This window comes from Lynx canadensis, chromosome E2 (assembly GCF_007474595.2).
Source record: "Lynx canadensis isolate LIC74 chromosome E2, mLynCan4.pri.v2, whole genome shotgun sequence".
NCBI classification, from domain to species: domain Eukaryota; kingdom Metazoa; phylum Chordata; class Mammalia; order Carnivora; family Felidae; genus Lynx; species Lynx canadensis.
In genome coordinates, this window is record NC_044317.1 from 48,116,083 (window position 1) to 48,391,367 (window position 275,285).

Below are 275,285 nucleotides of genomic sequence, written 5' to 3' on the forward strand. Positions count from 1 at the left end.
GTGTGCTGTTCTTTCACACCCTTCTTGAGAATGCCCTTAACAGGGGAGACAAAGCAGGCCTGGACCCTTAATCCCCTGAGGAAATTTTTGGAATTCTGTTCCAATGCCTCTCCCACTTCTGAGGTAAACTGGTCTAAACTCAATATCTGAACCTGCCACTTACTAGCTGTACAACTTGGATAAATGTCTTGACCTCTCTGTGCCACCTCATCTCATGGGGTGTTTTTTGTTGTTGTTGTTGTTTATTTATTGATTTATTTTGAGAGAGAGAGAAATGGAATGAGCAAGGCAGGGGCAGAGAGAGAGGGAGAGAGAGAATCCTAAGCGGGCTCTATGCTGTCTGTGCCTGATGCAACGCTCGATCTCATGAACCATGAGATCATCACCTGACCCGAGATCAAGAGATGGACGCTTAACCGATTGAGCCACCCAAGCGCCACTCATGGGGTGGTTTTAGAGACTCAATGAGGACAAAGGGGTTCTAGATCTGGCACATAAGTTCTTCAAAAATTTTAACCTCTCCTTAGCCTCATTCTCAATAAATCACATGCCTGCATGGGGCAGGGCCGGGGAGGGGGGCAGGGACGATCTGAGGCACAGGGATAGCTGGACCAGGAAGGGTCCTGGAAGTCCGGGGTGGGCAGGTCACTGAGATGCTCAGATCTGATATGGACTCCTGTGACCCCAGACTTTGGATTCTGTCTGGTACCTGAATGGGCCAGGGCTCAGATATCTCAAAATATCAGCTGATAGCAGGTCAATAAATACTTTGAGAAAATGAGAAATTGACAATCTGAAGCCCAAGCCCTGATTCAGCCTGGGCACTGAGCTGGGTCCTAGTCACTCAGTGAGTTTGACCTTGGTCACACGCTGCTACCCCCCTAGTGATCCTGAACACTGCTTGGCCTACAAAAGGCACCTCATGGAGAAGAGCAAAGACAAGGAGATATGAACCTGTGTGCCACGTTTGGTTGGAGGTAAGTAGGGTGAGTGCTTAGGCCAAAGCGGGTATCAGGGGAAATTTTGGAAAATGGACCCAGAGAGGTCCCTTTGGCCCTCAGCAAAAGCTTTGAAAATCCCAGGGAGCGATTTTGACTTTTTTCTTGGAGGGCCTTGGAGAACCACGGAGGATTTTAAGCAGGAAAGGTCACAATCAATTTGTGCTTTAGAATAGTCACTGGTTTGGAGACTGGGTTAAAAGGGTGACACAGGTTGTGGGACGTGGGGGAGAGGCAGCCCCAGGATGGTGTAATAATCAGAGTAGGTTAACTGTTGTAACAAAGATTCCCATAAATCTCAGTGGCATAAGGCAACAGAGGTTTATTTCTCATTCACATCTCATTTGGGTGAGGGTTTGGAGGGTCTCCCCCTAGTGGTCACTTCAGGACACAGATGGGTTTGGGGTTTTTTTTGTTTTTGCTTTTTCCGCCATTTTGTGGCTCTTCAATCTTGCTGGTGGACAAAAAACGTGCAGAGGATTTCACTCCGGATGCATAGTCGCCTTGAGCCAGAAGTAACACGTATCACTTCTGCTCTCATATTTTGGGGGTGAGAACGGGTCACATGGGTCTCATCGACGTAATGCTACCTGGACAGTGGCTTCTCGTCAACAACCCCAGAAGGCACAGCACAAGTGTTTTGGTGGCCAGCTCGCTGTGCCTAGGGCACACCACGGCTCCAGTGTGTGTTAGTTAATTTGGGTATTCCGGGAGGTTAACCAGCTTCAGCAACTCTTTCACTACCACCACCACCCTTGAGAGGAAAGGTGCTTCTGTCCCTCCCTTTGTGCTATGGCTTCATTCTGGGTCGCTGTCACATTTTTTGGAGGGAAAGTTGTTCATTACAGCCCCCAACTCCCTATTAATTCAAGAGAGACCCTGATTGGCCCCGCCTGAGTCACATGCCCATCTTTGGTCCAATCACCATGAGTCTATGACAGTAGCAGCCAGAGCCTTTGTTCCCCCTTGAGGAGGGTGGGAGGGGAGGACAGTGTCTGGTCTTACAGCCCCACTAGGACCAAGTACCTGTGTTGTGGAGGAAGTTCCCCACATCAGGTGATTACCAGGTAAGGAAGGAAGTGAAGGAGCACTCAGATGACAACAAACAGTAGACCTCTCAGTCCTAGTCCACTGTGGTCCACGTTTAGACCAGAATCAAGACACACCCACTTGCTCCTACATGCAGCCCAAAAGCAGCCCCACTTGGGGGCACCTGAGTGGCTCAGTCAAGCGTCTGACTCTTGATTTCAGTTCAGGTCATGATCTCACACATGTTCACGGGTTCAAGCCCTGAGTCGGGCTCTGCGCTGACAGTGTGGAGCCTGCTTGGGATTCTCGCTCGCTTTCTCCCTTGCCTCTCCACTCCCTCTCACAAATAAACTTTTAAAAAATGTCCCTGTTCAACACAACAGCAACTCCCATACACGACCAAAAATTTCATTTACCCTCCGTCCCCATAAAAAGGCTAATCCCTGAGCCAGCGTCTAACAAAGGAACTCTGAGCAGGGTGTGAGGTGCACACTGTGGCAAGGTGTCAGTCAGATGTCCAAAACCTTTCAGCCCACTGAAACCATGCGCTGTACCCCTGCGGTACAGCCTGTTGACTGTCTACACCACAGACATTCCCATTCTCTTTTTTTGGACTGCAAAGTTTGGGTCCCACAAAAAAGCTTGGAAATACTCATTTTCCCAGCATTCCTTGCAGCTATGGGTATTCATGTGTCAAAGTTTTGGTCAAAAAGACATAAGAGGAAATTCCTGCTATGTTGTTCCAAAAAAAAAGATTCTTCCTCTGTAATAAAAAGGGAGTAGGATGTGAAGAAAGTCCTCCTAAGGTTCAGGCTGCTCGCTGCTTGACTTTGGAGACAGCTGGGCAAGGACTAGAAGTCAGCAAAGAGGACAATGGAGCGAGCGAATGAACAGTCTTTTATTACCTTGTGAGTTACCAAATCAGTTCTGGCACTGCTTACCTCCAGACTTTGCTTTGTTTGTTTTTTTTTTTAACTTTTTTATTTATTTATTTATTTTTGAGACAGAGAGAGACAGAGCATGAACAGGGGAGGGGCAGAGAGAGAAGGACACACAGAATCTGAAACAGGTTCCAGGCTCCGAGCTGTCAGCACAGACCCCGACGCGGGGCTCGAACTCACGGACCGCGAGATCGTGACCTGAGCCGAAGTCGGACGCTTAACCGACCGAGCCACCCAGGCGCCCCCAGACTTTGCTTTGTAAGAGAATTAAATATCCTTATTGTTAAATGCACTGTTGATCCAAGATTTTTTTTTCTTTTATGTTTATTTATCTTGAGAGAGAGAGAGAGAGCATAAGTGAGCAGGGGAGGGGCAGAGAGAGAGGGAGATAGAGAGTCCTAAGCAGGCTCTGTGCTGCCAGCACAGACCCCAACGCCTGGCCTGATCCCAGGAACCATGAGATCATGACCTGAGATGAAACCAAGAGTCAGACGCTCAACCAACTGAGCCCCCAGGTGCCCCTGGTCCAAGATTCTTCTTTCACTGTTCACTAGGTGACCAGGCTGTACAGCGAAGGTTAGAGGCAGTTCATGCCACCCAGGGGAGAAACGGCTGCATAATTCAAGGTCACTGAAACAGACAACACACACACCAGGCTCAAGTGACACAGCCTTTACTTACAGCAAGGGAGGAGATTGCACAAGATCCAGGCCCCCATGACCGGAAGATCTACTCCACGGCCAACACTGGCCATGTAAATGCACACACCCCACTTTATGCTGCACTCGAAAGACCCGGACCCCTCCCCTAGGGGGTCTGAAATCCAGAAAGCTAGGGACTTGTCTGAGGGCCATTGACACATGCACTTAAGTAGAACAAGGGAGTACTGGGGCACCTGGGTGGCTCAGTCAGTTAAGCATCTGACTCTTCATTTGGGTTCAGGTCACGATCTCCCAGTTCGTGGGTTTGAGTCCTGCCTCTGGCGCTGCACTGACAGCACACAGCCTGTTTGAGATTCTCTCTCTCCCTCTCTCTCTCTGCCCCTCCCCTGCTTGCTCTCTAGCTCTCTCTCTAAATAAATAAAAATAATCTTAAGAAGAAAAAGAACAAGGGAGTACTCATTAAGTTTGACACAGGGAAAATATTTCCTCACAAGGCAGTAAGCCCAGCACAAGCTGGGAGCGCTCCTTACCTCTTGATTAGGAATTGTTCCAGGCCCAAGGCGTGTTGTTATGCAACTGAGCGGGTGTGGAAAGACTGCTCACAAGAGACTGACTGCCGTTTCGCAACAATTCTGCTACTGGAAGCAGAAAGTTGGCATTGTAACGGTCAACATCTTGGCAGTGCAGTGACTGCCTTTGACATCCAACATGGCTGCCTTTAATCCTCTTCTCTGACCGTTAACTCTCCATCTTGACCTCCAGGTCCAACCTGAAGGGGGGTTAGAGGAGGATTTCCCTTCCAAGGTTGTACTGTTTTAACTTCTGGGAGATGTTTCAATTTCTTGGGAGTTCCATGGAGGTGGCCTGTAACGCCAGGAATCTTGACAAGTCCTGGTTCTTGAATCTGAACTTAGGCTCAGTCAGGTGCCCTTGTGTTAATTAGAAAAAAGCACTCCCTCCAGATGGATAAATTAGAAGCAAAAAAAAAAAAAAAAGGATCTCATCTGGCAGATCCATTCCTCCGAATGCTACATTAGATGAGTACCAATTTTTGAAAAATAAAAAAGTATCTTGGGGCGTCTGGGTGGCTCAGTTGGTTAAGCATCGGCCTTCAGCTCAGGTCATGATCTCATGGTTCATGATTTTGAGCGCCGTGTGGTGGTCTGTGCTGGCAGCTCAGAGCCTGGAGCCTGTTTCGGATTCTGTGTCTCCCTCTCTCTCTGACCCTCCCCTGCTTGTGCGCTGTCTTTGTCTCTCAAAAATGAATAAATGAAAAAAAAATTTTTTTAAAGAAGTAAAATGGTGGGGGCGCCTGAGTGGCTCAGTCCGTTAAGCATCTGACTCCTCATATCGGCTCAGATCATGATCTCGGGTTGATCGGATCTAGTCCAGCGTCCAGCTCCATGCTGACAGCACTGAGCCTGCTTCAGATTCCCTCTCTCCCGATCTCTCTGCTCCTCCCCTGCTCACTCGCCCTCTCCCTCTCTCTCTCTCTCTCCCAAAATAAATAGACTTTTTAAAACAAGAGAGAAAGAGCCTTTTTTCTAGATCATCTAGATTCAAACCTGGCTCCATTGCCTCTCTGAGCCTCAGTTTCCTTATACGTAGGATGGTACCAACTCATAAGCGTAGTTACCACAGGATTTTGTGAGAAATAAAGGGGATCATCTAGTTATTATTACTATATCTCCCTCTGTGTCTTGCCTCTCCAGCCATTCTGTCCCCACCTCACCCACCCCGCCAGCCCCTCCACCTTCCCGCCTCAGCCCCTCACCTGGAGCAGACATTCCTGGGCTCGCAGCGCCACCTGGTGGTCTGGAGGGCCTGATCCTTGGGGCAAGTGCAGGCCGAGGTGCCTGTAAACGCGAGGGTGCTGGGCTGGAGAGGGTTAGAGAGCCCTGGGATGCTACCTACTATTGCGGGAAGAGACTGTGTGTGGGAGAAAGAGAGTGCCCCTGTGCACACTGTGCTGAGTCTCAGTGGGCCTGGGCTCTGTGAACGCGTGGGGGAATCCATGGAAGGTAGTATGTGAAGGACAGTTGAAAAGTCTGAGACATACCTGGAGGTTTGTGAAAATGAAAGACAAGGTGTGCACAAGTCTCTCCGAGGGGGTGTGTCAAAGCTAGGTCTGGGCCCTAACTGGATATCTGTGTTGTTGGGAGGCTGTGTGTAAGTGTAAATATGTGAATGTACTATATGGACCCCATAGCTCTAACCGTACCTCCCTAAAGACAAAACAAAAATGCAAAAACATCTTCAATGCCTTTCATTAATGATATCATAGCAACATTGATGTTGTTATTCTGAAACCTTTAGATAGATGTAAATATAGACTATGGATATGGATATATAATGTTACCATAGGTATATATAGATGGTATTGATATAGATAAATGATACAGACATATATAGTATAAAGATGACATATAGTAGAGATACAAGGATAAATTATGTAGATGGAGATGATGTAGAGGTAGACAATTTAAATATATCTGATACAAATATGGTACAGACATATGATATTCATGCATAGATATGGATGATAGAGAGAACATAAAGCAGGTAAATAATTATGTTAATACTTGGGACGCCTGGGTGGCTCAGTCAGTTGAGTGCCTGACTTCGGCTCAGGTCATGGTCTCGCAGTTCATGAGTTCGAGGCCCACACCAGGCTCATTGCTGTCAGCACGGAGCCCGATTTGGATCCTCTGTCCCCCTCTCTCTGCCCCTCCCCCACTTGAGCTCACGCCTTCTCTCTCTCTCTCCCTCAAAAATAAATAAGCATTTAAAAAATTTAAAGAAAAATAATTATGTTAATACCTTTAAGAACCAAGATCTTCGGGGCGCCTGGGTGGCGCAGTCGGTTAAGCGTCCGACTTCAGCCAGGTCACGATCTCGCGGTCCGTGAGTTCGAGCCCCGCGTCGGGCTCTGTGCTGACTGCTCGGAGCCTGGAGCCTGTTTCCGATTCTGTGTCTCCCTCTCTCTCTGCCCCTCCCCCGTTCATGCTCTGTCTCTCTCTGTCCCAAAAATAAATAAACGTTGAAAAAAAAATTAAAAAAAAAAAAAAAAAAAGAACCAAGATCTTCAACTTAAGAGAAAGAGGGTCCTGAAGTACAGTTGGTAAAGAAAAAGCAAGAGAAATGCTTGATACATCAGCTTTCAAATCACGAGTTGTTTCCTTAGCATCTTTCAAAGGTAACCCATGAGGTTCATTTGAGTATCGTGATACTAATTCCCGGATATGCTGGATCACAGTGAGAGTTTTATGTTTATGTCAGCATCTAGGGAGGAAATATGAACAAGTGATTTGAAATGTAAGCAAATGAGGGGCACCTGGGTGGCTCGATTGGTTGTGTCCAACTCTTGATTTCAGTTCAGGTCATGGGATGGAGCCCCATGTCAGGCTCTGCACTGACAGCACGGAGCCTGCTTGAGATTCTCCCTCTCTCTCTGCTGCTCCCCTCCCTCAAAATAAATAAATAAACTTTTAAAAAAGGAAATGTATGGGGCTCCTGGGTGGCTCAGTTGGTTGGGCGTCCAGATTAGGCTCAGGTCATGGTCTTGTGGTTTGTGAGTTTGACCCCCGCGTCAGGCTCTGTGCTGACAGCTCAGAGCCTGGAGCCTGCTTCGGATTCTGTGTCTCCACCTCTCTCTGCACCTCCCATACTCATGCTCTGTCTCTCTCTGTCTCTCAATAATATATAAACATTTAAAAAAATTTAAAAAGGAAATGTAAGCAAATGAAAGACAAGGCACTTACTAACTCCAGGAAAAATAAGCCTGTAGGATAAAGAAAATGTAGCTGTAGGGTCGCTAGATGGCCCAACTGTGAACTCTATTACACAATCATAATAATGTAAACACTGAATATTGATTCAACTAGAAATGAAGATAAACTCAACTGAGGGACTGTGGGGAGGAAAAAGGTTTTGCTGAAGGCACCCCAGGATTTGGTCCCTGAGGGAATTCTGCAGGAGACTGAAGTCCATGCATCTCCTTTGTTCTGGGGTGGAAGGCTGGAAATACCTGCCTCCCCATAGATGCCCATGCTCTCGTCCCCAAATGAGCTCCCTCAGATGGTAAAGGAGACTTTGCAGGGGCACCTGGGTGGCTCAGTCAGTTAAGCATCAGACTTGGGCTCAGGTCACAATGTCAAGGTTGCTGAGTTTGAGCCCTGCATCGGGCTCTTTGCTGTCAACACAGAGTCTGCCTCAGATCATGTGTCTCCTTCTCTCTTTGCCCTTCCCTGCGTGCTCTCTCTTTCTCTCAAAAATAAACAAACACTAAAAACAATTTTAAAAGGGGCACCTGGGTGGCTCAGTCGGTTAAGCGTCCAACTTCAGCTCAGGTCATGATCTCACGGTCCATGAGTTCGAGCCCCTCGTCGGGCTATGTGCTGACAGCTCAGAGCCTGGAGCCTGCTTCGGATTGTCACCCTCTCTCTCTGCCCCTCTCCTCCTCATACCCTGTCTCTCTCTGTCTCAAAAATAAATAAAACATTAAAAAAATTTTTTTTAATTTTTTTTTTAAAGAGAGAAAGAAAGAAACTGTGCCAAAGTCCTTGGTATCACAATGTCAACAGGGAGAGGTTCCCACCCACCCACGCCTCCAGCTTCGCCTCTCACTCACTCCTTGTACTTGTTTTACCTGAGTTGATGACATTGTGCAAGCCACTTCTTGACTCTGGCCCCAGGTCAGAACAAAGGCGATGGATGAGAGAGTCCCTAATGGGGTTCCAAGATTAAAACTCCACACTTCTGAGAGCCTAGAGTCCCCAGGCAGTGTGGCACAGGCTTTGGATTCAGACAGACCAGAGCTCAAGCCTTAAGCCTGACGGTTATTGGTTGGGTGGTCTCGGGAAAGTGACCGAACACTCCTGAGTTACCAGTTTTCTCATCTGTGAAATGGGGATTAAATAAGACAACGCCTCTTGAGTGCAAGGCACAGTACCTGGCTCCACACCCCCTCTGTATATGCCATTGCTGTTGAGTTTGAAACAGTTATTTATCATTAGGTCTGTGCTGGTAATTGGCCCCTGAGGGCCAAGCATCCGCCAGGTCGCACGTCCATCTGGGTTGTGAGATGGTAAGTATGGTCAACTCCTTTGTTAACACAGGACACAACAGATCAAAGGGAGCACAACAGAAAACATTACCTGCTCAGAGATCGGTGATCGGAACTGTGGAGATCGGTCCTTAATCTGAGATACATGCACGCCCGCAAGAGTCCATGAAGGCTTTCCACTGGATAGGCAGTCACAGGGACAAATTAAAGGGAAAAAAAATGTTTTTAATTTGTTTTAAAGATTATTTATTTATTTTGAGAGAGAGAGAGCATGAGTGGGGTAGGGGCAGAGAGAGAGAGACAATTCCAAGCAGGCTCCGCACTGTCAGCACAGAGTCTGATGCGGGGCTTGAACTTGTGAACCGTGAGATCATGAGCTGAGCCAAGATCAAGACAAGAGTCAGACACTTGCCTGAATGAGCCACCCAGGCCCCCAAATTAAAGAAAATGAATGCCCAGATCCTCACCTTCCCAATGGACAATTCCCTAAATAAATCTGCCTGAGAATGTCGCTGGTTCTGTAGGACTTAGCCATTTCCCATTTCCGTCCTTCACCACCTTTTTTTTTTAAATACAAAAAGTAAAACACTTGACCTCCTTCCCAACTTCTCAATTCATGCTCTCAGGGTAGAAAATCCTCTGGTGACCAAAGAGATCTAGAACACTGATATTGGTGCTAACAAAGGGAAGAACTTTGGAGCACCTGGGTGGCTCAGTCAGTTAAGCACCTGACTCTTGATCTCGGCTCAGGTTGTGACCTCACAGTTTTTGAGTTCGAGCCCGCGTCGGGCTCTCTGCTGTCAGAGCATGCTTCAGATCCTCTGTCCCCTTCCCCTGCTCTCTCTCACTCACTCACTCACTCAATAAATAAATATATAAATGTAAAATAAAATGCTATAAAGAAAGGGAGGAACGCTAGTGACTAGATAATGAATAATTTTACAAGGCTTTGCTTTTCAGATTTTTTGCTTCCAACACTTTGCATTCAACAAAATTGGAGGAGGGTGTGGGCACGCTATCAGCTGAGAAATCATTAAACTATGTTTTGGAGATAGATCATGATTGATTTCTGGCATACAGCTTAAGAGTTCAAAGAATTAAGGGACACACTATACTGGTATTTGTTGGATTCCCATCTATTTAATTGTGTGAACATGTTTTCTCCTTGTTTGCTTGAAAAGAGGGGGGGGACATACTCATTTTTCCCTGGGTATCCCCTATGTATATATGAGATATATCCATGTTAATAAACTTCCGTTTCTTTTTCTCCTGCTTAAAAAAAGAGAGAGACAGAGAAAGAAATGATTTTATTCCAACAAAAACAAACATAAGAAAGAATACCAGAATAATCTTATGACAAAAATTTTTGAAAAATAAATTAAGTGGGGGCGGCTGGGTGGCTCAGTCATTTAAATGTCTTGGGGCGCCTGGGTGGCTCAGTCGGTTGAGCGTCCGACTTCAGCTCAGGTCACGATCTCGCGGTCCGTGAGTTCGAGCCCCGCGTCGGGCTCTGGGCTGATGGCTCAGAGCCTGGAGCCTGCTTCCGATTCTGTGTCTCCCTCTCTCTCTGCCCCTCCCCCGTTCATGCTCTGTCTCTCTCTGTCCCAAAAATAAATAAACGTTGAAAAAAAAATATTTAAATGTCTGACTCTTGGTTTCAGCTCAGGTCATGATCTCAGGGTCGTGGGATGGAGCCCTGTGTCAGGCTCCATGCTGAGCATGAAGACTGCTTAAGATTCTCTCTCCCTCTCCCTTTGCCCCTCCCTCACTCTCTCTTTCAGGAAAGAAGGAAGGAAGGAAAAGAAAGAAAGAAAGAAAGAAAGAAAGAAAGAAAGAAAGAAAGAAGTAGACAAATGCCTAATAAAATAATAATAACAGGAGTGCCTGTGGTTAAGTGTCTGACTTTGGTTCAGGTCATGATCTCACTGTGAGAGCCCTACATCGGGCTCTGTGCTGACAGCTCAGAGCCTGGAACCTGCTTTGGATTCTGTGTCTCCCTCTCTCTGCCCCTCCCCGGCTCGTGCTCTGTCTCTCTCTGCTTCTCAAAAATGAATAATCATTAAAATATTTTTAAAAAGGAAGAAAATCATTCAATGTAATTAACAGAAGGAAAGTTATATCTCAATGGATCTAAAAAGTATTTGACAAAATATTCAACACCCATTTATGATTTTATAAAAAAAAAACTCCTAGAAAACTAAGAATAAATACCTTAGTCTGATAAAATTTCTTGCAGCAAACTTCACAAATAATAGTGAAACATCGCAAGATTGGCAGCAAGACAAGGATGCCTACTCTTACCACTTTGTTTCAACATTGTGCCAGAGGATTTGCCTGTGCAGTAAAGCAAAAAGATAAATAAATGGCATAAAGGTTGGGGTGCCTGGGTGGTTCAGTCAGTTGAGCATCTGACTTCAGCTCAGGTCATGATCTCATGGTCCGTGGGTTCGAGCCCCACGCTGGACTCTGCGCTGACAGCTCAGAGCCTGGAACCTGCTTCAGATTCGGTGTGTGTGTGTGTGTGTGTGTGTGTGTGTGTGTGTCTCTGCCCCTCCCTCGCTTATGTTCTGTCTCACTCCCTCTCAAAAATATATAAACATTAAAATTTTTTAAATAAAATAAAAAGACAAATAAATAGAGAGGGGAACCATGTTTCTGGATTGGCAGACTTAATATTTGAAATGTGTCAGTTCTCCTCGATGGGCATGTAGATTCACTCTAAACCAAAAGGTTATTTTGTGGAATTTGATAAGCTCATTTGAAAATGTATAGGGACAGTACACCTTAAACTCACACAATGTTATATGTCAAATATATCTCAGTAAAACTGGAAAATAAAAATTGAATATGTATGGAAATGCAAAACATCAGGAAAAGCCAAGGACTGTTTGGCTGGCTTGGTTGGTGGAGCATGTGACTCTTGATCTTGAGGTTGTAAGTTCAAGCCCCATTTTGGGTGTAGAGATTACTTGAAATTTTTTTTAATCTTTTTTTTAAAAGTCAAGACACTCTTAAACAGGAACAAGGTGGAAAGATTTACTTTATTTGATTTTTAAAAATTGTTAACATTTATTTATTTTTGAGAGAAAGAGACAGAGCATGAGCAGGAGAGGCTCAAACTCACGAGTAGTGAGATCATGACCTGAGCCAAAGTCCGACACCCAACCGACTGAGCCACCCAGGCGCCTCTACTTTCTTTGATTTAAAAAAAATTTTTTAACTTTTTTTTTTATTATTGAGAGGCAGAGAGAGACAGAGCATGAGCATGGGAGGGGCAGAGAGAGAGGGGGAGACACAGAATCTGAAGTGGGCTCCAGGCTCTGAGCAGTCAGCACAGAGCCCGACGCGGGGCTCGAACTCACGAACTGTGAGATCATGACCTGAGCCAAAGTCAGATGCCTAACCGACTGAACCACCCAGATGCCCCACTTTATTTGATTTTAAAATTTATTATGAAGCTGTAGTAATTAGGCTGGTGTGGAGTTGGCACAGCATGAACAGAGACCAGTGGATGGAAGAAATTGGGCAGCTCAGAAGAGGGACCCACATCTGGATCAGGCCAGAGATGGCATTACGGAGCAATGGGAAATGGATGGTCTTTTCAATAAAGGGACTGAGACAACTGAGTAATGCAGAAAAAGGAAATTCGATGCCTGCCTGCCATCGCACTAAATATCAATTCTAAGTAGATTGTAGATCTAAACATGAAAGGCAAAATAACAAAAGTTTTAGAAGATAACATATGAGCACAATCCCTATCAAAATAACACCAGCATTCTGCACAGAGCTAGAACAAACAATCCTAAAATCTGTATGGAGCCAGAAAAGACCCCGAGTAGCCAAAGCTGTCCTGAAAAAGAAGACCAAAGCTGGAGGTATCACAATTCCGGACTTCAAGCTGTATTACAAAGCTGTAATCATCAAGACAGTATGGTACTGGCACAAAACAGACACTTAGATCAGTGGAACGGAATAGAGAACCCAGAGATAGACCCACAAACATATGGCCAACTAATCTTTGACAAAGCAGGAACAAATATTCAATGGAAAAAAAGTCTCTTTAGCAAATGGTGTTGGGAAAACTGGACAGTGACATGCAGAAGATTGAGCGTGGACCACTTTCTTCCACCATACACAAAAATAAACTCAAAATGGATGAAAGACCTAAATGTGAGACAGGAAGCCATCAAAATCCTGGAGAAGAAAACAGGCAACAACTTCACTGAACTTGGCTGCAGCAACTTCTTATTTGACATGTCTCCAGAGACAAGGGAAACAAAAGCAAAAATGAACTATTGGGACCTCACCAAGATAAAAAACTTCTGCACAGTGACGGAAACAATCAGCAAAACTAAAAGGCAACCGACAGAATTGGAGAAGATATTTGCAAACGGCATATCAGATAAAGGGTTAGTATCCAAAATCTGTAAAGAACTTATCAAACTCAACACCCAAAAACAAATAATCCAGTGAAGAAATGGGCAAAAGACATGAATAGACACTTCTCCAAAGAAGATATCCAGATGGCTAACCGACACATGAAAAAACTCTCAACATCACTCATCATCAGGGAAATACAAATCAAAACCACAATGAGATACCACCTCACATCTGTCAGAATGACTCAAATTAACAACTCAAGCAACAACGGATGTTGGCAAGGATGCAGAGAAAGGGAACCCTTTTGCACTGCTGGTGGGAATGCAACCTGGTGCAGCCACTCTGGAAAACAATATGAAGGTTCCTCAAAAAATTAAAAATAGAACTACCCTATGACCCAGACATTGCACTACTAGATATTTATCCAAAAGATACAAAAATGCTGATTCGGAGGGACACATGCACCCCAGTGTTTATAGCAGCGCTATTGGCAATAGCCAAAGTATGGAAAGAGCCTAAATGTCCATCAACTGATGAGTAGACAAAGAAGATGTGGTATATATATTCAATGGAATATTACTTGGCCATCAAAAAGAATGAAATATCGCCATTTGCAACAACATGGATGGAACTAGAGTATATTACGCTAATCAAAATAAGTCAGCCAAGGAAAGACAAATATCATATGATTTCACTCATACATGGAACCTAAGATACAAAGCAGATGAACATAAGGGAAGGGAAGCAAAAAATAATATAAAAACAGAGGGAGACAAACTATAAGAGACTCTTAAATATAGAGAACCAACTGAGGGTTGCTGGCAGGGTGTTGGGTGAGGGGAAAGGCTAAAGGGGTGAGTGGCATTAAGGAGGACACTGGTCGTAAAACCACAATGCAACACAACTACACACTCACGGAATTGCTAAAATCAAAAAGGTCTGGAGCAAACACTGGCCTAGAGGGGGAACAGAAAATCTATATGCTGCTGGTCAGAATGTTAATTTGTATTATTGTATCATCACTTTTGAAATCTGGTAGTAACTACTTAAGGCACAAGAAATGCATATCCAATAACCCATTCATCATTCTTCTAGGTATATACTCAACAGAAATGCGTAAATATAAATCGAGAAACATAAACTTTAAAATCTCACAATATTGGGGCACCTGGGTGGCTCAGTCAGTTAAACATCCGACTTCAGCTCAGGTCATGATCTCGAGGTTCGCGAGTTCGAGCACCGCTTCGGGCTCTGTGCCGGCAGCTCAGAGCCTGGAGCCTGCTTCAGATTCTCTTTCTCTCTCTCTCTCTCTCAAGAATAAATTAACACTAGAAAAAAAATTTTTTTAATATTCAACTCTGGTTATAAAATTTACAGTATTGGGGTGGCTGGGTGGCTCTGTCAGTTAAACGTCTGACTTCGGTCATGATTCCCCAGTTCAGGAGTTTGAGCCCCACATCAGGCTCTCTGCTGCAAGCACAGAGCCCACTCCAGACCCTCCGTCCCCACCTCTCTCTGCCCCTCCCCAGCTTGTTCTCTCTCTCTCTCCGTCACTCTCTCTCTCAAAAATAAATAAACATTTAAATAAAATAAAAAATAAATTGACCTTTAAAAAAAAGTGACAGGGGCAGCTGGGCAGCTCAGTCGGTTAAGTGTCCTACTTCAGCTCAGGATATGATCTCACGGTTTGTGGGTTTGAGCCCTGCATCAGGCTCTGTGCTGACAGCTCAGAGCCTGGAGCCTGCTTTGGATTCTGTGTCTCCCTCTCTCTCTGCCCCTCCCCAGCTTGTGCCCTGTCTCTCCAGTTCTCAAAAATAAATAAAAATTTAAAAAATTAAAAAATATATATATGACTGACTCTTGATCTTGGCTCAGGTCATGATCTCATGGGTTCATGGAATCCAACCCCAGGTCAGGCTCTGTGCGGACAGCGTGCAACCTGCTTGGGATTCTCTCTCCCTCTCTCTGCCCCTCCCCTGCTTGCACTCTCTCTCTCCTTCTCTCTCTCAAAACAAATAAATAAACTTAAAAAAATTATATTATTGATAAAAAACTTCCTAGAAAATAGTAGGTGAAAGTGAAAGCATCTCCAGTGATCTCCAAGGATGGTGCAAAAATCCCAAAAAGATCGATTTGAAATGCAAAATAACATTAGCCGCACATGATTTTTGAAAAGTATTATAAAGTACAAATTCTTAAACAAATTTTTTTAAGTTTATTTATCTTTGAGCGAGAGAGAGAGAGAGAGCACAAGCAGAAGAGGGGCAGAGAGAGAGGAGGACACAGAATCCGAGGCAGGCTCCAGGCTCTGAGCGGTCAGCACAGAGCCCAACATGGGGCTCGAACTCAAAAGCTGTGAGATCATGACCTGAGCCGAAGTCGGATGCTTAACCAACTGAGCCACCCAGGCGCACCTATAAAATATAAATTCTGCTGAGGGTTGATGGAGGGAGGTGGGCGGGGGATGGGCTTACATGGGTGGTGGGTATAGGAGGGCACTTCTTGGGATGAGGTCTGGGTATTATATATAAACAACGAATCACTGAATTCTACTCCTGAACCAATATTGCACTGTATAATAACTAACTAAAATTTAAATTTAAAAATATATATTTTTTAATAATTTTAATTTTATATAATTTTATATAATTAAAATTTATATAATTTTAATAATTTTAATATATATATAAAACAAAATACAAATTCCGGTGGGGAGTCCATTGAGAGTCCCTCTGCCTGTACAGTCCCTCTGTACAGAGTCCTGTACTCCCTCTGCCTGGTGGTGGCAGGTGGTCTTACCCCCCACCCCACCCCACCCGAGGCCTCACCCTCAGTTCCTCAATTCCTTGATCCTCCCTCCCCTATTCTGTCCCACCTCCAAGAGCTGGGATTCCTGGGGGCTAGGACCCAGGGCCACACTCTCTCTCCTGGTGAGTCCAGCCATTCGTAGGCTCCGAATGCCACCTCTTTCTGCTAAGTGTGGGGTGTGAAAGAATTCACCCAAGGCAGAACAAAGGAGATTGAGGTTTATTGAATGTGCTGTAGAGGAGCAGCGGGCAGAGCAGCAAAGGAGAGACTGTCTGCCAGGAGCAGTGGTGAGGAGCTATAGTTATAGGGTAGAGTGAGGGAGTGTGGGGATATATGGAATTTTCCCTTTTTTGGTGGTCATTCCACACTCTGTGCTGGAATCATCATGAACAACGCTGAGCTCTTCCAGTCCCCTGTGCTACCCCGAGCTCCCCAACATGCTGTTCCCTCTGTGAGGAACACCTTTGCCCATGATCTTTCTCTACTCATTCCTCAGACTCACATATGCCTCCTCCAGGAAGCCCTCCTTGACACCCACCATTCCCAGGCTAGCAGGCACTTACTCCGGGTTCAAACAGTCCTCTGTGCCTCCCTGATCTCAGCCCTGATCCCACTGGGCAAGAAATGGCGATCGATCTGTCTCTCCACTGATCTGTGAGCCTCATGAAGGCAGGGCTGTCTTTATCTCCACTGTGACCACAGCATCCCCCAGCCAGGCCTGGACACAGAGCTGGCTGGCACCAACTCTGGATGTAAGGAGCTGAGGCCCAGGTTCTCCAGGGTGCCCAGCATCTGGCACAGGCAGAGGGACCTTCTGCATCCTCACCTTCTCCTGTCCTCCAGCCTCTCCACTTATTCTGGAAGCTAGCACAAGGTGAAATAAAACGGAATTAATGGGGCGCCTGGGTGGCTCAGTCGGTTGAGTGTCCAACTCTTGGTTTCAGCTCAGGTCATGATTTCACGGTTTGTGGGATCGAGCCAGGCATTGGGCTGTGCACTGGTGGTGTGGAGCCTGCTTGAGATTCTCTCTCCCTCTCTCTCAAAATAAAAAATTAAATTAAAAAAAAAAAACAGGGAGGGAGGCCTTACGTGGCTCAGTCTGTTAAGCACCTGACTCTGGTTCAGGTCATGATCTCAGGGTTTGTGGGTTCAAGCCCACTCCGGGCTCTGTGCTGACAGCTCAGAGTCTGGAGCCTGCTTCGGATTCTGTGTCTCCCTCTCTCTCTAGCCCTCCCCCACTCATCCTCTGTCTCTCTTTCTCTCTCAAAAATGAAATAAACGTTAAAAAAAAAAAAGAGGGGCACCTGGGTGGCTCAGTCAGTTGAGTGTCCGACTTTGGCTCAGGTCATCATCTCATAGTTCTTGGGTTTGAGCCCTGAATCAAGCTCTGTGCTGACAGCTTGAGCCTGGAGCCTGCTTCAGATTCTGTGTCTCCCTCTCTCTCTGCCCCTCCCCCGCTTTCTCTCTTTGTCTCTCAAAAATAAATAAACATAAAAAAATTTTTTTTAAAGAAAGAAACAGGGAATTAAATACAGATGGAACGTGCTACAGATTCAGAGACAAGTGTACATAAAGGGGAATGTAACTTCCCCAAAGTAACACCAAGAGCCAGTGACCCCCCCCTGACCCTGGGTGCCGCCTTTGGTCAACTTTCCAAGGGTGGGTCTCACTTTTGCGGGAAGATAGAAAAAAATGGAACCAATCCAGGCTGGTTCCTGCAGCTGAACTGAGAACAGTTCCTCGAAGTTGATGGCCTAGCCCAGCCAGGAAGGAAAGAGCTGAACAGAGAAAAGGAATTCTTTTTCTGTAGTCTTTGAAATTTTTTTTAAAAATTTTTTTTTAACATTTATTTATTTTTGAGACAGAGAGAGACAGAGCATGAGCATGAACGGGGGAGGGGCAGAGAGAGAGGGAGACACGGAATCGGAAGCAGGCTCCAGGCTCTGAGCCATCAGCCCAGAGCCCGATGCGGGGCTCGAACTCACCGACTGCGAGATGGTGACCTGAATTGAAGTCACACGCTTAACCGGCTGAGCCACCCAGGCGCCGCAGTCTTTGAAATTTTTAATGAGCCCGTAATCCTCTACCATGTGTGTAATTTTCAGTATCTCTGAAAAATTAGAGGCGATAAAGGCACTGCCTTCGGGCTGTCGTGAGGTTTGGGCACCACGCCTGGCAGGTGCCCACCCAGAGCCAGATAGCAGCGAACTGCCTTCACCCTCTGAGAGAAGTACTAATATACTGTCCGCTCCCACTGAGCACTGAAACAGAGGTGGTCGAGTTGCCCCTGCCCAAGGTCACCCAGCTCAAGGCCAGCTCGGGATTTGAACCCAGGTAGCTCCTGGCCGCAGAGGGCAGGTGAAGAGGGGGAGGAAGGCAGGGAAGGGTCAGTGCCTCCGGGGTTCTCCTCACCCCTCTCCCCTCCAGCCCAAAGCAGTGACCTGTGGGGCGGAGGGCGCCCCCTTGGTGGAGCGGCCCAAGCAAGCCAGGGGGTGAAAGGAGAAGGACTCGAGAAGGTGAGAAGGTGGGGGGTGCGGCCAGGCGGGGCTCCTACCAGGACATGGAAGGATGGGCTCGCTCATTCATTTCTTCGACAACTGTCTGCCCAGAGCAACTGGTCTGTGCTCCACTGGGATGGGGCAGGATCAGGGAGGGAAGGACAGGAGTGGAGAAACAACCCAGAACAGGAAGCGCCTAAGAGCTATGTAACCTTGAACAGGTAACCGAACTTTCTTCAGCCCCCATTTCTTCTGAGGTTGGGAATATTTTAGCACCTCCCTCAAAGCAGTAATGTGAGTCTGGTAGGAGTCATGCCCTTTGTTGGAAGAACCCAAAGCAGATTCCTTAACCCAGCCAGACGTGGGGGGGGGGGGGCGGTGAGGGGTCGGGACTTACTATTTACTGAGCCTCTAAAGCTTGAGGTGAACGGAAAGCTAAAGGTGAACAGAAAACCCAGACCCTGCTCTCATGGGCTTACCCAAAAGCTTGTGTGTCCTGTGCAGACGTAGGGGCAGAGTAGCGCCATTATGCCATTTGATGGGTACTATATCCTTGGGAGGTGGGTGCAGTGATGAGCCCCATTTACCGATGAGGAAAACCGAGAGGCTGTATAACCTGGCCAAAATCACACAAAGAGACCTGGCGGTGGCCGGGCAGAGTTAAATTCAGGTAACACCTGTTTCCAGAAGTTGCTTCCAAAACTCTAACTTGGTTCTCCCTCTTCCCACACCACTCCACCTCCTCAAACATTTCCTGTTCCTTTATTCTTTTTTTTTTTTTTTTTTTTTAAGTAAGCTTTGCACCCTACTTGGGGCTTGAACTCAGGACCTTGATCTCACATGCTCTACTGACAGAGCCAGCCAGGTGCCCCTTCCTGTGCCTTTAGAATGCAAAGCCTTAAGCTCACTCCCTTGTTGTTCCAACCAACCAATTCTTTATTATTATTAATATTATTATTAACACTTTTTAGGTGTTTTTGGGGGGGTGGGGGAGGGGCAGAAAGAGGGGGAAACAGGATCAGGAAGTAGGCTCTGCCCTCTCAGCAGAGAGCCCAATGCAGGGCTCCAACTCATGAACTGCAAGATCTCACCTGAGCTGAAGTCAGGCACTCAACTGACTGAGTCACCCAGGGGCCCTTTGGATGCTTAACCTACTGAGCCACCCAGGCACCCCTGCAACCAGCCAATTCTTAAGATGCTGCCCTCCACCCTTCTTCTACTCCCTCGCCTCCACCAACCGGCTGAGCCACATATTTTCAGCCACCAAAACAGTTCTTGCCCTAAGAGAATTCCAAAGCCAGCTGCTGAATCTGGGACATTTTCATCTCACTCAATGTGTCTTCCCAGGGTGCCCAGGGGTGAGGAAGATGGGTCCTGTTCCCACCCTCATCCATCACTGGGCTTGGAGATGGAACCAGCATCAGGCAAATGATCACAGACGTGCAGTTTGAAGACCCCACCCCCACCCCCAGCTTCAAGTGGGGAGTGGCCTGCAAGGGGAGCCTGGGAGCCGGGAGCAGCTAGAAGGGAATGGGGGTGTACCGAGAGGGGAGGGCAGGAGGGGGCAGAGTGAACCCAAATGCTGCAGGCATAAGGAACCAGACCCCCATGACTGGACATTTGAAATGAGGATGTTCTCAGGGCGATGGCTGGCTCAGTTGGTAGAGCACGGGACTCTGCCTCTCAAGGTTGTGAGTGCAAGCCCCACGTTGAGGGGTAGAGATTACTTTAAAAAATTAAAAAATGAAACAAGGAAGTTCTCAGCTAAATGAAAGACGTAGCACCGTCTGTTAAGAGGAAAAGCCGAAATACCCTAGAGACTGATCCAAAGGGAAAATGGATGGAGGCTTTGCATCAAAACCATTGCCTATTGAAATACCTCCCAGGAATGAAAACGAATGAACCAAAGCCACATGTATGGCTAGGAACGAATCTCAAACATTAAAGTAAAAAGGCCAGTTTTTAAACCAGCCAAGGAATACTTTCCCAAATATTGTGCGTGGATGCACAGATATCCAGTAAAAGATAAAAAACAAAGGGTGGGGTGCCTGGGTGTCTCAGTCAGTAAAGCATGCAACTCTTCATCTTGGGTTGTGAGTTCAAGCCCCACGTTGGGCATAGAGCTTACTTAAGACAAAACAAAACAAAACAAAACAAAACAAAACAAAACCCATAGGCTCCAAATGGTGTGATTTAGACCAAGTTCCCAACTGGGGCTTGATACTTAATCTAACTGCAGTTTCAGCCTCCCCAAGAAATGTACACTTATCTGGTCAGTCAGGAATTTTTGAGTCAGTGCCATGAGTCTGCCACTTGGATCCTCTCCAGTCCCCCCAAAAGATGAGGTAATCTGCATGATAAGACCCTTGTTTTTCTCTTAAGGGAAAGCCACCTTGGCCCAAACCCTGTAACAATGCTAATAACTTTCTTGTCCCCCCTTCTTTTTTTTTTTTTTTTTTCAACGTTTATTTATTTTTGGGACAGAGAGAGACAGAGCATGAACGGGGGAGGGGCAGAGAGAGAGGGAGACACAGAATCGGAAACAGGCTCCAGGCTCTGAGCCATCAGCCCAGAGCCCGACGCGGGGCTCGAACTCACAGACCGCGAGATCGTGACCTGGCTGAAGTCGGACGCTTAACCGACTGCGCCACCCAGGCGCCCCTGTCCCCCCTTCTTTAAAAACCTTCCATTTTGTACATTTCCTCAGAGGGCCCCTGTATTTACTAGATGGGATGCTGGCTGATTCCTGAATTGTTTAATAATGCCAATTAGATCTTTAAATTTTACTCACTTGAACTTTTGTTATTTAACACATTAAAGAATATTACTGGGGGCGGGGGGCGCCTGGGTGGCTCAGTCGGTTAAGAGTCTGACTTCGGCTCAGGTCATGATCTCACGGTTTGTGAGTTCAAGCCCTGCGTCGGGTTCTGTGCTGACAGCTCGGAGCCTGCTTTGAATTCTGTGTCTCCTTCTCTCTCTGCCCCTCCCCGACTTGTGCTCTCTCTATCAAAAATAAGTAAACATAAAAAAAAATCTTTAAAGAATATTGCTGGGGGGTGGGTGGGTAGGACTGAGTGGCTCAGTTGTTAAGCATGACTGGGTTGTGAATTCAAGCCCTGAGTTGGGTGCGGAGAAGAAATTTTAACTTCTCCTTTTGCCTAGTTCTGGGTGCTGGAGGGGGGGTGGCTTTGAGGGAGGGAAGGGCTGGGAGGAGAAAGTCAGGAGGAAGACACGTGGGCCAGACCGCAGACTGGCCATGGCTTGACCAAAGTCAAGTTCTAGAACCATAAGGCTTTGGAGGATCCCAAGCAAAATCAACCCTGGCAATTTCCAGAACCCACCCACCACTCAGCCTGCTGGAACCCCGGGGATAGCAGCCTCCAGAGTGATCTTAAAAAATTCATGGAGCTAAATTTCAAAAGGGTTGCTCTCCAGCTTCCCTCGGCCCAGAGCAGAGGATGTCTGATGAGAAGTAGCTGGTGGGGGAGAGGAGTCAGTTGTCAGCCACCCAGGGTGAAGAGAGACCGGGATCCACCAAAGAGTACTCTGTTACTGTGAAACCTATATTGGGACCCTCTGAATCTGTGTTATTTAGACCCAAGAATTTGGAAACCTTGATCGCTCTGTACATGACTTTGAGAGACTAACAAATTGTATCCAAATCGCTCATTCAATAAAATATGTATTGAACACCTACTGTGTGTCAGATACTGGGGATACCTCTGTGAACCCAACAGAAGTCCCTGCCCTTATGGAGAGAACATTCTGGTGGGAGAAGGCAGAATAAAAATGTAACTGCACATATAACATGATTTCAGGTAGTGATAGAGGTTATGAAGAAAATGTTTATATATTTTACCAACACATTCAAAGCTTACTATACACCAGGCACTACTGTAAATACTTTTAAAATATTAACTTGTTTAACATTCATTAAAGGTCTTATATAATGGATTAAAGCAGGGTCTGGGATTGGGAGACAGCACTAATTCAGCTTGTGTGGTCCAGGAAAGTCTCTTCTGGAGGGGACTGGCCTTGAGCTAGGAACAGAAAATGAGCCAACCTCAATCACCAGGCCAAGCATTTCAGGCTGAGAGCTAGTGCAAAGGCCCTGAGGCTGGCTTAGGTGTTCCAGAAACTAAAAGAAGGCCAGCGTGAGTGGCGTCTCATGAGCAGGGAACAGAGTGGGCCAACATGATATCAAACTCAGCAGCCAGTAGACAGCTGCCGAAGAGTCTTACAGGCCACCACAAGGGGCTTGAATTTTATTACCAGGGTAATGATAAGTCTTGTCTTGGAATCTTTAGAATCTTGGGGATTTGGAAGTTTTCCTACCTACGGGATGTTGTGTAAAAATTAATAAAAGGTAAACTCACTAAAATGGAGTCAAGAGGTTGTACAGGGCAAGCTCTCAACGCCCAATCCACTCAAAGCCAATTGCAAACCCAATAGGAAGAGAAGGACTTTGACAGTGGATGCTATTATACTATGCTTGCTGGAGAAAGGAAAGCTTCGCTCTGCCCCACCTCAGTAGTCCAGCCAATGAGAGACAGCCAAAACCAGCCAATGAGAAGCCACTATACTTCCATCTCCCAGTTTGCTCCAATGGATTTTTTGTTTATAGCAGCCTTCCCAACTCCCCCCACCCCCAGCTCCTTCCTCTATAAAAGAGCATACCTCTGGGCGCCTGGCTGGCTCAAACAGTTAAGCCTCTGACTCGATGTCCTGTCAGGTCATGATCACGGGGTTTTGTGAGTTCGGGCCCATGTCAGGCTTGGGTTGGGCTCTATGCTGGTAGTCTGGAGCCTGCTTGGGATTCTCTCTCTCATTTTCCCTCGCTGCCCCTCCCCTGCCAGCTCTTGAGCGCTCTGTCTCTCAAAAATAAATAAAACGTTAAAAAATTGAAATCAATACAATACAATACAATACAATACAATACAATACAATACAATACAAAATAAATAGGGGTGCCTGGGTGGCTCAGTCGGTTAAGCATCCAACTTCAGCTCAGGTCATGATCTCGCTGTTCATGGGTTCAAGCTCAGCATCCGGCTCTGTGCTGACAGCTCAGAGCCAGGAGCCTGCTTCACATTCTGTGTCTCCCTCTCTCTCTGCCCCCACCCCTGCTCATGCCCTCTCTCTCTGTCAAAAATAAATATTTTAAAAAATTAAAATTAAAAACAAATTAAAAAAAAAAAAAAAAAACATGGCCAGAATGTTCCCTGCAGTGTCCTCTAGTCTTGATTCTAGCCTCTGACATCCAAGGGGTGTGCCCTGAAACTGGAAGGGAGAGGTGGGGAGGCTGGCCTACACTTTGTTGCCATGAAGGAGGTGCCAGTTCTATGTTCCTCCTTTGTCTTGTTCTGGAGGGTTCCACGAGGTCCCAAATCCAACCTCTAACCTTTCTGTCCACAGGGGCTTTAGTCCTGGGACAGCTTACCAGCTATCCCAAACTTAATGACACCAAATGAGAATTCCTGATTCTCTGACCCCCTGCAAAACCTGCTCCAACCGCTTCCCACCTCTGGTCCCTACAGGTTCCTTCATCCCCTTCCTCGACCCTGTACCAGGCATCACCATCTTTCTACTTGCCGAGGACAACAAATCGAGGAGTAGAGAAAAAAAATTTGTTTCACTAGAGAACACATCCTTCTGGGTTATCAGACTCTGGTCTTGTTTCCTGTCTTATGCAATATAATCTCCTCTCTCTCCTGTAATAGTCTTCTAGCATAAAATCTCTCCTTAGCTAAGACCAGAAGTGTTTGCATTTGACAGGCTGACCTTGATTCCTTCCTTTGCTGTCACACCCAATTTGTCAGCAAATCCTACAGGCTCTACCTCCTCATATATCCCAAATATATCCATTTCCTTCTTTCCCCACTGCCGCCCACCTTGCTTCAAGCCATTGGCATCACTTACCTGGACCTTACTTGCCTTGGGTTCTTTGCTTTTTCTTCATCTGCTCCCCAGTCACCCACAATTCATTCACCGGAGGGTAGCCCAAAAGATCCTTTTAAAATGCAAAAAGAGGGGCACCTGGGTGGCTCCGTGGGTTGAGCCTCCAATATCAGCTAGTGAGTTCAAGCCCCGCGTTGAGCCCTGTGTCAGGCTCTGTGCTGACAGCTCAGAGCCTGGAGCCTACTTGGGATTCTGTGTCTCCCTCTCTCTCTGACCCCCCTGGCTTGTGCTCTGTCTCTCTCTGTCTCAAAAATAAATAAACACTTAAAAAATTAAAATAAAATAAAATGCAACGAGAAAACTAATCTAGGAGAAAGTAGTGATCAGTGCAGTGGGTGGTGAGGGGTACTGATTGGGGAGGAGGATGGGAGAGGTTTCTGGGAAGATGGTAACTCGCCATCCTGATAGGAGTTTGGGTTACACAGATGTAAGCAGATGAAATGCATCTTAAATACACTTGAGATTTGTACATTTCATAGTATGTAAACTTACCTGGGGTGGGGGGAAATGCCCTGGAAACAAATATTGAACTCTAGCAAATGATGCATGCTGATGTGTTTAGGAATGAAGTGTACTGGTATCTGCAACTGTCTGAAATGCATCCAAAAAAAATCATAATAAGATGGATTGGTGGGGCAAGATGAATAGGTAAGCAACAAAGAAAGAATAGTAATGATGAGGGAGCATAAGGCAAGCTGAGGGTAAAAGGGTAAAGCACAAAGTAACAATACCTCCCTCCCTCTCCCCCCCCCCGCCATTGCCCCCACCCTCGAAAGTGGGATATGTGTGATATTCCTCAAGCTCTCCTGACAGCCAAAGAATAAAGGAAAAGGCAGAAAATAAATGGTGGAATAGATAGAGATCACAGAACCAGAGTATCCAACGGTTTATAAGTATCTTCCTAATTATAAGAAAAAGGCAATCTTCTCAATAGCCTAATCTCCAGGAACTCCCTACTGTCTCAATGCTTTGCTAGACAGAAAAGCAACCTTAGTTTGACAATAGCTAGGCCTCCAGGAACCTGTGAGTCCTCTTTAGCACATGGAAATCCCTTTAAGAAACTTCCTCTTGACTTTCTCTCCTCAGCCCCATAGTATGTAACCAGCCACTCTGCACAACCCCAATGCAGCTCTTTCTGCCCACGGGTCCTGTCCCGGTGCTTTCATAAAATCATCTTTTTTGCACCAAAGAGGTCTCAAAAATTCTTTCTTGGCCATCAGCTCTGGACCCCCATCACTCCAAAACCTCATCCGTAAAATGTTTTTGGTGGAATCTAGGTGGTGAATATGCAGGTGTCTACTGTATGTTTGAAAGTTTTCATAAAATGTTTAATGAAAATGCAAAGCAAACTAGTGCTGCTTATGCCGGAAACCCTTCACCTGCTTCCTTTTGCAGGACAAACTATGCAGATAAGTTTTCTAGGACCCTGCATACCTCCCTGCTGATCTCATCTCCCACATGCAATCTTTGATGCAACAAATATTTATGGAGCACCTCCCGTGCTCCAGGCACTGCTCTAGACACAGGGGATACAGCTTTGAACCAAACAGCATGGACTTGACTTTGGAACGGTCTTCCTCAAGGAGCTCATTCCGGAGGCAAACCCTTGAACAACTGGAGATTATCTTAATTTAAGACTTCACTTGCATGGTCAATATAAGCTCAGGGAGGGCAGGACCCTTCTCACTTATAGCTGCATCTCTGGGTCTAGAACAGTCTTGTTTATAGTTAGACCTCAATAGCAATTAGTTGAAAGAATATTAGCTAACATTTATTTGGTACTTGTTATACACGCACCTGGACCTCTTTGAAGTTGTTTACACATGAACCTATTAATCCTTAAAACGATCCCCATTTTTCAAGAGTTAACAGAGGCACAGAGAAGCTAGGCTGTGAACTCAAGCACTCTGGCTTCAGATAGCACGTTCCTAACCATTATACGATACTAAGTGAATGAATGATGGAGTCAGTCAATCCTTCTGAATGGCCGGGAATTCAAACCTCAGCTCTGCCGCTTGTTAGCTGTGTGGCCCGGGGTCAGCCGATTTATCTCCCTGGACCTCAGATGTTTTATTGTTAAAGGTCAAGTCCTCCTCCTGGTTCACCGTGAAGATGTAAGAAAGATGTTGGAGGAAATCGGCTCAAAGACGCGCGCACGCACAAGCGAACGCACACCCCGGCAGCCTCGAGGAGGGAGGTGGAAGCTGGGGAGGGCGGCCGCGGGTCACCTCTTCAGGCACGGGGTGTGGCCTCCTGGAGACAGCCAAAGTCTCTGGCTCCCGGGCTCCTCCAGTGTGCGCACGCCCTACCTGGGGCCCCAGGCGCTGTCTCCGCCCCCCCGAACCTAGGTGACCTGGTAGATACCCGTTCGAGAGCGTGTCCCCACACCCGGCGGCCGCAGGGGTCTCGAAGAAAGAAATCCGGCGGCGGGGAGAGAATCCTGCCTGTAGGTAGGGGGAGGGGCTGGCTGCCCCGCCCCTCGCCGCCGGATTTCGACCGCGAGGAGCCGCCCGGCTCCCGCCCCTAGCTGGCCCAGCCGCGTGGAGTGTCTGGGAACCAGGAGAAGGAGCCAACCCGCCGAGATGGAGGCGGCCAGCACCGGGACGCTGCTGCTGGTGCTGCTGCTGCTCTTGGTGCTGACGCTGGCGCTGCCCCGGACCCCGGGCCACCTGCCCCCGGGGCCCATGCCGCTGCCGCTGCTGGGGAACCTCCTGCAGCTCCGGCCCGGGGCGCTGTACTTGGGGCTCTTGCGGGTGAGGGGCGGCGGGGACGCCCTGGTTGGGGCGGGGGTCCGGGGCCAAGAGAGGGAGGGGGCCCCGGGAGAGAGGGAAAGCGGAGTGCCAGGACAGACAGACCCTTGGGTATCCTAGAGGAGGCAGGCGAAGGGTGCAAGGGCGAAGGGGTTATGGGCGTTCTGGGGTGGGGCAGGGCTCCGGAGCTGAGAAGGGTGGAAGAGGGCGCTGAGGTGAGAGGACCCTGGGGTGTGGGGCCAGGGCTAGGAGGAGCAGAATCCTAGGGAAGGTGCTAGAAGCAGGGGATTAAAGCCAGAGACTGGGAGAGAGCCCTCTAGCAGCAGAGAAGCTGATGAAGGGAAGCCTGTCCCAGGGGGAGAGGTAGCTGGGGAGGGGCAGAAAAGAAAAGGGGAGCGGTCGCTGGCGGGAAGGGGAGGTTTGGCTGGAGAGTTCCAGGTATTTGTCTGCAGAGAATAGGGGCGTGGGAGTGCCGTTTGCATGGGACTCGGCTAGGAGGGACCTGGAAGTCTCCAGAACAGCAGGGAAAGAGGGCAAGAAAGAAGGCTGAGACAGTTTCAACCCTTTGCAGGAGAGAGGAAGAGGCCAGAGGTTCCCCATTCAAAAGGAGTCTGGGGGACTCCAGAACATGGGGAGGGGGAGGGGGGTCTTGGGGAAAGATTTGGCAGGTGCCCAGCAGTGTCTGCTCCAAAATCTGAGGGTTTAGCAGTGATGGAAAAGGGTGGCTAGTGTGGGGGTAGGGGAAGAACTGAGCGATCAGGAGAGGTCAGAGTCTCAGCTGCCCATTTTTGCTGTCACATGTCTGAGTTGGGAGGTAGGGGTGGTTCTGGGTTGTCCCGGGCCTGAACCGGGGTCTCTGTAGGAAACAAGGAGTTGAGGACTCTATGGGGAGGGGGCCTGAGAGCCTGATGCAGAAAGAGAACTGAGTCTCCCAAGGGGGCTATTTCCGTCTGGAGGGGAGGGGCTTCCTCCTAGGTGCTTCATCCAGTGATGGGGCTGTGATGGGGACATCTAAACTGAAAGAGGCCATAGCCTGTCCCTCAGCACCTGCCCCTTCTCCCTCCCTACCCCCAGCTAAGTAAGAAGTATGGACCAGTGTTCACCGTGTACCTGGGTCCCTGGCGGCGCGTGGTGGTCCTGGTTGGGCACGAAGCTGTCCAGGAGGCCCTGGGAGGTCAGGCTGAGGACTTCAGTGGGCGGGGGATGCTGGCAACGCTGGACGGGACTTTCGAAGGCCATGGTGAGTCATGAGCAGGGCTGGAGACCCCTGGCTCCTTCCCTTAGAGCCTGCTACCACTTAACTGGTATGATTTTTGTGCGTGACTTAGTGTCCCTGAGCCTGTGTTTCCTCATCCATAACATGGGGTGATAATAGCACTTGCTGAGGTCCTGCTGAGGATTGAGTGAGCCCTGGGCCAGGTTGTAGCGATGTCATCACTGCTCCAGGTCAAGCCCCCAGGGCTGGGAGAGACCAGGAGAGCTTTCTAGGCACTGGGAATGGGTGGGAACACTTAATGTTATAAAAATTATTCTCTGCTAAGCCTGGAAGTAGGAGCCTGGTGTTGGGCACTATCGGGACACAGCAGTGACCTAGAGCTTGTTAGCCACTGGGGAGAAAGACCCAGGCAGTGACAGGCCAGAGAGGTCAGGCCTAGGATGGGGAAGACAGAGAAGCCAGGGCCAGGATAGAGGAAGCCCTGGGACTTCTGGAACCTGAAGAGGCACCTGACCCAGCCTGTTTGGTGGGAGATGTCCAGGGAGTCTTGAAAGACGGGTTGTCTGAGCTCAGACTCCTAGGATGAGTGGGAAGGGCGTTCCAAGCAGAGACTAGCACGTAGGAAAGCATGGAGGTGAGAGAAGAAGCATCCATTCACTCATTAAATTGACAAATCTCTATCATGCCTGGCCCTATAGTGGGTACTGGGGACACAGAGATGTCCAAGACAGATGTGGCATCCTGTCTTACTGTAGGAGAGGTGGGCTTGTCATGAGACTGGAGGGAGAGAATGGAATTCTGCAACCTGCCTTCAGCTCTGACAGCAGGACACAAGGGAACTATACTGGAAGGGGGAAGGGAGGGAGACCGGGAGGAATCAAGGAAGGCTCCTCAGAGTAGGGGACAATTGCAATGAGACCTGAAGGAGGAATGGAATTAGTTCAGCGAGAATGGAGAGTGAATGATCCAGACGGGGGGGGGGGGGGGGGGGCAAAGCCTAGAGGGGGGATCCTGACACCACTGAGGAAGCAAGAGGAGCCCAGTTCAATTGCAGCAGGATGAGTAAGAAAGCTGGAGAAGTGGGTCATGCCGGGCCTGAGTCACACCAGAGTGCTTGGTTTTGGGTTTTTCTGGGGGCTGTAGATGGAAGTAGGGATGGAGTATGGTCAGAGCTAGAAAGATCCTCGGGTTGCTGCGTAGGAGCCCAGGGAGGGGACTCTGCTGGGCTGGAGCTGAGGCCGTGGGAAAGGGAGGGGGGTGGCTGGGAGAGGTTTCCAGGGCTCTGGACCGGGGCCGGGGCCAGGGCCAGGGAATGGTGGGCTGAAATGAGAAGGAGGAGAGGTGCGGAGGCCAGTTTGGGACACCCAGGAGGCCACTAGGGGCCAGCACTGCACAGGTGAGATGCTGAATTCAGAGAAGGCAAGGTTTTTGTCCAATGCAGACCCTTAGCTGAAGGAGGAAAAGTCAGTTCCATGCTCCTCCCTCCCGCTTCAGTTTCCAGCTTCCAAATGATGTGGAGCAAGGGACCCCATGGTGCTCTGTAAATGTTGGGAAGGAAGGAGGAAGAGGAAGGAGAGATAAAAGGACTCCAGGGGAGGGGGGACGGGAAAAGAGGAATAAAAAGATAAATGCAAGGAAGAAGTCCTCACTCATCCTGGTTCATCACAGAACATGTGTGACCGGCTTCTCAGGAGAATGTCACCCTCTGACCCAAGGTTAGGCATTTACTGAGTACTTACGGAGTCCCCTGCCAGTCCCCTGGGCTAGGCTGATAACGGACTCGGGACAGGACCTTCGGAGTCCCCCTTGGGCGCGTCTCTGGGAGCAAGGGAGCAGTCCTGGGGGTTGGGGGGGAGGGGGCCAGTCCCTCCTTGAGTCCAGCCTTCTGTGCAGGGGTTTTCTTCTCCAATGGGGAGCGATGGAGGCAGCTGAAGAGGTTCACCACACTCGCGCTGCGGGACGTGGGCATGGGGAAGCGAGAAGGCGAGGAGCTGATCCAGGCGGAGGCCCGGTGTCTGGTGGAGGCATTCCAGGGGACAGAAGGTCAGCAGGGTGGGGTGAGCCTGGGGTGCCCTGTGGTGTGCCCGAGGGTGGGGAGGACCTTCCCTCTGGCGCTGGGCTGAGGGCTCTGTTCGCCTCCTGGAGCGCCTCCTCCACCTTCTGTCTCTGTCCTCATGTCTCCCCAGGGATCTCGGTGCCCCTGGTGCTGCCACATCACTCTTAGTGCTTCTTTTCTTTCTCGATTCTTCTGTTTCTCTCTCCTATAAGTCTATCTTTCTCTGTCTCTCTCTCCCTATCCATCTTTCTCACTCAGTCTTTCCCGGTCTCTCTTTCCCTGTCTCTTTCTCCGTCTCTCCCTGTCTCTCTGTCTGTCTCTTTCCCCATCTGTTTCTCCATCTGTCTTTCATCCCCCTGTCTGTCTCTCTCTCTTTTTTTTTTTTTTAATTTTTTTTTTCAACGTTTATTTATTTTTGGGACAGAGAGAGACAGAGCATGAACGGGGGAGGGGCAGAGAGAGAGGGAGACACAGAATCGGAAACAGGCTCCAGGCTCCGAGCCGTCAGCCCAGAGCCCGACGCGGGGCTCGAACTCACGGACCGCGAGATCGTGACCTGGCTGAAGTCGGACGCTTAACCGACTGCGCCACCCAGGCACCCCCCTGTCTGTCTCTCTCTATGCCTGTCTCCTTCTGGTCGAGTCTGGCCCCCTGTCCGTCACAGCCCTCCTCCCTGCCCCCTCCTCCTCAGGACAGCCATTTGACCCCTCCCTGCTGCTGGCCCAGGCCACCTCCAACATCATCTGCTCCCTTACCTTCGGCCTCCGCTTCCCCTATGAGGATGAGGAGTTCCAGACCGTGGTCCGGGCAACTGGTGGCGCCGTGCTGGGGATCAGTTCCCCATGGGGCCAGGTACGCGGGTGGGACCCCTGTTGTTCCCCAAAGGTTCCTGCCTAGCTTTCCCAGGTAACCCCCAGAGCACCCCTCCATGCTGGTGCAGGGCCAGGCCCCATGGAAATAGCTGTCCTTCTCCCCCGCCCCTCGCAGGCCTACGAGATGTTCTCCCAGCTCCTGCAGCACCTGCCGGGGCCCCACACACAACTCCTTGGTCACTTGAGCATCCTGGCCACCTTTGCCATCCAGCAGGTGCAGCGACACAAGGGGAGCCTGGACACCTCCGGGCCCGCGTGCGACGTTGTGGATGCCTTCCTGCTGAAGATGGCAGAGGTGGGGGAAGGTCAGGGTTGGGGGGCCTCCTGAATGGGGCTGGCGGCCAGGCTGGGGCCCACTCTGGCATAACTGGAATCTGTCAGGCCTCCCTCTCTCTCTCCCTCTCCCTTTCTCCCTCTCTCTCTCTGACCTTAGCCCCCTGTGCAGGCCCCACCTGTACAGTACCCCACTGTACCTCACCCCAAGACATGTCAAGTAAAATCACTTGATCATGAGACCTTGTGATATCAAATTACAGGAATAAAGTCCACTTCCTTCATTCAATAAGGACAATATATTATTACAAGGAAATTGCAATGAAGGTTAAGCCTATGGAAATAGCTACTTTTGAATTATCCAAACTTTGGAATTATGGAAGACATTCAGGGCCACATCCTTGGAATAAATGCGGCCACCCTGTTCATGGAGAGACAGAACACTTTTCTTAACCTCGTACCCCATTTCCTTCTACTTCCATTTTCTAAATGAAACAAAATTTTTGAAATGGTGGTAAAGCACACATAACATGAAGTTTACCACCTTAACCATTTTTTGGGTAAAGATTTTATTTCTAGGAGGCACCTGGGTGGCTCAGTCGGTTAAGCTTCTGACTCTTGATTTCGGCTCAGGTCATGATCTCCCAGTTGTGGGATCCCACACATCGGGCTCTGGATTGACAGCATAGGGCCTGCTTGGGATTCTCTCTCTGCCGCTCCCCTGCACTCTTTGGCACTCTCTCTCTCTCTTTCTCTGTCTCTCTCAGAATAAAAAAAAAAACTTAAAATTTTTATTTTTAGAGGCGCCTGGATGGCTCAGTTGGTTAAGCATCCAACTCTTGATTTCGGCTCAGGTCATGATCTCAGGGTCATGGAATCAAGCCCCACGTCAGGCTCTGCACTCACAGCGTGGAGCCTGCTTGGGATTCTCTCTCTCCCTGTGCCCCACGCACTCACTCTCCCTCTCTCTCTCTCAAAATAAATAAGTAAACATTAAAAAAAAGATTTTATTTTTAAATAATCTCTACATCTAATGTAGGGCTCGAATTTACAACCTCTGGATCAAGAATCACATGCTCCTCCCACCACCAGCCAGGTGCCCCCTACCTTGACCATTTTTAAGTGTCAAGTCCAGTAGTGTTAATATATCCACATTGTCGTGCAGAAAATCTCCAGAACTTTTTTTTCATCTTATCAAACAGAAACTCTCTACTTGGTTAAGGACTCCCCAGCCCCCTCCCAGCCCCCAGCAACCACCTTTCTACGTTCTGTCTCTATGAGTTTGCATATTCTAGGGACCTCGTGTAAGTGGTTTGTCCTTTTGCGATTGGCTTATCTCACTTAGCGTGATATCCTCAAGGTTCATCCATGTTGTAGCCTGTAACAGCATTTCCTTCCTTTTTAAGCCTTTTTAAGGCTGAGTCCTTATTCCACCGCATGGATAGACCACACTGGGCTCATCCATTCATCTGTCAGTGGACACTTGAGCTGCTTCCTCCTTTGGTCTGTTATGAATAACGTTGCTATGAACAAATACCTCTTCACGATCTTGCTTTCCATTTGTTGGGTTCCCTGCCCAGAAGTGGAAATGCTAGATCATACCATAATTCTATTTTCATTAAAAAGAAATTTTTTTAATGTTTATTTATTTGAGGGAAGGAGCACAAGAGGGGGAAGGGGAGAGAGAGAAGGAGACACAGAATCCGAAGCAGGCTCCAGGCTCCTAGCTGTCTGCACCAAGTCTGACGCGGGGCTTGAACCTCACCAACTGTGAGATCGTGACCTGAGCCAAAGTTGGGCACTCAACAGACTGAGCCACCCAAGCGCCCCCTTCTATTTTAATTGCTTAAGGAACCTCATGCCATTGCCCATAGCTGCGCCACCTGACGTCCCCACTGAGGGTGACAGGGTTCCGGTTTCTCCACATCCTCACCACGTGCCATTTTCTGTTTGTTTGTTTTTTATAGTGGCCATGCTCTTTCATTTTCAAAAACATTCCAACCAAAGAAAATTAATATCAAGAGTCCACTTCCCAACTTGCCCAAACATTTATACAACCCCCACCCGCCCCGACAAAGCTTCAACTTGCCGTGTTGCAGCCCCAGGCGTGGCTGTGCTGGGCCTCTGCTCCCCACAGCCTGAGTTCTCTGAGCCCTTCTGCCTGGTTTCTTCCAGGAAGAGCAAGACCCAAACACAGAATGGACTGACAAGAACTTGTTGATGACAGTCATTTATCTGCTGTTTGCCGGGACGGTCACGGTCAGCACCACGGTCCGCTACGCCCTCTTGCTTCTGCTGAAATACCCTCAGGTCCAAGGTAGGAGCCTTTGGACCAGCCAGCCCTGGGAACGGAAGTGAGGGCTCAAGAGGAAGAATGTTCAGGAGAACGAGCTGGAGCCTGGTGGCGAGAATGAACCTGGCATTGGGGGTGTCTGACGAGCGAGAACTTGGGGGCGGTGGGGGCTGCAGGTTGATGTGTGAAGCGTAGTGAAATGAGAGATGAGGCAGGGGGCCTTGTATGCCTGATCCTGAGCAATGGGGAGCCACAGAAGGATGCTGAGCAGAGGAGGGCAGGGTTCAATTAGCCTTTTACAAAAAATCTTTCCGGGTGAAAGAAGATGCCGGGAGCCCAGGGAAGAGGATGGGATAGGGACCTGGGCAGGAGAGGACAGGCCTGGGCCAAGCTGTGGGGGGAGAAGAGGGGCTGGGTGAGCAGGTAGAGAATGACGCGGGAGGCCCAGGGGATTTGGGGACCAGAGGGCCATGGAGGCACCCTGAGATGGGGACAGAAGGAACGAGGAGCTGTTTCAGGGGAGATGCTGAGGCCAGTTTAGGACAAGTGTAAGGGACCTGGGGCCACCTGGGGGGAGGCATCCACGAGGCCACAAGACATCCGGGGCAGGACTTAACAGGATCCTTGATCTCAGGGTCCTGAGTTCAAGTAGCATGTTGGGCACAGAGTTCACTTAAAAAGGGGAAGGGAGGGGCGCCTGGGTGGCTCAGTCGATTAAACAACCAACTCTTGGTCTCAAGTCAGGTCTTGATCTCAGGGTAGTGAGTTTGAGCCCCATGTTGGGTGTAGAAATTACTTAAAACAAAAACTAAGGTCATTAGGGCACAAGCAAGAAGCAAAAGATGACTGGCTGAGAGGCAGAGCTGGGGGTGTGAGCTCTGGGAAAGCCCAGCATTTTGGAGTCAGGCAGCTGCATCAAATGCCCTCAAGCCAGTGGGGTGGGCTGAACTGGAAGGTGGCCTCAGCGGAATGGAGTCCGCTGTGACTTTAGCAATCTGGGCCTCAGTTTTCTCATCTGGGAAATGCGGATGGATAATGGTAGCCCACCTCGCAGCATTGCTGTGGGAATTGAGAGGAGAGACCCTGTGCTCAGCACATAGGTCATGGGGACTCTGGCTCAGTGCGATCTGGGAACCTCCTCCCTGCCCAACAGCCTCACCCCAACCACCGCCACTTTGAGAAGATGGGGCTTCCAAGGGTAGGATCGCGGGGCCCCACCCCACCTCTGACTCCAGCCTTCCTCTTCCTCGGTGCAGAGCGTGTCCGGGAGGAGCTGACGCGGGAGCTGGGGGCTGGCCGGGCGCCAGGCCTGGGGGACCGAGCCCGCCTCCCCTACACGGACGCAGTTTTGCATGAGGCACAACGGCTGCTGGCTCTGGTGCCCATGGGAATGCCCCACGCCCTCACGAGGACCACCTGCTTCCGAGGGTACACCCTTCCCCAGGTGGGCGCCTGCACCCAGCGGTCGTCTCGGCCTCAGGCCCGAGTCTGTTGCTGTCTGTGTCTCTGACTTTTTCTGATTATTGGTCTCTCTCTGACATCCCTTTCTTGGTGTCCCTCTCTCCTTCCCTGTCCTGTTTGTTTCTTTCTGGGTGCATTTCTCTTGCCTTTGCCTCTGTCTCTGGGCCTCAGCTCCCTATCTGTCCAACGGATATCCTAATTCTACCTCCTTCCAGGGTGGCTGGGACAATCACAAGCCAGAGGTGACAGGGAAGCAATTTAGGAACTGCTGTAAACCCCCACCATCAAACCCCTCCCTCCCTTCTTCCCCACGCCCCGCCCAACTCCTGCCCTCCATTAGAGAGCAACTCGAAGCCAGCACCACCAGGGGGCGATGTCCGCCCGGGAACCCCAGGTGCCGTCGTCCCGCAAGCTGCTGCCTCCTCTTAGAATCAAACCCATAGTAGTTACGATCTGTTTTTTCTCTGGGACCTTGGGCAAATCACTTCACCCTCTGAACCACTCGCCACCCCTCTTCTACATCGGGAACAAAATAGTATTAATTTGAGATCTTAAGGAACCTGCAAGACAATGCTTGCAAAACACCAACTCCGCTCTTGGTGCAGGGTGTCGGGGGTTCCCCAGGGGTTCCCCGTTCGGCCGCAGCAACCATTGCTAGTGCAGTGACGGTCGCAACTCTTGATAGTGATTATGTAAACAGGCATCAATGATTGAGGACTTGCTCTCACCAGGTATCGTTCTAAATGCTTCACAAATATATTACCTTACGGGGCGCCTGGGTGGCGCAGTCGGTTAAGCGTCCGACTTCAGCCAGGTCACGATCTCGCGGTCCGGGAGTTCGAGCCCCGTGTCGGGCTCTGGGCTGATGGCTCAGAGCCTGGAGCCTGTTTCCGATTCTGTGTCTCCCTCTCTCTCTGCCCCTCCCCCGTTCATGCTCTGTCTCTCTCTGTCCCAAAAATAAAGAAATGTTGAAAAAAAAAAAAAAACACAAATATATTACCTTACTTAATCTTCAGCCTTCAGAGCAACCCTACACTATTATGTCCGTTTTACAGATGAGGAAACTGTGGCCTTTAAAGATGAGAAGACTTGCTGGGATCACCCAGCCTACAATGGTAAAGGCAGGATTTACACTCAGGACCTGTGCTTTAACCACAGTTACCTGCTTCTCTTATTTTAATAGTCATAGCATGAGCCTGTCTGTTTTTTGGAGCCCCCCTCCACTGCACAGCCTTGGGAACACTGTAACTGATCTCGACCGCCACTGGGAGGGGGCGGGGGAGGAGCGGGAGCTGGGCGGAGGGGAGTCGTCAGGGACAGCCCTCACCTACCCAGCTTTGGTTTTACCCGTGGAAGAGCACTGTGGGAAAGAGCTGGACTCTGGCCAGGTGGCTTAGGACAGCCACAGATGAATCACAACATACCCTCAAAGTTGAAAGACAAAATTAAAAAATAACAAACTCTGCTGTCACCGAATGGTACCTTGGGCAAGTTGCTTAAGTTCTTTGGGCCTCTGTTTTCCCATCTTGAAAATGGGAGTCATGTCAGAAATACTTCCCAGCCTTGTGAAAAAGCTTTAGTGGATTCAAGTGTATGTTTGTGGATGTGAGAGCGAGCAAGATACACATACATGTTACATAAGAGAGAATATATCAAAAATGCTTAATTGGGGTGCCTGGGTGGCTCAGTCGGTTACGTGTCCAACTTCGGCTCAGGTCATGATCTCGCGGTCGGTGGATTTGAGCCCTGCGTCGGGCTCTGTGCTGACAGCTCGGAGCCTGGAGCCTGCTTCGGATCCTGTGTCTCCCTCTCTCTCTGTCCTTCCCACGCTTGCACTCTGTGTGTGTGTGTGTGTGTGTGTGTCTCTCCCTCTCTCTCAAAAATAAACAAATGTTAAAAAAAATTTTTTTTAATGCTTAACAAAGTACCTGGCCCATAACAAGCCCTTGAAACACGTTGATGCCATTGTGTTTTGTGAACTGGAGTCCCTGACACTCCGGACTCTTGTGCTCTGCCCTCAGCCTGGGTGGGGAGGGATATTTGTAACTCTGTTATTATTCCCCCTCAGGGCACCGAGGTCTTCCCCCTCCTCGGCTCTGTCCTGCATGATCCTGAGGTCTTCGAAAAGCCAGAGGAATTCAATCCAGACCGATTCCTAGATGCGGACGGACGGTTCCAGAAGCAGGAGGCATTCTTGCCCTTCTCCTTAGGTACTTGCTGGGCCCGTCCCTGCTCACCTGCCCATCGTCCCCGCATCTGTGTGTGAGGAGGGCCGGCCCAGCTCTGTCTCCCTGTTCCCTGCAGGGAAGCGCGTCTGCCTCGGAGAGGGCCTGGCTCGGGCGGAACTGTTCCTCCTCTTTACCACCATCCTGCAGGCCTTCTCCCTGGAGAGCCCGTGCCCGCCAGGGACCCTGAGCCTCCAGCCAGCCGTCAGCGGCCTTTTCAACATCCCCCCAGCCTTCCAGCTACAAGTCCGGCCCCACTGACCTCCACCCATCCTGTGGCCCCGATGACGGAGGGAGCCATGGGAGATGGTGGCCTTCTCATGGGGGTGGGCGTGAACACGCTTGTGTCTCCAGAACCGCAAGCCCACACCACAGGCAGCCACGTCCACGCACCTGGAGCTGTTTTCTAGGGTCGGTTGCACAGATACTCAGCCTACATGTCCACAGGGCCATGCTCACTCCGCCCACGCAGCTGCCGAGACACACAACCCCCCCCCCCCCCACTTCACGCGGCCACGGAAAGGTCCACGAGGCAACTCTGCCACACAGGCTTTCTGTAGTCACAGATTTAGTGCGTCTGGAGTCACGACCATGTGCCCAGATAACACACCATCTTGTACACAACACAACTCCCCTTGATGTGCAACCTGCATGTGGGAGTTTCGCTCCTACCTTAACAAGCCACAGAAGCAGCCTCTATGTTCAGGGCCCACACGCCCTCGTCGCCCATCCAACTTACCAATGCTGCCAGTTCTGGGAGCCTGCTGCAGAGGGGAACGTGCCCCTTCCCGGGTCATGTCCCCACACAGAGAGACCGGCCCTGTCTTCAGCCCTAGCATACCCTCTCTCTCGCAGCCACACTGCAATCCAGACACATGGCCATCGCTGTCCGCATGCCCCCGACCGCTGAACCACACAGCCAGCCCACACATGACACCATGCCATTTCCAAGTATCTTCTCACTGAGACACGCCATTCCCGGGGAGCACAGCCCTGGCCTCCTCCAGACCTTCAGCCCTCAAGGATACCCCTTTCCAAGCCCCTTGATGCTCAGATTCTCCCAAATATAAATATATCCCCGAGTGTGCAGTTGTGCGCACAGGCCTGGGAACCAAGGGAACTTGGACACACTGGACCCTCCGATCAGAGCCCCCCCCCCCTTGTTTATGTAACCATGTTAAAAGCCTCCCCTGCCTGTCCCTCCACACATACACACTGACCCACCTCCCCTCCCCACGCCCCAGTTAGACCCGGTGAAAGGGGCTAGATGACCCAGTTGGGGCCAGATTCCAACTCCCGGTGTCAGGGAAGAGGCCAGTTCTGACGTCCTTGTGACTTGAAGGTCCCCATTTTGCAATAAAAGTTGATGTCTGGCCCCTGTCAGGGCCTGGTGTGCCTGTGACAGTGTCTGTCATTGTGAGTAAGGGGTGGGAATGGGGGGTCCGCCCCTCCCTCGAGGCTGGGCGGGGAGCTAAAAAACATGGCCCCCGCCCACCCTGGCTGTTGACATCAGTACACCAGATGTGGAGGGGGGAGGGGGGGGCCTGTCCTGGGCCTCACTTCCGGTGAAGCTGATGTGGGGAGGGGGGTGCGGGCAGGGAGAAAGTAACAGGCTGAACTGCAACCCTGGGGTGGGGTGGGGGGCCCAGCCAGGGAGAGCCTACAGGTGAAGTTCCAGATCCCGGCCCTGGGAACTTTCCGAGTCTGAAAGCTGCCTGCCGGAACAGCATTCCTGACCCAGCTTTGCCTCTTCCACAGGCTCTTTTCCTCCTGCCTTCCCGTCACAAGGAAGGGAAGTTTTCAAACACAAAAATAGAGAGAATGGTGTAATGAACCCCTGTGCCCGTCACCTGGCCTCATCGATAACCATCAACTTTCTGCTAGTTTTTTTTTTTTATTTGCCCATCACCTGGCCTCATTGATAACCATCAACTTTCTGCTAGTTTTCTTTTCTTTCTTTTTTTAGTTTATTTATATATTGTTTGAGGGAGAGAGAGCACACATGAGTAGGGTAGGGGCAGAGAGGGGGAGGGAGAGAATCCCAAGCAGGCCCCCCACTGTCAGCGCAGAGCCGGATGTGAGGCTTGAACTCAGGGACCATTAGATCATGACCTGAGCCGAAATCAAGAGTCAGATGCTTAACCGACTGAGCCACCCAGGTGTCCTAGTTTTATTTCTGCTATCACTCATTTACGACTAAGATTTTATTTTTGTTTCTTTTTTTAAGCCAAACCTAAATTTTATTTATTTTGAGAGAAATAGAAAACACATGCGCGCACTCTCTCTCTCTGTCAAAAATAAACATTTATTTAAAAAAAAAAAAAAAGGAAGAAGAAGGAGCACCTGGATGGCTCAGTCAGTTAGGCATCTGACTCTTGGTTTCGGCTCAGGTCATGATCTCAGGGTTCTGTGAGTTTGAGCCCCACGTCGGACTCTGTGCTGGCGGCATGGAGCCTCCTTGGGATTCTCTCTCTGCCCCTCCCCTACTCACGCTCTCTCTGTCTCTCTCAAAAATAAATAAACTGTAAAAAAAAAAAAAAAAATTGTTGGACCCAAAGTGAAAATGTAGAATTAGTGTGGTCTTCAGTTTTGTGTGTGTTTATGGTAAAATACATATAACATTTATCATTTTAACCATTCGTAAGTGTTTAAGTCAGTGGCATTAAATATATTCACAGTGTTGTGTAACCATCACCACTATATTCAAAAATTTTTATTATCCCCCCCCAAAGGACCCTTTACTACTAAGCAATAATTCCCCCCTTTCAATTTTACTTTTTTTTTTACTTTTTTTTTTTAACATTTATTTATTTTTGAGACAGAGAGAGACAGAGCATGAACAGGGGAGGGTCAGAGAGAGAGGGAGACACAGAATCTGAAATAGGCTCCAGGCTCTGAGCTGTCAGCACAGAGCCCAATGCGGGGCTCGAACTCACAGACCGAGAGATCATGACCTGAGCCGAAGTCGGACGCTCAACTGACTGAGCCACCCAGGCACCCCTAACGTTTATTTATTTTTGAGACAGAGAGAGACAGAGCATGAACGGGGGAGGGTCAGAGAGAGGGAGGCACAGAATCCAAAGCAGGCTCCAGGCTCTGAGCTGTCAGCACAGAGCCCGATGTGGGGCTTGAACTCACAGACTGTGAGATCATGACCTGAGCCGAAGTCGGACGCTCAACCGACGGAGCCACCCAGGCGCCCCTCAATTTTACTTTTTTAAAGTCCCAACAGGGGCGCCTGGGTGGCTCCGTCAGTTAAGGATCCTACTTTTGGGGCGCTTGGGTGGCGCAGTCGGTTAAGCGTCCGACTTCAGCCAGGTCACGATCTCGCGGTCCGTGAGTTCGAGCCCCGCGTCGGGCTCTGTGCTGACTGCTCAGAGCCTGGAGACTGTTTCCGATTCTGTGTCTCCCTCTCTCTCTGCCCCTCCCCCGTTCATGCTCTGTCTCTCTCTGTCCCAAAAATAAATAAACGTTGAAAAAAAAAAAAAATTAAAAAAAAAGGATCCTACTTTTGATTTAGGCTCGGGTCCTAGTCCCACGGTTCAAGGGATCCAGCCCCAAACTGGGCTCTGCGCGGACAGCATGGAGCCTGCTTGGGATTCTCTCTCTCCCTCTCTCTCTCTCTTAACATAAATAAAAAGAAATTAAAAAAAAAAAAAAAGTCCCAACAAATACCCATTTCACCCCTTCTCACATTTACCAATTCTGCGGTCTCCATATTCACCTTTCCCTGATGGCCTCCTAAGGGTCCTTTATAGTTCAGTTTGTTCAAACAAGGATCCCATTTGAACGTCTCTGGTCTTTGAGATCTATAGCCACCCCTCAACATGTGTACATCTGCTCGTTTTTTAAAGAAACTTAGGTCACTTGCCGTGTGCAAGGTTTCACATCCTGGATTTGACTGAAAGCATCTTTGTGGGGGCACTCGAGATGTCTTTCTACTCCAGGAATTTCCTGTAAGATGGGAATTCGGCCAGATTTGGGCTCATTCTGGCAAGAGCTCCCCACTGGAGGTGCTGGGGCCCTTCCTGGTACATCATGTCGCAGTAATCCATGGCCCCATGTACTGCGGCCAGGTCCTGATCTCTCTCTTAAGAAGTTTCCTATCAACCTTTCACTTATTGGTCTTAGAGGGATCCTTTTTTTTTTTTTTTTTTGTAAGTTTATTTATTTTTGAGACAGAGAGCAAACATGAGTGGGGGAAGGGCAGAGAGTGAGGAGAATCCCAAGGGGCACAGAGATCAAACCAGGGGCACCTGGGTGGCTCAGTCGGTTGACCTTCTGACTTTGGTTCAGGTCATGATCGCACAGTTTGGGAGTTCGAGCCCCGCATCAGGCTGGCTGCTGTCAGCACAGAGCCCACCTTGCATCTTCTGTCCCCCTCCTCTGCCCCTTCCCCACTGGTGCTCTCTCTCTCTCTCTCTCTCTCTCTCTCAAAATAAATTAACGTTAAAAAAAATAATAAAAGAACCAAAAAGATCAAACCAGGTCCCTCTCTGCTCAAAGCCCACCCCCAGCCCCCCAGTGGAGAACTCTTCTGTGCTGTTGGTGGGAATACACATTGGGATCGCTATAATGATAAACAGTATGAAAGTTTCTCAAAAAATTAAAAATAGAAATACCATATGACCCTGCAATCCTACTTCTGGGTATATATCCAAAGGAAACAAAACCAGTGTCTCCAAGAGTTATCTGCACTCCCGTGCTCATGGAAGCATTATTTACAGTAGCCAAAACAGAAACAACCCTACTGCCCCTCAGCAGACGAATGGATACAGAAAATGTGAAAAGAGGGGCGCCTGGGTGGTTCAGTCGGTTAAGCCTCCAACTTAGGCTCAGGTCATGATCTCGCGGTTCACGAGTTCGAGCCCCATGTCAGGCTCTGTGCTGACAGCTCAGAGCCCGGAGCCTGTCTCGGATTCTGTGTCTCCCTCTCTCTCTGCGCCCCCCTCCCTCGCTATCTGTGTGTCTCTCTCTCTCTCAAAAATAAATAAACATAAAATGTGAAAAGAAAAAAGTAATAATAATAGGAGGTGCCCGGCTGGCTCAATCAATAGAGGTTGATCTTGGGGTTGTAAGTTTGAGCCCCGGGCTCGTGCCAAAATTACTTCAAAATATAAATTACTTCAAAATATAAATCTCAAAAAAAAAAAAAAGTTCTCATCACAAGATTAAGAAAAATTTGTATCTGTGGTGACAGATGTTGATTAGACTTACTGAGGTGATCGTTTCTAAATAGACACAAATATTGAATCACTACGTTGGGCCCTTGAAAGTAATGTCGTATGTCCTCCTCCCTAGGCCAAGGTCCTCCTTGACCTTATCATCCATCCCAGACACGCGGGTCTCCTCCTTGAAGTTCTTCACATGCTTGTCTCCAGACCTTTGTACTGGCTGTCTGCTCTGCCTCCAATGCCCTTTCTTCATGACTCACTTGCTAATTAACTTCAGATCTCAATCATATCCTCAGAGGGGCCTCCCCTGACCACCCTGTGGTTTTTTTTTTAAGTTTATTTATTTTGAGGGAGAGAGAGAGAGAGAGAATGTGCGCATGCAAGTGGGGGAGGGACAGAAAGAGGGGGAAAGAGAGAGAATCCCAAGCAGTCTCCACACTGTCAGCACAGAGCCCAATGTGAGGCTCAAACCCACGAACCGTGAGATCATGACCTGAGTCGAAAGCTCAACTGACTGAGCCACCCAGGCACCCCCTGACCACCCTGTTTAAAATGGCACTCTTGGGGCACCTGGGTGGCTCAGGAGGTTGAGCATCCGACTTCAGGTTCAAGCCCCACGTTGGGCGCCATGCTGACAGCTCAGAGCCTGGATCCTGCTTCGGATTCTGTGTCCCCCTCTCTCTCCGCCCCACCCCTGCTTATGTTCTGTCTCTCTCTTTCAAAAAAGATGAATAAACATTAAAAAAATTAAAAAAATTTTTTTTCAATGCTTTTTTTTTTTTTTTTTTTATTTTTTAGTTGGATGCTCAAGTGACTGAGCCATCCAGGTGCCCCGAAAAAAAAATCTTTTAATGGCACTCTCACCCCTTGGTATTCCCTCCCCTGCTTTGTGTTTCTCCGTTGCCCATAATGCACCCTGATAAACCTTTACCTGGTTGTTGTCTCTCTTCGCCTTGGAATATGAACTCCATGAGGGCAGATGTTTGTCTCCCTCGCTGTGGAATCCCCAGCCTCCGACACACGGAACATTTCTGTCCACCCGTCCATTTCATTTTTTAAATGCATTTGGAAGTAAATTGCAAGCACGTAGTAGGTGCTCAGCAAATAGTTCTTGAGTGAGCAAACACAGATTCCAGTTGGCCATGCACACAGCCAGGTGCACAGAACTCTAGGTGTGCAGGGTCCCCCAGCGTGTTTATTTATTTTTATGTTTATTTATTTTTGAGAGACAGAGACAGACAGAGGTGTGAATGGGGGAGAGGCAGAGAGAGAGGGAGACACAGAATGTGAAGCAGGCTTCAGGCTCCGAACTGTCAGCACAGAGCTTGATTCAGGGCTCAAATCCAAGAACTAGGAGATGATGACCTGAGCCAAAGTCAGACACTTAACCGACTGAGCCTCCCAGGCGCCCCTCGCCCAGTGTATTTAAACCTTTGTTTTTAAAGTTTATTTATATTAAGAGAGAGAATCCCAAGCAGGGTCTGCACTGTCAGCACAGAGGCTGATTTGGGGCTCAAACTCGTGAACCATGAGATCATGACCTGAGCTGAAATCAAGAGTCAGATGCTTAACCGACTGAGCCACCCAGGCACCCCTCTCCCAGTGTATTTAAACAAGTGGGCAAACCTTTGCACAAAATTTGTGCCCCCCCCAAAAAAAACACAATAATTAATTGGCCCCTTTATGGCAGGCCTTTTATAGGGTGGTAGGGATGCAGTGGTGACCAAGATATACCCAGTCCCTGTCCTTTCAAAGCCCACAGAGCAGCAGGAGGAGACAGACATCAGACACATGATATATATGTGCCAATGAATGTATCATGATGGCCCATGCTGTATTGCCAAAAAAAAAGGACAGAAGTGTTGACAGTGGACAACAGGAGACCTAGATTAGACCAGGAAGAGCCGGCAGAGTCATAATTGAGGGGGGATGACCGACATGGGACTGGTGGGTGTGCAGGTGATAAGGACAAGGCCGCAGAGCAGGGAGAGAAGCCTGGGGACAGGAATGGGAGGCTAGGTAGACAGGAAGGAACATGCAGTCAGCAGTTTGAGATTTCATCTTGGAAGGTCTGGGGCAAAGAAGGAGAAATATCTGATTCGGGATTGAGAAACATTTGTCTTGTGTCGCTGTCTACAGGTTAGAAGGAGGGACAGTGGTGGTGGCTGGGAGACCACTGAGGAGGCCAGGCTGGACCGTGGTGAGGTCAAGGGGAGGACAGCAGCACCAGGTGGGAGAGAGGTTTATGAAGCTCCTCCATCCTGCATGGGGACTTAGTCACTTACTGCGGGGAGGGGGCAGGGGGCGTTGTCCAAGAGGACCCTGAGGGTCTGGCCTTGGTGGCGGGATGGATGCTGACTCTGTCACTGAGATGGGACACACAGGAGACAGCTCAGGGAAGCCTCTGGTGAAGAGCCCTAAGTGCCAGGCTGAGGGGCTGAGAGCTCAGCCCCAGCACAGTGGTGGGTCACAGTTAAGCAGGAGAGGGACAGGGTGAGAGCTGAGTTGCAGAAACAACCCTCTGGCCACAGGGAGGCAAGAAGGCCAAGGAGGAAACCAGGGCATAGCCCTGTGGGGAAGGATGGGGCTAGACGATGGGGGTGGGGAGGAGTCTACTGGTACACACAGAGATGAATGCCCAGCCCCCTCCTGCATAGACACCCAGGCTTGTAGAGACCCCCCCCCCCCACGTACACAACACAGAGGGGCACAGAAACGGACAAGCAATTGAATCAACACACAGGCGCCAGGATGCACAGTCCCACCAGAGGGAGACAGCAAGGCGAGAGACCAACAGATGAGAGGCAAAAACTCAAGGGCACCTTGTCAGCTGTGTTACCACGTGCGAAGAAGAACCGTACACGCACTGACCTCACATATCCTCCCTCTAGCCTACTAAATGGGTTCTATTCTTTAAGAATTTTTTTAAATCTTTATTTTTGAGAGAGAGAGAGACACACGGAGTGAGGCGGGGGAGAAGAACAGAGAGAGAAGGAGACACAGAATCCGAAGCAGGCTCCAGGCTCTGAGCTGTCAGCACAGAGCCCGACACGGGGCTCGAACTCATGGAGTGTGAGACCATGACCTGAGCTGAAGTCGGACACTCAACCCACTGAGCCACCCAGGCCCCCCTATTCTTAGTCCCATCTTATAGATGGACAAACAGAGGCTGTGGGGGTGGGGGGAGTCAATGGCAAGGTCACACAGTTAAAGGTAGAGCTGAGACTCCAACCCACATCTTCGGGCACCCCTGTGAGTGCCCATACACTGGCGTCCTGTTTCTGCGCCCACATGGGTCTTTTTTTGTTACAAGGATCCATGTCTGCCCGAGTCTATCCAGGGGATGCCCGCTGAGCCGCGTCTTCCCGTTCCTGGTTTCTGAGTTTCTGCAGGAACGGAGCTCCTGACCCGGCTTGTCTGAGTGGGTCCGTGGGCCAGCAACGTGCCCCTGCTTGTCCCCTGCTGTCCCAGCCTCTGTGTGTGGATGACATCTGAGTGTGTGTGTCCTCATCAGCGGTGCTGCGAGAGTGAGGGGGAGTGTCTGGCTGGGGCTGGGGCTGGGCTGGGGGTGGGGGTGGAGGCAGGGCAGGGGGGAGTCGCATAGGCTGAGAGGGGAGTGGAGTTCTGGAGGAATTGTTTACCAGACACTGAGAGAGTCCAGAGGGACATCGCCCAGAGCCAGGATAGCGAGCTTAGCCTCTCTGCCTCGCTGGCCCAGGATTAGGGGTCCATCCATCGGGGCCCCTTCCCCCTCCTCAGCCTCGCTCCGCTCCGGGGCCCCTTTAAGACAGGGCTGGTCCTCTCCTCCCCGGGTTAACCCCTCCAAGCCCAGGTGGCCCCCTGGGCTCCGTCCTGTGGGCGGAGGCAGAGAGGGAGCCAGGGGCGGGGAAAGGGTTGCCCGAAGTCTGGGAGGGAGAGTAGGAGGCAGGGGAGCAGGGGAGGCGGCCGCTGAGCAGAGCCGGCAAGGGGCCCTCCGTGGCAGGCAGGCAGTGCCAAATCCGGGGAGCCCGGAGCTGGGGGGAGGGCTGGGGACAGCCCGGCCCTGCCCCCACCCCCACGGCGTGCCCGGCAACTTCTGAGGAAAGTTTGGCATCGTTCGAGTGGTGTCCCGAGGATGGGCAGGGTCCTGCTGGCCTGGTGCTGGGCGCTGTGCTGCTGGGGGTGCGTGGCCCCCAAGGGTGAGTGCTAGGGGCCTGCGGGGGAAGGCCAGCGTGGCTGGGCTGGGGCAGGAGGGAGCGGAGTTGGGGGGGGGGCGGCTATGGCAGGTGTTGGGGGAGTCTGGGCCGGCTGGAGAAGTGTCTTCGGGACAACAGACAGGGAGACAGGGAGACACAGACACTAACGGAGAAAGGCCGGGGTGGGGGGGGGGGTGGGGAGAAAGGGGCTCAGAGAGGAACAGGGTAAGAAACAGAAACTGGGAGGGTCAGAGACGGAAAGACATGGACACAGAGGGAGACGGACAGACAGAGAAACCGGGGGCAGGAGTGGAGCTGGACTTAACTTGGGGGCCCTGGGGAGCGGACCTCAGCTGGGGGCTGCCCCGGAAGGAATCTTCCAGAAAGGAGTACTAAGTCAAGCAGTGGGATGAGGAGGGCTCCGGAGCTCTCAGGAAAACCCTCGCCACTGTCACCCCCCACTTGTCCTTACCCCATCACTGTCCACTCCGTCTCTGGGCCAGGGGTCTCTGGCTCTAGCTTCAGCTCCACCATCTCCGGGGGGCTTCACTTCTCTGTCCTGGTCTCTGTCTTCATCTCTCCCTATTTTCTAAGTGTCTCTATGATGTCGTCTCTCTGTCTGTTTCCCTCTGTGTCTCTCCCCCCAACTTTTTTTCCCCTCTCAGGGGTGTCTCTTTCCTCATCGCTTATTTTCTGTGTCTCTCCTCCAGTCTCCGTTCCCTGCTGTCTCCGACTCCTCAAGCCTGACTTTGTCTGGCTTCTCTGTGTCTCTGTCTCTCCTTCCCTGTTACTCTCTCTCTCTCTTCTCTCCCTCCCCACCTCTTTTTCTTCCCCGCCATCCACCAGCCCAACCCGTCAGGTCTCTAGAGACCCTAAGGGAGGGCAGCGGGGGCCGGGTCTGGCCCTGTCGGGCAGTCCAGGGCGTGGGAGGCTGCCAGATCCCCGGCCTACTTCCCAACAGACGTAGGATGGGGGCCCCTGTAGGAAGGATGGAGGCCGGACCCCAGTCTCCTGGGAAGGCTCCCATCCTCCCCCAAAGCCTCCACCCTCCACCCCACCCCCCCTGCTGAGGTCACTTTACAACTATGTGGGCCTAAGGGCCTGGCAGGCTGGGAGGAAAGTAGGGGTTCCTGAGCTAACTTTTGCCCATCTCCTTGCAGGCACACAGGCTGAGGCAGACCCTTTCGTGGAGAGTCCAAGGAACATCACTGGTGCCCGGGGACTTGTGGGGACCCTTCGGTGTGAGCTCAAGGTTCAGGGGGAGCCCCCTGAGGTGACCTGGCTTCGGGATGGACAGGTGTTAGAGCTGGCCGACAGTACCCAGATGCAGGTGCCCCTGGGCGAAGACGGGGAGGATGAATGGAAAGTGGTCAGCCAACTCAGGTGCTCAGCCTCCCCCTCCCACCCCCCCAGCCCCACCCTGACCAACTGCATGCCTCCTGACCCCTGTTCCCCCCCACCCCCCGGACCTCCATCGCATGGCGGGTGAAAGGTTATGGGCAGGAGCCCCCCCTGAGCTGGAACCCCAGTGTGGCCACTCGCTGGCTATGTGGCTTCGAGCATGTGATGTAACCCTGGGTTTCACTTTCCTCTTCTGTAAAATGAGTTAATAATAGTACCCACTTCTTAACCCCGAAGAGTTTCCAGTCCAGACCCCTTCTTTCAATTCTCTCAGTATGCAGCTCTGACCCTGAGCCTTTCTGTCTCTCCTCTTGCCCTGTTAGAATCTCATCCCTGCAGCTCTCGGACGCGGGGTGGTACCAGTGTGCCGTGAACCTGGGAGGAAAGACCTTCCTGTCCCAGCCTGGCTATGTTGGGCTGGAGGGTGAGCCCTGGGCTCAGAGGTCATGGGAGGGCAGGAAGCCTCAGTGATTAGAGCGTGCTGGGGAATTCAGGGTGTCCCCCGGGGGACTCGCAGCCTAGGAATGTCAGAGATTGTTAGGGGTCGGGAAGCTGGGAAGTCTCTAAATTACTGGGGGCAGGCCTGGGTGAGATTATATGTCTTGGGGTAGAAGACATCTTGGGGGTTGTGGCATGTCCTGGGGTCAGACATGGTCGGGGTAGGATACTCTGGGGATCAGCTAAGGGACCAGAGGTGCCACTGAACCCTCTCCTCCACCCCTGGGGGCCTCGCTTTCCTCGTTGGTAAAATAGGACTGGGAGCCAGACATTTTGGAAAAGAGACGTAAGGGACTCAGGTGTCCTGGAGTTCGGACACTGGTGGGGGAGTCAGATACTGGGATCACGTGTTCTGGGGGTAGAGACCTGAGGAGTCAGGCATCGGAAGGAAGTATGGGTGTCCTGAGGGATCAGACACAGGGGTCAAAGCATCTGAAGCCTGCCCTATCCTAGCGGTGAGTCAGACACCTGGGGGGCTCAGAGGGACCTCAGCATCCACTACCACTCCCTAGGCCTGCCTTACTTCCTGGAGGAGCCGGAGGACAGGGCCATGGCCGCCAATACCCCCTTCAACCTGAGCTGCTGGGCCCAGGGACCCCCAGAGCCCGTGGACCTACTCTGGCTCCAGGATGCTGTCCCCCTGACTCCAGTCATGGGCCGTGGCCCCCAGCATACACTGCGCATCCGAGGTAAGTCTGGGGATGCGGCCAGCTCAGCACGGAGGGCCAGGCAGGATGGAGGTGGGGAGCAAGGGAGCCCTTCATGCCTCTTCACGTGTGTCTGCCTGTCCCTCTATCCTTCACTGTCTGGCTCTTTCTGTCCCTGCTTCTCTCCTCTGAGTCTCTCTGCCTCTGCGTCTCTGTCCCTACATATCCCCACATTTCTCTCTGTGTGCTCTCTCTGTCCCTTTCTGTCTCTCTGCCTTCCAGCTCTCTCTGTTTCTCTCTTTCTGCTTCTCTATGTGTGTGTGTCTGTCTCCCTGTCCTTCTGTCTCGTCACCCCAGCCTGTCTGAATAGAATTCTTTGTCCTGGGTTTCCTCTGAGCTGTTCCATGGCCCAAATGTGTGTGTGTGGGGGGGGGGGCTGATGCTCCTTTGTCAGCGCTTGACCCCAAGCAGGGCACTGGAATCGACCGTGCCCTCCTCTTCTCCACCTCCCCCACCCTGCCCACCTCAGTAGCTGAAGAGTTTCACTGGGGGGACAGAGCCAAAAGCCGAGAGAGGAGGAGAAAGTGGAAGAGGGAGAAAGACAGTTACAAAGAGAGAGAGAGAACAAGAGACACAGGAAGGGACAGACCACAGAGGTAACCCAAGATGGAGAGACTGGACAGGGAGGTCTGAGTGACAGTAGAAACTCTCTTAGCCTCAGGGTGACCATCCTCTTCTGCACCACATAGATGGGGCAGGACTTAGCTTGGGATCACAGAGCAGTCAGAGGCAGAGCTAGGGCCCCTGGACACAGAGGTTTCACCCTCACTAAGGAAGGAGAGATAGAGGAACACAGAGGGCTGAGGATCAGTCAGAGGGAGGCAGCTGGACCCTGGAGGGCATCAGCTTCTGGCACACCCCCCCCCCCACCTGCTGCCTGAATCCTCTGGGATGGGTGGGGGGGAGGAGACTCTGAAGGGTCTCCAGAGGTAGAGGGAGGTGTCCACATTCTCAACATTCCGGGGGCCCTGAGTGTACAAGGAAGAGGTGGTGAGCATGCCAGCCCCTAGAAGGGTGACTCAGGCCCATGGCTCTGGGGCCTGAGTCAGCCTGGCAGGACCCCGGAGATGGGGAGGGAGGGGGTATAGGTCCCCCACTCCATCCCAGGAAGGAGAAATGGGTGCCCCCCCGCCCCACAGGCGCAAGAGGATCCGTGTGTGTGTGTGTGTGTGTGTGTGTGTGTGTGTGTCGGTGTATGGTAGAGCTCTATGGGGAGGGTGTCTGTGTGTGTGTCTCAGTGTGTGTGTGAGGTCCGGGTGTGTATGTATCCATGTCCCTCTGGATCTGTGCCTCAGTGCATCTGTCAGCATCAACCTCTTCGTATGAGGATGTGCTTTAGGGAGGTCCAGCTTCTTTCCTTTTTTAAAATTTTTTTAATGTTTATTTATTTTTGAGGGAGACAGGGACTGAATGCGAGTGGGTTAGGGGCAGAGAGAGGGAGACACAGGATCCGAAGCAGGCTCCAGGCTCTGAGCTGTCAGCACAGGGCCCGACACAGGGCTCGAACTCACCAGCTGTGAGATCATGACCTGAGCCGAAGTCGGACGCTCAAAAGACTGAGCCACCCGTGCGCTCCAGCTTCTTTTTTTCTTAATGCTTTATTTATTTATTTTTGAGAGGGGGGAGGAGGGGCAGAGGGAAAGGTGGACAGAGGATCTGAAGCAGGCACTCACGAACCGAACCGTGAGATCACGACCTGAGCCGAAGTCGGACGCTTAACCAACTGAGCCGCCCAAGTGCCCCAGGGAGGGCCAGTGTCTATGGGTGTTTCAGTGTGTGTGTGTGTTTGTCACTAGGTATGCTTCTGTCAGCTTGGGTGTCTCCCCCACTGTATGTTTGGGTCTTTAGAGTATGTCTTTGTAAGTTTCTCAGGGGCTGCCAATGCACGTGTGTGTGTGTGTGTGTGTGTGTGTGCGCATCTGTTTCCTTGTGGACTCAGGATGTTATCAGCAGACAACCTGGTGTTTCTTCAGTGTTTCCACGGACTGTGGCTGTCCGTGTCCACAGGATGTCTTTGTGGTTTCTATGTATATGTCACAGGGTGAGTGTGTTGGCATGGGACTGTCACACGGACATCTGTGTGTGCGTGCACGCGCATACATGTGTGAGAGGAAGAGAAAGATTCCCAGCAGGCAGTAACAACACCCTTCTACTTCTGTCCTGTCTCCCTGCGAATCAACCCCAGCCCCGCTTTTCTCTTGGTAGATAAACAGCGTATATGTAGGTCTGAGCCATCTATGTGCACAGGGCAGCTTGTGTGTCTGCGTCAGTCCTATGTGTCTACGCAAGCGTGTGTTTTTGTATAGTCTGTGTCTGAAATGCGTCTGAAGCAACCTGAGTGTCCAGCTGTGTTTGAAGGATTGGCTGTGTTTGTTTGCAAGCAAGTCAACATTCACCTCACTCACGTCCTGGTGTGTATTGGTGGGCCCACTTCAACTTCAATGTAGGTTTGTTGCTTGGTGTGTGTATTTCAATTCAGTTTCAGCCTGGCTGGATGTTGCCTTGTGTTGCTAGGTGTTTGTAGGTTGTACGTTTATGTCTGTGGATGTATGTGTGTCTCTTTATAAAGTGCATCAATGTCAGTCCCTGTGTATATAGACACAAGTCACTGAGTGTATATTTGTGTCACGGCGTGTTTGCGACAGCATCAGCCCTCTGTGTAGCTTAGCGAGAGCCGGGTTTTCTGTTTTTGTGCCAGTAACGGCCCCCGTGTGTTAAGTATGATTCATTGTGTCTGCGTGGTTGGGGGGGGTTGCTGTAAGGAATTTTGTCCGTTTGTGTGAGTCTGTCCCTTGATCTGACTCAGGGCGTGCCCCCTCTCCTTCCATGCCTCTGATTCCCTCGGAAAAAGCGCGGGCGTGGGGGGGAGGAGGAGCGGGAGCGGAGAGGGCGAGGGACAGTGCACAGTGCATCTGGAAAGCACATCTGGAGTGGGCCTGCTCCAGTCGAGGAAGTTCAGCCCGCTGGAGGAGAGGGGGTCCCAGGCCCCTCCATCCCTGCTCTCCTAGTCCTCAAGGTGAGCGTTGACGCCAAGGAAGGGGGATCCTGGGCCGCGCGCCCCCCACCGGGCCGCCGGAAGTTCCAGAGAGGGAGGGGGGGGCGCCCCGTGACTCACGCGGGGGCAGGAATGCTGCGGTCGGAACAGGACCAGGCTCCAGAACTCTTTCTTGCCCCAGGGCTCCTCCGGCGGGCAGCGCCAGCCCCGGCGCGGTGACCCTGGCGGGCCCCCACGTGCCAGGTGGCTGGACCGAACCCAGGCTCCCCGCCCCCTCCGGCAGTCGGCCCGGGGCTGTCCTACCCTTCCCCCGCCGGCGGGGGCTGCGGCCGGGCACCTGACCTTGGCTGGGAGCTGCCGCCTGGGCAGCGGCGCTGAGGAGCTTCCCTGCCCAACCCCCTTCCGGGCCCCGGCTGCCGACTTTCCCTCATTCCACTCCCTGTGCCGCCTGAGAAAAGGAAACTTTGTGTCTGCGGGTAGATGGTGGTGGTGAGAACGCGGGCTCACGCACGCAGAACAAGCAGGAGATACACACACAAGGTATACGACATCCACAGGCACACACAGACCTGCGGTCACCCTGACAGACTCAAGACCTGGTCCTCTTACATCCTGTCACCCAGACACTGTGTGTGTGTCTATATTTCCTCGTGTGTGAATCTGTGTATTTTTGTGTTTGTGTGTCTGCGCCTCTTGTTTGTCTCTGTACTTGTCTTGGTGCATGTGTGCATGTGTGTGCATGTCCGCCTGTGTTCCCACCCGCACCACACTGGGGAGGGGAGGCAGTCCACCCCCAGACACCCAGAAAGTTATCCAAGACACGTATTAACTCACTTACCCATAGAATTACACACGCTGGCATTTCTACACACACGCCCCACAACGTTCATTAGTACATAAAGGCATACACATAAATTCATCCATTCGTTCAACAAGCATTCACAGAGCACCTGTTGTGTGCAAGGCCATCGTATGCCCTGGGGCATACAGCTGGGGGCAAAACAGAAACCCCTGCCCTCCTGGAGTTGACGTAGTGGAGTAGACACTAAGCAAGACAAGGTAATAGGTAAAGTATGTTGTGATGAGAAGAACCAGAGGAAATGTAAAGCAGTGGAGTGGCTAGATAATGGACGTGAGCTCCCAGCTCTAAACAAGACAGCCAGGGGCGGGGTGGCTGAGAAGGTGGGGTCTAGTAACAAATGTGAAGGAGGGCAGGAGGGAGCCACGTGCACATCTGTGGGAAGACTGATCCAAGCGGAGGGAACAGAGAAATGCAAAGTTCCTGAGGAGGTGGGAACGTGTCTGATGGCCTGTGTTCCAGAAACACCGGGAGGCCACTGAGGGCGGGAGGGGGAGGGGGCTTGGTAGGAGCTGAGCTTAGAGCTTATAAGTGAACAAACATTACCTTTATACACACCGGTGAAGGCCTGTTTCTTAAGTGTGTGTCCATTCGGTATAGAAGCCTCTATGTGTGCCTGTGTGGCTCAGCGTGATCGTGTCCGCGTTTGTCCCAGTATGTGACTGTGTGTGTGTGTGTGTGTGTGTGTGTGTGTTTCTGTGCATAAGTGTGTGTGTCTGCATGTCTATATGTGCATGTATGAGTATGTGTTTCTGTGTGTGAGTGTATGGGTATGTAAGTCTCTGTGTGTGTGTGCCCCTGTGTGTGTCTGCATGTATGTGTGTCTGTGTGGTGGGGCATCAGGACTGAGGCCACCAGCCTGTCCTTGTCTTTGCATCTGAGGATGGAGGCCTGCGTTCCCAACTCATCGCCCTTCCCCCCTCTTTCCCATGCAGCAGGTGCCCATGTGGGCTAGACTGACCCTGTCAGGCGGTAGGAGGTGGCCCAGCATGGCCCGGGAACCCCTTCTTGGCCTCTCTGACACTGGGCCCTTCCTTCTGTGACTCCCCAGGCTTGAACAAGACGTCTTCTTTCTCCTGTGAAGCCCACAATGCCAAGGGGGTCACCACATCCCGCACAGCCACCATCACAGGTGACAGGAAAGGGAGCTGGGGAGCTGGGTGTCAGAGGGTGTGAGGTCTGGGCCCAAGGTCAGAGCTGGGGTAGAGGGCAGGGCGGGGAGCTTTGGGCCAAGGCCCCCCAGGGTCAGCTCCTCCCCTCATCTCTCCACAGTGCTCCCCCAGAGGCCCCACAACCTCCACCTGGCTTCCCGTCAGCCCACAGAGCTGGAGGTGGCTTGGACCCCAGGCCTGAGCGGCATCTACCCCCTCACGCACTGTACCCTGCAGGTGAGACCTTGGCCCTCCTTCTACCGCTCATAAGCCCCCATCCTCTTCCTGGGAAACCAGCCCTTACCAGCCATTCGTGTGTTGACCAGCAGTAGAGCCTTGAGTTAAGCCAGGCGTCCTGGGTTCAAATCCTGACTCTACCAGCGGCCAGCTGCAGGAGCATGGACCAGTGACTTAATCTCACTGGACCTCGGTTCTCTCATCTGTAAAATGGGCAGATAGGCTTGTTGTAAGAATTCAGTGAGTGAATGCAAGTAGCAAACTTACCATAGTATCTGGAACATAGGATATGCACGATAGACTATCAGCTGCTTTAACTTTTTTTAGTATTAGTAATATTGACTCTGGCCAGAGAGGGAATCCTGAGACAGGTGATCCAGAGCCATCTCTGTGACCTCCAGGTGCCCGCAGCCCTGTACTTCTCCCATCCCAGCCCTGATCACTCTGGGGTGTCACTGTTTTGGGGGTGAGTGTGTCTCCCCACCGGACAGTGAGCTCTGGGAGGGGGCCGGTCCCAGCTGTCTTGGTCACCACTGAGTCCTCACGATTGCCCAGCGCAGGGCCAGACCTAGATTAGGGAACGTTTGCTGGAACCTGAAATGCTCTAGACCCAGCCCTTCCGCATCAAAGTTGTTCCTGTTCTACAGTAAGAAAAACAAACCAATGCAGATCTCTGAATACGAGCCCAGTTCTGGCCTGAAGTTCTCTGAGATTTGGAAGTTGGAATAAGGGTGGGACAGTGCCTGCCACGGCAGGTGACAGTACTTAACAATGACCAGCTTTTATGGAGTGTCAGCTCTGTGCCGGGCCTTGTGTTAAGGCTTTGCGCACACCCCCTTGCGTGTTTATGGAGTAGGGTCTATGGATTCACCCGTTTTCCAGATGAACAAACTAAGGCTCAGAGTAGTTACACAACCTGCCCAAGATCACAGCCAGGAAGTGGCAGAGGTGGGATTCGAACCCTCATCTCCTCAAACCCAAACAGTCCTCCTCACCTCCTAAGAGACCGTTCAGAGCCAGCGCGTGATTAAATAAGAGTTGTCTTTCTTGTAATTACGTGCCCTGGACACAATTTCATTTGCTTGTCATTTTAACCCTAGAAACGTAATCTGTTAATCTTTCTGTTTTCAAGGTAAGGAACTGAGACCCAGAGAGGGGAAGTGATCTGCCCTTCCCATTGGCTAAAAGGGATAAAACTGATTTAATCCCCGAGGCCAGGGCCCATTTGGGAGACCTCAAATGCCAGGTCAGGCATCTGCTGTACCCCCAACCCACAGGCGTCCAATGTCAAAGGAAAGCGGAAGTGTGTCCCTCTTCCCTCTCCAGGGCTCACTTCCTGCTGCGCCTGGCGTGGGGCTAGAGGGTTCGAATGGGAGGGTCACAGGGAAAAGAGAAGTGTGAGTGGGCACGGGGAGGCTGATTGTCTGGACCCATGTCCCTGTTGTCCCCTTTGTCCCAGCGAAGGTTCCCCTTCCCATCTGTCACTGCAGGTCAGAGAGCAGGCATGGGACAGCTTCCCCCCATCCCACTCCCCACCATCTGGCCAGGCCTCGTGGTGGTCTTCTCTCCCCACAGGGGTCTGTGTGACCTTGGGCAAGCTGCCGAACCACTCTGGGCCTCATTGTCCTCATCTGTAAAATGGGAATGAAGAAAGAAATTGACCTCAGAGGGTGGTGGTAAAAAGCCAATGAGTTCATCCAGGATTGCACTGGCCAGGGTGCCTGATACAGTGTTGGCACTCAAGAAATGTTAGATGTTGATATGATGCGCGGACCCCCTGACGTGCACTGCGTCATTAAACCTCACACCCTGCCAGGTAGGGACTCTTGGATGCCCATTTTCCAGAGATAGGAATAGAGACTCAGAAAGGTAAAGACACTCATGCTAGGTCATACAGCAAGTGATATCCAAGCCAGGACTTGGACCCAAAGAATCTTGAGTTCACATCGGAAAGCAGTAAACACCTTCTGACACATGGTGTAGAGGAGCGGTTAGGTCTCCTGCTGGCTCCCCGGTTGCAGGGGGCGGGAGGCAGCATCCTTGCGGTGTGGGGCTGTGATTGTGTGGCTGTAGAGGGTTTGTGGTTCTGTGTGGCAGGGCTCTGCAGATGCAATCCCCAGCTGTGGCCTTTGCCATGCTGATCGTGCTATTCCTGGGGACCAGGTGAGTGTCCCAGCCTGTGCCTTTGTGCAGAGTGTGCAGAGTTTGACATTGGTAGCCAGGCAGCCTCTCACACATGCACAAAATAATAATAATAATAAACACCCGATGTGGACAGGCCCTCTTCTAAGCGCTTACAAGCATCAATTCAGTCAGTCCTGCAAGTTAGGAAGCCATTGTTGTTTTCCCACTTTACAGATGAGGAAACTAAGGCACAGAGCTAGGGAACGGTAGAGGCTGGATTTGAAGCCCAGATCCAGCGTCTACGCCTAGCACTAAGGCTATACTGCCTCTCTGAACAGAAGTACCGTGACTATCAGTGATGTTCTTAAATGGACATTCTCACCGTAAGTAGGGCAGAAGTTTGCAAGACAGGTTGGGGTTCAGTTCCCACCTTCGTCAGTGACAAGCTGGTGACCTTGGACAAGTGGTTCCATCTCTCCAATACTCAAGGTCCTCATCTGTAAATGGGTATACACACAGTACCCACACTGAGGGCTGAGGTCAGGGTCAAAGGAGTTCTGATTTATAAAGGGCTTTTCTTTTTTATTAAGATATAGCGTACATAACGTGCATAATCTTTGGTGTAAACCTAGATTGTTTAACACGAATATTCAGCCATGTCACCATCCTTCCAAATCGAGAGGCAGACTCTTCCCCGACCCCCTACAAGGATCCTTCAACCCCCAGAGATACCCACTCTTCTGACTTCTATTGTGGGACATTACTTTTGCCCGTGGTTGAATGTCATTGTCACTTTATTGATGCTGACCACCTGCCATGTTCTGTACAGCTTGTCCTATGTTCATCCTTTAGGCAGCCTTGTAAGGTATTTGGTCCTCTAAGCCCCCCATTTTCCAGATGAGGAAACTGAGGCTCAGAGAGGGAAAGTCTTGCCAGAAGTGGCTTCTGCAAGTGATGATAGAGCCACATTGTACAACCGGGTGGTCTCCTTGCTTTGCAAATGCACGTGCCCGTGTTACACCAGCACGGCGCTCACACACACACACACACGCACGCACATCCCTGCGAAGCCGTGTAATCACACCAGGACCACCACCATCGACTTGGGTGACCACCTCGTTTAATTGTGTGGCCATCCTGTCCTCATGCTCCTTCCCTCTCCCCAGGCTGTGCTGTCAGACGATGGGGTGGGTGTCTGGCTGGGAGAGCCAGACCCCCCCAAAGAACCTATCACCTTGCAAGCATCCGTCCCCCCTCACCAACTTCGGCTGGGTGGCCTCCACCCTCACACTCCTTACCACATCCGGGTGGCCTGTACCAGTAGCCAGGGCCCCTCGCCCTGGACCCACTGGCTTCCTGTGGAGACACCGGAGGGAGGTAAGAAGGAGCCGGTGTGGGGCAGACATCACTTTCTGCCCTGCTGGACCTTGCTCACATCGATGCCACCCCAGCAGCTCCTGTTACCCATTCACCCCATGTGGCCTTAGTCCTTCCTGTCCACCCCCTGACTCCTCAGCACGGCCCACTGGCGTCTCTCCCAGACCTCTTCCCTGCGCTTCTGCTCATGGGAGGGCTGCACGAGTTGCCCACGTGCATGCCCTTTGCACCCTGCCCCCGCTTCCTGGGAACAGGGGAAGGGGGCAGGAAGAGGTGGGGTGCCAGCTTCCCCTCTTCCCTGTCCTCCAGTACCCCTGGGCCCCCCTGAGAACGTTAGTGCCATGCGGAATGGGAGCCAAGCCCTCGTGCGTTGGCGGGAGCCAAGGGCACCCCTGCAGGGCACCCTGTTAGGGTACCGGCTGGCCTATCGAGGCCAGGACACTCCGGAGGTGGGTGCTGTTGGCTGGGCTGGGGCGGAGTGGCCGGGGGGAGGGAGTGGGGGAGGAGATGACAGGGTGGACATGGACAGTTGTGCAGGTTGGGTAGTGTGGGATACATTACACCTAGGAGAGCACTTTCTGGGAAAGTTAAAGGAGTCCAGGGGAGGGTCAGGGAATAGCTATTTACGAATCATTGTAAAAAGCGTTTCGGTAGACTTACAGATGTACTATGACAATTTTATAGCAGATAATTGTATAACACCTTGAAGAAGGGGTGACTTTTCCTAATTTGCACAAGAGTGGTGTTGGAACAAGCAGCACCCTGGGGTGCAGAAATGGAGTGGGAAGCGGGGAGTTACGAGGCAATAGGGGAACACGGGGGGGAAAGATGAGGGTTCAGCCCCTCAGCAGAAGTACTGCGTGCCACGCACAGTGCTAGCACTTGAGCACAGGCGGCGAATGAAGCAAAGGCCCAGTCCTGGTGGAGCTGATGAGTGGGTGTGGGGATGGAGAATGGAGGTAGCGATGGGGGTGAGAGATGAAGGGTAGGAGGAGAAAGGGTGAGGGGCTGGGCGTGAGGAGGAGGCTTTGAGAAAGATGAGGACTTGAGGCCAAGGGTGCAGTCTTAAGAGTTGGAGGCCTGGGACTCTACCCTGATGCTACATCTGGATGTCCTAGGTGCTAATGGACATAGGGCTAAAGAGAGAGGTGACCCTGGAGCTGCAGGGGGATGGGACTGTCCCCAACCTGACCGTGTGTGTGGCAGCCTACACCGCTGCTGGGGATGGACCCTGGAGCCACCCTGTGCCCCTGGAGTCCTGGCGCCCAGGTAACTTCGTGCTCAGCCCCCTCCAACTGATTCACAAGGACCATGTCTTTCCCAGATACCCCTGACTTGCTCCATGCACCTTTCAGTGTTGCCCCAATCTAGGCTCTTTTCCTACCCCGGAAGCTTACTGAGAGCCTCACCCATGTCACATCAGTCTTGCTTTCTCTGAGCATGTCCTCCCTCTGTCCTTTCTCCTCACAGGGCAAGGACAACCAATCCACCTGCTAGGTAAGGGTTTTCGCACCCTCTCTCCTCCTTTCTTTCCCTCAGCTCCCAGTGAGGACTCCATCACCACACACATACTCTTTGACATGCTTTCCGTGTTTCTCAAACTTCTCGTTCTAATCCTCTACTTTTGGGGTTTGTGTGGTCCTTGATGGGGTTGCCTGGAATGGCCTCACACATTGTAGGTACTCAATGAATGGTAGATGGGTGGATGGCTAGATAGACGGATGGATAGATCAGTTATCCCCCTCAAATCCATCCCTCTCAAGTATTTCTTCAGCAATTCTCAAAAACTCCTCCTACACCCATTGTACCCTCCTAGCATTATGACAGCTCACCTCTTGTAACTCAACTTGCTATCCTTAAATATTCCTCCCATGCCTTCCTGCCTTTCTTTGCAAACCCTTTCCACAGCCTCCTTTCCTCCCAGTCTTCTTTCCCAATCATAGCTTTACAACCCTTTGTTCCTCACACATGCTTCTCAAACCCAATCACACCCACACTTTGCATTCACAAACTCTGCACGCTTTTTACAGGCTCACCATATATCTCACATTGCAAATGCTGGAAAACTTCGGGTCCACACTTTTCAACTCTCCTTACACGTTACTCCCTCGCCCCTTGCCAGTCCTACCTGTTCCCACACCAAACTCCTGCTACATTTACCATGTACCCATTCCCATCCCTTACTCGTCTACTCCCACCTTTCTGCACACCATTTCATCCCATGTTCCTCACCTGCCCTTCCCACACTCCTCTTGCACCAAAGTTACATCCTTACAAATCACTCTCCACTAATTGTATCTAAAACTCCTTGACTACTCCTCACTCGCATACCCAAAACTCCTCCAACACCCACCTGACGCTCTATATATACATGCCTTTCCTTTGCACATGCATTTCACTTCCATCCCTTACTTTACGGAAACCCCTCCATCATCAGGACACACTCAAGACTACTCCTTAGCCATCTATGCGTGAACCTCACACTCCTTACACACGCCCCCCCACACACACACCCATCCTATGCTGCACGCATTCTCTCCCTTGCTCACCTGTTTTTCACACCCAAATCTCGTCTCCCTGGATAAATGAACACACCTACCTGCCACATGTCTCATCAGATATTTCCTCATCTGCCTCCCTCCAACATCACCCCTTTGGGTCCCAGGGAGCAGGATCCAGAGCCCCAGCCATGACCTGTGTCCCATACCCCCTGACAGTGAGTGAGCCCCCAGCCCCTGCCTTCTCATGGCCCTGGTGGTATGTACTGCTGGGAGCAGTTGTGGCCGCTGGCTGTGTCTTCATCTTGGCCCTGTTCCTCGTCCATCGACGGAAGAAGGAGACCCGCTATGGGTGAGTTGGAACTACATGTGTAGGAAGGCTAATGTGGATTGGAACAGAGAGGCTGGAGTCGGGGAGACCGTGAGGAGGCTGGTACAGGATGAGAGATTAGCAAGAATCGGAATGAGGACAAGGGGGGAGGCAGAAGGTAGCGATCCAAGACAAGCTCAGCAAACGATGGAGGAGAGGGCGGGCAGGGCCTGGGGTTAGGGTGGTGTTCACTTTCACTGCTGTTGGAAGGAGGGGGTTCCACTCATTTCTGCCCTGCCCTCACCTCCTGCCTGTTCCCCAGAGAGGTGTTTGAACCAACAGTGGAGAGGGGTGAACTGGTGGTCAGGTACCGTGTTCGCAAGTCCTACAGCCGCCGGACCACTGAAGCCACCTGTAAGTGAACCCTGTGCCTCCCTGCCCTGGTGCGGGGATGATGAACGTAGAGACTGGGGCCTGCTAGGCTTCTGTCGATGCATGCACCAAAAGTTTCTGAAAGTCTTGGAATGCTGGGTTGTTAGAACCACAGACCATAAGAACAACAGAACTGTGAAACCACACAGACCCTTAGAGTAATAGAGTCTTAGGGGCGCCTGGGTGGCTCAGTCGGTTAAGCGGCTGACTTTGGCTCAGGTCATGATCTCGCGGTCAGTGAGTTCAAGCCCCGCGTCGGGCTCTGTGCTGACAGCTCAGAGCCTGGAGCCTGTTTCAGATTCTGTGTCTCCCTCTCTCTGACCCTCCCCCGTTCATGCTCTGTCTCTCTCTGTCTCAAAAATAAATAAACGTTAGGGGCACCTGGGTGGCTCAGTCGGTTGAGCGGCCGACTTCGGCTCAGGTCATGATCTTGCGGTCTGTGAGTTCGAGCCCCGCGTCGGGCTCTGTGCTGACAACTCAGAGCCTGGAGCCTGTTTCAGATTCTGTGTCTCCCTCTCTCTGACCCTCCCCTGTTCATGCTCTGTCTCTCCCTGTCTCAAAAATAAATAAAAGGTTAAAAAAAATTTTTTTTAAACAAAAAATAAATAAATAAATAAATAAACGTTAAAAAAAATTAAAAAAAAAAAAAAGAATACTAGAGTCTTAGACACAATAAATCGTAGAAAGACCAAACCCCGGGGCCACAGGACCCTAGGACATTGTAATGATGATGATGATAAAGATAATGACGATGGTAACAATAAGGATGAGACTCATTGATGATGATGAAGCCAATGATGACAGCCAACCCTGGCACTTCCTAGGTGATGGGCGCTGTCCTAAGTGCTCTGTACATATGACTTAGTTTAATCCTCATGACAACCCAATGAGGTAGGTACGTCAACAGATGAGGAAGCTGTGGTATAGAGTGGTTAAGTAACTTCCTCAAGGCCACACAGTTTGTAAGTCGGACAGCTGGGCTCCGAACCCAGGTAGATTTGCTCTGAAGTCCATCCTCTTAACTGCCTCTTGGAATTATAGAATGTTAGAGAGGTAGGGTTGATCTTGGCCGAAACAATCAAAGGCTTAATTCTTGGTGCGCCTGGGTGGCTCAGTTAGTTAAGCATCGAGCTTCGGCTCAGCTCATGATCTCACGGTGTGTGGGTTTGAGCCCCACATCGGGCTCTGTGCTGATAGCTCAGAGCCTCGAGACTGCTTTTGATTCTGTCTCCCTCTCTCTCTGCCCTTACCCCATTCGCACTCTGTCTCTCTCAAAAGTAAATAAACATTAAATGAAAAATTTTTAATGTTGTAATACTATAGACCCTTAAGATTTTTTTTTTTAATTTTAAGTATTTATTTTTGAGAGAGAGAGAGAGCTCATGTGCACAAGTGAGGGAGGAGCAGAGAGACAGGGCACAGAGGATCCGAAGCAGGGCTCCACGCTGATAGCAGAGAACCTGATTCAGGGCTCCAACTCACAAATGGTGAGGTCATGCCCTGAGCTGAAGTCGGACGCTTAACTGACTGAGCCACCCAGGTGCCCCTAGACCCCTAAGATTTTGAAAATCATAGGCTCTTAGAACTCTAGACTCTCTGTTCGACTGTGGAACTATGAAGTGTCCCAGCTAAGAAGGGACCTCAGAGGCCACCTCGTCAAATCTCTTCATCTTTCCCGCTGAGGAGACCAGAAAGAAAAGGGACAGAATTATGTCTCTTCCCAGCACACAGTGAGAAGGCTACCGGGGCCCCAGGGAGATACCAGAAGGGGCTGGGAAAGACATTTATTTAAGAGGAGAAAGAATAGGAAGCAAGGAGGTCATGGTGCCGTAATGAAGTAACATGCAGAGTACTTCTCAAAGTGTGATCCAGGTCCCTGGAGGGGTCCCCGAGACCTCTGTATGGGGTCCATGAGGTCAAAACTATTTTCATAGTAATTCCAAGATGTTATTTGCCCTTTTACACTGCTGTTCTCTCACACGCGTTCCGTGGAGTTTTCCAGAAGCTCTACAACGTGTGTTGATGTCATCACTCTATTGGTTGATGAATGTGTGCTTGTTTATTCTTGTTTTAAAAATCTATTCATTTGGGGTGCCTGGGTGGCTCAGTTGGTTAAACCTCTGACTCTTGGTTTCAGCTCAGGTCATGATCTCACGGTTCATGGGTTCAAGCCCCACATTAGGCTCTGTGCTGAGAGCACAGAGCCTGCTGGGGATTCTCTCTCTCCGTCTCTCTCTGCCCTTCCCTATTCCCACTGTCTCTTTCTCAAAATAAATAAACTTTAAAAAATTTTAAAAATTAAAATCTATCCATTTGACTTTGCATACAGTAAGTGGTATACATAATCCCCCTAGACGAAAGCTTTTTGCAGTCCTTAGTAATTTTAAGAATGTGAAGGGGTCTTGAGGCCAATAAGTTTGAGAACTGTTACCATATAGCAACGAAAAAAAATTGCAGTTACCCACAACCACATTACAGCTGTCTCATAGACGCCGTGTTGACTGAAAGAAGCCAGACACAAAAGAGAACATATTATGTGATTCCACGTTTATAATAATCTCCCCAAACAGAGGAAGCCTATCTATGGTAAGAGAAGTCAGGAAGGTGGCCACTCTTGAGAGGGCAGGTCATTGTCTTTTCTTGACCTGGGTGCTGATTATACTGTTGTGTTTGGTTTGTGGAAATCCATTGAGCTACTAACTTATGATTTGTGCAGATTCTACTTCAATAAAAAGTTAAGAAATATTTTTAGCAACTGGCATTGTAGGACACTGACCAGTCAGGGTGCCCAGTGGTGCAAGATCATGTGCCAAGTTCTAACCCTTTAGCTGCTGGTTTGGGAGAAGTTTCAGGGATCTAGAGGAGGATCTAGGGTAGGGTGTGTGCTTAGGGAAGTAGCTGATTTTTTTTTTTAAGTTTTAACTTCATTTATTTTTGAGAGAGAGAAAGAGAGAGCAGGAGAAGGGCAGAGAGAGAGGGAGACAGGAGACGGAGAATCCTAAGCAGGTTCAGAGCTGTCAGCACAGAGCACAACTCGGGGCTCAAACCTGCAAACTGTGAGATCATGACCTGAGCCAAAATCAAGAGTTATATGCTTAACCAACTGAGCCACCCAGGTGCTCCAGGGCAGTAGCTGGTTTTGAATGAATGCAGAAGTATTTCAATATTTTAATAATGGCTACATCCCTATTGACATCCGAATGTCAAGTGTCCGAATGTTGAATGTCGCCTGAATGTCAGCCCTGCTCCATGGTTCTGTCCACCCCCACCCCCCATGCAGTGAACAGCCTGGGCATCAATGAAGAGCTGAAGGAGAAGCTTCGGGATGTGATGGTGGACCGTCATAAGGTGGCCCTGGGGAAGACCCTGGGAGAAGGTGAGTTCCATACCTAGTGCACACATGTATTCCCTTGAACCATGAAGTCCTTCACTTGCCCACCCCTACCCAGTCACAGGAAATGCAGTTTCTACAAGTGCCCCTGAGGTCAATGTCTCCCTCTGGTCCCCCATAGGAGAATTCGGAGCTGTGATGGAGGGCCAGCTCAACCAGGATGACTCCATCCTCAAGGTGGCTGTGAAGACAATGAAGAGTGAGTCTATGCCTGCATGTGCACACGTATGGGACCCCTGTCTCCTAGCCCTAGACCCTTCTCCTATGCCCCTAAGGAGGCAGAAGCACAGAAAAGTTAGTAGCAAATTAGCCCTACCACAGAATCTCAGGGTTTCCAGAAAGGAAATGGAATCCATGCCAGGTACTTCAACAGAAGGAATGTAATATGAGGAGGTTTACTACAACGGTGCAGGAATAACTGGGAGCAGTGAGGCAACCTGGAGATTAGCAGCAGCAGTACCTTACTTCCTCCCCAAGGCCTGAAGGGCAGAGGGAGGAAATGGTGTTACCAGAGCCCATGGCCAGGGACGCCTGGTGGGATTTAGGATCACAGAAGTTAGCGGCTACCTTGTAGGAGCTTGAAACACACAGGAGGCACAGCCACCATCAAAGCAAGACTGGAAGCAGTAAGAGACAGGGTGAAATACCCTGACTTCTCCCCTTCCTCCTACGCACCTGCCAGTCTGCCATCAGTGCTTCCCATGGGCAAACTCCCAACAGGAAGCCAGTATGAAAGGGAGCCTGGGAAATGTAGTTTTCGGGGACGAGCTCCTGTGATACATAACAGAGCAGGAAAAGGTCTGGAATGAGGCATACCTGGTTTCATCATTTACCAGCTGTGTGATCTCAAGCAAGTGACTCTCCCTCTCTGAGCTGCCATCCTTCATCCAGGGGAAAAAAAAAGATAAAAATCTCCCTGCCTCCTAGGGTGAGCCAAAGCACTTAATGCTGGGTATATAGGATGTGTCATTGATGTGGACTGCGACTATATTATTTACATAGTCAAAGAGGGTGAGAGCCAGTCCAGGGTCACACAGCACAGGGAGTCCATGCCCAAGTCCTTTCTATACAGGAAAGAGGCGTTGAGGGTCAGGCTGAACCTGGTGGTTAGGCAAGAAGGTTCCTTTCTGAATCACTGGGGCTAAAAGCTTGGATTATGGACTCAACGGTCTCTCACTCATTCATTCATTATTGAGCACTTCTTATGTACCAGGTTATATTCCCCACCTGGGTTTGAATCCCAGCTATGTGACTTTGGGCAAGTCGCTTTGCCTCTGTGAGCCAGCGTCCAGAGTAATCGTATGGATCGCCGGGGAAGCAGCCTTGCATGGTGTTTGCACGTGGGCCTCAGAGCCAGACCACCTGGCCTTCAGTTCTGCCTATTCCGCTTGCAAGCTGTGTGTGCAGATTCCTTAACCATTGTGTGCCATGGTTTCCCCATCATTAAAACAGGGAAAACAATAGTGGCACCTCAGAGGGTTAAATGAGTTAATATATGTAAAGTGCTGAGTGCAGCACCAGGTACTTAGTAATCATGTTTGATGATGATGATGATGATGATGATGATGGAGGAGAAGAGGAGAGAAAGAGTCCTCTCTCCCCTCCCTTCCTCCTTATCACCTTCCTTTCCCCTCCAAGTTGCCATCTGCACAAGATCGGAGCTGGAGGATTTCCTGAGTGAAGCCGTCTGCATGAAGGAATTCGATCACCCCAACGTCATGAGGCTCATTGGTGAGGGAGGGGCAGATTTAGGGGATCTGCAGGCTCCATGGAGGCCACCCTAGAAGGAAGACCCCTCCCTCTGGCACTGAGAAGATCAAACCTCCAGGCTCCCTGTCTCCCTCCCATTCCTCAGAGTCAGCAAGCTCCCCCCTCCTTCTTTCCCTCAGCTTGGAATGTGACCTCTGACCTTTCCCAGAAATAGCTGAGGTCCCCAGGAGGGCTCTGGAAACTTCCCTGGGAACAGTGCTGGAAATGGCTTCTCTGAAGCTCAGTCCTTGCCACTGCTGTCCCCCGCCCCCAACAATTTGGGGGGAAGGGAGAGATTTGAGGGGAAGGGAGAGACAGAGCCGAGGGAGGGGACGGCTTCCTGTCCTGTCCAACTGGAGTGACAGGGCTGCCTGTGGGGGGCGGGGGGCTCAGGTGTCTGTTTCCAGGGTTCTGAACGAGAGGGCTTCCCGGCACCTGTGGTCATCTTACCTTTCATGAAACATGGAGACCTGCACAGTTTCCTCCTCTACTCCCGGCTCGGGGACCAGCCAGTGGTGAGGGACATTTACATGTCTGGTTCACAAGTATTAACTGAGCACCTAAGAGATACCCAGCGCTGCTCAGAGACTGGGAAAACCATGGTGACCCAAACCATGGTGACCCAGAGCTTGCTGTCCTGGAGCTCTCTGCCAGTGGGGACACCGGGCAGTAAATTAGTTAACAAATAAGCAAGATAATGTAAGTGCTAGGAAGGAAATAGAGTCAGATGAACTATAGAGAAGCTAGGCAGTTAGTTTGAGGGGACAGAGAAGGTCTTACTAAGGAGGTGGCCTTGAAGGAGGAGCCAGCTGGTGGGAGGTGGGGAGATCTTGGGGGAAGCAATCCTGGCAGAGGGAACAGTATAGGCAAAGGCTCAGAGGTGGGAGCAAGCAACAGCCTGTCTGAAAACCAGAAAGGAGGCCCCTGGCTGGAGTGTGTGTCCTATGTCCAGGGCAAGGACAGTAGATCCACTCAGAGAGGAAGGCAGGAGGGGATTATATAGGGCCTTGTTGGAAAGAGGAGGGATTTCATTTTCAGAGCCATTAGAAACCACTGCAGGGCCGAGTGAGGCACACACAGGAAGGGAAGGAAGGAGGGGGGAAGAATGGATCTCATGGACTCTGCTGACCTCTACTCCCTCCTGGGCTGCCTCCAGTTCCTGCCCACTCAGATGCTGGTGAAGTTCATGGCAGACATTGCCAGTGGCATGGAGTATCTGAGTACCAAGAGATTCATACACCGAGACCTGGCTGCCAGAAACTGCATGTGAGTGTTGAGCCTTCCAAAGACATCCCCACCCGCCGAGGAGCTCCATCCCTCCTTCCAAGATGGAAGAGGGGTCTAGACACTTACCTCTCGGGTGGTCCAGAACTCAGGACTGGGACAGAAAGGTCAGCAAGGGAGTTGGAGAAGCATTCCTGGAGGATGTGGGCCTGGAACTGAGATCCTGGAGGGGCATTTGGATGTGGAGACAGGTGAGGCAAGAGGGTTGGCTCAGTGGGTAGCATGAGAGGTGCAGAGGTGACTGATGACCGTAGTAACATTGAAGCCCCATCTCTGTCTCCCTCTGTGCTGAGTGTCTTCCCCAGGCTGCCTTTGGGGAGGGGCCACACTGAATAATGGTGGGTTGGGTACAAGCCAGAAAACAGGCCAGAACTGAGCTAAGGTGAGAGCGGTGTGTGTGTGTATATAAACACAGGCTTAGGATATTAGTTACATTACAATATTGGACTCCTAGAAATTGGAGCTGGAGAATCAGAATCTTGTGTAAGATGTCTCATTGTTCGCAACTCTCAGGAATATGAACGGTTCTGCATTTCTCCCAATTTTTTATTTTGAAAAAGTCCAACCCTACAGAAAAGCTGAAAGAACTGTACAGTGGACCCCCATATACCCTCCTTGTTGAAATTATCTTCTATTCTCTGTCTTTCCACAACCATTTCAAAGTGAGTTGCCATGATAGTGGCACCAGACCCCTAAATCTTCAGTAGGTATCGCCTAAGAATGAGGACTTACATGGAAGTGATTACAGTTCTGTTGTCACACCTAAGATTAACCGTAATTCTGTAACATAACCTCTCATCCAATCCATGTTCAAATTCTTCCAGTTGTCCTCTGAAATGTCTTTTAGGGCTGTTTTAATTTTTTACCCCAAATCAGAATCTCTTCAGGGTCCCCCCGCCACTACATTTAGCTGTTATGCCCCTTTGGTCCTTATAAATCTGGAATAGACCCCCCCAATCTTTTTCTATTTTTACATCATATTATTTTGGAAGAGACCAGGCCACTTGTCTCGTAGGATGTGACAGGCATGTGTCTGTTTCCTTGTGGTGGCATTTGCCTTGTTCCTCTGTTCCCTGTATTTCCTGTTAACTGGAAAGTTTATGTAAAGGCTTCAACAGGCTCAGTCAAAATGGAAATTCCTTTCTTTTTTTTTTTTTAATGATTATTTTTGAGAGAGAGTGGGGGGCAGGGAGGGCCAGAGAGAGAAGGAGACACAGAATCTGAAGCAGGCTCCAGGCTCCGAGCTGTCAGCATAGAGCCTGGTGCAGGGCTTGAACCTACAAACTGTGAGATCATGACCTGAGCTGAAGTCAGATGCTTAACCACTGAGCCACCCAGGCACCCCTGGAAATTCCTTTCTATCTGCAACTTGGCGTGATCCTAGTCAAGTCCCCCATGGAACAGTGACACTGGAAATCAGAGTAGACAACCCATTGTTATGCATCTGCCCCTTTTTGTTAAGTTACAATATTGAGGGGTGCCTGGTGAGGTCACTTGGTAGAGCATGCGACTCATGGTCTTGGAGTTGTGAGTTCAAGCCCCAAGTTGGGTGTACAGATTGCTTAAATATAAAATCTCCAGGGATGCCTGGCTGGCTCAGTCAGTAGAGCATGCAACTCTTGATCTCAGGGTCATGACTTCACACCTCACATTGGGGATGGAGGCTACCTTAAAAATAAGTAAATAAGGGGCGCTTGGGTGGCTCAGTCCATTAATTATCCGACTTAAGCTCAGGTCATGATCTGGCCGTCCGTGAGTTCAAGCCCCGTGTTGGGCTCTGTGCTGACAGCTCAGAGCCGGGAGCCTGCTTTGGATTCTGTGTCTCCCTCTCTCTCTGTCCCTCCCCTGCTCACGCTCTGTCTCTCTCTCTCTGAAAAATAAATAACATTAAAAAAAATAAAAGTAAATAAATAATTTTTTTAAATGTTATTTCCTTACCCAGTTGGCAGTTCGCCACTACCCGAAACCTCCCACCCACTCCACAGACACCAGCCTGGATACCTGAGCATCACCTCTCTCTGCCTCCCTGCCATGATCCTCTGGGCTTTCCCTGGACCTAGAGGGTGAAGGTTAACTCCTGCCATGTGAGGGGCCTCCAGGGTCTGTTCTGATTGGTCACTGCCCCAGCCCATCACCCTGGCTAGAAATCATTAATTCTTAATAGGATCCTAGAACCTCAGGTGCAAAAATTAGAGAATCTTCTCTTTATGAAAAGCACAAAAGCAGGCAAAAGTAATCCATGCTCGAAGACTGTGGCTTCTCTGGGAGGGGTGGTCACAGGCAGGACTAGTAATGTGTTCCTTCCTTTCTCATACTTAAAAAAATCAACGTATGCTGACAAGCTAACACACACACATTCTAGGTGTGTGGCTAAATGCATGTTTATGTCTATAGACTCACGTAAACGACCACCACTGGATAAAGGTAAAGAACATTTCTGGGCCCCGGCAGGCTCCCTCAAGCACTTTGTAGTCACTGCCCCCAGGGAAAATACTGTCCTGTATTTCAGTCACCTGTTCTTAAATGTCACGGAATCACGGAAGGTGTACTTCTTTGTGTCTGGTTCCTTTCGCTCAGTGTGCTATTGTTGAGATGAGCCCACGTCGCCATGCATATTGGTTAGTTCCAGCTTTTTCTTTGCTCTGTGGTATTCCTTGTACAGATGATGTCCCGCGGTGTTCTGTTTCTTCATCTGGGTGCTGGTTACATGGGTGTGTTTGTGAAACTTCATATAGAGGGAACAAGAAGCAACACATTTCCCTTCGGTCTGGGGTTGACAGACCCTCACCCCCAAAGAGGCCAGCCAGAGCAGGAGGTGAAAAGGCGTCTGAGAGTGAGGACAGGCTTCCCGGTGGAGGGGGCGATGCCGTGACTCTATTCCTCTCCCCATTCCGGGCAGGCTGAACGAGAACATGTCCGTGTGTGTGGCGGACTTTGGGCTCTCTAAGAAGATCTACAATGGGGACTACTACCGGCAGGGACGCATCGCCAAGATGCCAGTCAAGTGGATCGCCATCGAGAGCCTAGCTGACCGGGTCTACACCAGCAAGAGTGATGTGGTATGTGTCAGGTGTGGGGAGCAGTGGCCAGTCCATGTCACATTGCAGCTGGGCTCACAGGGATGCCCGGGCTTCCCGGTACAGGGGCCTGACCGCATGTGTTAGGCATGTCTGGGGGTGTGCTGGGTGTCTGTGAATGGTGGTGTGGGCACGGTGGCGACATGCACAGGTCCACGTGTGCATGATGGCAGGTTCATACATGGGACGTGTGGACAGTTTAGGTCGCGAGAGGCAGTGGTGAGGACATGTATGTATGCACAGCCACAGTGCCCAGGGCGACCCGTAAGACCATGTGACTGTGAAGTGTGTACACGTGTGCATGGATCATCATGCCTATGCACACACAAAAGTTGCCACTCAGTGTGTCCCTGTGCCAAAGTGTTTCGGTGAAGAGCTGTGTTGCCCCCACAGAAATAGCTGTGTACAGATGTGCACATAAATGTGGGTGTACCTGTGCATTGGGGTGTCTTTGTGCAGGAGGGACCCTCTAACTCTCTCTCCTCTGCCCCCTACAGTGGTCCTTTGGAGTGACGATGTGGGAGATTGCCACGCGAGGCCAAACCCCATATCCAGGAGTGGAGAACAGCGAGATTTACGACTACCTGTGCCAGGGAAACCGCCTGAAACAGCCTGTGGACTGTCTGGATGGACTGTGAGGACCCTGAGGACTCTCCCCACCCCCAATCCAATCCCAGATTTCACTCCAAAAGTCCTGAGCACCCCACATGGCCCCGACCCTCTAAAAGCTGCACAGAATCCCCCAGACCGTTGAGGAACCCACACACCTCCTCACCAATGCCCCACAAGACTAGGGCTAGCTCACAGGGTGCAGACTGGCAAAAGGTGCCCTCTCCTCTGGTGCCTTTCTGTGTGGAATGCAGGCTGGATCAGCCGCCTTGGCCGGGCATCTGTGGGCAGTGAATAACTGCACCAGCTTACCTGGGGGCCCTGCCTCTGAGACCCCCCACTCTCCCCAAATTCTAATTCACCTCAGACTCCTGAGCACCCATACTTCCCCCACATGCTCTTCAACACCCCTCAGGACCCGCTGCCAACCCTCCGGTTTGCCATATGGGGCTTCTCCAAACTCATGGGGCTCCTCTGAGATATCCCCAGGATCCTTTAGGACAGTGTTTATGAAACTTACAGTTTATGAAACTGACAGCGCACAGAGAAAAGCAGAGCATTCATCCAGCGCTTTGAGGGCAAAGTCTGCTCTAGCAAACCCTCACTGAACACCACACGATACTCAGAGAGGTTCCCCAAGACCCTTTTCAGCTCCTGAGTGTCCTAGGACTCCCCTCAGAAACTCTTGAGAGTTCCCAAATCCCCTATAGAAGCCCCCAAACTGCTATGGTTCCTTCCAGTCCCGTGAAATACCCCAAACTCCCAGAACGCCCTCCTTCTGAGTGCCTGCTCAGTCTCCCACCCTTCACTTTGCTGCCCTAGGTATGCCCTGATGTCCCGGTGCTGGGAGCTAAACCCTCGGGACCGGCCGAGCTTCTCAGAACTTCGGGAGGATCTGGAGAACACCCTGAAGGCCCTGCCCCCTGCCCAGGAGCCCGACGAGATCCTCTATGTCAACATGGATGAGGGTGGGGGGCATCCTGAACCACTTGGAGCTGCTGGAGGAGCTGATCCCCTAACCCAGCCTGACCCTAAGGATTCTTGCAGTTGCCTCACCGCGGCTGAGGTCCATCCTGCTGGACGCTATGTCCTCTGCCCTTCTACCGCCCCCGGCCCTACTCTGCCCACGGAAAGGAGCTCCCCAGCTCCCCCAGGGCAGGAGGATGGAGCCTAAGACAACCCTCTACCTGGGACTCCCTCTCAGGACCCAAGCTAGGCACTGCCACTGGGGGAGCCTACCCTATCAACTATTTCTCCATTCCAGGCCTCACCCCAAACTACAGCCTTCTCTTCCTACCTATCCCACTTCCATCCCAGACAGATCCTTTCCTTTTTCCATGCCTTAGAGTCCCCATGTGTAAAAGGAAGGGGTTGTACCGCAATCCCTAAGGATCCTTCCAGGTCTGACATTCCACGATTCTAGATTCTAAGGTTTAAAGAGTCTAGATTCAAAGGTTCTAGGTTTCAAAGATGCTATTGGTCTTTGGCTCTAAGGACCTAAAATCCCAAAGTCTCTAATTCTAAAGTGCTAAGGTTCTAGACATGGAAGTTGCAAGGTCTATATTCTAAGGCTCTGAGAGCCCATGGCTCTAGATTTTTCTGGTTCTAGGGTTCTTCATAAAGCCCACAAGATTTTGGGTTCTAAGCTCTAAGATTCTAGTTTTAGGATCCAAGGTTCTGTGATCCTAGATTTTATTTTTCTAGGGTTCTGAATTCTTAGGGTATAAGATTCTAGATTCTACAATTCTAGACCTGGAGGTTCTAAGGCCTAATGTTCTAAAATCTGGTGTTCTAAGCCTCCTAGACTGTAAATTCTCTGGCTTATCAGACTCTACATCATAAGGCTTCCAGATTTTATCTTCTCAAGTTCAAAGCTTCTAATAATGGTTAATTATAAGTTTTAAGGCTTCATGATCCTTGAAACTCTTATGAGATTCTGGATCCTAAATAAGGTTAAAATGTGCAATTCAAAAGTTCGAAGAGTCTAAAGATGGAGGTTCAAAGGTCTAATGTTCTAAGATGTGATGTTCTAAGACTTAGTCTAAGAACCTAGATTCTCTGTGTCTAAGATTCTAGACCATATGCTTCAAGATTCTAGATTATTAAACTCAAAGATTCTAATGTTGTTCTGTTTTATGTTCCAAGGTACTCTAGAGTCTATTGGTCCAAGATTCTGGACCCTTAGCACTAAGGTATAAAACTCTACAGTTAGTTGTGACTAGCTAGATACCAAAGTTTTAATCATTTCTAATGTTGGATACCTTTAGGTTCAATGCTGCATTCCACCTTTCTAGGGTTTTAGTTGAGGGTCCAAGAATCCACAGTTCTAAATCTTAAGTTCCTAGGCACTGTAGTTCTAAGATTCAAACGTTGTAGTTGTAAGATTCAAAAGTTCAAGATTCTAAAGGTGTACTGGTCTAGAATTCCAAGGTATGATCCAAGATTCTAATCTTACAATATTCTTCTGTGTGACTCTCCCTTTCTTAGCCACCTCTGCTTCCTCCTCCCCTCATGTGGGGGCATGCCTCCCCTCAAGCCTGTGCAATGCATTAGGGATGCCTCCTTTCCCCAGGAGACAATTTCCCTCCTTTTGGGCCATGCTGCCCCCCTGAGCCAATCCCTCAAGCCTCCTGTACAGAGGTGTGGACTCTGGTGCCTCCAGAGGGGCTCAGATCACATAAAACTTTATAACCACACTTCTGTCTCCTCTTGTTTCCACTCAGCTGTCATGTGGCCCCTCTCCCTGGCCACTCAGTTTCCCCATCAGTAAAAAGAAGAGCTTGGTGGTCTAGAAGTTCTCCCTTTATCAAGAGGGTAGAAATGAGCATATGCATAGGCAAAAAGACATACAAAGAAATGCCGACTCTCCTTCCTAGTGAGGAAGAGGCGCGTGGATACTCCTGTCACAAAGAGACTCTTCTCCTCACCCCAAAGTAACAGACCCATTAGGACATACCCAGGCATACCTTGCCACAAATAGAGACACTGAAATTCAGACGCACAGAGTAACAGACATACAAAATTACACAGATAACAAACATATTTGCAAACATATGCAAGGCAGATACTCACCAGGAATAGGAAGAAACTAGACTAACAGATTACAGAATAAATAAAGTGACACAAATACCTAGAGAGTACAACAGGTACTCACAGACTCAAACGTTCAGGTTCACATAGAAACACAGGCACAGAACACCTCCGATCAGCGAGGGCGCACAAAGGGATTGCTGCCAAGACAAACACCCTGTGCTTTGCATGCCCACGTTCCTGGGTCTATCGGGCAGCAGATGAAGAAACCCTTGGCAGCGCCCGGACGCCCCCCGGTGGCAGCTCCTGAGAACCCGAGGACAGTTCAATCCGGGCCACAAACTTTTTCAGAACAAATCATTGTGGGAAGCTGGGAGGAGAGAGGAAGTCGGACGTGGGCGAGGGGCGGGGTGTCTGGACTGGAACCTCCGGGCCCACGTGAGTGTCTGCCCCGTTTCTGAGTGGGTGCTGTGTGTCGAGGTTGCCTAGTCAGCTTGTAGTGTAACTGTCCCGTGTCTTTATCATTTGATGCCTCCTGCCTGTGTGGACCTTAGTGGCCACATCTACACTGCAGTTTGGTGTATTATCCCCTTTACGGATGTATCTGATCTGACTCACGGCCATTTGTTTATCTGTGTTGTGTGTGCTTTTGTCTAAGTAGAGGTGGTGGTGGTGTGTGGTTTTTGTGGGCTTGTGGTATGGCTCGGTGGGCAGCGGGCGTTTGCATTGTGTAGCACGATTGTGTATTTCACGGAAGTTTTGTGTCTTTTGAGTTAGAGGCGACAGGTGGTGCAGCAGTAGACATTGTGAAACTGTGGCGTTTGCATTTGTAGCGTGAGGCTGAACTACGGACCTATGTGTTCGAGCTTGTCCGTACAGACGCCAAACAGCCAGAACTACTGAACAGCAGCTCAGAAGATTTGGGGTACAGACCCGAGAACTTTCGGAGGTGGGGAAGTCTCTATGGTCGCGTGCAGAGCGCCCATTCCACGTAAGATACCAACCATAGAGAAAGACTGCAGCGAATCTATGATCGTGGAAAGAGGCGCCCCTTGAGATGAACTATCAAAAGGGAAGAGGGTGCGATTTCCTTTACAACTTTTTTCCCGTTGTTGGTCTAGCCTCTATTTTCAAAACTCCGGTACTCTCTGAAGTCAAAAGATTGCTTTTCGTAGTCAATTGAGTTTCTTCCAGATTAAGGATAATTTATCTACTTAATCTCTATCTCCTCGGCCTCCCTCTTCAGCGACATTTGTGAGGCCGTCCGCCAAAGAACAGCCAATCTGGTTGGCTTTTCCTAAAGCTATCCAACTGTACTAGCTTTAGTGAGTTAAAACGATAATTGCAATTGGTGGACAGATTGTTTTGAAACCGCCCTAACGGCAAGGGGCAGGTCCTTCGTGAATTCATCTTTCCGGTTTCTTAAAGGCAAACGTGAAAGGAGGAAGAGGGGGGAGTTGGTCGGCCGACCCTCCATTTGATTGGTTCTAGTGCTTTTATCCGCTTGTACTCCTCTAGGGGCGGGAGATCTAGACCAATCAGGGTATGTGTTACAGGAGACACCAGTTTGATGAAAGGACCGCGCAGGAAAGGCCGAGAGTGTGTATGTGTGAGTGGCGGGGGGTGGGGGGGTGGGCAGGGAGGTTCATTCTGAGATCCCATCGCTGATTGGGCCAAGTCCTTACTCCCTTTTCTTCATTTGACCCTACTGGAGCGGGCGCGCGGGGGCCACCCAATCACCGCGTGCTCCGCCTCCCGCCTTTTCCCGCCCTCCGCTCCGGCGGCGGCAGCGACGTAGGCCAACGCTTCCTCCCCGGGTGCTACGGGGCCCTTTCATTGCCGTTCTTTTGAAAGCCGCGCTCTGATTGGCTGAGTCTCCCGGCCCGCGCCCGTTGCCTCCACGCGGTGGCCAATTGGCACCCGTGTTGCATCGCATGGGGCCACGGAGGAGGGGGAGGTGGCGGCGGCGGCCATTTTGAGCCGCCGCCGCCATTGGAGCGGGCCCCCCCCCCCTTTTCCCCCTTCGCCTCCTGACAGGAAAGGTTTAAGGGGGACAGAGCCCTGGGAGGCCGGGCCGGGCTCGGGGGCCGCCCCGGGGGCCCGGGCCATGGATGTGCGCCGTCTGAAGGTGAACGAACTTCGCGAGGAGCTGCAGCGCCGCGGCCTGGACACTCGCGGCCTCAAGGCCGAGCTTGCTGAGCGGCTGCAGGCGGCGCTGGAGGCCGAGGAGCCCGACGACGAGCGGGAGCTCGAGGCCGACGACGAACCGGGGCGACCCGGGCACAACAACGAGGAGGTCGAGACCGAGGGGGGCTCCGAGCTGGAGGGGACCGCGCAGCCACCGCCGTCCGGGCTGCAGCCGCACGCGGAGCCTGGCGGCTACTCGGGGCCGGACGGACATTGTGAGAGTGCGCGGGGCGGGGGTCGGGGAGCCCGGAGTCCGGGCCGAGGAAGGGCTGTGGGACGCGGGAGTCCGGCGCCTGAGGTCGGGGAGATGGTCTGAGGATTGGGGGATCCTGCTACCTGCCGCTGAAAAGGATCTAGGGCCCAGGGCCTCGGGACGACTGGAGGGTGGACCCTGGCATTCGGTGCAGGAGAGCTACTGGAGTGGGGGCTTTTGGTTTCGGAGATGAGGAAGGTCCCGGGGGTGTAGAGGATTCCGGAGTCTGGGGCTCGGAGACCGGAAGCCGTGGTTTCTGGAGCCGAAGAGAGTCGGAAGAACAAGAGGTTTTCTAACCGGGGGCCAGGGAGGGTCTTGGAAATGACGATATTAGGGTTTGGAGCCGGGGGGGGGGGGGGCTTTGGGGCTGTGCTAGTCCAGCGTGTGGGCTGGACGTCGGGAGTCGTGTTTTTAGGGCTGGAAGAGTTTTAAGAATAGAGGATCTTGGAGTTTGGTGCTGGGTGGGGTATGGGGAGTTCTCATATTTGGTACTGGGATGGGTTAGTGAGGTGGAGGTGCTCGTGTCTGGCCAGGGGGAAATCTGATGGACTGGGTGTTCTGGTATTTGGCTAGTGAGCATTTAGGGGATGTGGGAGACTACCATGTGATTGGACTGTGGGGGACCCCTATCTGTCTAAGGATGGCCTGGGGGACTCTCAGATCCAGGGCTGGAAGGCCAACCTTGAGTCAGGGCCAACTTGGGCATTTGGTACTAGGATACCTGGGGATCTTCTGATTGGCTTCCAGAGGAGGTAGAAGGAAACCCCCATCTCTGGGGGCAGGCAAGGGAGGGAAGGATGCCTCGCTGGACAAGGAACCTAGAGATCTTGAGCTGGGTGGATTCTGGGAACAGGTAATTCAGCGCCTACTGCTGAGTCGTCTTGGATTAACAGTATGGATTGTTTGAAGAACAGAAAAGTAGCTAGGGGTGGGGTGCGGCTGATAGCAAGTTGATGGAGTTTGAAGTCAGTGGAGTATCTGGGGGATAGAGGATCCTTCTGTCCAGGACAGGAGTGTACGTGTGGTCTAGCATATGTGGGAGAGGGGAGGGTATAGAATGGAAAGAGAAAGAAAACCTGTTGACTTGGCTAGAGGTCTCAGGATGGAGTGGGGGTAGTGTTTCTGAGACTGAGTGTCTCGAGAGGGCTCCTTGGTCCTCAGAAACAGTTATTTGTGTGCCCAGGGAATGGGGGGATCTCAGGGTGTAGTAAGGAACCACTGCGTGAGCCAGAAGGTATGGCTCAGAACAAGAGGGGCAGGGTAGATCTGCGATTGTCTGAAGAGAGAAGACCCTAGTATGGAAGGTAGGAAATGTGGAGTTAGAAAAACGTGGTTTTCTAGCAGGACAGGGGAGTGGTGATTGGAGAAGTTAAGGAGTAAGTAGAAAGGACTCCGGCATACAGCATTTGTGGTATTTCTCTGAAAAGTGGGTGCCATGAGGTTAGCCAAGTGAAGAGAGCAAGAGGGTGAGGGAAGAGACAAGAAACTGGGTTGGCATTGGGTACTTACTGACTTATTGGTGAGAGATGTGATGTCCTGGAGGGGGGCGACCTGAGTATAAATTAGCAGTGAGAGCAGCCTAGTGATTGTCCGGGACCCACATGCCGGGAAGAATACTTCCTTTGCAGAGACCTGTGAGGGAAGGAGGAGTGCATGTCTAGGGCAGGAGAGATGCTGCAGGAATGCCTATGAGGAAGGGCCAGTGGCCAGAGGTGTCTCAGAAGAGGGACTGCTAGACTCTGGACAGACTTTGTTCCAAAGGTGTGTCTATGACTTGGGCAAGTCAGTTCACCTCTGTGAGCCCTGGTTTTCTTGCGTGCACAACAGGGATAATAATATGCCCCCCAGGATTGTTATGAATGAGGTCACATGTGTAGGAGGCTTAGCACTGGCCTTGCATGTCAATAGGAGGTGGATGTTTTAAGGGTGGAGAAGGACCCCAGAATCATCCGGGGTGAGGCTGCCTTTGTGGGCACAGGAGAGATATTTGAAAAGAGAGATGTGAGTATTTGTAGGAAGAAGAGTACTGTGCTTGGAGCCCAGAAGAAACCAAATAGTTTGAAAGGCACTCCCTGTGTTCCAGTTAAGGAGATAATCTATTTCTTCCTTTTTCCTGTAACCCCTACAACAAAATCCTCTGAGCCCCTTTCATGCCCCACTGCAACCCTTCCTTCAGGCTCTGGTAAACAGAGCTGTGGCAGATCACGTGATCTGTTACTTTCCTCCCTTTGGGCTGCACCTGGTTTGTGCCCAGATGTATTTGTCCTCTGAGAAAGGATCCAATCAGTTAGCAAGTGGCAGAATAGTCTCTCCTTCCCTGTGGTTCTGCCGGTCCTGGCACAGCTACCAGTAGGGCCCTAGAGGCACCTAGCAGAGCTTGCCACTGGGGTAGAGAACCTGCTTGCTGCTCGGCCTAGGTTTCCAGACTTCTCTCTGGGTTTGGCTGCAAGGTTCTTCTTGGGTTTGCTACTCTGGTTCTAGTCTCACCTCTGAACTTTGACATGTTGTAACAACCCCAGGAATGGCTTCTCTGTTACTTTCTGGGTTCCTGTCTTAACTCCTGGTACTTCTTGGTAAACCTGAATGCAATTAGAATTTGCTTTTTGTGTTTAAGTATTTGTTTAATGTATGTCCTATTCACAAAACTGAAGGCTTCAGTGAGGCAAGCTTATTCTAAGCTATACCCAGGGTCTGGTATGTAGTGTGCATTCCACAAATAGTTAATAATATTCTTATAATAAGAATAAGCTTCTGTTCTTAGTCTGATTCCATGAGACACCTTCTCGAAACCCTTCCCACCTAGCTCCATATATTTCATGACTTCTCCCTAATGAGTCTAAAGGCCACTATTATCATAACTCCTGTTTTCCTAACTGTTCCTCCGCCACCCCCCATTTCTCTGTCAATTGGGATGGTTACTCTTTATCTTTGCAGCTATGGTGGGGTGGAAGAGATTCTTGAAGAGGGTTGGCTGTGCAGTGAGTTGGGCTGGGCAGCAGGCTGATTTGCAGCCTGAGTAGTTTTTAAGGTCGTGCCCTGAAGCCAGCTCCCTACACATCATACCACGTCATAAGACAGCTAGTCTGGTGGTTTTTAAACTGTGCTGCATGGAGTCCCAGCTGCCAATAGAGTTGTCACAGCCTTTGAGTGGGGACTTAGGGAGTGAGGTCAAGCTGGGTACTTTCTCTGACCCTCCCATCTTCTCACTTTAACCAGAGCGGTTCTGCCTCAGTTGGTTTTGTTTGTTGGGATTCTGTACAACCCAGTCACAGATGTATCGCCAATCATTTGAGGGACAAGAGGGCACGTCCTTAGGCAGTTGAGGCTGCTGACTGCCCAGATAGGTTCCATCTGAAGGGGTTGTCACACCTTTTAGCCTTTGGCAGACTGTCCCCACTGAGAATGACATTGTGTAGCACCAAAAACCCACCTCTGGTCCCAAGAAGCACCTTTCTAACTAGCCATTTCTTGTTTTAAGATGTCATGGACAATATTACCAGGCAAAACCAATTCTATGAAAGCCAGGTCATCAAGCAAGAGAACGAGTCTGGCTACGAGAGGAGACCTCTGGAAATGGAGCAGCAGCAGGCCTATCGCCCAGGTGGGAAAGTACACGTTGTACATCTCTTTCGAAGGAACTAGAATCTGTATGTGGCCTTTACCCTCTGCCTAGAGCCGTCTTCCCAGAGAGATTTTGCATCTTCCTCTTGGATGGTCCATTTGGGCTCTGTCACTCTGGAAAGGTTCTTTTGAAGGAGAGAACTTAATCCTGCTCCCGGGTGTTGAAAGAGGGGAGTCTTCATGGTATCTGTTTTCAGATGTTAGTATCAACACCCTGGAGAGTTTAGACTCAGAGGACAGTACTTGAGTCTTATTTAAGATCTTAGGATGTAGAATCCAGCAAGGACTTTTTATTTTTATTTTTTAATGTTTATTCATTTCTGAGGGGGAGTGAGAGAACGTGAGCGGGGGAGGGGCAGAGAAAGAGGGAGACAGAGGATCCAAAGCGGGCTCTGTGCTGACAGCAGAGAGCAGATGTAAGGCTCAAACTCACCAACCATGAGATCATGACCTGAGCCAAAGTTGGATGCTTAACCGACTGAGCCACCCAGGTGCCCCATCTAGCAAGGACTTTCTTTTTTTTTTTTTTTTTTTTTTTTTTTAATTTTTTCAACGTTTATTTATTTTTGGGACAGAGAGAGACAGAGCATGAACGGGGGAAGGGCAGAGAGAGAGGGAGACACAGAATCGGAAACAGGCTCCAGGCTCTGAGCCATCAGCCCAGAGCCCGACGCGGGGCTCGAACTCACGGACCGCGAGATCGTGACCTGGCTGAAGTCGGACGCTTAACCGACTGCGCCACCCAGGCGCCCCTAGCAAGGACTTTCTAAAGCTAGTTTAGTATTTAGTAGTTTCTGCATTCTGAAGAATATTGTTCCAGAAGATGTCATTAGGGACCTCCCAGGGAAGGGTTCCTTGGCTAAAACATACCTGGAAATGCAGCATGTGCTATACCACCTCTGGGAGCATTAAAGGCTCTGAGAAGTCCTGGACTGAAAAAAAACCCGTGTCACATTGTTTAAACCCAGGGTTTCCCAAATATGTGAATAAATATGTCTTTGCCGAACAAAGTTTCTTGCAGTGTCAGTTTGGGAAACACAGATGCAACCCAGCTCTCTGCTCCCATTTTACAGACTGAGGAGGTGGCTTATCTGATGGCAGAGCTGGGGTTAGCACCCAGGAAACTGGTGCCTGGGCCACTGCTGTTGGTTAATAAGCAGCATTCCCAACCAGTTGTGTCCTACCATTTAGAAAGCAGGGTCCCACTGTTGAGTAATGATGGAGCCAGAACTGCCTCCCAGTCTTGTGTTCTTGTCACTGCGTTACAGCCCTAGTGTCTGTACTTAGTGAAGTTGATTCTATGTAGTTGATTCTATCTAATTCCATTCTGGTTCATCCACAAAGTGAAATCCCCAGACATTTCTTGTGGGTGGCTGAGGATTTTACTTTCAATGTAGGTTAAACTGCAGATTTGTGTCAGGCTCTGTCAAACCTGTGGGATCATTTGGCCCAAGGAGAGTCATTTCTGTGCTGTTAACAACAGACTTTTTTTTTTTTTTTAATGTTTGTTTATGTATTTTTGAGAGAGATCAAGATTGCAAGAGGGGGAGGGGCAGAGAAGAGGGAGAGACAGAGAATCCCAAGCAGGCTCCACACTGTCAGTGTAGAGCCCGATGAGGGGCTTGAACTCATGAACTGCAAGATCATGACCTGAGCCATCTAGGGACCCCCACAACAGACATTTATCGGGGCCTCCTGCGAGCTCGGCTCTGCTGGGAAGCATGGAGGCTCTCCAGATGGGGGAGCACAGTCCCTGCCGTGGGTGCCCAGGAGCCTTCTTTCTACGCCACAGCTAAGGATCCGAGGTGGTCTTGGCTTGAGTGCTGAAATGAGGAGATGTGAGTGATCCACAGTGTCAGCATAGATGCTGGTTCCACAGTTTGCTCTCTGTTAGGTGCTTGGATTATTAAGTCACACCACAAATAGAAAGTCAGGATTTCTATTTGTGGTGTGACTTAATAAGGCCATCACACCTATAGGCCGGCTTAAGTTCAGACCCTCGCTTCTGGAATGATTCTGGGCTTTATGGTAGAGTGACTGAAGCCAGTGGAGTTAGCTGTGGGCCCACAGTGTCCTGTTGAATTGACCTTCCCACCTCCTTTTCCAGACAGACGACGCTTTGTAAGAAATGAGGTAGAGAGATTCTCTGGGAGGAATAATTAGAGAAGGTCGGATCGTGGGATCTCAAAGTTTAAAGGGATCTTAGAAATTTTCTTTATTTTTTCTAGAGAGAGAAAGAGTATGACCCAGGGAGAGGGGCAGAAGAAAAGAAAGAATCCTAAGCAGGCCCCATGCCCAGCGTATACCCCGATGCAGGGCTTGATCCCACGATGCTGGGATCATGACCTGAGCAGAAATTAAAAGTCAAACGCTCAGCCGACTGAGCCACCCAGGTGCCTCCATGTTAGAAACTCTCTAGGGCTCTCCCACTCATTGCGGACCAAGGTAGCTGCCAACTTTCCTGAGGCCTTTGGCAAAGTAGCCTAAGGCAGCTATTCACTTTTGGGTGGACCTTATTAAGAGAGCTGGTCTTTATTCAGTGCTGAAGTCCCCTCTCCCACATGAAGCCTGAGAGTTATCTGGCTGACATCTGTCACCCCATCAACTGCCAGTGCAGATGTGCCTCGCTGACCATCCCCGACTTCCCTCTACCCTGGTCCTGTTCTCCAGTGCAGCCTTCTTGGCTCCCTGGTAGGTTTCCGTTGAATCGAGCAAGCTGCCTGTGCCCAGCCCATCGTGAGTGTAGTCAGGATCCCGCCAACATCTCCTGAGGTAAAGGAACCAGAAAAGTGATAGCTAAGGAGTTTCCAAGTGTCTTGACCACCTGGCTTTGTCCTGACAGTAGAAATGAAGACAGAGATGAAGCAAGAAGCACCCACCAGCTTCCTCCCACCTGAAGCATCTCAACTCAAACCAGATAGACAACAATTCCAGAGTCGCAAGAGGCCTTATGAAGAAAACCGGGGACGGGGGTACTTCGAGCACCGAGAGGATAGGAGGTGGGTGTGTGAGGCGATAGTCCCCCTTCTTCCAGTAGGTCTCTGTGTCTGTAGCCTGGTGCCCACTGGTACCTTTGTATTAACCAAGGGGGCAGAGCAATCTGCCCTCACACGTTTGCTCAGTTCTCCCTGCACTCACTGCCAGATTCAGCTTTATTAAACTTTTGCTCCTTCCTCAGCTCCTCCCTTCTCATTACCTACAGGGTAAAGTCCAAATACTTGGCCTTTCACATGTGAGATGCCAGCTTGCCTTTTCAGTCCTTTGCCTCACTGCCCCATCATCCTGCACAGTGTCCTATTCTTAATGGCTGCTCAGTATCCCTTGATGAAAAGATTTATTTCCTGACCCTTTTCCCAAACACATCCTTCCATCTATTGTCACACTCACTGCTTTCGCAAGGTACCTACCCTTGGGCTGGACACTGGGGACACAGAGATGATTTGTTTGGACAGTGGGTTTTGCCTTCTTTTGATCCCAATATAGGGCCTGAGACAGACCCATGAGTAAGCCACAACCTAGTGAGACCAGTAGTCACAGTGTGTGTCAGGAGGTCAGAGGAGGGAGTGTCCTCTCTGCCCTGGTTATTTTCCTTTCCTGACAAGCCCTTCCTATCCCTTTGCCCCAGCCCCAGTTCCCCCACCCCCACTCCCACCCTCCCTTCAGTTTTTGCATGAAGACTTTTCTGGTCACGCAAACTAGGAATGACCATTACTTCTCTACTTGTCTGGACTGGTCATCTGACACATTTTATTTCCCACCTGGTGGATTCTATCCCCTCACTGCCTTGTGACCCTCTAAGACAGGGTCTGGGTCTCTTGGCTTCAACCAAAGCTAGGCTGTGAAACTACCTCCTACGAGTTTCTCCCAATGCCTCCTACTGAGCAGAGCCCTAGGGTACTTGCCTGTGGGGAACAGAGGAAAAATACTTGCTCTGATTCGAGGCTGGCAGGGAAGGCTTTCTCAGATGAACTTACTGTGTGATGAGGTCCTTCTTTGTACAGGGCTCTGCCTTAGCCCTAGACTGGCAGGGCCAGAAGGGCATTCCACCAGAGGGAAGCCTCCCAGATGGGCCAGGGGTACCTGATCTGGGCACATGGTCGACAAGGTCCAGACTGTTCCAGACAGGACCCTGGGCATTAGACCCCATCCTTCTGTGCCTTTGCTTTATTCCTGTAAGTTGGAAGCCAAGCAGTATTTTAACATTAGTCCCTTTTTAGTGATTTGGTAGGAGATGAGTCTTATTCATAATTTAGGACGCTTGACGGAAAGAGACTGAAAAAATGGGTCATTTCAAATACTTGCAGATGTGGAGTCTTAGGAAGATGTGGGCAGATTGTGATTACTGGGTTTTATCTGAGCCTTTGCACATTCCCCCTCCCCGGCCCAGCCCCTTCTGGGCTACTGTGCCACCCATCGCTAAGAGTCCATCATGGAGGCTGCTCCCAACATGCACAGGGCATGGGTCAGAATCTCGGGGTGTGAGAGAGTAGTTGTCTTTGAACAGGCTGGCCCTCTGGAGCAGAGTGTGCCCTCTCTAGTCTCCATCCTCACCCTAGGAGTTAACAGTCCTTGCTGTCGTTGCAAGGATGTAGGGTTGCACAGTTGTTTTGCTAACCTCCGTGAGAAGAAATCAAAATCCAGGAAGCAGTCTGGAGGCCACTTGTCAATTCCAACAGAACCTTCATTTCCCTTCCTCCGTGCTCATCCAGCTGTTCTCATGTGACTTAACCCCTTTTTCTGACACAGGGGCCGCTCTCCTCAGCCTCCTGCTGAAGAGGATGAAGATGACTTTGATGACACCCTTGTTGCCATCGACACATGTGAGTCCTTGGGGTGCCCATCTGATTCTACTCTCCAGTCAGTATTGGGAAAGTCGGATATGAGAAACCGGGCTCTCGAGTGAGGTTGCTGGTTCAGAGACCGAAGACCTCCTCCCAGCTCTAGCTGGGATCCTGGGCAGGATCATTCTGTTTCTCTGATCTTCTCTTCAGGGAGGCATAATGCTGCCCTAATACCTCAGAGGATTTTCAGTGACACTCATCAGAATGGGTGCAGGGGCAATCTGGAAAACCCTGAACGCCCAGGGGCTTGTCGTCTAACCAGGAAGGGAACCTGAGTGCACCTGGGGAAACTTAACTCTTTGACAACCAGTTCCCCAGTTTCCATCAGCTGCTCACGTTCCTGGTGAAACCAATGCCACCTTGTCCTCTGAGGCTTAACCTGGCCCGCCTCGCTGTCCATCCTCCAGTTTCTTTCCGCTGGATAAGTGGCTTCCCCTAAACTGCATCTGAACCCGAGGGGTGACGGTGATAGAGGTCCTGCCCCTCCTCAGACTGAATCTCAGTGGTAGAACCTGCAAATCTGACTTCAGGAAGAAGTCGATCAGGTCTGAGAACACTGTACTTTTCAGCAGAGCAGAAACTTCACAGCAAGTCACGTATTTCTCTACTCAGCTTGTGCTTCTAGAGCAGTGCCTACATACTTTGGAAGAGAGAAAGATATCTTGTACACAGTCCTGTCTATCACAGGATTTCAAAGCCCGTGTACCTAGAGTAAAGCTAAACTTTTTTTTTTTTTTTTTAATATTGGGTGGCAGTGATCAGTGAAGCAGCAACTGATCAGATGGGGAATGTACAGGCTATGACTCTCAGCCTTGAGGGAAAAGAGCCAGCCTGCTGGATGGGGTGGTCAGGAAAGACTTTCTTAGAGGCCTGACCAGCTCCTTGAAGAGTGGGAAGAGTCAGAGCTACAGCAGGAGAGTCCAAGGCCCGCAGAGGAGATGGGAGCCTGCGGTGAACCTGCACAGCGGTGCCTGGGTGGCAAGTGAGGAGCCGGGTCAGATGTTTGTGCAGCTGTTGGCAGCAGGAGTCTGACTCCCAAACTGAGCTAGCACACGGAAATGGTTAAAGTGAGCGGCTGTGGGATTCACCTTTTTAAAAATGCTAAATCCCTTGAACATGATGAGGATATGGATCCTCTCCCTAGCAAATGTATATCCCTGTAAAGTGCGTTTGTGTACAATTTGGGGGGGTTCCCCTGACGGCCATCCTTGGAACACAGCGAGGTGAAGAACCCAATTCCTATGCATAATGGCTGCGCTGATCCTGTGCAGAGGCCCGTTTGCATAGTCTGGAGCCTTGCTCCTAAACAGGAGAATGGTTAGGCAGTGCGGCTGGCTTCTCGTGCACCTACCCTCATGATGCGTCGGCTTGTATACTCCTGGTTAACACTCTCAGGGAACTTATCTTTGCCTGTGCCTCTTTTGGGAACCTTTAAAACACCAGCCAACTCCTGGCTTTTTCCTCTACAGATAACTGTGACCTCCACTTCAAGGTGGCCCGAGACCGGAGTAGTGGCTACCCTCTCACGATTGAAGGCTTTGCCTACCTGTGGTCAGGAGCCCGTGCCAGCTATGGAGTCAGAAGGGGCCGTGTGTGCTTTGAGATGAAGGTGAGTGGGAGCAACAGAAGGGTCAGGGACAGAAACCAGGTCCATCCTTTGGAATTAGCCTGTCATCAGCCACTTCGGTCAGAGCCACGATGGCAAAAGAGATTTAATTGAGATTTAATTGGACTGTGTGTCCAAGCAAAAAAAAGCATGATGGACTCAGGAGAACTGTCATCGCTAAACACTGCATCGGAAAAGCAAGCCAATTGTACATTGCTTTGTTGAGCTAATTTTTCCTTAGTGAGATTTGACCCACGTATTATATAGCCAACCTCACTAGGTATGACATGTTTGTCGAACTGGGAAAAGGAGTAGTTTGGAAGAAAAATGAGCTAGAAAGTGTGGACATGGACCCTGCCAGTTAGAGAGGGTAGAAGGAGAGCTGGGCAAAGCTCGGTCCTGCCACCAGGACTGATCCTCTACCAGGACCTACCAGGCTATCCTCTACCATCATCTCTCCATAGTCCAGGTCAGGTTCTGTTTATGAAAAAAGCACACAGTCATGGTCAACGGAAATTCAGATGGCACAGGAGAGTATAGGGTAAAAAAAGCAGAAGTTAGGCTCCGATCCCCCTGGTGCCCATCCTACCCTCCAGAGGTAACTTACATGTTAGTGATTTCTTGCGTGTCCTTTCGGTAGCCAAACTTAACTGACCGTTAGTATCTACAGAACCGTTTGCACAAGCTAGATACATGCCAAGTGCCTTGCACGAGTATCTCCATTAATTCTCACCATACCGTCCTGAGATAGGCAGTTATCCCCGTTTTTTAACAGGGCAAGCTGCCAGTGTTCTCGTTTCTGATTGACTAAGTCTGTTGATTGTGAGTTGCGTACTGTTTCATGTGCTGCTCATAGAGAAACGCTGCCGATTAAACTGACAGAGTGCTTGCTTTCCACATCAGTTGTAAGATCTGTCTGGATTTTGGAACAGCAAGATGGAAAAATGTGCATCCGAAAGTCAAGAAAATAGGTTAACTTCACAGAAACCACCGACTAACATAGATACGGTTGTTAGGCAGTCTAACCTCTAAGGTTACATCAGAAGGCACCTCTTATTCTTTCTGCTTCTTAATACTGTGTTTTGGACAACATATTCCATAGCAGTATGTCAACCCTACTTCACTCTTTCTGACCGCTTCATCTGTTCTGTGACATGGATGTGCCATAACATGGCCAGTGTCTTGTTGGTGGGTTTTTGGAGTTGTTTTTAACATAAACAGTGTCACTGAATATTCTTCTGTGTGTGTCGTGTGTTCACACATACACCTCTGATTGCATCTGTAGGGTTAACTGGAAGTTGAATTGCTGCGTTATAGAGTAGATGCATTTGCAGCGTCCCCACCCACCCACTCCCCTTGTTTTTTTTTAAGTTTATTTTTGAGAGAGAGAGCGTGGGGAGGATCAGGGAAAGGGAGACAGAGAATCCCAAGCAGCCCTGCTCTGACACCACAGAACCTAATGTGGAGCTCGATCCCACGAAATGTGAGATCATGACTTGAGCCGGAATCCAGAGTTGGATATTCAACCGACTGAGCCACCCAGGCGCCCCTGCATTTGCAGTTTTGATAGAGGTTGCTAAATTGCCCTCCAAAGACACTGTGCCAGTTTATCCTTCTACACTAAATATGACAGTCCCTGTTTTCTCTGTAGCGTGTTAAAATTTAAAATTAACTGTACTTTTGAAACACCTATCTCTGTGGCCCTGTAATTTCCTGAGCCTTTCAGCGCAACAGGCCTTTTGGAGCACTTAAACACCTTTTCCCCAGCAACAAAAGCCATTGCTGATTTTTAATGCCTGTGTGCTTCTTCCCTCTTGTGTTGCCTTATAACCTGCAAGCCTCTAGGCACCAGTTCTGAGCCTTCTTATTCTTTGTCCCCAGATCAATGAGGAAATCTCCGTGAAGCACCTTCCTTCCACAGAGCCCGACCCACACGTTGTCCGTATTGGCTGGTCCCTGGACTCCTGCAGCACCCAGCTGGGTAAGGGGACGTCAGCCTAGCAGTCCAGAGAGTACAGCAATGTGTCTCTATTCCTGGATTCTCAAACTTCCTAAGCTTCTCTTCCCAGCGTGGGACTCAGAACACGACTAGCCTAGGCTGGAGCACACAGTCTTTAGGCGTACAGGATTCAGCTGGAAGGACCATAATCCTATTAGCTTTCCTATGAAAAATTTAGTCTTCATCTTTTAGGAGATGGTCCAAAGTTCTCTTTAGAGAGCTGATCCTTTTCTTAAAAGATCAGTTGTCTTCTGTCTTCAAACCATGCTGAAAATAAGTTCCTCAAACCCTGTTAAGTTCTGTTTGGGGTTTTCTGCCCAGAGCCAGACCCAGAGTAAAAAGGGAAGCAGAGAGCATTGGGGCTGGTTGGCAGAGAGGCAGGGGCTGCTCATTGAGAGGTTTTGAATTTTCACAGGCCTCCAGGCCTCAGTGACATTGTGACCCCAAGTGAGTGATTTCCATGACCAATGCTGAGATTTTCTGCTTTGCTCATATAAACCTTCTGATTATGAAAATAATGTGTGCTCTTTGTAACAATTCAGGTCACACAAGTTGGGGAAAATGAAAATCCTCCTAAACTTGTGAGATAACAGCCGACATTAACATTTTTATCTACAGTCTTCTGGATAATTCTTTTGTTCTTTGTATATCTCAAACTGGGTCACACTATGCATACCGTTTCGTGGCCTGATTTCTTTTTCCTACTTAGCGTATGCTGGGTATGTTTTTATAGATAGGTATAACTTTTTTTTTTTAACAATGTTTATTTATTTTGAGAGAGAATGCATGAATGCATGCATGAACGAGCAGGACAGGTGCAGAGAGAGGGTGAGAGAATCCCAAGTAGGCTCCCCGCTGTTGGCACAGACCCTGACGCGGAGCTCAAACTCATGAACCACGAGATCATGACCTGAGCCAAAATCAAGAGTTGGACGCTTGACCGACTGACCCCGACCGCCCCTTAGATAAGTACAGCTTTCTGACCACTGCATCATTTTCCTTAAGTGATGTGTAGATCTGTTAAGTTGATTGCAATTTTTTGCTGGTAAACTCTTGAGTTGTCCACGTGTATGATCTGATTGTTCACGTAAGCCTGATCCTTATAGTAGAAATGCTAGGTCAAGAGGAGTGGACAGTTTCATTTTGATAGATGTTCACACCCTTTATTTCAGGCTCCTATTTTATCTTTGTCTCTGTTTTTGTATGTCAGTGGTGGGGAGGTGGTACAGGTAAAGATTCAGAGCCCAGAATGGTCAGTTGTCCAAGGCCAACAGCTGGTGTACAGAAGAGCTGGGCCCAGAATTCACGTCTGTTGGCACCTTCTTTTCTGGTAGAATGTTCCTTGGTTTCCTGGCCAAGGGTCTGTACAACCCAGGTGTCAGGCAGGGCCCTTGGAATCTCACACTGCTTCAGCCCCTGGTTCTGTGGCCTGAGGAGATCCAGCACCTTTCCTAACGGTTAGACCTCACAGTCTCCAGAAGCAAAACCCAGCCCCGTTCCTGATTTCTGCCCCAGACGCGCTGACACCAAAAATTGGTGCCACTAGTAATACTTGACTGAATGTGAGTGCCACTTGAAAGGTCTCTTCTCTGTGTACAGCCTACCTTCTCCCTCTCTCCCTCCTCCCTCTTTTCAGATTCTCCTTCTCTTTGTGCAGTTCAGTTCAGCTCCCACTCCCAGATTCCACCCCTCAACCCTCCAGGCCCTCAGAGTTCTGCATGATGAGGGCCTTCCTTTCAGCAGAACCTTCCTCACTTTTCCCCACAAAAGCAACTGTTTAGTGAAGCTAGTAATGAAATGACTTTTTTTTTCTTTAGAAGTATGTGGCAGACGTAGTGACCATGGCGGGTTTAATCTGCCTTTGCCCGTTTCTTCCGTCAGGTGAAGAGCCGTTCTCCTATGGCTACGGAGGCACTGGGAAGAAGTCCACCAACAGCCGGTTCGAGAACTATGGAGACAAGTTTGCAGAGAATGATGTGATTGGCTGCTTTGCGGTGAGTGCTGGCAGCCCGTGGGGGTTGGCAGAACCAAACGTTGGTCCTGTCAGCTGGACTTGCAGACTTTGTTCCCAGAATACCTCTGGTGATTGTCCGCCTCATGTCCAGCCTCTTTTGCTATGGCTCTTTGTCTTTCTTTACCAGACTGGAACGTTGACTGTCATTTTGTGCAAAATTCTGCCATTCCACCCCCTCTGGTCTTTCGCGCGAAGCTGTCAGATGGCACCCTGGAGAGGTTTGGGGACATCAGGTGTGCACAGCCTTCCTCCAATCCCAGATACCAGAGGGACATTTTCTAAAAATTTTTTTAATGTTTATTTATTTTTGAGAGACAGTGTGAGTGGGGGAGAGGGAGAGAGAGAGAGAGGGAGACACAGAATCAGAAACAGGCTCCAGGCTCTGAGCTGTCAGCACAGAGCCTATCGCGAGCTCAAACTCATGGACCGTGACCTGAGCCAAAGTTGGATGCTAAACCGACTGAGCCACCCAGGAGCCCCTCAGAGGGACGTTTTCTAAACAGACCCAGGGATTTCTTGTCTTGCTCTGCTGCTCAATAGCCTTTGCTATTGGCTCTTGCCCCACTGTGGCATCATCTCATCCCAGAACCTCTCCTTTCACCTCATGCTGGTTGAACCGGCTTCCTACAGTGCAGTCTTCTAGAAGGGTGCATGCAAAATAAAACAAGAGATAGGCTGGCTGCACTGCTCTCCAACACTGCTGTCCACTGACAACAGTGACTGACACTCGATGGTGCTGCCGGCTCAGGCCAGACTCCCTAGACCCAGCTCCTGCTCGCCTGCTCACAGCCCCGGGCAGCAGCCTCCCTGCATGGCAGCGTGCTCTCCATAAGGAACTTCACACCTACCTCAGAACTCTGTGTGGGCTCATTAAGCCAACCTGTTAGCAGCACTCCTAATGATGCTTGGAGCATAGTACGTGCGCAGTAAATACCACTCAACAGTGTTTCAGTAGGAGTTCTAGATGTGGTAAAGTGTGTCAGGTGAGGCACCAGCTGGGGTGGCCCCCCGGGCACTTCCTCTTAGTCTGTTCTCCCTTCCTCCCTCTCGTGTGTACACATGTACTCTTTCTTTCTTTTTTCCTTCAGTGTCACTTTAAGAGAAATTTCTGACTTAAAGAAAAGCCCTAAGAAAGCTCAGCCTTGGGCGCCTGGGTGGCGCAGTCGGTTAAGCGTCCGACTTCAGCCAGGTCACGATCTCGCGGTCCGTGAGTTCGAGCCCCGCGTCGGGCTCTGGGCTGACGGCTCAGAGCCTGGAGCCTGTTTCCGATTCTGTGTCTCCCTCTCTCTCTGCCCCTCCCCCGTTCATGCTCTGTCTCTCTCTGTCCCAAAAATAAATAAACGTTGAAAAAAAAAAAAAATTTAAAAAAAAAAAAAAAGAAAGCTCAGCCTTGCCCAGATTCTAACATTTGCCGATTTACTTTGACCAGTTTTCAAATATACATGTATGTGTGTATGATGTGCATCTGACCCCTTTGAAAGTGGGGTGCCAGCATTATGTCTTTAGTCCTTAACTCTTCAGCGTGCATTTCCTAAGAATAAAGCTGCTGTATCCACCACAGTACGGTTGTCAAATTTAATGCTGATGTAATGCCATTATCTACTCCACAGTCCACACTTAAATTTCGTCTGTTGTCCCAACAATATCCTTTACAGCAATTTTGTTCCTGGTCCAGGATCCAGTCCAGGATCATGGATTGTATTCTCTTGTTAGGCCTTTTAAGTTTGAAACAGTTTCCCAGTCTTCTATCTTTTGTGACTTCATTCTCTTTTTAATAAAAAAAATGTTTTCTTAAACAAAAATTAACCGTGTTTAAATGCTACAAACTACTCTAAACCTTGCTTTTTTCCCCCCATTTAACAGTAAATCTTGGCTCTCTTTTCCTCTCCACACAGAGAATATAGATCTGGCTCAATTAAAAACTTTTAAAAAAGTTTTTTATTATTTATTTTGAGAGAGGGAGAGAGAGTGAGTGGGGGAGGGGCAGACAGAGAGGGAGAGAGAGAATCCCAAGCTGGCCCCACACCAGCAGCACAGAGCCTGATATGGGGCTCGAACCCATGAACTGTGAGATCATGACCTGAGCCAAAACCAAGAGTCAGATGCTTAACCAACTGAGCCACCCGGGTGCCTCTGAAAACATTTTTGAATAGTTAATGAATTCCTGTGGTTCCCAAAGATATTAAGAGATATATATCAAAAGATTTGTGTGTAAAGTTGTCTTCAGACCTGCCCTCTCTGCCCGTTGTTCGTTCACGTTTACCCTCCCTGTACAGGAACCCGCTGGTGCCTAATACAAGAAAGATGATTGTCGTATTTCTTCTTTTACACAAAAGGTGGTATATCATACATGTCATCCTGCATTGGTTTTTGCTTATTTATCTTAGAACTTTTTTCGTATCACTACCTAGAAGACTTTGTTTTTTCACATGTGGTGAAAGGGGTTTCAGCAGGGTGTTTTTTCATTGTGTGGATCTACCATTCTCAACCAGCAGACATTTGGTTAGTTTCTCCCTGTTTTATTTGGTGGCGGCCTAGTCTTCTGATGCAGGCATCAATTTACCCTGCGCTTATTTAGCCAGTGTCCTGTTGATGGACCAGAAAGCTATTCGCCAGGAGAGTCCATGGTGCGGTGACAGCCTGTCCTTTTCCCGTGTACCAGAGCATCTTGGGGATCTTTTTGTATTTCTATACATGGATCTTCTCCGTTCTGTAGTCTCTCCCACTTCCCCTTGGAGCACAGTTGGCAGTGCTGGGGTGGGTGATTTGCACATAAATCTTTGCATTCTGGTAGGAATCTACCTGCAGTGTTTATTCCTGAAAGTGTAATTTCTGGGTCAGGGGTGTATTTTTAAATTTTGATGGCTGCCACCGAGACTGCACTCCAAAGAGGTTGTAGAATTTTAACATGTCATCGGTGTGTGGCAGCATCTGCCAGACTCTGTCCCATCCAAGTGTGAGGTTCTGTGAGCATGTGGCAGTTTGGAACTATAGGCCTTGACTCTTGACTACAACTAAATCATTCAACCAGGTACCCCTCAACTTCGATATTAAAGATTCTGTGTGCAGTTTTTCTTTTTTCAAATGGTGCCATAACTTTTTTAAAGGGTGAGGGGTTGGAGCAGATATGAAAATGCAGTGACCTGAGGGAACCCAGGGGAGCACATTAGCATTAGATCTCAAGTTCTCAGCCTTCACAAAACAGGACAGAATGGCTGCCAGGCAGAGAGAAATGTAGAACCGTAAGGAACGTTGTACTTGGAGCCCTGGGGACGACACGAGATGTGAGAGATGAGGCTGCAGAACTGGTGGGCTCTGAATAACACCAGGTGTGATGACTTTGAGGTTTGAGACCCTGGACGGGCACCAGGGTGTTCTAGCAGGAGTGACACGACCACACTTGCCTCTTGGACAGATGGCCCCAAGATTGGTGGTGGATTCATCATTTGAGGGTGCTGGTTTCTGTACAATATGGTGAGTTCCCCTAGTGAAGCTGGTGGCCGGAAGGAAGGCTGACCCCCAGGATGTTCATCTCCATGTTAGAGTAAAGATGACCTGGGCCACTCTGGCTCCGGTGGGAAGACACAGCAGGGATCCTGCTGCAGGATTCAGTTTGGCAGATGTTTGTGTGTCTGCCCTGCGTGGTCTTGACCTCTGTGGGCACTTAAAAATGAGCAGATAAGGATTGTATAGAGCTGTGTCCTGTGGTCACTGAGCATGGTGTTGAGGAAGCCACTTAGGGAAAGGAGTTCTCGCTGCTTCTCAAAGGACGAGTCCCAAGGCGGTCTCCCCATTCAAGAGGGAAAGAATACCATGTCTTGTGCTTTTATATCAGGAATCCGACCTTGTACTTACTTTGGTTTAGTCTGCCATCTGATCCCAAGGTTTTTTTTGTTTGTCTTTGTTTTTTTAACTTTTGAGAGAGACAGAGACAGAATGCGAGTGGGTTAGGGGCAGAGAGAGAGGGAGACACAGAATTCAAAGCAGGCTCCTGGGTCTAAGCTGTTAGCACAGAGCCCGATGCGGGGCCTGAACTCACAAGCTGTGAGATCATGACCTGAGCCGAAGTCAGACACTCAACCAACTGAGCCACCCAGGTGCCCCATGATCCCAAGTTTTGAGTCTCCCTTAAATATAAACCTTTACCATGCACCCAAAGTGATCTTTCTGAAACAGCTTTGACCATGCCACTCCCTTGTTGGAAACAAGTCAGGGGTTCTGCTCTGCCATCAACATGAAGTCCAAATTCCTGAGGTGACAGAGAGCCCCTCGCTATGCTAAGGGCAGGGACCGTGTCTCCTCCCCACCACTGCAGCCCAGCGAAGTGCCTGGCCTCTTGGACTGATCGCTCCCAGCAACCCCCTTAGTCCTCAGAACAGCCCTTTGCAACACAGAATCTTAGGATGGCTCCCTTGTTTGATAAGGAAACTGCAGATGAAACCTCAAGGTCACACAGTGAGTGAATAGCAGAGCTGAAGCAGTCTGCCTTCCTAAACCGCCTTAACCACTGCACTCCAGCCACTTGGCAGGAACTCTGTAAATAGTTGTTGAATGAACAAATACGGTCTTCGCCTGGCCCTCCAGCTGTACCTGAAGTTACTTCTCCCTCATCTGTCCTGCTACAGCCGGGCTGACCCTTTGTGCCCTCACCACCCGATTCATATACAAACACCACCTCTCTTTAGGACTCACTCCTCCCACCGCAGACTTGGCTCGTTTCCACTTCTTGTCCAGGACTTGGCTTACAAGTCCTCTCCTCAGAGAATCCTGCTCTTGAATAGGTGCCCTCACCAAACGGTCTGATTCCCTGCTAGGCCCTGAGCTCTGTCAGGCCCAGAGCACCACGGGCACCCGCACCGGGAAGAGCAGGAGCTGGAGGATGTGTGGTGTGTGGCGAACAAACAAATGCACACGTTTGTAGAGCTGGGCTTGACTCAGAAGGCCCTGCTGTGGGGCTTTTTCTTTCCATCTGTTCTCTCCACAGACTGCCCTTGCTGGGCTTGAGGACACACTCCCCTTTTCCTTCATCTTTGTCTGAGGCTGGGCATAAGACGGAGCTTCCTACGATGACACATGTCACAGCCTTGGGGTTTGGGGCAGGGAAGGCTTTGGCCACACCTTCGCAACTGTTTCTTGGTGACGCCTCGTGTATCTGTGTTGGGGGAGGGATGCACTTAGATGTGGGAAGGAAGCTGAGTTTCCTCTCCCTACATCTGCTCCCGCTCAGCTTTGGCTCCCAATCCCTTAAGCTGAACATTGGCAGTTATCTTCCTTTGGCTTTGTCTCCTAGGACTTTGAATGTGGAAATGATGTGGAACTTTCCTTCACCAAGAATGGGAAGTGGATGGGCATTGCCTTCCGAATCCAGAAGGAAGCCTTGGGAGGTCAGGCCCTCTACCCTCACGTCCTGGTGAAGAATTGTGCGGTGGAGTTCAACTTCGGGCAGAGGGCAGAGCCCTACTGTTCCGTCCTCCCAGGCTTCACCTTTATCCAGCACCTTCCCCTGAGCGAGCGGATCCGGGGCACTGTGGGACCAAAGAGCAAGGCAGAGTGTGAGGTGAGTGGGCCCGGAAGACTGAATTGGAGACCGCTTCTCCAGAGTCACATTGCTGCCAAGGCAGAAGGGAGACCCTGCAGTGGGGTGGTGAAAGCACCACAGCCTCACTGAGGGAGACACCTGGGGCCTCTTCCTCCAGGCTTCCCAGAGCTGGGAGACAGTGGTGAGGGGGTGGGTGTGGCCTGGAAGAGGGAGGGGCTGGGGTGAGAGACCGAAATCTTGGAAAGGTTCCCCAAAAAAGTTGTCATGGCTCCATCCACACTGCTCCATCAGTGAGGTCAGGATCTTGGAAAAGGAGGCTTTCCTCCCAGCAGACAGGGATGTGAAGGCACTTCTGGTGAGTGCATTCTTGCGGTTGTGCGGTTCCATCCCCTGACGCTGCCAAGGCTAAGAACAAAAATGACAACTGATCTTGGGGGTGATGAGGCTGCAAAAGCTGTACTGGTGAGCTTTGCTCTCAAGATAATGTTTTACTAGATACATAAGTGATTTGATGTTTATTCTAAAAAACTAAACATAAAGGTTAGCTCCCCATAATTCCACCGTTTGCAAATAAGTTTACTGTTAAAGTTTTCAAGTTTGTGCTATCCTTTTTGCTATGCTAGGTGCCTGGTTTATACACACACACTTATAATTGAGAACTTAAAGCATAAGCATTTTGGTATCCTCCCTTTCATTCAACATTATTTTGTGAGCTTTATCCTACTACACGAACCCCTCTTTTTAAACTCACTTATAATGGTCTTAAAAACTCATCATTCCCCCCTCTTGTTGGGCGTTTAGGTTGTATCTAGTGTTTGCCAAATTCTGAATGTACTACTAAAGAAGTACCATGCTTGTCATCATGCGTGTTAGTCTGTTCCCGTCTCAGACTCCAGGAAGGTTGTACCCACTTCTTGTGCCCACTACGTGTACCATGCCCAGTGCATCGCCCTCCCTGGGCTTTTTCCTGTCAGAGGCCACTTCATCCTGTCTAACAAAAATGTAAATAATCATGATAACAGCACTTGATTTTGTGCTCACCCCATGCCAGGCCCTCTGTTAAGAGCCTGACACACCTCATGTCTTTGAATCCCAGCAGCAACGCTGTGAGGTAGACGCTCTCATTGCTTCTATTTTCCAGAGGCAGCCATGAGGTTTAGACTCACCCTCGAGGTCACCAGTGAGTGAGGGTGGTGCCAGGCTGCCATGCCACCCACTGCTACTGCTTCAGTGCCCCGCTTTGTCCCATTCTTGTAGATTCTGATGATGGTGGGCCTGCCCGCTGCCGGTAAGACCACGTGGGCCATCAAACATGCAGCCTCCAACCCCTCCAAGAAGTACAACATCCTGGGTACCAATGCCATCATGGATAAAATGCGGGTAAGGATGGTTCCCGGTCTCTCCATATTCATCTCCCACCCCCCAAGTGCTGCCCTGCAGCCAGGACCACCCACCCCTTCACCACCCTCTGTCCACAGGTAATGGGCCTACGCCGGCAGCGGAACTATGCCGGCCGCTGGGACGTCCTGATCCAGCAGGCCACCCAGTGCCTCAACCGCCTCATTCAGATCGCCGCCCGCAAGAAACGCAACTATATTCTAGATCAGGTACTCACTGGTTGAGCGTCAGGCCCCAGAAAAAGGAAGGGGCCTGTTGGGTACCTGGGAATTCTCCTCTGGTTTTTTTTTTTTTTTTTCTTTTTTTTTTTTTTTTTTTTCTTTTTCTTTTTTCTTTTTTTCCTGCATAATGCTCTTGGACTGTAGTGCTGGTCAGGGAGTCAGCCATACATGATGACACAGTGCCAGACTCAGCATAGTTCTCTGAGCCCGGTCTGTGGGTGGGGCCTGGGGCCATGGTCCAGATGTAGCTCAGGCTCTCAGCAGCTCACCAGTACAGCTTCTGCAGCTATTTAGCGAAATGGAAGGGAAGTAGATTTCTGAAATGGACAAACATGGGCTTGAATCCGAGCTCTGCCTCTTCCTAGCTGCGTGCCTGTGGGTGGCTGACCTCATCCTCCAAATCTCAGTGTTGTGGTCTATAAAATAGAGATCATATAATGGTACCCATCTGACACATGGTCTGGCATGTGATTGCTGGAAATTGTTGTTAATTACCCTACAGAATAGGTATGTCCCGGCTTCTCTTAGCATGTTTTTATGACTATGGGATACATATTTAAGTCATGTATTTTCTTTTTTTTTAAATCACATATTTCCTACCTGCCATTTCAATTAAGAGGAAGGTTCTTAGCATCAGAAGGTCTAGGAACCTTTGAAATTAAATCATAATTTTGTATGCAGGCTCAGATATGTGTTTTAAAACAACAACTGGACAGTTTTGAGTTAGGATAGGAAGATCCTCCATGGCTGTTAGCATTCTCAAAAGTATGAGTGACCCAAACATGGTTAAGGGTCCCTGTCTCAGAGTAATGAGTTCCTCACGTTTACCACCTATGAGACATCATTCTTGACACTGCCCTGAAGGCTTTTTCTTTTCTTTCTTTTTTTTAAATAAGTGTTGTTGTGGTTGTTTTTTAATTTTTTTTTTTTAATGTTTATTTATTTTTGAGAGACAGAGACAGAATGTGAGTGGGTTAGGGGCAGAGAGAGAGGAAGACACAGAATCCGAAGCAGGCTCCAGGCTCTGAGCTGTCAGCACAGAGCCCGATGCAGGGCTTGAACCCACGAGCTGTGAGATCGTGACCTGAGCTGAAGTCGGACGCTCAACCTACTGAGCCACCCAGGCGCCCCCCTGAAGACTTTTTCAAGTAGCAAATCCTATATGTGGGGATCTACGAACAAGCCTCTGTTCCCTTCCACCTTGCATTTGCCCTTTCTTTAAAATCTCTGAGTGCAAATACGTAACCCAAGTAGTACCCCCACCCTGGCAGCCTTACCATTCATGTAGCCCTGCGTACTTTGGTTACCGTGAGTTCAAAGGGTCCTGATGACAGTGGAGCTGGTGGTGGCGCTGGCTTGTCAGAAAGGTGGTTGGAATCTCCAGGGAACCAGGTTGGCTTTGCATAGGAGTGACATCTTCTACAAAACAATTGAGCGGGAGCTCCCAGGTCAGGGGACACATGGAGATTTGGGGAGAGTGGCTCCGTGCCCCTTCCCTGTACCTTGCCCTCTGCATCTCTTCCATCGGGCTGCTCCCAAGTTATATCCTTTTCATAATAAACCAGTAAGCTGATGTTTACAGTGGAAGAAATGAGGCCTCCTAGCCAACATAGAAAAAGAGAGAGCTCATGGTAAGAAATTAGTTCTTAAAGACAAAAAGAAAAAAAGCTATTGACTGATCTTTATGATCAGTCTTTAAGATCAGTGATCTTTATGATAGACAAATTTATTTAAAGGATCTTGCCAAGCAGTTAGGTGTCAAGAGTGGAAATTTGGCTTGCTGATGAAACAGCCATGCTACAAAAACTAAAAGTTGGTCAGAGCCGTGCCACACCTCTGGCACTACTCTGTGATAGTGGAGATGTGAGATTCGCTCTGAGTGTTGCTATTCTGGAAGGTGGAGCTGAAAAGGTGTACTTTCATCCAGTGACAAACACCGAGACCATAGGATTGAGCCCTGAAGACTCACATTTGTAAAGTACTAATTGGGTTAACGAAAAAAACAAAAAAGCAAAACAGTTGAGCACAAGATAGTCCAGGAGCCACCCAGCGTTATTCCCCCAGCTCAGCCCCATTACTGATGCATATAGCCAGCTTTCTCCCCCTTTAAAAGACTTCTTTTTCTTTCTCTCTTTTTTTCTTTCTTTTTTTTCATGTTTATTCATTTATTTTGAGAAAGAGAGGGCGTGAGCAGGGAAGGAGCAGAGAGAGTGGGAGAGAGAAAATTCCAATCCGTGCTGTTGGCGCAGAGTCCAGCAAGGGGCTTGATCCCACAGACCGTGAGATTGTGACCTGAACCGAAATCAAGAGTCAGATGCTCAACAGACAGCCACCCAGGCACCCTAAGAGTTTGTTTTGTTTTGTTTTGCTTTTAATTTTTTTTTTTTTAATGTTTATTTATTTTTGAGACAGAGAGAGACAGAGCATGAACGGGGGAGGGTCAGAGAGAGGGAGACACAGAATCTGAAACAGGCTCCGGGCTCTGAGCTGTCAGCACAGAGCCCGACGTGGGGCTCGAAATCACTGACCGCGAGATCATGACCTGAGCCGAAGTTGGCTGCTCAACCGACTGAGCCACCCAGGTGCCCCAGAGTTTGTTTTTTAAACAAGCCTCATTTTGCCCCATTCTTTTTGTCAGGGCATTTTGAAATTGTAGTCTGACTAGGCCCCAGTGGGACTGGGTCCTAAAAGGTGTGAGAGCAGTGGTGTTTTAACACCTTGAGGATTCCTTGTTTGGACACCCCAGCAAGTATTCCCTGCCTATCTTTTTCTCAGTTTGCTGGTTAAATTAACTGTGAAACCTATTTCAAATATGTAGCCCGGTGGAGAAGGATTGTAGTCATGGCGGTAGATGGTCTTAACATCCGTGTTCAACATTTCAAAATGGGCTCTCTCTGGAAGTCAAGCCCTAGCACCTCAGCCAGGCATAGAACAGCTTAGCTTTCTCAGCTTGTGCTGGCTTGTTCAGGGACAGGATCCAGGGCAGTACTGGGTGCACCTGTGCTCTTCAGGGCTTCTGGCTTCCTGGTAGGGGGGACCTGCAGGTCAGGCCAAGTGATCTAGGCCAGCAGGGAGACAAAATAACCTAAACTCTGAAGGAGGGAGAAGAGTGTTCTTGGATTAACCACAGATCGTAGGATTGACTTGGGGTCTGAAGCTATAGGTTACTCAGGCCTGGGAAGAGGTCTAAAGTCAGTGGTTTGATCTGTCTTTTTGGCTTAAGCCCCAAAAGTGGGTTCCAGAAAATCCTGGGGGTATGATACAGGATTCACAGCAGACCCCTGGCCAGATGCTGGCACTTCCCACTCCACCAGCTTTGACAATGAGGATAAGTTGATGAACAGCTGTCTCCTGAGCTAGATAGACCTCCCAAAGCAGAGACAGTAATGCAAGCCATGTCCCTACAATCCCAGGATCTCAGCTCAAGGCTCTTTTTCCCTTTTCTCTCTGATTTTTCCTTAGTGTTCAGACCTCCCTCCATGTGGCTCTCCTGTTACTTAGGTTGGCCTCAGAAATGCTAGTCCTTGAGAGGGAAGGAGAAAGAAATTGTGTGAGCCAGGATTCTGCCTTCGGCCAGGATCCCAGCCCCTACCCCAGGATGTATCTCATTGAGCACAAGCTCTCAGGTGTGTTGGGGCCTGGACCTACATTCCATGATTACTTGAGTCCTCTTGAGATCATGTGGGACATCTGGGGAGGGAAAAAAAGTAGATGGACCAAAGGGGAAGCTTAGGCCTCATCAGGGAAAAGAACCTATTTGAAGTTATTTGGTCAGTTTACTGGTAGAACAGGTCACTGCTGACTTCCCAGAAAGTCACAGCCAAGAATGGTGGGAGCCTTGGTGGAAAATTAGGAAAGCTTTCTGGAGGTGGGGTGCCTAGCCAGGACATGGATGATGATAAAAGGAGTTGAGACTTTGCCCTGAGGGTGGTGGGGAGAGGGACATGGCTAGCTTTGCTTGACTGGTAAAAGGCTGAAGAGCAAGGGAGAAAGAGAAGTTGGAAGCCACATTGCTTCACGTGGTCTCTGGGGGCCTCTCTTACCGGTGGAAAGCGTTTGGAATGAGATGCTGCCTGGCCTGCCCCTGACCCACCACAGGAGCTCTCCTGGAGGCTTTTGAGAAGGCCTCTGCAGGGCCATGTGTGAGAGCCCTAAACCACCCCAGAGTTGAGGACTGCAGGCTAGGAGTTCCCTCAGGGCTCTAACAGCTCAGAGCCAGGCCAGGCAGTAATCAGAAACCGCGCTGGAGGTGACCACATTGCCAGCCCTGCCTCAGTCATCAGAACATGTGGTTCTAGTCCCACTTTGTGTCCCTGTTGACAAGCGCCATGCCTTCTCCTGAAACAGAAACCTAGGGCTGAGATTAGAGGCCCAAAGTTAACCGCCTGTTATTGGCAGGTGTTGGAGAGGGAGGGGTTTCTCTTCACCTTCCCATCCCCAGAGCCTCAGCCTGTGTCATTGTTGACACTCCAGCCAATTCTCTTCCTACATATGTGGTTCCTTCCACTGGATTCACCTCCCTGAGCCCAGAGTGAACTCTTGTCACCAGCTTTAAATTTGCTCCACGAGTCCAGCCATGTTTCTGTCACTGCCAGCCTGACCCCGCCGAGCTCTGGACAGGGGACAGTGGGACTCTCACAGAACTCAGGCTGGGAGCCCACTGTGTTTCTCCCTCACTCCCTCAGGCTGTCATACACTAGAGCTATCCACATAGCTTCTTTGAGGAACCCAGTTCCTGTCCTTCGGCCCACATGGCTGGGGATTGGGGATAGCTGGGGACAGGGAGGCAAGAAACATAGCCCCAGACCTTCGTAGAGTCAGCATCTTCAAGCAGGGTGGGACTGGGAGAAGCAGGAGCTGGACAGAGGGATCCCACACAGCTGGAAAAGCTGACCTAGCTGTTGTGCTGGTCTCCTAGCAACAGCCACCAGCAGCCCCTAGTGACCATAGCAGTGCTGGGCCAGCTCAGGGGCCCTGACCTCACTGTGTTTGCTGTAGCAACAGCCACCAGCAGCTAACTCCCTTTCCTCCTGGAAGCCAGGCATTTGCATTTCTACTGGCCTGGTTCAGGCACTTCCCTTCCCCAAGCCCAGGACTAAGGGGGAGGGACAGGCAGTCTTGAAAACACTCGCCAAGTGTGTTCTCAGCACCTCCGTTCCAGAGTGTCTGAGGAGCCATCCCTCCAAGTCTAGCCACTTCCCCCGACAGGGGCCAGCTATTTATGAGTCGGTTCTGCTCCGCCCCCACCCCTCCTATCCCCAGAAGCTGCAGGGACAAGCCTCTGCCCCCCATCTGCCCCTTGGGAAACCTCCAGGTGGTGTTTATCCATGTCCTCGGGGTTCGAGGCAGTCAAAATAGGATCGCTTCTTAAGAGCAAGAACATGGAATGGGTTGTCCGTAGAATGATCTAGGGCCACAGTCACACTGGCACCTATTCACTCTGGCCTTTGTGCCAGGAGAAAAACCTCATTATTTAGCTAGAGGAGGCCAAATTCTATCTTGCTATGATCAGATGCCACTTTCTGCTTTGCCTTTAGGAATGAGTCCAGGAAGAGCAGTGGAGAGAGGGACCTTTCCTCTAACCTGATGTGCCTCTTAACCATTTGTGGCCCAAGGCCTCTCCTTGGGCTGGTCCCAGGTCCCAGCCTGGGTGTCCTCCTGCCCCTCCTTGAAGGGTGGAACATTTTCTCTGGGGAACAGGGAGGAACATCCCTGCCTAGTGTGTGTTAGGGCTGGGGGTCTGGTTGGTGAGAACAGCTACACCCACAGCCCAGATCTTTCAGCAAATGTGCTCTGGGGTCCCTGGGCTCTGGCTGACCCACAGCCCAGCTTCCTGTTCCTTGTGTCTTGGGAGAGGATCTCTTGTGACTTTTTCTTTTTCTTTTTTTTTTTTAATTTAACTTTCCTTGGTCCTTTCCATTAGGAAGCCTCTCCAAGGACAGTGTCAGTCCTGTTGGCTATATTTTCAGACCCACCCTGTGTGTGTTGACTTGGAACTTTTCCTGCCCCCTCCCTGCCACATGCCAGACGTTTTCACATCTGCAACTCCTCAACAGAGCCAAGAGGAGGGTGATATGATCCCTGTCTTTCAGATGAAGAAATTTGAGAGGCAGGCTAATTAGGTGACTTGTCTACAGCCTCACAAATAGTAGAAGGCACAGCTGGGATTTCAACCCCAAGCTTCTTCCCCAAAACCTGTGTCCTCCCTGTCCCATCTCACTGTCCCTGCCCTTCTGATGGGATGTCACTGTAGCTTGATCCTCCCCTGGCCTGGGTTGCTTTGCATTCACATTTTAACAGCGAGAATATCCATGGCACACACCCCCTCCACAATAATAGCCATAACAGCCGTGCTTCCCATTTGTTCAGTGTTGGCTGTGAGCCAGGCCCTGGGCTAATCAAGGGCTTTTACTCACATGAACTCCTATTGTCTTAATAACAACTGTATGACATTCATACCCTTTTCCCCTTTCAGGGCTTGAGACTCAGACTCATGAAATACGCAGTACGTTGATTTTACAGACAAGTAAGCCAGAGTTTTTCACCCAGGGCCATGCAGGTGTGACCTGACCAGGTCCACCCCACACACTGCTTGCCTCTGTCAAGATGCTCCCACTCTGGAGGCTGCCTCATAACCCCACTCTAGGAGTTCCTCGTGTTTGGACGGTTGCTTTGTGGTCCTTTTCCGCTCAGTCTTCACCAGCTCTAGGAGGGCAGCTTCTCATCTCTGTTTTACAGATGAGGCAACTGTATAAGGGCTGGCCAGAGCTAGTTACTGGCCGCACTAGGGTTTTTCCACCTTGCCAGGCTGTGTCTTCAAAATGCCATATTTTTGTGTCCACTGGTGCATGCCCCTTAGACTCTTCACCTCTGTGGCTTCTCCCTTGAGTCCCTGTCAAAGCCATTAGAAGTTGTTTAAATGAAATTATTCCTCGTTACTCCAGAGCTGTTGAGTGTCTGAGTTTGGATAGGGTGGATACCCGTATAGGTGCCTGGGCCCCACTTCTAGAGAATGGGGTTTGGGGGTTCCCTAGTGGGGGTGGGCCTTTTTTTTTTTTTTTTTTTCTTTTTTTGGAGTAGCATCCAGAAGGTTTGGGTGTGCAGGCTGAATCTCCCAGGTCTGGGCCCCAGTCCCAAAGGGCCTGGCATGTAGTTGGTTTTCAATAAATGGAAGCTAATGGTCACTGCTGCTCTCAATCAAGTGTTTTCTAGAGACCCACTTTGTGCCCAGTGCACACTGCACACCGCCCAGACGAAGAGAACAAAATGTTAGCAGCAAAACCACTTGTGAAAAGCATGGGCTGCTGCCTCGTCAGGCTCTGGGTAAAAGCCTGTGGATGAGACTGATGTTTTAGAGAGGGACTGAGGGAATGAAAACAGTCCACACGGCAGTCAAAAGGGGGTGGTTGATTATGGCAACCACTGTGTAAATATTATGGAGCCATTAAAAGTGAACACTGACACAGAAAAAAGGTTAAAGAAACATTAAGTGAAAAAAGCCTTCAGGAGAGTATGTAGCATGATTCCACTTGTGTTAAAAATCACACAGATCGGTGCTCACTTTGGCAGCACACACACTAAAATTGGAACGACACAGAGAAGGTGAGCATGGCCCCTGCTCAAGGATGACACGTTTGTGAAGCGTTGCATATTTTATTATTTTTTATGAGAGAGAGAGAAAAGGAGGGGAGAGAGCAAGCTCAGGGAAGGGGTAAAGAGAGAGGGAGAGAGAATCCCAGGCAGGCTCCATCCCATGAACTGTGAGGTCATGACCTAACCCAAAATCAAGAGTGCGACACTTAACTGACTGAGCCACCCATGCACCCTGCATTTTATTTATTTATTATTATTATTTTTTTTTTTCTTTTCCAACGTTTTATTTATTCTTGGGACAGAGAGAGACAGAGCATGAACGGGGGAGGGGCAGAGAAAGAGGGAGACACAGAATCGGAAACAGGCTCCAGGCTCTGAGCCATCAGCCCAGAGCCTGACGCGGGGCTCGAACTCTCGGACTGCGAGATCGTGACCTGGCTGAAGTCGGACGCTTAACCGACTGCGCCACCCAGGCGCCCCTGCACCCTGCATTTTAAACATGAACACTTTTCGTTGTGTACCTATAAGATTTTTCCACTAGGTCTCAAAGTCGGTGCTTTAAGAAAGAAAAAAAATCACACAGATCTTCCTGGAAATACATAAATTCAGTACAGGCCATCTCTGGGAAGTAGGACTGGCAGTAAGCGGATGAAGGGATTATTCTTACTCTAAACTTTATCCTTGTACTCTGACAGTTTTATCGTGAGCAGGTGTTACTTTTAGAATTGGGGGTGGGGAGGGGTAGGGCGTAAAATGGCATACCAAGAACAAATAGGAGTTAAAAGCCCAAGTGTAGGTACCCCTTGTCCTGTGACTGTCAGCAGCCACTTTCCCAAAGCCAGTTTCTCCGAATGGGCTCAAGAATCTTAACAAAAAAAAGAGCACAGTTTCCTGAGTTTGTTTTGTTTTGTTTGCTTAGAGCTAGTGTCCTTTTCTCAATTCCTGGCCCACAGAATACCTGATAGGAAAAAACCCAGCTCGTAACGTACCATCTCTTGCCTCTTCTGTTTCCTACCCCTAGACAAATGTTTATGGGTCAGCCCAGAGACGAAAAATGAGACCATTTGAAGGCTTCCAGCGCAAAGCTATTGTAATTTGTCCCACTGATGAGGACCTAAAAGACCGGACTATAAAGCGAACTGATGAGGAGGGGAAGGATGTCCCAGATCACGCGGTCCTAGAAATGAAAGGTAGGAGATAAGCCAGCACAGCAGGGTCCTTAGGAGAAAAGCGCCTTCCATCGTCCTTTCTTCCCCAGCTCCTTGCTTATTCCTCTTTTGATCTTGTCCATTCTTTCCTTGCTCCCGTTTTGCCCTTCCCGGTCTAGTGCACCTGTGAATGGAAGAGCTGCTGGCATCTCTCACAGCATGGTTTAGACTAGATGGGGCTGGGGCAGGATGAGGGAGAGGACACGTGGCGGGAAATGCTGAGACCTGCACATCTCCTGCCTCTGGCACCCACTGGTGGGGTGACTGAGCAAGCTTCATTCTCCTGTGTAGAAACAAGGATGGTGATTCCACGTCTCTGGCCCACTCCCTGGGGAGGCTGGAGGGAGTGTTTATATTTGGTGGGGCTTGTAGCCACCTCTTCAGAAAAGGGACAGGAGAGTCTTTATTAACTCCTGATAATTGTCAGAGAGGTTAGGACCCTTTCTCACTTCTGTCACTCACTATTCATGCCTCTGCCATCTCCCTTCTGGCCGGCCAGTGTCCTGGGGGTGTAGGGGACTAGACCTTGGGAGGTACTGACCTCCCTCTCCCTGTTCCCTCCGGGGCCCTGCCTTCCTCCTAGCCAACTTCACGTTACCAGACGTTGGGGACTTCCTGGATGAGGTGCTGTTCATTGAGCTGCAGCGGGAAGAAGCAGACAAACTGGTGAGGCAATACAACGAAGAAGGTCGCAAGGCCGGGCCACCCCCTGAAAAGCGCTTTGACAACCGAGGTGGTGGTGGATTTCGGGGCCGTGGGGGCGGTGGTGGTTTCCAGCGCTATGACAACAGAGGCCCACCAGGGGGCAACCGAGGAGGCTTCCAGAACCGAGGAGGAGGCAGTGGTGGAGGAGGCAACTACCGAGGAGGTGAGACATCTCAAGCAGAGCTCTCTCCGCTCTTGGCTCCCGGGTCAGGGTTGGTGATTGCTTATTCAGTCAGCAGATGAATTTTCCCTAGCACCAGCTGTGGGCTGAATTCTGGTGGAGAACCAAGGTGATCAAACTCTGGGGCCTCAGGGAAATTCCCACTGTCCTGCTTCTCCTGGGGATTGCTTCTGAAGCCCATGCCCGTTTGTAGGTCACCCTCTGTCATTTTTACGAGTCCAACCTTCCATCTGACCATGAGCTCCTTAAGAAGAGGGGCCAGGCCGAGTTTACTGCCGGTCCTGCCTTCCAGCTCAGGCACAAGGCAAACGTTAGGACTGTTTTCGGGGTTTAGTATTCAAACAAATAGAAAAATGGGCTTAGGTTAATTTGCCCAAGTTTCTCCCAGCTAAATCCAGAGCTGGGAGCAGGTGGTCCAGTGCCCAAGTTTTCTGTCTTAAGTTCTGCTGTCTCTGAGGTAAAGTATATGATCATGATTTAACTAGCATACCCAACTGTTTCAGTGTTGTGCTAGATGGTTCTGGGGACACAGCCATGACCTGGACAGACACATCACCCTGTGCTGACAGTACAGAAGGATTCTGGACTGAATGGCAGAGCCCAGGGTTACTGTGAGCTTGGGTGACACCAGATCCAGCCTGTGAGGGAGCCAGGCTCAGGAAAGGCCTCCCAAGATAGCAATGTCTAGGCTGAGGTCCAGAGACCTGTGGAAGTTGACAGGGGAAGGGTTCTGGGCCCAGCAGCAGCTGGTCAAGGGCTCAGGAGAGATGGCCCATTTGACCCAGCCTGAAGAGGACTGTCCTCAGTATTTAGCATCCCTCTTCCTGACCTTCTCTGATTTGTTGAATAGCTGTCAAGATGCTGGGGACACAGTAGAAACCAAAACAGCCCTGGTCACGAGCTCACAGTCCAGTGGGCAGGACAAACCTGTCAGCAGACAGTGAAGACTGAGTTATCAGGGCTGTATGGGGGACGTGCCCAGGGGTCTGGGGAAACCCAGAGTGGAGCCCAGCTCCTGAGGGTCCCAAGTTCAGAATGACGAGACCTCCCACCTGGCTTCTCCAATGCAGGTTTCAACCGCAGCGGAGGTGGTGGCTACAACCAGAACCGCTGGGGTAACAACAGCCGGGATAACAACAATTCCAACAACCGAGGCAGCTACAACCGGGCTCCCCAGCAACAGCCGCCACCACAGCAGCCCCCGCCACCGCAGCCTCCACCGCAACAGCCGCCGCCACCACCCAGCTACAGCCCCGCTCGGAACCCACCAGGGGCCAGCAGCTACAACAAGAATAGCAACATCCCTGGCTCAAGCGCCAATACCAGCACCCCCACTGTCAGCAGCTACAGCCCTCCACAGGTGAGAACATAACATGTACGGGGCAGCGGTTATGGTCCCGTGCTCCAGCCGCGGGTCTCCACTCTTCCCTCCAGCCCTGCCCTTCTTCCTGGCAGTGCTTTTGACTGGATGGACCCTAGATACTCCTTCCAGACCCAGATAAATTGGGAACTTCTTGTTTTTCCCCCTCACCCCACCTGTCAGGGTGGTGTGCTATAAGTGTTGAATGCTCCAGCAAGTTAATTTTTCTGGGCTGTGTCGCTGGCCTCTACTGAATCCCCAAGAAAGCACTTGATCGGAGCTGCCCTTTGCCGAGGCTGGAAGGGACTGACCCCCTTATCTCTAACGTACTGAGACAGGCCCTAAGGTTGGGAGGTCTCGCCCTGTGCCCTAAGAGTTTCACTCTGGAGCAGCTCCTAGCTCAGGTCCAACTCTCCACAAGCTGGTGCTCGGACTCTGGTACGCACAGGCCTGTCACCCAGAGCCGTCCGCAGCCATTTCCTGAGCGCCTTCCACATGCCAGGCCTGGGAACAGCTGCCAAGAGACATTGGTGAATGGCTCCTAGTCCTGCTTTAACCAGAATATTTCCTAGAACGGGATTTGGGCAGGCACGAGTTCAAGCCCCCGCCCCACGTCTTAGTTCTGTAACCTTCCATAAATGTTTCATCTCTCCGGACCTCATATTCTTCATAAAAGGCTAGAGTTGTTTATAGAACTCACTTCTGAGGTTTGTTGTGAGGGATGGGTGGCATTATAGCTTTGTGGGGAAAGCTCTGGAACTAGACAGACCAGAGCCACCACTTTTTACTGTGTGACTTGGGCCCGGTTGTTTCACCTCCTTGAGTGTCAGCTTCCTTCTCTGTAAAATGCCACTAATGGAACCCGCCTCTCAAATTTGATGGGGGGATTAGATGGGTTAACGATAGAGCCTGGACTTGGGAAGCACCTGGGAAATTGCTACTACAGTTGCTCTCAGCCAACCTTCCCAGAGCAACTGCCACCACTTATTGAGTGCTCAAGCTTACTGAATGAATACACAAAGCAGTCTGAAGGGGAAAAAGCAGTGGAATTTCAAGAGATGCTGTGCGCCTTGCTCCCCCAGGGTCTTAGAGCCAGGAGACTGCAGAACACAGCCTTACATCCCACCCTGTCCTGCCATGTCCCAGAGCTGACCCGTTTCCTCAGCCCTCAGACAACCTCCACCAAGGAAGTTCCTTTGTGGGCCCACTGCTTACAAAGGCCCTTCCTCCATCCCAGCTGAGCTATTTCACAGAACCCTGATTTTCCTCCCCGTTTTCCAGCCGAGTTACAGCCAGCCACCGTACAACCAGGGAGGGTACAGCCAGGGCTACACAGCCCCTCCACCTCCACCTCCACCACCGCCTGCCTACAACTATGGGAGCTATGGCGGCTACAACCCGGCTCCCTACACCCCACCGCCGCCCCCCACCGCACAGACCTATCCTCAGCCCAGCTATAACCAGTATCAGCAGGTAGGTGCCAGACTCAGGCTGTGGGGGTGGGGGGAGGGTGTGCTAAAGAGACTTCCAGGGGCCTGGACTGGAGTCTGTATTTATTCCTAAAAAGATGGGCTGGCCTCAGGCCAGTATTTGTCTGATGTAGCCATTCCATTTGGTGAACGCTTACGTACCAGCTGCTGAATACCTGATCTGAACCTCCCTTCCCAGAGCAGCAAGCAAACTACAAAGCAGGGGCTTTCAAATCCTGCTTCAGCACCATGGCCAGTGTCCACACCCCTGGGTTGGTGCTAGGCCATCATAGCTGTTAGTAAGTGTTTTGAATATGGCTATCTGGCTGTACCTGAAAGGACATTAGGTTGGCAAGCCAGGAGGTCTGGGCTTTAGTCCCTGACTGTCCATCCACGTGTCATCAGGTCAACCACTTGTCCTCCCAAGGTGCCTTGATTTCTCTCTCAGGGGACCCATCTCTGCCCTGGGTGGGAGTAGGGTCAAGGCAGGAGCCAAATGTGGGTCTGGGTAAGGACAACCTGGTGCTCTTGGTCTCTCTCTCCAGTATGCCCAGCAGTGGAACCAGTACTATCAGAACCAGGGCCAGTGGCCACCATACTACGGGAACTACGACTACGGGAGCTACTCCGGGAACACACAGGGAGGCACAAGCACACAGTAGCCGGTGTGCTCTGGAGGCCCCTGCCGGCTTCCTCCACCAGCGCCCACCTCGGCCCCCTCGTCTACCCCCACTGGGTCCTGTGGTGCTGGGGGACGGGTCATCCCAGGGCTGCCTCCTTTCAGCCCACTGCCTCCCCTCTGAGGGGCTTCTTCCCCAACACAGGGCCGGGCATTTTTCTCTGGATTCAAACAGGCAACAGTGACCTTTTATTTTCTGTTTGTCCCCTTCTTCCTCTCCTTCTCCTCTTCTTCCTCCTCCCCTCCTCCTTTTTGACTGAAGACCCACCCCACCCCCCCCCCCCGCCTTGGTCAAACAGTGAGGCTGCAGTGGCTGAGGGAGGGCCCCTTCTGCCCATCTGTCCCAGTCCTGCTCCAGCCCCCTCAGCTTCCCACACCCTCATGCAGTTGGTTGTAAATTCTTCCAGGAGCTGTTTTACTGTCTACTTTTCAGGATTTAAAAAAAAAAAAAAATCAAAAACTTAAAAAAAAAAAAAACCCACAAGTTTAAAAAGTAAAATGCGGAGGGAGGAAGCAGTGACAGATTTTTTTTTTTTGGTAATTATGCTTTTTTTTTTTTTTTTTTTTAATTTTTAGAATTTCTCTGTTTTTACTGTGGCTGTCGATACTTCATCAGGATAACCATTTCTTTGCTGAGTTCAGGTGACTGAGGAAGAGCCACACCCTCAAAACAGAACACACAAAACAAAACTATAGAATCATCTTTAACCTAACTTTTTATACGATGTCTCAGTTTCCCGTAACTTTGCACACAAGCTTCTGTGTTGAGTTGAATTGTAACTGCTTTTTGTATTTGGAGAGAGTGTGACTATTGAACTTGAAACCTTTTATTCCGGGCGTCTTGGTAGTTTCTGGTGGGATTAAGCGGGTGAGAGGGAAGAAGGGGAGGTTGGGGGGCTCCTTCCCTTCAGAACATGAAATTTCTCCCACTGCCTCCTCTCCAGAGGTCTCCCAGGTGCCAGACCTAAAGGTTTTTCCTACAATGATCCTCTGATTATTTTTACTTCCCCTTGACCCATATGTTTTAACAGGATTTTAACAAACTGCACTTATTAAGAAATGTGTTTGCTTTGTTTTGTTTTCTTTCAATAAATGACATGGCACCTCCTAGCAGGAAGGAAGCAGGGTTGAAACCCTGAAGTGTTACTGCAGTTGGCCTTTAATTGGGGTGGGGCCTTTTCAGGGGGACATTATTTGCTCATCTATTAAACATGTATTGAGGGATTCATGTGCTGGGCCCCATTTTTGGTGCTGGGAATGCCCCCTTAAAACTGGGGCTCTCAGTTTTAAAGTAGTTCTCTGGTCCCCGCTCTTTTCTGATCCTCTCACACCAGACAGTCCCAAATCTCTCCATGAATTTGTGAGTAGAAGGCATGGCAGGTCCCTAGGCAGAGGATGAGGTAGGGCTGATGGGATGGAGACCAGGGGTGGACTGTTGGGAGTCATCACTGGGTGTGACTCCCCAGACACGTCAGCCCCGGCCTTGGGTGCTAGACTTAGGACGGTTCCTGCCTGTGCTTCTGGATCCAGGCCGGTGGGAATTCCATGGTGCCCGCTCTGTGCCTCACTCTGGACAGTGCTGGGGATATAGCATGGTCAAGGCAGTCCTGAGCCCTGCTCTCACAGGTCTCCCAGTCCAGAGGTAACACAGACTTTCTAAATGGTGACGGCACCAAGTGGTCAGCTGTGAAAGCCGGAGGTGGAGAGTTTGGTGAGGGGAGCTGGACAAGAGAACAGTTTTAAAAATAGCCAGGGTAAAAGACTCTGATTGCATTTCTGTGGCCTAGTATCCTCCTTTTCCAACAACTGGAGTCATTCCTTTATCCCCTCTGGACATGTGGTATTCCTGGCCCCTTGTGAGGGACAGTCCTGGGGCACAGGAGTGGCCAGTTCAGCCCCTTCCCTTATAGTACCTCAGAGCCTTGTGAATGGGACACAGGCTGCAAAAAGGCAGGAGGAAGGCTGACCAGCTTTGAGATTGGGGCTGGGGCATTAGAATGTGAGATGGAGCCAAGACTGGTGGCTAGTTGGGCTAAAAGGGACCCTACAGTACGTACCCCTGCCCCCACTCCGCCTATCCCGGAGAGCAGAAGGAAGGGCCTTGGCCCGCATCTGGGAAATCCCCTTCCTTGCAGGTCCACATGTAGGGCAACAGCACCCTCTGCTGACCTCTCTGGGTAATCTCTTAAGGGTAGTGTCCACCCATCTGCTGTGTAGCAAATGGGCCTCCAGATCCCTCATCCTGGAGATGCCAATGGGAAGTTAATTCCCTTGCTCCTGTCCACAGTGTCTGGATCATTGCACCAGCCTCCTCACAGATTCCCCTTACCTCTAGTCCTTTACCCTGATGCCCTCCTGCCTGCTACCTGAAGGATAAAGGAGCTCAAGCTACTTAGTGCAGCTTATGAGCCCCCCACCCCCACCCGTGTGCCTGGCTCCTGGTGACCTCTCTGGCTTCATCTTTTGCTGTTCCTCTGAACTTTAGATCGGTGATTTTAAGTCCTGCTCATCGTTCAGGTCTCAGCTTGGGTGTCTCTTCCTGGAAGGATGCCTTCCCTGACCCTCCAGGCTGGGGTAGGCAACCCCATAAGATCCCTGGCCACTCAGGGTAGTCACTTGCGTGGTGTCTGCCTACTTTGTTGGTAACTCACACTTGAATAGGAGTCCCTACCCAACACCTCAAGCAGATCAGGACCAAGGTTGTCCCCCCTCCACATCTGCAAATTCCCAAGGTCCTGGGAACACAGTGGGAAGCTCTGTCTGATCTCACCGCCCATATCCTGCTAGCCAGGGACTGGCTGTGATGCCAGAAGCAAGAGACAAGCTTAGTTATTCTTTGAGGTGGTGAAGGACAAAAAGGGGATGGGTTGGAGTCAAAGCCAGACCATAAACCCTCAAGAGGCTCTGGAAGGTGGCCATTCAACTATCCATCCAAAAAGTAAGCATGCCAGACTTTGAAGTTCGAGCAGTGAACAGTAGTTCAGATCCCTCCAGACAGTGCAATTCTGCAGCAGGTCAGATAGGGGTGGGGGAGGAAGAGTGGACGAGACTCCCCTGACACCAGCGCCCTTAACCTTCCTGGCTGCGAGGAGGCGGGACCTGGGGGAGGCGCGCATGCGCAAAGGAAGGTTCGCATTCATCCCGGAACTGTTGTTTCGGACTCGGCGGAGCACCGGGACCCAGGAGTGTGCTCGGCCGGAAGTGGCCGCTGAGGACTTGGGACCAGAATTGGCGTGCGGGGCCTGCCGCGGCGGTTAACAAGTAATAGAGAATCAGGATGGAGACCGTGGCGACCACGGCGGCGGCGAGGGAACCCGATGAAGGTGAGGTCCTGGCCACTCGGAGGAGGCGGGAGGGTGGGGCTATGGTGTCACTGGGAAATGATTCCCCGTGAGCTCGCAGGAGGACTCTTTATAGGGGGACACCTGCTCTCGGGTTTACCAGTCCGCGTGGCCACTTAGTCCAGATTAATCCGTCCCTTGTTGCGAGCTGCAGTGCTTTTCCCCATCCCCTCCCCTGAAATTAACGTCTTTCAAGTTCCAATCCAGCCGTTTCCATGTGCCAAGCTAGCCCGGTTCCTTACCAGGCTAACTCTTAGGTCAACATAAACCCGTCCCCTGTCCCGGCTAAGTCCCAGTGTCCCAATCAACCCTGCCTTTCAAATGACCTCCTTCCCTAAGTCACACTGACCCTTTCCTTGTCCCCAGGCTCACCCTCCTCCTGTCCCATGCAAAGTCTTGCTTATTCGAGACTTAAACAGCTTCCCCATTTCATTCTCATTCCCCTTCCCCCAAAGTCCGCAGTTCCATCTGCCGCCTCAGGTCCTTAATCCATTTCTGTGCTCCCCCCCCCCCCCCCCGCCCCCTTTCCTTTGCATTTTCAGTCTCTTTATTCTCCTGATGCCTTCCCCTCCGTATCTAAAATGCTTTAGTTTGGGGGCACCTGGGTTGCTTAGTGGGTTAAGCCTCCAACTCTTGATTTCTGCTCAGATTGTGATCTCAGGCTTTGTGAGATGCAGCCCCCTCCCCACCCCCCCACCCCCACGTTGGGCTCTGAGCTAACTGTGCGGAGCCTGCTTAGGATTCTCTCTCTCTCCCTCTTGTCTCTGCCTCCTCCCGCTTTCACGCCCTTTCAATCTCTCTCTCTCTCAGAACAAATGAATAAATATTTAAAAAAATAAAAATGCTTTCATTTTGCTCATCTTAAATTTTCATCCCGCTATTTCCGAGTCATCCCAGATGGGGCGAGGAGCGGTTGGGAAGTTGGCTGAAGCATCACTGGCCAAGAATTGGTAACTGTTGAAGCTAGATGATGGCCATGTGGGGTAGGGGGTGGGCCATGGGGGGGTAAGGGGGACTTTGGTTGTCTTCTCTACATCTGTGCATGTTGGAAATTTTCCGTAATAAAAAATGTTTTAACCTAAAGTCTATCCTTTGATCCCATGTACCTTCCAGATACCATGTATCTTCTCCAGAGAGTCCTCCACACCTGTCTCCCATTTCCTTACCTCCCACCCACTTGCCGTCTGGCTTTCACCTTCAGAAACTGCTCTGATCAAGGCTGCCAATGACCTCCCCCGAGTACTTCAACGGAGTCACCCCATTTAGGGCTTTTCCTACTGGACTGCTCGGAGAATTCAATGCCATTGAATCCTCCATCGCTCTTGAACCTTGTCCCTCGGTTTCGGTGACACCAGTCTTTCCCATTTCCTTCCCTTCTCTCAGGCTCCTCCTGCTCAGCCTCTGTCAGTTTTCTATGGCCTCTGCAGCCAATGACCACAAGCTCGGGGGCTAAAAACAACAGAAATGTATTCTCTCAGTTTTTTTTTTTTTTTCCCCCAACGTTTTATTTATTTTTTTTAAGACAGAGAGATACAGAGCATGAACGGGGGAGGGGCAGAGAGAGAGGGAGACACAGAATCGGAAGCAGGCTCCAGGCTCTGAGCCATCAGCCCAGAGCCTGACGCGGGGCTCGAACTCACCGACCGCGAGATCGTGACCTGGCTGAAGTCGGACGCTTAACCGACTGCGCCACCCAGGCGCCCCTATTCTCTCAGTTTTGAAGGCCAGAGGCCTGAAATTGGTACCACTAGGCAAAAATCAAGGTGTTAGCAGGACCGTGGAGGGCTCCCTCGGGGGTTCTTCCAGCTTCTAATGGCTCCTGGCATTCTTTGGCTTCTGGCTACATCACTCAGGCGTCTGCCTCTGTCCGTCTTCACGTGGCCCTTCTCTGCAAATGTCCAGGCTCCCTCTTGGACTCTGTCTTACAGACACTCATTGTGGCATTTAGGCCCCAATCGAAGATAATCTCCCAGTTCCAAGAGCCTTAACTTCATCGCATCTGTGGAGACCCATTTTTTTGGCCAAATGCAGTAACACAGCCTCCAGGAATTAAGGCGCAGCTGTCTTTCGGGGGCCCCTTTTGTAGCCTGTGTTGGTCTCCTTCACGGGCACGTCCTCTTCCCGAGTCAGGCCTCTTTCTAGCCCCCTCTTCTCTTGCCCTCACACACTCCCATGCCCTCCCCATGACCTCTCATTTCCTCTGGCTTTAGTTTTGTCTTGGCTCCATGGGCTTCACAACTCTGGCCCCAGCCCTGCACTTTTCTTGTGAGAAGCCTCTAGCAGTCTCTTAGATGTCTCCCCTTGGATGTCCCCTGTGCCCATGATACGTTCCATATCCCAAGACCTGTTCCTCCTCCATGACTCTGTCTCAGGGACAGTTTGACCAAGCCCCACACCAGAACCCTGGACCTGAACTAGATGAGACCCCACCTCTCAGCTCTTCAGCCCCGAGGCTTGCCTACTCAGCCCCCAGAGCATCTTTCCAACCCCTGCCCCATCCCCTCCTGCACATCCCCTGCAAGACTGGTCCGGCTCAGTCTTCTCTGGTCTCAATGATCAAAACCCTCCCTGAAGCCCATTGTACCTGTAAACCCTCACCCCCGCTTCCCCCTACCAGCCAAGCTGCCCAAAGGCATTGCCTCTATTTTCTGTCTTCTCTTATTTCCTGCTTGCTCAGCCTTGCTCCAGTCCCACAACTTTTGAGAAACAGCTCTCGACAAGATTTGCCTACAGTTCAGCTTTCCTGTTACCAGCGCCCATATTGTCTTTGGATCAACGTGTGAATGAGTAGGAGATGGGGAGTGAGTGAACAAGTTAGTGCATGTGTTAGTGATTTTGTGAATAAGTGAAAAGGCAAAGAATTGAGTGAGTCAATAAATGTGGTAAAGGACCAAGTAAACACACCAAGCTCACTTGTGCCTCAGGGCCTTTGCACTGGCTGTTCCCACTCCCTGGAACTCTCTTCCTCCAAAACTGTCATAGCTCAGTCCCTCACCACCTCAGGACTCTACTGAAATGTCACTTCTTTGGCAAGTTCTTCTCTGCCCCATTTGAAATTGTAGACTGCCCCCCACTAACCCCAGTTCTTCTGCCTTTCCTCTTTATTTTTCTGCATAGTCCTTGGAACCACCTGACAGACTGTACGTTTGCTAACATGTCACATGTTTTCAGTAATTATATTTCTCACTGTCTGTGTCCCCCACTAAAATGTCAACTTTGTGCTTACTGTGGCATCTCTAGGACCTTGAACAGTGCCCAGAATATAGTAGGTGCTCAGTAAATGTGAAATGAGTGGCTGAGCATCTAGGCCTTTCCACCCACCCCCCCTCCCCCGCCCCCTCCCTTCCCATCCCAGGACTGACAAATCTCCGCTCTCCCCACAGGCTGCACAGAGCCCAGTACTGGGCACTGGGGGGAGCTGAGCTGGACGCCTGTCCCACCCAGACCCCAGGACAAGGTGAAAGCAGCAGAGGGAGCACCAGAGGCCCCGAATGGTGGCCCCCCTGGGGTTGAGGATGCGGCGGTGAGTGCCATGCTGCGTGCCGTGGCCGCCAGCCGCCTGCCCGTGTGCAGCCAGCAGCAGGGCGAGCCTGACCTGACCGAGCAGGAGAAGGTGGCCATCCTGGGCCAGCTGTACCATGAGAAGCCGCTGGTGTTCCTGGAGCGCTTCCGCACGAGCCTCCGTGAGGAGCACCTGGCCTGCTTTGGCCACTTGCGCGGTGACCATCGGGCAGACTTCTACTGTGCCGAGGTGGCCCGGCAGGGCAGCGCCCGACCCCGCACCCTGCGCACCCGCCTGCGTAACCGGCGCTACGCTGCCCTGCGTGAGCTCATCCAAGGTGTGGGGCCAAGTGGGCTGGGCAGGAGGGGAGACTGAAGCAGAGGAAGCAAGAAACAAGGATGCAAGAGTAGAGACAACAGACAGAGGTCCTGGGAGACAAGTTTTGAGACAGGGACACAGGGAGGTTGAAATAGAAACATGAAGCAATGAGGAAGATCAGTACAAACGGGAAGAGAATGGGATAGGCAGTGAGAAGGGTCAGAATTTAGCAAAGACACAAGTGCCGTTTCAGATCAGTGGGCTGAGGACACAGTACCTTGCACTGTAGTAACTGGTCATCCCTCAGGAAAATGCAATCCCTACCTCACACCATACACAGAGGTGCTGAGGAAACCTAGGGGAGTGTGTCTGTGACCCTGGGGATACAAAGGCCCGCTTAGACAAGGCACACATGTGGATGGCACGAAGAAAAACACTGAAACCGTTTTGACCATGGCATAATTATAAGCATCTTTGTGACCAAAGACACCAGAACTAAAGTTGAAAGATGAAACTAAATGAAGCGGAGAGTGAGTGAAGATTCTGGTTAGGGAGAAGACGAGGTCATAGGCTGTAGAGCGAGCTAGATGGAGAGGGTGGGGCGCAGTGACAGGCAGGGAGTGAAGCTAGAGATCGGGGGAGGCGGAACGGATGAATGGTGAGGTGACAGGCACGGAGCCCAAGAGAGACTGGTGGATAGAGGCAGAGAAGCAGAAACAGACCCAGGGAGAGAGGCTGACAGAGCCAGGGAGAGGGAGAGAAACAGTATGGTGGGAGATCCCAGAAACAGGGAGATGGGGTAAGAGAGAGGGATAGCCACAGACCCCAGTGCTGCAGAGGCCAGGGTTCTGGGCACATTCTCGCCCTGGGCTCTGAAGGCAGGGCTGGGACTGGTGGGTTGGAAGGACCCAGCAGGTTTAACTGTTTTCTGAGGGACAGAGCCACCCCTGCAGGAACAGGCAGCCAGGAGAGATGCGAAGGTCCTGGGTTTGGGGTGGTGGGGAAGCCAAGCATACCTGAGGGGTGGCTGCAGAGAGGAGCACTCTGGGAACAGGTGAGAGCCGGGGTCTGGAAGACCACCGGGACGCCCACCTCTGGCACATCCTGCTGTGCGCACAGACAGGTACACATAACCTACATCCTGGCTTCTGTGTGCGGGACCCCTGCCTGTGGAGCCCCGCACACCCACTCCCAGCCACACTCCTGGCACCTGCAGGAGGGCACGTACACCCGTGTGACCCTGCACACACACCCACGGGCAGGTGTGTGTGCACTCTGCCCAGGCATAGTGGTGTACAGGCCCCGGACCACCGGTGCCTTGGGGGCCAGGATGTACATGGCCTGATTGCACACACATGCTTGCACATGCAAGGACACATGCACATACCGGCCTGCTTATGCGCATGCTCAGACGCATGCGTGAGTACTTGTGGCCACGTGACCTCGGGCCTCGGCAGATTTTCCTGCGTGTCAGAACGTGCATGCACATGCTTGCACTCAGGCGTCCACGGCTTCCTACAAGCCGGATTATGGACACACGTGCTCAGACGTGCTCACCCCGCACCCAGGCCCCAGCCTCACGCACAGACCCCCCGTCTCCGTGCAGGTGGCGAGTACTTCAGTGACGAGCAGATGCGGTTCCGGGCCCCGCTGCTATACGAGCAGTACATTGGGCAGTACCTAACCCAGGAGGAGCTCAGCGCCCGCGCCCCAGCCCACCGGCCTCCTGAGTCCGGCGCCCCCGGCACCGCCTGCCCGCTCTCTGACCTGCTGCTCCAGTCCTGCCAGGAGCGGGAGCTGCAGCAACGGCTGCTCCGACAGCAGGAGGAGGAGGCCTGCCTGGAGGAGGAAGAGGAGGAAGAGGACAGCGATGAGGAAGGTGAGGGCCAGTACCGGGGAGGCCCGAGGCTGGGGCCCCCCGACCTGCAAGGTCAGACTCCCTCCCCTGCTTGCCCTGAGTGCCCAGGCTCTCCCAGCCTCTCCAGCATCGCCCCCCCCCCCCCCCCCCCCCCCCCCGCTCCCCAAAGGCACCAAGGAGTCATCACTCACCTCCAGGCCATTACTCATGCTGTTCCCTCTGCCAAGAATGCCTTCCCTTCCCCACCCTTCAGGTAGCAGGTCCTGACCCAGCTCTACAGTCTCCAGAGTGCTATATTGTCCTCCTGTGTTCAGTGTGTGCCCCAGGAGGGCAGGACCAGGGCTGTCTTGGTCACCGCCGCGTTCCCGGTGCCACCAGCACAGAGGAAGCAGCTCTTTGTGGGTGTGTGTTCAGCACGCACCCAAGGGCACCCGTCCCATCCCTCCACTGAGGGTGTCTGCCCCCACAGACCAGAGCCCCGGCAAAGACTCAGAGGCCTGGGTCCCTGACTCGGAAGAGAGGCTGATCCTGCGGGAAGAGTTCACCAGCCGGATGCACCAGCACTTCCTGGACGGCAAGGACGGGGACTTTGACTACAGGTGATTCGTGCCCCCCTCCCCAAGCCTGGCGCTCCACAGCCCTCGGCCCAGGCATAAGGGTTTCAGATCAACCAGGGATCAGTGGGTGACCTTGGACGAGCTTCGTCCACCTCTGGGCCTCAGTCCCCTCACCTAAAGAAGGGACCGAACAAGGCTGACAGCTCAAATTTGATAAGACGTTGAAATATTTCCATTCGGGTGAGCAGCGGTGATCTAGAAGGATGACACCCCCCCGAGCCCCCCAGGTGTCCTCCGGGCACCGCCGCTTCAGGCCCCCAGACCCCCTGGTGCTACAGGAAATCACCCCTGGCAGGGAGAGACCTGCAGTGGCCGCTGCTGCGGTGCTGCTTGTCGATGTCCACACTGTAACCCTGGGCGAGACACACAGCCACTGCTTTGGAAAGGATTTTGCCATCAGAGAAAAGGACACAGAAGAGTGAAGGGTCAGAGTCAAGGATAAAAGGCTCTGACAGCTGAAGCAGTCTTGCCTTGTGGGTGTGACAGCCGACGCCCGGCTTCAGACCCAGCCCCGGCAAACCGACCCTCACCAGCTGTGGGGCGCACGATGGCCTGATCTAGGGAACCCCCCACCTCCAGAGGGGAGCCTGGCTGATGAGCTTCCAGCTGGGGTGGAGCCTCCCGGCCCAAGTTCCGACACAGAGCGGGGTGCAGAGTGCCTAGGCCGTGGGGAGCCCTCAGAAAGCCGGGGGCCCATGAGGAAATGGGGCCTGGCCTGAGGAATAGAGACGAGCGGGGACCGGCGCCTGTTCCACCCTGGAGGGCAGCTGCTGGGCAGCAGGGCCAGTGGGTCCCCACCACTGTGGGGCTAAGCACCTGCTGTGTCCAGACTGTGGGGATAAAGCAGCAAGCAAAGCTGACAAAAGGGTTCCGTGCCCTGAAAGGGGACCCAGTTTAGTGAGGAAGCAAAAGAAGTATTTAGCATCTGGTGCTGCCAGGGCCATGAAGAAAATTAAAGCAGGGTCGAGGGGCAGAGGTGTGGGAGGTAGTGATGAGGGGGCCAGCATAGGCTCTCTGAGCAGATGACATTTCGGCAAAGACTTGCAGGATGTGAGGGGTAAGCGACATAAATACCTGGGGTCAAGAGTGTTCCTGGCAGGGGAGATAGCAGGTGCAAGGACCCTGAGGCGGATCGGAGGAACAGCAAGGGGACAGGGGTGGCTAGAGCAGATCGCGAGGGGCGAGGAGCAGGCGGGTCTCCTCAGAAGTGGCGGGCCGGATCAGACAGGGCTTCCTGCACCCAAGGGAGTATGGTGGGGGTCACGGGAGAGCTCGGAGCACAGCCAGGGGTCCTCTTCACAATTTAGGATCACATGCGCCCAGGGCAGACATTTCTCAGCACTGTTGACCTTTCTCGGGCCAGATGATTCTTTGTGCTCATTGTCCTGTGAGCAGCAGGGTGTCGAGTAGCATCCCTGGTGTCCGGTCCCTGGGCACCAGTGAGAGCCCCCCTAGGTGTGACAACCAAAACATCTGCACTTATCCCCAAATGTCACCTGAGGGGCAGAAGCTTCCTAGTTGAGAACCACTCCAGGGAATGTGAGTCGGCCTGCCACCACATCTTCCAGCATTTTGAGAGAAACCAGAAGTTTTTATGTAAAATCCGCTTGGAAGACGATGCCTTCATTTGAAGCCCTGAGAGACTCCATGCGCCGCGCCCCCCCGCCCTGGGTTAGCTCCGATTTATAGCCGCATATGGCCTGGGACCTTGGAGGGCCCCCCCACCCCCAGGCTCCTCCAGAGGGTGAGAAGCAGGGAGGCTGGGGTGGGAGGGGGCAGGGCCGGGCCCTGACAGCCCCTCTCCCCGCAGCACTGTGGATGACAACCCCGACTTTGACAACCTAGACATCGTGGCGCGGGATGAGGAGGAGAGGTACTTCGACGCGGAGGAGCCCGAGGAGGCACCCAGCCCAGAGCTGGATGGGGACTGACGGCCGCGCCGCCCACCCTGCCCGTGACTTCCTCTAGGGGACAGCAGGGCAGCCGCCCCACACCCCCGGCCTCGCTGGCTCTGGTGCCGTCCCGGCCCAGCCCCTGCCCCCTCTGTGTGCAGGGCTCCCTGCCTTCCCCCACTCTCCTTCCCTGATCCAGGTCTGTCTCGCTGTCTCTCTCACTCGCTTTTTCTCCATCCCTTTCCTCTTTCTACACGTCACTGTCTTTTTCCTCTCTGGCCTTCTCTCTCTCCCCTCTGTGTGCCTTGGCCTCTGTTCCCACGACCGGGCTCAGGCTGAACATCCTCCCCCTGATGGAGGCCAGCGGGGCTCTTTGTAGCTGGAGCCGGCCAGGTCAGTGCCGGAGCGCAGCGCGGGGTCGTGAGCCCCCGGGCCCCGCCTGCTTGTCCAGCTCTGTACTGGTGGGCTCTTGCCTCCTTCAACTTCACCCTGGGCCTCTGGTGCTTCCTGCCCACACACCCCCATCTATCAGCCTCCATGCCGCCTGCCTCGGCCCTCTGCCTCTCAGCTTCTCTCTGGTTTCAGTGTCATCTCCCCCCAAACCCCAGCCTGGCTGCTGAGGAAGGAGCCTCACCAGGGAGGCTACCAGCTCCCACCTCTCCTTCAGGACCCAGGCTTGGGAGGGGGGTGTGGGGCAGCACTGGGGCCGTGGGCCTGAGAGCTTGGGTGTGGAGGGAGGGGCGTGGGGAGGGGGGCTCTCTCCTTCAGCCCCACCGGCCAGCCCCTCTCTGCTTGGCCACAATTTTCCCTTCCTTCACTTCCTCCACCTCCTTCTCCCTCTCCTGTTTACACTCCCCAAATACGCACAGGCTGTTATCATGGGTCCTGAGTCATCCCACACACACAGCCTGCCCCAGCATCCCTGCCCCCAGCTGGCCACAGGGCCCGCCCCACAGAGCCCCCCGCCGCCCTGGGCTAATGGGAGCCAGATGGCCTCTGGGTGACTCAGCCACTTGGCCTGTGGGAACCCAGGCGTCCTGCCTTCCCATGCCCCCATACCCGGTTCATGCTCCCTCAGTAGACACAGACACACACAGAGAAGGGGTCAGCTGTTGGCAGGGGGTACAGGCCACACAGGTCAGAGAGATAGGGCCTGGGGACCCTTCACTCCTGTGAGCCAGCATGGTGACACCCTGCCATAGCCAGGCCTGAAGACACGCGAAACCACCTCAGGCATATGGCCCGGAGAGAGGGGGAGACCCCCAAGGCCTTCCGGGACCACAGCCCTTGACCCCTGGGCCTCAGCTCTGCCCTCTGGGTCAGCCACAACTAGAGCCAGACACAGAAAGTGAGAGCTGGCCTAGAGGCCGAGGGACATTCACACAGAGAGACCATTAAACGAGGAAACTTCCGGTCACTGAGCAGTTCTGTCCTATTCCAGGCCGGATGGGCCTGATGCCCCATGGAATTCTCCAAACAACCCCGTGAACTAGGGACTCCGCTCCGTTTCATAAGTGAGGGGAGGGGGCCAGAAGGGGAATGTTACTTGCTCGAGGCCTCACGGCCACTGACGAAAAGCGAGGTCTAGAACTTCACAGGTCCTAGAGACCATTCTAGCCTGTGTGTTAGCTGTCAGGGCCACTGGGAGCAGACAGACGCACGGACTTGCTCAGAAAGGTCACGAAGAGACAGCTGTCGAGGGTGATACCAGCAGCTAACGCTTTGGGGCCCTCCCCACGTGCTCGGCACCATGCTGCACACGGGCTTGGAATCATCTCGATGGTGTGTAAGTCAGCACCTGGACCAGAACCATCACGGCGGTCCTACTCCTCACGTCCTGCCAGTAGCAATGCCCTGGCTCCCAAAGAAGACCCCCGATCGGCCGGCCAGACTCGCCCTTGGAGAGCCTGAAAGCCAGAGGATGGAAGACGTTTGTCCCTCGGGTACACGTGTGTGTGTGTGTGTGTGTGTACGCACGCGCGCGTGTGCGCCCACAGTCAGAGGACTTCTCTAAGCCAGGGAGCAGCCCCGAGTGAGGTGTGCAGTTTTCATCAGCCTGTCATTTGATCCTTAATGCTGTTTGTGATATACTTTGCCATACATAGATTTGTTACATAATAAAAAGTGATGAGAGACCACAGCAGTTGAGTCAGAATTAGGGTTAGTCAGATGGTGGAGGCGGGAGCGTCTGCAGCTGAGACAGAGGTGGGGCCAGTCAGGAGGGACTGTGGGAGACACACCCCCGGCACGGCCCCCGCAGCTGCCACTGGACCCTGAGGAGCCAGAGGTGACTGTCCCTCCGCCCCCCAGCCCTCGGTCGAGGCAGGCGGAGAGGCTGAGTCAGGGAGGGAGGACCCGCTGGGGGAGAGCCCCTCCGTGGGCATCCGGCCCCCACCCCGTCTCCTGTCTGTCCTCCTGGCCGGGCTGTGCTGGCTGCCACCCGCACCCCCATCTGACCCTTCTGTGTGTCCTGCCCTCGCATCCTGCCCCTCCCACCGCCACCCCTCTCCCTCTCTCTCTCCTCTCCTCTGCCTTCTCTTCTGCCTCTGTGCCTCTGGCAGCCCGCCCGAATCTCCTATCACCTCCCACCTCGCTTGTCAGCCCTACACTCTTCCCCCGCCAGCCCTGCCCAGGGCCACTGCCACCCCTCTCACCTCCCTCCTGCTCATCCCTACACACTGGTCCCTTAGCCTGTGTGACCATTCGTCCGGAGTCTCCGCCCCATTTCCCCCTCTCCCTGTGGTCCCTGGCCTGACCCCTCACCCCCTGTCGGCTGGCCCCTCTTCTCTGTCTCCCAGACCCTGGGAAGCCCAGTGGGGATGTCCAGGTCAGAGGGTCACTGGTGGCCCCTGGGAGCCCAGGATGAAGGGTCACCGCTGCACCCTCATCCAGAAAGGGGGAGGCAAGGCTGTGGCCTGTCTGGCCTGAAGGAAATGTCTGCGCTGTGGCCTGGTCACCCCCGCCCCCAGGACCTGCCGGGCTGCCACCACCCCCGCCCCCGGGCTGGGGCCGAGTAAACACAGCCGACGGCAGCCGGGATATTTATACCGAGGTCCGGGCGTCGGTCCAGTGCCCACCACAGCCCCTGCCCTGCCCGCCCGCCACAGCCAGCCCGAGCCAGCGTGGCACCAGCCGGCAAGGGGACACACCGCAGACGCAGCCTCCGCTCAGTGCAGAGGCCACTGGGCGTGTCGCTCGGGATGCCGTTGGCTTCCCTGGGGACACACCGTGCCCGCCCCTGCCCTGGAAACACCAGCACAAAATGCAGACCTGCAGGAGACACTGCCAGCCCACTGAAGACTCACAAGGCCTCGAACCTGATGCAAAATAGAGACCCACACGACAGCTCACACACCGAAGTCACCAGCCCACGGACGGGAGACAAAACGCAAACACCACCTGTTCTCAGAGCTGAGGACACCAGTCTCTGCATGGACACACATTCGCACAAACACACGGGGAGTACGACAGCAAGCATACTGGGGACACACCCCACAGCATGCTGATGCCAGCCACGCACACACCGATCACAAGCATAACCCAGAAACAACTCACCCACGGACACACAACACATGCACCAGAAACACAGCTCCAAGAGCAAACACAAAGCACAACCCCTCCCGGAAACACACGTCTCTCCCAGACACACAGACAGACACGGAGAACATCCATATTTTAAGTCAAACTTACTGAAGAATGCACAAATCTACACCCAGCGAACAACGGCAAAGATGTGGAGAAAGAATTCAGACCCACAGCAGACCCCGGGGACACGACCCTCTCCTGCACACAGACTTGCTGAGACACAGTGTCCCGCCACAGAACCCAGAGGGGGCACTGGCTTGTAAACAGGAACCCCAAACTGGGACGCACACACTGGAAATGCAGGACAGGTAGACAAACCGAAGGGACGCGTGCTGGGACACAGGCTTTGGTAGTACCTGTGCACACCCAACACAGCCGGAGGGCACCCGCTGGGGCGTCAGAAACCCCCAGGCTGGACAAAATTCACAGCACAAAGCTTGCGCGCGCGTGCGCGCGCGCACACACACATATACACACACACACACACACAACCACACAAAGGGGTTGTGAACACGTTCAAATTTACATTAGAAACACCCCAAAGACACCATCGCTCGGGGAGAAGGGGCTTTCTCTTTCGTCTTCCCCCTCCTCTCCCCTCCCCGCTCCCTCCGGCTGACCCAGCCCCCAGGCCTGTCTGGGGGAGGGGGCAGGAAGGCCTGAGCTGGCCTCCCCGGCCCTGCTTCCTGCCCCGTGGGGGCCGGACGGGAAGCTGGGGCTCCAGCCGGAACCCAGGCTCCCCCCACGACTTCCCTCCCCTCCCGGGCTGCCCGCAGGAATGGGGGAGGGGGAAGGGGCGCCCCGAACGCCCGGGTGCTGCCCCTGCGCTTGGCGGGGGGCGGGGACTACCTTGTCCCCCACGGGCTCTGCCCCCCTCTCCTGCGGGACAGGGGCCGCCCGCAGGCAGTCCAGGAAGGTGCTGAGCCCGCAAGTTTCCCTTCCTGGGCGGCCTCCGCGCCAGCTCAGCCCGGCGGGCAGGTGGGCGGGGTGTGTCACGAGGGCGTGGCGAGGGCTCGGGCGACCGCGGGAGTGTGCGGCCCCGGTGTGAGGCCAGGACTTGCCCTCGGCCCGGGCACGGGCTGGGCTTGCGAGGGCCGCGACCCTGGGGGGTGTGTCTGGGTGTGTGGGACTTGCTCCGTCTGGGCCCCGGGGTGTGACAGCGTGTCTGGGTCTGACGGGGCCAGCTGCTGTCTGCGGGGCCTGGTGGGACTCCCCGGGCCTGAGCGTGTGGGGGCCTGGGAGATGTCAGACGGAGTGGGCAGGACCGGCCTCCTCCGGGTGATCGTGACGTGTGTCTCCATGTGTGGCGTGTGTGTCTGGGTGGGACTGTGATGTGTCAGGTTGTGTGCGCATGCACTGTGCCTGTTTGCGAGTGACCCCGGGGAGGATGTTTGTGTTAACTGTTGGTGGGTCCCAGCAGGAGCCTCCGTTTCATTTCCTGAGGGGGCTCTGATGCTGTGAGGTGTGTGTCTGTGCGGGGCACCATCTCTGAGTCTGTATCTGGTGTGTGGCTGGCGGTCATGACCTGTGACCCTTCAGAATGTATTTGCGCGACTGCTTTTTGCTGTGTCCCAGTGAAGCTCCAAGGCTGGGTTCTGCATCTGGAATGGGGCCGCGTGCAGGGGCTGTCGCTGCCGCCAGGTGTCAGGAGTTTTTGTGTCTCCACGGTGGCTGGTGGCTGCGGAAGGGGAATGTGTTTGCGAGACCGAGGGACCCGGTCCAGATTTGAACCTCTGTGGTGAGCGCGAACGTGTGTGTGTGTGTGTGTGTGTAGCTGTGCCGCGTTTTCGTGGGGCTGCGGTGACCACAGTCTGCGTCACTGTGTCCTTGCAAGTGTCTCCACACACGAGGCTGGTGAAAATGGCAGTATGTCCTTACAGAGTGAACCCCACCTAGGCAATCACTGGGCCAAGGAGCAGGTCCGGTGGCCCTGGGAAGGTCAGGACAGAGTGGGGGGTGGGAGGAGGGAACTGAAACCTGGGAGGAAGAGGGGCCACTGAGAGGCTGAGAAGAGGAAGCAGGAGAGCATTCACAGGCAAGACCACAGCAGATGGAGGGCCGCCCTGACCCAGGGCACTGTCATTTCTCACTTGCACGAACGGTCTCCCTGCAGCCCCCCTTGCCCCCATTCAGTCTACTCAACCATCAGCCAGAGGGACCCTCCGGGCACCTAAGTCAAATCACACTCTTCCTCCGTTGGGAACCCTGAGTGCAAGTTCCCCCAGGCCCCCGGAGGCCTGATGTGGCCTGGAAAGCAGTACCAGTGCAGAGGTTATGTGCCTGGATCCTCGACTCCAGCTGTTTGGATTCGAATCCCAGCTGTGCCACATGCTAGCTGTGTGACCTTAACAAGTAACTGAACCTCTCTGTGCCCCTACCCTGGCATTCCTGTCTGTAAAGTGGGGAGCAAAGGGTCTCTAGAGCAGGAGCTGGCAAACTTTTTCTTTGAAGGGCTAGAGAGTAACTGTGACTTTGCATACGGTTTTACTGAGCACTGAAACAGCCTTAGGTGATGCTCCAATAAAACTTTATTTACAGACACAGGCAAGTGGGTCAGAACTGGCCCGCGGGCAGCAGTGTGCCAACCCCTGCTCTGCTGGGCTGTGGGGAGAACGCAGGGAGCTCATACACCATACCTGGCACGAGGAATATCATTACTCTCTGGCCTGTGAGTGTTAATGACCTGACTCAGCTCCCAACACCCTTTCCCTTATCCCTCCCTTCCAACCACATTGGCCTTTCCTCCCAGTGTCGCTGGCTCACTCCAAATTCATCCTCAAGACCAGGCTGTGCCTAGGTCTTCCTACCAAGAACACTCTCCCCCGGGGCTCCCCCAGACTGCGCTCTTGACTTCCTTCACGTCCCAAATGCTACCTCCTCTGAGAAGCCCTTCCTCCCTCCCCAAATCATCTCTCACTCGGTGCTACTTTCCTGTCTTAGTGTGACTTCCCATATTTGTCTCCTCCCCAGGAAGTAGGTTCCTGGTGGGCAGGAACTAGTCCCTTAGCCTCTCTGGGCTTTGGTTTCCTCATCTTTAAAGTGAGTGTTATCAGGGGCACCCTGGTTAAGCTTCCAACTCTTAAGTTTCAGCTCAGGTCAGGATCTCATAGTTCTGAGCTCGAGTCCCAAGTGGGGCTCTGCACTGACATCTCGGAGCCTGCTTGGGAGTCTCTCTCCCCCTTCCCCATGCGCGTGCTCGCTCGCGCGCGCGCGCGCGCTCTCTCTCAAAATAAGCAGGAAAAAAAAATAGAGTGTTATCAGAGTCCCTGTATCTCAGAGCTTTGTTATGGTGATTAAATGAATTAATCAATAGAAGGCACTTAGAACAGCTCACAAGATGCTCCATAAATAAATCTAACTAGTGTTCACGGGGAGTCCTTGGAACATAAGTGCTCAGTAGGCGTTTGTGGGAGGAAATGAATGGAGACCAGAGGGGACAGATGGAACGGGAATCCAGGAACGTCGAGAACGTCGGGAGGGAGACCCCACTCTGGGACCCAACCACACACACACACAGAGACCCCAGTTGTCTCTCCACCTTTAATCGACCCCAGAGGGCTCTGGGGCGCGGTGTCCTTAAATACAGCCCGGCGCAGCGGGCGGGGGCGGGGCCGGGCCTGCCGGGTGGGCGGGGCCTGCGGGGCGGGGCGGGGCCTCAGCTGCACTTGCAGGAGCGCACGATCATGTTGGACAGCTGCTCCACCTTGGGCTTGCGGCCCACGTAGTACACGATGGGCAGGGGCTCCAACGCCTGCGGCACGCAGCAGGGAGCCGCCGACGCGCCCGGGTTGTGCTGGTTGTACAGGGCCAGGACCTGCGGGCGGGGTCAGGGTCGGGGGTCGTGGGCAGGGCGCTCCCACCTCTCCCGCCTCTTCCCCTCCCCCTCTGTCTCGTCTCAGTCCGTTCCCAGTCTCTACCTCTCTCCCTTTTCCACTCTTGCCTTTTCTTCACAGTCTCTGTCTCCATGGCAGTGTGTGGACTCCAGGCCGTTCACTGTTCATCCTGTCTCTCGCGTTCCCTCTCCTTCCGTCTCCCGGCCTCCCCGCACCCGGTTGGTCACTCAGTCTCCATGGGTCTCGCCATAGACCGCAGATCCCTCTGCGTCTCCCTCTGCGTCAGGTCTCTCTACCGGCTCAGAGCCTGTCTCCGCCCATCTCTGTACCATCCTCTCTGATCCCCGGGCTCTCTCTACTTCTCATCTGGCTAAGTCCTCTCCGATTTTACCTGTTTGTCTCCCTCCACTCCCTCGGCCCCTGCTCCCCCCAGCCCAACCCCTGCCGGCCCGTGGCCAGACGCACCTTGCTGTACTGCGTGTCCAGGCTCCAGATGTAGGGACAGGGCCCTAGGCAGAAGTTGGCGTGGTAGCCCTTGGGCTCGTGGATCCACTTCCAGCCCAGATCCTTGCGGAAGTCAATATAGAGCTGCCGCACGCAGCAGTTCTTCTCCGTGGAGCTGCGGGGTGGGGGGTGGGGGTGGAGGGGGCCGGGTCAGGGGGGCGCGGCTGCTGCTGCTGCTGCTGCGAGGGCAGCCGCACCCCCGAGGTGGGGGGGGGCACCCTGGTTGCCCCCAGCACAGCGTCCATCTCAGTGATAATAGCAATAACGGTAACAGCAATGATAATCACTAACACTGATAAAGCGCTCTCTTTGGTCAAGCCCCTTGCTAACGGGATTGTAAACATCATTTCACACAAGGCTCCTGACAAGCCTGTAAGAAAGTCAAATGACCGTCCCCAAGCACTAAGTTCTATGTGTGCAACAAATACTTGTTGAACCAGGACCAACTGCTTAGCTGGGATCTATTGGGAGCTCAGTACAAACGAAACAGACAGGAATTCCTGCCTTCTGGGGCCACATGCTAGAGACTGTCATGTCGAATCTCTGCTCCGAACATGGCTCAAACATGGCTCTGTGTCTCTTGGGGCAAATGCCCAAGCCCTTAACAGGAACCACAAGGCGCCGCCTGGTCAGCTGATCTCAACTCCCTCCCCACTCTCCTTGACTCCAGACACTAGAACACAGCATCCTCCCCGTTCTTCAAATACAGCCCTGCCCCAGGACCTTTGCACTCACTCATCCCTCCTCCTGGCTTGCTATTCCCACAGATATCCACTCTAGTTCTTTTCTTTCCTTCGGTTCATTGAAATGTATGCTCACATGTCCTTTACGCAGGGAGCCTTAACTCCTAGAACACTGCCTGATGTGCGCAGCAGGTACTCAATAAATATCAGTTAAAAAAAATCAATATCCTCTCCTCAGAGCATCCTTTCTGGACCATCCTACCCAAAGTACCCATTCAAATGATCGTGAATTCCATTCAGTGTGATAGTGGCATTTCAGTTCTGCAAGAAAATAGGACAGTGTCTGTATTTGACGTGGGGCAAATCTTTTTTATTTATTTATTTATTTTTTTTCAACGTTTATTTATTTTTGGGACAGAGAGAGACAGAGCATGAACGGGGGAGGGGCAGAGAGAGAGGGAGACACAGAATCGGAAACAGGCTCCAGGCTCTGGGCCATCAGCCCAGAGCCCGACGCGGGGCTCGAACTCACGGACCACGAGATCGTGACCTGGCTGAAGTCGGACGCTTAACCGACTGCGCCATCCAGGCGCCCCTGACGTGGGGCAAATCTTAATGCCTGTTGAAGCTGGATGAGAATCCACGGGACTTCATTACATCATATCTTGGTTGCCTTTGTCTACACTTCGAATTTTCCATAATAGAAGAAAATTTTAACCAGAATAGGAAAAATAGTACCCAATATCTATTTTTTTCTTCCCTCTTCTTATGATTTATTTTCCTTCTTTTTTTTTTAACGTTTATTTATTTATTGGGGGGAGGAAGGGGCAAAGAGAGAGGGAGAGAAAGAATCCCAAGCAGGCTCTGTGCTGTCAGCGTAGAGCCTGACAAGGTCTCAGTCCTACAAACCAGGAGATCATGACCTGAGCTGAAATCAAGAGTCAGATGCTTAACCGACTGAGCTGCCCAGGTGCCCCTGATTTATTTTCTTTCTAAAACTTATTGCTACCTGGAGCGCCTGGTTGGCTTAGTAGGACATGTGACTCTTGATCTCTAGGTTGTGAGTTCGAGCCTCACATATATTATATATTATTTACTGTGAGAGAGAGCACAAATGGAAGAGAGACAGAGAGAGAAGGGAGAGAGAGAGAAGGAGAGAGAGAGAGAGAGAGAGAGAGAGAGAGAGAGAGAGTCCCAAGCAGGCTCCATACCGTCAGCACAGAGCCCAAAGCAGGGCTTGAACTGCGAGGTCATGACCTGAGCTGAAATCAAGAGTCAGACACTTAACCGACTGAGCCACCCAGATGCCCCTCTATGTTAGGTTTTTAAAAAGCATATTGGAGAATAGTGATGTATAATATTTTACTGCTCTAGACTCATGATCCCTGTCCCATGCTCAGAAGCAAAAGCCAGCCCCTCCCCAGTCCAGGCCCAGGCTCCTGCTTGTCTGGAAAGAACCAGGGCATTTTATGTGCTGGCCTCTGGGGCCATGGCTGAGCTGGGCAGAGACCTTAGCTAAAAAGCTTGATTCGTGGGAAGCATGAACACTTTATATTCCAGGTTCATATCGTGTGAAAGAGATATTCTTCAAAGCTACAAGTACAGTATGATCCAAATTCTGTTTTGCATAAAAGGACTAAAAGGAAATATATTAAAATGTTGATTTTTTTTTTATACGTGGTAGTGTGATGGGTGATATCTTTCTGTATTTTCTAAATTCTTGACAGTGGGTATGTGTTACTTTTAGAATAAGAAAGAGAAGAAGGAAAGAAGGGAGTAAGGGAGGGAGGAAGAGAGAGAGGGAGGGAGGAAGAGAGGGAGGGAGAGAAGAAGGGAGGGAGGGAGGAAGGAATATGCAGTGCCCTCTCCACATCCCCCCCCACCCAAAAAAAAACGAACTCTGCAATTGGGGCAAAATAAAAAAATACGGATGTGTATACGTGTTTCAAACAGACACTGTTTCTGGAAGGAGACACAAATATAATAAAAGTGACTGTCTCTTCTTCAGAGAGGGGTGGGGATCAGAGCTGGAGGGTCTCTGACTATTCCTTCTAGGTTTGGCCCATGTGCATGCATTTATCTATTCAAGAAGTAATCAACAGAGAATTAACTGATCTCAAAACCCTATGAGGCAGGCTTTATTATTATTATTCCCATTTGAAGGATGAAGGAACTGAGCCCCAGAGAGGAAAGCACTGCCTGCCCATACACAGCATGTAAGTGTGGAGCTTGGGGACAGGTTCACGGCCAGCTCTGTGTCCCCTGGGAGGCTGGGGCCTCATCTGTCCAGCGCAGCCATGTCAGCTCAAGCACAGCAGGAAGAGGCGATGATACAGCATTTCCCGGGGCAAGACAAGGCCTCTCCAAAAGCCACAGAGAAGGGAGCCAGGAATCTGAGATCCCTGTGAGCTCAGCCTGGTTCCTCCCCAGTCTGGTTGGGCCTCAGTTTCCCCATCTGTCCAAAGACATGAGGGATGTTGGATCAAATAAGGTGTTGTTCAGGGTCAAGGAGGCATCAGGAAGTCCAGGACCAGGGAGAGTCCTGAGCTCCTGAAACCACAGGCACATATGTGCGCATTTACAGGCATATTTCTGGGGAAATGTCCTGGCTTTCAGCTTCTCAAGGGGGTCCTAAATTCACAGAAGGGAAAGAACCCCCTGTCCAGAATAATCTTTCACTTCCGGTTCAACTCTGGCTGGGGGTTTTGAGGTCCTAAGATTTGAATAGTCTGTGACCCTGATTACCCACCTGGGACATCCTCCCTGTGGGGTCCCCAGAGCAGCAGAAGCACCATCTGAGAACTTGTGGGGAATGTAAATTCTCCAGGCTCACCAAAAACCGACTGAGTCAGAAACTGGGGGTGGGGCTGGGGCTGGAGGACAGCAGGCCATATTTAACAAGCCTCCAGGTGACTTTGAGGCACTTTCTAACCCATTTATTCAGTGCAAGGCCTCTTGCAAAGCTTTCTTCTTCTTTTTTTTTTTTTTTTAATTAGCTCTCCACCTAACATGGGACTTGAACTCACAACCCTGAGATCAAGAGTCCCACACTCTACCGACTGAGCCACCAAGGTGTCCCTCTTGCAAAGCTCTTGCAGAGCCTCTCTGCCATCCAGTCAGGGCCTGATGGGTAAAAGAAACCCACTTGGGGCCCCAGAACAGAACAGGCTGAAGGCCTCACATTGGATGTTGGGTAAGAGTTCAGGGAGGCTAACTTCCACAATCCCATGTCACGGCCAAGTTCACTGCATCTCTGCCCCTACCCAGTTCCTCTCCCGCAATGGGCGATTTCAAAGCACATGCCATCCACCATGTCATTTCATCCACAAATATTTCCACATGTATCTCCAAGAAAATCAGGACTATTGTAAAACATAACCACAAGACCATATAAGAAAAATTCTCAATTATTCCTGGATATCATAAAATATCCAATCAGGGTTCACATTTCCCCAACTGTCTCACAAATGTCTTTTTGTTTTTACTAGTCTGCGTGAATAAAGACCCAAATAAGGTCTACACATTGCAATTACTTGATATATATTTTAAGATTCTTTTAGAAATCTACATAATCATCTCTCTACCTCCCTACTTTGCATTGTATTTGTTGAAGAAAGTGGGTCAGATTTCCCACAATCTAATTGTTGCTGACTGCAAGCCCATGGTGTTCTTTAACATGTTCCTCTGTCCCTGTGTTTCTAGAAAATTGGTAGTTGGATCTACCATTTTGTTCAGCTGCAGGTTCACTTTTTGGCACAACTTCTGAGGTGACACTGTGTCCCTCCCTGCGGAGGCTCCCATGGCTGGCTGCCTCCCTCTATATTGTTATTAATAACGTTCATTCATTCGTGGGGTTGCTGGGCTAAGGCTGGGGCTGGCGCTAAGCTTGGAAATAGAGCTGACTTTCCAGAAGGCGAACAGCATGTAACAAAGCCCAGAGGTACCTCATCCAAACAGTAAGCTGGGGAGGGACAAAGGTCAGATTATCGTTCTAATTCTGCAACATCTAACTCTGTATTTCAACATGCTAAGGAATCCAACTTTTCAACTTTCTTAGATTGCGATACTCCAGCATCTCAACATTCTAACAATGGCATTTCCAACTTGCTAGGATTCCTGTATTCCAACTCTCCGGTATCTTGTCATTCGTGATATCTCAGTATCAAATTACAGCATTCCACAATCCTGAGCCCATCACTCAAGAGGTCCAAGCTGCCACCTCTGAAGATCCCAGCTTTCCAAGAGTCTAACATCCCAACACTGAGCCCCAACACTCTAGGATACCAATAATCTGGCTTTCTCCAACCCCAACATTTGTAGATGCCAGCTGTTGTTGTTTTTTTTTTTAATATATTATATATATATACACATATATATATTATAGCTTATATATATATGTATATATATATATATATATATATATATACACACACACACACATATATATACACTTTATTTGAGGAAGAGAGAGAGGGGGAGAGTGGGGGGAAAAGGGCAGAGGGAGAGAGAGAGAGGATCCCAGGCATGCTCTATGCTAAGGATGGAGCCCAGTGCGGGACTTGATCCCACAACCCCGGGATCATGACCTGAGCTGACATCAAGAGTCAGACATTCAACTGACTGAGCCACCCAGGTACCCCAGTTTGTTTTGTTTTGTTTTGTTTTGTTTTTTTGTGTTTAAGTAGGCTTCATGCCCAGCATGGAGTCCAGTGCAGAACTTGAACTCATGACCCTGAGATCAAGACCGGAGTTGAGATCAAGAGTAGGCCACTTAAGCGACTGAGCCACCCAGGTGTCCCGTGAATGCTAGTATTTTAACACAGGCTTCCACCATTCTGAGCCCAATATTCAAGGTCTCCAGTCTGCCAACAGTGGAGACTCCAATCTGTCAATGGTATGGAATCCAACATGGGCAATCTTCCAATCCTCAATTCCCTAATTCTAAGATCCCAACACTCCTTGAGTCCAACATTCTCAGATTCCAGTCATTAACACTGAATTCTATGTCCTAGGGTCCCAACGTTCTAGAATCCCAGACTGCCAACATTGAACTTGCTCGGGTCCCTCAGTCTACACACCAACACACCAGCAAGAAAGCAAGATGATCTCAACATCCTAGGACTCCACATCCCAGCATCCTAGAACTCAGAGCCCATCCTCTGAGCCCTCCAGGCTGAAGGAGGTGCCAGCCACACGTAGCACCAGCCAGGTGCCCAACTTGAGCCTTCCCTGGTTGCGCCCAGCCATCACACCACCAGACGAGAATGCCATGGTCAAGGGCTGAAAGGTTCACCTGAAGCAGTAGTTGGTGTCCAGGGCTCGGCGGTGCCGCGAGCTGTGCAGGTGCTGGGCCCTCTCCAGCGGGGTGGCCATGAGGAGCAGAAAAGGCCGGTTCATGCCATGAATGGTGGCCAGGTCACCTCGGCGGCTGGAACTGAACCCTGCTTTGGTTTGGAGTTGTAGGGTGTGGGGGAGACATAGACACACACTCTCAGATGGATGAATGGGGGCAGGGGCAGGGGGAAGAGGACACGAGTGCACACACATGCACACACACGCGGGCATGGGGCCGGACCAGGGAGATGGGCCTCACCGTTGATGTCCACTTGCAGTGTGTTATCTTTGCTGTCACAGGAACAGTGGGCACTGAGGCGAAAGCCCTCTACTTCCCCTGTGGGAGTGTGGGAAGCCAGTGTGAGATGCCAGGTGCTGTTCACACCCCCGCCGTGGGTGGAGCAAACCCAGGGTGGAGGGGGTGTTGGGGCTCCCCCTGTCTCTTCCCCTGCCTGCCCTCTCCCTGCATCCTCCTGCTCTTGGCCTTGCTTCCTCCTTCTCCTCCTTCAGGTCTCAGCTCAAATGTCACCTCCTCCAGGAGTCCCTCCTGGACACATGCCCCACCCCCACAGTGACATCACTTTATTTTCTCCATAGCACTCACCCTCCTGACATTCGCATTTGGCTATTTGTTTCCCTCATTGTTCTCAGTGGAAAGCAGGATACATGGGGGCAGGGATTCCTGTTTTCTTGCTCCCCGCTGGGCCTAGCCCACAGTCTTAAAAATAAACATCTACTGAGTGCACACCCCGGGTGCCAGGCCCTGTCCTAAATGCTCTGTGAGCATTATCTCTTCTGATCCTCGCCAGAGGTCCCAATTTAATAGGCACGGAAGCCAAGACCCACAGAGGGCAGATGATGTGCCCCAAGTGGGAAAAGGTAGGGATGGGGTGCACACCCACAGAGCAGCTGTGGGAGAAAGGCTTCTTGAACAAATGAGTGAATGATTTTCTAAGCTCCTACTAGGTGCTGGGCCCTGTGCTCGGTGCTCTAGACTCTGCAGTGACCGAGACAGGCCTTTGTCCAGCGGCCCCGGGCCCCTGCCTTTCAACACCTGGCCGATCCACCACTTATCCCTTAAGTCTCTATACTATCACCTTCCCCCAGGAAGCCCTCCCAGACCCTCTAGGATGGGTCCCAGCAGCACTCGGGGCCTCCCCACCCCACCACTGCTCCTTCGGGTCATCACTGCCACCTAGGGCTTTGGCAAGACTTTGTAGATGTCCAGAGTTGCCCCATGAAGGCAGCATCTAGAAGTTGTCTTAGTTACCACTGTGTCCCCAGCATCACCGCACACAGGGCGGGGCTCAGAGCGGGGACCCATTGGCATTTGTTGAGGGGAGGCATGAACAAAAGGGAGATCAGGAAGGGGGATGTGGGTGTGGTGGACTCAGGTCAAACACAGTCCTCTTACAGACAGATCGGCTGTGTCAGGCTCTCCCTGGACTCAGGGTGCGCCTTGAACACTCTTGCCTCTCCTTCTTTCCTCGACGGGTTCCACTCAACCCTCAAATATCAGCTCTGATGTCCCCTCTTCCAGGAAGCCCTCCCTGACCCCAAGCTGGGTCACCATCTCCTCTGGGGTCCCTATTCCAGCCCTACCCAATCTGGGTCATTACCATCCAGTTTTCAGGTCTTTCCCCACTTCCCCCACCCCAAGAATGGACTATGGGCTCCGTGAGGGCAAGGGTGGGGCTGTTTGGGTCACTGCTGTGTCCCCAGCATCACCCACCACCCAGCAGGTGCTCAGGAAATGGATTAGGCATTATCACTCAGGTTTGAGGTCTAGGAGGAAGGCCACGTCTTGGCTGGGACATGGGGTCCCAGCTCTTGGGACATGGGGTCCCAGCTGCTAGGCAGGACAAACAAAGGGCTCTATCCCATTACAAAATAGGGGCGGGGCAAACAAGTGGTCCTTACCTCCATGGCTCAGCCACTGCCGCACCACTCCAGTGACATCAAAGGACAGCCATTCCGGCGTGTCACTGGGCGCCAGCAGCCGGTTGCTGAGGTAGCGCCAGGAATTATTGCTGTATTTCTGGGGGGAGATGAATTGGGGGGAGACAGTGGATTAGATGCGGCTCCCCACCCCCAAATACACTGACTGCACCCCCACTCCTGCTCCACCAAACAGGCTGCCAGAGAGTCCCTCAGACAGTCCCCTCCCAGACATCCACGCTGTGGGGCCCTGTAGGAACAACCCCCACCCCACCGCCGGAGCGGCCTTGGGAGGAGAGGAGAGAGAGCCCCAGGCCGGGGATCAAGGCACCTGGACGGCTCAGCCTCTGCTCTGAGTCCCTGTGGGGCCCCTCCGCGGCCTGAGTTCCCTCACTGGTGAAATGCCAGGCCCCTTTCAGCTCAGACAGTCCACCATGCTGAGATCCTCCTGGGACATCCTGGGGTCCCCTGAGCATACAATTCTGCACATCTGACACCCTGAATTCTGAGAGCCTGTAACTTTCTAGGGGCTTATGTTAGAAGTCATTCCATACCCCAAGAATGACCCATTCAATGAACCTGAGAAATTCTGAGAGACTGATGTTCTAGACACCCAGGAGTCTGGCACGCCCCAAACCCAGATGCTGCAGAGGTCTGATGCCCGTGTGCCACGATCCTCTGGGGCTGGGCAGAATACTCCAGACACTGGCAGCATGAAGCTGAATTCTCTAGACTCCCAAGGAATTGACCACAGACACACTTCCTTTGTTGTAACAGTCTACCACCTACCATTAAACCCAATGTCCCGCATGACGTGGATTCCAGGTCGCATAATCTTCTAGACTCCAGCCCTCCCAGAGGCCCCAGTCTTCCTGGAGACTCTAACTCTTCTAGAACAGAACTATCCAAAGGAACTTTCTAGGATGCTGGACGTGTCCTTTATCTGCGGCATCCAAAATAGCAGCCACTAACCACTACGGAGCACTCAAAATATGGCCAGTGAGACTGAGGGGTCGAACTTTTTTCTTTTAGTCAACTTAAATGGCCACGTGTGGCTAGTGGTCCTGGACAACTGTACTGGACAGAACGGCTGGAGAGCCTGCAACCTTTCAAGATTCTGGCCTCCTGAGTGTTTAGTATCCTAGGGTGCTAGGAGCCTGAAAGTTCTAAAGGGCCCCATGATTCCATGGCCCGCACGCCCCCATCCTGCCGAGTCTGTCTGTGTGGACCTTGCAGCCACCAGCCGTCCAGCTGCCCACCTCGGCCCCAGTGCAGCCCACCTCTGGGGCCCGGACCCCCACCTGGTACAGCTCCACGTGCTGCTCCGCTTTTAACTTGAGCCTCAGCAGGCGCAACTCTGCCCGGGAGAGCAAGACGGGCTCGGGCACTGCTTCTCGGAGCTCCGACGTGTTAAAGAGCATATATATGCTGTGCGGGGTACGCTGGACTTTCTCATAGATTTCTAGGCGGGAGGAGCAGAGAGGAGGGAGGTCAGAGGGTTTGGCAAGGGCGGAGAGAGCTAGCACACCCCAAGTCTAAGAGCGTGGGCTCCCGGCGCTGACGACCCTGGGTTGGAACCCGATTCTGACATTTTTTAGCGGTGTGACCTTGGGAGAGTGGCTCTCCCTCTCTAGATTTGTTTTGCCCTCTGTAAAATGGGGTCTGAGCCACGCTTGTCTCCTGTCATCTATAAAGCGTCCACTCAGTACACAGCCCTAAGAGGGGCTGCTGTGCTCGCTCAGGTGCCCCCAGCACTTGAAGCCTCAAATGCAAATTGAATGGCAGGAGTAGGATGGAGGGAGCAGCCTTCCAGCTCTGTGACTTTGGGCAAGTCACATTCCTTCCCACAGCCTCGCTTTCGGGGCTATTCTTTGGGAAATGACAACCCCACCAAACTCCCTACCTGCCCACCAGGCTCTCCTAACTGAAGCACTGTGTGACTTTGGGCAAGCGAATTCCACTCTCTGTGTCAGATTCTCAACTGTAAAAGGAGGACCGGCTGCAAGATTATATAGTGTGCGACGAGTGAGCTGGTGCGGTAAAGCAGGCAGCAGTCTGCACACCCGGGCTGTGCTAACGTGTATGTTAAAGAGTGCTCACTATTTGCCAGGGGCTGTGCACCACACTTTACAAGGGCTAAGACATTTAAACCTCACAACAACCTCATGAGGAAAAGACAATTATTGTACCCATTTTATAGATGGGGAAACAGGTCATTTGCCCCACGGTGACATAGGTAAGGAGCTACAGGGCTGGGATTCAAACTCAGGCGGTCTGGTCCCAAAGACTACTCTTAACCCCAAGGCCATGCAGTCTCCCTGCTACTGTGACATTATTATTACTACGAATTACTCTTACTATTACTAATTGCTTCCTGCCTTCTCTCCCTCAGCTGGTTAGACAAGGCAAAGTTCATTCTAGGTAGGAGTGGCTTTGGTGGGGGGAGGAAGAAAAATGGGAAGAGTGCGTTCTAGTCTAGGAAAAGTTTGGGATGAGCAGGCAGGCCATGACCTTGTAGATCAACTGGGATACATCCTTTAAGGCCTCTGCCGTAGGGGTGCAGAAATGGAGGAGACGGGATCTGATGAGAAAGGAGAGGCAACTCCTTCCATGGGCCCCCTGCCCCTACTCCTCCCCACGCTAGCCAGGCCAGCCCGGGGCCCCCACAAAGAAGCCCTATCTTGACCCAGGGGTTACTCAGCAAACCCCAAAGGAAGTGTAGTGCAGGGGTGGAGGGTGGGAGGACGGGTGGAGACAGATACAGAGGAAGAAAGGAAGGGCAGGACCGGTCAGAGGGAGGGATGGAGAGACCACAGAGACAGGGAGACTCGAGGAATAGGGCGAGATGGAAAAAGAGGGAGAAAGAGGGAAGAGACTGTTCAGACCCATGCATGGGATATGGGAGACACACACGGGAAGAGAGATATAGGGTTTGGGGGCAAGATGGAGCCAGACTGGGAGGGGAGAAGAGGACTGAAGGTACCAGCGGTAGAGAAATCTCTACAACGAAGGTGAAACGACCACAGAAAAGGTGAGCCTGAAATGTGGGTGGGGAGGGGCGTCACCTGGCCGGGCACGCATGCGTGGCCCAAGGACCACAGGTGCACCGCCCAAGACAGAAAATGAAAACAGGGGGGCTGCCCCAAACCTCCGGGCCACGCGGAACCCCTGGGTCCCCGCGTGGGCGCCGAGGGGCCGGGCCCAGCAGCAGCCCCGCCCCAGAATGGGGTGAAGAGGGCGGGAGGCGCCGCAGCCGCGAGGGCGGGGACCCGACCTGCCCCGTCTCGCCCCAGGCTCCGCGCGCGATCCCCGCCCCCCGGGCAAGGAAAAGGAAGGGAGGGCGGGCTAGGCGGCCGGACGCTGGGGTTTCCCCAGCCTCCCGGAGAGGAACTGGGACTCTGGGGTCCAGACTCTCCTAGTTCAGCTCTGCGGGGCCCCCCCCCCCCCCCACCCTTTCCGGGAGGGCAGGCTCCTCCCTCCGCGCGTGGCACCCACGTGGGGCTCCCTCACCCCGACCAGCTCGGTTTTCTCACCCCGATCTTGCAGAGTCTCACCCACCCACCTCTCCCTCTAGGGCTCGACTCCTCACTCAGCCCGCTTCCTCCCCTCCCGCGGCGTGGGGGGCTCGCTGCTCCCAGAATGGCACTGTTTATGTCTCCCCTCCACTCCCTCCCCGTCCCCCGTTCTCATGCCTGTCTCCCCTCTCTCTAAACCCCTTCCCACCACCCACTATTCTAGGTTTCTTGGGGGCTCGCTTCCCGCGCTGGGCTTCCTCCTCTCACGTCCATATGCCAAATACTCGGGGCACCTCGCGCGCATCCCCGACGCCCCCCTGGGGGTCTCCGCTGCTCTCCTGCTCGTACCTCCCCCCACCCCAAGACCTCGGGTCCCCTCTTCCCCGCATTTATCATCCTCCTCTCTGTGGGCCCTCCCCCAATCCCGCGTGTTTTTCGCACTCGCTGCAAGTGGATCCACTGTCCACTTTCCCGATACCTCCGGAGTTCGCTTCACCTAGTTTTTCTGTCCTTCTTGAATTTTCTCGCCTCGTGCCCCTGAGCTCTGGGTCAGCTTTCCCCACTGCCTCCCCTCTCTCAGATGCTGGGATCTTCGCTTCTCCCAAAGCGGGCTCCCTCTCTCTATGCAGCCCTCACCCCACGACCACCCACACTCTAGTGCACTGTGAAGAAAGAAGTCTTTCTACCCCTTCACCCCCCAGTTGCTTCTCTCCCTCTAGGGGACTGCCCACCCCCCCCACGATCCCGCAGGTTCCCGTCGCCCTCTAGAAGCCCACTTCGCTCCCTATCTCCTGCCCTTCAAGGCCAGATACCTGAGGGGTAGGAAGCTCAGTCCTCTCCTCTTTGAGACCCCCCTCCCGCGTTCCCGGCAACCCCGGGGGTCCTCTTCCTCTAGGCAGTTTCCTCTGCCAGTAATTTCCTCCCCCGTGACCCCTGCACTCCGGCGCCCCCTGGGGGCTCCCCTCCAGGGTCCCCGGCCCCTCTGAGCTCACTGTTGGTGTTTTCCACCATTAGCACGCGGGTGACCTCCTTGGCGTAGTAGTCCGCCTCAGGCTCGGGCTCCGGCTCGGCGCTCTCCCCCGCCACCCGGTCGCGGGTACTGTTGTAAAGGGCCAGCACAGCCTCGGGCAGCGGGCCGGGCGGCACCTCCCCCTGGCTCGGGGGGCTGGCGAGCCGCAGCTTGGACAGGATCTGGCCGCGGATGGCCTCGATGCGCTTCCGCTTCACCAGTTCCATGTCGATGGTCTTGCAGGTGGACAGTCCGGCGGCCGGCCGGCCAGGCGTCAGCACTAGTAGCCACAGCAGCGGCAGCAGCAGCGGCAGCAGCCGCAGCCCGGAGGGCGGCATGGGGGAGGCGTCGCCCCCGGCACTGCCGAGAGCGCGAGCCCCGCTGCGGTGGGAAAAGGGAGGCCCCGCCCCTAGAGGGGCTCGGGGTCTCCCGAAGAAAGATAGGAGGGTCGGGGTGAGGTGAGGGGAGTTGAAGCCCTCAGGGAGAACCGAGTGGAGGTGGAGGGGAAGCTCTGATGGGTGGTTTCTCGGTATCCCAAGGAAAAAACCGAGAGGGGCGAGATCTGGTACCAGAGGTGGGTGGTCTTGAGTAGGAAAGTTAAGGAGGTGTGGGAGAGATCCCGTCTCCCGGATCCCGGTGGAGAAGGGTCCTTGGATGCGCGGGGGCTCAGGAGAGAGGCTGGAGGTGGGGGAGCGGCGTGCAGGGGGGTGCGCCCGAGGTCTGGGGTCAAGTCTTCGCGGGAGTCCGGGTTGGCGGCTCCTGAGGGCTGTTCCGGAATGGGGGCGCCTGGGGGACGCCGTGGAGGGGGCAGGGAGGGAGCAAGCGTCCGAGGCGGTGGTGGGACGGTCTGGGGTCCCCAAGTCCTGCCTCCTGGCGGGGCAGTGCCGCGCCAATCGGTCCCCGCGTCTCCGGCTCCCAGCGGCAGCGGAAAAGTCTCAAAACTTTTTTTCCTCTTCTCCCAACCAGCTCGTCCCTCCTCCCGCTCCTCCTCCCCCTCCTCCCCGCAGTGGCGGCGGCGGCGGCGGCGGGGGCGGCGGCGGCGGCTCGTCTCAGACTCTGGGGCCTCAGGCTGCTCCTCGGCGGCTCCTTCCTCCGCTCCCGGCCGAGGCCGGCCCCGCGGGCGGCTCCGAGCCGGGGGGTGCCCCGGAGGGGGCGTCCCCCCTGCCCCCGACCGGGGGCCTCGCTGTCTGGCGGATCCGCGGCGGGAGGAGGGGGTGGGACGCCCGGGGCGCGAAGGGCGGCGGCGGCGGCAGTGGCGGGGACCGGCTGGGGCGGCGGGGGGTTTTGAAGCCGCCCCGGCCCCACCCAGGAAGCGCGCGGGGCGGGGGCGGCCCCCAGGGGGAGGACATGGGGGGGCCGGGCCACCGTCCTCATCTCGCGTGGGCGGGCTCCGAGGGGGGTCCCTCAGGCCCCGGGGGGAGGGGGCGGACACCCCGGCTCCGCCCCGCGAACAGGGTGCTGCCTCCTGGCGGCTGAGCGCAACCTAAGCGGGCAGACGGGTTGCGTGTGGCTTTTAGGGCTGTGCGGGGTCGTGGAGAGAATGAAGATCTGGCGGGGAGGGCTCAATCGGAGGCTGGGGACACATGGCACAGGGGATCAGAGAGCGGGGACCCCAGAGGAGAGAGGGTGGGAGGCTGGAGCAGAGGGGAAGAGGGTCAGCCAGGAGACGGGGACCCAGTGGGGAGAGGCGCACAGGGGAGCAAGGAGCCCCAAAGAGAGGGGGTCACAAGAGGGGCCCCCAGAGTGGGGAGGAGGCAGAGGTTGAGGCACAAGATGGGGGAAGTGGGTCTGTCAGAAGGTGGGGACCTCAAGGAGGGTGTCAGTGGGAGGACAGGAGGGCACAAGACCTCTGACAGGCGAAGTCAGGAAGGCACCCACACCTGTAAGAACTGCTCCTTTATTGAGCACTTCGGTGCGCAGTCTCTTCTCACCCAACACCCTGCGACCTCACACACTTAACTGCCCCCATTTTACAGATGGGGAAACTGGACCTGAGAGGGGCAGCCACTGGGCTTGAGGTGCTGGCCAGGACAGAAGCCATGGCCTGCCTTGGCTGGGGTCAGATCTGACCGTCTCCGGACCCACCCACGCTTCTGACCACCGGGCCATCCTGCCCCTCCATAGGTAGCCGGGTGTGGATAAGGGCCTGCGAGTGGCGGCAGGGGCAGGGTCAGCATTCCACACCATAGCGCTCGAAGTGGCGCAGCAGCAGGCCCAGCTCAAGGTGCACAGTGCCACCGGCGGCCGTGTGCAGGCGATAGCGGTCGGCCCCACTGTAGATGGCGTCCCCGTGCAGCAGCTGAGGGCCACCACCCACAAAGGCCCGTGCCAGCTGCTCCCGCCAGCTGCCCAGGGGCCGCCATGTGGGGCAGTCCAGCTGGTGGGTGCCCGGACTGCTGGGCACGTGGCAAAAGCCGTAGCCTGCGAGCTGGCAGCGGCCGAAGCTGTCCTGCGACCACACCTGGAGATGGAGTCGGGGCCAGCCTGCGGGACGGGAGGGAGGAAAGGAGCGATGGTGGAGCTCCATCTCCCCCTCCTGGATCCTCATCTCCTTGATCCCCACTGGTCCAGTCCCCTCCCCGCTGGGTTTCTGCCCCAGCCTTCTCTCCCATTCACAAGGCAGCCAAAGGAACCTTTCCGAATCTACTTCCCTCCCCTGCTGAAAACCCCTCCCTGGCTCCCCAGTGCCCTCACTATCAATTCCAACCTCAACACCCCAGGCCCTCTGGATCTGGCCTCTGCGGACATCCCTTCCTGTGGCCTCCTCTTCTGTGCCCCCATTTCAGGGCAGTCCAGTCCCCAGGTGAGCGCCTTGGGCCTTGTCCGGGACACCTCCTTCCCTCCTCACAGCCCACTCTGTGCTCTCTGGGCCCAGGGCGTTCCTTCCTGCGCCTCCAATGCACCTTCCGACCTGGCAGCTGGAAGCATCTTTCCCCCACATCCATAGGTTTCTCAATGTCCTTAGAACACAGTTCAGCTCCTCAACCCGGTAGGCAAAAGCCCTTGGAGACCTGGCCCCATTTCACCCTCCTTTCTGCGCCCCCCCCCCCCCACACCGCCGCCTGCGCTAGGCCCTATTCTAGAAGCTGGGGACACAGTGGTGAACAGAGCAGACAAAAATTCCTGACATCCTAGACAACGAATGTAGTAAATAAGCAAATTACAGGGTATGTCAGATGGTGATAACTGCTCTGGAGAAAAATAAAGCTGGGTATGGTGGGGGTGGGGATGGAGTTTTAGAAAGTGGGTGATCAAGAGAAGCTTTTCCGAGAAGGTGACGGTTGAGCGAATGCTTGAGGGAACGGAGCCAGCCATGTGGATGGACATCTGGGGAAGTACGCCCCCAGGAGAGGGAACAGTGTGTGCAAAGGCCCTGAGGTGGGAGCTGGCTGGTGGCACCAGTGAGGCTGGACTGAGCAGAGGGAGAGAGGGACAGGAGGTGACAGACCAGATTGTCTCAAATTGATTATGATCCAGGATAAATCTTTGGCTTTTACTGAGTAAGATGGGGACCATGGGGGGGGGGTTCTGTATAGAGACAGAAGAATATGACCCAACTTGGGTGTTCACAGGGGAACAGACTGTGGAGCACAGGGAAGAGGCTACTGTAATATCCAGGTGAAAGGTGAGGATGGACAGACCAAGAGACCAGAGAGAGAAGTGGGGGGGATTTAGGATACATTCCAAAGGTAGAGCCAAAGGGATTTCTGGGTGGGCAGAGTGGGGGTTGAGGAAAGAGGAGGCAAAGACAGTGACCGTACTGGAGGATGTGGGGTCTGCAGAACTGAAGGACAGTCGCCTGCCTCATACTCCGGCCCATCAGCCACAGGCAGCCAAAAGAATCTTTTAAAATTGAAATCTGACATGTCTGTCACGGGCTACGGCTCCCGAGCACCTTCTGGAGATGGCCTCAGCTCCACGGCCTGTCCCCTGTCCCCTGCCACCTCACCCCTGGCCCTTCTCCTGTTTACCCTCGATCCTCCAAAGGCCCCTGGCTCACTTTCCCCTTTGGGCCTTTCATACGCAGCTCTCTGCCTAGAACCTTCTTCCATCCCTCTGCCGTACAAGTTCCTACTAGCCCTTCACAGCAAAGCTCAAACACCCCCTCCTCCAGGAAGCTCTCCCTGAATTCCCTCGCAGTCAGGCTTCTCCTCTGGGCTTCCCTACCCTCTAGGATCCCCCATTCCAGTCCTGCCCACTCTGGGATGCCACTATCTGGGACAGCTCGGTCTCCCCCCGCAAGAGATGGTGAATCCGATGAGGACAGGGCTGGGGGGCTGTCTCAATCACCAACATTTCCCTGGCATCGCCCAACACAGGCTGGGCGCAGGGCAGACGCTCAGTAAATATTATTTGTATTGTTGAAACACATGTCATGTTGACTTAGGCTGTTTCCTAGAATCCACTCCTCTCCAGTGATCTAAATTTTCCACGAGAAAAGGCTTTCTGATACCCTTCCTCCCCCGCATACTCGCTTCCCCTGTGAGCAGCTGGGGAGCCAGGACTGCAGAAACAGCTACCAGCCCTCTCTCCCTCATCACCCCCTCCCAGCTTCCTCCTGATTGAAGCCTCCTGTTTGTCTCTTCGAAAGCCACCTCCCCTCTCCCCCTGGTCCCCACCTTCCCCTCACCCCCTGCAGCCCTGGCCGGCCTAGTCTTGCACACCCTAGAGCCAGCCTGCAGAGAGCCTCTCTGGGACCAGGCCTGGCCAGGAAAGGGCCCCAGAGGGCAGCCTGGGGCCCAGGCCGGGAACCCACCTTGGAGGCCTTTGGTGGCGAAGTGCAGGTCGATGGGGTGGGACCAGTAGGCCATGTCCCCTACTTGGGGGGTGTCCACCTGTGTTTGGCCCTCCCGTATGCCCGACAGGAGCTTCCACGCTGCCCCTGCAGGGAGGGGTAGGAAGCAGACATCAGGAAGGGGAGGCCATTGTGGCTGGAGGAACCTGTTTCTCCCTGGCTTTGGGGGGTCAGGGGTTACAAAGTGTGGACTCTAGAGCCAAATGTCTGGGTTCAAATCCTGGTACTACTTCTCCGTGCCTGTGCAACCTTGGGCGAGTTACCTTCCTCTGCCTCGGTCTCCCCTTCTGTAAGATGGGTGTCCTCCTGACACATCCCTCATAGTTTTCTGAAAAGATTAAACGAGCTAATACACAGAAAGCCCTCAGCACAGTGTCAGGGGGGCAGAGTGAGTGCTGGGTAAGTGTTGGATATCATTTTCTGACTCTTCACCCCATGTTTAGAGGCCTAGTCCAAGGACAAAGATGGGGCCAAGGATGTCCCTTCAAGAGCACCAGCACAGGGTGAAAGGTGCATAATAATAGCAATCCTCCCGAGGGTGAAAAGAATAGCAAAAATGCACTGCTTCCTGAGTGCCAGATGCTGTGCTAAAATCAATTCACTTAATCTGCCCTCTAGGGCTCTAAATCCCCTCCCCACCCCCTAGTTTAGACTCTCCTCTGTAGCCCACAAGGCCCTCCATGGCCTGGCCTATGCTCCCTTCCTGAACTCCTCTCCGACCACTCTCCTGTCACCACCCTCTAGCCTCACTGCCCCCATTTCTGTTCTCTTCCCCCCACCCCCGGGGCCTTTGCACTGGCTGTTGACTCTGCCCAGAAAGCTCTGCTCCTGGATGTGCCCTTACGTGGCTTTTCCTCATCCTTCAGGGATAGGCTCCAGTGCCACTTTCCCAGAGGGGTGCTCCCTCGCCCTCCTATCCAAACACGAGTCCCTGTCTCATCATCTCCTCTCATTTCTTCTGGTACCTACCACTGTCAGTAACCAGTCTGCTCATTTTATTTCCTGTCTCCTCTACTGGGAGCCCTAGGAGAGCATGTCTGTCTCTTGTATACTGCTGGGTCCCCAGGACTTCAAACTCAGGATCTTTGTACACAGAAGGTGCTCAATACATGTTTGCTGGACAAGTAAGGGCTCCTAGGAGGTGGGTGCTGATATAATCCCCATTTTATAGGTAAAGAAAGGAGAAGGAAAGTCACTTGGCCATTTAGTCCCCCGAACACTTATTGAACACCTGCTGTGGGCCAAGCACTGTCGTCCATGCTGGGCACAGCAGGAACGCAGTTTACCAATGTCCCACAGTGGCGCTGGACTCAAACTGTGCTCTGACTGCAGGGCCCAAGCCCTTTATCTGGCTGCCCCTGAGCTCTCTGCTGGATTAACTCCCCCCCCACCACCACCACCAAGAGCCCTCTGAAATAATAAAAATCATGTTGGTGATCTCTTCCTTCTGGGCCAGATGAGGAAAGTACCAGGCCTTCAGTCAGGTTCTTCACTTACGAGATTTCCCAACACCCCTATGAAAGACAAATATTCCCACTCTACCACTTTACAAATGAGGAAAATGACGCTCCAAGTGGGGGACGGGAAGGGGGGGAGCGGTCAGCACCTGGCCAGGGTCACAGAGCAGGTGAGTGGTGGGGTCCAGACTGGAAACCAAGTCTGACTCCAGGGTCTGCCTCTCATCTGCTCAGCTGGAGGACTCCAATTTCCCTGGGGGATCTCAGCCACCACTCTACCCACTAGGGAAATCGCAAAGGACCCAGGGCCTCCAGAGATGAAGGCGGCAATAGCCACGCTATTTCATGAGCATTTATCTGTGCTGGGCAACACACCCAAGGCTTTACTAACAGAACCCCAACCAGTTTCTACACAAGTGAGGCAAACGCTAACTGGGTCAGGCCCTCTTCTCAGTGCTGGTTGATATTCATTTAGTCCTTACAACAACCCCATGAAGTTAAGTATTGCTATTATTCCCATTGTACAGACAGGGAAATCAAGGCAAAGACAAGTGCCCAAGGTCACGTAATTAATATGCGGTTTTGAACTCAGGCAGTCCACTCTTAACACTCTGCTGCCTCTTAGCTGCTATTAGCTTCCTTTTTAGACAAGGAGACTGAGGCCTAGAGAGGTCAAGTCCAAAGGCCACCACTCAATAGGTGAGGGACTTAGCATTTGAGCCCAGATCCGGCAGGCTATGGCCCTACCCTTGATGCTATGCTGTCTCTGATGGGGAAAACTGGGGCTTCCAAAGTCTCTCCTGCACCTGTGTGGATGAACCTGAATGACTGATAGAAAGGGGTTCCTACATTCTCACAGAGAATTATGAATACAGTAGGGTGGCCTCTTCTCTGTAAATCTGGGATGGAAACCCATTTTACAGTAAGAATTTAATACATGGAGACTGTTAAGCAACGAATGGAGATGGGAGAGGGACCCAGGCCCCCCACACCCCCCAAGACAGTGAATGAAGTCCAGTGGGGATAGGCTGTCTAGGGTTTTGAGGATTGGGAGTGTGTCTGTGTGGGTGGGGTGGGGGGGAATCTAGCCTATAGTCCCATATCCTCAGGGGCTTTGTGTTCAGAGAAGGGGAGCCAGAGCTCCCACAGATACGAGATGGGAAGAACAAGGAAGGAGTGTGAGATTCACATTGTCAGAGGATGGTCATGGCTAGGAGTCCTGAGAGCCAATGGAAGAGGAGGATCGGGGACTAGGCGAGGGAGTCAAGGAAGGGGAGTAGAAACTCTGGGCTTGGAGGTCTGGGTGGGGAAATGAACCAGGCCCCAGAATACCTGTGTGGATGCCCCACTTGCAGAAGAGGCTACTTTCCGAGAACCCGGTGGCCCCCATGATCTGCCCGATCACGTGCACCTCAGCCATGGCCCTGAGGGAAAAATGTAATCACAGCCCTGTGAAGTAAGTGTTCTATTATGTCCACTCGACAGATGGGGAAACTGAGGCCTACCAAATAAGGGGCAGTAGGATTCCAAGCTAGTTTCGTCAAACTACTGAGGCTGCCGCCTTAACCATGGGCCTGACCGCCCCTCCAGGAGAGCCCGGGAAAAATGACGGGGGGTGAGGTGAGAGCTGAAGGAGAAGCTGGCATCTCTCTACCCGCTTCTAAAATAACCTCTTCCTTAAACTCAGGGCATCGGAAAGCCCCGCCCCAAAGGCCCATGGCCCCGCCCACAGGCACAAAAGCCCCGCCTCCTCACGTCGGATCCCGCAAGCGCCAAGAGGCGCAGGCCTTTTAAGTGCAGGGCCGCCTTAGCCCCGCCTCTAAGCCCGGGCATGCGTTATTCCTACCTCAGAGCACCTAACGGTTAGGTCGGGCCAAGAGACAGCGGGGATTGCAGTTCATGGGCCTGACCTGTCCCTCTCTCCGCGGATGGTGACTTCCTAGGCTTGGCTCGCGCCTCTCCCAGGACCTTCCCGGCAGCGAGAGACCTGAGGCGCTGATCCCTCCGAAGCTGCGCCCGCCTTCGGGCTCCCTGGTTGTTGCTGGGGCAACAGCAGCCTCCTCCCCTAGTCTTGCACCCGCCCTGCGGGTCGCTAATTGGCCCTAGCAGTCTTCGGGGCGGGGCTAATATGTGATGGACGTTTTCTCTCCCCCTCTCCATTTTGGGAAAAGCGTCTCTCCGCACACTCAAAGGTTCCGCCATTTGGGGCGTGGTCGGGCAGCTGCCATCTTGAGTGTGGCTGAGGAAATTTGCGCGCCAACTGTTTCTGCCAGGTACCTTCCTCACAAAATAAGCGGTTCCATCCACGCTGCCTGCCTCCTCGAACGCTCTCTCCCAGCCAGGACCACAAATCAGACTTGACCCAGGACCAAAGGGGAATCTCCCTCAAGGTCACTGCCTGCATCCCCCTTATGAAAAACATTCTTCCTCCTTCTGAGAAACTCAAGTTGGGGAGAGGGGTTTTCCTTCCTTTTTGGGGGGTTTCCTGTGGCTCCTCACGGACTGATAAATCCAACTTCCTTCTCAGAAATACTGTTAGTGCTGATTCTGAGTAAGAAGGGAGCGTGGGGGAAAGTGGATGAGAAATGAGGAACTGAGGCCTCTTTTTTCTGCAGAAAATCTGGTTCTTGAAGGCTGGACTCTGCCAGCAACTGGTCATGTGCCCCTGCAGGTCTCCAGGTCTATTATCTCATCTGTGTAATGGGTACAAGTAGAAGGACCGAGTCCGACGCACCGACATACTCTGATTTCGTGAGCAGTGTGCCTTCACCCTCCAACTCCACTTGAACCCTAGTCCCTATTCCTCTAGGCCAGACCAGGAGTCCAAAGGAAATTCATTTTTCGACTTTTCCCAAACAAAATGAGGCTACACAAGTGAGCATCCCGAAGTCAAAATTATAGGGAGGGGGCAACATTCGAATAGAATAGTATTAATATACAGAAAATAATTCAATAGGATTACATTTCACTAATAGCTATATTTGAAAGCTACCATTTACTGAGTGTATTTTCTATGCCAGACCCTGTAAACTGATCGTTTTGATTGCATGATTTTGTTTAATCCTGAGACATCCCACAGGGCAGTTAATATCAGCTTTGTTTAAGATGAAAAAATTGGGGCAAAATCATTTGCCTTAAATCACATTGATTGTAGTTCTTACTCTGTCCCTAAACTTGATGTTATTAACCTCTCTGCTGTCCTTCCTTTCTTGGATACACGTCTTTCAGTATCCAAGGGCATATGGAGGTTGTGCCTGGGTATCATGCAAGACTCCATCACTAACAGCGCACCTGACTTCAGCTCAGGTCACCATCTCCCCGACTGTGGGTTCGAGCCCTGCGTCGTGTCGGGCTCCTTGCTGACAGCTCAGGGCCTGGAGCCTGCTTCGGATTCTGTGTCTCCCTCTCTCTCTGCCCCTTTCTTGCTCATGCTCTGTCTGAAAAATAAAGTAGCATTAAAAACTAAAAAACAAAACAAAACAAAACTTCCCACATCCAACCAGTCGAATCCTGTCAGTGCTCCTTCTTATTTTTTTTTTCTTTTTTTTTTTTTTTTTTTTTTTTTTTTACAGGTTTTCTCCCTACTGGTTGATATTAGTGATTAAGAAAATGGTTCCCAGGTCAACTACCTAGATGTAAGTCTCAGCTCTTCACCTTCTGTGTGACTTCTAGCCTCTCTGTATCTTGCTTTTCTTTTCTGTAATGTGAGGATGAATGATAGGCCCCATCTTGTTGGACTGTTGTCAGGACTTGATGAGTTAATATATGAGGTTGTTTTAAAATATGCTCATACTGGAGCCCTCGGGTGGCTCAGTCAGTTAAGTGACCGAGACTTGATTTCGGCTCAGGTCATGATCTCACGGTTGGGGGATCCAGCCCCAAGCCCAGCTCTGTGCTAAGTGTGGAGCCTGCTTGGTATCCTCTCTCTTACTTGTACGTGCTCACTCACTCTCAAAATAAATAAGTTTAAAAACTTAAAAAATAAAATATGCCCACAATTAATTTTATTTATTTATTTATTTATTTATTTATTTATTTATTTATTTATTTATTTTAGTAAGCTCTATGCCTGACTGTGGGGCTCGAACTCACGACCCTGAGATCAAGACTCACATGCTCTTCAGGATGAGCCAGTCAGACACCCCTAGCCACAGATTCTGGGATGTGCCTTCTTTCTTTTTTAATTTTCTTTTATTTTTTAAATTTATTTTTTTTTAATTTTTTTTTTCAACGTTTTTATTTATTTTTGGGACAGAGAGAGACAGAGCATGAACGGGGGAGGGGCAGAGAGAGAGGGAGACACAGAATCGGAAACAGGCTCCAGGCTCCGAGCCATCAGCCCAGAGCCTGACGCGGGGCTCGAACTCACGGACCGCGAGATCGTGACCTGGCTGAAGTCGGACGCTTAACCGACTGCGCCACCCAGGCGCCCCTAAATTTATTTTTTAATAACTAATTTTTTGAGAGAGAGAGAATGAACAAGCATGGGGGCGGGGAGCGTCAGAGAGAGAGGGAGAGAGAATCCTAAGCAGGCTCCATGCCCAGCATGGAGTCCCACACGGGGCTTGATCCCAAGACCCTGGGATCATGACCTAGGCCAAAATCAAGAGTTGGGCACTTAATCGACTGAGCCACCAGGTGCTCCGATATACCTTCTTTCAATTACGTGGAAACCAGTTCCTCTCCCCTTGAGTCTGAGCTTCACTCAAAACTTCCTCGTAGCCAATAGAATATGGCAGAAGTGTTGCTGTGTGACTTCCGAGACTAGGTCATAAAAGGCGTTGAGTCTTCCTCCTTGCTCTTTCTCTCGGATGGCTCCGATGGGGAGGTCGGCCACCACCATGTCGTGATGGCAGAGAAGCAGCCATTGGAGAGACCCATGTGGAGAAGAACTAAAGCCTCTTGCCAGCAGCCAACACCACGTGCGTGATCCGTGTTGGAAGCAGATCTTCCAACCCCGGTTAAATCTTTTTTTTTTTATTATTTTTTTTTTTAATTTTTTTTCGACGTTTATTTATTTTTGGGACAGAGAGACAGAGCATGAACGGGGGAGGGGCAGAGAGAGAGGGAGACACAGAATGAGAAACAGGATCCAGGCTCTGAGCCGTCAGCCCAGAGCCTGACGCGGGGCTCGAACTCACGGACCGCAAGATCGTGACCTGGCTGAAGTCGGACGCTTAACCGACTGCGCCACCCAGGCACCCCTACCCTGGTTAGATCTTTAGATGACTATAGCTCTGGCCAGCATGCTGACTGGAACTTCATGAGACACCTGGAGTCATAACCACCCAGCCAAGCCATTGCCAGATTCCTGACCAGCAGAGACGATGTTAGCTGATAAATGTTTGTTTGAAGCCACCAGGTGTTGGGGAATGATTTGTTATGCAGCAATAGGTAATTAGTACAAATGTCTAATGAATTTAGGACAGTGCTGGAAAATAGGAAGCACTGTGAATGTTCGCTATTGTTGATTGGTCTTCGCGTTGTTACTTTTGAAATGGAATATTTCACGTATCCTTTTGTTTTTAGATTAATTTCTTTAACCTTTATTCATTTTTGAGAGACGCAGAGAGACAGAGCACGAGCGGGGGAGGGGCAGAGAGAAAGGGAGACCCAGAAGCTGAAGCAGGCTCCAGGCTGTCAGCACAGAGCCTGAGGCGGGGCTCGAACTCACAGACTGTAAGGAAATATATTACATTTTCTTCACCCAGTCCTCTACTGATGGACACTGGTGTGATTTCATCTTCCAGATGTGGCGAATAACACTGCTATGAAGCGTTACAAATACTTCTTCAAGACCCTGCTTTCAGTTCTTCGGGGGTACGTACACAGGAGTAGAAATGCTGGCTCCTCTGGTAATTCTATTTTTTTTTTTTCAGTTTTATTTTATTATTTTATTTTATTTTATTTTATTTTATTTTATTTTATCTTATTTTATTTTATTGTAAGAGATAGTGAGAGTGGGGGAAGAGGGAGAGAGAGAGAGAATCCGGAGCGGGCTCCACACTGTCGTGCGGAACCCAGGAGCCCCAAGATGGTGACCCGAGCAGAAATCAAGAGTCAGTCGCCGTCAGACACAGAGCCTGCTTGGGATTCTCTCTCTCTTTCCCTCTCTCTCTACCCCTCCCCCCACTCTCCATAAACTTAAAAAAAAAAAAAAAAGTCAACAGGCTTGTGAGTATTCATGCCCCCATCCCACAAATAGTTACTGAAGGGCTACTTTGTGCCAGGCACTGTTCTAGGCCCTGAGGCACAGCGGTGAACAAAAGGGACAAAAGGGATCGAATCCGGCTCCTGGAGTGGATACCGATGTGGGAGGAGTCAAACTACAAAGGATAGAAAGATATCATATGTTTCATAGTGATTAGCTGCATGAAAAAAACAACCAGAGCCGGGTTAAGGAGATAGTAGCAGGTTATCTCTCCCAGATAACACAGTCCTGCTGCAGGTCCCTCTCTTCCCTCCCCTGCCTGTCGTCTGCCAGAAACTCTGCCTGCGCCAAGTTGCACTTGCAGACACCATCTGCTCTCCCTGGGAGTGGGGCCCGTGCCAACTCCAGCGTCTGGACTCTTGGCACGGAGCCCTGGAGCCCTGGAGCAAGGGAACTCTGGCCAGCCCCGCATCAGAGGGGAATCGTCCAGTTTGACTGGGCCTAGTGATAAGGAAGGCTTCTGGGCAGAGGAAGCCAGTGCAAGCTGGGTGGACTCCATGAGGGAGAGAGTCCTCCGGGGTGAGGAGTGTCCCTTACCGAGACTGATGGGAGCCGGAAGTTGGTGATAATACTCCTAAACATCATCAAACACACTCAGAGTGCCTATATTGCCAGGCTTTGGGTAAATGGTGGACGCTGGGTATCGTGCCTGATCTAAGTGCTTTACGGATGTTATCACGTCTAAAAGGCAAGGAGTGTTTAGCCCATTTCACAGATGAAAACATGAGGGTTCCGAGGGGTGATGCCATTGTATCGAGGACACAGAGCAGGTGCCCGGAAGAGCCTGGAAAGGAACTCGGGTCTGTGTGGGTCTAAACACGGTCTTGTAACCACCACTTGCGCCACCTGATAACCAGCACATCACCCCATTCCTGGCCCTCTCCCACCTCGGCCTCCTTTGCGTGGAAGCTCCCACCGTACCCTTTTGCCCTATTTTCTCCCCTTCCCTTGGGCCAGCAAGGAAAACAGCCCTGGGGTACAAATCTGCCGGTCCTGGCTCCAGCTGTTTACCTCGGCCAAGTGAGCGCACACCTCTGACCCTCAGTCTCTTTATCTGTAAAACTTTAGATGGAAATAGAGCTGCCGAGAGGAGTCAAAGCCACCGTGATTGTAAATCCCCTAACCCACCGGCCAGGGGTCCGGGCTTAGACCGCACTCAGTGAACTAGCGTCAGGCTCGCAGTCAAGAACCCAACCTCTCTGCGCCTGTTTCCTCCTGCGTACAACAGGACAGTAAATGACAGTGTCTCTTCAGTCCTTGCGAGGAATAAATGTCTACGCGTCCATGCACAGCACTGAGAGCAGTGCACACAGTTAGCCGCTGTTGCTGTTATTATTATTGGGCAGGGAGAGTGGCGGGGCGGGTGGAGGCGGGCCGAGCCAGAAAGGCCCTGGAGAATCGGGGGCGCCCCCTCCTCCACCCCGCAGCGCTTGGGCCTGGGCGAGGGGAGGGTCGGGGCCCACCGTCCCTGGAGTCCCCCGCTTGCTCCCACACACCCGGGGTGGCAGGGTTTCCGTGCTGGGCGCTGACGTCGGCCTTCAAGGCCCCCTCCCGGGCCGCGGCGGAGGGCGGAGCCGGGAGCCCGCCCGCCGCCCCGCCCCCATCCCCGCCCCCGCGCGCTGCGGGCCAGGGGCTCCGAGGGGGAGCCCAGAGGAACGCGCACAACCCGCACCCCCCAGGCCCAGATCCCAGGGAGCGCGGGGCTCGCTGAGTTCAGTCACTTGCGGGCCGCAGTGTCCGGGCGAGTGTCGGTGCAGGGGCCCAGGAGGTCCCAACATATGGCCGTGGGCGGTGAGTGAGGGGCACAGGTGGGCGGCACTGCTCCTCCCCTGGGTCCTAGTGTTGGGGATGGGGAGGCAAACGTTGGTGAGGAATCGGCTCCAGCCAGGTTTGGTGAGGGCGGGAGGCTTGGGCCCTCAGGGGGGATGGTGGGGTGGCATTATTCCTTGAGGTTGAATGTGTATGAGGGTGGTGGGTTGGGGCTGTTATGGGGGAGTTGTGCAAAGGTGGATTCTGGTAAAACAGGAGGTGTGGGGGAGCTGATGAGTGTGCAGGCAATTGTGTAGGGCCGTGGATGTGGTTGGAGTAGGAGAGGGGTGCTTGGACCGGGTGTTTGGGGCAGGTGTGCAAGGGAAGTGAGTGATGGGAACAATGGAGAGTGTCTGGGATGCATGCGTGGGAAGCCTGTGCGTACGTGTGCAAATGGGGGATCTGATGCTAGGGCGGCTAGGGGTGTGCGAGGAATCATTTGGGATGAGTGTGTAAGCGGGTTGGGGGCTCCAGAGGAGTGTTTAATGGGAGCTGATGTTGTTCAGGGCAAGTATACAAGGAGCCATCGGGGAGATGAATGCCAGCAGGTGGAGGTGGGGGTTGGACTGGAGTGGATGAATATGTGTGGCAAGGGTTTGGGGTATTCAGTGTGCAGACTTGCAGGTGCAGGGGATGTGTAGTTCATGGGGCAAGTAAGTATGTAAGACACGGTTTGGAATAAGTGTGCAACAGGTATGTGGCTTTTGCCTGAGGAGACAGAATCCCAGAACTGAATGTCCAGACCCCTGAGTTGTCTTCACAACTTGGCCCAGCGTCTTTTAGTCTTGGGGCCTCAGTTTTACTATCTGTAAAATGGGTCTGATGGTCAATGAGCTAACTATCGTCTCTGCCAGGAATCTCTCCAGAATCAGGAGTCAGGGGAAAGATGGTGAGACTTTGTTATAACTGTTTTTGTTTTTTTTTTTTTTTCTTTCCTCTACCTCCAGAAAACCCTTCCCAGAGCCTCTCCCCAGTCATGGACAGCCCCAGTCTTCGAGAGCTCCAACAGCCTCTGCTGGCAGGTGTGGGCTGTGGGCCCCCCATCCAGAAGCCTGGTGAGCCCCAGCTGGGGCCTCCCTTTGGAGAGACAGCCTTTGCAGAGTCCCTGAGGGGTTGGCAGCTCCTCCCACCACCTCTTCCCACTGTGAGCGCTGGCCTTGGGGAGCCAGGGCCCCCTGACCTTGAGGTAGGAGCAGCAGGTCTTAGTGGGAGCTGGGGGAGAGGGAGGCGAACTCAGCTGTGGCCAACACCTGGCTGGCTGGGGTACCTACCTTCAGCCTGGGGGGTCTCACTTCCCACTGCATGTGGACTTCCTAGGTTCCTAGTTATGATTTTTGCTGTTCTGGTTTCTTCACCTTTTTCTCTCCAGATTTGTCACTCATCTTTCTTCCCTTGTCTTTGGTTCTCTGTCTTCCCTCTGATTTCTGACTCCCCTATTCTCTGATTTTCTCTCTCTTTCCGTGCTGGCCCTGGTCTCTTCTTTTCAAATTAATGTGTTAATTTGTATAATTTCTTATTCCTTGTATCTACTGTGAAGCTTGTCTTTTATATTTTTTTCAAGATTTTATTTTTAAGTAATCTCTTCACCCAATGTGGGGCTCAGACTCACCGCCCCGAGATCAAGAGTCACATGCTCTTCTGCCTGAGCCAGCCAGGCGCCCTGCTTGTCTTTTATTTGTTACACATGGTTTTCCAGTTACTATTCCTGTATAAGAAATCACCTCAGGGGCGTCTGGGCGGATCATTTGGGTGAGCATCCGACTTTGGCTCAGGTCATGGTCTCAAAGTTCATGGGTTTGAGTCCTGCGTTGGGCTCTGTGCTAATGGCTCAAAGCCTGGAGCCTGCTTCAGATTCTCTCTCTCTCTGCCCCTGCCCCCTGCTCATGCTCTGTCTCTCTCTCTCAAAAATAAATAAACGTTAAAAAAAAAAATCACCTCAAAACTTAGTTGCTTAAAACAGCAACACTCATTATGGCTCATGGTTTCCATGGGTCAATTTGGGAAGGACTTGGTTGGGTGGTTCTGCCTCAGGGTCTTTCATGAGGTTGCGGTCAGCCGGCGGCTAGGGCTGAAACAGTCCATGGCTGAAGCAGCCGGGAGCTGGGTGGGTATCGCTCTCTTAACCTTGGGGCTTATAAATGACTCTCCCCTTGCAGGCTGGTTTGGGCCTCCTCACAACATGGCAGCTTCAGCATACTTCGCGTCCTTATGGGCCTTCAGCCTCAGCATGAGGGCTCTGGTAAGGCAGAGGCTGCCTCACCTTTTCTGACCTATGCTCGGAAGTCATGTGGCATCACTTTCACCACATTCTACCAATTATGAGTGAGTCACAGCCTGCCCAGACTCAAGGAAAGGGGACACAGACCTCACCCCTTGGTGGGAAGAGTATCAGTCACACTATAAGGGCATGTGGGATGAGAGAGATGGCTGTGGCCATTTTTGGAAACACAGCCAACCACATTGTGGCAGTTAGCATCACTCTGACATTGTATGTGTCTGATAATTCCATTCTTTGAAAAGTTTGAGGGCCTTATTATTAGTATTGTTATTTTTAAAGTTTATTTATTTTTGAGAGAGGCCAAGCACGAGTGGGGGACGGATGGAGAGAGGGAGACCCAGAACCTGAAGCAGGCTCCAGGCTCTGAGCTGTCAGCACAGAGCCCAACACGGGGCTCGAACCCACAAATTGCAAGATCGCGACCTGAGCCGAAGTCGGTGGCTTAGCCAACTGAGCCACCAGGCATCCCTTGAAGGCCTTATTGTTTCTGCTACTTCTCATTTATGGTTTCATATGTGCCTGGTTATGTTTGGAATGTATGCTGGTCATCATGTTTGAAAAATTATTTTTATTTTTATTTATCTTTTAAATTTTAACGAGGCTCCATGCCCAACGTGGGGCTTGAACTCATGCCCCTGAGATTAAGGGTCGCGTGCTCTACTGACTGAGCCAGCCAGGTGCCCCTGAAACATTATTTTTAGGACTATTATTTTGTGGCCTAGGCTGAAGGTACATACCATTGAGAAGATTTGGTTTGCTTCTGTCAGCCACCTGGGGTCATTACCAGTTAGAGATCACTTTTAATCTAGTTCACAGTTTGATTGAAAGGCTATTTTTCTGGGATTGGCAAATGCCCACAGCGCAAAAGAGGCCTCAGTTCATCTGACCTCTCTGCTAACTGATTTTAATTTCGGTTTTGGCCTTATAGGAATTACTTAAAATCGTGTGAGCTATTTGATGCAAGATTTAGAAACAAAAAAACAAAAATATTTTTTAAAATATAGAATTTCTAGTTGTCAGCAGGCAGGTTTGTCCTAGTAAGTTAGGTCACTAGAGCTGTCTCTCTCTCTTTTTAAAGTTTATTCATTTATTTTGAGAGAGAGAGAGAGAGCGCGCACATGGGAGGGGCAGAGTGGGGGAGAGAAAGAATCCAGAGCAGGCTCAGCACCACCAGCGCAGAGCCCGATGTGGGGTTCCAACTCATGAACCTCGAGATAATGACCTGAGCTGAAATCAAGAGTCAGATGCTCGCTCAACTGACTGAGCCATCCAGGCGCCCCCACCCCCCCAACCCCCAATCTATCTCCACTTCAGGGGCTGCGAGTGGCCCCGTGACGTCTTTGAAATGGAACATAAAACTTTGGGTGTGAATGGGGCTCTTTGGAAACAGGGTACACAGCTTCCCCTCAAAGGGATCCAGGATGTAGAGAAGTTCAGAGCCTATCTCCTGGAACATTTTTCTTTCTTGCTGTTTCTGGGGAGGCCCTGGTATTGGTCTTTGGGGGCTGTGGGGAGCAGAGCAGTGGGGCAGGGAAGGTAGGTGGAGATGCCCACCCAGGCCCTCTCCCACCCATAGGATGCATCATCCAGTGACAGCGACTCGGACTGGGATGGGGGCAGCCTTCTCTCCCCGCTCCTACCCCACGACCACCTTGGCTTGGCCGTCTTCTCCATGCTCTGCTGTTTCTGGCCTGTGGGCATCGCTGCCTTCTGCCTGGCCCAGAAGGTCAGTCTGTGGGTGTGGCTGGGAGGGGGCTGGATGTAAGAGAAAAGTGCATTCAAAACAAAGCAGAGGTGCTATATGTGGGGGGAAACCAAGGTGGAGAGAAGGATCTACATAGGAACATTGAAGGGTTAAATGAGTGTTTCAGAGTGAAAGCCCAGAGTGGTGGTTCAGAACCTGAGCTCAAATCCTAGGTCTGACGCACTCTTAAGACTTTTGGACAAGCCACTTAACCTCCCTGTGCCTCATCTGTAAAATGGGAATAATTCTTCCCTCTGGTTCACCATGAGGTCCCAACGAGTTAGAACAGTGGCATAGAGTAATAGATGTATATTTTTATTACCCAGCCAGTCTCCCCTGTGCCCGACCACAGTAGCGGCTCCCTGGTTTTGGAATCTATGAATGAGTGCGTGGGTGTACCGGCGTGGGAGGGGCTCGGGGAAGGGTCTGGGGCTGCGGGAAGCAGGGTGGGATGAGGGGATGCCTGAGTCACCGCTGCCCAACGCCTCCACAGACCAACAAGGCTTGGGCCAAGGGGGACGTCCAGGGGGCAGGGGCTGCCTCCCGCCGCGCCTTCCTGCTGGGGGTCCTCGCCGTCGGGCTGGGCGTGTGCACATATGCGGCCGCCCTGGTGACCCTGGCCGCCTACCTGGCCTCCCGAGAGCCGCCCTAGTTGCCCGCGCGGCCCTCACTGTGAATCAGGGGCCGGCACCGGGCGCGTCGGCGGGCAACGTGGAGAATCCGGGTGGATGAGGCGGCGGCAGCAGCGGCCACCGCCTCCTTCCTGGCCGCCACAACGAGATTAAACTCCAGACACTCTCGCAGCCAAACCTGTGTCTGTGTGTGTATGTGTGCGAGGGTGCGGAGACCAGGAAGGGGCAGGCTGTCCCCAGGGTGCTCCGTGACAACTCGGAGCTGGAGAAGGGGAAACCCGAGGGGCAGAGTGTTCTCTTCACAGCGCGGTGGTCCGCAGAACATTAGAGAGCGGGGCGCCAAGTGCTCACTCCTCAGCTGTGTAACCTTGACCCATGTGACCGCTCTGAGCCTCACATCTTCCCGTCTGCAAAATGGGGCTTTCTCCGCACCTGGGAGCTATGAATGGGCCATCCACGAAAAGGGCGGTATCCCTCAGCTCTTTGCACAGCAAGCGGCTGAAACTCAGCTCAGACTGCTTTAAGCATCAAAAGGCAAGGAGGCTGAAGCAGAACTGGACTCAGGGGCCCAAATGAAATGAAGGCTCTGGTCTCTCAGCCTCCTGGCCCTCCTTTTCTGTTGGCTTCATTCTGTGCAGGCTTCTGGAGAAGCGTGGTCCCAGGAACTCAGGTGCCCCAGAGGTCCTCCTCCCTGGGGATCCCTCACAGGGTGGCCCTGATTGAGAGGCAGCCCCATGGGAATCACACAGCCAGAGACCCAGAGAGCTACAGCCTTGAGGCACTGGCCCCCTGGCCCCCACCAAACAGGCGCTGCTGGGGGCACAAAGTGCTCCCTAACAGGGTCTGATAGATCACCAAGTAATAGCATGACAGGCAATTTACAGCTTCGTTTTCTCACTCCTGTTTAATGCCATTCTGGATCTTCCTAGAACACTTTCCCATTTGGCGTTCTCTGGAGTCTCACAGGACAGAATTTCAAGCTCAATCAAGACTTTGATGCTTCCCCTTCTTGGTTACTGGGGACGAAAATGACACCGGCTCCAAGGGGCAATTGTGGGAACCGGGTGAGCTAGTTCAAACATGTGAAACATGTGGCTGAGGGCCCGCCAGACATATAATTTTCACTGTAAACCCCCAAATGTCAGCACCCCATAGAATCTGGCGACCATGTGGCCCAGCTGTGGGAGAGTTACTCCTTGTGGGATGCGCTGTTCTTGGCTCCCACCCACTAAATATGGGGGTGGGGGACACAGCAGTCAAATGGCTGCTAAAACCTCCCTTCCCCGTATTTCCATACACCTGACCGACGGGCCTCAGCCGCTTCTGCTTACAGATGGGGAACTGCAGCCTGGAGTGTGCTGGGGTCTCCTGGGCTTGTCTGAATGGTGAAGGGCTCTGGGGCTGGACTGAGTAGAAGCCCCCTGCTCCGTCATTAGCTAGCTGGTGACATCTGGCAGCTAACTGGCTTCTGAGCTGGTTTCTTCTTGTAAGGCAAGGATGCCAAGACCCACGAGGCCCTCCCACTGTGCATGTTCCCTCCCTGACCCATCTCCTCCCTCCCCGGTCCCTACTTGCCCTGCTCCAGCACACCAGCGCCACCCTGAACCTGATCCTCCCTCTTCCACAGGCCTCCTCCTGGGCTTCCCTCGAAGTCTCCCATACTCCATCAAGACGTCCCTGACTGACGTATTAAATTTGGCCTCTCCCAACCCCTCTTCCCTGCTTTTTACACAGCGTTTACCACCATCTGACAGACACTGATTTTCTTTGCCTATCACCCCAGTGCTCCTTGAACCTGGGGGTCATTCACTGCTGAGTCTCCAGTACCTAAAAGGGTCTGCACAGAGCGGGTACCCAGAGCGGGTACCCGACAGGTATCTGTCAGGCTGGCGGGATGGGATGGGTTTTGAGTTTGGAAATGCCTTCCGGGGGAGGGGAGGGTGGGTCTGTGCCTCTAGGCCCGCAAGCTCATCCGGGCACACAGGGATGGAGAGGTGAGGCCAGGCTGCTGGTTTATTTTCCATGGAGGTAGTGGGTGGCGGCGGGAGGGGCGCCCTGCCCCGGCTTGCCTCAGCTCTTGGAGTAACGTCTCTGCAGCGATTCCCGGTAGAAGCGGAAGACGTGTTGCGAGGCAGCCTGGGCCGCGGCCAGGCACTGCTGGAGCTGGAGGTGGAGAGACCTGTTGGTGCTGGGGCCACCCTGCTCCCGGCCCTGACCCCATCTGGTTCCCAGAGATCCCAGACCTCTTGCCTCCCCCGCGGTGAGGCAGGTGGTGAGGGAAGGATTTCAAGGGCCTCTCTTCCCCACTTCACAGGCTCTCTCTCAGAGGGGAAGAGAGGAAAAGAGAAGGTGTGGGCTTCATGGGGGCAGATTAGTGCAGCTCCAGGACTGTGGACCACGGGATCAGGCATCCTGATTGCTGGAAGAGGCCTCAGCCTGGAGCTCGAGAATTTCTGAGCCACAGCCCCTGTGACACCAAATCATGTAGAAAGCTGTGGAATCTGGGACCGCAAATCTTGACCACATGTTCCTCGGTTCATGGGAGGTCCAGGTTGGCTGTGCTCTCAGAGACCAGAGCCCTGGAACTCTGGGTGTGCACGGTCTGAGCAGGAAGGTGAAGGGCTTTCAATGCCTCACCTCCCCATCTCGACCAGGGCTCTTTTCTCTTTTCCACTCATTACTGGAGCTTCCTTCAAAATTCCCACAAGGGGTTCTGGGCCTACAAGGTTTGACAATTCCTTCTATGTAACAAAGGGGATGCAAGGAAGGATCTGGCCTTCACCCCATCTCCACCCTGGTACCTCAGCATCCGAGTAGAGCCCCTTGGTGGTGGACATCAGCAGCTTCCGTTCCACACTGTCGAGGGCAAAGGTCAGGATGGCCCGGGCCTCCTAGAGACGAGGGGTAGGACACCTGGACTCTCCCCCCAGGCACAGTCTCAGTTGGTGCCAAATAGGGCACCTGCCCTTCCCAACAGCCACCACTCCCCAAGTGTATCAAGTGTAGGTGTCTTGTCTAGGCACCGTCCCCGCTTCCCTGGGCAGGGCTCTTGGCCTTTCCTTCTGTAGAATCACTTCCCACACCCCGATTCTACCCACATGGTTCCAACAGGGGCCTCCAAGCACAGTACTCCTGTCTGTAGGGGCAGCCACATGCCCCCCAGTCATTACCCAGTACCTCCTGGCCCCTGCCTCCCTCTCCAGCTCTGTGCCACGAGGGCTGGAAGTCGACACACTATTTCCCAGACTCCCCTGCCCGTCAGGTGTCCCTGGTAGTCTTGGGGGAGGCCGAAGGAGGGAGAGCCACATCCTGTCCTCGCTCCAATAGAAGTGGATGCGGTGGCTATGGCAGTGCCCACAGTAGCTGTGGAGGCTCTGGGGACATCGGCTGCCAGGGCAAAGCCAGGATGCCTTGTGTGCACCCAAAACCAACTGTGACAGTGTCTCCCTACAGGCTTTTAGTCTCTGGGTATCGCCCTCCTTCCTGTTTGCTCCCTTGGCTCTTACAACACCGTCCTAACCAGCTTCCCGCAGTACATTCCCTGATACAACCCCAAGTGGCTTCTGCTTTCCTGACACAATGCGACCATCATAGTACTGGGCAAGTAACTCGGAATATCCAGAGCCCCGGGCACTGTGAATCTGAGCCAGTGAAGAAAAGCACAGACCTTTAGGGGCTGGTCACAGCCTCAGGCAAGATGCTGGCCAGAGAATGAAACCAACACGCATAGGACAGCAGGGACTGAGAAGCAAAATCAAGGAAATCCTTAGGGTGTCTGAGACCCTGGCTCTAGCTGGACCTATGTTTGGAGTTTGGCACTGAAGGTAGATATGGGTCCCGGCTGGCATTCTAGCACTTGCCCCGATGCACAGACCAGAGCTTGCCAACTGGGACTGACGTGCTAGGAGCCAAGCGTGTGGGGGAAGCGGGCCTAGAGGAGTATCTGCTCACAGCCTTTCACCACCCTGGCCTTCACACCTACCTTTTCCTGCTTGGCCGTGGGGTCCAGCACGAGGGTCCCCTCAGAGTCCAGAGCACAGGTGACCCCACAGAAGAGGGCCCGCATGGGCACACCTGCATCCACCAATGCCATGCAGGCAGCGTTCAGGCAACAGGCCAGGAGCTGGGTGCCACGGGCAGATGTTAAGAAGCATTTCCACTGTAGGGATGGCCAGCAGAGTGTGCCTGCGTTCCACCTACCCTGCCAGAGCTTGTGGCCAACTGCACAGGCTCATCACCGGAAGGCAGTATGGCACAGTGATTCTAAGTGGTTTTGGGATCAGGTAGTCCTGGGCTCCAGACCAGTCTTTGCCACCTATCAGCTATGTGACCTTGAACAAGTGACTTACTCTCTCAGCCTCAATCAGGGGTCGGAATGATACTCAACAGAGTTGTACTGAAGCACGTGCCAAGCGCCTTCAGGGAAACTGAGGACAAGGAGGGGAGAAACCTTCCACAGTCACATGGGGAGTGGCAGGGTCAGGCCCAGAGCCTGGGATCTGGAGGCAGCCACCACCAGGTGACAGACTGGCAAGGTGACAGAGGGAGAAGGGAGGCATGCCCGGGCCTGGAGCCAGACGACCAGCCCTGCCTCAAGTTTCCTCTAGTCTCTGTCTCCAGCCCCACACAGTGGGGAAGGGTCCAGCTTTAGGATCAGTTAGCCCCAGATCTGCCCCTCCATTATTTCCCCTCTGGGCTTCAGTTTTCCTTCTGTGAGACAGGGCCTGCCCCGCCCCCCCCCCCGCCCCCAATTGCCCATCTCTGGTCCTCAGCCCCAACCCCAGGGATCCTTCTAGGCCGAGCTGCTGACCCAACTGCTCTGCCTGCTCAGGACTCCCCTAGCACTGCTCAAGGTCAGGGTGGAGGTCAATGGCACAGGCTTTGTAGGTAGTCAGGCCTCAGCTTGAGTCCTGCCTCTGCTGCCTTCCAGCTGTGTGACCCTGGGCAAGTGACTTCCCCTCTCTGGGCCTGTTTCGTCACATGAAACATGGGAACATAAGAATACCCATCTGCTGGGGCGCCCGGGTGGCTCCGTTGGTTAGGCGACTGACTTCAGCTCAGATCACGATCTCACAGTTCTTGAGTTTGAGCCCCGTGTTGGGCTCTGTGCTGACAGCTCAGAGCCTGGAGTCTGCTTCGGATTCTGTGTCTCCCTCTCTCTCTGCCCCTCTCCTGCTAGCACTGTTTCTCAAAAATAAACATAAAAAAAAAAATAGCCATCTACCAGGGCCCCTGGGCTCTAGAAGCAGATGACTTGGGCTCAAATCCTGGCTCTGCAAAATACTAGATAAAAGCTAACCTTGCCATGCCTTAGTTTCCCCATTTGGAACATGGGGATTATAGTGGCACCTATTTCCTGTGCTGAGAATAGTTAGCGAGTTAATATGTGTAAGGCACTCAGAACAGTGCCTGAGACATGGTAAGCACTCAAGCTGTGTTTGCTATTCTTCTTCAAGTGGGTGCCTGTTAAGCATTGGGAGGCCTTCTGGTCAACACAGAGCTTGCTTGTGGGCATCAGCAAGGGAGGCAATGGGAAAGATTCTGAAGGACTTCCTGGAGGAGGCAACCTGGGGGGAAGGATACAGAGCCAGCATCACTGACGACCTGCAGCACCACAGTAATGGAGGTACGGGGGTGCAGCGCTCCCAATACCACTGCTTCACAAGTGTTCCTGATCAGCCGCTCCCGACTCTTCTCAGCGACGCCTGGGGAAATCAGGGGTGGGGTGGGGTGGTCAGGCTCTTCCCTTCCATCTGGCTCACCTTCCTCCACATGCCCCACCCAAGCCCTCTGGGAAGGGCCTGCCGGCTCCGCTAGAGTTGGTGCAGGACCCTGCAGGGATGACAGAGGATCCCCAGTGGGAAGGAGGCAGGGCCTGACCCATACCCACTTCATCCCTGCCCCCTCTGGCATCCAGCAACAGAGCCTCTTGGGGGATGAAAATCCCGGAGTTCCCTCCCATTGAACCCAGACCCAGGGGTGGGGGTGGGGGTAGTAAATGGGGGGAAAACAGGTTAGTAGAAAGAAGGGGAGATGGAGCCAGGAAAGACAGACTAAAGTGGAGGCAGAGGGGACCCTGGGGACAGTGGTGAGGAAGAAGGTGGAGATCCCCCTGGGTCCAGTTACCAGGCAGCCCGATCTTCGGCCTCAGAATCACCTCCAGGGTGGCCTTATTGAAGATCTCTTTGCTGACCTTCACCTCGGCTGGTCCGTATACGCCCGCCAGGACCGATGTATCCCCTGGGGAGACAGCACGGGTGGCCTCGCCCACATCCCGCCTTCCTCTGGGGTCCCAGTGCGCCGCGCAGAGCCGGCTGGCCAGGGTCCCCCACGCCACCCCCCAGTCCAGCCCACCAAGTGCTGGCACTGATTCTTCCAGCGTTTGCTTCACTCACTCCTCTGCCTGTGCTTCCTCACCTGTGAACCGACAGGTTAACGGCGCCTCCCTCCCTGAGTTCTGAGGATTAAATGACATAATCCACGTAGAACACTCCCGACACTGCCTGGCGCACATGGAGCGCGCAGCGCAACGGACGTTCGCTGTTGTTAACTTTAATAGGAGGTTCCTCCCGAGAGCTGACCTTCCTCCTTCTTACTGCAGCTGGTCTTCTCAACTCCTTCCAGAGCTTCCCCCAACCTGGCTCTCTTCCCTCAGGCTCGTGTCCCAAACTCTGCAGAAGTCAAGACCCCCGAGAGAGGGACAGATATACCTGGGAGTGATCCCGAGGGGGTAAGAACAGGGGCCAGGGAGGTTAAGACCCAGGAAACAAAAGCCTGGCATCTAGTCCTGCAACCTTGGCTGACTGTGCTCACTTCTCTGGGCCTCAGTTTTACCATCTGCAAAATGAAGAGACCAGACTACACCAGTGGCTTCCAAACTCTTCTCACCATAGCTCCTGATAAAAAATATATTTTACAGCGTGACCTCAATCTCACGCAAACATATGTGTAACCGGAAAAAAGGCCTCACAAAACAACTCTTACTGTCACTGCTTTGCTACACTCTGATGTTTTCCATTCTATTCCAGTTAATTTTATTTATACTTGTAAGATTTTATTTCTTAAAAATGTTTGTTTATTAATTTTGAGGGCAGAGAGAGAGAGAATCCCAAACAGGTTCTGTGCTGTGACTGCAGAGCCTGGACACAGGGCTCCATCTCAGGAACCGTGAGATCATTACCTAGGCCAAAATCAACAGTCGGATGCTTAAACGACTGAGCCATCCAGGCGCCCCCTTAATATTTTGTTTTAAGGAATCTCCACACACCCCCTACCCCCCACCGTAGGGCTCAAACTCAAGACCCTGAGAGCAAGGGTCACATGCTCCACTGACTGAGCCAGCCAGGTGCCCCTACTCTATCCCAGTTAAAAAGGACCACTAATGAACACAGCAGTGGTTCTCAACCCTGGCTGTACACTGGAATCACTGGTGACCTAGAAAAGATACTGCCGCCCGGGCCTCTCCCCAAGAGATCCAATTCAACAGCTGGGGTGGAGTGCAGGCACCAGGAGCCTCAGAGCCCTGCAGGTCATTCCAGGGTGCAGCTGGGCCCGCGGTCTGCAGGGGGAAGAAACAGCGCTGGAGCATAGCTTCAAACAGCCTGCAAACAAGCATCTCCGCAGCTGCTGCAAACGGACAGGGGCCAGCCTTAGCAGGTGCAAGGTGGATTCTGGGCCTCAGGCTCCGGGAGAATCTGTCCTCAAAGGGAAACTTATCTACATAGAACGAGATCCACACTGTGGTCTTCATTCTTGCTGCCTGGGGCCTCCATGAACCTAGGAGTCCCTCCTTCTCACGGACATGGCTCCAGCAATTCTCTGGATCTATACCTGTTTTCAACTCCTCCGGCATTTATCTGATCCCCTTCCAAGCAAAGCTCCCAAAGACCTGTCTCTTCTTGTGCTCTCTTTTTCTTCTCCTCCTTGACCCCTCCACTCCATCCAAACAGCTCTTGACAGTGACAGAAGTCCAGATTGTCCCCCCACAGGTCTGGGAGGACGGATGCAACTGGTGGGCCCTTACATCTCAAACACTTCTCTGGGCCCCAGGTGAGTGCCCTCTCTTGGTTTTCCTCCTCCCTTCCTGGCTGCTCTTCTCAGTGTCTTTTTAAAATTTTTAACGTTTATTCATTTTTGAGGGAGTGTGAGTGGAGGAGGGGCAGAGAGAGAGACACAGAATCCAACAGGCTCCAGGCTGTGAGCTGTCAGCACAGAGCCCAACACAGAGCCCGGCGTGGGGTTCGAACTCACAGACCATGAGATCATGACCTGAGCCGAAGCTGGATGCTTAACTGACTGAGCCACCCAGGTGCCCCTTTTCTCAGTGTCTTTTCCTGGCTCCCCACAAGTTAGAAGACACAGGTTTTAATCCTGTAACCTCTCTTTTCCACCTACATTTATTTTCTTGATTTCATCCCATCAGTAGCTTAAAATACCATCTATAGCCAGAGGGTTCCTAATTGTATGTCCAGATTGCGTCTCTCTTCCGAATTCCAGACTTGTATGTCCTTCTGCCCAGTCCCTATTGTCCCTGTGATGTCTACCGGGCACTGCAAACTTAATGTCCCAAACTGAACTAGTCTTCTCCCAGCACAGCTGATTTTAGGAAAAAAACCTTAGTGTTATCCCTCTCTCTCTCATACCCCAACACCGAACCATCTGCAAATTTTGTCAGCTTTACAGAATCTCATCACTTCCACTCCCGCTCTGGTCTGAGCCACCACCATCACCCCCACTCCCCTGTACCTCAAAAGTCAACACTGCAGCCAGAGAGATTCTGTTAAAATACATTCAGATCATGTCACTCCTCTGAGCAAAACTTGGGAGCAATGGCCTCCAGGTCATTCACTAAGCCTCAAATGACAGGCAGTCCCCCTTACCTCTCTCCAGCCTCCTCACTACTCCAACCACATTGTCTCCTAACTACTCTTCAAACACACCAGGCAAGTCCTTGCCTCAGGGTCTTTGCCCCTGCTGTTCCCCCACACTTGGTATGCTTTTCCTCCTGATATCTTCAGGGTGTGCTCCCTTACCTTTAGGTCTTTATTCAGATGTTACCATCTCATCAAGGCCTTTCCTAACCATCCTATTTAAGATTGCACCCCTGGCTGGCACACCCTATTCCCCTTCTCTGTATTTTTCTCCGTAGTATTTTCCTTAGCTAACCTTTTGTCTGTCTCCCTGACTAGAAAGTAAACTGTTAGGTCAGGGATTTAAAATACTTTTTATCGACATATTCCCAGTGCCTAGAACAGTACTTAGCACAAATACATATGTGTCCAATGAAGGAATGAATTAAAACAGGTTTGTACCTGGGTAGAAAGTAATGCTTCTAGTGAGGAGACTGAAGCATTTACAGGGATGATCCTTAGGCCTATCTCCAGAGGAATATTTACCTGGGTAAGGGAGCGGAGTCCAGTTTGAGATGCATTTGGATAGGGGAAGGGGACATTTACCTAATAGGTAAGACCTGCCCCAAACTTAAGCGATATTTACTCCTATAGAGAGATGCGTGTCCCAGTCAAAGAAATATTTATCCCAGTGGTGGGGAGGAAAGGGGACATCACTCTCAGTCTGAAAAGTACTCAGGTAAAAGACATGCCACGGTCCAGAGAGTAATTAAGCCGGTAGTGGTCATCTGCCAGTTTAGAGGTATTCACACATATGGGCAGGTTTGCCTCAGTCTAGGATGTAGGGACCCAGGATGTGTGGGGTGGAGGTGGGAGACGAATCTAGTCAAGGGAGATATTTACTTTGGTGAGGAGCTTTTCTCTATTCTGGAATACTTGGTCTTACGAGGAAGTCTGCTCCTCTCTCATCTGAGTATTTACCAGAGTGGCGATGTCATTTCCCTTCTAGTCGGGAAAGAGAGATTATTCTGGCATATCCGGTAGTATCCACCCGGGTAAGAAGAAATGCACCAGTCCAGGAGGGACATTCACCAGCTGGTGTCCAGGAGAAGTGGCACTCCTTTGCACGGTACCCTGCAACTTCCTAAAACAAATACAACGTAGCGAACGTGGCCGGGGCAGTATTTACCTAGGTTAAGTTCTTACCTTGCAGGAAAGAGGCAGAGCCGTCCGGCCGGGACAACAGGTTCTGCTCACAGGCAAAGTGCCGGAGACTGCAGCCTGGAGCTCGAGGACTGGACTCTGCTCCAGACTCAGTACGCATCTTGGCGTCTGTCTGCATCACCCCTTCCATCACCCCAGATCCCACGTGCAACTGGGACGCTCACTTCCGCGCAAAAGCGCGCGCTTGCGTACAGGCTGCGTATCCAGTGCGCACGCGCCTATCCCGGGCGCCGGGAGTCGCGCCCGCACGTGTCTCCGCGTTTACTAACAATCTGGCCCCTCCCACTCCCGCCTCGCAAATCCTGGAAATCCATTGGAGATTAGAGAAGAGCGGGCGGGCCTTGGCCTGGGCTCGTCCTACCCGAGGCCCCCGGGCCCTAAAGGCCTGAGGCTCTGGTCAGGTTGCCCTCTTCTTTGCCTGTTACATAAAAAACTAAGATGAGGCTATAAGAGTACTTTTGGCAAGCTAGATTGTTTTGTCCACTCATACCCGTGTCCAGGAGGCCGAAGAACTAGTAGGTTGTGGCTTCTTGGGAGGATGGGGCTAACATTTGAATCAGGTTCATAAAGGGGCAGCCTCAGTCTAAGAGGGGAGAGGGGCGGATCGCTGAGGAGTTGTTAGCGAAGATGGCGGTGGCGGCTGCTGCGGCGAAGCTCCGGGGCTCAGGTCGAGGCTTGGGCCAGGCTGGCGTCCTGCTCCTGCGGCGGCTTGGTGCTCGGGGGCTGGCTAGATATGTGAGTTCCCGGGGCACTGGGAGCTTTCCCCAAGTGAGAGTAGGGATGTCAACGCCGATTTTAGGGTGTCAGGTCTGTGCAGGGAGCGAAGGAAGGGCTGTCACAGAATGGAAAAGGTCTGGAACTACTCGGAGAGGACACTCGGGAACAACTTCCTCAGGAGAGGAATAGCGAGGCAGCTCCATTGTGGGCCCCGAGGAAGGGAGACAACTTGGAGAGAGGGAGTGGGTTCCTCATTAGTTGCCACCCATCCCCACCGGAGGCCGCTTGGAGGGGCACGGGAGGAAGGCGAGACGTTTCTTCGCAGGCATTAGAGAGTGAAACTGCCCGAGGAAGACACTTTCTTCTCGGTAAGGATCCCCCCTCCCCCTTCCAAAAGGAGGAAAGAGATCAGGTCCCCCAGCGCGGGCTTTTATAGTTCTCTTCATTTCCCTGTTCCTTTACTACTGTTCTGATTTTAGAATGAATTGCGTAACAAAGTCTTTTGATCCTGTGTCCTTGATCTAATGCCAGAACAGGAACCTTGTCCGTTTTTGTCACTCAACGCAGGAGACCGGGCGATCAATAAAATTTTGCCGGATTAACTAAGGGAGAAGAGGAGGGAGAGAGGTCCAGACAGGACACCCCCTTGCCCAACTGAGTCGCAGTTGAGAAATGCCTCAATTCTTTTCAAAAGGGTTAGAATCCCTTTGGGTTGATGCTGCTGACAGTAAGTTCACACAGCAGAGATCTAGCTGGAAGCCCGTTTAGAGGGAGAGAGGCATTGGGCTGCGGAAGAGCCATGAACTAAAATTTCACAGATAGAGTAATGTTTCAGAAAGTGAGTTCATATTCCTAGTCACGGCTTTCCAGCTGTGTGGTCTTGGGCAAAAGACTGCTCCTCTGGATCTCTCCAAGGGGGTGCATTTCCCCCTTTCTAAAATGCTAACAGTGACCACCTCATAGGGTTGTAGTAAAAATCAAATGTGTCAAGTGCTAAGACCTGGACCTGGTATTTGATAAGGGCAATAGCAATGTTGGTCACTGTGGAAAGTGAGGGTGGAGGGAAGGGACAGAAACTGACCTTGGCGACCAGGAGAAGAAAGGAGGTGACCTTGGCAGGACCTGGGTTGGTGAGGGCCCTTGGAGGGAAATCTATCAAGATCTTGTGGGGTTGGGTCTGACCCCCTGATCCCTAATCCTTTAGGAAAGGAAGATAAAATCTGTGGGAAGACCCTTCAGGTAGGAGGAGGGTGAAGAGGATGGGCCAGGGGTGAGGGAGGGGACATAGACTGGAAATGGAGTCACTTGAAGCAGGTAATTCTGAAAGGGCTGCTGGAGCAGGCTGGGGGTGGGGCAGCCTCCTGCCTTTGGGCTATTCTTTGTGGCCTTTTTTTTTTCCTGAGCAATCAGATCTGCAGGGCTGATCTCAGTCCAAATAGTCCATTGGCTGGCAGTGGGGAGGACTGGGGCAGAAAGTAGGGAAAGGTCATTTATGGCTGATTAAATCTTCCTTCCAGGTTCAGTCTCCCTGCTACCTTTCTCTCTTGACTCCCCTTCTTTATTTTGTGGGGGTATAATAGGATGGGGGATTTTTTTGGAGCAGCTCTTTCAGAGTACCTACTTTTTTTTTAAGTTTATTTTCATTTTGAGAGAGAGAGTGGGAGCAGGAGAGGGGCAGAGAGGGAGAGCGAGAAACCCAGACAGGCTCCCATACCGTCAGTGTGGAGCCTGATGCGGGGCTCGAACCCACAAACCGTGATATCGTGACCTGAGTGGAAACCAAGAGTCGGACGCTTTTAGAGTTCCTGTTTGTTCTCCCCCACTTTTATTTCTCCCACTTGCTTTTTTTTTTCTTCCTAAAAATAAAAAGGAGCCTTTTTTGAGTGGAGGGAAGGAGTAGGAGCATTTAGTTAAGGAAAATTGTAGAGCCGGAGCTGTCCACTAGAACATTTTGCGATGATGACCGTGTTCTAGATCTGTGCTGTCCAGTACAGTAGCTGCTGACTACACATGGCTACTGAGCACTCAGAATGTGGTTAGTGTGGCTCAGGAACTGAAGTTTTCATTTAATTTTCATCAGTCTAAATAGCCACACGTGGCTGGTGGCTGCCATCTTGGGTGGTGCAGTCTTTGCGGATCAAGGCAGATCCCAGGGATAGTGGTTTGGGGGAAGGTTGAAAGGCTGTGCTGTAGTGGATGGATGGGTCGTGGGGCAGGCTGGGTTCGGAGAAAGGCTGGGGCTGCCTGACTTCCATCTCTGCCTTCTTGCCTCTCCTTTCACCATGTTCTTGACTGAACACCCCGTTGCTCGGGAGGTGTCTGCCTGATTCTCCCTCCCTTCCCCCTGCAGTTGACAGCCGGTGTTTTAGTGCTCAGGGAAAAGAGGAGAGAGACAACTTAATTGTCAGGGAGTCCTGAGTTGGTTTCTCAGCCACCACCCCAAGAAGCAAGTGGGACCCTGTCCAAGTCATTTCACTTCTCTGAGCATAGCAAGTGGGGTGACTGGAGTCTCTACTCTTGGAAGTCAGGGGGCACCTCGAGCTCAGTCTGTGTGAATTGTCAGGGATGTTGTTTCTCTGACCCCGCTGTCCAGGGGCAGCCTGTTGGGGACTCCAGTGCTCTAGTGCCCTGTGCAATATCTCCAAGTGACGGTGCCCCGTGTGTGTTGAGGCATGAATGGAGATGGTCATTACTGGTCTTCTGACCGTATGGGTCCATCTCCTTCTTGGCTGGTGTCTTGAGCTCCACCCCCCCTCCCCGGATTCTTTTTTCACATCAGGAAGCCCTTCGTGGTTTACACTACCAAACCGTTATTATACGTAATACAGTCACATGCCAAGGTATTGGTAGTTTTCTCCTGACATGAGTGAGGAAACTGAGGCTCACGGGGTGAGGTCTGAACTTGGAGTTCAGGACTCTAAAGCCCCGTTTCTCCTCACAGTACCAGGCTGCCCGGAGAAGCGATTGGGCTTCGGTTTAAGTCTTGCAGTATCCTGCTCCATCTGGTCTTGGCACGTGTCCCCAGCTTCTGCCTGGGGCCCTTGGGTCTGGTGAGGTGCTGGTGTGGAGGCGCCAGCCTCAGCCCCCCGTGCCCTTCCCTCCCTGCGCCTCAGCCCCACTGGCCCTTTTTCCCTCCTGTGGATGAGCTCCTTCCACCTGAAGGCCTTTGTAGGACGATGGTCCTTCGATGTCGGCTGACAGGCCACTTCCTCGGAGAAGCTTTCCTGGCCCCAACACCAGTGTCCATCTGTAAAACGGGGCAGCGGCAGTACTTCCCTCAGAGAGATGGGAAGGTGAAAGGAAGTGGTTCCTAGGAAGCAGTTACCACATTTCCCAAGCACTCAGTAAAGTCTCAGGAAATGGGAGCTGTAATTTTTCTCCAGGGACAGTAAATCTGGTATGGTCAGGAAAGGATGGCCTCCCTCAGGGCCTTCCACTTGCAGTGCCTCGGGGGGCATAGTGCTGCTAAAGCCCCTGGGTTTGGGGGGGCCCTGGCTACCCTCGATACAGAGGACTCGGTTAACCGGCACCATCCACAAAACCTTCCACGGCTGGACCCCACCTTTCTCTCCAGCCTCCTCAGGCAGCTGTAGTCAGGCTGGCTGGCTTCGCATGCTGACATCACCCCTCACGATCTCCCTGCCCTTAGACGAGTCGCTGAACCCCCCTGAGCCTCAGGACCACCCCTGTTGTACTGAGGTGAGACAATAGTGCCTGCCTCACCGGGTGGTGCGGAGAGCATATAGGCACCAGGAAGTGTTTTGCGTGGCCCCGACTTAGCTGTTGTTACTAACGAGTTACTGTTATTAACGTGCTGCAGCCTTACTGGTCCCCAGGGTCCCACACTGCCAGGCTCTCCCCTCTTGCCTCAGCCTTGGTAGTTCCCGGGGACTGACACCTTCCTCCCCCTAGCCTCTGCCTGGCTCACCCCTGCTGGTCCAGCAGGTTGGCGTGACTCCCCTTCTCCAGAAAGCTTTTCCTCATGTGCCCTCTGATGCTGGTAGCAAAAGTTCCCCCCTAGAGCCATGGCGGGTGCTCTGTACCCACGTCACCCCAGACCTGTGGTAGTAATTCTTGTCATTTCCACAAGGGGACGCAGGTTCAGGGAGCCAAGGTGACGCCGCCGGAAAGGGAGAGAGGCCCTCATGCTACCCTGCCGTGTGGCTGACCACCAGTCTGTCCTGCCCCCAGTTGTCACCTGTGTGTTCAGTGTTGTCACCCATCTCACTCTCTCATCTCCAGCCTGTACAGGGCCCCGCGTGGACTATTTGGTAGCTACCTGCTGGACAATAGCGATCATCAGATATGCTTGTTAGCTGCTCGTAATTGCTGAGTGTTCGTTATGTGCCGGACACTGGGCTGAACACTCCGCACACATTGACTCGTTTAATCCTCCTGGTGACCCTTGAGATAGTTACTCATCCCACTGTTCATGGAAGAGGAAACAGGCTCAGGGAGCTTTAGGTACACAGCCAGGAGGCAGCAGTCTACTCCGCTGGGAGTCTTAACCTTAGCCTTGGTGCCAGAGGGAGTGGCTCCATGGGGGCACCCCAGTACCTGCAGGGCAGACCGGACCACCCAGAGCTGGCCTGTTTCCAGTGTGGTGGGAGGGGGTGTGGCAGCAAGGCTTGGTAGCCTCTGCCATTGTCAGTTACTGGCCACCGGCACAAACCCACCCCTGCCCCCGCCAAAATCTGAGGAAAAAGTAGGTGGAGTCACATCCTTCCTCTGGCGTTTTACCACCCCTCCCATGGATTGCATTTCCTTGTGGCTGGCCTCTCACCCAGTCAGCTCAGTAACCCTGGGGTAGGTACTCCAGCATCTCCTCGGGCCCAGGAAGGAAGGTCCCCCTCCCCCAAGCCCGCAAGGCCCCAGTCCAGAGCGGGGGTGCGCCGGGGTGCCCTGATGGCGGCTCTCCAGCCTCTGGAGGCAGGCAGAGTCCTGTCCTAACAGCCCAGTCTGTTCTCAGCCTGTAACCCTGTCCTCTGCCCCCTGTGGGCCCCTCACCTAAAGCCCTCCTCTTCTGTGGTCTGTCTGCTGCTATGGTCCTGTTCGCGGTGCTGCCCATCCTTCGCTCCAGCTCTTCCCAAAGTGCCGGCCACTTTGTGTTCCCCGTTTCCTACCTGTCAGATTTGGGTTTTTTCCCTTTCTACCAAGCTCATAATGTGTCCCAGGCCTGTGCTGAGCCCTTTGTGTGTCTCATCTCAGGAACTTTTCACAACAGCCCCATGCAGCCTTCTTACAGATGAGGAACCTCGCAGGGACAGTGTTTTGCGTAGAGCCACTGGGCAAGCTAAGATACTGGCACCCAGGTCGGTCAGCCTCCAAAGCCCGTGAACTTAACCGCTCATTCATCCGTCCCTTCAATAACGGCCTGTTGAGTGCCTGCTGTGTAAACCAACCCAGACACGCTCCCCGCCCTCCGGGAGTTTGTGATTTGTGTGGGAGGCAGACAGTTGATCCTCTGGGTGGACGGAGAGGTCCGGCCTTGGGTGCTCAGCAGGGGGACGCCCGGGCTGCAAGCGCTCAGCTGCTTCCCCTGCGAGCGGAGGGGAAGTCTGCCATGCTGTTGGCAGGCCTGGACCTGCCCTGCCGTTGAGAGTGTAATTTCCTCTATTTCCTCACAACCATAAATGCAGATAAATGCACTGGTGCTCACGCTCCCCCGCTGGATCCTTGGATGCTTCTCCGCAATTAGAGAAGGAGGAGTGGGGGACACACTTGGGTGCACACGTGTGAGATCCAGCGCATGGCAAACTGGGTCATTCTTGGCTGGCTCCTCTTGGAGGTGAAGCCACAATCGCTAGCGGTCATGGGAAGTGAGCTGTAGATGGTGGAAACCGGGTCAGCTGTGGCTGTTGGGTTAGGAGCGTGGCTTGGGGGTCTGAATGCCTGCCCCGCCTGGGATGGAAGCCCGGTCTTGACTTACCCACTTTTAGCTCTGGTGCAGGTGATTTTACCTCCTTCAGTATCTCCGCTTCCTCAGTCCTCCCATCCAAGTACTAACCAGGCCCGACCCTGCTTAGCTTCCGAGATCAGACGAGATCGGGCGCGTTCAGGGTGGTATGGCCGTAGACTCCGCTTCCTCAGTCCTCAAGGGCCACAGCAGAGAGTCTCTGCCTCAGACATGCGCTGAGGGCTCAGTGAGATTGTGGGCACAGAGCTCAGCTGGCAGCCCGCAGGTGCTGGATAAAGGGGAGCAGCACCAAGACGAGAGACCAGTTCACGGCTGCCCAGCTCCAGAGCTGAGAAGTGGGGTGGGCTCTCACCCTGCAGTGCCTGAGGCTTCTCATGGCCTTTTCCAGGCCTTTCCCAGCCCGCTGAGGAGGTGGTACGCCCCCCACCAGCCACTCTGAACTCCTTCTAGGTTCCGCAAGCGACACGCAAGTGACAGGCCATCCCTCACGTCCTGCCTTTTGCGTGTTCTGTGCCCCCGGCCTCTGGTGCTCTTGCCCTGACTCCTAGCTGTCCTCCAGCTCTCCTGCTTTCATGCTGCTTCCTCAGAGAAGCCTGGCTCCTTTCCATTCTGCCGCACTCAAGGCTTCTCCTGGGCGAATACGACTCAGCCTCAGCTGTACTTGTTCAGCAGCTGTCTTCCCTGCTGGGCAGCAGTGACAGATGTCTGACTTCTCTAAGGTCCCCCAAACCTAGTACAGGGCTTGGAACAAAGCAGGTGCTCAAATATTTGTTGAATGAGTCAGTCTGGGCCTGGAGGGTGGGGGTTAGGACTGGAATGGAGAGGCCACTGAAGCATGGAAGTTGGCGGGCGGCGGGGGTGGGGAGACATTCTAGTAAAGAGCCAAGTGTAGTCATGTGGTGGTCGAAGTGATAATCCATACTCGTCTGAGTGTTTGCTGTACGACTTACAAGTATGCAAGTACTGTTTCATGTGCATGATCTCACCTGAGCCTCATGACATGTCTGTGAGGTCGCCTCCCTTTTACAGATGGGAAGGGGGAGAGGTGCAAAAGGGAAGTCGCTTTCCTGTGGTCACCCAGCAAAGGGTTTGAACCCAGGCAGGCTGACACTTCAGAGCTCACAGACTTACTCAATTCTGGGTGGCTGCCTGCTTGTACAGGGTCAGCGAAGAGCCTGTCTGGCTGATTCAAGGGTGCTGGGGGAGGGTGTGCCTGCGATGCCTGCGATGGCGGTGGGAGATTGAGAGAGGGTATATCTGGCCAGACTGGGGAGGCCTTGAATGCCAGGGTGAAGCGTCTGGGCCTCTGATGTAACAGCTGCCAGTTCTTGATCTGCCTGCTACTTTATTGGACCATTTAGTGTTTACAACTACCCTGTGGGTTAGATGTTATTTTCGCCCCAGTTTTACAGATGAGGAACTGAGACATCAAGAAGTTCTAGTAACTTGCCCAAGGTCATACATCGAGAAAGTGGCAGAGCTGGGATCTGTACCCTGTGCATCAGGCCCCAGGGTCCTCTGGGGCCTGCCCATACTGCCTGCCTCTATGAGGTTGAGCCAGGGGAACCTCTGCTGCTCCTGACATGGGTCTCCCCACCCTCACCCTCACCCTCACCCTCACCCTCACCCTCCTGTCTCCCCAGCACCCCCAGAGGCAGGAGCAGCAGCACTTTCCATCCCTGGATGACAAGCCCCAGTTCCCCGGGGCCTCGGCGGAGTTTGTAGACAAGCTAGAATTCATCCAGCCCAATGTCATCTCTGGGATCCCCGTCTATCGTGTCATGGACCGGCAGGGCCAGATCATCAACCCCAGCGAGGATCCCCACGTGAGAGGCCCCCTCCTTCCCACCCTGTGCCTCCCACACCCAGGCCCCTTGTCCATCTCCTCTCTGGTCCCACCTGGCCTACATCTGTCTGTGCCTCCACCTGCAGCTGCCCCAGGAGACGGTGCTCAAGTTCTACAAGAGCATGACTCTGCTCAACACCATGGACCGCATCCTCTACGAGTCCCAGCGGCAGGTGCGTGGAGACAGGCTGGGGAGGGAGGCTTGGAATTACCTGAGGTCGCCCTGCCTGTGTTCGGGCCAGAAGATAACTCCCAAGGAGGAGAGGGTAGAATGGAGATCCTTTGTCTTGGAGTCCTTAAAGTTGTTGGAGTTCTCTCTTGGTGTTCTGGAGGGAGAGTGTGGGAAGGGTACTGCCCACGGGCAGAAGGATGGACCAGATCACTAAAAATATCTCCTGTGCACCTGGCTGGTGGCCTGGCTGTGCCAAGAGAGTACAGGCAGAGAGTACCTGATGGGCCTTCCCCTTGGGAGCTCACAGCCCTGAGAAACAGGGTGACCCTCTGTGCTTCCTGGTTTGCCTGTGTCAGATGTGCCGTGAGCCTCAGCAGTGTTTGTGTCAGTGGGCAGAGACCCAATCAAAGCGGTGTTAACAAAGAGGCAATTTATTGACTCAAATAATTTCCAAGTTCAGAAGGTCTGGTTTCAGGCACAGCTGGATCCAGGGGCCTCGATGTTCTCAGACCCATTTCTTTTCTCCCAGTGTCTTTTCTACTCTCTTTCACCCTGGCTTCCTTCATTATTAGGCAGCAGTCGTTTCTGAAGGTTTAGGCTTGAGGAGAAGTGGCAGAGAAGGGATCAGGGGGTGGGCTCTGGAGCAGGACTGTGCAACCAACGTCTTCATTCTGTCACTCTGTGGCTCTGCGGCCCTGGGAAAGTTGCTTAATCTGTCAGGTCTTCAGTTTTCTCGTCTGTACTTACTTCATGCCATTGGCTTAAGGATTGACAGTGCCACACGTGATGGCCTTAAAAAGAGTGAAACTGACGTTCAGCCAGCACTCAGTAAATATTAGCTTTATCGTATATCATAACCCTGTTTATCATAACCCTGTCAGCCTCACAATGATTATCCTCTCTGCTGAGCAGTGGAAAGAGAGTGTCTGCTCCCTAATGTTCCAGCAAAAGTCCAGGGCCTATGCTCACTGTCCGGGCTTTGGTCACAGACCCTGCCTTCAACCAGTCCCCAGCCAGGAGGACCATGCTCTCATCCCCAGGAACCAAGTGAAGAGAGCAGTGGAATCCGTCCTTCCCAGGGCTCTGGGGTTCCTGTTGGAAAGGGGGAGAAGAATGGTGGGTGGTGGGCCTTTGTGCTGGGTCAGGGGTAGGGGTGGGCTTGAGAGCCTGAATTTATGTTAAGCCCCCAGGCCATCCCCCTGTGGACTAAAGCATAAGGCCCACTGTTCTGTAGGACAGGACCGAGCAGACTCTCCCACTCTCCCACTCACAGGGCACTGGGTATGGGTTCTCCAAGGCAGAGTAGTAAGTACCTTTGCCCTGAAACCTGCCCAGAAACTTCCCTGGGCTCCCCCAGCCCACAGGGTCAGGTCTGGCCCTTCCTGTTCCACTGTGGCCTCGCTCCCTCTCTGCTCCCCTCTCCACAGCCTTACCGCCGGGCCAGGCCATCCCTCCCCTGCCTCAGCGTGCCTGGGTCCCTTCATGCCTGTGTGGGCTACATAAACAGGGGCTTTGGAATCCAGTGGATGTGGGTCCAATCAGAGGTGTGACTTTGGGCAGGAGATTTTTCTTGTCTTTGCCTTAGTTTCTTCAGTATATTAAAAAGGGGGGATGGCGAGGTTGGGGCTATCAATCCTCACTTCTGTGAGGCCCAGCGCATAAAGCCCCTTGGCCATTGACTGCCACAGAGAAGGCCTCAGTAAGATCAACTCACCCGTCAAGGCTCAGCTTGTGCTAGCTAGGCTTCCGTTGAGCTGTAAGTACCAGACCTCCCCAGGCCCCTCCCACCCCAGTCCCAACAAAAACAAATGCAGTAGTTTACACAGATTGCTAGGTTTTCCATCTTGCATCAAAGAAGTCTAAAAACAGGTGGTCTGGGGCTGGCACCAACAGGTGGCACCATGATGTCACTGGATACCCAGCTTTGGCTTCTAGGGCCCTTCATGATCCAAGTAGCCACTGGAGCTCCCTCCATCCCACCTCGTTCTAGGCAGGAAGTGGAAGGAAAGTGACAGGTCAGACGTGGCGTATCTCAGCTGTCTTCCCATACCCACCTTTCTAGAACTTTGCAGGCAGCCCCACCCAGTAGCATCTGACACTGCATAGGTTGCTCTCAGCTGCAAGGAGGCCACACTGTGGTCTCTTCATCTGGGCGGTTGCTGCCTGTGGAATGAGATCTCTGTTAACAAACAGGAAGAGGGATAGGATACTGGGTAGGCAACCAGCGACCTCTGCCACTCGCCAGGCCCTGTTTTCCTGGATGGGAGGGTGCGCAGGCTCCTCCCCACACCACCCTTGACAGCCCTCCCAGGCCTTCAGCACCCAGCATCTGCCCACTTGGCTCTGGGAGGCCCATTAACTTTTAATTGGCTCCCCACTTAGAAGAAAGCAGTAGCAGTAGCACTATTCATCTATTCTCCCGCCATGACAGGAAGCCAGGCCTGCAGAACGCATGAGGACTGGGCGGTGGCCGTCCCTCGCGTCCCGGCGTGAGCTCTTTCACTTTACACGTGGTCCTGGGGAGCTCAGTTCTGTCTGTGTGCCAGGGGTGCCCCAGATCGCCAGCCAGACTCTACCTCGTAGCCCCAGATCTACTTGGCTTCTTGCCTGGGATGTCCCACACCAAATTCAGCCTGTCCAGACATGACCTCGGCATCTTCCTCCCTCAGGCCATTTCTCGGTGGAGGTTGCCGCCACCCACCGTTTGCCCAAACCAGAGACCTGCATCTCATCCCTGCTCCTTTCTCTCCACCCCGCCATCACTTTCTCCTGTCTCATTTACCCTAGAAATCCATTCTGCTGCTCAGCACCGTGTCAGGAAGCCAGACTTCCTACCTTTCTGCTCCCCTATCGTGGGCGAGTTGGCTTTCATTCTGCACTTATTGCCTCATTTTCGCAAGACGGCTGCCACAGGTCTGGCCTCATGGCCGTGTACAGGGCGGGAAGAAGGCCTGGCTCTAGCTCCCGTGGGTCCTTTTGTCGAGAAAGCAAAAGCAGACTTCTTAAGTCTCTGGCTAGATCTGTGTCCCGTGGTCACCTCTGTAGGGGAGATTGGGAGCCTGGCTTTTCCAGGCTCTAGGGTTGGGGGGCCCAGGAGAAAGGAGCCGGCCAGGGCATCGGTGTGGCCAGCCTGTAGGGTCTGTCGCTCCCTGGCACTCTGACTCTGCTTCTTAAGGCTCGCCCAGCAGCTCCTCTGCCTGCCCCCTGCCCCTTCCGGGCCACCGCCCCCTCTGGCCTGGCTAGCTGCACTCCGTCCTGTCTCCACCATCCGTTTTCCACATGGCAGCCAGAGAGACCTTTCTAAAATGTTGCTCCCTTGAGAAGAACCGTGGGTACAGTTCTCAGGGTAAAGTCCAGGATGCGGATCATTCACTATGGTCCTGGGCACTGCCTCTCCCTGTTGGTCTGTCCCCACCCCCTCCCACTTTCTGCCCCAGCCATTCTGGCCTCATGGCCTTTACTGTTCCCTCTGCCTGGAAACCTCACCTTTGCTCGGCTCAGGCATTTGACCCTGAGGCCCCTCTGTGGTGAGCCAGACAACCGGCTTGGCCTCCTATCGCATGGCCCTGTTGCTCTGGCTTCAAGCAGTCTGGCAGTCCCTCCAGGAAGACAGGAACTCCGACCTGTCCTGGCCCAGGAAGTGTGAGGTGATTAATGAAGTCTCCAGAAGTTGGTCAGTTATCTGGATGGTTCCCTGTCATTGCCCAGCATAACTGAGCCCGGGCCTCCGGGCCCTCCTGCACCCCCAGGGCCGGATCTCCTTCTACATGACCAACTATGGCGAGGAGGGGACACATGTGGGGAGTGCGGCAGCGCTGGACAGCACGGACCTGGTGTTTGGCCAGTACCGAGAGGCAGGTATGTCTGCCCTGCGGAGCAGATGCTGGGGCCCTGGGTCTGTGGTCCCCATGGAGGCGAGTCAGGCCCAGTCCCTCCCGGTGGGAAGGCGAGGCCCACGTTAGCTACCCTGTGTGCTCTTCCAGGAGCAGCGTGATGCCAGGGAGGTCTAAGGAGCCGGAGGAAGAGCTTTCTGAGCAGGAATGAGCCAAGCCAGGGGCAGGAGTTTGTGGGGCTGTCTGGAGTCCAGGCAGTGTTGTAGTGAAGAGCCTGTGCTCCCGACCGCTCCGTGCTCTGCTGGTTACCAGCTAGCAGATTTGGGGCAAGTTGCTTCTCTTCTGGGAGCCTCCATTTTCTGGTCTCCAACGCGGAGTTAATGACGGTACTGCCACCCCTGCCCTGAGGGATACAAGCAGTGTGCAGTGAGGGCGGCCTGGCTACAGGTGGACACGCACAGGGACCCCTGTCCACGGCACGGGACTCTCTTGGCCTCTCCAGGCTCTGTGTCCTTCAGGGAGCAGAGCAGATGGGAGGGCCTGGAAGTGCCAGCCAGGAGCTGGCACCCTTCTGAGCGCGTGAGTGACAGGACGGAAGGAGCTGAGAGATGAGGTTGTGAAGCACCCTCACAGGGTGAGGCCCCTGAGGAAGGTCCCGCCTGGACAGCGGCAGGGGGTGCGTGCTCAGTGGGGAGGGAGCCACACAGACCTGCACCCAGTCCCGCCTCTCTCAGTCCCCACCTGGAGGTGGGGAGAACGAGGATGCTCACAACAATAGCTGACACTCACTGGGGTCTTAAAGGCCAAGGTGCTGTTCCACGTGCGGGAAGCAGTGGAGGCTCGACCTCATTTCACCTGCCCCGACCCCACTGCAGGAAGGAGTCCCCCGGCAGCCGTGTCTCCTGTCTGTGCCAGGGCGTAGGAAGCCGAAGAGGCTGAGTCCCCGTGCCCAGGCCACACGCCTCCTGAGGAGGGGAGCAGGGGTCTCCCGGAGTCAGCCCTCGCTCCTCCGCCCCGGCGCTGCCCCCCGTGGTGCTGCCCACGCAGGGCTGTCTGGTATAAACCAAGGGTGCGTGTGGTGTGCGGACCGTGGCACCGGGCTCATAAAAAGGATCTTAGAGGCGGCACGTGTCCGTCTAGCGCAGTAACTGCCACTGGACCTGGGGTTTCCTGGTGCGGAACCACCTGGGCCCAGGAATCTGGATTCGCACTTCCCGCTGGCGCCTGCCCCAGACTGCGGGTGCTCCCGGGGTGGACTGTGGACCCTGGACCACGCTGTGGGGAAGCCCCCCGCCACACACAGCCCCCTTTTTCTGCTTCAGCGGAGCGCCTCCTCTTTGATCTGTTTTAGGTACAGCGTGGCCACACTGGGTGTGAATTTGTGTTGTGTGACAGAATCCCACATCCAGTTACGTGAAAGGTGAAGGCTGAAGTCTTCCCAAATACCCTCACCCCAACTCTCATTTTGGGGGGCGTACTTGCAGAGCTGGTTGTCCGGGCCACAGTCACCTTGTCTCGACGGTGGCTCCCCGTTAGCAGATAAACAGACAAGCCCCCCGCCGCCCTTCCTCAGGCTCCGTGCTGAAGTGTGAGCCATGTGCCATACTAGTGCTCCAGCCCGCCGGTTATGGGAGCTCTGCCTACCTCAGTGTCCTCATCTGTAAATGGGGAGAATAATCCCACTTCCCTCGGAGGGTTGTCGGGAGGATCGATCAAGTTAATGTCTGAAAAGTGCTCCGAATAAAGGCACTTGGCACCAAATATTATATTCACGTGGCAGTTATTTGGGGAAGGTGTGCTTAACGCTGCACAAAATGTGACTCCCGTGGTATGTGATCCCCAGTAAGTTGTCAGAGGAAGAAAGGGTTCTGCAGTAAAGAAGAAGATTCGGAAATGCATGTACCACCTCTGCTCTGTAATGCTCAGGTTCTGGGTGCTTCCAGGGAGGTCCTTGATCCCCAGGGCTGCCCCTCAGGTGTGGGTGTGACAATCATTCCCCTTTTCAGGCGCCAGAGTGGGTCGTTGCTCATCCCAGGGCCATCTCCACCCGCTCCTGTCCTCTGAGTTAGCAGTCAAGGCCCCCTTCACCCAGAGCGGTTCCGTTTGGTGGTGAGGTTTTGTTGGAAGAAAGGATTTTACAGCCATAAACATGTTTGAGTATTGGCTCTTTAGTTCAGAAGTTGTGACCTAGTGTGACAAATAGTATTATTTGGTTCGTATGACAATTTATCAAGTAATTTTATTAGTTGAAACATAAAAATCAGGTAGTTTCTCCTTAAAAAAAAAAAAAAAAAGTAAGCCAGATTTTGCCTTCTTTTGAAGAACTGGGCCATCTGGCTTCCCTGAGCAGTAGTCAGATGGTCAGAACAGTGGCCTCCCTTTTGGGACAGGCCTGTGCTTTTTTGTCCGCTCACCTGCCTGGTCCCCATGAGCATTCGACTCTGCCTCCCCTGCTTGCGTCCATTTCCCTGACTGTCTTTATAGGGAGCAGGAGCCTGGGCAGGAAGGGCCGGTCTGCCCCCCACCCCGCCTGCAGGCTCACACGGCCTCCTCCTCGCCAGGTGTGCTAATGTACCGGGACTACCCCCTGGAGCTGTTCATGGCCCAGTGCTATGGCAACGCGAGCGACCTGGGCAAGGGGCGCCAGATGCCCGTGCACTATGGCTGCAAGGAGCGCCACTTCGTCACCATCTCCTCTCCGCTGGCCACGCAGATCCCGCAGGGTGAGGACTTGGCCCGGGCCTGGTACGCACAGACCAGCGTCGGACCCCTGTGCAAGCCCCAGCCCTTCTGCAGCCCTTGTGGGCGGCCTTCCGGTTGGTGCTGGGGTCGGAGCGCTGGTCCGGGCTGCAGACTTTCCAGATACTCTTCATCTGGTTGTCTTCAGAGGAGGGCTCCGGTTTGGCAGGTTTGAGCTGGCATGGCCACCACCCTCTTGATTCCCCAAACATGTGCCTGTCCCGTTTGTCCGCTCAGCAGCAAACAACACTGTGTGACTGAGTGGGCACCAGCTTCCTGCCAAAGCATTGTCTGGTAGGTAGCGAGAAGAGCAGGGACTCCGAGTGTGGATCTGTGGCGCCAGAGCTGGGTTCTTGACCCCAGCCCTGCTCTGCCTCACTCCTCCGAGCCTGACTCTCCTGAAGCTTACTCTGGAGGCCCATGGTGCCTAGAGTGGTCTGAGTTGCTTTTGTCAAAGGTGACAGCTGAGAAGCAGACCCCTCAGGGGCCAGGCCTGCACCCACACAGCACAGAGACCATGGGACCCAGCCTCGCTCCCTGCCCTCTGGACCCTACAGTCTGGCCGAGGGCCAGGCTAGGCCGCGGCTCTCTGCTCCGAGGTGGCCAAGATACATGCGTTGGTGTGTCGGTGGGGCTTAGCAGTGGGCTGGTTGGCAGACCCGTCCAGATGTGTTGGCTCCTGGTGCTCTGTGTGAGGAGCGCGAGTGGGAAGTGGGCAGCGTGGCTCTGTGAGAGGAGGTGGCACGTTCCCTCCAGGTGGGCAGGGTTTCCGTAAGGCTGGGCCCTGGCCCTTACCTTCCATTTGAGTACTGTTAAGCTGCCCAGCGGCCACACGTAGGAAGTCTCTGCTACGTGGGCACCATTCTAGGCACAGTGAGCCAGAGACAGAAACCTCAGTCCCGCTGGGGCTGACACCAGGGTAGAGGAAAGGAGACAAACTAAGCATGAAGGAGTAGCACGAGAAGTACATCGGGTGAGGAGTCCCGCAGGGACAACTAAAGCCAGAGGGAGTAGGTGTGAGGGAGGAAGGCCTGGGTTGCATCAGAGGTGACATTTCAGCACAGACTGCGGTGGGGGCAGGGGGAAGGGAGCCATGTGGGATCTTGAGCCAAGTGCCTGCTGGACGGCCTGCTTGCTTGCGGGGCAGGTGTAAGAGAGGTCTGGAGGGGCTGGGGAGCTGCGGGGAGGGTGCAGATCCAGGGGAATCTGGGCCTTTGACTTTTGCCTGGAGCGGAAGGGGGGCCGCAGGGGGCAGGGCGAGAGTTGCTGGGGTGGAATGTCAGCCTGGTTCACATTTTAACTGACCTCTGGCTGCCCCAGGGGAGCAGGTGGGAGCCAGCGGTGGGGTGGGGCGCCAGTGAGGAGGCTGCTGGGAGGCTGCAAGAGGTGACTGGGTGGGCAGTCTGCCCTGAACAGGTGGGAAGGGGTCAGATTCTAGCTGTGTTTTGAAGGTGGCAGTGGTGTGGGTAATGGCACATCTGGGAGTCAGAGAGGAGGCCGCCCAAGTGGAAGGACAGGGCGGCCCTCGGCTGAGAGGCCAGAGCCTGGTGGGGGGAGTGTGTGGCTCTGCCCCTGCTCAGCCCCCTCTCCCCCTGCAGCGGTGGGGGCGGCCTATGCGGCCAAGCGTGCCAACGCCAACAGAGTGGTCATCTGTTACTTCGGGGAGGGGGCGGCCAGCGAGGGGGATGCCCACGCCGGCTTCAACTTCGCCGCCACCCTCGAGTGCCCGGTCATCTTCTTCTGCCGGAACAACGGCTATGCCATCTCCACACCCACCTCTGAGCAGTACCGCGGGGACGGCATCGGTATGGGCCTGTGAGCTGCGCCCCCACCTGCTCTCATGCTCCCCCCCCTCCCCGCCCCGCCCAGTCCTTTCCCTGTGGAGTCTGGCACAAGGGTGGTCGCAGGGACGCTGTTTTGCTTGCTCCCCTCTCCTTCCTCCCCCCTCCCCACTCTGTTCATCTGAGCCCTGGGGCCTGACCTGCCTCTGTCCCTACAGCTGCTCGAGGCCCGGGCTACGGCATCATGTCCATCCGCGTGGACGGCAACGATGTGTTTGCCGTGTACAACGCCACCAAGGAGGCCCGGCGGCGGGCGGTGGCTGAGAACCAGCCCTTCCTCATTGAGGCCATGACCTACAGGTGCCTGCCTCCTGTCCTCCTCCCTGCCTTGACAGCATCTGCCCTGCACTGGTCACTGTCCCCAGAGCATGACCCCATCACCCACACTGGCTCCCCATCCTTGCCTTTGTTCCAGTGCCGGCCCTTCTCCCCTAGTCCGCCCCCCTCCCTCCTGAACCCACACCAGGAGGCTTCAACCTGACCCTGGGCTCCCTCCCGCTGGCAGGATCGGGCACCACAGCACCAGTGACGACAGCTCGGCCTACCGCTCGGTGGACGAGGTCAATTACTGGGACAAGCAGGACCACCCCATCTCCCGGCTGCGGCACTACCTGCAGGGCCGAGGCTGGTGGGACGACGAGCAGGAGAAGGCCTGGAGAAAGCAGTCCCGCAAGAAGGTGGGGACCCCCCTCTGTTGGAACCCAGGCCCCGGTGCGGGGGGCGGGGGGATGTTCGGGGGTGGTGCCTGGGTGAAGAACTCTGGAGGGATGGAGAGGCTGGGTTTGGGGGACATTGAACTGGGAGACTTGGGGACAGCTCCAGGGATGTCTCTAAGCGTGGCCTGTGGCGTCAGGCTGCCTGGGCACATGCGTTTCTGCTGTGTCCTTGGTATGATGCCTGCCCTCCACGCCCTCCTATCTGAAGAGCGACACTGGGGTGTCGCTGTCAGAGGGTGATTAAGATTAGGTGACTTAATCCATGTGCACTGTGAGCGTCCCACTCGGGTCCAAGTGCCGCCCTCCTCGGCCTGGGTGTCTGGAGCCAGGGCCGTGTGCCCAGTGGTAAGGGCAGACCCTGGCCCGGGCCCTGAGGACATTGTCGTGGCGTACCCCCTCTTCTCCATGCCTCGGTTCCCTCCCCTCTGAGCTGCCTACTGCCTGGTTCTGCCTGTGCCAAGAGGCTGAACCGATTCCTGTACTTCGTGCAGCGCCTGGTCTTGCCGGGGAGGGGAGGCCGGGGTTGGGGGATGTTGATGTGGCTGCTGGTTCTTAGCACTATTGGGTCTTCATCTCCTCCGTCGTCCAGATGGGAAGGCAGCGGCTCAGGGGGGGTTGACCCCTCAGTGGGGTCCCACAGGTCGGGGGTGGGGAGCCGGCTGCCTGTCTACTGTCGCACGTCCCTCCACAGGTGATGGAGGCCTTTGAGCAGGCGGAGCGGAAGCCGAAGCCCAACCCCAACCTGCTCTTCTCTGACGTGTACCAGGAGATGCCGGCCCAGCTTCGCAAGCAGCAGGAGTCCCTGGCCCGGCACCTCCAGGCCTACGGCGAGCACTACCCCCTGGACCACTTCGAGAAGTGAGGCCCGCTTGCCCCAGCCCACCCCCACCCACCTCAACTCCCCCGAGGGGCAGCCCCATTCTGGGGGGTGCCCAGGGAGCTGCAGGATGCCACCCTGCTTCCCCAGCCAGCCCCCTCTGAAATACTGGGGCCAGGACTCCAGCCAACCATCTCCACTCCTCCAGGCTGTTACCCTGGGTGGGGGGGGGGGGCTCCGTCAGCCCCCTCCTCGCCTGTTACAGTGCCTTCTCCCAGGGGCTGGGCCAGGACGCCTCCAGGACTAGAAGCCCCTCTGGGGTGGGCGTGGCGGGTCAGCCTGTGGAAGTCACTCCCTCAAAGTGAGAGGTGGTCAGCAGGTGGCCAATAAACTCTCTGTGTTTGGCTCTGTGCCACTGCTGGTCTGTTTCCTGGAGTTTGGGAGGTGGGAGGAGAGCCCAGCATGACTAGTTTGGGACCTTGTTTCTCCACTCTAGATAAAGAAGGCCAGGCTGTTGAGATATCTACTTCCCCCGGAAACTTTAGCAAGCGGAGGGTGACCCTCCGCAGACAGGGTGGGGGTGGGGTCCTCCAGAGATGGTCTCTTGTTCTCCCCTAGATGGGACAAGACTGCTGTTCAGCAAAGTGACCATGAGGCTGGCAGAGCTGGCCCTGCCCGGTAAGGGTGGGGAGGGGTCCAGTGTGAATGCCGGGGTGCAGCTGGGCTCTGCTCTGTCAACTACTCTGGGGCCCCACAGGCGCAAAGACCACTCCAGGCCTCAGAGTGGGGAGTGCGTGTTTTTCAAACACAAAAAGTAGACACAAACAGTCTGTTCCCTCCGGCTGCCCCGTCCCCTGGCCCGGGAGGACCTAGGAGGGGCTCAGGCAGTCACGGTTCTAGAATTCCTCCTTCACGCTGAGGCCCAGAAGGAGAGGCTGAGTGAGAGACAGGCACCGAGGTGCAGCCAGGTCTGTGCTGCCCTCCTCTCCTCAGCTCCGCCAGGCTCAGCACTGGAGCCGAGGCTCCTGCAGCTGTTTCCAGAGCCGAATGCTACCCTGGGGGCTGAGGGGCCGCACCAGCAGCAGGTCCCGGAGAGCACAGGCTTCAGCAGTGCGGTCTGCTGGCCAGGCTGTGAGGAAGCCTTTGTGGTCCCTTGGTGCCAGGCCCAGGGCCCGGAAGCACAGGCCAGTGTAGACATCGTCGAAGGGGAAGGGGGCCACACGGGCCGCTGCCCGCAGCAGCCAGGGTGCCAGGCGCCCAGCAATGACATAGCCGCCGCCACTGGCATAGGCCGGGTATTCACCTTTAAAGAAGGATCTAGGCACGTAGAAGGGTCCTCTGGGCTTCCGCAGGGGTCTGGCCTGGGTAAAGACCTCACCCAGGTAGAGGCTTCGGGCCCATCTAGGGGGCAGGGCCCGCAGGTGGTCCAGAAGGGCCCGTGTGTGCACGAAGGCGTCATCCTGAGCCTGCAGGACGAAGCTCACGCCCGGGCAGTGTCGGTCCAGCCAGGCCAGCAGCAGCAAGTCTTTGAGCGTCCGATTGAAGGGGACGTCGAGGAAGTCCCAGAGTAGCAGGTCACTGTAGCGGCGACTCTCCCAGGCCACCAGGGAGCTTAGGTCAGGCCCCCTCTCACCCTCTGGTGACCCGAGCAGGAAGAGCAGCCGGACCCCAGGAACCGGACTGCCCCACGTCTCCCTCACGGCCTGTCGCTCTGCAAAGCGCCCTGGTTCCGACTTGATGGCCAACAGAAGGTAGGGGACGTCCGTACCTGAGCAGTCGGCCACTTGGCCGCCACCACTTCTAGGCAGCCACTGGGGGAAATTCCGGCAGGCCGCCGACAGCAAGAAGCGGCGGAGGTCCTTGGGGTAGGAGGCGAAGTCTGGGATCTCTGCAGCAGCGGCAGCCCCCCAAGCCCGGCAGCCCCCTGCCTCAGCGCTGTCCCCACTGGGCAGGGACCCCAGCCGCCACTGCTGCTGGTTCCAGTATGCAGAGAGCAGCGGGCTGGTCTGGCCCAGACGGGCAGAGAGGTTAGCCGGCAGGGTGGGCTCGGGGGTGGCTGGTGTGGGGCCCAGTGGGGTGCCCTGGGGTCCCCGGTAGGCCTTGCTTAGCCAAGACTCAGATGTCCACTCGATGTACACCTTGAGGCCCAGGAGCGTGAGCAGCGCTGACAGGCAGAGAAGGCACTTGGGGCAGCGCATGACCCAGCCCAGGGAAGGGGCGGCCGCGGGAGCTGCAGAGGAGCCACGGTTGCGTCGGGGGTCAGTCCCTGCCAGCCCCTGTGCCCGCTCCCCTCAGCCCCAGACCCTGAACCCGCCCACCTCTTCCCTATTTCTGACCTTGGAATCCAGTTCCCATTCGTTCTGACACCCTGCTCTTTCCCCTGAGCCCAGCCCCTTCCACTGACCTGTTCTGCAGGCAGCCCCCCCCCCCCCCCCACCGCACTGGGGGATTGGGGACTTGGCCTTTCCAGCCCCCCCTTGGTCCACTCATCAGGCGCCAGAATCACGGGGTCAGCCCTTCCACCTCCTGGAAAGCCAGCCTCCCTCACCCTAACATTCCCCACCCCGGGGAAGGGGAGCCAGCGACCTTTTACCTCTGGGTCCAGCTCCCGCCTGCGCCGGTCCGGGCCTCAGCTCAGGCCCTCCCTCGCTCCCTCCCTTCAGCTCTCGCCAACCTGCGGTGCAGCCGTCTGAGCCCAGCCCAGCCAGTCCGGAGAGGCGGGGAGGGAGGCCTCAGGGCCCCAGGGGCCGGGAGGGGCCGGGGCGGGGCCGAGGGAGGAGAGGAGGGGAGGGGAAGGGAGGGCAGGAGGCCGACCTGAGGGATGGGGCTCTGGCGTGTTGGGGCTGGTTTTCTGGTGAGACAGCGGAAAGGTTCAGGGTGGCCAAAGACACAGATGGGGGACCTGGCGAGGCCAGGCAGGGAGAGCCAGGGGCCTGGGAGAGTCTGGGGGTAGGGGGTGAGGCTGAGGGCCAGGCCTGAGCTTGAGCTGGGTAGTGCCGAGATGGCCCAGGGACAGGCAAGAGTCCCAAAGTGGCAGAGCTGGGAGGGGAGGCGGGCGGCTGGCGCCCGGCCGCAGAGGCGGCGGGCCGTGCTGAGGGGATGGGCCGCCCGTGCCAGAGATGGGGTGTGTTGTGGCCACCGGAGGAGTCGGGGTGGGGAAGGGGAATGGGCCGGGTTGGTGGAGGAGGAGGGATGGGGGAGACCTCAGGGGCAGGCGGGGGAAGAGAAAGGAGAGATGGAGGGGGAGGCAAAGAGCAGAGGACTGCAAGGGGAGAGGCAGGGGAGGGACGTGGAGACCGGGAGTGAGGTACAGGGTAGCCAGGTGCCCCTGGCGGGAAGGGAGAGAGCAGAGGCAGATGGAGGACCCTGGGGTGGGACCAAGAAGAGGGCAGCCTGCGGACAGCCAGAGCCCGGGGAGAGGTGGAGAAGGGAGCTAAGGAGGAGCAGGAGGGGACCTGATGGAAAGGGAAGGGGTGGGTGAAGGGGGAGCCAAGCTAGAGGCCAGTGGAGGGTGGGGTGAGGGCACCCGGGGCCCTGGTGCTCAGCTGCCCCGGTACCTCCTCCACCCCTTTGGTGCCTCGGGTCTGCCTCACGGGGGCGGGATCCATCCCTCCCCCATTCCCCACTCCAGCCCCACCCACAGCTGCACCGTGACTCCAGGAACACTCACATCCGGCCCCCCGGGACAGGAGAGGGTGTCTGCCTGTGTTTACGTCCCTGCCCTCCGGGGGCCTCTGCTGTTGGGGCTGCTGCAGCTGTCTGGGGAGGCGGGCAGACGAGGTCTCCTTAGCCCAGACCTCCTGGAACCTTGGGTGGCACCGAGGGCCCCTCTGAGCCCGGCCTGACCCCCTTCACTCCACCCTGGATTGGGAGGACCCTCTGATGTCTCCTCCTCGGCACCCTGTCAGCAGCAGCGGATCTGTCCGGAGCTGATCGCCTCCCCCTAAGTCTGAGTAATGGAGCCCGGGGGAGCCGCTGGAGGCCAAGCGCACAGAGGAAGTGCCGAGTGTTGATGCAATGAAAGCCAGAGTGGGAGAAGACAGCCAGGGGCAGGGCCCTGAGCGCCCTGGAAGGGTCTCCCCAGCAGGCCTCCCCCCCCCCACCCCCACGCGGGGCTGGGAGAAGAATCTAGCTTCTCCCAGGGGTGAGAGGTCCTGCCACCAGGGCTGACGCTGCTCCTCCTGGGGGGTGATTGGAAATCTCAGAGTACAGAGTTGGTTGTTATGGAACTGGAACAGGGAAAGTCCATCGAAAGTCCATCGTGGAGAGTGAAGAGCTGCCTTCCTGTGGAACACAGTGCTGGGGGGAGGTTGCAGGTCAACCATGAGCAGCCCGGTCCAACACTAACCTCCCTCAGCGCTGGGTCCCCCCCTCCAGATTACGTCAGGGCCTCTCTGGCTTCTCTCCTAACTGCAGGCCACACTGGAGTCCAAGTTCCAGTCAGCCGACCGGAGAGAGCCCTTAGAACCACCCAGCTGTACTAGCTAACTCATCACTTCCAGTAAGTGCCCACGGACCCGTGAACTTGGCCCATCTGTGTGATATCCACCGTCACTGGTCTAACACCCTTAGACCCCGGTGTCCCGCGGTTTCTGACTATATGTTTGCAAATATTGCAATTCTTCTAGTGTAGAAAGCTGCACGCCCTGGGTCCCGGCGGACGTCTGTACTCTGGAGGGCAGAGATTTGACCCTCGGTATTTGTGGGTCCGGTGATAGCAGGGGTGCTTGTGAGGAGTCTGTGGGGGCGTAGATGCCTGCTTTCAAGGCCTCTGCTTGGGTGAGGTGAGCATAGGGTTGTTAAGCACGGGAAGGCTGCTGGGCTCCTCGGACACTGGGAAGGGAAGCTCTAGTGACTTGGGAGCGTGAGATCGTCTGTCTCCTCTGATTCCAACCAGACGACCCCATTCCAGATTTTGGGTCCCTCGCGTACCAGTCAGCACCCACGCTTGCACATAAGAAACTTGTCAAGGCTGGGAATCCAACCGTCATAACTCGACAACCCACAGACTTCTAGATTGTGTTTTCAGTTCTGGCCACCTGCTGGGAGAACTTTGAGGGGGGGTAGTCACAGAAGCTCCCCAGTTCTCAGACCCTGGCCTGAGCTAAGCAAACAGACTTGAGCCTGTCATTGTCTGTGAGCACTGAAGGGCATGCCAAAGAATGTATCCAGCACCTATGTTTAGAATTGTCACTACCGTCACATGGGTCAGGTGCAGCAGCCCCGGGGGCTCCCGGGACACGTGCTTCAGCTGGCACCTCATCACAGCCCCAGGCGAAAGCTTGACTGTGGTGCCACCGCAGCCGTGGGATTCTCCATCCCGCTTCCCACCACCAGAGAGCTCAGCCCTGAGCTCCAAAGGCAGGACAGGACCAACCCCAAATCCCAGCTTTTGTGAGTCTGTCTCCTGGAACACTCCAGATGCCAGTGCTGTATGAGCGCAGATCCAGTCAGGAGAGAAACACCACACAGTAAATTGAGCAGGTGAAGTTTAATGTAAAGAATTATTGACTTGAATGGCAAATTGAAATAACAGGGACTCGCTGGTAAGGTGCCTCGGCATTTACCGGAGGTCCCCCAGGTGGGGTGCCGTGGAGAGTCATTTGCAGGGAGGTGCCTCAGTGGAGGCACAGCTCTGAAGCTGCCGGCAGAGGGGTGGGGGGTGGGGGGTGGGGGGTGGAAGCTGCTGACCACTGAGCACTCAGGGCAGGGAGCCAGACCAGAGTGAGCACACCGCCGTCCTCGGGAACCAGGAAGCAAAAGCCTCTCCTCCTGGAACCTCTAGGGCGCCCTCTACTGACAAACCTCTTCGTGCCACTTAGCAAAGGCCCAGGTCAGTTTTCACGGAGCAAACGAGAACGCTGAATTTGGAGCCAATACGTGGGTAAGCGGCAACACTGTGGGACCTGGGGCGCTCCCGGCATCTCGTGAGTGCAGGCCAGGGATGCCGTAGCCTGCGGTGAGCTGAGCGGTGTCACACCCCGAAGACCCGTCCCCTAGCGTGCCAGCAGCGCCCCGGTGTCAGCCAGGTCCGGGCAGGAAGCAGCAGCACACTCCAATAAAGATACTTGGAGAGTCTCTGGACACAAGAGCAGAGTCTCTTACGTGCTAGTGGGCAGGTGTGGGGAAACCGTGGGGGGAGCACAGCTCCTGGGGCTGGTAACCCTCCCCCAGGCCTGAAGAGGCAGGAGGAGGCGACTGTTGGTTGGAACCCAGGAGAGAAGCCTGTGGACAGAGCCTCCTGACAGGAGACAGGAGCTGTGACCTTTCCCCCCAGGATGCAGCCAGCCAGAGCCCAACCCCCACACCGAGTGAACCCGACGGAAGTCAGAAGTATGGGGAACCGTGGGACACTCCGCCGGGTCCCGCTGAGATCCAGCCTGACGGTGGCTGGCCGAGGGCTAGGCAGGGGTGGGGCCGGCTGTGTCCCGAGGCTGCTCCTCTGGCCCCAGCTTGAGGTCCTGGGCCCAGTCGGCCCCCAGGACCTCGCAACTAGGAAGCATCTCTTCCACCAGGATCCGAGTGAGGCCCGGACTGGACACGGCAGGGAGGTCCGAGATGTCCAGTCTGCGGAGATTCCTGAGAGGAGGCACCAAGGGGGAGGCCCGCGTCAGGATGGCCTCTGTGTGGGGGAGGGGGTGTGCCAGCCCCCACTTCAGCCCCCAGCTCCTTAACAGTAAAGTCCTCCAGGGTCCAGAAAACGTTAGAGCGGCTCAAGTACACGACACCCACCATGTTAATCCCGGACGCACACTCTAGCTCCTACTGTTTACAACAGTGCAAATGTCACGGGGTCTTCGTTGAAACCAAAAGGAAGAAAAACCAGGCATCCTTTCCCTCTGCCACAGATTCACCGCGACTGCTCATCTGTGCCGACCCCACACGTGCTCCGGATTAGTCGTGGCGGCAGGGACACGGGGACTGCCTGACGGGCCCCCTCCCCGCTTTCCCGCACCTGTCGGGTGGGAGCCCCCACCCTGGCTTGAGCTGCGGTCTCACCAGAGGTGGTGGAGGCAGGCGAGGCCCCGTTCAGAGACTCGGGGACAGCCGGCCAGCGAGAGCTCCTGCAGCGAGCTGGCCAGCGGGTGGAGGCGGCTGAGACACCAGTCATCCACGTGGGGGCAGCGCTGCAGCCACAGGGACTGGAGCTCCTTCAGGGCCACTGCAAGGGGGCGGGAGGGACGGCACTGAGGGCCTTTCTGGAACCCACCGCCAAAGGGAAAACGCAAGGCCCTGCCCGTCTCCACCGCACTCACAGAGGCTGTCCAGGCCTTGGTAGTTGATGGCACAGCCGCTGGCATCGACGGCCTCTACGGGCACCGCCTGCAACTTCAAGAAGTCCAGAGAGAAGTGGCCACGCTGATTTGGCCGGATCCACTCCCTGCCCTGAAACCTGGAAGGGGAGGGGGGGTGTCAGCAGGACACCCCCCGCCCCAGGCCTCCAGAGGATGCTCCCCAGCCCTGGGCGACATGGTCCCACGGGATCTGGTGCACTCGCTCTACATCAGGCCCTGAAAGTTTTCATGGGAACAAAATGAGGGGTAGATGCATAAATGACCTTTTTCAAAGAAGAAAAAAAGGGGAGAAAAACCAGGAGGAGGAAGGGAAGGAGGAGAAAGGAAGGGGCCAAGGAAAGAAAAGAAACATGGATATTTACTGAGCACGTGTGCTGTGCCAGGCCTGTTCCAAGTGCTTTGGTAGCAAAATGGCTTTGAATCTTTGCAGCAAACCTCATAGGCTGGGTACAACTGCTGTCCCGTTTTACAGGTGACAGAGCGGAACAAGTTCAGGAACCAGCCCCAAGCCCTAGAGCCAGTAGGGGCTGGAGCCCGGAGCTCATGGGGAGTCAGGAGAGCCTCGGGGTCCGTGCTCCACGGCCTCCCCCCAGCCCACTTCGGACACTTGTGCCATCATACCTGACCGCGCCTCCCTGCTTCAGGATGAAATAGGCACCCGCGACGTAGGGACCGTATCGCTGGTTGATGTGGTTGAAGGGTCTGTGGAGAGAACAGTAGCTGAGGGTGCGGCCCCAGGAGGTCCCCCCGCACCCCTCCCCCACCATGCCCCGGTGCTGCCCAGAGTCTGCAGCAGCAGGTCTGGGACATGCAGACAGACAGACTGATGACACAGGCTGCAAGGATTTACTGGTATCTATTCAGTGCTGGGCACCAACAGATAGTGGCCCCTGCCCTTGTGAAGCTACTATACAGAAGGAAACAGATAACCAGGAAATTAAGGGCGAATTGCAGAGAGACTCTGTTCCACATGAAAACAACACAGAGGGACTGACTAGGAGTGCCTTGGGTCAGGGGTGGAGAAGCAGAACGCTACTTTATTAAGAAATACTTCATGCAGGAGGTGACGCCTGAACAGAGATTTGAGTGGTGGGAACAAAGTCGAAGGTCAAGGCAAAAGCCTGCCAGGCCGGGACAACAGCTAGTATAAAGGCTCAGAGGCTCAAATTAGGATGGCAGAAAAAAATAGCCACGTGGACACCATGCTGGTGGGCATAAGGGGAGTAGGGGTAGGGGTCTCAAGGCTCAGATTTTAGGCCTTGGAGTCTGGCTTTCATTCTAGTTGCAAGGGGAAACCATTTGAGGTTTTTAAGCAAAAGAGTGTTTTCCTTTTTTTTTTTTTTTTTAAAGTTTATTTTGAGAAAGAGGGAGAGAGAGCGAGAGAGAGAGCGAGAGCGAGAGAGAGAGAGAATCCCAAGCAGGCTCCACACTGTCTGTGCAGAGCCCGATGTAGGGCTCAAACTTACAGAACTGTGAGATCATGATCTGAGCTGAAACCAAGAGTCTGATGCTTAACGGACTGAGCCACCCAGGCGTCCCTCTATTTTAGTTTCTTAAGAGTCCTTTGGATGATTTATAGACCATAGACTGGAAGAGGCAAAGGGGGATCAGTTTAGGAGATTAATGCACTAACCCTAACCATAAAATGAAGGGGCTGAGACCAGACTAAAATAGGACCAGTAACAACGGGTCAAATTTGCGATGATCTAGTATTTTATTGGTGGGCTAGAGGTGGAAAACAAGAGAAGAAGGATCAGGGAGGACTCCTTGGAATGTGGCCTGAAACACTGGGAACAGTGCTGCTGTTTCCTGGGATGGGGAAGGCTTGGGGGTGAACAGACTTTCTTAGGGGCAAGTCAAGGGCTTGCTGTTCCCCATGTTAAGTCTGAGGTGCCATCCATGTCTTGAGGTGCCTCCAAGAGATGGTGGGCAGCAGGTCACCCATATGAGCTCGAACCCTTGGGAAGGGTGTGGCTGGAGATGAAGATACAACTGGGCAGGGCTGGTATGGAAGCCACACGGCTGTCCGGGAGTCACAAGGGCAGGATCTGAGTTCTCCCTGGTAAGGCCCAGCAGCAGGGTCTTTTTGGCCAAGGGTTCTCACCGATTTTTCTGGTGCACCTTCGACACCCGCTTTCGGAGCAGGTGGTCCCTGAGAGCCTCCACGTCATAGAAGCGGTCAGCCAGGAACTGGAGCAGCGACCTCCCCTTCTTCTGATTGCCCTCGGGGGCTACCACCCTGCTCAGGCCACTGATACCCCTGGTACCCCCATTCCATACTGGGGCCACCAGGTGCAGGGACTGGGGAGGATGGGAAAGGAGACGCTGAGCCTGGAGTGTCCTGTGAGAGTCAGAGCCAGATACCCCTGTTCTTGGTCCATGAATTGTCACCCCAACACTGCTTCCTGGCTCACAAATTTCTCCTTTCAGAACTTCCAAATTCTGCTTTTGGAACACCCCCCCCCCCAGATTTCCCCATGTTTCCCCCAAATTCAATCCTAAATTCTCTCTTTGATTTGGCCATTCTTGGTCATCCCAATTCTCCACCGATCTTTCCCCAAACCCTTATGTTTGTGTATTATCTGAGCTCTTAATTTCCCACAAAATATCCCCTTAATAATACCCCATTTTCCTTGGAGTCTTCCTAAATAATCCACTTCTATCTCCCCAAAATATATATATTTTAAAGATTTTATTTGTAAGTAATCTCTAAGCCCAATGCAGGGATCAAACTCACAACCCCCAAGATCAAAAGTCCCACGCTCTACTGACTGAGCCAGTCAGGCGCCCCTCCCCAAAATATAATCTTAATTTTTCTTGGTTTCTCCAAACCACCCCTCATCTACCTCCTCTTCAATCTTCCTCCAGTCTTCTCTTAGCCTGCTCCAATTTCTCCTTCTGTTTCAACCAAATTTTCTCAACAATTTGCCCAAATCCTTATTTTTCCTCAAAATTCCCAGGTTTCCAACCTCTCACTTTATTTTTCCCTAAATCCATTCCTTGATTTTACTCAGGTCTTCCTAAATTCCCTCCAGGAATATCGCAAGTTCTTCCCTTAATTTCCCCTAGGTCCCTCCCTCAGAACTGCTAAATTTGACCCTTTGTTTCCTGTCCTCAATTCCCATCATCCCTTTGCTTTTCCATAAAAATTCCGAACTGTCCCATGAGCTCTCCTCCACTGTATCCTTTTGTCTCTTACCGTAGGCCCTCAAACCCTGGCTTCTCCAATCCCTCCCTAACCCCCTTCCTTTGCAGGTCCCACTCCCAGGAACTCGCCAGCCCGACTCGTAGAGCGCTCAATCGATCCCTCCCTCTGATTGGCTGCATGCGCCATTTTCGGAACACACTCCCTGCTTCCCCATTGGTTCCTCCAGCCAAGTCCCCGCCCCGCTTCCTCCCTAAAGCGCCTCGGCTATCTGCGACTCACACCGATCCTTCCCGACCCCCAGAGGGTGCGTGTCTGCGATCCCATCGCGAGCCTTAGTGGGAGAGGCCTTCTGCTGTCTCTTGCTCCTTGCTTCCTGGGTGTTGACAGAAACCCTGAAGGCTGAGACAGCAGAGCAGGCTTCAATCTGGGGGCTCATGGAGATCCGGTCACTTACCGCCTTGGGCGCCGCCATCTTGCTAGGCTACGTAACCGGAAGGGGCCGGTTTTTCTTAGTCCACCCGCTTGATTGAGCCTGAGACTACTTTTCCTAGGGTGACGCCCCCTCTGTTTTTCCGACTCTCCTCTTAAAGGCACACGCACTTTTTACTCCGGTTTAGGGATTCCTCCCACTGCCATTTCCATGGTCCTTACAATCAGACTCTGCAGGCTTTTCCTAGGAGATAGCGGTTAGTCCTTCCTGGTAGACTGATAGAGTACCCTTCCTTCGACTGTACTCACAGTCCCCGTGAGCTGCTCTCTTCCTCCAGTTTTCACACTGACTAGGAAACTGAGTCATTCTTTACACCAGGATCAGGGAAGGAAAAGGTCTAGTGGGTGGTGCGGTTAGACTTCAGGATAAGAGAGATGAGGTCTCAAGACAAGTATTGTGATGTGTCTACAATTTCAGTTTGGAGTTCAACTCCATCTCTCAGTGTGAAGATTGAGTATGAAGTCTTGTGGATAGAATTATTTAGGTGTTTACTGAGTATCTAGCACGTGGCCCACACTGTTTTGGGTACTGGGGTTACTATGGTGAAAGACCAAGCCCTTATCTCAGGGAGTCAACATTCCATGGCTGAGAAAGGATTGACAAGAAACAAAAGAATAAGCAAGATAATTTTAGGTAACTCGTTTGATAAGAGGCAAATAACAACAGGCAATATAATAGGCAGTGACTAGGGAGTCAGGACATGAGTAAAAAGTCCTCTCTGAAGACGTGGTATTTAAGTGGAGATGAAGGATAAGAATGAAACAGCCATTCAAAGATCTAGGGGAAAGGTGTTCCAAGCAGCTGTAACAGCCAGTGCAAAGGCCCAGGGGTGGGAACCAGCTATCAGAGAGAAGTAGGAGACTAGGTCAGAGAGGCGGGTAGGAAGTGGACTGTGCCCTATTCCATTCTCAGGGGCATGTCATGATATGATTTACTTTTTTTTTTTTTTTTTTTGCGAATAAATAACAGGTTTAATGATCCATTTTTTTTTTTTGCACCCATAGCTACAGAGACATTATAATTCTGGGATATGCAACCATGCAACACAGACCAACTAGCCAATTCTAAACTAAACTTGGCTTCACAGGGTGCCTGGGTGGCTCAGTCGTTTGAGCGTCAGACTTATGCTCAGGTCATGATCTCACAGTTCGTGGGTGTGAGCCCCGCTTCAGACTGTGCTGACAGCTCTGGGCCTGGAGCCTGCTTCGGATTCTGTCTCTCTCTCTCTCTCTCTCTCTCTCTGCCCCTTCCCCACCCCCAATCGCACTCTGTCTGTCTCTCTCAAAAATAAATATTAAAAAAAATTAAAAATAAACATTAAAAAAATTAAAAATAAGATAAAATAAACTTGGCTCCTTACAACTACCCTGTACGTGCTGCAGTCCAAAATGACCCTAATCTCACATGAAAAGTTGTTATAGGGGAACCAGGAACCTGGCTTTGTGGCCAAATGTAAAAAACGACAAGTGTAGTAACGGAAGTGGAAGTGTAGTAAACGGAAGTGTAGTAATTTGGTGGTTAGTTGGAACTCTGGTGCCCTTCACTGTGCTGCTTCATTCTTCTTACTCTTGTTTTTTTGTCCTCCTTCCGCCCATCCATGATAGCTCTCGGTAGGTTTGAGTAAGCCATCTGAAACTTGTTCACTTCTTCGGGAGCTCACCACAGTGCTAACCTTTGCCATCAGTAGCTCTTAACAGACACTTGCTGTCTGAGGGCTCGCAGCCCTCCGCAGAACTTTCCTTGGAATGGGTTTAGTCTGACCATCATACTTCTTTAGGGTGATCAGCACGCTGCATGACAAACAGCACTTCTAGAAGAATCTGGTCAGCTTCATCAGGAAGTGCTTGCTCTCCAGCAGCACCATGGCTCAGCATAAGGCCCAAGAAATTCCTGGTTTACATTTAAAAAAATTGTTTATTTATTTTGAGAGAGAGAGTGAGAGAGAGCCCAGGAGAGGGGCAGAAAGAGGGAGGGAGAGACAGAGTCCCAAGCAGGCTCCAGGCTGTCAGCAGAGATCCCAATGCGGGGCTCGAACTCTCGCACCGCGAGATCATGACCTGAGCCAAAGTCAGCTGCTTCGCTGATTGAGCCACACAGGTGCCCCTGATTTACATTTTTTTAAAAGATCATTTCTGCCGGGTAGAGAACAGACCTTAGGCAGTAAGGGTGGAAGTGGGGGCCAGCTAAGAGGCTACTGCAGTAGTCCAAGCAAGAGGTGAATGGAGACAGGAGCAGGGATGGGGCAATGGAAAATGGTGAGAAGTGCTCAGATTATGAGTCTGTTTTGAAGGTTGAAACAATAGCTCAGGAAACTAAAAGGATGGGAAGGCCAATTATGGAGACAGGGAGACTGGGAAAGTGATAGATTTGAAAGGGCAAGTGCGGCGGGCTGAAGAGAGCCCCCCACTCCACACGCACAACCTCCAAAATTCATGCCTGATCCCTGAAACTTGTGAATCTGTTATTTTATACGGTAAAAGGAAGGCATGATTAAGTTAAGAATCTTGAGACAGGGCGATTATTCTGGATGATCAAGATGGGCCCAATGCAATGACAAGGGTCCTGTTAGCCAGAAGGCAGGGGGTCAGTCAGTAGGAGATGTGACGGTGGATGCAAGAGTGATTCAAAGAAGCCAAGGAATGTGGTGGCTTCTGGAAGCTGGGAAAGCCTTGGAAATGGATTCTCCCCTAGAGCCTCCAGAAGGAGCCCAGCCTTGTGGACCCATTTTAGACTTCTGGTCGGCAGAACTACACTAACTGTGTGTTGGTTTAAGCCACAAAGTGGTACTTTGTTACAGGGGCAGCAGGAAACTAACACAACGGGGTAGGTCCCAGTTGAGAGCTGTGTTGACCATATTCACCTTGAGACGCCTGAGACGTCAAGGTGGAGATGCTGAGTAGGCGTCTGGAGCTCAGTATGGAGGTCAGACTGGGGTCTGAGACCTGGGAGCCATGGGTGTGCAGGTGGAGTTCAAACCCTAGGCCTGAGAGAGGGGCTCTAGCAGAGGGAGGCCCACACCCCAGTCTTTTCCATGGCAGGGCCCACGCTGATAGCGATGGACTCTGTGGGCAAGTCAGGGGTCAGCAGCGCCCACTGCTCAGCTGTGGGCCAGCAGCCTGGACCCTGTGGCACCGCAGCTGAGGCATCGTGGCCTGGAAGCCACCCCTGGCTCCTCAGGCACACTAACTGGAAGGCCCTGGGGTGGCCCAAGTGGGGAAGACAAGGTCCAAGCCAGAGAATGCAGAGGAAGTGTGGAGGCTGAGGAGGAGCAGTGGGAGGGACACAGGAGGGGATGGGGCAGATGAGGCCAGGCATCCACAGACCACAGCACCCACGAGGGGTTTGGCCTGAGAAGGGCTCAAGAAGGGTGGGGGTTTTGGCGTCCGCCAGAGGGGGTGTGGCTGGGCCCTTGTGAGCAGAGCTGAGGTTAGACTTTAGAAGGAAGAAAACCCCCGTGAGGCTGCCAATTCTTACCAGAGAGTGGACTTTGGAATTCTGTCCCAGGCACCTGCTCCCCCATCCCCCGCTCTTTGCTCCCCCCCCCCCCCCACTTCCCCTACCAGCTCCTCAGGGGACTGGGTCAATCTGGACCTTGTCACTTTCTGCTCCTGGCTGCCACTACTCAGAGACTATGGAACTGTGGAGGCAACTGAGGCAGGCGGGACTGGTGCCCCCAGGACTGGGCCCACTTCCCCGCGCCCTGAGGGCCCCCCCGCCAGTGAGGAGAGCTGGCCAGACCCTCTCGTTCCCAGGAGTAGACACTGCAGGTGCCAGGGAGAGTCTGCTGTGGATCTTGGAGGAGCTGGTGAGTGAGGGGTTTGGAAGGGCAAGAGATGGCGGCAGGCGGGGGTGGGGACTGAGAACTCCTGGGTGAATGGGAATGAATAAAATTGCAAAGGGGCCAGAGATTGAAGGGCAGAAATTAATAGACAAGAAAAAAAAAAAGGAATTAAGAGACAAGAATAGAGAAACAAGCAGAGAGAGAGAGAGACAGAGACAAAGAAAGACCCAAAGAGTGAGAGTCAGGAGTAGAGACTGAGACGGAGAGACTCAGAAAAAGAGAGACAGAGATAGAAAGCAGAGATTGAGAGCAACAGAGACAGAGACTCAAATTAAATCTGAGACAGAGAGATGGAGACAGGCAAAGGCAGGGGGCAGAGAAATAGAGACAGACAGAAAGGGATATGGAAAGACATAGAGACAGACAAGGGGGGACAGAGAACAAATTCAGGTAACAAAAGAAAGACACACAATAAGGGAGGCACAAAGATTCAGAGACACACAGACAGTGAAGGATAATGAAATAGAGACAAAGACAGGGGGAGACAGAGGCAGAGATCCAGAGACCCTGGGAGAAGCAGGCTGGGCAGTCAGGATCCGGGACACAGGGAGGACCCCGCCCAGGTGCTGCAGGCCTGGATTGTTAAAGAAAAGCTTACTTGTGACTTGTATTAAAGACGGTAAAGTGATAGGTGTGGGGACCACTTCAGTGGGGGAGAGAGAAGGGCTCAGCTCTGAACACAGTAGGGGCAAGTGGGAATTTCTAGCGAAGGAGCCAGTGGGGGTCAGTGGATGGAAAATCTAAGTGAAAGCATCAGGGGGAAGCGGGGCATCTGGCTCCACCTATCGACTAACTGGATTCTTGCTGGAGACAGGCCAGGGAGATGAGACGTGAGCTGGGCAAGGGATGGGGCTCGAGGAACCAGATCAGATAGCGGGAATGATCAGTCCGGAGATTCTTGGTAAAACTGGATTTACGAGGAAACGCACAGATAGGCCCAGAGAGGGTTTAGGAGCTTGGCTGAACTTTGGTCAAGCAAAGAATCTTCTCCAGGACTCCAGCAGGTTGGGGGGGGGCACGCTGACCCCCCTGCCCTCCGGGGCGGGGTGCCCATGACTTCCCCTTCCCACTGGCAGGGGCGCCTCCGCCAAGTGGACGTCCAGCTGCTGGGCCAGCTGTGCAGCCTGGGGCTGGAGATGGGGGCTCTGCGGGAGGACCTGGTCACCTTCCTGGAAGAGGAGGAGAGCCTCGTGGAGGAAGAGGAGGACGAGGAAGAGCCCGAGGGGAAGCAGGAGGAGGGACACTTGGGGGTCTCCTTCTCAGCCCCAGGCCACCAACTCCCGGACTTTGAGATGACAATCTGAGGCCCTGCCAGGTGCTTCTGATCGACACACGAAGGAGATGCAAATTTATGCAAAGGAGGGGGGATTTGCAGGTCAACTCAACCTGCCGACACAGATTTGGGATCAACACCTGTTCCTTAAGCAAATACATTCTCTGAAGATGTCTGCACGGAGATTGAGGGGCTGGCCTGGGACCCCCGGGGTGTGTTTGCAGGCGAGGTGGGAGGTTTGCAGAGAAACTGTAGGTGTATTTGCAGGTAGGTTGCAGGGGAGACGTGGGTCTTTGCAAACAGGATGGAGATGCTGGCAGGTGGGCAAGGCTGCCCAGTATGGCGCCCCCCCACCCCCACAAGTGGCTGTTGAGCACGTGAAACATGGCTGGTCTGAAGTGAGGTGCGTGGGACACGGAACTACAGATCGAATTTCGAAGGCTTCCTATGATCAAAAGAATATATAGACATTTCAACAATCTAAAAATTTTGTTGAGATGCTTTTTTCTGCATAATGGGATAAATAAACATATTACTAAAATTAGTTTCTCCTGTGTATTTGAAAATTTTTTTAATGTGGTAAAATGTATATAACGTGTTACCATTTTAGCCAAATTATTTTTTATTTAAAAAAATTTTTTTAATGTTTATTTATTTTTGACAGAGAGAGAGAGAGACAGAGCATGAGCCGGGGAGGGGCAGAGAGAGAGGGAGACACAGAATCCGAAACAGGCTCCGGGCTCAGCTGTCAGCACAGAGCCTGATGTGGGGCTTGAACTCACAGACCTCGGGATCATGACCTGAGCCGAAGGTGGACGCTCAACTGACTGAGCCACCCAGGCACCCCCCAATTTTTTTTTTAATGATTATTTTTGAGGGAGAGAGAAGAGAGAGTCAGAGCACGAGCAGGGGAGGGGCAGAGAGAAAGGGAGACACAGAATCCAAAGCAGGCTCCAGGTTCTGAGCTGTCAGCACAGAGCCCGATGTGGGGTTAGAACTCATGAACCGTGAGATCATGACCTTGAGCCGAAGTCGGACGCTTCACCCAGACGCCGCTGTCAGAATCGCCTTCCTTTTTGTGGCTGAATAATATTCCGTTGTAGAAACACGCCACATTTTGTTTATCCATATTTCTGTCAATGGGCTCTTGGATTGTTTCCACCCTTTGGCAACTGTGAATAACATTGCTGTGAACAAGGATGTGCAAATATCTGTTCAAGTCCCTGCTGTCGATTCTTTTGGGGATATACCCAGAAATGGAATTGCTGGATCCTGTGGTAATTCCGTGTTCGAGTTTTCTGAGGAACCCGCAGACTGTTTTGCACAGCAGCTGCACCATTTGACGTCCCCACCAGCCATGTGCGAGGGTTCCAACTTCTTTCCATCCTCACCAATGCTTATTTTCTTTTTCTTTTCATCCTAATGGATGGGAGGTGGTATCTCATTACGGTTTTGATTTGTGTTTCCCTAATGATTAATGATTTTGAGCATCTTTTCATGTGCTTGTCTGTTTTACATCTATTTATTTATTGATGTATTTAGAGCATGTGGGAGGGGAGGGGAGGGGCGGAAGGAGGGGAAGAATCTTATGCAGGCTCCACAGCCACCATGGAGACTGGCTGCAGGTTCCATCTCATGCCTGTGAAATCATGACCTGGGTGGAAATCAAGGTTCGACACTTAACCGACTGAGCTACCCAGGTACCCCCTTTTTTATTATTATTTTTTAAAATATTGTTTTAGTTTTTATTTATTTTTGAGAGAGGGTGGGGGGAGGGTCGGAGAGAGGGAGACACAGAATCCTAAGCGGGCTCCAGGCTCTGAGCTGTCAGCACAGAGCCCAATGTGGGGCTCGAACTCACAGACTGCAAGATCATGACCTGGTTGGATGCTCAACCGACTGAGCCACCCAGGTGCCCCTATTTTTTTTTTTAAAGATTTTATTTTTCAGTAGCCTCTACACCCAATGTGGGGCTTGAAGCTCCAACCCTGAGATCATGAGTCACATGCTCCACTGATGAGCCAGCCAGGTGCTCCTTTTTACATTTTTATTTTTTCAAGTTTATTTATTTTGAGAGAGACAGAGACAGTGTAAGTGGGAGAAGGGCAGAGAGAGAGAGAGGGAGAGAATGAGAATCCCAAGCTGGCTGCGCACGGTCAGCACAGAGCCCAATGCGGGACTCGAACTCACAAGCTGAGAGATCATGACCTGAGCTGAAATCAAGAGTCAGACGCTCAACCGACTGAACCACCAAGGCGCTTCACATTTTTACATATTTTTTTAAATGTTTATTTATTTTTGGGGGGAAGGAGGGGCAGAGAGAGAAGGAGACACAGAATCCGAAGAAGGCTCCAGGGTCTGAGCTGTCAGCACAGAGCCTGACGTGGGGCTCAAACTCACAAACCGCGAGATCATGACCTGAGCTGAAGTCGGACACTCAACCCACTGAGCCACGCAGGCGCCCCACCTATCTACATTTTTAAATATGACGGCTAGAAAATTGAAAATCACGATCAAATCTCCCGTTTTTTTACTACATGTCACCATTTCAGATGTTCGTTAAATGGAATGTGGGTGTGAGCACATGGGCAGCGAGGGTTTCTAGGTGTTTCAGAGCTCCACCTGCAGGAGGCAGATATCTGTGGATAGCGGCCGAGGAGAGAAGTCCCCCTTGCACATGTCCCTATTCCTGAGGTCTACGTTTGCAGAAAGGATGCCTATGTCAGCAGGGGGAGGGCTCCCGCCTAAGTAGAGACATCTCTTCAGGGGAGACGTTTGGCGCTCATAAGATCATTACTCTTGGCGAAGACAAACACATGCTCACGTTTTTGTAATTCTTCATCAAACCACTTTCTAGTTGGGAGTGAGGATGTTCCCAGAGAAGTGATATGTTGGCGGAAGACGTGCTGAGTCCCTGTCCGTGGGGATTTCCTCCTTAGAAAAACCTGCTGCTTTTTGTCCAGGGGAGTCCTGCAAGACTGGGAGAGGGGAGGTACAGGAAGATTAAGGGGTTCAGGCTCCATCCCCAAACTGATCCTTCTTTGCCAACCTTAGCCAGGTCTGCGGCTGCGGGGAAATCTGCTGTGGGGGTGGGGGGAGAGCACTGAAAGTCAGACCCCAGCACCCGGGGAAGGAGAAAGACACCCCAAGAGCATAAAGGAGCAGAGTTCCTCTCCCCCATGAGATACTCTAGAGAGAGGCTGAGGACAGTCTGGGGTCTCTCGAAAGCTCTGTCCAGGCTGTGCGAGTCAGATGACTCAGACCACCAAAAGCTGGAAGAGGAAAGAAATGGAATCTCTCCTAGACTCTCTGGGGGGAATGTGGTCCTGCTGATACTTTGATTTTGGATTCCTGGCCCCCAGAACTGTTGCAGAACAAACTTCCTCTTGTTTGAAGCTACCAAGTGTGTGGTAATTTGTTATGGCAGCCACAAGCTGCCAAACTAATGCAGTGTCCCCCTCCAAGGCAAGAAGACCACCCCCCCAATAGAAACGGGGAGATATGTCTTCCCAGCACTAGCTCCCTAATCCCTCAGATCCTGTGGGGCCCTGAGGAGACACCTAATGCCTACGGCTATCACATCCCCAGCACCCACCCCCACCACGCCCCCACCGCTGCATTCCCCATCCTGTTCTTGGCTTGAGCCCATTGTGCACAAGGACAGTCACTAACTCTATCATCCCTCCTGGATTCAGACACAGGCACCTTCTGTGCAAAAGGGCTTCCCTCACCCCTGGGCCCTGGTATCTGCTGGAAGAACAGGACCCAGGTTCAGAGTGAGGAGCTCCTATTGTCACCTCCAGTGGGGATCGGCTAGGGGATGGTTTTTACAGCCTTTTTTTTTAAATGAATATAATTTATTGTCAAATTGGCTTACATACAACACCCAGTGCTCATCCCAACAAGTGCCCTCCTCAATGCCCATCACCCATCTTCCCTTCTCCCCCACCCTCAGTTTGTTCTCTATATTTAAGAGTCTCTTGTGGTTTGCCTACCTCCCTCTCTGTTTGTATCTATTTTTTCCCTTTCCCTTCCCCCATGGTCTTCTGTTAAGTGTCTCAAGATCCACATATGAATGAAAACATGAGATCTGTCCTTCTCTGACTTATTTCACTCAGCATAATACCTTCCAGTTTCATCCACATTGCTGCAAATGGCACGATTTCATTCTTTCTCATTGCCAAGTAGTATTCCATTGTATATATAAACCACATCTTCTTTATCCATTCATCAGTTGACGGACATATAGGCTCTTCCCATAATTTGGCTATTGTTGAAAGCGCTGCTATAAACATTGGGGTACATGTGCCCCTATGCATCAGCACTCCTGTGTCCCTTGGGTAAATTCCTAGTAGTGCTATTGCTGGGTCATAGGGTAGATCTATTTTTAATTTTTTTGAGGAACCTCCACACTGTTTTCCAAAACAGCTGCACCAGTTTGCATTCCCACCAACAGTGCAAGAAGTTTCCCGTTTCTCCACATCCTCGCCAGCATCTGTTGTTTCCTGATTTGTTATTTTAGCCACTCTGACCAGTGTGAGGTGGTATCTCGGTGTGGCTTTGATTTGTATTTCTCTGATGATGAGTGATGTTGATCATCTTTTCATGTGTCTGTTGGCCATCTGGATGTCTTCTTTGGAAAAGTGTCTATTCATGTCTTCTGCCCATTTCTTCACTGGATTATTTGTTTTTCAGGTGTTGAGTTTGGTAAGTTCTTTATAGATATTGGATACTAGCCCTTTGTCTGATATGTCGTTAGCAAATATCTTTTCCCATTCCATCAGTTGCCTTTCAGTTTCGTTGATTGTTTCCTTTGCAGTGCAGAAGCTTTTTTTCTTGAGGTCCCAATAGTTCATTTTTGCTTTTAATTCCCTTGCCTTTGGAGATGTGTTGAGTAAGAAATTGCTGTGTACAGCCTCTTTTTTGAGGGTAATTACAGATTTTTATATAGTCAATGTGTTTCATTGATTCTTTTGATGCTGGAATCATCTCCAGTTTGGTCATTGATTGGGCCAGAGCAAAATGCCAGGTGACATTTTCAAAAGAAAGAAAATTCTCCCATGGGGGAATAAGACAGTCAGCTCTCACCATTTCTGTAGGCTTTTTTTATAGCTAGAGTTGATGTGGAATTCATATGGAGGATGAGCACAGCCATTTGCCCTGTGAGGCAGGGCTGGCTTCACAGGTTAGCAATCTGTGCAATCACACACTTAGAAGGGCCTGAACTGTCTCTAAAACTATGCTTTTGGCATCCTGAGATTACTAATGAGTTTTGAACAAGGAGTCCTGCATTTTCACTTTACGTTGCGTCCTGCCATTTATGTAGCTGGTTGCCCAAGGAGTGACCATGGATAGATGGGCTCTTGTAAAAAGACAGGTTGAGGCACCAGGGGCTGCAATATGTACTCTAGCCACTAGAGGGCGGCAGCACCCCAAGGTAACCTGGGGAGATGGGAAGGCCCACCAACATTTTGCTTTTTTCTACTGTGTACTTGTATGTCTCTAAATGTCTCCCCTACAACCCCCCCCCACCCCCGCCCCAGTCTCTGTAGCTCTCAGTGGAATGTTTTCCAGCCTGAAGGTACTTTAGAGATACACATTTAAAAAAAATTGTTTTTAAATTTTATTTTAGAGAGAGTGTAAGTGGGAGAGAGGGGCAAAGGGAGAGAGAGACTCTCTCAGACTTGGGGCTCGATCCCACATTCTTAGGATCATGACCAAAGCTGAAGTCAAGAATCGGATGCTCAACCGACCAAGCCACCCAAGCACACCAGAATACACATTTACAATTTCACAATCCAAGGTGGGAAGCAGGGTGATCACAACTGTATGACTCAAATACGAACAGCATTAAATAGATATAATAAGGTCTATGCTAAACATTGGTCTTAGGATAGTATTGCAGAGACGGGGAAGGGAAAAGTGTGTGTGTCATGGTGATGGGGAAGAAAGTACTTGAGTTCCCATTTTCTAAGAGGGAAGTGAAAAATCACTAAGTAGCCTCAGAGTATGTTGAGCAGAGATGACTGGGGTTCCATCCAGGGGAGCTGGTGCTGTTCCAGGGAGATCTACCCAGCATGGCCCCTGACAGAGAAGTCAGGTCTTTTCTGGGGTCACCTTGAGACAGAACACACAGCAACACAGGGCTTATCAGGGCAATGTCTAGCATGGTCAGCAATACAAGAAAGAACATCTGATGGCAGGGAGCCAGAACTGTTGTGCTCACAGTGTGAATATCAGGACTAGAATAAAAATTGCCTTGTTCGAGCTGCAGTGGGATTGTGTAACAAATTCAGATGTCCCTGGGGTTGTAGGCCATCCACATCAAAATGATATCTCTGTTCTGGCCAAGCCTTACACACCTGATTAAGATTCGTCCAAGAAGCCCAAACTTTTTAGGTCTTTGTCCATATGACATATGATGGGGACTGACCTTTTTCTTTATCTCTCACTGTTTTTTGAGTTAGGGGGATGGAATTAAAAACTCATGGGGCGCCTGGGTGGCTCAGTCGGTTGAGCGTCCGACTTCGGCTCGGGTCATGATCTCACGGTCCGTGAGTTTGAGCCCCGCGTCGGGCTCTGTGCTGACAGCTCAGAGCCTGGAGCCTGCTTCGGATTTTGTGTCTCCCTCTCTCTCTGACCCTCCCCCGTTCATGCTCTGTCTCTCTCTGTCTCAAAAATAAATAAACATTAAAAAAATAAAATAAAATAAAATGAAATAAATTAAAAAAAACCAACTCATAATCCTTGTTGGATTCACGACCCAGTATCATCACCAGTCTGTCAATGCCTGCCATCCTTTTTTAGAGAAGTATTACTTATTTAATATTTTACTTATATATTTGGAGGCAGGCTCAAGTTGTAGCTTCCATAAAGATCTCCATATTGGGATTAGAGATAGAGATTGCTAGGGAAGCTGTTGCTACTTCCTGGAGAGAAAAACTGGAAAATCAAGACTCTTTATTGGCCTCAGGCCACAGCACCTCTACAGCCTCTCAGTAGCAACAAGACTGGGAACCACTGGCTCCACTGGCCTGAGTGCCTGGAGGCACAATGTGCATCTCACAACCCACTCTGCTTTTCTACATCACACACGTATGGCTCTGCTGTCAGTCAGTCCGGGAATTGATGTCTGTAGCTTGTCAGGCTTTGATGGGCTTTCCAAGGTGATTGGAGGAGAATGAGATAAGTCAATCTGGGCATCTCTCCTAGGCCTCACTGGGGCATCTCCACAATGGAGACCCAAGACCTTCATTCCTCTCTCCTCCCAGCCTGACCCTCCCCGGGTCTTCCTCTTCTCAGTCAAGGTCAAGAGCATCCTTCAGGTGCTCAGTTCAGGAAACTTGGCATTATCCTTGATGCCTCCATTCCATCACCAAACCTGAGATCTGTCCACAAAATATAAATAGAATCCAAACCACCATCATTCCTAAGTAAGGGTATTGTGACAGTCTCCTGACTGGTCTTCCCGTTGTCTCCTTGGGTACACCGTCCTGTACACCAATCTCCCCACTTAGGATCTCTGTTTCTCAGGGATGATTTCCTTCAAAACCCCAGGTCATTCTTCTTCTGTTCTAAGCCCTCCTGCTGTTCACATCTCAATCACACCAAAACCCAAAGTCCTCCCACAGCCCACAGGCCCTACATTGATGATACCTAGAGTGAGGATGGCCTGCTAGAAGACAAGAGTTTCCACCAGAAAGTCAATCAGCTCAACACTTTGGTTGAGAAAGTCTTGCAATGAAGAAAATGTCCGCTGAAAGAAACAGGGCACTTAGTGATGTGGCCCATCTACTGTGTGGCCCAAGCTCCTGAGCTCCTTGCAGATGACTCTTTGAGTGGCCCTGCCCCATCCACCCTGTTCCTGCCCTTCCTTCCCAAGCCATCGTACTCACCCGTGTGTTCCAGCCACAGTGGTTTCCTGACCCTTCCTCCACATTCAAGCCAGCTCCTGCCCCCGGGCATAGGTGCTTCTTGGAATAATCTTCGTGCAGAGATTTCCATTACTGCTTCCTCCCTCTTTTCAGGTCTCACTCAGATGTCACCTCACCATGGTAGATTTCACTGAGCATCTTATAGAACAAGAAAGATCCCCTCGTGATACTCTCACTCCTTCTCCTTCACCCTACTTTGTTTTCTGTTAGATGACCTAGAAGACAGAAATACTGCTTTTTTATATCTTTTCTTCCAGATTTATTGAGTATAGTTGACAGTCAATATCGTCTTAGTCCAGGTGCACAACATCCTGATGTGATATATGTACATATTGTGAAATGATCTCCACAAGAAGTGGAGCAAACCTGCACCACCTCACATAGTTACAAACTTTTCTCTTAGTAACTTTCAAATGTGTAAGATGGTATTGTTAACTATAGTCGCCATGCTGTACATTATGTCTGCAGGACCTACTTATCTGGGGGATTTTATCTTGTTATCACCTTTCCTCCTCCCCACCACCCCTGTCTCTCAGGCAAGGTAGCTATAAACTGTTCTCTTTAAGATTCCACATATAAGCGAGATAGTACAGTATCTGTCTTTCTGTGACTGACTGCTGCCACTCAGCACAGTGCCCTCAAGGTCCTTCCATGTTGTGGCAGATGGCAAGAGTTCCTTCTTATTTATGGCTGAATAATATTCCATTGTATAAGGTCCCACCTTTTCTTAAGCATTTAACACTTGATGGGCTTTTGGGTTGTTTCCCTGTCTTGGCTGTTGTGAATAAGGCTGCAATCAACATGGGGGCTCAGATATTGTTTTGAAATAGTGATTTCATTTCTTTTGGAGATACAGCCAGAAGTGGAATTGTTACATCGGAAGGTAGTTCTATTTCTAATTTTTGGAGGACTCTCCATATTGTTTTCTACAGTGGCTGCACCAGTGCACATTCTGACCAACACTGCACAAGGCCTTCTTTTCCTCCACATTCTCCATATCACTTGCTCTCTCTTGTCTTTAGATACTGGCCACTCTAACTGTGGGGTGATTTTATTGGGGTTTTGGTTCGGTTTCCTGATGACTAATGATGTTGAGCACCTTTTAATGTACCTGTTGGCTAGCTGTATGTCTCCTTTGAGAAAATGCCTATTCAGCTGCTCTGCCCATATGAATAAGATCATTTGGGGGGTTAATTGCTTATGAGACATATGATTTGCAAATATTTTCTCCCATTTGGTAGGTCGCCTTTTCATTTTGTTGTTTCTTTTTTTTTGCAGAAGCTTTTTATTTATTTATTTTAATGTTTTTGAAGTAGGTTTCACATCCAGAGCCCAACAGAGGCTCAAACTCATGACCCAGAGATCAAGACCTGACCTGAGCTGTGATCAAGAGTTGGACACTTTGCTGACTGAGCCACCCAGGTGCCCGTGCTTTGCAGAAGTTTTTAGTTTGTTGCCGTTGAACTTGCTTATTTTTTCTTTTTTTAATGTTTATATATTTTTATTTTGAAAGAGAGAGAGAGAGAATGAGGGAGGAGCAGAGAGAGAGGGAGGAGAGAATCCCAAGCAGGCTCTGCACCATCAGTGCAGAGCCTGATGAGGGGCTCGATCCCATGAACTGTGAGATCATGACCTGAGCCAAAATCAAGAGTTGGATGCTTACCCAACTGAGCCACTCTGCACCCCCCACACTTGTTTATTTATCCTCTAACTGTTGATGCTTTTGGTGTGAAGTCCAAAAACTTATCACCAAGTCTGACGTCAAGGAGCTTACTGCCTTTGTTTTTTTCTTTCTTCTTATTTTTTTAAGTTTATTTATTTATTTGAGAGAGACAGAGATAGTGCAAGTGGGGAAGGGGCAGAGAGTGGGGAGAGAGAGAATCCCCAGCAGGCTCCATGCTGCCAGCACAGAGCTCCACCCAGGGAGGGAACCTACAAAACTGCGGGATCATGACTCAGATGAAAACAAGAGCTGGACACTCAACCGACTGAGCCACCCAGGTGCCCCTGCCTGTGTTTCTTTTCTACTGGTTTTGTGGTTTGAGGTCTTACATTCAAGATTGTAATCTGATTTGAGTGAATGTTTGTCTATGGTGCAGCTAGTGGTCTAGTTTCATTCTTCTGGATGTGGCCGTCCAGTTTTCCTAACTCCACTTATTGGAGAGATGGCCCTGTCTCTACTTTATATTCTTAGCTGCTTTACCATTAACTAATTAATTTCAAACATTAACCCATTGCCCTTTTAGGACATACTTTTTCCACCACAAGTTGGTTTGAGGTGAAACCACTCAGATTGAGAAACTGTGTAAGAAGTCAATTGTGCTCAAATTAGAGAAGCTGTAAAGACTTTTCACACTCAAGATGATGTAGCACCCTCCTGTTATAGCCACACGTCAAAGAGCAGACAATATTGGAGCAGTTGCTCCAAGAGACTGAAAACACCATCAGGATCTGGCCCTTCCATCTTTTTTTTTTTTTTTTTACGTTTATTTATTTTTGAGAGACAGAGAGAGACAGAGCACAAGTGGGGAGGGGCAGAGAGAGAAGGAGACACAGAATCTGAAGCAGGCTCCAGGCTCCGAGCTGACAGCACAGAGTCTGACGTGGGGCTCGAACTCACAAACCCCAAGATCATGACCTGAGCCGAAGTCAGACACTTAACCGACTGAGCCACCCAGGCGCCCCATGAGAGGCTGATGTTTAAATGCTTTCTTTTGATGATGAGGCAAAAGAGCCAGAACAATGCAGGCTGCCCATCCCCAGGGGAGCCTCAGGAGAGATGTTCCCACTGGGTGGTTGTTCCCCTCACACCCTGTCCCCTCCGTGGTCTGTCCTGAGCCAGGGTCCTTCCTCTGGGACTTCAGATTCATCACATCCCTGCATCTCTGCCCATGTGTACTTGGCAGGTGTCTCAGCCCACCAGCAGGCAGGGATGCTGGGGCTTTGTGGACCCAAGCTGCAAAGACTCCTAGATAAAGGGAAGGTCAGTTTAACAAGCTCAGGGCTACTGAGCCCAGTGTGGGTCCCACAGCCCAGGGCTGCGTGAGGGTCAAAAATGGAGAAGAAATCCAGTGTCTTAATGTGATTCCCTAAGGTAGCTTGAATCCAGAATGATGGCAGTCCCAAGAGCACCATCTGGCTCTCTGGGGTAAGGATGGGTGATTTTCCAAGATCAGTTGCTCTGGAACCATTTCCTGTGATTTGAAGTTCTCACCTGCTCTGAGGGGTGGGGGGCCCTCGATGCCCTATCCTGGGGTTGTGAGTGGAAGGAAAGTCATCAAGAGGCATTTTCTGTTCGCTTTGAAAAATGTTCTCTTAGGGGAGGGGAAGAAAAAAAAAAAGAGGTTAGAGAGGGAGAGAGCGAAAGCATAAGAGACTCTTAAAAACTGAGAACAAACTGAGGGTTGATGGGGGGGGTGGGAGGGAAGGGAGGCTGGGTGATGGGCATTGAGGAGGGCACCTGTTGGGATGAGCACTGGGTGTTGTATGGAAACCAATTTGACAATAGATTTCATATACAAAAATTAAAAAATAAAAAAAAAATAAAAACTGATAATAAACTGAGGGTTGATGGGGGGGTTAGAGGGAGGGGGGAGGGTGGGTGATGAGCATTGAGGAGGGCACCTGTTGGGAGGAGCACTGGGTGTTGTATGGAAACCAATTTGACAATAAACTTCATATTTAAAAGAAAATGTTCTCTTAGCCTTAACCATCTCTTAATGCCGTGGGAGACTCCTCTCTCTTGTGCTGCTGCAGACCACATGCTTCACCTTGAGGGCGCTAATTCAGCTGAATATCTTCAGGAAAGGCAAAGGATTTCTTAAATATAAGGGGGAACTTCAACAGACACAGAGAGAACCTGAGTTAGAAGGTTCCCAACCTGCTCAACTCTGGTGTCTGCCTCCTCATCCCCAGCCCTCATTTTTCCTTTTTTATTTGGTAATTAAATTTTTTTTATGTTAATTTTTTAAGTGGCTCTACATGGGGCTTGAACTCATGACCCTGAGATGAAGAGTCTCATGTTCCCTGTACTGAGCAAGGCTGTCACCATTTTGTTCTTCTCTCTTTCCTTTTTTATTTTGGAGGCACATCTTAGACTCCTCAGCTCTCTTGAATCTTTTGATCTGTTCCCTCTTCCATACTGCTATGTCCTCTACCGCTCCTTCCTTCCCTGCCCGGCCCTTCCCCTCCCACCTTCGCCCCTCAACTCTGGATAATCATTGGAGCTTTGAGCATCCTCCCCACTGTGGACTCTTGAGGGGCTCAGAGACCCCATGAGCAACCATCTGGGGCGGAAACAGGCTGACGGGGAACAGGAAACAAAGCTCACCACCAACCCTGTGTACTTGTCACACCCCGAGCTTTTTCTTTGAAGTCAGGAAGGTCTCAAGGGCCCCTGGGTTCTTCACCCCAATTTGTCCTTTAAAAAAGACATTGTTAACTATTATAGAAAAAAACACATAATATTAAATTTACTACCATTAACCATTAACCAGTGGATAGGTCAATGGCGGTATATAGATTTTCAGTGTTGCACAACACGTCTCCAGCATGAGTTCATTTCGTGACTGAAAATCTACACCCACAGTTCTGTGTTCTCTCCTTTCCGCCCTGACTTGCTCTGAGTTCCTCTTTCATTTCTATAAATTTGACTACTTTACATACCTCACGTAAGTGGAATCTTAGGGTATTTGAGTTTCTGTGATGTGCTTAGTTCACTTAGCAGCAAGTCAGAATCATCTCCTTGTCTAAACCTGGACAACACCCCACTATACACAGATGCCCCATGTTCTTCATCCACTCCTCTGTCTGTGGACACGTTGGCTGCTTCTACCTCTTGACTCTTGAGAATTACACAGCAGTGTACGGGGATGCTCATAAACTGCCTCCAATTCTTATGGATATAAAATCTGAACTGAGTTTGTGCGATCACATGGTAAGTCTATTTCTTGATTTGGGGGGAACTCTTCACTGTGTGCTACAGCAAATGTGCCATTTTACATTTTGTCCAACCATGTGCCAGTGTTCCAATATCTCCATATCCTTGCCAGCATAAGCTGTTTTATGCTTTTCGGTTTTTGGATGCTTTGGTTATTGTTGTTGATTGTGACCACCCTAATGGCTGCGACATGATATCTCCTTGCTGTTTCATTTGCTTTCTGTAATATTAGTGGTGTTGAGCATTTTCTCATCAGCTTGGTGGCCATTGTATATCTTTGGAGACATGTGTATTCAAGATTTTTGCCCATTTGTTAATTGGGTAGTTTGTTTTCTTGTTGTTGTTGAATTTTAGAATTTCTTTACATACTTTAGATGTATCAGTTAATTCCCTAACTGATACACAATTCGCAAATACTTTCCCAATTGTGTAGTTTCCCTTTTCCCTCAGTTGAGTGTTTCTTCTGGGGCCAATAGTTAGTAAGCTTGAAATGGCACCACTTGTCTATTTGGCTTTTGTTGCCTGTGCTTTTGGTGTCATGTCCAAGACCTCATTGCCAAATCTAATGTCATCGAACGTTTCTCCTGTTTTCCTGTCTCAACGTCATAGTGTTAGGTCTTCTGTTGAGATCAGTTATCTATTTCCAGTGAATTTTTGTGTATGGTAGAAAGGGAGGGTCCTGTTTTCTTCTTTTGTGTGTGGATATCCAGTCTTCAGAAGAAGTTTCTTTGAAAAGACTGTCCTTTCTCCATTGGGTGGGATTGGCCCCTGTCAAAGATCGTTTGGTCATCTGTGGGAGGGTTTATTTGGGGGCTCTCTGTTCTGTTCCTTTGGTCTACATGTGTGTTTCTATGGAGGTTTTGTTTCCTGTAGTTCAGAAATATGTTTTGAAATTGGGATGTGAAGCCTCCTGCTTCTCTTTTTCTAGATTGTTCTGGCTCCTTGGGGTCCGTGGAGATACCATATGAATTGAAGGATGATTTTCTTCTACTTCCTGCCAAAAATTCCATTGAGATTTTAATGTGGATAGCATTGACTCTGTAGATCACTTTGGGGGGTAGGGACATTTTACCAATATGAAGTCTTCTGACATATGGTTCTGTTCCTGATCAGGATGGATTTTCAAAGAAGCAGTTGCTCTAGTCCCCGCTCCTTCAGTCTCCCCAAACTCAACCCTCTGAAGGATTCACTCACCTCTCCCACCCCACTCAGGGACTGTCTGAGCTGATGAGAGGACAGGGTTTCCAAAGCTTCAGGTCTGGAGATTGTGTGAGGACATTGAATAAGCCAGACTTTTTCTCAACTCCTTCCAAGTTTTTCTTCTCTCCGGTTTAACTATTAATCCATGGGTATCTCTTATTCTGTAGTTGTCATCTCTTTTCTTCTGTCACCAACTGTGCATCACTGGTATGTCACTAATTCAGTTCAATATCTCTAGAAATGGTAAACATTTGCTAAGGAAACTGGGGGATTTAGATGGGTATTTCCAGCAACATGGGAACCCCAACCTGGCTCATCTAAGATTACTCCCTTCTCATCATGCAACTAACCCTTATTCATCCTTTTTTTATACCTAAGATTTTCCCTTCAGCTTTCCTGAATCCTTTGATTGTCCCCCATCAACACCCCTTTATCACTAACTGGCAAACTTCTGCTTTCCTTCTGAACTCTCAACTTCCTACTCACTAGGGCATTAAGTCTTAACCCCTTCCTTTGTCTTCCTCTTGACCCTTGAGCATTTGGGGATAAAATCGTGTAAAGCAGGGTAGGGAGTCTGTGTGTGAAACATGATTCATGATTAAGATGGCATAGACTTGTCAGGGCAGGAGTGTCCAGGGGCGTGAGGAGTCTAGGTGGAGGCTGACCCACCTGCTGTGGGGAGAGCAGCTAGAACCTGAAGGATGAGGTGGGAGAGCCATTCTTGCAGCCTTAGGGGTCAGTGTGAGAGGTGGGGAGGGGGGTTGGTGGAAATGTGAAGATTCTTAAAGACTCAGAGAAGCATCCTGACACTGGGCACAAAACACTTGATTCAGGGGGCCCATTTTGGAGTAGACAGTCATAAGGATGAACACAAACCTCCAGAAGCTGGATGGAGAGATGTTTGTATCTCTCAAGGGAGTTAGATGCACACAAAGAGCTCCCAGGACACAGCAGCATGTGGGCTAGGATGGGATACTAGGGATATGGGACAGACCACAGGACATGCCAGCTGGTGGGGGTTCAGAGTCTGGAGAGTGTGGAGGGATTGGACGGCACCAGGACCCCATGGAGGCAGTGGCTTGACTGCCAGTAGCCTGGCAGAAGGGTGGAGGCTGAATGCCTATGAATTAAAGAAAAAGCAATTACTCTGAGAAGACTTTATTTCCTCACTCATTATGTCTTGTACTATGTTTGCCTGAAGACAGTTTCCAAGATCTTCAGGTAACTTAAAATATTACCCTTCTGCTAAGTTAAGCTAATTATAGATATTCATTAAATACCTAAATGATTTCCAAATGGGCTGAAACAAAGCATAATCACACCGTTATGAATATATTGCTTCTCTTAATGAACATGTCCCATTTGCCGTGTTGTAGCAAAAGGGATGTATATGTATACAAAGGTTGGGGAGAACCCTCTTCACAACGTCTGATATCCTATTCTGGTTTTGACAGTCCTTGGTTATCCAACACTCAAATTATCCCTGTGAAATAGAAGTTTCTGTAGGAAAGATAATAATCCTTCCACATGAATGAGCCTCTGGTAGAAAAAATCAGGGAGCAGAAAAACAACTTTGGGAGCAAAGTATGCACTTTATGAGCACAGTTTGTCCCCGTGTAAAAAGGCATGCATTGCAGCATAGGACGGATGAAAGTGTAGGACAGAGCCCGAATGCACATAGAGAGTGTGGCAAAAGGTTCAGGGTCAGGGAGTTTTATTTGTCCTGGTTCTCTCAGGCTGAGATTACCTGGGTTCATGTATAAGAGCTTTTTATTTATTTTATTTTTTTTTAAATTTTTTTTCAACGTTTATTTATTTTTTTTGGGACAGAGAGAGACAGAGCATGAACGGGGGAGGGGCAGAGAGAGAGGGAGACACAGAATCGGAAACAGGCTCCAGGCTCCGAGCCATCAGCCCAGAGCCCGACGCGGGGCTCGAACTCACGGACCGCGAGATCGTGACCTGGCTGAAGTCAGACGCTTAACCGACTGTGCCACCCAGGCGCCCCCATAAGAGCTTTTTACAAGAGCTTTTGGTGTCAAGTATTTGATGTCCAGGTGGAATTCAGTATTTTTTTTTTTTTTTTTGTTACAAAGACACAAGTTTTGTTGGATGTTCGGTCTGCTTTTTTTTTTTTTTTAATTTTTTTTTTTTTTAACGTTTATTTATTTTTGAGACAGAGAGAGACAGAGCATGAACGGGGGAGGGGCAGAGAGAGAGGGAGACACAGAATTGGAAGCAGGCTCCAGGCTCTGAGCCATCAGCCCAGAGCCCGACGCGGGGCTCGAACTCACGGACCGTGAGATCGTGACCTGAGCTGAAGTCAGACGCTTAACCGACTGAGCCACCCAGGCGCCCCCGGTCTGCTTTTAATAAGAGGGTGTAAAAGGAAAAGATTCTCCTCTTCTGAATAACCTGCAGACAGCCAAAGAACGAATCAGAAGGAGCAAAGGTGTTTCTGATCATGGGAAGCAATGGGATCCTTGCACAGGGCTGGGAGCATGAGGAGGTACAAGTGGGGTGACAGCATTGTACCATAATCACGTTCCCGGGGCTGCAACAAGGTGACCTTTTTAAAGATTTCTTTTTTTTCTTTTTAATATGAAGAGAGAATTTCTGGAGTTCTTTTAGTACTGTGTTAGAGCAAATAATTGGCCCCCCAAACATCATGAATTTTATCCCTGGATCCTGTGAATGTCATATTCCCTGGCAAAGACACTGCCCGTGTGATGGAGTTAGAGATCGTGAGATGGAAAGATTATTCTGGACTGTCCGGGTGGTCGCTCTATGTACTCTCAAGTGTTGAGAGGGAGAGTGTGAGAGTGAGAGAGAGAGAAAGAGAGAGAGAGAAGGGAGATTGGCCTAGGGAGAAAAACAGTAAATGTGAGGATAAAGCAGGAGAGAGAAGGTGGGTGAGATGGGGAAACAGGACCCAGAATGAGGAAAGCCTCCCAAAGCTACAAAAGAGAAGAAAACACATTCTTCCCAAGAGTCTCAGGAGGGTACACATAAGTACAGATGCCTCCATTTGGGTAGAGTGAAGTCCATTTGGGGATTGTAGTTTCCAGGACTGTTAAAAAATTTATAAACAGGTTGGATGTTCAATGGAGATGACATTGAAGACAAAACACTCAAGTTGGGGGAGCTCCTGGTCAAGTGGGGAGTCATTAAGCTGTATAAGCCAAGAGAACTGCAGACAGAGACTCAGGGGCTCAGGAGCTCAAGGCTTGTCAGAGGGGGCCCAGATGAAGGAGGAACGGGCAGGAGGTGGAGGTGTGGGGGAGGTTAGAGTCCAGTGGGGGAGCGGAGTCCAGAAAGGCAGGAGGGATTGCAGGGTGCAGGGATCACACAGAGACCAGAGGTGATTGCAGGGAGGAAGGGGGTTTCTGGTCTGGTTGCCTGGCTCTGGGGATGGGGGTGGGGAGGGCACAGGGTCGAGGGATCCTGCTTTGGATAGGGAGGGCCAGGGTTTCCCAAGGTCCAGATCAGACCAGGATGAGATGCCTTTATCTGGCGTTCAAACCAGTTTCAGCATTGCTCAGGATTGTTCTAGAAAAGTAAAATGTCCGCTTCCTTCCCTGAGGAACCTTCACCTCATCAACTCATTATCAAGGTCCTCCAGGAGAATTTTGTGTAACTGAAAGGCATGGGGTGACTAGTTTGCAGGTCACAGGGAGGACAGGAGAGGGTCAGGAAGGGGACTGAGGCCAGGTGACTTGACAGTGGTCAGAGCCTGGATGCAATGGAGAAAAGGGGGAAGAATCTGCAGTGCCCTGGATGACTGGGGGTCCAATTGAAAGGGGAGGGGGCAACACTCTAGGGTTCAGAGCATTGAGCAGCCAGTTTTATTCTTTCGTTCATACAAGGGCCTTTCTTCTAGCATTTGCTTTTAAAACTCTCAACCAAAGAGCCCACAGAATTTCTGTGTTTGTCACCAAGGGCAGCTTGGAAGTGAAACCAGTCTTGGGATTCCCAAAGTGTGCATGAAATCACCGCACAAAGGCTTTGACCATCAGGAGTGGGGAGGAGCAGCTTTCACAGCTGCCAGACAGGTTGCAGAGCATATTTGAAGACCACTGGGTGGGGGTCTCCAAGGGAGCAGAGCGGCTCCTCGGGACAGCCCAGTCCCCTGTCTGGTTGTTGGTGAGGGACCTGGGATCATGAGGGCTGAGTTGGAGGCTGCTATTTCCAAGCTCTGCTTGGAACGAGAAGCCTGAAGCACCAGAGGAGTGCAGGCTCCACATCCCCAGGTCAGCCCCAGGACTTCCCGGGTTCCCCAGGGAGGGTTGTTCCCCTCATACCCTTTCCCCCTCCATGAGGTCTCAACTGACCAGAGGGGGGAGGTCTGGGAGCCTTCTGAGTTTCACCACCACCTCCCCACTTCAACTTGAGTCCCCTGCAACATGAGTTTTGGGGGCCCCGCTCTTTCCTCCAGCTCAGACTTCAATGCAGCTGGCTCTCCTCTGGCCAGTTTTGGGTACATGCCCTGCAACTGGCTAAGGCGCCTTCAGCCAACTGCTGGTTTGTACTTCTCTCACCTTGAACTTCTCCTGGGGAGATGAGACATGCCAAAGCCCCCTTGGGATCCTTAGCCCCAGAGTTTCAGCCTTGGGAACCGTCCTCCACCCCCATCCTTCCCTCAGCAAATCTCACCCAAGCTGCAGATCCCCTCTCCCTTTCCATCCCACCCCATCCCACAGAGCTGTCTTTGTCATCACAATCACTGAGATTTTTCCCTACCTCCTCCTTGGGTTGTGGCCACAGACCCTGCGCCACACAGGAGAAAGAGGTCAGCTTAGAACCAGGTAGTAAGTTTCCAGATACTCCTCTTGTTGATAATAAGTTTATTTGGTCAGTCGTGTCGAACAAAAGAAACTGAGGGTGCAAAAAGCAAAACAAATATTCACTTCAAGTATTTGGACACAGATTTTAGAGGAACTGGAAATTTTCTCTGAGGCAGGTGGAGAAAGAGTTGATAAAGGTAACCGCCCCCCACCCCCCAGCCTGTAGAAGTTCTTCTGAAAGAGATCTGAATGACACAGCATAAACAATGAATTTTAATATTTGTAGGTTAAATTTATTTTTGTAAATTAAATTTAATATTTGTAGATTAAGATTTGTAGCAACTACTATCCTGGTACTAGCTGGACGGAATTCCGCAAAGCAAGCTCTCTTCTGAGAATGGCGGCCAGATGTAGCCCTTTTTGATTGGCACAGGCTGGTCATGTGACATCCAGATGTGGGCGGGCATAGGCCCAACTTCAGCGGTGATCTCCCGGCTCCATGTTGGATCTCCTTAACATTGTGATTCCATTTCCTTGTTTCAGTTCACAGTTGTGTTGTGAGCCAGTGTTCTTTGTGAGTCCGGTATAAGGGGCCAGATGACAACTCACGGAGAGAGCTGAGCACACATACAAGCTCCACTGGATGTAGATAAGCTAGGAAGTTAATATCTTCTTCTCTAGATAACAAGTATTTCCCCAGAGAGCTCAGATTGCATAGCTGTAACAGTAGCTAAACCACAACCACAGCTGTGGGTTTAGAAAACATCTTGCGTCGAAAGCAATGTGGCATATTTAGCAAGAACCTTCCAACATTCAGCTTGCAGACACGGGAAGCAAGATTGCGCAGGGCATAAGTAAGGATAGTCTTCAACAGAAAATGGCACAGCATGTTTGACCAACCTGTGTCGTTGCACTGGTTCTCCAGAAATGGCACGGGCAACTCCAGGATATACATTCTTATGTTGTTCAGGACAAAGGTGGCTACAACGTTCGCAATTAATTCCATGACGCGAAGTTGATACTAAACGTGACTGAATTGCTATAGGACAGAAGGAGTGTGCTCTTCTCTGTTTCGTTCCCAAAATTTTGTCTCGCATAGAGATCCAGCCTTTTATAATTACTGGAATGAGTCATTCTCTGACGTCACACTCTTAACGAAAGAGGGGCTCCTGGCCAATGAGATTGTAACATGTGTCTCAGCAGCCAGTACCTTTGTGCGGTATAAAAGAACCATTTCTCACAACAGAAGGCACGTGTCAGACGCTACCTTGCAATCTGCATACCAGCAGAGTTACCGAGAGGCCTAAATCTGATTCTTGGTGCTCCAGATCTTCTGTAAAGGAGTAGCTCTGTTTATGTTTTCAGGAACCTTGCAGTTCTCCAATGTTCCAATGGAGCTCCCTCTCCTCTAGCCTAGGGAATGTGTATGGGAGGAAATTAATGCAATGGTGCAATTTTCTGGCCCCTTTCAAGATTTCCTGACAGTGTGTTCATCCCAGGGACCACTGTCATCTTCCTTCATCCTGCCCTGCTGACCACATGCTTCGCTGTACTGCCCTTGCTTCAGTCAGTAGCTTCAGAAATGGCCAGGTTTTCTGAGATACCCCTGGGAATTTTAATGGCTACATGGGGCACCTTGGGAATTGCAAGCAGGCTCCTTTGAAACCCCCTCCTCTGCCACCTTTCTGTTCCTCCTTCCTCCTGTTTTGCCCTTTGACTTTCCCTTCAGTTCCCTTGGATCCCTTTTTTTTTTAAATTCTTTTTTTTTATTTAAAAAATTTAAATTATTTTTCTGTTTTATTTTGAGAGAGAGAGAGAGAGAGAGTGAGAGAGCAAGGGGGTAGGGGCAGAGAGAGTGGGAGACAGAATCTCAAGCAGGCTCTGCGCTGTCAATGCAGAGCCAGTTGGGCTCAAACTCACTGTGAGATCATGACCTGAGGCAAAACCAAGAGTTGGACGCTTAACGGACTGAGCCACCCAGGTTCCCATCCCTTGGATCCTTAGATGTGTCCCCCTTCAACACCTTCACCTCCTCTAGCCCTCTGTCTACACCTCTGAGACCTTCCCCTTCCCACTAGGACTCCTCTGCTGTGACAGTCTCTGGGGCTTCGTTGTGCTGCCCCCATCATGGTCATTCAAGGGACTCAGGGACCCCACCTGAGGCTGTGCAGCTCCACGAAGTGGGCTGGATATTATGTCCCTGGGACAGGTTATGGAGACACTCAGATGGCTGGCTGCTTGGTCTGTCCTCAGTCTCTTCCTGCAGTTTCATCCAGAGCCTCCATTGGCTGACACATGAGGGCACAGGACATCTTCTGAGTCCCCTCCACAAAGATTGATAGGAGTGCTTCAGGCCTCTTCTTGAGCAGGTGACCTCAACTTGCCCAGTCCCCTGGCACCTGCTCCTGGTCAGGAGGTCAAGGTGAGGAAAGAGTGAGAGCCAGGACTTTCTACTAGGAAGTTGTCTTCGTTGAACAGATGCTCTAAGCACTCTTGTTGCATCTGTCTCTCTGATGAGTGCGTAAGGACCGAGAAAAGGTCAACTGAGGCACATTCATATTTTCAAGAGTTTACCTGAGCATATAGAGATTGGAATTGGGCAGAGCCAGAGCACAGATGGCCAGAGGTACTCCAAGAACAGGAGCCAGGCCAAAGGTTTTTCTAAAGAAGAGCTGGAAGCAAAGCAATGACATAGTTTGATTGGCTATGGCTGGAGCTTTGGTCTTCTTTGGGCAAACCAAGTTGGCCGTCTGTGCTTGGCTTCCCAGTTTTCTCTTCTGGGGTGGGGGTGCTCTGACCCTAGCTCAGGTTTTGGTTTGGCTGTGTAGGCCACCAAGGTGTTAGAGCCACCTCAGTCTGCTGTTGGCTTGTTTAATTACATTAGCAGAGTGTATGTGTCCTATGTGTAATATGTGCCCTCCTTTGCCTGGTGGTACTAGATGAGTCCCTACAATTCCTGAGAGTCTCTATTGTAAAGGCTATAGAGAAAAATAAGTGAATATTTGTAAAAATGTCCTTAGGTGAAGGAAAGTGAATGAATTCTGACAAAACATTATTTCAATAGCAATGGTATCTTGTCATATGTCAATGTGAAAATGATCTGTATCTCTTGGTAGTTTATAGACTTGTACTATGCCAAGTTAAGTGAAATACTGACCAGTCTGTAAATACCTAGATGAATCCTAAGTAAGTGAGCACACTAAATATTAGTTACCACAAACAGTTTTCAGGCTACAAGCACTTTTGTGCCTGTTAATCTGTTAATGAATGTGTTCATTTTTGCCAAACTGAGAATTACTAAAAGGACTTCTTTGCTTATAAGTATGTGTGGTATGTCTGTCCATGTGGTATGCTTCAAAATGCTGGGCATTTGAACATGGTCCATGTTTTTTTTTTTTTTTTTTTTTTTTTTTTTTTTTGCAAAAAATAAATTTAATCATGCAATGTTTAAATTAAATGGAATGTCTGATTGGATGGGGGCCTCCAAATGTGGGGAGATGATTGGGTGGAAGCCAATAACCCGGGTGGTAACAGAATTCATTCAAGGTGAAAGAAAAGAGATAGAAGTTTACTGAATATACTGCAAGGGATTGGTGGGCAGGATAGTGGAGGAGAGGCTGTTTGCAAGGAGGCACTGGGTGGGGGCCATATTTAAAGCAGGAAGGTGAGGAGGTATGGGACATAGGAATTTTCCCTTTCTTCGTAACTGTGCCTGGCTGTAAGTAGCCCATTGGTCAGTTAGGGCTTATGATTGTTTTGAGGTGGGTCACCCAATAGGCCTGTTTGTATTTAGCCAGGGGGGTCACTGTGGGCCCTTTCTGCAGTCCATCGCACAAACCTGTTTTCCTAAAAGTGCCTCTACAAATCTTATTTGCCAGTATACACTACCAGGAATACACAGTAAAAAAAAAAAAAAAAAAAATACACGGAAGCGGGGGCAGATACTTACAATGGGGCAAAACCCCAAGTGAAACAGAAACATGACTTGAAAATTCTACTATACATTATTTGGGCATGGCAACTACTGAAAACTTTGTCTTTTGATGATGATCTTGCTGACACTAATAGTTTCACCTTTGTCGATGATTGTGATTCTGATGATGATGACAACAGGGATATTCTAAGAGCATTTTAAAGAGCTTTCTTCTGGGGCGCCTGGGTGGCTCGGTTAAGCAGCCAATTTCGGCTCAAGTCATGATCTTGCGCTCATGAGTTCGAGCGCTGCATTGGGCTCCGTGCTGACAGCTCGGAGCCTGGAGCCTGCTTTGGATTCTGTGTCTCCCTCTCTCTCCAACCCTTCCATGCCCATTCTCTGTCTCTCTCTCTCTCTCCCCAAAATAAATAATAAACATTATAAAAATTTTGAAGAGCTTTTTTCTGTCATCTTCATAGTATATACAGGTAGCATGGTATATCCACTTATGTGCTACTTTCTTTTCACTGAGCTTTCGTGAAGTTGCAGAAATGACACTGCCTGACTGACAGGCAGGATTCAGGGGTCTACTCGTTATCTGCCAAAACCGTGTGTGGCTTAGGCACAGTCATCTGTCTTTCAGATTCTTTTTTGTCCTACAGGAAAATAAGATATTGCAACAGAGGTTACTTTTTTTGTCCTTTTCAGGTCTATTAGAAAATTTATGCAGAATGACTGCACAGTAAGATCTGTACTATATGAATCCAAGGAAATGCTTATTCTGACTAAAATATTTCCTCAAATCTGATCTATGCTCTTTGTGAAACTCCCAACAGTACCATGTCTCATGCACAGAGTCAACAGGCCTCTTCACTGCATTGCTGAATATTTTCAAGATGAAAAGCTTGTTGAATCCAAAACAGTGAAAGTAGTAATGTGAAAGTAAAGTGAAAAGCAACATAGGTCTTTGAGGGAGAAATCAGTGCTCGTGGTGTTGGCTTTAATGATGTGGAGAATAAAGGCAAAAAGAAATGTAGATAAAATTAGATTTCCTTACAGCTCACAGCCCTCTAACAAGTCCCTGGGACAGACAGAGTGACTTTCCTGGAGGAACTCAGCTACCTTGCCGTCAACACTTTGCTCAGGGCAAAAGGAAACCTCAGCTTGACATTGTCCCGACCCCCCAGGATCCTGTGAATCTACTCTAAACATATAGAAATTCCTTTGGAAACTTGCTTTATCTTTCCTCCCCAAAATATATGTTAGCAATCATCCTCCAAGCATATGGCCCCCTGATATACATCCGAAGGGTTTCATGACTAAGGGTTTACTAGACAGCAGTAAATGACCTTTTCCTAACAGCACCTAGCCCCTCAAGGTCCTGGAAACCTGGCTTGAAAAATTCCTTAGAGACTTATACTATCCCTAACCCCCTCCCAACCTGAAGGTATGTAATCAGTCACTCGTCACACTCCAAGTGCAACTCTCTTTTTTGCCCCTGGGTCCTGTCCCTGTGCTTTTTTTCTTTTTAATTTAAGTTAGTTAATAGTGTAGTCTTGGCTTCAGGAGTAGAACTCAGTGATTTATCTCTTATATACATTTGTGCTCATCCCAAAAAGTGCCCTTCTTAATGCCCATCACCAATTTAACCCATCCCCACACCAACCCCCCTTCCAGAAACCCTCAGTTTGTTCTCTGTATTTAAGAGTCTCTTATGGTTTGCCTCTCTGTTTTTATCTTATTTTTCTTTCCTTCCTGTATGTTCATCTGTTGAGCTTCTCAAATTCCACAGGAGTGAAATCATATGATACCTTTCTCTGACTGACTTATTTTGCTTAGCATAATACCCTCTAGTTCCATCCACCTTGTTGCAAATGGCAAGATTTCATTCTTTTTCATCACCAAGTAGTATTCCATTGTGTACATATTTGCGACATTTTCTTTATCCGTTCATCAGTTGATGGACATTTGGGCCCTTCCCATAACTTGGCTTTTGTTGATGGAGGTTGCTATGAACATTGGGGAGCATGTGCCCCTTCAGATCAGCATTTTTGTATCCTTTGGATTAATTCCTAGTAGTGCAACTGCTGGGTTGTAGGATAGTTCTATTTTTCATTTTTTGAGGAACCTCCATACGGTTTTCCAGAGTGGCTGCAGCAGTTTGCATTCCCACCAACAGTACAAAAGGGTTCCCCCTTCTCCGCATCCTCACAAGCATCTGTTGTTGCCTGAGTTGTTAACTTTAGCCTTTCTGACAGGTGGTATCTCAATATGGTGGTGATGAGTGATGTTGAGCATCTTTTCATGTGTTGGTTGGCCATCTGGAGGTCTTCTTTGGAAAAGTGTCTATTCATGTCTTCTGCCCATTTCTTCACTGGATTATTTGTTTTTTAGGTGTTGAGTTTGGTGAGTTCTTTATAGATTTTGGATACTAACCTTTTATCTTATGTGTCATTTGCAAATATCTTCTCCCATTATGTCAGTTGCCTTTTACATTTGTTGATTCTTACCTTTGCAGTGCAGTTTTTTATCTTGATGAGGTCCCAATAGTTCATTTTTGCTTTTCTTTCCCTTGCTTTCAGAGATGTGTCGAGTAAGAAGTTGCTGTGGCGGAGGTCAAAGTGGTTGCTGCCTGTTTTCTCTTGCAGGATTTTGATGGTTTCCTGTCTCCTGTTTAGGTCTTTCATCCATTTTGAATTTATTTTTGTGTATGATGTAAGAAAGTGGTCCAGGTTCATTTTTCTGCAGGTTGCTGTCCAGTTCTCTCAGTACCATTTGCTAAAGAGACTGTCTTTTTTTCCATTGGATGCCCTTTCCTGCTTTGTGGCAGATTAATTGGCCATATGTTTGTGGGCCCATTTCTGGGTTCTCTATTCTATTGCATTGATCTATGTGTCTGTTTTTGTGCCAAGACCATACTGTCTTTGATGATTACAGCTTTGTAATACAGCTTGGAGTCTGGAATTGTGATGTCTCCAGCATTGCTTCTCTTTTTCAACATTACTTTGGCTATTCAGGATCTTTTGCATTTCCAAACAAATTGTAAGATTGTTTGTTCTAGCTCTGTTAAGAATGCTGGTGTTATTTTTACAGGCATTGCTTTGAATGTGTAGATTGCTTTGGGTGATACTGACATTTTAACAATATTTCTTCTTCCAACCCATGAGCATGGAATGTTTTTTTAATCTTTTTGTGTCTTCTTCAATTGTTTTCAGAAGCTTTCTATAGTTTTCAGCATACAGATCTTTTACCTTTTTGGTTAGGCTTATTCCTAGGTATTTTATGCTTTTTGGTGCAATTGTAAATAGGATCGATTCCTTGATGTCCCTTTCTGCTGCTTCGTTATTGGTGTATAGAAATGCAACTGATTTCTGTACACTGATTTTATATCCTGGAACTTTGCTGAATTCATGAGTCAGCTCTAGCAGTTTTTTGGTAGAGTCTTTAGGGTTTTCCATGTAGAGCATCATGTCATCTGTGAAGAGTGAAAGTTTGACTTCTCCTTTGCCAATTTGGATGCCTTTTATTTCTTATTTCTCTTTGTTGTCTGATTGTGGAAGCTAGGACTTCTAGGACTATGTTGAACCACCGTGGTGAGAATGGACATCCCTGTCGTGTTCCTGATCTCAGGGGGAAAGCTCTCAGTTTTTCCCCATTGAGGATGATATTAGCTGTGGGCCTTTCATATATGGCGTTTATGATGTTAAGGTATGTTCCTTCTATCCCGACTTTCTTGAAAGTTTTTAATTTTTTAATGTTTATTTATTTTCGAGAGAGAAAGAGAGACAGAGTATGAGTGTGGGAGGTGCAGAGAGAGAGAAGGAGACACAGAATCTGAAGCAGACCCCAGGCTCTGAGCTGTCAGCGTAGAGCCTGATATGGGGCTGAAACTCATGAACTGTGAGATCATGACCTGAGCTGAAGTCGGATGCTCAACTGACTGAACCACCCAAGTGCCCCTCTTGAGAGTTTTTATCAAGAAAGGATGCTGTATTTTGTCAAATGCTTTTTCTGCATCTATTGAAAAGATCATTTGGCTCTTATCCTTTCTTCTATTAATGTGGTGTATCACATTGATTGATTTGTGAATATTAAACCAGCCTGGCAGCCTAGGAATGAATCCACTTGATCATGGTGAATAATTCTTTTAATGTACTGCTGAATTCAATTTGCTGTTATCTTGTTGAGAATTTTTGCATCCAGGTTCATCCAGGATATGGGCCTGTAATTCTCCTTTTTAGTGGGGTCCTTGTCAGGTTTTGGAATCAAGGTAATGCTGGCTTCATAGAATGAGTTTGGAAGATTTCTTTCTATTTCTATTTTTTGGAATAGTTTGGGAAGAATAGGTATTAATTCTCCTTAAATGTCTGGTAGAATTCCCGTGGGAAGCCATCTGGCCCAGACTCTTATTTGTTGGGAGATTTTTGATTACTAATTCAATTTCTTTGCTGGTTATGGGCCTGTTCAGATTTTCTGTTTCTTCCTGTTTTAGTTTTGGCAGTGTGTGAGTGTCTATAAATTTGTCCATTTCTTCCAGATTGTCCAATTTTGTAATTTTCATAGTATTCTTTAATAATTGTTTGTATACCTCTGGTGTTGGTTGTGATCTCTCCTCTTCCATTAATGATTTTGTCTATTTGGGTCCTCTGTCTTTTCTTTTTGAGAAGTCTGGCTAGGCGTTTATCAAATTTATTTATTCTTTCAAAAAACAAGTTATTAGTATCATTGATCTGTTCTAATGCTTTGTTTTGTTGTTTTGGATTCTATATTATTTATTTCTGCTCTAATCTTTATTATTTCCCTTCTCCTGCTGGCTTTGGGCTTTATTTACTGCTCCTTTTCTAGCTCCTTTAGGTGTAAGATTGGGTTGTGTATTTGGGACCTTCTTGCTTCTTCAATTGCAATGTATTTTCCTCTTAGGACTGCCTTTGTTGCATCTGTAAGTGTTTGGACTGTCATGTTTTCATTTTCATTTGCTTCCATGTATTTTTTAGTTTCTTCTTTAATTTCCTGGTTAACCCTTTTATTCTTTAGTAGGATGTTCTTTAACCTCGATGTATTTAGGGGCTTTCCAAATTTTTTCTTGTGGTTAATTTCAAGTTTCATAGCATTGCGGTCTGAAAGTCTGCATGGTATGATCACAATCTTTTTGTACCTGTTGAGGGCTATTTTGTGACCCAGTAAGTGATCTATTCTGGAACATGTTCCATGTGCACTTGAGAAGAATGTGTATTCTGCTGCTTTAGGATGAAATGTTCTGAATATACCTGTTAAGTCCATCTGGTCCAATGTGTCTTCAGAGCCATTGTTTCCTTGTTGATTTTCTGCTTAGATAATCTGTCCATTTCTGTAAGTAGAGTATTAAAGTCTCCTACAATTAAAATATTATTATCAATAAATTTGCTTAGGTTTTTGTTTAATTGGTTGATATATTTGGGCTACTAAATACTTACAGTTGTTAGCTCATCTTAATTATGATATAATGCTCTTCTTTATCTCTTGTTACAGTCTTTGTTTTAAAATCTAGTTTGTCTGATATAGGTATGGCTACTCTGGCTTTCTTTTGATGCACATTAGCATGATAGGTGGTTCTCCATTCCCTCAGTTTCAATCTGCAGGTGTCCTCAGGTCTAAAATAAGTCTCTTATAGGCAGCATATAGATAGATTTTGCATTTTTTTTAAATTTCTTTCAATGTTGGGGCGCCTGGGTGGCTCAGTCGGTTAAGCGTCCGACTTCAGCCAGGTCACGATCTCGCGGTCCGTGAGTTCGAGCCCCGCGTCAGGCTCTGGGCTGATGGCTCAGAGCCTGGAGCCTGTTTCCGATTCTGTGTCTCCCTCTCTCTCTGCCCCTCCCCCGTTCATGCTCTGTCTCTCTCTGACCCAAAAATAAATAAAAAACGTTGAAAAAAAATTAAAAAAAATTTTCTTTTAATGTTTATTTTTGAGAGAAAGTGTGAGGGGGGGAGAGGCAGAGAGAGAGACAGAGAGAGAGAGAGAGAGAGAGAGAGAGAGAGAGAGAATATGAATCAGGCTCCGAGCTGTCAGCACAGAGCTCAACACAGGGCTTGAACTCATGAACCATGAGATCACAACCCAAGCCAAAGTCATACACTTAAACTGCTGAGCCACCCAGGCACCCCTTGTTGTTTTTATAAGTCAATTCTGATACTTTATGACTTTTGTTTGGGGCATTTAGTCCATTTACATTCAGAGTGGTTATTGAAAGATATGAACTTAGTGCCATTGTGTTATCTGTAGAATTCATGTTTGTGGCAATGTTCTCTTTGTAGTCTTTGCTGCTTTCCACTCATAGAGTTCCCTTAGGATCTCTTGCAGGGATGGTTTGGTGATCATGAACTCCTTTAGTTTTTGTTTGTCTGGGAAAGCCTTTATCTCTCCTTCTATTCTCTTCTAGCTTCTATCTCTTCTTCTATTCTGAATGACAGCCTTGCTGGATAAAGAATTCTTGGCTGCATATTTTTCCTAGTCAGCACACTGAATATTTCCTGCCACTCCCTTCTGACCTGTCAAGTTTCAGTGGACAGGTCTGCTACTAACCTTATGTGTCTACCCTTGTAGGTTAATGACCTTTTGTACCTAGCTGCTTTCAGAATTCTCTCTTCATCTTTGTATTTTGCCAGTTTCACTATGACATGTCATGGTGTTAACTAGTTTTTACTGATTTTCAGGGGAGTTCTCTGTGCCTCTTGTACTTAGATGCCTGTTTCCTTCCTCAGATTAGGGAGGTTCTCAGCTACAATTTGTTCAAATAAACCTTCTGCTCCTTCTTCTTACTCTTTTTCTTTGGGACTCTTGTCATATGGATAGTGTTCCATTTCATGGAATCACTTACCTCTGTAATTCTCCTCTCATGATCTAGTAATTTATTTTCCCTCTTTTTTTTTCAGCTTCATTATTTTACACAATTCTATCTTCTATTTCTCCTCTGCTTCTTTAATCCCTGCTGTCACTGTATCTAGTTTATTTTGCATCTCAGCTATAACATTTTAGAATTCATCCTGACTAGTTCTTAGGTCTTTGATCTCTGCAGCAAGGGTTTTTCTGGTGTCTTCTATGTGTTTTTCAGGCCCATCTGACAGTCTTTAGACTGTTACTCTAAATTATTGTTCAGTATATTGTTTATATCTGTTTTGAGCAACTCTCTGGCTGTGATTACTTCTTGACCTTTCTTTTGGGGAGAATTCTTCCATCTTGTCACTCTGGCTTAGTTTCTTTCTTTTGCATGTTTTATTTTTTCTTTTGCATGTTTTAAAAGCTTGTTATGTGTCCTACACCTGAGGGTACTACCATATTAAAAAGGGGTCATACACCGTGCAGGGCCTGGTCTTCCAGGAAGTGTTTCTGGTGTATTCTGTGTGCACTCTGTTGTGTTTTAGCTGCTCTTTCCCATTGGTCAGTTCTCTGCAGAGCTTCTCCTTGCCTTTATTGGTGGAGTGTTTGGACTTTTAACTGGGTGTGCTTTGATTTGTTTGTTGAAGTAACCCTGGAAAAAAGGGAGGGGAGCCTGATCCCTAAAAAGAAAGGGAAGAGGAGAAAATAAAACCAAACTGAGAATGAAAAAAAGATAAGGCTAATTCCAGAGAAACAGAGGAAAATAAAGAAGAAGGAAGAGAAAAGATGGAAAAAGAATAGAATAAAAATACCTGATTTTATATATATATAAATATTTAATATACTATATTTAAATATATATTTAAAATATATATTTAATATATATATAGTAAAACCTTGAAATTTCTTGAATATATATATAAAACCTTGAAATTTCTTGTATATATATAAAATATATTTAAAATATAATATATATATATATATATATATATATATATATATATAGTAAAACCTTGACATTTCTTGAAGGCTCATGGATTCTCAGAATGATGCAGGAGCAGGGGCTTGACTTTGAAATCCCTGCTTCCATTAGCACAAAACAAAAGGGTGAGATGGTCTTTCATGGGTTTGTGACCAGGCATTGCATTCTCTTCTTCTGTAATGTAGGTCCTCTTTGGCATCTTTTTCCAAAAAAGCGCTGTCTCATCACAGTTAAAAACTCTCTTCGATAGGTAACACTTGGAAACCATGAACTTCTGGAACTTGGTAGCAAACACTTCAGCTGCCTCAGATTCTGAACTCGCAGCCTCTCCATGCCTCACAACACTATGGATGCCACCTTCCCTCTTAAACTTACCAAACCATCTCCTGCTTGCCTTGATGACTTCTTCATTTTCTGTTGATGTAACTGGCAGTTTACTTATGAGGGTGGTGTACAAGGTCTTTGCTTTCTCGAAGATAAAGTTCTCGGTCACAGTCCTTTTACTGCATCTAGTTCACTTATTTATTCTTTTGTCTTTAATATTGTGCAAATGGTTGATGTAGACTTCTTATAAAATCTTGCAATTTTGGCCACTTGCGTACCTCATTCATACTTCTCAATGATTTCCTTCTTAACTTCCACCATAATCATCACCTTCTTCTTACTGTCTTTGTTTTCAACCTTTTTCTGCATGAGGGCCATTGTATATGCTCGCACAGATGTTGACTATGGTACAGTGTTAATAAACACTGTGTTAATGAACGCAGTGAATAAACTGTATTTAACATAACTGGCAATAAGGCAGCAGAGGAAAGTGTCAATATCTGCAGGCAGCCTGACCTAGAATGAAGCAAAGCCTTCCTAAGCTTACTCTTGTATGGAAAAGCAAAGACTGTCCATAGGTGCTTTGAGGTGACAAAAAATACACTAGTGCCTTCCAACATTCTCAAAAATCACTGATTTCTGCCAAAATCCATGACCTGCAACCAAGCATGCAAGCATGGGAGACGATCACCCACAATCCTGCAGTGAGAGAGAGAGAGAGCCAGAGAGAGAGAGGATTCATCGATTGATTATTGACTGGGTTTGGAGTATTGCTTGTACTTTCTGTTCTGTTTTCTGGAAAGAAGGAACCCTGGTGTTTTTGCTCTTAGGCTATCTAGAGCTCATTAAACATAGAGAGTCAGATCTAGACACTTAAACATTATGAAGACATCTGTAGCAGACCAGAACACTTCTTTATTTTTAAATCAATGGGTAGGTGTAAATAATCGTTGATCAGTTAAACATGGTGAATGAACACCCATTATTCTGATCTTAAACCAGCGGGGCCAAATTGACACAGTTCAAAACATTTAACACTAATGAAAACATCAGATTTCTCCTTCCTTAGATCTACGAGGCAGCAAAACAGATTGGTTTTTCAGTCAACAAGGTTTTATAGATTTCTACAAAGAAATAGTGAAGAAAAAGCTGAACTCTACAAGTGAAATGCCAGCTAGTAAAGTAGAGGAAATGGTACAGTGAGCTGTTTGGTCACCTCCAAGATTTAACCGATGTGAACATTTAGATATTGGCTTCAGATCTCCCTTTTTGAGAAAAGAGGCAAAATGTTACATAAAATCAGACACCAGCTCCTCCTCCCTTGCTGCCCTCTTTCCCCAGAGGTAATGACTTGCTGTAGGGAGAGGGCTTTATCCTATGCCTGAGACTTTTAATAGCTGTTTGATTGATCCTTTTTACACGATTGTATTCACCAATAACATGTAATATAGCTTTTTTAAAAAAAATTATGTAAATGAGTCATAAACTAAGTATTTTTTGTCCTAGGATTAAAAAAATCCTGAGTCTTTTTTACATACAGCATTGTTGTTCTATGTAATCTCCTTCATTTTATTTATTTATTTATTTATTTATTTATTTATTTATTTTTTAATGTTTATTTTTGAGAGAGAGAGAGAGAGTCGGGAAGGGGCAGAGAGAAAAGGAGACACAGAATCTGAAGCAGTCTCCAGGCTCTGAGCTGTTAGTCGAGAGCCCAATGTGGGGCTCAAACTCACAAGCTGCAAGATCATGACCTGAGCTGAAGTTGGACACTCAACCGACTGAGCCAATGAGGTGCTCCTAATCTCCTTCATTTTAACTGCTGGGTAGGATCCCACCTGAGGAATAAGGCACAGATCATTCCCCTACTGAAAGGCAGTAAGTTGAAATCACTGTTTGCTAGCAGAGCAAGACTTCCATACCCTGGAACATGTTTTCTTATGCACAGGTTGAAGACTTTCCCTGGGGCATATACTAATACCCCAAAGTGGAGGCTGGTTGCTGGCTCTGGGGCAAGAGCATCTTTAATGAGAATGGATAGTGCCAGAGGACTCCTTGAGTGGTTCTACTAATTCACATGTCTGCCCTGAAAATGAAGAATTTTAATTGGCCAGAGCCTCACCCCACTCCACTATATAAGTCCCTGGGGACTCTACACTCTTCACTTTGTCTGTAGGAGAACAAGTTCACTGACTACAGACTGTGAGGAAAAGCACATGCTGCTGTAGAAACAGTAATTCTGTAACTCTTGATGGGTTTCATTCCACAATAGAATTTTTGCAGGCTTTTTGGGCAGATATGTATTAGGTAAATGCGTGGCTTTAAAAAGCCACTTGGGATCCACTTTCTTGGTAGAAGATTTGAACTTCTGTCTCTCATAGATTAGAGAGCAAGCTAATCAGGAAGGATAGAGAATATTTGAGCAATGCAAGAAGCTTGGCATATATGTAAAATGTGGTCATACTCATTTTCAAGCACAAATGTCAACTTTATAAATATCTGCCACATACTAGGCCACACAGCAAATTTCAGTCAATACCCAGACATGGAAGACTCTGTAAACACTGTGCTATGAAAGCAGAAAACTGAATAAAAGGACAAGCCGAACACCACCATCTGCATAGAAACCGTGTGTGTGATGAAAGAATCATGGTTGAAGAAGACACAATAATGGCAATTTCAAAATATGCCTGAGTGACAGTAAAAACTTTACATAGAACCCACAGGATGCAAGCCAGGTGGACTTGTGGGCACATTTTAAATGTTAAGATGCTTAACATAGAAAAGAAGAAAAAGATGGTCATTGTAGAGCTAAATTATCCACCTATAGGAATAAGAAAAGGAACAAACTCAAAGGAGAAAGAACATAAACATGAACAAGAAACACAGATATCTGGAGATGGTTTTTCCTTTCTTTTTAAGCTTATTTATTAAGTTTTGAGAGAGAGAGAGCACAATCGGGGGAGGGCAGAGAGACAGGGAGACACATAATCCAAAGCCGGCTCCAGGTTCTTAGCTGTCAGCACAGAGCCCAACACGGGGCTTAAACTCACTAACAGCAAGATCATGACCTGAGCTGAAGTCAGACACTTAACCGACTAGGCCACCTAGGTGCCTTGGAAGTATTCTTCTCTTAAAACTTTTTATTTTGTGGAGGAGTTTGTTGAGGATTATCTTTAACTTGAAGATTTGTTAAATCTCACCCATAAAGACATCAGGGCCTGGTACTGTTTTTTTGATGGAGGGAAATTAGTGATTCACATTTTAATTTTTTAGTTATTGCTCTATTCATATTATGCCTTTGTTCTGAGGTGAGGTTTGGTGATTTACATTTATCTAGATAATTGTTCATTTCATCTATATGTGAAAATACACTGGCCTAGCTTTTGTGGTAGTCTCTGATAAACTTTTCTTGTATATCCCTGATAAGTCTTTCAAGATTTTGTCAGTATATCAATCGAGCCCTTTCTCTCTGTCTCTAGCATCTGCTAGGTAGTATGCGATCACTCCCAGCCTGTCTTCAGTAAGAACCCTGTTAGGTCAGCTTAGCAGGAATTACTCTAATTCTTGGTAATTTTCCATCCACTGACTGCCCCACCGTGCTCTTGCTTATAAATCACCACTCTTCTTGTTGACTTGGAGTTGAGTCCAATCTGTCTCCCATACTGCAAACCCACTGTTGCAGTCAGCCTCAATGAAGTGTGCCTTATTGTCTGTAATGAGTGTCAGAATAGTTTTTCAATAGCACGTGGAAAGGAGTAATTACAATATGGTTGATGAGGCAAGACGAAAGTACATAACGGGCTGTGGGGTTATGATGGAATCAATTGGGGCTTGTGAAGTTTCAGGAATTTGAAAATATTAAGACAATTGAAGAGATAGTGTTTAGGATGAATTAAAAGACTGGAGAAATAACAGGTGTGGGAAACAGAGAAATTAGCCCACTTTTATGGGCAGGGCATGGAAGGACCTCCTAGAACAAGTGTCCAGAAGAGCTTAGCTGTCTGATAGGCATTTCAGTATTTCACGTCCACAATGAAGCCTTGAGTTTTTTCCTTTCCTTCATGGTTTTGCCAAAAATACTACCTCAGTTTCTCAGACCATAAAATCGTGCCACTATCCCCTGTGTGTTGAACAAGGCAAAAGCTTGAAAAGGAGCAGTGCAGGCTTCCAATCTGGACACACTTTTCAAGTGTGTTTGGGGCGACGCAGTGCTGGAGATGGATGCCTTTCCAGCACTTTCTAGCTTGTGGCCTGAGGGTGTGTCCTGGGAGTTCTGATGGCTGGACTCAGGAAACCCGTCAGTGGGGATACTTTCAAGGAGAGCAAGGGCTGTAAGAAAGTGTAAAAGTAATGATCATTTACATAAAAAATGAGAGTTCCAGCTGACGAAGTACAGTGGGTGTTCCTCATAATCTTCAGTGTTGGAGAAATAGGACAATTCATACATTCTTTCAGTGTTGAAATGAAGTAGTTGACAGGAAAATCCAAATCTTTAAACTTAATTTCAGATGAGACCAGCTGAGCGTCATCGTCACAAAGAAGGCAGCTGACAGTCCACTTCCAATGTGACTCTTTTCTCCAGATGATACTTCCGTGTGACCCAAGCCAGTGAGGTCCCCAGAACCCCAGACTGAATTCCATATTATGTGACAGAACGTCTTACACTTGGACTCAGAGACTCAGGTGGGTACCTGCAGGTCCACGTGTTAGAAATCTGACCCCAATGAGTTTGCTGGTCACTAGAGATACCTGAGGGTGTTCCTAGACCCAGCATTGCCCCGTTCCCCTTCCCTTTCTGTCAGTGCACGACCTGCACTGTGACACCGAGGGCTCCTAAGGCATGGTTGGTCACAGGGCTCTGAGGATGAACATCCACAGATGCCGTGAGACAGAAGCTGCGTGCTGGCAGGTGCATACTCCCGGACTCTCCCAGATCACCTGGGACATATGTCAGTGGTTTGCGTTCTTGTACATGGTCCCCTGGTGTCTGAGGGGAGAAGGGAGGATGAGGCTTTCCAATAATGGGGTATTTGCTCCTGCCAGTAACCTGGTGGTGGTGGATTTTGAGTTGTGTTTTTCCTTCTTCTCTAGTATATTCAAGCTGCATGAGGAATCGAAACAAAAGATACTCAGGAGAAGATGTAGTCTGGATTATTATGTTATTCTACTTGGGCCTGTAAAGCACAGACATGCAAGTGATCCCACCTGAACACAGAAAACAGAGAAGACGGAAGGATGCAAATGGTTAATAGTGACCCGAGCGGTGACTCTCCGACTCCTTAGCTGCAACGTACAGGACAGCACTGGCAGGGCACCAGCAGGGCGTCCAGGAAACAGCGTCCCAGGCTGTGGCTCAGGAAGGGGCTGCTCCAGGTGGGACCCCGCTCCACTCCGTGTGCTCTGTGTGCTGTCCCACCGCCCACCCAAATCCATCCTAACCGAGTCTGAAGACCTCCCAGCCCAGGCCAAAGCCGTGAGGATCGCGTCCTGCTGGCCTCTCAACGAAGCTGGGACCCAGCGGAACCAGTGCCCGCAGGCCCTCTCGTCCGTCTGATCTGCACGCATAATTCAATCGTTCACTTCTGGTCTTCGCACAGGCTCAGCCTGCACGCGACTCCTCCTGATACAGGTCTTGCCCTCCACTGGCTGCTGAAGCAAGGATCCTGAGAGTCACTATTGAATCTTTCAGCTCCTCCCTGCCCCATGTGGAAACCGTCACCAAAGCCTCCATAGGTCCCCCACCTGCCCCAATATTTCTCATATTTCTCTATCACCTGCTTGTGCCCTACAACCACGTGTCCACACTGTCCTTTCCTGTGTGGACCTGGCTGGATCTAACCGGGCTTCCGAGGGGATTAGGTTTCTATGGTTGCTGTAACAAATTACCACACGCTTAATGGCTTGAAAACAAGACAACTTGTTAATCCTGGGGTGCCTGGGTGTCTCAGTCAGTCGAGCGTCCAACTTTGGCTCAGGGCATGATCTCGCGATTCATGGGTTCGACCCCGCATTGGCTCTGTGCTGACAGCTCAGAGTCTGGAGCCTGCTTTAGATTCTGGGTCTCCCTCCCTCTCTGCCCTTCCCTTGCTCATTCTCTCTCTCTCTCTCTCTCTCTCTGTCAAAAATAACAATTAAAATATTAAAAAGGAAAATGCTTAAAGAAAAACAATTTGTTAATCTTAGAGTCTTAGGTTACAGTCAGATTAGAAGCCTGACACAAATATCTCCCCCAATATAATCTCGCTATTTAAGGTCTAGCCTATTAACAGCTTTAATTCCCTGTTGCTATGCCCAGTCCCATGTTCACAGGCTTAGGAGCAGGGTGTGAATATCTTTGGGGGTCACACTATTGCCTACCACACTCAGTTTCCACCATCTCCTCTCTCTGAGGCCTTCTCCACCCGGCAAGCACAGCCATGCCCCCATAATAGCATCTGGGCCCTGAGTGTCCAGCCACTGTCCCTGGCACCACCCCCTCTCCAACACCGTGGGCCTGGGGTTGCTTGTGGTTACAAGTCCACTGTGTCACATCTGCCACCGTAAGGGTTGGGTGTTGTGGCAGTGAAAACACCTGCATTGGTCAGGAGATGGAAATGGTCAGCCCCCATAATAGCATCTGGGCCCTGAGTGTCCAGCCACTGTCCCTGGCACCACCCTCTCTCCAACACCGTGGGTCTGGGGTTGCTTCTGGTTACAAGTCCACTGTGTCACATCTGCCACCGTAAGGTTCTTCTCCAGGGTCCCTGATTGCCGTCCAGGAACTTCACCGTGAGCAAATCTAAAGTGTATTTGAGGGTTGGGTGTTGTGGCAGTGAAAACACCTGCATTGGTCAGGAGATGGAAATGGTCAGCAGGAGTTCAGGCAGGAGCATCAGTGCCCTCTGGTGGATGGTTCCTGCTGCTGGAAGAGCAAACAGGGCCCTGGACAGGAGACAGGAGGGCTCAGCTTGGACAAAGGGCACATTCAGGTCCAGAAGGAGGCATATTTAGAGGGGATGAACTTATGGCTGCCCGTGGCTCAGCAGCTGGAAGACTGGTTTTTGCCAAGGGTGTAACCACAAATCAGGACACCACTGGGTTATACTGCCAGGTTGGCTGAGGGAAATTCTGTAGACATTGGGATGCAAAAACATACATGACCGCAAATTGATATGTGATGTCATTAGACACGTCCTCTGATGTTCTCAGCATCCTGAGAGGCATGTTAGCCATGAATCAAAGTCATACCTTCATTCGGAAGAAATATCTTGTTAAGAACATGATATGATAGGAATTCCTCTTTATCTTCAGAATCATATACCTTGGCATCATTCCTTAACTATGATGCCCCTAAAATGGACCTAGTTAACTTAGTTGGGGGCTAGCCAGTGTTGGGATCTGGTTCCCACCACCTGCGAGCTGACAGCATCCTGTCCTCCAACTCCGGACCCCTCTCGGAACCACAGGAGCCTCTGATGCTCCGTCATTAAAGGAGGGGGCCTTTTGGATAGAGGCGTGCTGATTCGAAGGTGCACATGCACCCCAATGTTTATAACAGCACTATCAACAATAGCCAAAGTATAGAAAGAGCCCAAATGTCCACTGACGGATGACTGGATAAAGAAGTGGTGGTATATATATTCAATGGAGTATTACTCGGCAATGAAAAAGAATGAAATCTTGCCATGTGCTACTACATCGTTGGAACTAGAGAGTATTATGCTAAGCGAAATTAGTCAGTCAGAGAAAGAAAAATACCATGCGACTTCACTCATATGAGGAATTTAAGATACAAGACAGATGAACCTAAGGGAAGGGAAACAAAAATAATGTAAAAACAAGGAGGGGGCAAAACATAAGAGACTCTTAAATACAGAGAACAGACTGAGGGTTACTGGTGGGGTGTTGGAGGGAGGGAGATGGGCTAAACGGGTAAGGGGCATCAGGGAGGACACTTGTTAGGATGAGCACTGGGTGTTATACATAGAGGATGAATCACTGGCATCTACTCCTGAAGTCATTATAGCACTATATGCTAACTATTTTGGACGTAAATTTAAAAAACTAAAAAAAAAAAAAAATAGAGGAGGGCGTCTTTTCACCTGTCCACCTCTGGACTCTGGGGGTGTGGGCGCCGTGGGCTATACCTACATGTGAGCAGACTCCTGATTGGCAGGTGTGGGGTCTGAGCGAGATCTGTGCGCCCCCTTGTGGCTCAATCCGGACCACCACCAGAACCCTGAGCTCCTGTCCTCTGTGCAGGAGCATTGACATGGATCCGGAAGCTCTGCATTATTTCTGAAGACCTACCACAGAGCCCTGACCGGGCACAGTCCGCACCGTTTCTCCCCGAACCCCATGACCACCGCAGCTTGGAGGTGCTTTCCCATGAAGCTGCCCTGATCCTATAACTGGTCTAGTCTGTCGGACACGAAGAAGTACACGAGGTGCAGGGTTTGGGTGGCTAGAGGCTTTTTATATAATGAGTGTGTTTCATTCATTTTTTATTTTCAAAGCTAGGATCACGTCCACTTGGGTCATTGATTGGGCCAGAGCAAAATGGCGGGTGAATTTTTTAAAAGAGAGAAAATCGTCTCATTAGAGATGAAAAGACAGATACTCTCCGGGCTCCCCATTTCTGTAAATTTTGTATGGCTTGAGTTGCTGTGATAGTCACATGGAGGATGAATACAGGCATTGGTCCAGTAAGGCAGGGCTGGCCTCACCAGCTGCAATCTGTGCAATCCTGCAGTGATTTACAAGCGCCCTGCGCTGGGCGCCGGGGTGTGTCACTTCGAAGAACATGTGACTATTGAATTTGGGATTATGAGTTCGAGCCCCACGTTGGGTGCAGAGATTAATAGAAAAAAATTTTACCTTGTGCTAGGCATCATTGTGTGCTTCTGACATCTTGAAATTCTCAATTACTTTGACCAAGGAGCCGTGCATTTTCACTTTACATTGGGTCCTGCCAGTTTTGTAGCTGTTCTGCCCCAAAGACTGACCACAGATTGATGGGCTCCTTTGGGACAGACAGGAATGAGGCAACCGAGGGCCGCACTACGTACTGTAGGCACCAGAGGGCGGCAGCACCACAGAGTAATCTGGAAAGATGGGAGGAGGAGTTTAGTGTTTGGTACTCTGTGTCCTCATAGGTCTCTAAGCGTCTCCACCCCTTCACCCTCTCCGCCCAGGTCACTGCAAGAATGTTCTCCAGCCCTAATGTACTTCAGATACGCATTCTTGACTCCACAGTCCAAGGTGGGGGCCTGGGTGATCATAATTATTCTGGTCAAATAGGAATAGCATTAAAGAGATAGAGAAACATCTACACTAGAGATAGGCATTAGGAAAATATTGCCCAGACAGGGAAGGGAAAGGGTTTGTGTGTCCTGGTGATGGGGAAGAAAGCAACTGAGTTCCCCATTTTTTCAAAGGGAAGTGAAAAATCACTAAGTAGCCTCCGAGCATGTTGGGCAGAGATGATTGGGGTTCCGTCCAGGGGAGCTGGTGCTGTTCCAGAGAGATCTCCCCTGCGTAGTGCCTGACAGAGAAGCCAGGGCTTTCCTGGGAACACTCTGAGACAGAACACACAGCACAAAGGGCTTATCAAAGGTGACCTGTAGTGGTCACCACTACAGGAAAGAACATCCGACGGGAGGGAGCCAGAACTGGTTGTGCTCATAGTGTGAATATCAGGGCTAGAATAATAATAATTGCCTTGTTCGAGCTGCAGTGGGGCTGCGTGACAAGTTCAGATGTCCCTGGGGTGGTAGGTCATCCACATCAAAATGATATCTCTGCTCTGATGGTTAAATGTCTCCTTTTGAACGATGAGGCCAAAGAGCCAGAACAATGCCGGCTGCCCATCCCCAGGGGAGCCTCAGGAGAGATGTTCCCACTGGGTGGTGGTTCCCCTCACACCCTGTCCCCTCCGTGGTCTGTCCTGAGTCAGGCTCCTTCCTCTGGGACTTCAGATTCATCACATCCCTGCATCCCTGCCCACGTGTCCTGGGAGGGCAGCCCCCAACAGGAAGGTGTCTCAGGCCACCAGCTGCAGGAATGCCGGGGCGCCGTGGACCCCAGAGGCAAAGACTCCTCGATAAAGGGAAGGTCAGTTCAAGGAGCCCAGGGCTGCCGAGCCCATCGTGGGTCCCTCGGCTCAGGGCTGCATGAACACCAAAAACTGTGGGAAGAAATCCAGTCTTTTAATGTGATTCCCAAAGGTACCCTTGACTCCAGAATGATGGCAGTCTAAAGAGCCCCATCTGGCTCTCTGGGGTAAGGATGGGTGATTTCCCAAGAAACAGTTGCTCTGGAACCATTTCCTGCGACTTTCAAGCTCCCACGTGCTCTGAGGGGATTTCCACTATGCCCTATGCTGGAGCTTATGAGTGGGAGAAAGGCATCAAGAGACATTTTTAGAATTTTGAAACATGATCTCTTCGTTTTAACCATCTCTGGACGAGAGACAAGAGACTCTCCTCCTCTCTGCTGTGCTGCTGCCGGCTACATGCTTCACCTTTAGGGCACCAGTGCGGCTGAATATCTTCAGAAAAGCCAGAGGTTTTATTTTTCTCTCTCCTTCCCTTTCTCTCTTTCTTCCTATTTTTCTTTCGCTTATCTTCTTAATACTGAGGTATAGGTAGTCTTTATTTTTTAAATGTTTATTTATTTTTGAGTGAGAGAGAGAGTGGGAGTAGGGGAGAGGCAGAGAGAGGGGGACAGAAGAAGCGAAGCAGGCTCTGCACTGCGCTGACAGCAGCGTGCCCGAGGAGGGGCTCAAACCCACGGACCAGACCGTGAGATCACGACGAGATCTGCAGTCAGATGCTCAACTGATTGGGCCACCCAGCCACCCCAAAGGCAAAGGTTTCCTTAAACATAAGGTGAACTTCAACAGACACAGAGACAACCTGACTTAGGAGCTCCCCAACTTGCTCCTCTAAAGTGTCTGCCTCCTCATCAGTTTTCCTTGTTTTATGGATAATTTTTTTTTAATTTTTTTTAACGTTTATTTATTTTTGAGACAGAGAGAGACAGAGCATGAACGGGGGGAGGGGCAGAGAGAGAGGGAGACACAGAATCAGAAACAGGCTCCAGGCTCTGAGCCATCAGCCCAGAGCCCGACGCGGGGCTCGAACTCACGGACCGCGAGATCGTGACCTGGCTGAAGTCGGACGCTTAACCAACTGCGCCACCCAGGCGCCCCTATGGATAATTTTTTAAAGTCTCATGCTAATTTTTTTAAAGTAAGCTCTATGTCGGGCTTGCCCTCATGACTGCAGATCAAGAGTCTCGTGCTCCAGGCCGTTGCCATCTTCTCCCCTCCTTCCTTTTTTATGTTGAAGGCACATCTTAGGCTCTTCAGCTCTCTTGAATGTGTTGATCTGCCCCCCCTTCCACACTGCTACCTCCTCTACCCCTCTTTCCTTCCCTGCCCGGCCCTTCCCCTCCCACCTTCGCCCCTCAACTCTGGAGAGTCATTGGAGCTTTGAGCATCCTCCCCACTGTGGACTCTTGAGGGGCTCAGAGACCCCTCGAGCAACCATCTGGGGCGGAAACAGGCTGACGGGGAACAGGAAACAAAGCTCACCACCGACCCTGTGTACTTGTCACACCCCGAGCTTTTTCTTTGAAGGCAGGAAGTTCTCAAGGGCCCCAGGCTTCTTCACCCCAGTTTCTCCCTTAAAGAAATCTATCACACTTCATCTCCTGGAGACAGCAGTAGAAGGCCAACAAGGTGGTCACAATGGCAGGGGAGAAATTGAGGAAGACTAGCCAGTGGAAATTCATGAGTATTTATCCACATTTGAGAATTCCATTGGTGTGTGGATGAGATGCTGAAGACCATGATGTCTGTTTCCAGAAACGAGTTGTTGCAGAGGGTGGGCCCCCTTCAACAAGCAAAAGTGGATTTCGCTTCTGCTTACACATGCAATTCAGCGTTTGGGGTTGATTTGGCAACTCAGGGAGTTTTTACTCTACGAACATCCAGTAAAGCAGGAATTGGAAAGAATCAGGGTATCCGTGAACAGAGTCAGGGAAATAAGAGACAAGAAAATGGCCGGCAAGCTGGACAGAGGTGCAGCTTTGGGATTTGTGGAAAATCCCCTTTGGGAACCAAGACGGAAAAGTGCATCCAAAGTTGCCAGAAAAGGAAAAAGTAAAAACGAAAAAAAAAAAAGAAAAAGAAAAAAATGAACCGTGTAGTTTTGATGTCCATATATTGAAAACGTACATCATTTTTATGGTTTTCCACAAAATCAAAGATTATGTGGCAATACAAGGTTTACATGTATTCTGCAATTCATATGTAAAATGTACATTTTGAATTTATTTGTAAAGCTAAATACTTTTCCCCAGAAAGATTATGTTATCTTTATTGATTTTCCCATAGAGCACTATGAAGTTTTTAACATTGTGGTATAGTTTATATTTATAGTTTATTACCTATCTTGACAGGACTCTTATGTCCCTGTACAGGTCAACCATTTAATAAGCAACCATGAAATTTAAGTTAAATGTTCTTTGTAAACATTTGTCTATTTTCAATGAATAATGATTTCGTGAAGTATGCCATCCGAAGACTGAAGTTATAAATACACCTGTTTTTGTTATGTAATATTTAAGAAGACTTAAATGTGCACTTTTTCCTATGCAGTTACTTCATCCTTCTTTCATGATTTGGGGAATTGTTGCTTTTGTTGATATTTGAATCGTGAAATTAAGACTTTCGAGTGCTATTTTCATTCTTGGAAATTTGCTTCGATGTCCCATTTAAGGTAGAATATGTTCTCACTCACTTTAGAAAGGAAATGAGGTTGTATATTGATGGCTGAATTTTGGCAGAAGAGCCACACTCTGTGAAAAAAAGGCTGTAAAGCTTGGATAGCCGAGTGCTTATTTTTCTCTGTTGTGTAAATTTGCCTTGGAAATTAGGAAGACAGCTTTTAGAAATCACTAGGAATAGAAGTCATTAGAAATTAGAAACTCATGAGGTTTTGTTCTTGTGCATTCTGCCCATAGTTCTCCTGGTCTCATTTTTCAGGTTTTTTAAATGACATGTTTTTGACGGGATATTAAGTACATACAAGTATTTTGAAACAAATTCCTATGTTATATTATGTCACTCAAGGGGAAGAGGAATCCAGAGGAGATTATATACTGTTTATATTCTGATTTATTTTTCTGGAATATTTGATACAGAGAATTCTGTGTATTATAATTTTTAATGTCTAAGTGCTTGAATTTCAAATATACGCTCCTAAGGCTTTTCAGTCTTTGAAACCACATCATTATGTATCAGAATGCCACGTAGCATCAAGGATTTTGTTTTTGAAAAAGAGGCTGTTAAAATTTTCTGTGGGATTAATACTCCGTAAGTAAACTTGAATAAATGGATTTCTTGATTTACGGTAGAAGCTATTGGAAACGGTCTTACGTGTAACGGATCGTGTAAAGCATGTTGAACTCGTTCTGAGACACATGAAGAGGAAGTCACTGATAGATGCAGAGTCCTCTGGCTCAGATGTCAGACGATTTTTGAAATGGAAGGACACTGGGAGTTACTTCGTTCCTTTTTCACCTTCGTCTTCTGAAATTTCTAGCCATTTTGAAAAGGTAATTTCTTCATGACAGAAATACATGTTCTTATGACCAAGTGTAAAAATAAGAAAGAAATCAATACCAACTGATAGTAAAAAACACACAACATTGACTTTACTACCATCAATCCTTAACCGGTGGATAGGTCAGTGGCGGTATATAGATTCTCAGTGTTGCACAGCACGTCTCTAGCACGAGTTCATTTTGTGACTGAAAATCTACACCCACAGCTCCGTGTTCCCTCCTCCCCACCCTGACTGGAAGCACAGTTCTCTCTGATTTGACACATTTCACTAGTTTACATTCCTCACATAAGTGGAATCTTAGGCTAGTTTTCTTTCTGTGACGTGCTTAGATCACTTAGCAGCGAGTCCAGAATGACCTTCTTGTCAAAGACTGGACAACACTGCAGTGTGGACACAAGCCCCTTTCTTCACCCACGCCTCTGTCTCTGCACCTTGGGCTGCTTCTACCTCCTGAGTCCTGGGAATTGCACAGCAATGAACGGGGATGTGCAAGTGTCTCTTCCAAACTTGCTTTCAATTCTTATGGGTATAAAATCAGAAGGGAGACTGCAACATTGTACGGTAAGTCTGTTAATTTGGAGGAAACTCCCACTCCGTTTTTGGGGGCGGGGGTGGGGGAAGGCTCTTTTGACCATCAGGAGCAGGGGCAGCAGCTCTCACAGCTGCCTGACAGGGTGCAGAGCATGTGTGAAGACGACTGGGTGGGGTCTCCAAGGGAGCAGATAGATGCCGAGGATGGCCCAGTCCCCTGTCTGCTTATTTGTTGAGGGACCTGGGATCGAGAGGGGCGAGCTGGACGCTGCTATTTCCAAGCTCTCCTTGCAACGAGGAGCCTGAAGCCCCAGTGCAGTGCAGGCTCCACATCCCCAGGTCAGCCCCAGGACCCCCGGGTTTCCCCAGAAAGGGTTGTTCCTTGCCTTTCCTCCTCCACAGGGTCTCTCCTGACCCGAGGGGGGCTGTGTGGGAACCTTCAGAGTTTCTCCACCACCACCACCACCCCACCTGAGAATGAGTCCCCTGGAACATGAGTTCTGGGGGCCCTAAACCTCCCCCTAGCTCAGACTTCAAGGCACCTGGCTCTCCTCTGGCCAAATTTGGGCAAATGCCCGGAGGCTGGTCAAGGTGCCTTCAATCAGCACCTTGTTTGAACTCCTCTCACCTTGACCTTCTGCTGGAGAGATGAGACATCCCCAAAGACCTCTTGGGACACTCACCACAGAGTTTCAGCTTTGGAAACCACCCCCACCCCATCTCCATTCAGCAATTCTCACCCAGGCTTCACACCTTCCCTTTTCCACCCTACCCCCACAACCACGAGCTCTCCTTGGTATCACTGAGATTTTTCCTACCTCCTTTTTGGGTCCTGGCCACAGACCCTGAGCCACACAAGAGAAAGAAGTGAGGCTAGAAGCGGCGCACGAAGGCTTCAGACACCCCATGTGTTGATAAGAAGTTTATTTGTCCAATGTGCCAAATCAGAAAGAACCGAGGCTGCAAAGCAAAAGAAAAGTTCATCTGAAGTTCGAGAGATTGGCAGCTAGGAGACACAGATTCTCCACGACCAGAAACAGCTCAGAGCTGGGAGGAGAAAGAGTTGATCAAGGGAAAACCCGAAGCTTGTTTAAGTGTTTTGGAAAGAATTATGCCTCCTTCAGCAGAAGGAAGCAAGCTAGCTTTCTTCCGAGAAGTGCCGCAGAATGTCCCATTTGTGGTTGGCATAGGCTACGATGTCACGTTGCATCTAGGTGGGGACATATACAGGACCATCTTTACAGCGGTCTCTGAGCTCCTTGTTAAAGATTCTTAACATTAGTGATTCAATTTCAATGTTTCAGTGAACAGTTGTGAGCGGTCTTATTTGTGAGTCTGGTATAATTTTATAATCGTAGTTTTGTAATTCCTTTTAGAATTTCTCATTTGAAACACAAGTGATGACTCACGGAGAGAGCTGAGAATACATATATGGTCCACTCAGTGTAGATAAGCTGGTAAAGTAGTTTGCTCTCTTCTAGATGACAAGTATTTCCCCAGAGAGCCTGGAATGCACACGTATTACAGCAGCTAAAGCACAACCACTTCTGTGGGTTTAGGAAACATCTTGTCGTCTCGAAAATAATGTCGTATATTTGTAAAGAACTTTTTGACCATCAGATTGTGTACAATAGAGGCAAGACTGCTCAGGGTGTAAACAACGGTCTTCTTCAACAGAAAGTGGCACATCTTTTTTAACCAGTCCGTGAATTTTTGTTGGTCCTCAACACGCGTCATGTACAAGTTTGGTATAGACATTGTTATCTTATGCATAACAATGTTAGATATCATTTCCAGTGTGAATTCCAAGACCCAAGGTTTGATATTGAACATGTTTGAGTTGGTAGCGGGCATAGGAGGTTTGCACTAGTTCGCTTTGGGCCAAAAGACCGAAGAGAGCTTAGAGAGCCAGCCTTTTATACTTTCTGGAACCAGTCACTCTCTGACGCCCCGCCCCTAACACACAGGCAGGAGCCAATGAGCTTGTCCCACGTGTGCCAGCAGCCATTTGGCAGAGGCAAAAAACAAAAAAACAAGGGGATTTTTTTACAAGGGGGTTTTGGTGACCATGGTTACACTGATGGAAAGGCAGGATTTGGGGTTCTTTGTGTGAAGAGGACAAAATTCAAGGGATTTTTTTACAAGGGGGTTTTTGTGACCACGGTTACACTGATGGAAAGGCAGGATTTGGGGTTTTTTGTGTGAAGAGGACAAAATTCAACCGGTTGGCCGGTCTGCTCTTAGTGGGAGGTTTGAAAAACATGTCCTTTGTGGTCCCTGTAACCCCCCCTAGAAGGCAAGGTTCTGTCGTGGTCAAGGTTCATGACACTGCTCACCCAAGGTGGAGCAGAACAGCAATGGATTCCATCACAGTGATGCAGATTGATCATGGATGGGGTTTGGAGTGTTGTTTGTGCTTTCGTGTTCTGAGGTCTGGAGAGGAGGAAGCCCTGTCTCTCTGCTCTGGAGCTGTCTAGAACTCGTTCAACATAGAGAGTCCCATCTAGACACTTCAAGGTTGTGAGGGCAATCAACCAGAGGAGAACACTTTTTTTAGTTTCAAAGCAAGGAGAAGGCATAGGTAACTGTCGATCAGGGTTGTAGGTAAGTGTTGATCACCGAACGTGGTGGATGCGTGGCTGTTTTTCTGATCTTCAACTGGGAGGGCCACGTTGACACAGATGAAAACATTTCAGCCTCATGTAAACATTAGATTTAGCCTTCCGTCGATCTCTAAAACAGAAACCCAGATTGTTGGGTTCTGTTGCGAGATATTTTTTTCAATGTTTATTTACTTTTGAGAGAGAGAGAGAGACAGAGAGAGAGCGAGAGAGAGTGAGCCAGGGAGGGCCGGCAGAGGATGTGGGGTGGGCTCTGGGCTGATAGCAGAGAGTGCAATGTGGAGCTGAAACTCACAAACAGTGAGATCCTGACCTCAGCTCAAGTCGGACACTCACCTACAGAGCCGCCCAGGCGCCCCAGATTGTCAGGTGTTTAAATCAACAAGGCTTTCTAGATTTCAACAAAGAAACGGTGACAAAGAAAGCTGAAGTCTCCAGTGGAATGCCAGCTAGTAAACGTAGACGAAATAGTGCAGTGAGCCGTTCGGTTTCCTCCAAGATTTAACAGATGTGAACGTTTTAGAATTTGGCCTCCGGTCTCCTTTGCCAAACAAAAGGCAACAAGCTGCATCATATCGGACACCAGCGCCTTCTCCCTTGCTGTCCTCCTTTGCCAGAGGTAACGACTTGCTGGTGGGTGAGGGTCTCATCCTATGTAGGAGACTTTTTACAGCGATTTCACCCATCCTTTTTATATATGTTTGTATTCATCAATAGTCCGTAACATAGTTTCATGTTCTTATTTTACAGAAATGGGTCATAAGCTAAGTATTTTTTGCAGCAGGCTTTGAAAAGCCTCTGAAGTCCTTTTTTTTACGTACCTCATTGTTGTTCTAGGAATCTCCTTCATTTCATCTGCTGGGCAGGGTCTCAGCGGAGGAAGAAAGCAGACCTGTATTCACATGCTGTTGTAGGAAAAAGTAATTTGGTAACTCTTGATGGGTTTCATTCCCAATACAATTTTTGCAGGCTTTTTGGGAGACATGTATGAGGTCAATTCTTGTCTTTTTTTTCTTTCTTTTTTTCTTTCTTTCTTCCCTGTCTTTAATTTTTTTTTAATGTTTATTTATTTTTGAGAGAGATGGAGACAGAATGGGCGTTGTTAGGGGCAGAGAGAGAGGGAGACATAGAATCCAAAGCAGGCTCCAGGCTCTGAGTTGTCAGCACAGTGCCCGACGCGGGGCTCAGGCTGACAAGCTGTGAGATCATGACCTGAGCCAAAGTTGGACGCTCAAGCGACTCAGCTACCCAGGCGCCCCTCTTCCCTGTCTTTAAAGAGCCACCTGGAATCCACTCTTTTGGTAGAAGACACGAGCATATGCCTCTCAGAAATGAGAGGGCAAGCTCGATGGGAAGCTCATCTAGCAGGAAGGATAGAGAATATTGGAGCAATGTAAGAAGCTTGGTGTATGTATATACAAAATGTGGTAAAATTTTTTTTCAAGCACAGATGGCAACTGTATGAATATTTGCCACATACTGGGCCAAGACTGCAAATTTTCATCAATGCACAGACATGGAAGGCTCTATAAACCCTGTGGTCGGTAGTCAGAGAACAGAATGAAAAGTACAAGCTGAAAACAACTCCCTGAATGGAAACCATGTGTTTGTAAAACTCCTGCCTAATGAGAAACTACAATGGCAGTGTCACAATATGTATAACTGACAGAAAAATACTTTACAGAGAACACACAGGATGCAACCCAGGGGAGCTTGTGGGGAAATTTTAAATGTTAAGATGCTTAAAAGCAGAAAAAAGGAGCAAAGAATAAAAAATAACCAGAAGAAAAGCATGATAGGAGTCCTAATAACCAACCTAATACGAACTTGAGTTACTATTTCCTTATGTTTATTTATTTGTTTTGAGAGAGAAAGAGAGAGCGCATGCCCAAGCAGGGCAGGGGCCGAGAAAAGGAGAGGCCGAATCCCAAGCAGGCTCCTCACCGTCAGCGTCAGAGCCGGTACTGGGCTACAACTCACAAAGTGCCAGATCATGACCTGAGCTGAGACCAAGAGTCAGACGCTCAACTGACTGAGCCCCTCAGGCACCACTTGAGTTACCATTTTGAAATTTCCATCATTTCAATGGGGAGATTTTACACATTCATGACCTTATTCTAACCTTACGCATACTCTTGAGAGAAAGAGCGAACACATTCCCAGCTCTTACCGTGAGACTAGAATAACCTTGACCCTCAAACCAGAAAAAATACGGAAAGGAAAAATTACAGGCCAGGAGCAGCATACACAAACCTCCTACAGAAATAGGAACCACAGTCCAGCAGTGAAGGGAAAAGATCACGTGCGTGAATGTGAGGTTTAGTCCAGGAATGCAGTTAGGTTAACAGGAGAAGATCAGTGTAATTCACAGCTTTAATGGTTGAAAGAAGGAAAATTACGTGACTTTTTGAAAGATAACGTTAAAAAAAAACTCTATGTAAGATTCAGCTACATTTGATGACAGAAACCCATCAACAGAAATAAAATGAAACTTTCTGAAACTGATAAAGCGTGTGTACAAAATGGTAGAGCAAACGTAATTTTAAGGTCAGGCGGCCAGGCTCGGGTGGGCTGCCAACACTGACTTGTAAGGGTGCGTGTGGGGTCCTTGAGCGCGCCGAGCCAGACACATAAAAGAAAAGGTCTGAGAAGGAAAAGTGCAGAAACGATGTCATAATTCACATCTGAGAAGTTCTCAGAATCAGTACAGTAGTTTCCCAAGAATGCCTGATAGGAGATTCATATGTGAGGCTGAATGACATTGCTTTATAAGAGCAAGTGTCATTTAAATAATATTTATAGCAGCAACCGGAGAATAAACAAAGAGCTTTGTAAGCAAGGCCTTTATTTATTTACCACCTAAAACTTGACTGAACATGAAAGTTTGCTGTTAAGTGGCAATAACTAACAGAGGACAAATCACCAACAGAAAGGAAAGAGATACCAGGAGTGTCAGGATCGGGAAGACTGCGCTTGGTGGAAGAGCTGTTCTCCCCAAATTATCTGGACAATTACGAACTTCCCAATAAAAACTGTCATTGTTTTCTTTCCACTGGACAAGGGAATTCTAAAATTAAAGAGCTTAACAAAGGGCCCCGAAGAAGTGTAACAAGGTGGCAACGGCCCTACTAGATAGATATCAAGATGGATCACTGAGCCACACTATAGAAAACTGGTGCTGTGGCTCCACTGGGGACCTGAATGTGGCATCGGCCACCATCCTACTCACACATTGACACTTCATAAGGGAGGTGGCCTGACAGATAAAGTGGAGGAAAGAAGGCAGTTTTTATAAATGAGTCTGAAAAATTGATCACACACACACACACACACACACAGCCTTGGGAAATTATTCTAAATTAGGTAGAGGAACACCAATGTAATGGTAAAAATATGAGTTCTATATTACACTTAATGTCTCTTTTTTTTTTTTTTTTTCAACGTTTTTTTTTTTATTTATTTTTGGGACAGAGAGAGACAGAGCATGAACGGGGGAGGGGCAGAGAGAGAGGGAGACACAGAATCGGAAACAGGCTCCAGGCTCCGAGCCATCAGCCCAGAGCCCGACGCGGGGCTCGAACTCACGGACCGCGAGATCGTGACCTGGCTGAAGTCGGACGCTTAACCGACTGCGCCACCCAGGCGCCCCTTACACTTAATGTCTCTTTAGAAAGGATACTATACGAAAGAGATGTGCAGCACACATAGTTGGCAAAGCATGCCATCCACAATATATAAAGATCCTTGCAATAAAGAAAAACAAACCAATAGAAAAGCTTGTAGATGTCACCCAGAGAAGTTGGGTGGTGTCATAGCAGACGTGAACGGGGAGGAACATTCATAGTGGCAGTGTTTGTATAACATATGAGCAAAAGCAAAACATCCCAAATGTTCACCAGTTACCACATTTCTTTCAGTGAAAGAAAATGTGATAAGTTCTTTTTTTATTTTTAAAATTTTTTTTCAACGATTTTTATTTATTTTTGGGACAGAGAGAGACAGAGCATGAACGGGGGAGGGGCAGAGAGAGAGGGAGACACAGAATCGGAAACAGGCTCCAGGCTCCGAGCCATCAGCCCAGAGCCTGACGCGGGGCTCGAACTCCCGGACCGCGAGATCGTGACCTGGCTGAAGTCGGACGCTTAACCGACTGCACCACCCAGGCGCCCCAGAAAATGTGATAAGTTCTTACGATGGGAGATGCGGAGACCATCGCCATCCAGGCACACCTGTGGGAGTGAATCCTGGGAATTTTTCCTGAACAAAGCAAGTGGCATGAAATTCAGTGTAATTTCATTTTTGTGAAGGTCAACAACGCTCAATATGAAATGTATGGCTTTTAAGGTTACAGCATGTTGTTGAAAAAGAAGACGTGTAAGGGTAGGGGAATATTTTGCAGAATATGGCGGGGGGTGGGTTGGGCTGGCAGGGGGACTGGTGACAGCATCCATGGTGTGTGAGGTGCTGCTTCTCTTCTTCCTTGAGCTGGGTAAAGACTCATAGGGAGTTCTGTGGGGGGGGGGGGGTGGAGTTTAAAAAAACTTTTAAAATGTTTATTTATTTTTGAGAGAGAGAGGAAGCAGAGTGTGAGCAAGGGCAGGGAGGGGCAGAGAGAAAAGAGGGAGACACAGAACTCGAAGCAGGCTCCAGGCTCTGAGCTGACAGCACAGAGCCCGACACGGGGCTCAAACTCACGAACCGTGAGATCATGACCTCAGCCGAAGTCAGACGCTCAGCCGACTGAGCCACCCAGGTGCCCCTGGAGTTTTTTTTAAAAAATAATTGTTGCTTTCATTCCCTGCACAGATGATATAAGCAATTATTTTGGGTATATCCAATAATCAATATGAAAACAAGAAAAAGGGGTGCCTGAGTGCCTAAGTCAGTTAAGCATCCTACTTTGTCTCAGGTCATGATCTCATGGTTGATGAGTTCAAGTCCTGCATTGGGCTCTCTGCTGACAGTGTGGAGCCTGCTTCAGAATCTCTCTAGCTCCCTCCTTCCTCCTCTATCTCTGTCAGTCCCTCTCTCTCTCTTTCAAAATAAAGAAAGAAACTAAAAAAAATAAATCCTACTTGGTCATGATAATTTTTTGTCTATTTGTTTCCTGTTATTGTTTTTTTTTTTTTAATTTTTTTTCAACGTTTATTTATTTTTGGGACAGAGAGAGACAGAGCATGAACGGGCGAGGGGCAGAGACAGAGGGAGACACAGAATCGGAAACAGGCTCCAGGCTCTGAGCCATCAGCCCAGAGCCCGACGCGGGGCTCGAACTCACGGACCGCGAGATCGTGACCTGGCTGAAGTTGGACGCTTAACCGACTGCGCCACCCAGGCGCCCCTGTTTCCTGTTATTGTTAACTCTGCATTTGGTTTACTAACATTTACTTTGATTTTTTTATGTGAGTTTTTATAAAGTTTATTTTATTTTTGAGATAGATAGAGAGCAAGCAGCAGAGGGACAGAGAGAAAGGGAGAGAAAGAATCCCAAGCAGGCTCTGTGCTATCAGCACAGAAAAGACTAGAGAGTACCCGATGCAAGGCTCCAACTCATGGACTGTGAGATCATGACCTGAGCCGAAAGCAAGAGCTGGACCCTAAAGTGACAGAGACACACAGGCACCCGTTGTCTGCGTATTTGTAGGTGAAATTGGCCCATGGTTTTCTTATCTGGTTTTGGTATGAAGCTATTCAAGTAGCCTCACGTACTGGACTAGGAAGTATTCTTCTTGTAAAACTTTTTATTCTTGGAGGAGTCTGTTGAAGGTTATCTTTAACTTGAAGATTTGTTAACTCTCACCCATAAAGACCATCAGGGCCTGGTACTGTTTTTTTGACCGAGGGAAATCAGCGGCTCACGTTTTAATTTTTTAATGGTTATTGCTCTATTCATATTAAGACTTTTGTTTTGAGGTAAGTTTTGGTGATTGACATTTATTTTGATAATTGTTCATTTAATCCATATGTGAAAATACATTGGCATAGTTTTTGTGGTAGTCTCTGATAAATTTTACAATCTCTCTTGTATCTTCCTGAGAAGTCCTTAAAGATTTTTACCAACGTACCAATTGATCCCTTTCTCTCTGTGTCTGTTTCTGTCTTTCTATCCGAACACCATGGTTTCGTGGGAACTGTACAAGGTGGAGGGAAACTCGCAGCAAAGATTCTCTCCTGGACCAGACTTTAGTCAGGCTGTCTCAGCCATTTGCTTAAGGAGGTCTGACTTGGGCTTCAGGTCCAGTTTGAGCAAGAAACCTGTGAAGGCCATTGAGCCATAATCCTCCCCCCGTGATATCTGAGCACCCTCCTTTTCTGACCAAATTCTCACCCCAGCAGCATCTGCTAGGTAGTACATGATCACTCCCGCTATCTTCAGTAAGAACCCTGTTAGGTCTTCTTGGCAAGAATTACTCTACCTTCTTGGTAAATTTCCACCACTGACTGCCCCACCTTGCTCCTTGGCTATAAGTCCCATTTAGTCTTGTTGATTTGGAGTTGAGTCCAATCTGTCCCTCCTACTGCAAAGCCATTGTAGCAATCGGCCTCAATAAAGTGTGCCTCAACATGAGTAATGACTATCAGAATAGGTTTTCATTAACACATGGAAACACGTGATTACAGTATGGTTGACGAGGGCTACATGAAAGTACATAACAGGGGCTGTGGGGTTACAAGGGAATTGATAAGGGGCTTGTAAAGTTTCAAGACTTTGGAAAACAGTAAGACAAGTGACGAGATGGTGTTCAGAATGAAACAAAAGACTAGAGAAATAACAAATGGGGGAGACTGAGAGAAAATGAGCCCACCTTTATGGGCAGGGCAAGGAAGGACCCCTTAGAGCAAGTGTCCAGGAGAGCTTAGCTGTCTGATGGGTATTTCAGTATTTTACGTCCAAAATGAAGCTCCTGAGTGTTTCTCTTTCCCTCATGTTTTCCCTGAAATACTACCTACCCCAGTTCCCAATATCATAAAATGGTGCCATTGCCCTCTGTGTGTTGAGCAAGTCAAAATCTTGATAAGGAGCAGTGAGAACCTTGCATTGTGGATGCACTTTTCAAGTGTGTTTGGGGATATGCGGTGCTGGAGATGGATGCCTTTCCACCACTTTCTAGCATGTGGCCTGTGAGGTTTGTACTGGAGTTCTGATGGCTGGACTCAGGAAACCCGTCAGTGGGGATACTTTCAAGGAAAGCAAGACTGTAAGAAAAGTGTAAAAATAATGATAATTTACATAAAAAATAAGAGTTCTGGCTGAAGAAGTACAGTGGATATTCCTCATAATCTTCAGTGTTGGAGAAATAGGACAATTCATACATTCTTTCAGTGTTGAAATGAATTAGTTGACAGGAAAATCCAAACCTTTAAACTTTGGGGGCGCCTGGGCGGCTCAGTCGGTTGGGCGTCCGACTTCAGCTTGGGTCACGATCGATCTCGCGGTCCGTGAGTTCGAGCCCCGCGTCGGCTCTGGGCTGATGGCTCAGAGCCTGGAGCCTGCGTCCGATTCTGTGTCTCCCTCTCTCTCTGCCCCTCCCCCGTTCATGCTCTGTCTCTCTCTGTCTCAAAAATAAATAAACATTAAAAAAAATTAAAAAAAAAATAAACTTTGTTTCAGGTGAGACAAGCTGAGTGTCATCGTCAGAAAGAAAGCAGCTGACAGTTCACTTCCAATGTGACTCTTTTCTCCAGATGATACTTCCGTGTGACCCAAGCCAGTACAGTCCCCAGAAACCCAGAGTGAATTCCATATTATCTGATAGAACGTCTTACACTTGGACTCAGAGACTCAGGTGGTTACCTGTAGGTCCATGTGTTGGATCTGGACCCAATGAGTTTTCTGGTTTGCTGGTCACCAGAGATACCCGAGGATGTTCCTTATGCCCCAGCATTGGCCTGTTCCCTTTCCCTTTCTGTCAGCACAGGACCCCCATGGGGACCCTGAAGGTTCCTAGAACATGGTTGGTCACGGGTCTCTGAGGATGAGCTACCATGGACGCCGTGAGACAGAACCTGCGTGCTGGCAGGTGCACACTCCCAGGCTCTCACAGATCACCCCGGACATATGTCAACATCTATGTTCTTATTCGTGGTCGTGTGAGGACACCTGGTGTCTGAGGGGAGAAGGGAGGATTAGGCTTTTGAGTAATGGTGTGTTTGCTTCTGCCAGTACCCTGCTGATGGTGGATTTTTATTTGTGTTTTTGTTTGTTTTTTAGTATATTCAAGCATGAGGAATTGGAAACAAAAGATAATCAGGAGAAAATGTAGTTTGGATTATTTTATTCTACTCAGACCCATAAAGTAGAGACATGCAAGAAATATCAGTTGAACACAGGAAACAAAGACGAGGGAAGGATGCAAGTGGTTAATAGTGACCTGACCGGTGACTCTGACGCCTTAGCTTCAATGGATAGCACCGTGCTGGCCACCAGCAGGGCGGCCAGGAAACAGCGTCCCAGGCTGTGGCTCAGGAAGGGGCTGTTGCAGGTGGGACCTCGCTCCAGTCCGTGTGCTCTGTCAGCTGTCCCACTGCCCACTCAACTCCATCCCCACCTAGTCTGGAGACCTCCCAGCCCAGGAGAACACCGTGCGGATCGTGTCCTGCTGGACGGACTGATCCTCTCCTCCCACTCCCCTCTGGCCTCTCACAGAAGCTGGGATCCAGCTGAACCAGTGCTCCCCGGCCCCTCTTGGCCACCTTAACTGCACATGTAATTCAAACGTTCACTTCTGGTCTTCACACAGGCTCAGCCTGCACACATCTCCTTCTTCTATTAAAGGTCTTTCCCTACACCTGGCTGCTGAAGCAAGAATCATGAGAGTCACTATTGAATTCTTCTGCTCCTCCCTGTGCTTTGTGGAACCTGTTAGCAAAGCCTCCATAGGCCCCCCAACCTGCCCCAATGTTCCTCCTATTTCTCTACCACCTTCTTGTCCACACTGACCGTGAGTCCACATCGTCATTTCCTACATGGACATGACCGATTCTAACCAGTCTTCCTAGGGGATTAAGTTCCTACTGTAGCTGTAACAAATTACCACAAAATTAGTGGCTTAAAACAACACAATTTGTTAATCTTAGTGGGCTTTTAAAATTTATTTATTTATTTATTTATTTATTTATTTATTTATTTATTTAGAGAGGGGAAGGGGCAGAGACAGAGAGAGAATCCCAAGCAGGCTCCACACTGTCAGCACAAAGCCCAAACCGGGGCTTGAACCCACGAACCGTGAGATCATGACCTGAGCCGAAACCAAGAGTTGGATGCTTAACGGACTGAGCCACACTGTGAACAAATCTAAAGAGTATTTGAGGGTTGGGCGTTGTGGCAATGTAAACACTTGCATTGGTCAGGAGATGGAAATGGTCAGCAGGAGTTCAGGCAGGCGCGTGAGTGCCCTCTAGTGGATGGTTCCTGCTGCTGGAAGAGCAAACAGGGCCCTGGACAGGAGACAGGAGGGCTCAGCTTGGACAAAGGGCACATTCAGGTTCAGAAGGAGGCATATTTAGAGGGGATGAACTTATGGCTGCCCGTGGCTCAGCAGCTGGAAGACTGGTTTTTGCCAAGGGTGTAACCACAAATCAGGACACCACTGGGTTATACTGCCAGGTTGGCTGAGGGAAATTCTGTAGACATTGGGATGCAAAAACATACATGACCGCAAATCGACATGTGATGTCATTAGACACGTCCTCTGATGTTCTCAGCATCCTGAGAGGCATCTTAGCCATGAATGCAAAGTCATACTATGGATTTGGAAGAAATATTAAGAAGAAAATTATATCATAGGAGCTTCTCTCAGAATCATACAGCTTGGCATCACTCCTTAAGGATGAATTTACACCCCCCAAAATGGACTTAGTTGGGGACTGGCTGGTGTTGGGGTTTCATTCTCAGCACCTGTGGGCTGACACCCTGCCCTCTAACCCTGTGCCCCTCTCTGAACCACAAGAGTCTCTGATGCTCCATCATTAAGGGGTGAGTTCCTTTTGGTGTCCTCAGCATTCACCTGTCCACCTCCACACTCTGCAGGCGGAGATGGGCCGGACTATCCCTGCACAGGCTCGGGCCGCTGGTTGGCACGTATGGGGGCAGAGCCGGGCACCTCCTTGTGGCTAAATCCCAACCACCACCAGAGCCCTGAGCTCCTGGTCTCTGGCTGGGTCCAAGGATATCGCGAAGTTCTGGAAATTGAATCCCTCCCAGAAGACGAGAACCCAGCACTCAGCTCTCACTGGCAGTTCCTTGGAGCTCCAGAGCACAGCTCACACTGGTTCTGCCCTGATCCCATGACGACCCGCCAAGATGTGGCCAGATGGGACACACCAGTCCCAGCACATGGGGGTCACTTTGGCTCGGAAGTGCTTTCCCATGAGGCTGCTTGATGCTATAACGGGACCCTTCTCTCTAACACAAAGAAGGTTACATGAGGTGCAGGGTTTGATTGGCTGGGGGCCTCTGAGAGGGCCCAGATCCCTGTGCTTTGGAGGCTGTGCTGGGGCAATGGGAAGACAGAAGACAAGGTTTGTCAAGGTACCAGCCGGGAGAGCAGCATGCAGAGCCAGGGTGCAATCCATCCATGACTAAGTCCCTTGTGAGAAATGGGGCAGTCCTGTCCTTACTTCATCAATAGTGTCTAGAGGATGAGATGGCCAGGCCAGATATCCAGGCAACCCCATCTGTGCCAGATGACATGCGTCAATAGACATGTGTGAAATGGATAAGAGAAACCACACCATAAAGCATGTCACCCCCACATGACACCTGGGGGTCAGAACCGGTCCCCTGTAGACACAGGGGCACTGGTATCTTCATGGGAGGAGGCCAACAAGTACCCGAGGCTGTCCCAGGGACAAGCCTTCACTCCTCATAGATTGAGGAGTGACGACAGAGACCTCCTAACAGTGAGCATCTGACACCATTCACTCACAGAAAACAGACATCCCCCACTCCATCTCTACCTTGTGAGCCACTTTACCTATCCCTGGAGATCCTGGGCAGCCTGTGTCCTCATCTTCTCTCAGAGACCTGACCTCAGGTGGAGTTACCACCAGGGGAAGTCAGAGCCCCTCTCGGAACTCAAGGAAGTCAGGAGGTGACTCCTCCTCCCTAGGGTCTCTGATCTGTGGGGATACGTGGCTATGGTCTGCTGAAGACATCTTACCACCCCAAGGAGTCCTGAGAAGTGAGAGGAACTTGCCATGCAGGATGGGACAGGAGAACCTAGGATCTGAATTTGCTTCCATCTCAGAGGGGCTGAGGCTCCCACAGAGGCCTCCCCTTCCCTAGCAGAGGGACCCTCGGGACTCCCTGGATGAGTCTCCAGGTGGAGCTGCTCTAGCTCCTGGGTCCTATGGGGAGCCTAGAGCAAAGACAGGGACATAGGTGACTTGAATGCAACAGGCCCCAGTGCTGTGATGGGGGAAACAGGGAATTCTGAGGTGTATTCTCCCCAAAGCCCTAAGAGACTCTTCACTGGCCCTTCCTTTGGAACTCTAGGAACAGAGACCACCATCAGAGGCAACATATCCCCTTGGATGGATGGTTCTCCTGACATTGGATCAGGAATCTTCTGGACAACAACTGTCCTCTCCCTGAGTTTACCCTGCACTGGGATGGACTCAGGAAGCCTGGGACCCACAGGGACCAGGACCTGGGCTGACCAGCCCCTCAGCCTGGAGGTCAGAGCCCACCTCTGCCCAGGGCTCAGGGCCCACACATCCTTTGGAGCCTGGTTAGCATCTCTGGTGCAGCCCCCAGCATAGCCTCCAGGGGGCAACATTGGGACACGAAGACAACACAGAGGAAATTAACACATGAAGTTGGTTTTAGCTAAGAAGGTGGAAAAGGAGTTTCACTTCTATCCCCGTTCCAACAGATACTTATGGGGTCCCTACCATGTGCCTGTTCTGTCTTGTCAGCTCCTTCCCGAGGCCTCTAAGGACTCTATTGTCAAGTGTCCCTGTGCAGCTCCCCACTCCCTGCCTTGTGCCATCCATGGGGAAAGGCCAGTGACTACAGGAAAGTCAGCCAGGCAGGGAACAGAGGCTGCTCAGGATGGTCAGAAGCCTAAACGATATTCTACTGTGTTTGTCTTAATTCATTGATGGCATTTGGGTTGTTTCCATATTTTGGCTATTGTGAACAATACTCTTTGAACATGGGTGTACACATATTTCTTTCAGTTCCTGCTTTCACTTCTTTTGTGTATATACCCAGAAGTGGAATTACTGGATCATATGGTATTTTTATGTAAAGTTTTTTTCTGAAAATCACCACCATGGCTACACTATTTTACTGTCCTGTCAAAAACACACCAGGCTCCAATTTCTCCACATCCACTCCAGCATTTGTTGCTTTCTGGGCTTTTTTGAAAATAGCCATTCTAATTGGTGCGAGGGAGTACCTAATTGTATTTTAAATTTTTTTGTTTATTTACTTATTTTGAGAGAGAGAGAGAGAGAATGGATGAGCAGGGGAGGGGCAGAGAAAGAGGGAGAGAGGGAGAATCCCAAGCAGGCTCCGCACTGTCAGCACAGAGCCCGATGTGGGGCTTGAATTCATGAACTGCAAAGTCATGACCTGAGTCAAAACCAAGAGTCAGACACTTAACCTACTGAGACACCCAGGAGCCCCTCATTGTAGTTTTGATTTGCATCTCCCTCAAAACTGGTGATGTGGAGCTGCTTTTTATGTGGTTATTGGCCATCGGTATACCTTCTTTGGAGACATGTCTATCCAAGAGCTTTGCCCATTTTAAAATCAGGTTTAAATTTGGTTTTGTTGTTGTCGAGTTGTAGGAGTTCTTTGTATATTCTGGTCATTAACCCCTTATCTGATATATGATATGCAAGTTATTTCCTCTCATTCTGTTACTGGTGGGAGATTCTGTGACATGAGAATGGATATCTAGTTCTTGGCTCCCTACAAAAGGTTTATGTGAGGAGGACCCCGCTCAAATAAAGACAGCCAGAAGCAAAGTAGCAAGCACAAAGCAGTTTATTAAGGACAATACACTCTCAAGATGGGAGAGTAGGCAGGCCCAGAGTTAGCAACTGCCCGAGGCTTAGGGGTGTCCCTTTATGTTTGCATAGGTGGGGAGGAGGAGTTTTTGACTCTACAAGGTTCTTGCCAAAATTGTTATGGCTGTCTTCCCCCATAGTGTGTGTGTGGGGGGGCGCAATGTAAATATATTATAATGAAGTTACAGTTTATTATAGGACACAGGCTGGAAGGGGGAACATATGCTCTGCACCTGCTGTTCCTGGTCTCATAGCCCAGGAAGGTGGGAAACCATGAAACCACTGTTTACCACCACCCTTGCCTCCAGCCCATATCCAGCTAACCACCTACTCTATCGTTCCATAGGTTGCCTTTCACTCTGTTGATTGTGTCCCTTGATGAATAGGGTTTTTTTTTTTATGTTGATGAAATCCGGTATATCTGTTTTTCCTTTTTTTTGCTTGTGTTCTTAGTGTTCTATTCAAGAAATCACTGCCAAATCCAATGTCATGAAGACACTCTCTTATATTTTCTATGAGTTTTATAGTTTCAGGTCTTACCTTTAGGATTTGATCCATTTTGAGTTAATTTTTGCAGGTGGCATAAGGCAGTGATCCACTTTCATTCTTTTGCATCTATATACCCAGTTTTCTTTTTTTTAAGTTTGTTTGTTTGTTTGTTTGTTTATGAAATTTATTGTCAAATTGGTTTCCATACAACACCCAGTGCTTATCCCAACAGGTGCCCTCCTCAATACCCATCACCCACTTTCCCCTCCCTCCCACCCCCCATCAACCCTCAGTTTATTTTCAGTTTTTAAGAGTCTCTTATGGTTTGGCTTCCTCCCTCTCTAACTTTTTTTTTCTTCCCTTTCCCTCCCCCCATGGTCTTCTGTTAAGTTTCTCAGGATCCACATAAGAGTGAAAACATATGGTATGTGTCTTTCTCTACCTGACTTATTTCACTCAGCATAACACTCTCCAGTTCTACCCATGTTGCTACAAAAGGCCATATTTCATTCTTTCTCATTGCCAAGTAGTATTCCATTGTATATATAAACCACAATTTCTTTATCCATTCATCAGTTGATGGACATTTAGGCTCTTTCCATAATTTGGCTATTGTTAAAGCTGCTGCTATAAATATTGGGGTACAAGTGCCCCTATGCATCAGCACTCTTATATGCCTATATCCCAGCACTCCTATATTCCTAGCAGTGTTATTGCTGGGTCATAGGGTAGATCTATTTTTAATTTTTTGAGGAACCTTCACCCTGTTTTCCAGAGTGGCTGCACCAGTTTGCATTCCCACCAACAGTGCAAGAGGGTTCCCGTTTCTCCACATCCTCTCCAGCATCTATAGTCTCCTGATTTGTTCATTTTAGCCATTCTCACTGGCATGAGGTGATATCTCAGTGTGGTTTTGATTTATATTTCCCTGATGAGGAGTGATGTTGAGCATCTTTTCATGTGCCTGTTGGCCATCTGGATGTCTTCTTTAGAGAAGTGTCTATTCGTGTCTTCTGCCCATTTCTTCACTGGATTATTTGTTTTTCAGGTGTGGAGTTTGGGGAGTTCTTTATAGATTTTGGATGGTAGCCCTTTGTCTCATATGTCATTTGCAAATATCTTTTCCCATTCCGTCGCTTGCCTTTTAGTTTTGTTGATACCCAGTTTTCTAACACCATTTGTTGACAAGATTGTCCTTTCTCCATTAAATGGTCTTGGCACCCTTGTCTAAAGTCTTTTGATCAAATAATTGGGGCGTTTTTCCTGGGCTCTCTATTGTATTCCATGGTATCTATATGTCTGTATATATATAGTTTGGGGTAACATTGACATCATATAAAGCTTTTCAATCCATAAACCTGGATATCTTTCCATTTATTGGTGTCTTCTTTAATTTCTTTCTGAATATCTGGTGGTTTTCAGTGTATACATCTTTCACTTCCTTGGTTAAGTTTATTTCTAAACATTTGATTCTTTTTGATGCTATTATAAATAGAATAAGCTCCATCCCCTCTCTCCACACCATTGTCACCTCAGTATCCTCAGGGAAGCCTGGGAACAGGACCTGGGTCCACAGAATACACAGGATCAAAGAAAGGGGAGAGGGAGGTTGAAGGAAAGAGGCTCCATGCAGTCCATCTGGGCCCTAGAGGTTTTCTCTCCCAAAGGCATGTCTTGGAGACACTGTCCAAAAGGAGGTAACTTTGTTCTGTCTGCCCTGCTCACACCACTCTCTATGTCCTTCTCCAGCCCTGGCATGGCTGAACCCCTCTATGATGTTAAGTTTGGAGGAGCCAAGTCCCTTGGACATGTGTCTTATCTCCAGGACTGGGAAAGGGGGACTGAGGCTCTGGTTCCACCAAGTGTTACAGGACGTGCTAACACTGGGCTGTCATGGCTACTGCCACATGTTCATCTGCCAAGAGTCCATCCTAGCCACCCTTGGAGACCCTGGGCATGCAGGAGCAGTGCACCCTGGGTAAAGTCTGTGCCCCGGGGAGCTGATTCTCTGTGCGTGGGAGACTGGGCCACACTGCTCTGCCTGGATGTTTTAAATATTTGGCACTTCGCTAAAAATATACTTCTGGCAAAACTTATGGGATCCAGGGGCACCTGAGTGGCTCAGTTGGTTAAGCATCTGACTCTTGGATTCAGCTCAGGTCATGATCTCATGGTTTCGTGAGCTTGAGCCCCACATCAGCTCAGCTCTAACAGTGTGGAACCTGCTTGGGATTTTCTCTCTCCCCTCTCTCTCTGCCCCCCTTCTGCTTGCACTCTCTATCTCTCAAAATAAATAAACTTAAAAAAAAATTTTTTTTTAACTTATGGGATCCAACTAAAGTGGTGCTCCCAAGGGAATTCATTACCTTAAATGCTGATACTAGAAAAGGTTGATTTAAAATGAGTTAATCATCCAACTTAACAAGTTGGAGAAAAACAAAGGGACAAAGGAAAGTGATCATAAACTTAAGAGGAAAAAATAATAAGCTAGAAGACAAATACAGAATCAAGAAGATCCACACATCCCAAATTCAAAACCCCATTATTCAAAACTCCTTTCTTGAAAGGGTTCATAAATTTTTAACACCTCTGAAAAAATTCATCAGCAAAACAACAGAGGAAGCACAAATAAGCTACATTAGTGTGGGAACAAGTGGACCTAACTAAAGTTGGGGCAGAGACTGAAAGTTCTAAAAAAATCTTCGTGGCAATAAAGCTCACAATGCAGACAAAATGGACAACATTCCTAGAAAATTAGCAATAACATAAACTAACTCAGCAAGAAACAGGAAATCTGACCTGTAGTATAACTATAAAGGAAATTTAATTAAGAGTTAAAGTGTCTTTACACACACATACACACTTGTGCACACACAGATATATGTGCCACATTTGTGTGCACTCAAAAAACACAAATGGCTTTAAAATGAATATGAATATCTGTATGGAGAAAAAAATAGGAACCTAGACCCTAACTCACACAATACAATCTTCTGGAAACAGATTAAATTTTATCAAAGTTACAACTTCTGGTCTTCAAAACACACCCAATTCTCTCTCCCTCTGTCTTTCATGCATATACAAGTTATGTGCATGTGTGTGCATGTGCGCGTATCTATATGATGAAGAAGCCATGTCCAAAGTGCATTATAAAATCCTACAAAAGCAATATAAAAAGGCTGACAATCCAAAATTTTTTAAGATGGCTAATAACTCTCTAAAAGACAGTGAATAGTATGAACATGTGAAAATGGCCAACAAGTATATAAAAAGCTGCATTATGAAATATGTCAGTCACATGAGAAGAGCTGAAATTAAAAGGACTGACAATATCAACAGTTGGAACATCTGAACATGTAATGTTACTGTTGGGGATAAAGATTTGTTCAGGGGCGCTCGGGTGGCTCAGTCAGCTGAGGGTCTGACACTTGATTTTGGTTCGGGTCATGATCTCACGGTTCGTGAGATTGGGCCCTGCGTTGGGCTCTGTGGTGACAGTACAGAGTCTGCTTGGGATTCTTTCTCCCTCTCTCCTTATCCCTCCCTCTCCCTCTCCCTCTCTCTCTCTCAAAATAAATAAATAAATAAACAAACATTTTTTAAAGATTTGTTCAATAATCTGGCAGAAGAATCTAAAATTCTCATGTATTTCAGGAGATGCTCCAGCAAATACAATGGTATATATCCCCAAGGAAATGAGTTAGACACATCACAACACCCATGCATAAGGGTATTCATACCAGTATTATTCGGAAGAGCCACAAAGTCGAACAATCCAAATGTCCAACACCACAACAGGCAAATGTTGTGGTATATTCAAACAAGAGTATTGAGCAATATGACAAAGGAATGAATTAGGGTTGCCCAGAATCCCAACACAGACTTGAAGGAAAGTAGCCAAATGCAGAAGGAAACATAACGATTCTACTTATGTAAAGTTCCCAAAGAGGCAAAACCAGTCTCTGGTGGTAGAGATCAGAATGGGGGTGATGGTGGGGCTCCTAGTGGCTGCAAGGGGCATGAGAGTGTTTTCTGGTGTGGGGAAACGTTCTCTACCTTGATCTGGGCAATGGCTTCATAGGCACACGTGTGCAGAAAATTATTGCAGTGATCATGTTACTTTACAAAAAAATGAAGTGTACAATCTCTCCAGGCCATACAAAAAAGCAATCCACATATCAATCCACAAAACAATTAACGACCAGTTTATTTCAACCTTAAACAATTCTTTCAGAGAACAGGACAAATGAATACTCATTAGCTCATTTTATGTGGCACAATAACCTTCATGTCAAAACCAGACCAGGAAACAAAGAAGAAGTAACAGGTAGGCCTTTCTCGTGACCAGAGATGAAAAATCCCTGAAACAAAATGCTACCAAAATGGATCAGGAATTACCAAGCTGAATTTCTTTCCCAAAATGCAAGGTTGATTAGCATTCAAAATCAATCATTGCCTTTAAGCACATTAACACATGAACTAGAGAATAATTCCTAATGACGAGAAGAGAAGCCAAGTGGCCTTTGATGACGCTCCATGTCCACTCAGATTTGGATGGTACGGAAACCAAGGGAAAACTTCTCCTCGATCTGATGAAGGTGCCTACAACCTGCAGCAAGGATCGCAGTTACTGGACGGTCACTACAGACATCAGTTTCATCAGGAGTGGCGCAAGGCGTTCTGTGTTCACCACCCGAACTTCAAGCCCCTGGGCTTCAACCCTCCTCAGAGGCTCTCCCCTGGCCACACCCAGGGGCAGAGCCCTGCTTGGGTCAGACCTCCTGAAGACAGCTAGGCCTGAGGGAGGGCAGCTCCCCTGGCCCAGAGAACCAGACTCACGGCTCCGACCTCAGACCACAGATGGACTGCGACACTTAGCAGGTTTCCTAAATGCACCAGCGGGAAGGGGACCAGAAGCAGACACTCTTCCTGTAGCTGATCAGGAGAGAGGAAGGACAACATGCCAGGCCTCCTATGGTGTGGCTCTGAACTGCCCCAGGTCTCTCCTCCCACAGCCCGTTAGCCTCAGCAAGCATACAGCTGAGCCCAAGATGAATGAGGGATTGGGGGCACATGCCCCTCTTCCAGGGGGGAGGAGCTGCAAGGTCACAAAGGGTATGGGTGTATAATCCTACTACTGGGAGGGCAAGGACACTTAAGAAGGGTGATCCAGGGGTGCCTGGGTGGCTCAGTCACTTAAGTCTCCGACTTCAGCTCAGGTCATGGTCTCCTGGTTCGTGGGTTCAAGCCCTGCATCAGCTCCTACGCTGAAAGCACAGAGCCTGCTTAAGATTCTCTGTCTCCCTCTCTCTCTGCCCTTCCCTTGTCACACATACACACACACTCTCTCTCTCAAAAATAAATAAACATTAAAAAAAAAAAAAAGAGTGATCCAGTCCTTCAGGGTCATGGACTTACAGTCATTTTCCCCAGTGCCAACAGGTAGGGTGGGGGCATCTTGTTCCTGCACATCTAGCCTAAGCTGCCTGCTAGGTGTGGAACCATCCCCTCCCCAAGACTTAGGCCCTAGGACTGCTTCTGGGTCGCCAGTCCATACCCCCCCCCACAATCCTCCAATGTAAGATTCCTCCCCGGGACCCAGATATCTGTCCCAGGAGCTTCATCCTGGGCAAATCTAAAGAGTTATTTGAAAGCTGGGGGTTCTGGCAGGAAATACACTTGTATTTGTCTCAAGTGGAAAAGCTCCCCACAGGCTCAAGGAAGAGTGTGGGTGCCCTCTAGTGGACTGTCCCTGCTAGAAGAAGAGCAAACAGACACGAACACACATTTCTCCAAAGACGACATACAGATGGCCAACAGGCACATGAAAAGATGTTCAACATCACTGACCATCAGGGAAATACAGATAAAAACCACAATGTGATATCCCCTCACACCTGTCAGAATGGCTGAAGTCAACAACACAAGTGTTGGCGAGGATGTGGAGAAAAAGGAACCCTCATGCACAGTTGGTAAGAATGCAGACTGGTGCAGCCACTGTAGAAAACAACATGGAGGTTCCTCAAAAAATTAAAAATAGAACTGCAATGTGATCCAGTAATTCCACTACTGGGTATTTACCCAAAGAATACAAAAACGCGAACTTGAAGGAATGTATGTACTCCCATGTTTATTGCAGCATTATTTACGATAGCCAAATTGTGGAAGTATCCCAAATGTCTATCAGCAAACGAATGGATAAAGAAAATGTGGTCAATGTATACAGTGAAATATTAATCAGTCACAGAAAGGAATGAAATCATGCCATTTGCAACAACATGGATGGATATAGAGAATACTGTGCTAAGCCAAATAAGCCAGTCAGAGAAAGACAAACAACCATATGATTTCATTCATATGTGGAATTTAAGAAACGAAACAAACAAGCAAAGAGGGGAAAAAAGAGGCAAACCAAAAAAGCCCAGATTCCTAACTATAGAGAACAAACTGATGGTTACCAGAGGCGAGGTGGGTGGGGGGATGGATGAAACAGGTGGAGGGGATCGAGAGTACACTTATCATGATGAGCACTGAGTGATATATGAAACTGCTGAATCACTGTATTGTACACCTGAAACTAATACAACAGTGTATGTTAACTGCATTGGAATTACAATAAAAAAATAACAAAAAGGAGCCAGACGAGTTGAGGGATTAGGGCTGACCTTGAACCAAAGGCACGTTCAGGTTCACAAGGACTGGCAGTGAAGCTGCAGGAGGAGGGGGGCTGGCTAGAGGGGCAGAGTCTGGAGAGACGGGGAAGAGCAGAGTGAGGGGAAGCCTCCTGGGAAGGCTGGGTGATGGGCACACAGAAGGGCTCTGTCTCCTCATCCCTGATCGTGGCCTAGTATCTCCTGTTGGGGGCCATCTGATATACCATAGGATAATTAGCACCATGCCAGCCTCCACCCACCAGATGCCAGGAGAACTCTCCACCCCTGGTGTAAAGAGATTTTCTGGAGACAATGCTGCGTGTCCTAGAGGAAGGGGAGAGGTGCTGGTAAGATCCCTCCTCCTTGAGAACAAGTGACCTACACTAACCTCTATATTAACTAACCAAATGAAACCC

General features: G+C 50.9%; 12 protein-coding genes, 3 long non-coding RNA genes, 1 other non-coding gene and 1 pseudogene across 31 annotated transcripts; 10 read left to right on the plus strand and 7 right to left on the minus strand.

Moving 5' to 3' along the window:
* Positions 1-26,920: 26,920 nt before the first annotated feature.
* On the plus strand, positions 26,921-38,882 carry LOC115503442 (cytochrome P450 2S1). Its single transcript, XM_030299641.1, is given in 10 exon segments — positions 26,921-27,092; positions 28,164-28,329; positions 30,199-30,348; positions 31,053-31,213; positions 31,349-31,528; positions 33,682-33,823; positions 35,056-35,243; positions 37,329-37,470; positions 37,565-37,737; positions 37,739-38,882. Coding segments are annotated over 10 exon segments (2,130 nt in total). The 5' UTR covers position 26,921; the 3' UTR covers positions 38,396-38,882.
* Positions 38,883-46,644: 7,762 nt separating this feature from the next.
* AXL (AXL receptor tyrosine kinase) lies at positions 46,645-74,229 on the plus strand. Of its 2 annotated transcripts, XM_030299102.1 has the most exons (20): positions 46,645-46,837; positions 47,995-48,217; positions 48,559-48,659; positions 49,246-49,422; positions 54,346-54,426; positions 54,567-54,682; positions 57,973-58,183; positions 58,493-58,632; positions 59,302-59,452; positions 59,654-59,680; positions 60,901-61,033; positions 61,314-61,405; positions 64,704-64,799; positions 64,936-65,013; positions 66,453-66,545; positions 66,957-67,078; positions 67,720-67,829; positions 70,747-70,906; positions 71,422-71,558; positions 72,356-74,229. In XM_030299102.1, exons 1-20 carry the CDS (start codon positions 46,774-46,776, stop codon positions 72,705-72,707), a joined length of 2,664 nt encoding a protein of 887 aa, XP_030154962.1. In that variant the 5' UTR covers positions 46,645-46,773; the 3' UTR covers positions 72,708-74,229. The 2 variants fall into 2 exon arrangements, with proteins under 2 accessions (XP_030154962.1, XP_030154963.1); XM_030299103.1 differs by lacking the exon at positions 59,654-59,680.
* A 741-nt stretch (positions 74,230-74,970) lies between these two features.
* Positions 74,971-111,904, plus strand: HNRNPUL1 (heterogeneous nuclear ribonucleoprotein U like 1). Of its 4 annotated transcripts, none has more exons than XM_032591423.1 (15): positions 74,971-75,001; positions 80,482-80,604; positions 83,470-83,623; positions 85,371-85,444; positions 86,935-87,074; positions 88,953-89,052; positions 90,952-91,064; positions 96,375-96,641; positions 97,881-98,003; positions 98,102-98,230; positions 106,857-107,025; positions 107,627-107,911; positions 109,000-109,289; positions 110,571-110,762; positions 111,304-111,904. In XM_032591423.1, the coding sequence occupies exons 2-15, from the start codon at positions 80,487-80,489 to the stop codon at positions 111,418-111,420; spliced, it is 2,271 nt and encodes a 756-aa protein (XP_032447314.1). In that variant the 5' UTR covers positions 74,971-75,001; positions 80,482-80,486; the 3' UTR covers positions 111,421-111,904. The 4 variants fall into 4 exon arrangements, with proteins under 4 accessions (XP_032447314.1, XP_030155633.1, XP_030155634.1 ...); XM_030299773.1 differs by lacking the exon at positions 74,971-75,001 and adding an exon at positions 76,530-76,965 and having other exon boundaries at positions 83,467-83,623; XM_030299774.1 differs by lacking the exon at positions 74,971-75,001 and adding an exon at positions 76,531-76,965.
* LOC115503617 lies at positions 105,796-105,898 on the plus strand. Its single transcript, XR_003965452.1, has one exon. It is a non-coding gene; the product is annotated as a U6 spliceosomal RNA (small nuclear RNA).
* Positions 111,905-111,958: 54 nt separating the features above from the next.
* Positions 111,959-125,105, plus strand: CCDC97 (coiled-coil domain containing 97). The gene is made up of 5 exons (XM_030299776.1): positions 111,959-114,760; positions 118,162-118,617; positions 120,205-120,477; positions 120,926-121,055; positions 122,884-125,105. The coding sequence occupies exons 1-5, from the start codon at positions 114,715-114,717 to the stop codon at positions 123,002-123,004; spliced, it is 1,026 nt and encodes a 341-aa protein (XP_030155636.1). The 5' UTR covers positions 111,959-114,714; the 3' UTR covers positions 123,005-125,105.
* Positions 125,106-130,076: 4,971 nt separating this feature from the next.
* On the minus strand, positions 130,077-143,723 carry TGFB1 (transforming growth factor beta 1). Of its 2 annotated transcripts, none has more exons than XM_030297236.1 (7): positions 143,350-143,723; positions 140,144-140,304; positions 138,825-138,942; positions 137,164-137,241; positions 136,864-137,011; positions 130,849-131,002; positions 130,077-130,364 (listed from the first exon to the last, which is right to left on the minus strand). In XM_030297236.1, exons 1-7 carry the CDS (start codon positions 143,702-143,704, stop codon positions 130,206-130,208), a joined length of 1,173 nt encoding a protein of 390 aa, XP_030153096.1. In that variant the 5' UTR covers positions 143,705-143,723; the 3' UTR covers positions 130,077-130,205. The 2 variants fall into 2 exon arrangements, with proteins under 2 accessions (XP_030153096.1, XP_030153095.1); XM_030297235.1 differs by having other exon boundaries at positions 136,864-137,014.
* Positions 141,666-162,560, plus strand: TMEM91 (transmembrane protein 91). 6 transcript variants are annotated; one of them, XM_030297241.1, is made up of 5 exons: positions 141,666-141,873; positions 155,369-155,473; positions 158,586-158,824; positions 161,493-161,642; positions 162,154-162,560. In XM_030297241.1, the coding sequence occupies exons 2-5, from the start codon at positions 155,389-155,391 to the stop codon at positions 162,310-162,312; spliced, it is 633 nt and encodes a 210-aa protein (XP_030153101.1). In that variant the 5' UTR covers positions 141,666-141,873; positions 155,369-155,388; the 3' UTR covers positions 162,313-162,560. The 6 variants fall into 6 exon arrangements, with proteins under 6 accessions (XP_030153101.1, XP_030153105.1, XP_030153103.1 ...); XM_030297243.1 differs by having other exon boundaries at positions 141,862-141,873; positions 155,369-155,438; XM_030297239.1 differs by lacking the exon at positions 141,666-141,873 and adding an exon at positions 151,692-151,891.
* On the minus strand, positions 145,248-151,648 carry B9D2 (B9 domain containing 2). Of its 2 annotated transcripts, none has more exons than XM_030297247.1 (4): positions 151,529-151,648; positions 150,951-151,042; positions 148,123-148,248; positions 145,248-145,850 (listed from the first exon to the last, which is right to left on the minus strand). In XM_030297247.1, the coding sequence occupies exons 2-4, from the start codon at positions 151,036-151,038 to the stop codon at positions 145,537-145,539; spliced, it is 528 nt and encodes a 175-aa protein (XP_030153107.1). In that variant the 5' UTR covers positions 151,039-151,042; positions 151,529-151,648; the 3' UTR covers positions 145,248-145,536. The 2 variants fall into 2 exon arrangements, with proteins under 2 accessions (XP_030153107.1, XP_030153106.1); XM_030297246.2 differs by having other exon boundaries at positions 151,465-151,647.
* A 620-nt stretch (positions 162,561-163,180) lies between the features above and the next one.
* EXOSC5 (exosome component 5) lies at positions 163,181-172,555 on the minus strand. Of its 2 annotated transcripts, none has more exons than XM_030297237.1 (6): positions 172,348-172,554; positions 168,419-168,532; positions 167,876-167,997; positions 166,275-166,415; positions 165,094-165,183; positions 163,181-164,455 (listed from the first exon to the last, which is right to left on the minus strand). In XM_030297237.1, exons 1-6 carry the CDS (start codon positions 172,493-172,495, stop codon positions 164,363-164,365), a joined length of 708 nt encoding a protein of 235 aa, XP_030153097.1. In that variant the 5' UTR covers positions 172,496-172,554; the 3' UTR covers positions 163,181-164,362. The 2 variants fall into 2 exon arrangements, with proteins under 2 accessions (XP_030153097.1, XP_030153098.1); XM_030297238.1 differs by having other exon boundaries at positions 164,368-164,455; positions 165,094-165,148; positions 172,348-172,555.
* Positions 172,556-172,976: 421 nt separating this feature from the next.
* On the plus strand, positions 172,977-191,378 carry BCKDHA (branched chain keto acid dehydrogenase E1 subunit alpha). The gene is made up of 9 exons (XM_030297893.2): positions 172,977-173,100; positions 180,643-180,825; positions 180,932-181,018; positions 184,767-184,875; positions 187,412-187,573; positions 189,188-189,394; positions 189,589-189,730; positions 189,936-190,107; positions 190,838-191,378. The coding sequence occupies exons 1-9, from the start codon at positions 172,993-172,995 to the stop codon at positions 191,006-191,008; spliced, it is 1,341 nt and encodes a 446-aa protein (XP_030153753.1). The 5' UTR covers positions 172,977-172,992; the 3' UTR covers positions 191,009-191,378.
* Positions 181,431-183,933, minus strand: LOC115502489. The gene is made up of 3 exons (XR_003965108.1): positions 183,853-183,933; positions 183,072-183,180; positions 181,431-181,808 (listed from the first exon to the last, which is right to left on the minus strand). It is a non-coding gene; the product is annotated as an uncharacterized LOC115502489 (long non-coding RNA).
* Positions 191,379-191,741: 363 nt separating the features above from the next.
* On the minus strand, positions 191,742-194,505 carry B3GNT8 (UDP-GlcNAc:betaGal beta-1,3-N-acetylglucosaminyltransferase 8). 2 transcript variants are annotated; one of them, XM_030297894.1, is made up of 2 exons: positions 193,557-194,505; positions 191,742-193,193 (listed from the first exon to the last, which is right to left on the minus strand). In XM_030297894.1, the coding sequence occupies exon 2, from the start codon at positions 193,159-193,161 to the stop codon at positions 191,968-191,970; it is 1,194 nt and encodes a 397-aa protein (XP_030153754.1). In that variant the 5' UTR covers positions 193,162-193,193; positions 193,557-194,505; the 3' UTR covers positions 191,742-191,967. The 2 variants fall into 2 exon arrangements, with proteins under 2 accessions (XP_030153754.1, XP_030153755.1); XM_030297895.1 differs by having other exon boundaries at positions 193,550-194,505.
* A 1,929-nt stretch (positions 194,506-196,434) lies between these two features.
* Positions 196,435-202,211, minus strand: DMAC2 (distal membrane arm assembly complex 2). Of its 3 annotated transcripts, none has more exons than XM_030297899.2 (6): positions 201,861-202,211; positions 200,363-200,559; positions 198,880-198,960; positions 198,220-198,356; positions 197,963-198,125; positions 196,435-197,542 (listed from the first exon to the last, which is right to left on the minus strand). In XM_030297899.2, the coding sequence occupies exons 1-6, from the start codon at positions 201,876-201,878 to the stop codon at positions 197,365-197,367; spliced, it is 774 nt and encodes a 257-aa protein (XP_030153759.1). In that variant the 5' UTR covers positions 201,879-202,211; the 3' UTR covers positions 196,435-197,364. The 3 variants fall into 3 exon arrangements, with proteins under 3 accessions (XP_030153759.1, XP_030153757.1, XP_030153758.1); XM_030297897.1 differs by lacking the exon at positions 201,861-202,211 and adding an exon at positions 201,688-201,853 and having other exon boundaries at positions 200,363-200,599; XM_030297898.1 differs by lacking the exon at positions 201,861-202,211 and adding an exon at positions 201,458-201,781 and having other exon boundaries at positions 200,363-200,599.
* Positions 202,212-204,583: 2,372 nt separating this feature from the next.
* ERICH4 (glutamate rich 4) lies at positions 204,584-207,543 on the plus strand. The gene is made up of 2 exons (XM_030297900.1): positions 204,584-205,701; positions 206,814-207,543. The coding sequence occupies exons 1-2, from the start codon at positions 205,528-205,530 to the stop codon at positions 207,039-207,041; spliced, it is 402 nt and encodes a 133-aa protein (XP_030153760.1). The 5' UTR covers positions 204,584-205,527; the 3' UTR covers positions 207,042-207,543.
* A 12,040-nt stretch (positions 207,544-219,583) lies between these two features.
* On the plus strand, positions 219,584-243,871 carry LOC115502414. Its single transcript, XR_003965079.1, has 3 exons — positions 219,584-219,880; positions 242,451-242,625; positions 243,034-243,871. It is a non-coding gene; the product is annotated as an uncharacterized LOC115502414 (long non-coding RNA).
* Positions 226,923-246,153, minus strand: LOC115502415. Its single transcript, XR_003965080.1, has 3 exons — positions 246,069-246,153; positions 244,316-244,321; positions 226,923-226,934 (listed from the first exon to the last, which is right to left on the minus strand). It is a non-coding gene; the product is annotated as an uncharacterized LOC115502415 (long non-coding RNA).
* Positions 246,154-249,270: 3,117 nt separating this feature from the next.
* Positions 249,271-263,501, plus strand: LOC115502477 (annotated as a pseudogene).
* The last annotated feature ends 11,784 nt before the right edge of the window (positions 263,502-275,285 follow it).

Coding starts and splice junctions, on each gene's coding strand:
- AXL (XM_030299102.1), top strand. CDS start 46,774: ATGGGCAGGGTCCTGCTGGCCTGGTGCTGGGCGCTGTGCTGCTGGGGG. Junction 54,683..57,972: donor TCACGCACTGTACCCTGCAG/GTGAGACCTTGG, acceptor CCCTCTCCCCAG/GCTGTGCTGTCAGACGATGG. Junction 64,800..64,935: donor GGGGAAGACCCTGGGAGAAG/GTGAGTTCCATA, acceptor GGTCCCCCATAG/GAGAATTCGGAGCTGTGATG.
- HNRNPUL1 (XM_030299773.1), top strand. CDS start 76,671: ATGGATGTGCGCCGTCTGAAGGTGAACGAACTTCGCGAGGAGCTGCAG. Junction 76,966..80,481: donor CTCGGGGCCGGACGGACATT/GTGAGAGTGCGC, acceptor TCTTGTTTTAAG/ATGTCATGGACAATATTACC. Junction 96,642..97,880: donor AGAGCAAGGCAGAGTGTGAG/GTGAGTGGGCCC, acceptor CCATTCTTGTAG/ATTCTGATGATGGTGGGCCT.
- CCDC97 (XM_030299776.1), top strand. CDS start 114,715: ATGGAGACCGTGGCGACCACGGCGGCGGCGAGGGAACCCGATGAAG. Junction 114,761..118,161: donor GGCGAGGGAACCCGATGAAG/GTGAGGTCCTGG, acceptor CTCTCCCCACAG/GCTGCACAGAGCCCAGTACT. Junction 118,618..120,204: donor CCTGCGTGAGCTCATCCAAG/GTGTGGGGCCAA, acceptor GTCTCCGTGCAG/GTGGCGAGTACTTCAGTGAC.
- TGFB1 (XM_030297235.1), bottom strand. CDS start 143,704: ATGCCGCCCTCCGGGCTGCGGCTGCTGCCGCTGCTGCTGCCGCTGCTG. Junction 137,015..137,163: donor ACTGCAAGTGGACATCAACG/GTGAGGCCCATC, acceptor TCCAAACCAAAG/CAGGGTTCAGTTCCAGCCGC. Junction 131,003..136,863: donor GACACCAACTACTGCTTCAG/GTGAACCTTTCA, acceptor CCCACCCCGCAG/CTCCACGGAGAAGAACTGCT.
- B9D2 (XM_030297247.1), bottom strand. CDS start 151,038: ATGGCTGAGGTGCACGTGATCGGGCAGATCATGGGGGCCACCGGGTTC. Junction 148,249..150,950: donor CAAGTGGGGCATCCACACAG/GTATTCTGGGGC, acceptor CCCTCCCTGCAG/GGGCAGCGTGGAAGCTCCTG. Junction 145,851..148,122: donor CGCCACCAAAGGCCTCCAAG/GTGGGTTCCCGG, acceptor CCCGTCCCGCAG/GCTGGCCCCGACTCCATCTC.
- TMEM91 (XM_030297241.1), top strand. CDS start 155,389: ATGAAGCGTTACAAATACTTCTTCAAGACCCTGCTTTCAGTTCTTCGG. Junction 155,474..158,585: donor TAGAAATGCTGGCTCCTCTG/GTAATTCTATTT, acceptor CTCTACCTCCAG/AAAACCCTTCCCAGAGCCTC. Junction 161,643..162,153: donor CCTTCTGCCTGGCCCAGAAG/GTCAGTCTGTGG, acceptor ACGCCTCCACAG/ACCAACAAGGCTTGGGCCAA.
- EXOSC5 (XM_030297237.1), bottom strand. CDS start 172,495: ATGGAAGGGGTGATGCAGACAGACGCCAAGATGCGTACTGAGTCTGGA. Junction 168,533..172,347: donor CTCTGCCTCTTTCCTGCAAG/GTAAGAACTTAA, acceptor CTGTCTCCCCAG/GGGATACATCGGTCCTGGCG. Junction 165,184..166,274: donor CCACGGCCAAGCAGGAAAAG/GTAGGTGTGAAG, acceptor CCTCGTCTCTAG/GAGGCCCGGGCCATCCTGAC.
- BCKDHA (XM_030297893.2), top strand. CDS start 172,993: ATGGCGGTGGCGGCTGCTGCGGCGAAGCTCCGGGGCTCAGGTCGAGGC. Junction 173,101..180,642: donor CTCGGGGGCTGGCTAGATAT/GTGAGTTCCCGG, acceptor CTGTCTCCCCAG/CACCCCCAGAGGCAGGAGCA. Junction 189,731..189,935: donor ATTGAGGCCATGACCTACAG/GTGCCTGCCTCC, acceptor TCCCGCTGGCAG/GATCGGGCACCACAGCACCA.
- B3GNT8 (XM_030297894.1), bottom strand. CDS start 193,161: ATGCGCTGCCCCAAGTGCCTTCTCTGCCTGTCAGCGCTGCTCACGCTC.
- DMAC2 (XM_030297897.1), bottom strand. CDS start 201,842: ATGAGCCCCCAGATTGAAGCCTGCTCTGCTGTCTCAGCCTTCAGGGTT. Junction 198,357..198,879: donor AAGCAGGGAGGCGCGGTCAG/GTATGATGGCAC, acceptor CTCCCCTTCCAG/GTTTCAGGGCAGGGAGTGGA. Junction 197,543..197,962: donor GCCTGCCTCCACCACCTCTG/GTGAGACCGCAG, acceptor GCCTCCTCTCAG/GAATCTCCGCAGACTGGACA.
- ERICH4 (XM_030297900.1), top strand. CDS start 205,528: ATGGAACTGTGGAGGCAACTGAGGCAGGCGGGACTGGTGCCCCCAGGA. Junction 205,702..206,813: donor TGTGGATCTTGGAGGAGCTG/GTGAGTGAGGGG, acceptor TCCCACTGGCAG/GGGCGCCTCCGCCAAGTGGA.